The 217448-nt window shown below is 44.9% G+C and overlaps 9 protein-coding genes and 2 long non-coding RNA genes across 27 annotated transcripts; 4 read left to right on the top strand and 7 right to left on the bottom strand.

The window, feature by feature from the left end:
* Positions 1-6568: 6568 nt before the first annotated feature.
* Positions 6569-14605, top strand: Cuedc2 (CUE domain containing 2). Of its 7 annotated transcripts, none has more exons than XM_076923374.1 (10): positions 6570-6722; positions 7968-8058; positions 12393-12476; positions 13126-13269; positions 13362-13423; positions 13538-13632; positions 13714-13893; positions 14034-14095; positions 14167-14227; positions 14311-14605. In XM_076923374.1, exons 3-10 carry the CDS (start codon positions 12403-12405, stop codon positions 14455-14457), a joined length of 825 nt encoding a protein of 274 aa, XP_076779489.1. In that variant the 5' UTR covers positions 6570-6722; positions 7968-8058; positions 12393-12402; the 3' UTR covers positions 14458-14605. The 7 variants fall into 7 exon arrangements, with proteins under 7 accessions (XP_034373947.1, XP_034373920.1, XP_076779489.1 ...); XM_076923357.1 differs by having other exon boundaries at positions 6571-6722; positions 12396-12476; positions 13505-13632; XM_076923380.1 differs by having other exon boundaries at positions 6571-6722; positions 13559-13632.
* Positions 14606-14698: 93 nt separating this feature from the next.
* Fbxl15 (F-box and leucine rich repeat protein 15) lies at positions 14699-16752 on the bottom strand. Its single transcript, XM_076923328.1, has 4 exons — positions 16623-16752; positions 16303-16456; positions 15523-16028; positions 14699-15043 (listed from the first exon to the last, which is right to left on the bottom strand). Exons 1-4 carry the CDS (start codon positions 16673-16675, stop codon positions 14854-14856), a joined length of 903 nt encoding a protein of 300 aa, XP_076779443.1. The 5' UTR covers positions 16676-16752; the 3' UTR covers positions 14699-14853.
* Positions 16753-16969: 217 nt separating this feature from the next.
* On the top strand, positions 16970-33032 carry Psd (pleckstrin and Sec7 domain containing). Of its 6 annotated transcripts, none has more exons than XM_076923275.1 (18): positions 16970-17111; positions 18917-18972; positions 20153-20890; positions 21147-21249; positions 21681-22035; positions 22716-23156; positions 24240-24434; positions 24579-24659; positions 24820-24932; positions 25465-25523; positions 25618-25707; positions 29007-29050; positions 30311-30501; positions 30582-30652; positions 30758-30915; positions 31289-31433; positions 31634-31777; positions 32137-33032. In XM_076923275.1, the coding sequence occupies exons 3-18, from the start codon at positions 20237-20239 to the stop codon at positions 32365-32367; spliced, it is 3075 nt and encodes a 1024-aa protein (XP_076779390.1). In that variant the 5' UTR covers positions 16970-17111; positions 18917-18972; positions 20153-20236; the 3' UTR covers positions 32368-33032. The 6 variants fall into 6 exon arrangements, with proteins under 6 accessions (XP_076779390.1, XP_076779410.1, XP_076779382.1 ...); XM_076923267.1 differs by lacking the exon at positions 16970-17111 and adding an exon at positions 17911-18056; XM_076923286.1 differs by lacking the exon at positions 16970-17111 and adding an exon at positions 18025-18132.
* A 65-nt stretch (positions 33033-33097) lies between these two features.
* Nfkb2 (nuclear factor kappa B subunit 2) lies at positions 33098-40389 on the bottom strand. Of its 2 annotated transcripts, none has more exons than XM_034499958.2 (23): positions 40255-40389; positions 39055-39149; positions 38730-38811; positions 38568-38608; positions 38237-38335; positions 38011-38162; positions 37650-37756; positions 37410-37568; positions 37068-37172; positions 36856-36941; positions 36631-36769; positions 36361-36486; positions 36044-36253; positions 35823-35964; positions 35372-35486; positions 35071-35284; positions 34746-34915; positions 34528-34630; positions 34249-34400; positions 34046-34115; positions 33664-33836; positions 33429-33540; positions 33098-33348 (listed from the first exon to the last, which is right to left on the bottom strand). In XM_034499958.2, the coding sequence occupies exons 2-23, from the start codon at positions 39073-39075 to the stop codon at positions 33224-33226; spliced, it is 2703 nt and encodes a 900-aa protein (XP_034355849.1). In that variant the 5' UTR covers positions 39076-39149; positions 40255-40389; the 3' UTR covers positions 33098-33223. The 2 variants fall into 2 exon arrangements, with proteins under 2 accessions (XP_034355849.1, XP_034355859.1); XM_034499968.2 differs by having other exon boundaries at positions 33098-33345.
* On the top strand, positions 39241-55754 carry LOC143438006 (uncharacterized). Its single transcript, XR_013107111.1, has 2 exons — positions 39241-39960; positions 46291-55754. It is a non-coding gene; the product is annotated as an uncharacterized LOC143438006 (long non-coding RNA).
* Positions 42939-43269, bottom strand: LOC117719928 (large ribosomal subunit protein eL42-like). The gene has a single exon (XM_034518385.2). It carries the CDS (start codon positions 43260-43262, stop codon positions 42942-42944), a length of 321 nt encoding a protein of 106 aa, XP_034374276.1. The 5' UTR covers positions 43263-43269; the 3' UTR covers positions 42939-42941.
* A 2469-nt stretch (positions 55755-58223) lies between the features above and the next one.
* On the bottom strand, positions 58224-191594 carry Gbf1 (golgi brefeldin A resistant guanine nucleotide exchange factor 1). 5 transcript variants are annotated; one of them, XM_076923237.1, is made up of 41 exons: positions 191300-191569; positions 180404-180509; positions 176560-176626; positions 100956-101087; positions 95095-95213; positions 92998-93106; positions 92460-92520; positions 91368-91422; positions 90568-90666; positions 87775-87922; positions 87230-87453; positions 86061-86226; positions 85121-85332; positions 84408-84506; positions 79638-79832; positions 79234-79423; positions 78867-79007; positions 78472-78560; positions 76220-76422; positions 75514-75637; positions 75116-75241; positions 74771-74853; positions 73668-73904; positions 73302-73395; positions 72801-72977; positions 72081-72145; positions 71871-71994; positions 71633-71704; positions 71419-71513; positions 71033-71186; positions 64647-64872; positions 64013-64173; positions 63660-63906; positions 63340-63545; positions 61314-61464; positions 61080-61210; positions 60808-60909; positions 60421-60534; positions 60110-60290; positions 59698-59826; positions 58224-59082 (listed from the first exon to the last, which is right to left on the bottom strand). In XM_076923237.1, exons 2-41 carry the CDS (start codon positions 180497-180499, stop codon positions 58802-58804), a joined length of 5685 nt encoding a protein of 1894 aa, XP_076779352.1. In that variant the 5' UTR covers positions 180500-180509; positions 191300-191569; the 3' UTR covers positions 58224-58801. The 5 variants fall into 5 exon arrangements, with proteins under 5 accessions (XP_076779352.1, XP_034357492.1, XP_034357482.1 ...); XM_034501601.2 differs by lacking the exon at positions 90568-90666 and having other exon boundaries at positions 191300-191594; XM_034501591.2 differs by lacking the exon at positions 90568-90666 and having other exon boundaries at positions 86061-86229.
* LOC117708195 (large ribosomal subunit protein eL42-like) lies at positions 98628-99099 on the bottom strand. Its single transcript, XM_034501646.2, has one exon. It carries the CDS (start codon positions 99048-99050, stop codon positions 98730-98732), a length of 321 nt encoding a protein of 106 aa, XP_034357537.1. The 5' UTR covers positions 99051-99099; the 3' UTR covers positions 98628-98729.
* Positions 191595-195484: 3890 nt separating the features above from the next.
* On the top strand, positions 195485-207954 carry Pitx3 (paired like homeodomain 3). The gene is made up of 4 exons (XM_034501635.2): positions 195485-195735; positions 206115-206244; positions 206425-206627; positions 207034-207954. The coding sequence occupies exons 2-4, from the start codon at positions 206127-206129 to the stop codon at positions 207619-207621; spliced, it is 909 nt and encodes a 302-aa protein (XP_034357526.1). The 5' UTR covers positions 195485-195735; positions 206115-206126; the 3' UTR covers positions 207622-207954.
* Positions 201428-207056, bottom strand: LOC143437910 (uncharacterized). Its single transcript, XR_013107096.1, has 3 exons — positions 206822-207056; positions 205501-206021; positions 201428-203110 (listed from the first exon to the last, which is right to left on the bottom strand). It is a non-coding gene; the product is annotated as an uncharacterized LOC143437910 (long non-coding RNA).
* A 396-nt stretch (positions 207955-208350) lies between the features above and the next one.
* On the bottom strand, positions 208351-211809 carry Elovl3 (ELOVL fatty acid elongase 3). Its single transcript, XM_034486695.2, has 4 exons — positions 211522-211809; positions 210467-210598; positions 209604-209755; positions 208351-209387 (listed from the first exon to the last, which is right to left on the bottom strand). Exons 1-4 carry the CDS (start codon positions 211623-211625, stop codon positions 208960-208962), a joined length of 816 nt encoding a protein of 271 aa, XP_034342586.1. The 5' UTR covers positions 211626-211809; the 3' UTR covers positions 208351-208959.
* Positions 211810-217448: the final 5639 nt, after the last annotated feature.

Genomic DNA, 217448 nt, shown 5'->3' with positions numbered 1-217448 from the left:
CCTTAGACTCACAGAGATCTGCCTGCCTCTGCCTCCTGAGTGCTATGTATTGATATATTTTTGTTGTAAAGAAAAAATATTTATTTATTTATTTTATATGCATACACTGTAGCTGTCTTCAGACACACCAGAAGAGAGCATCAGATCCCATCACAGGTGGTTGTGAGCCACCATGTGGTTGCTGGGAATTAAACTCAAGGCCTCAGGAAGAGCAGTCAGTGCTCTTAACCACTCAGCCATCTCTCCAGCCCCTGATATTTTTAAAAGAAGTTTTGAAGACAAATGACTACATGCTCATGTCATTGGTTTTTTTGTTTGTTTGTTGGCATTTTTATGTTCTTATTTCTTTTTAAGACAGTGTCTCATTGTGTAGCTCTAGCTGGCCTAGAACTCCAATATGTAAACAAAACTGGCCTTGAATTCACAAAGACCCACCTGTCTTTGTTAGGCACTGGGATTTTTTTTTATTATATCTAGATATTTTCTATTTTTACATTCACACACACACACGTTTGTTATAAATACTTATGCAAGTCAGAAAAAAAAATGGTAATTGGTTCTCTTCTCCCACCATGTGCATTCTGAGTAAAGAACTCTGTTAGCTCTAAGGCAAACAACCCTACTTGATAAAAAGCCCGGCCTCTGATATTATCTATTCTTACTTTATGTGTATGAGGGTATTGCCTGAATTCATGTATGTACACCACATGTATGCCTAGTGCCCTCCAAAACCAGAAGAAGGGCATGGAGTCCCCTGTCTCTCTAAGCATCCCTTGCTGGCCTAGAACACACAAATGTCTGGCTCCTGAGTACTGGGATTAAAGGCATGAGTCACCACAGCCAGCTCAGATCACCCTTAGAAACAAAGGAAGTTGGGCTGGAGAGATGGCTCAGCTGTTAAAGGCTAGGCTCATAACCAAAAATATAAGAAACAAAGGAAGTTTTGAGATAAGTGATGTGCCCCACACCAACACAGCCTGTTCTCTGAGTTCTGTTCCTTTTCACTCTTCTTGGGTACAGACACTTGAAGTCTTTCAACTTCCCCCCTTGCTGATCTGTGCTGTGCATAAAAACAGGCCTCCCTGTGGCTTTCACTTATGCCTGAATTGCCTCTGGCTTCCCACAGGTTTCTCCTACCTATCCTATGCCCAGCATATGGAAGGAGGAAGAGCCCTACTATAGGCTTTTAGAGACAGCTGTTGCTACTCCACAGAGCCCAGCATTCTGACACTCCACTCCCAGTCCTACAGGGAGCTGATTGCTTCCTTGTTTGATCTCTTCTTTGAACTTAACTCTTAAAGCAGCAGACTTATAAAACACGCAGACTGCCTGAGACCTAACTATTGCGGGTTTCCTTAGTGTTGTTTGTATTCTGATGTTAATTCTGCCTTCTCAAGAAGGGCTGCCCAGACCAGGAGTGGATCCTGTACTCAAGCGATTTCACGTGAACCTTCTCCCCATGATTAAAGACTAGAGCCTGTGGCTGGGCAGTGGAAGGGAAAGGTGGGGCTGGAGGTTTTAGAGAGAGGGGGAAGAGAGGGAGAGGACGAAGGAAGAGAAAGTGGAAGGAAGATGGAGCGAACCACATGGCCCGGAGAAGCTGCAAGTAGCAAGGGCTCTCATAGCTGGGGAATAGAGTAGGGTAGTGGTAAATCTGCCCAATCTAGGCGTCCAGCTTATAAATATTGTAATTATAAATATTGTGTGTTTTTGCATGGGCAAAAAAAATATCTAGATATAATAAAAAAAAATTATTGGGGTTGGAGATTTACTGCTTTACCTGACAGTTCACCTGTTCTTCAAGGCTCCTTGTCCCAATTCACATTCTGTTAGGACTCCAGGGTTACAAGAAGACACTCACCCAAGTTCACATAGTAGGTGCAAACACAGAACTCCCAGCTCTCGGGAGGACTTGAGCAAAGGAGCCCCGATCCTTAGACATGCATCTCCCGCCCTTGCAGGGTCAGGGTCTGGAGCCCATCATGCAGAAAGGCCTGGCAGATAAATGGCAAGTCCCATTTCCTTCGGCAACTGCCCTTACCACAGAGCCCACACTACTTAAAAGACAAAACCCAACAAGGCACTAGCACGATGGCTCAGCCGGTTAAGGTGCTTGAGGCCTAGCCTGATGGATGACCCAAGTTCAGTCCCTGGGACCCACATGATAGGAGAGAACCTCGTGATAGGATAGAGATTCCCTTGGGGTTCACTTCTGACTCCACAAGCATGCTGTAGCATGCATTCACTACCCCTCCCCCCACTAAGCAAATATATTTTCCAAGGAATAGGGTAGGAACCATAGTCTCCCATGTATCCTGGAGTCTTGCTATGTGCTGCAGGCCATACTAAATCCCTGTGCAGGAAGTTACCAACTCACTAAAGTGTATGCTCACAAAACTCCGATGTGGATATAATTATCACTCCCATTCACACAGGAAAGTTAGTCTGACACAGTCCTATATGAATCCAACTCATCCGAGGTTACAAAATGAGAATGTAATCTGATTGATTTTAATCTCGAGGTCAAACTTCCTCTTCCTACATGAGACACACACACGCAACAAAACGCAAGGGATGTCTGTTGAGGAACTATGCTGTTCAGAACACTGGGTTAAATACTACCAGGGTAAAGGGCTTATGAATCTACCCCACCGGGGAGGAACGCAGGGAGTCCGAGCAGTATTGTAAAGTCAAAGGAAGCTTCCAAGGACAGATAGGACTGTGACAGATGGGGATGGGGACGAGGTAACCCAAGAAGAGCCAAGCAGGCCGCAGGAGGAAGCAGCAGTTATCACTGACAAGACAGCAGTGGAGATCAGCCCTGAGAGCTAAGTGGACTTCATCCTGGAGGACTGACAGCAAACAGATAGAGGGCAGATAGAGCGGAGCATGTCGGTAAATGCTTTGGAGGTAGGGCAGGAAGAGCAGTGGTTCGAGGTTATTCTTGGTTAGATAGGTAGGTATCCTGGGTTATACAGGTATCCTGGGTTATGTAGGTATTCTGGGTTATGTAGCTATCCTGGGTTTTATATGTATTCTGAGTTATATAGGTATCCTGTCTCAGAAGGGCCCTCACCTCCTCCTATTCCCCACAGGAGGACAGATTTGGCTGGAAAGACACTGAACCCTTTGAGCAGAAGAGTACCCCAAGTCAGTGTTATTAAAAATGTTTGGAGCCTGGAGGTGGTGGTTAATGCCCTTAATACAGCACTTGGGAGGCAGAGGAAGGCAGATCTGTGAGTTCAAGGCCAGCCTGGTCTACCAAGCAAGTTCCAGGACAGCCAGAGCCACACAGAGAAACCCCATCTCAAAAAACCAAAATTAAACAAACAAACAAACAAAAGGTTCAGCTATTGAACCTCTAGGAGCACCCACTGGGCAGCCGTGAGTGGGAGCTATCTGGTTTCCTATAGCCTTGGCGTTGATGGTATAGCACACCAGGCACCAGAACTGAGTCCCTAGGGCGTCTGCTAGAGCTCACAGCCTATGGAATTCAGTTCTCAGAGCCAAGTGGCCAAAGTTCTGTCAGCCCGGATGCTGCCTGCCCTCCAGAGCTCTCTTCTGTGGGTTGTTCTTTCATGTGTGTATGTGTGTGCCTGTGTGTAGCATGAATACACATATACACAGGGCATGTGAGATCAGATGGTTTTTTTTTTCATTCTATCATGTGGGCTTAGGGGTGTCAGCTTTGTGTGGGCACCTTGAACCCTCTCAAGGGCTCAAGGTCCACCTTCTATAAGTGTCCCCCAAATCCCAACATGGACAAATTGAGATTCGGGATATCACCCAGGATCTCAGAATACTGCCCACCCCCTCAGTGGGGTGCTGAGCTTGGAGCTGAAAATGGGATCCCACAGCTAGAGAAACGGACAAGAACTGGATAAGAACAAGAATGGCAGGGGTGGGAAACTCAGAGAATGGCAGGGACTGCGTGTTACAGTGGGTCTCATTATTGCCTGCCCAGACGGTTCTTGGTGGGTCAGGTACAGGGACTAGAGAGGTAAGGGACTGGGGGAAAAGCCAAATTTTGCACCTGATGATGGATTTATCTGCAGTTGGAGGAGCTTCCTCAGCTGCAGGGGGTCTCCAAGACAGCAGCTCCAGAGTGTCAGCCCCTGGAAAATCTCCTGATTGGATAGAGATCTTGAGTGTTTGGGATCGCTGAATGGAGGAGGAAGGCTTCCCTGAAATGCATTTCAATTTCCTGGAGAGTTAAAGTGACAGCTGGGTGCTGTCCTCACGTGTCCCTGGAGAGGGAAAGCAAAGGCAGCAGACTCAGGAGTCACCCTCCCCTGCTGAATCCTGGGAAAGGAGCCGTACTTACCCACAAAGCCTCTTCTCTGGCATCCCTAGGGCTGGATCTGCAATAAGCAACTTGGAGGAGCACAGCGCCTTAAATAGGCCCCCATGCTGCCCCAGCAGAGCCCCACCCACCCATGCAGGCTCTTCTGAGAAAGGAGGAAGGTGTGGGAGGACCGGGCATGCTGCCTGCTGCCCAGAGAGCCTTTTCTGACCTCAAGCCAGAGCTGGGGACACCCCTCCCACACACCCATTCTTCCAAGTGTCTCCTTCCTTATTTCAGTGTCTGACACATCCAAGTCCCCTCTCTCCCAGAGACCAGCCCTCTGGTTCTTTCATTGTTTCTAATGCCAGGAACCTCTTGCTCTCGTGCTGAACTCAACCCCAATTCCTGGTTCTGAGACAGGGGGCTGGGGAATTACAAGCCAGAGTATTCACAGCCTAGGCTTCTAGTCTTTTTCTGTCTCTCAACTATACCCTGCAGCCTACAAAAGTCACCTAATAGGAGAGAGGAGGTGACACTTGACCTCCCCACCCCTATGCCAGGGGCTTTGAGAAGTACTCAGTGAAGTTGGTTCCCACCTTGGGGAAGGAGAAAGTAAGAATTTAGGGGACAGAAAACTAGGAACTATGGGCAAGGCCACATTAGCTGTGAAGCTCTAGCAGATGGCTAACTAGAGCAATGGTTCTCAACCTGTGGGTCGCAGCCCCTTGGGGATCAGAGGACCCTCTCACCACGGTCACCTAAGACCATCAGAAAACACAGACATTTACATTACATTTACATTACAATTCATAACAATTAAAAATTACAGTTACGAAGTAGCAATGAAAATAATTCACAGTTAAGTCTCCCCAGAGTCTGAGTTAGGAATAGACTCTAGGAATAGGGCTCCCCCTAGAAATCTTTGGCCTCATTCTTCCCTGAGAGTTCAGGATTATCTTTTCTGCTACACCCAGTAGCAAACCACGCAAGACTGGGAGATGGGAAGGAGAAAGGTACAGCCTTGAGGGTGGCTGCAGCGATCTGGGGTCAGAACTAGAGGCCGCCCTGCTGAGGAAACCTGGAGGTTCCGGGAAAGGTGGTGGCAAGGGCTAAACAGTCATCTATATTGTGCAATGGGTAAAGGGGAGGAGGAACGGGGACCCAGAAGGGAGGGCGGGCAGGAGCCCGGGGCTGATGGGGAGGTCATTGCTCCCTTTCCAGAGGCCTGCTTGGAGTTCAAAGTGGCTGTCACCCACCTCTTATTAACACGAGCAGCAGCAGTCTGGCAGCAACAGTGCTTTTATGGGACAAGCCGAGCCTGTCCCTCTCTCTCCTCCTTCATTCCCCTCCCCAGCAGGTCACCCACCCCACTGGGGAGAAGGGAGCCCGTGGTGAGGGACACAGGGGAAGAGAGAGCAGAAATCACTTTTCTCCATCTCTTGAAACTTCTTCAGTCCCTACGGGTTTAGGGGGACTTTGTCCCTGGGACTGAGTTTTTAGAAGCTAGCGTAAACAGCTCCTGGGTCCCTGGCACTGAAAGGAGGCTTCTCCGTACAGACTGGGGTTGGCTGGTGGACTATTGAAGGGGATTCTTGGCACCCATTTTAATTCAAAAGAAGGCATGCCTGTGGGCTTCCCCACGGGGCAGTGTGGGGAAGCTGAGGTAGCAGGAAGAGAAAGCAGAAGCTGAGGCCTTTCTTAGTGGGTACTGGGGTGGAACTGCTCTGTCGCGTCTAGATTATTAGTCCTGCCAGCGTAGGCAAGAGGGCACTGCGGTTGGAGAGGTCTGCAGGCTCTCTTGGACCCGGGTTCAGTTCTAGTCTCACTTCAAGCATTTAGTTCATCGCCTTCCAAAGACCCTGTAAACCACCTTAATCTTGGGAAGACATCAGTAAGGGACAAAGGGGACACATACCGTCCTGGAAGTCAGACTCTAAGAGCTTACTGAGTGACAGGGCTTGAAGCCAGATTGAACACATGGGAATATGGGGGAGATCCTTAGATCTTGCAATAGTCGGTGAGCCGCAGAGATTGAAGGACAGGGAAGACAAGGAAGAGGAAAGGGAAACCTATAGGATTTCCATGGGGGGGGGTCTTAGGGGTGAGGAAATAAGTCGGGCAGGGAAATCCTGGGATCTTTTAGGAATAAATGCCGAAAGGTTTGGGACCTCTAGCGGACAAAAAGGGAACAAGTCACTCATGCCTCTCTACCCAAAACAAAAATGGCCGCCGGAGAAGCCAGTCTAAAAACGCAAGGACATTTGAAAATGAGGAAAGAAGCCCCGCCCTTGTATGGGCAAAGTGCCCTTCTCAAAAATGGCCACCATGGCGCCCTCTAGAAGGGAACTGCTCTGGGCCCCGCCTTTGATCTCGTTGGTGGGGCTAGGGGGATAAGAACTGCACCGCGCGGGACAAGTCGCCGGCGGCGCCTGAGCAGGTGATTTCCCCTCCAGCCTTAGGAGAGTCGCAGAGAGCATTGACACCGGGTACCCCTCTTGGCGTTCCCTTACGGTACCCCCCCGGGGGGTGTCGGCCGGACCCCTTTCTCTAATTGTCTCCGTGGCCTGTATGGAGGAACATCTAGCTTGTTCAGGCCTATCTCGTCATGTGACTCGCCCTCTCCCGAGGTGGCTGCTGCATCCCTGTGTCCTCAGGCCAGCTAACGGTTATAAAAAGCTCTTGCTTCAAGGGTCGGCCATCAAGGGGATCCCACTTCCTGTGCATCACCTCCCAGGGTTTGTGCACCTGCCTGACTTTGGATGGTGGGATCCCTTGTTCCCCACAATGTCCTTGGTACTACTAAGACCTGACGTAGGGATCAGGGGGAAATAGTATTTGTGAGGGCCTTCATTACGCTTCATCGTATCTTTATTAAAGGGCACGGAAGAAGTAGTGAAGACCTCTGGGCTAAGGACCCCTTGCTACTCCCTTAGCTCTCCAGGACTCCTTCCCACATTGCTTCCCAGGAATTCTCCATCCACATGGCCGGCTCTCAATTGTACTTATAGTGCTTCTCCACTCTAAGGGCGTAGCACGAAACTACCAAGTTGCCCAGAGGATCCCTCCAGCCCTGCACCCTCTAATAGAGTGTCTGAAGGGTGTAGGGCGGTACCTAGTCTTTTGGGAGGCTCTCAAGCCACTTTGGGTCAGTGAGGATGGGTAGGTGAGTTAGTTGGCTGAAGAGAGGAGGTGATTCCTGAGGAATCGTGTTTGTAGAGGCAGAGAGAAAGATGTTCTGAACAGGGAGATGGGCGGACAAGATTTTGATGTAGGAAGACTGATGGCCAGGCAGGAGAGGCCACACCACTGGCACCGTGAGAGGTGGTGCGTTAGTTAACAGAGGCTTCTGATGCCAGGCTTTCCCTGTGTGAACCTGCCGTTAACCTACCCTGTGACCTTAGGAAAGTTTCTCAAATTCCCAGTGCCTTCATTTCCTTTCAGGTAGCAGGCATAATAGAACTACCCACGTTTTAAAGCTGTTCTGAGGATTAAGAAAGTTAGTGCAATGCTTTATATGCAGTCAGGAGATGCTTCTTACCACCATCAGAGATGTTTTTCCTAATGTTTTTAATTTATCTAATCAAACATATGTATGTCCATTACTCTTTTGCTTGCACGTATGTCTGTGTACCACATGCATGCCTGCTACCCTTGGAGCTCAAAGAGAGTGTTGCATCCCCAGGGACTGGAGTTCTGGAAAGTTGTCAGTGCTGGCGATCCAGCAGGAACAAGTGCTCTCAACTGTTGACCTGTCTCTCCAGCCCCCACCAGAGGTATTTTAGCAGGATTCATGATACAATGATTGTCACGTTTCATAGGTACCACCAAACAGCGGTTTTTGATTGGGGCTCTCAAGAAGTAATGGAATTCTGTGGGCTATTATCTGGAATTTGAAAAGTTCCATGCAAGTCCTGATTTTTTACTCCAGGCTAAAACCAAGATGCTCAGATTGACTCAGGAAGCCAATTTAGTGGTTCAAGTCTTCCCCAGCTCAGGGGAGAAAAATATTACGGGGTGCTGTCAAGCAGGAAGGGCATGTCAGGGAAGCTTGGAGGATAGAGAAGGGTGGGAAGAGAGATGTGGCAAACCTTAAAATGTTTGATCAGCCCAAGAGCAAGAGGAGAGGTGATGATGGCCCCTTAGCAGAAAAGCCAGCCATAGAACCTTGAAGGAAAAAGGCATTTACTCTGAAGACAGTAACAGTTTTGTAGCCCCTACCCTTTGTTTGGAAATCTGGAGACATCACATATATCCTTGAAAAAGCTTCCCCAGAAACTGGGCTTTCATAGGCAGACAAGTTTCTTTTTCCCTGCAGAGGTTCCCAGTCATGGCATGAAGGTGGGGTATGTCTCTGGAGGGGGCTACCTTTCCACGGGAGTTGCATGATGGGGCCCAGAATGCCCAGGCTAAGGTGTTCTGCCCTCACACAGAGGCCCATGGCTAAGGGCAAAGGGTGGCCATCTCCTTGGGAGATGGGAGGTACTCAGTCCTCCTTCCCAAAGTGACTTGTTCAGTCACAGCTACATTGCTGAGGGGATCAGATTCTGTGGGAATCTTGATCTCCCTCATCCTCAGAGTTAACCCTAACTCGACACTGGAGAGCTGCCGGGGATCCAGCTGAGGGCCTCCCACATGCAGGCATCTTGCCGCTGAGCTGCATTCCCTGAACTTGGATCTAACTGGGCAGTTCACTCAGGTGACTCCCTACTCTGTTAAACTCAGTGGGCTTCACTCGTCAACTATGCAGACAGGAGTCATTGATTTTTGAGTGCCTAGTTACCAAGGGTGTTGAGGGTACATTGGTGAATAAGCTAGGATTGGAGAAGGTGCAAGGGGAGGGGAGGAGAGAAACAGTAGAGTTGTCTTCAACTTCATAAAACAACTGGAAGAAACATTAAACATGGACCAAATAATTCATTAACTAAAGCTGTGAAAAGCCCCAGTAAGTAAGGAAAAGTCTACTCTGTCCGGAGAGTATTGGGCAGTGGTAGACTAGCCCTAAAAGTGTACCCTTGAATGTTGACAAACCGAAAGCAAGCCAGGATGTGGAGGAGTGGTCCAGGGATGAAGTCCTGATGAGGCTGGAGAAGCTGAAGAAAAATAGGTGGAGATAAGGCCCTAACTCAGAGGCCACAGAAAGATTCTAGACTTTCTGAAAACATCACAGAACGTCATTGTTAAGTTTAACATTTATTTATTAATTAGTTAATTAATGAGACAGGGTCTCACTTTGTAGCTTTGATTGGTCTGGAACTCACTTTGTAGCCCAGACTGGCCTAGAACTCACTATGTAGATCAGGCTGACCTCAACTCACAGAGATCCACCTGCTTCTGTTTGCCGAGTACTGGGATTAAAGGTGTGTGCCACCACATCACCATTTTTAAAAGCTTTATTGTGTTGCGGTGGGACAAAAAGGGATGTCAGACCCTATGTCAGGGAGCCTCTTGGTATGGATGCTGACATACAAACTCTGGTACTCTGACACAGCAGTCAGTATTCTTCACCACTGAGTCATCTCTCCAGCCCCAACTATTGGACTTTACTTAGATCATACAGCTATGGTGTGGAGAAGACATTGCTGGGGAATAGATGGAAGACAGGAGTGTCAAGGCCAGCTAGAAAAGCCAAAATGGAATGCTTTAGGTTCATCAAGTCTTCACTTGGGAGGAGTTCTGAGTTTTGAGTTCCAGGACAGCCAGGCTTACACAGAGAAACCCTATCTCAAAAAAACAAAACAAAAACAAACAAAAAGGAGATTCTGTCTCAAAACACCAGTGGCTCACACATTTAATCACAACACTTGGGAGGCAGAGGCAGAAGGATCTCTGAGTTCAAGACCATTCTGGTCTGCATAGAAGGTTCCAGGACAGCCAGTACTAAATAGAGAGACCTTGTCTTAAACAAACAAAAAGGCAGGGAAGTGATTGATGCAGACAACCTGTTGTCATTCTCTGGCCTCCATATACACACACCCCATTAGCAAGCCACCCACGCTCCCACCGCACAGCACAGTACAGCACACAGCACACACAGCACCCCACACTCTACACACATACAAAGTAGGTGTAACTAATTGGTTGCTGGAAAGCAAGGGCAGGGTGGTGGTGTCACGGTTAACTCCTAGACTTGAAGCTGGAATAGCTGTATCTGGACATGCATTTAGGGAGGATGTCCCTTCAGGACATGCTAAGTGTGAGCCGCCTGTAAGCTCTCCATAAGTGGTGTCAGGGAGGTATAGGGACAAGTAGCTCACAGACTGAACTAGAGCACTGAGCACTTGGGAGTTGGTGACATACGGGGGTGCGTAGGAGGGGCCCAGATGAGCCACTGAGAGAGAGCAGCAGGGTAAGGAGGGTAGTGGCCTTGAGTCAGAGGGCGGCAGAGAAGGAGACAAGCAGGGAGCCAGGGAAGAAATCTCTGCAGAGGGGAGGACACCAGAGGCTGTGATCTTAGGAGACCTCGGTGGTGTTGCTGAAAGGGGAAATATTGAGCAAAACTATATATAAAGTGTTTGAAACAAAATTGGGAGTTATGTGGTTCAACCTCAGTAGGCCAAAACCTGAAAATAACTAGTAACCTTAGCCTGAGGAATGCTAGCAGAGATGAAGGAACAGAAGGGGTACTGGGAGAGAAGTCAGCAGGAAGGAAAAGAGGGTGTAGTCAGTAGGACTTGGTTTGATCATTTGGGTCCTGGGAGGAGTGAGAGAGGGCAAGATCGAGGGTGCCCCCAAGTTCATGTAGGGTAGCTGAGTGAGTGGTATGTGTTTGAACGGGGAAGTGGCCTGTGGAGTTGAGTTTGGTGAAGGTGGATTCTGAGACGATGCTAGAACTTTCCAAATGAGAGGACTGGCTGACATTTGGTTCCCTGAGTCTTGAGCCATTGCTACCATCTGTGCATTCCTGACTCCCATGAAGAGTTTGGAGGAGTCAAAACCATGGAAATGGGGGCTGGAGATCTAGCTTGGCAGCTAAGAGTACTTGCTACTTTTGCAAAGGAAACAGGTTCAGTTCCCACCACCCACATGAAGGCTTAAAAACCTTTTGAAACTCCAGTTCTAATGGATCTGGCACCCTCTCCTGACCTCCACGAGCACCAGGCATGTACCTTTGTGCCCATACATACACAGAGGCAGACACTCATACATAGAAGATAAAAATAAATCTTGGGGCTGGAGAGATGGCTCAGCAGTTAAGAGCACTGACTGCTCTTCCAGGGGGTCCTGAGTTCAAATCCCAGCACCCACATGGTGGCTCACAACCATCTGTATGAGATCTGATGCCCTCTCCTAGTGTGTCTGAAGACAGTGACAGTATACTCACATATATAAAATAAATAAATCCTTAAAATAAATAAACAAATCTTTTTTAAAAAAGCATGGAGATAGATGAGTTAAGCCAGCAAGTATTTACCTAGCACTTGCTGAATGCAGACATTTTTGTGGGCATTAGGACCCACCAACGAATAAGACAGCCGGCTGGAACAGCAAGGGCATGGGACAGTGAGGTGAGGAGGGAGTATGAGATTGAAGTGGGCAAGGACCAGACTGTGTGGTACTCTATAGACTGGAAGATGACAAAGGTCTCTGATGGCCCAGACTGTTGGAAAGTCAGGAACTTGGCAAGAGGAGAGAATCCATGTAGGACTTCTCCTTTAAATAGGCTCCCGAGCAAAAAAAGAAGTCCCTTTGTGCAAGGAGTGGGTGGCCTATCCTGGATGGGGGAAGGGCTGTGCTTGGTCTTGGGACCTTCTTTACGGTACTGGACAATGGAGCCCCTTGTTATTGGAGTTGGGGGCCAAGTAGCCCCTTCAGTGATGAGATTCCTTAGCCAGGAAGCATGTGACCCCCAAGACCTCAGCTTCTAGCCATAGGCGATGGGGAGGGGCACAGCTCCCTTTGGAAGCTTTCTAGGGACAGTGTTGTGCCCTGTCTAGGGCTGAAGGAGGTAGAAGTGGGTGGTCACGGGAGTGGCTCTGCTTACAGGAGTGGGGAGGGCAACATCGATAGGCTGCTTCAGCCCCAGAAGAAAGAGCAGGGGCTGCAGCCCCATGGCCCAGTGGGTGGAGGCAGGCCAGAGACTTGACAGTTCTGTCTTGTGTATCTTCAGAAGACTCAGCATGGAGTTGGAGAGGATTGTCAGTTCAGCCCTCCTTGCCTTTGTTCAGGCACATCTCCCAGAGGCAGACCTCAGGTAAGGGCAGCTCCTTCTGAAGGAACAGGCCAAGTTCAGAGAGGGGTGTTGCCAGATAATACTGTGGGGGCTAGCCAATGAAAAGGTGATTAGAAACTATTCAGCCCTGTTCTAAGGTGGGAACTGAGTCCCAGTCCTCTGCAAGAACAGCAAGCACTCTTAACCACTGGGCCATCTTGCTGACCAGCTTCGTTTTCAAGATTATTTGTTTCTCTCTCTCTCTCTCTCTCTCTCTCTCTCTCTCTCTCTCTCTCTCTCTCTCTCTCTCTCTCTCTCTCTGTGTGTGTGTGTGTGTGTGTGTGCAGGTGCCTATGGAGGCCAGAAGAGGGTATCAGATACCCTGGAGCTGGCAGTGTAGGCAGCTACTTTACATGAGTGCTGGAATTAAACTTGGGTCCTCTGAAGAACAGTCAGCGCTCTTAACTGCTGAGCCATCTCTCCAGCCCTGGAGAGTTGATTTGTATTTGCTTAGATGGTCTTCTCTCTCACACTGTGTCGATCACCTGCACTGGACTGACTGAGAACTAAAGCTGAAGGAGCCAGGAGGAGGCAGGCCTCAAGCACTGAGCTGACTTGAGTGAAGGCTTAGACTAGGTAGGGCTGCTACACATATCCAGTGTCCTTCCCGTGGTCTTGCTCTTTCCTACAGTGGCTTGGATGAGGTCATCTTCTCCTATGTGCTTGGGGTCCTGGAGGACCTGGGCCCCTCAGGGCCATCAGAGGAGAACTTTGATATGGAGGCCTTCATTGAAATGATGGAGGCGTATGTGCCTGGCTTTGCCAACATCCCCAGGTAGGGCTCAGCTCGGGCAAAAAGGAGGAGGGGGCTGGCTGGCTGGGGTGGGGGCAGGGTGGCCCCCTTCACCACCTTCTCTGCCCTTTCAGGGGTATAACAGGGGACCTGATGCACAAGCTCTCGGGGCAGCTGAGCGATGCTAGGAACAAAGGTGAGTTTGGGGAGCTGGTATTTGGAGGATTCACACCCGCCCAAGCCCTGGCAAATCCAATGCCCTCTCTGCCTCTTGAAGAGAACCGGCACCCACAGCGCTCCTGTGTCCAAGGTCAGGTGCCCACTTTTCCAGAGACCCCGAGGCAACCTGAAAAGCTCGAAGAAGAGAGCAGGCCTCCTGCTGCTGCCGGGCACACCCCAGATGAGGTACTGCTAGAGAGAACACCCCTGAAGGACCTGGGGTGGGGAAGGAAGTCGCCAGCCTACAGCTAACATTTGTGCCCACAGGCGGAGGCTGCTGAGGAGGAACTGCCAGGAGTAGACGTGCTCCTGGAGGTATTTCCTACCTGTTCTATGGAGCAGGCCCAGTGGGTGCTGGCTAAAGCTCGGGGCGACCTGGAAGAAGCCGTGCAGATGCTGGTGGAGGACAAGGAAGGGAGGCCTCCAGGCTGGGACAGCCCAAGTCAGGTATCCTCTCTCAGCCTCCCCACCGCTGCCCCAGGAACATCAGCTCTATTAGGCTTTCCTGTTAAGCGCACACCCTACCTATCCTCATCTCTTCCCCTGCTGTTACCACTGGGCCTAGAATAGGTCTCCTACATCTGCAGGACTTGCCCAGGCGCCTCAGAGGCCCTCAGAAGGATGAGCTGAAGTCTTTCATCCTTCAGAAGTAAGTCTGGGCTGGGCCGGGCCTTGGAGGGTCTCCCAGGTGGACGGAGCTTCATCCAGCCCGTTTGGCAGGTACATGATGGTGGACAGGGCAGAGGACCAGAAGACTCACCGACCTATGGCTCCCAAGGAGGTAAGAGGGGTATGAAGTTGGGGATGTGGAATGAGCGGTACCGACCCCGGGTTTTAGTCATTCATTGCTTGATTGCCTGACAGGCCCCCAAGAAGCTGATCCGATACATTGATAACCAAGTAGTGAGCACCAGAGGAGAGCGATTCAAGGATGTACGGAACCCTGAGGCTGAGGAGATGAAGGCCACATACATCAACCTCAAGCCGGCCAGAAAGTACCGCTTCCACTGAGGCACTGGCCGGACTCTGCCGAGCATTGCAGATCCCAGAGGGATGCAGAAACCCTCCCACCCACCCTCTCCCTTCTCTGTGCCCTTGCTCTAGTGTTAATCTATTCTTGGAGCTTCCTTCAAGAGCACAGTAAAGGTGGTCCAAGGAAGGTGTACGTTCATTCTAGTCATTTCTGCCCCAGGGCAGGAAAATACTGTCCGTCTACCTGTTCTCAGCTTCACAGCCCCTATGCACCAGGCAAGAAGGGGTAAAAAGCTCTTTATTTGAAATTCCAGGGTGGGACAGGGCATATCCCAGGCCTCTCAACTATAGGCCCTCACAGTCCAGTTTCCCTATGGCTCAGTGTCAAGCCCCAGCTACACAGTCCAGCTGTGCCCCCACCCCAAGGAAAGTCAGTCAGACCTGTAGGTTGACAAAGGGTGCGAAGCCTGCCATGTCCTGGAGTAGCACCAGGGCCTGGTGCAGGGGTGGCTCCACGTCGATGTCCACACCACGCTTCCGCAAGCGGCTCAGGCTGGGTTCGGCCACATGGTGGCAGTGCCGCACCCGCAGAGAGCGCAGCGCCGGGCAGTACTCCGCCAGTGTCCTGAGGGAGGAGCAGGTGATGCTAGGTGCTAAAGACCCTCTCTCCGTCTGTAGGGCCAACCCACTAAACCTGCAGCTGGCTCCAGAAAATTCTAATTTTCCCTCCAGCTCAAGGTCTGCTTTTTTTACTGGACCTAAGGGAAGGGGCCAGGATGGAATTACAGACTCCAGGCCCCAGCTCATTTAGGGCTTTTGGCTCTTTGTACCAACCCATAGTTCTTTCCAGTGTTTCAGGATTCCCGCCCCTCCTTGTTGCAGAAATACCAGAAGTCAACTTTATGTGACATCTCTCAGTGTGTCAATCTTGGCTCAGAAAGGTTTTTTGTTTGTTTTGTTTTGTTTGTTTTGTTTTTAATTGTACTCTTTCTAGCCTAAAAAATTCCAGAGGTCTTTCTGATGGGTCTTTGACAAGTACAACCCGCCTCCCTATCCCCAACGTGACTGCCCACTTGCTACCGTACCACCCCCATGCCCAGGCACCTGACACCATCGCTTCCGACCCGAAGGCAGCCGGTGAGGTCTAGGTGCTCGAGTTGCGGGCAGTTTCGAGCCAACTCTTGGACCGCAGTGTCCCCCACATTGGCGTTGACTGCTAAGGAGAGACTGCGGAGTCCCGCGCCCCGTCTCTGCGCCAGGTACACGATGGCCTCGTCCTTGATTTGGCGACAGGCGGTGAGGTCTAGCTCCTCCAGAGCCGGGCAACGGTCAGCGAGGCCACGCAGTGCCAGCCCGTCCACCCAGTCACAGTGAGCGAGCGAAAGGCGCTGCAGACGCGGGCAGCCCTCAGCCAGCGCCCCGAGCGCTCGGCGACTCAGTTGGCCGCAGCCGGCCAGTGCTACGCTCCGTAGCTGTGGATTCCGTGCCAGCACTGGCACCAGGTCCTCGTCCGACAGCCATTCGTGACACGGAGCCAGCGCCAGCTCCTGCAGCCCCTCAGCATCCCGCAGTAGCCGGACTAGTGCCGCCCGTGGAATCTGTGGACCCACCTGCGGGCGGGAGGCACGGAGACTCAGGCTGTCCCCGGGGGCGGGCCACTGCCTGGCAGCCGCCTAACTTCGGGACTTTGCCACCTGCCCTCCCTCCCAGGGGAGACACCGAGCTCCCTCCGAGTCGCTGCCCAGTACTCGCCCTCTGGACTTCTGCACGTCGCACCCGGGGTCGGGAAGGGTTTACCGCGCAGCTGGGGCGGGTCTGGAGGCGGGGCGACGGTGGTACCCACGCGGGGGCGGGGCGGGGGCGGGGCTCCGGTCCCCGGCTCACCTGAGCCGCGTCGAAGCGGCGCAGCCTCGCCAGGTGCAGCTGAACGAGCGCCCGGAAGGCGCGACTGACGCGCTGCAGCCGGAGCAGCTGGCGCAGCGGGACCCAGTGCAGGACGTGCGGGAGCAGCACGTCTTCCCAGGGCAAGTCCAGGAGCCTGAAGGGAAAGCGGCGTTGACGTCCCCGGGCCGCTGTTACGTGCGAGTCCTTCTGTTATACCCCAGAGTCCCGGCTGGCAAGAGGGGTCCGGGTCCGGCCTGGACTCAGCTGCCCTCCCGCGGGTCTCTTTTTTTCCCTCTCTAGGCCCCTCCAGTGCTCGGTACCTGACAGCTCCTGGTTCTTGCTCCCCTCCGGACTGCTCCATTGGTGGCTCCATCGCCGTCTACTGCGCGTGCGCAGTAAGCTCTACGAGCTTTGGCCTTGAAGCGGCTGCGGCGAGCCCGCCTCCTTGGTCTGAAGAGACAGACCTATTTAATCGAGTGCGGTCTCACTGAGAACCCTTATCGGGAAGCTTTTCGGATGGACCCCGAAACTGAGGCAGAACAGACGAGTGATGTACCATTAGATGTCTCCTCAAGCTACAGGGCTTGAAGCCCGAGGCTGGAGTAGCGGCGAGCGAAGACTGCTTTCGGTCTTCGTTGCGGGCCAGTAGCCGTCTCTGAGTGGTGATGGGAGGAGCAGACAAGGCCAAAGGCAGAAGGGGCGGAGCCAGGACTCCTAGGTTACCGAATGCCTCCTTCTGTCCTCTGGTCGCGTTTAAGCGACTTTGGAAAAAGAAAGCGGGGAGAGATTGCCCAGACTATAACTAATTGGTATGTAGTAGGTGCTCAATAAGCAATTGTCAAAAGATTGGATTAAATGGGCGATGCTAGGGCTTTTATTATCAAGCAAACTTGTTTAAACCTGCCATTCCTTGTGAATTGTGAAGTGCACAGTCATGACATCCATCCCTTTCCACTTCAGGGCAACGTAGGCCGGCTCTTTGCCTAAGGAGAAAGGACTATATAGGACTAGCCAGGTCTGCTTTCCAGCAGTCCAGAGTCCGAGAGGAAAGCATGCTCAGCGCAGCCCACTAGCCCACTAGCGCAGCCCACTAGCCGTACTGCTTCTTGACTGGCTCTGGATTAATTGTAGGGAGAGTGACTTCCCAAAGCTCAATCTTTCACTGCGCCCCCAGTTACTAAGCCCAAGTCCCTCTCTGGGCAACCCCTGGCGTAATATGTTCCTCCAGCATCTGGGGTGGGTGTGGGGCATGCGAAAGACTGTAGGGCCGCTGCATCCTACATCGTTGCGCGCCCCTGTGCAAACATTTCAGCTCTTCATAATGAAAGCTGCTTATCAGCAGCAGCAAAGGTAGGGAGGACCGTTCATTTTAAAGACAGGCAAACCGAGGCTCTAGGGAGGAAGCTCCTTAACCAGGATCAAATGAAGCAAGGATAAAGAACCCAGAAATCCTGGTTTTCCCAGAATTCCTTCTACACACCTCATTACTTAACGTAGCATAAAGGGAGAAGCCAACCAGCACCGGAAAGACAGAAGAGGGTGAAGGTGGATGAGGGGATTGCTTCCTCGTTTCAGCATACTTGGGGAAGGGGTAGCCTGGAAAGATCTCTGCAAAATACATGTGGGCGCGCACCACCTCCGGGCACGCGCCTCCTCCCCCGCCCCTTTGTTCGCTCCTCTGCGCTTGCGCATTACGACAAATCTGGCGCTGTCCCCTTCAGCACCTCGCGGAACTCGCGCCACCCCTTCCCGCGGTGAGCCCCGCGCACCCCCGCTTCGAACGTCCTCTCACCCTCTGGCCACCCGAATCGACCCTCTCTTCCTTCCCAGGTCATAACCTGCCGGTCTTGGCCTTCCAAAGGAGAATAGTTACCATAGTAACTCGTGTGGCGTTTTCCTAAAATAGCCAGACCCTTTTCCACCCTGGCCAAGGGCACAAGGTTTGCCTGTGCTTCTTGTCCCAGTCTCGGGGTCATCCCTTCTAAACTCTCGACCCTGAAAAGGCGGGACGATTAACCTAGGCAGCAAGGAAGTTCTTCCTGGAGCCTGCCTTATCCTTTTTCTGCACTCCGGGTTGGGGTTCAGAACAGGACTCCTGGGTCTGAGGCTCAGAACCCCGAAGTGTTTAAGACTGCATTCGCTTGATGTCCCTTCCATAGTTGGGTCTTCTGGTTTTAGGGGGCGGGTCCGATCTACTCCGTACCCTGTGCTTTGCGTGGCCGCGTGCTTGTGGGGGCGGGAGCGCGTGTGGCATGTAACAGGTCATGTGGCAGCCTCCTGGGGACACGCGTGGGGTCTGGAGCAGGACAGGCGTATGCAGCTGGACCCTACGTGTGGTTCAGGAGATGATGGACGAGAGAGAACTGAACACGAGTGGGGTGGGGCATATGACGGTTTAGGGAACAGAACGGGTTTTTCTACATTCTCCCTTTTCTCTGGTGTGAGTCTTAGGTACTGACTAGGTGGTGGTATTCTTTGGGACTTAGGGCCCTGGGAAAGGAGGGAGGTTGGAGGGGGGAGATTAGCGTTGCTAGAGCAGAGCGTGGGGAGGGGTGGAGGAGGGACTGAGAGGCGGGCGGGCCTGGAGCAAGCGGGAGCCGTGCTGCTTTTACAGCTGAGCGGGGCCCAGCCTCTCTGCCTCTCTTCGATTCCAGCTCCTGACGAGCAGCGGTGAGTACCGCGTCCCTTGGAGGAGGGCCTGTATAGGGGAGGGCCAGGCTCCTGTTGAGCTTCAAGAACCTGTCTGGTTGCAGGGGTGCTGCTTCTGACAGCTTTCTCTACCTTGCTTTGCCATCAGAGGCCCGTTTTTCTTTTACGGTCCCTCCTGGGCTGGACAAGATATTTTATACCCCTGGAGTTGGGGAGAGAGGGATGTGGTGCAACCCCCTCACCCAGACTTGGTTACTGGGGGGGGGGGGGGACGGGGAAGAATGTGTGTCTCTGAGTCTGTGTGCAAATATGTATCTGTGTTTATGATTGTGACTAAGAGGTCTCTGATACACCTGTTTCTGTGTGCGTGAGAGGATGAGATCCTGAATTTTGGGAACCTCTTTGTGTGCTCCTGCTTGGTGATCCGTGTGTGTGTGTGTGTGTGTGTGTGTGTGTGTGTGTGTGTAAAACAAGCATGTGCTTTTCCGTCATACACATATTTGTTATGACTGTGATTGTATGAGGGTGTGTCTTGAGCAGTACTGCAAGTGTGTACTGGAGGGTGTTGCCTATGAATGTGTTAACTGTACTGATACTTTGTCCTGCATGTGTGTATATGAATTCATGTGTGTGTTTATGCAAGGGTGTGTGTGTGTGCATGCATGTACTGGTATGGAAAATAGAATGTCTCTCCCCCACTCAGCACTCTCTGGACCGAGGTCAAGGCCTCTTCAGACCCTCCTCCTCACTTCCCTCTCAACACTTCATCATCCCCATGCTCCTCCTTTCTTTCCTCTCCTTCAAAGAAGCATGATTTCTCTTATTCTAAGTGAGGGTCCCCCATAAGTGGAACTATAGAGAACCCATGGCCTCTATGATCCAGAAGATAAGATACAGGCCTCCACCCAAGAAAGAGTTCCCAATTGCCCCAGAACTGAACTCGATGGACTGAATTAGCTTGCTCTTTCATCAGAAGTGATGCTCAGGGCTCCCAGACAGGAGAGGAACCACTGAGTAGATGGTCCTTTCCCTGTAAGCTTTCCAAAGCAGGAGTCCTCTGGGGTTAGGATGGGTGAGTCCATATTCCCAGGATGGGTCTCTGGGCCTTAGAAGGCCCAACCCACTGTCCCATCTCTGTCTCTGCTGTCCTGCTTGTCTGACTCCAAGGCACTCCACCCATGCTCCCCTTCCTCTCTTGCAGGCCTGTCTGAAGAGCATGCAGCCCCCTTACTCCTTGCCTGGCCTCGCCATCCCTGCCCCCCCAGCCTGACCCCCCGGCTCCAGCATGGCCCAGGGTGCCATGCGCTTCTGCTCAGAAGGCGACTGTGCCATCTCCCCACCACGATGTCCTCGTCGCTGGCTACCCGAAGGCCCAGTGCCCCAAAGTCCCCCAGCCAGCATGTATGGCAGCACAGGATCCCTAATACGAAGAGTGGTGGGCCCAGGTCCTCGAGGCCGGGATCTGGGACGTGTGACAGCACCTTGTACCCCTCTGCGAGCCCCTCCCTCACCCCATATAGCTCCCTCACCCTGGGGACCCTCTTCACCCACTGGGCAGCCCCCACCAGGGGCACAGAGTTCTGTGGTCATCTTCCGTTTTGTGGAGAAGGCCAGTGTGAGGCCACTGAATGGTCTACCTGCTTCTGGAGGCCTGAGTCGGAGCTGGGACCTGGGCGGGATTTCTGCCCCAAGGCCCACCACAGCCCTTGGACCTGGCTGCAACCGGAAGTTGCGGCTAGAGGCATCCACATCAGACCCACTCCCAGCTGGAGGAGGCTCTGTTCTTCCTGGCAGCAGGGACCCCTCACGTGGGTCATTGGTCCCACCCCAGATTGGGGCAGATGGCCTTTACTCCTCCCTCCCTAATGGGCTGGGGGGGACCCCTGAGCACCTGGCCATGCACTTCAGAGGACATGCAGATACTGGATTCCTAAACCAGGTACGAAATCTGCCTTGGGCTGCCTGGGGCCTTAGTGCCCAAACTAAGGGACAAAACTCAGTCCCTGTTGGACTGAGATTTGTCTCATAGTCACCCAAATCCTTTAATGTCCTAAATCAGCTTTTTTGCCCTCTATCATTGTGTCCCTGCACCTTCATCTCTGTCCCGTGTGGTTTTCTTTCTGCTGTTGCATATTCATGTGTCCTTGTATGTCTGGCTCTCATTTTGGGGTCCTGTGCCTTTGTCTTTGGCTCAGGGGGACACCTGGTCCTCCCCCCGGGAAGTCTCCTCTCATGCCCAGAGAATCGCTCGAGCCAAGTGGGAATTCTTCTATGGCTCCCTGGACCCCCCCAGCTCAGGTAAGGCTTGGACTTAGCCCAGGGGAGGAGGGCAGGACCTTCTCTCCAGCAGCTGAGGCCTGGCCAAGAGGCCTCTTTTAAACCTTCCTCCTGTTTGGCTTCCCTGGGCTCCTAAGTCAGCCAACATCTCTCCAGGCTCCAGTCTTTTTCATCTGTGTTATGAGGGTTGAGCTGGGCTCTGGAGGAAGCTGGGTGGGGGAGGAAGGGATGGTTAGATGTCAAGGGTTACTCCTAGGACTAGAAGAAAGTCTGGTTTTCTTCATAGTTATTTGATAGGGGCTGGATTTGAGATGAGTTCCACAGGCATGTGAATCAAGTAAAGGGTGTGGCAGATACATAGTGGTAGATGATGAAGAGTTTCCAGCCTATGTGAGACCGTGGGGAAGCTATCCAACATGACTACCTCCTGACCTTGATATCTGTGCATGCAGGTGCTAAGCTCCCAGAGCAGGCCCTCCCCTCACATGGGGTGGGCTCCAAGCAAGGCTCTGGGGTGGCTGTGGGGCGAACGGCCAAGTACTCCGAGACAGACCTGGACAAGGTGCCCCTGAGGTGCTACCGAGAGACTGACATCGATGAGGTGCTGGCTGAGCGGGAGGAGGCTGACTCTGCCATTGAGAGTCAGCCCAGCTCTGAGGGACCCCCTGGCACTGCCCAACCACCTGCCTCACGACCTAGCCCATGCCCTGGCCCTTCCTCCAGTCTGGGCAGTGGCAATGAAGATGATGAGGCAGGTGGTGAAGAAGATGTGGATGATGAGGTGTTTGAGGCCTCGGAGGGGGCCCGGTGAGTGGGACTACTTCGGGGAAAGTGGCTTGCTCTTTTTTTGCTGACCCCAGCAAGAACCCAGGGTAGTGAAGACAGACTGTGAGGACCAGGATAACGTCAGCGGTGTGGAAAGGGGACTCTAGACAAAACCCTGAGGCCTGGGAGAATATTAGGAATGTGTGGGCATTGGCAGCACTGGCGAGGCCAGGAGTCAGGGCAGCCACACGGACCAGACAGAATTCTGGCTTCTCAGGGGCCAAAAGCCAGAGGCCAAAGTGGGGGCATGGGGGACAGCCTGAGGACAGGGAACATGGGTTGGATCCTGGGTCCTGGCAGGAGTATGTGGAAATGTGGGGGCTTTTCCTTTCTGTCTCACGCCCCATTGCAGCTTGGAGCTGCATCTCCTAAGATGTTGCCAGAAATAGAAAAGGGATGGCAGGAGGGAAGCGGATCAGGGAAAGGAGGGGAGAGGGAGATTACTGTGGAAGGGGAGCAGGACTGGGTGCTGTGGATGGGCAGGGCTGGGACACTGCAAAAACACTGAACTTCATGGGCCCTCTACTCTAGTGGCTTTTCCTAAGGGGTTTGGATCTGTGGAAAGGGGGTGATAACCCTTGTACCACTCAGCAAGAGTTCAATGAAATCCTGCCAAAGCCTGATTCTGGGGAACTGATCAGACACTCTCCCTGACTCTGCAGGCCAGGGGACCACATGCCTCACTCTGGGCTTCTCAAGTCACCAGTACCCTTCCTGCCTGGGACCAGCCCCTCAGCAGATGGGCCTGACTCCTTCAGTTGTGTGTTTGAAGCCATCTTGGAGTCCCACCGAGCCAAGGGCACCTCCTATAGTAGCCTTGCCTCCCTGGAGGCCCTGGCCTCACCTGGCCCAACCCAGAGCCCCTTCTTCACCTTTGAGATTCCCCCCCAACCCCCAGCTCCCCGGCCTGACCCACCTGCACCTGCCCCACTTGCCCCTCTTGAACTGGATTCTGGTACCAGCTCTGCTGCTGATGGTCCTTGGACCCAGAGAAGGGAGGTGGAAGAGTCAGATGCTGGGGCCAAGCTGGCCCCAAGGAAGGAGCTTCCTAGTCCCTCCCACTCTGAGGATAGCCTTGGGCTGGGGGCAGCTCCCCTGGGCAGGTGAGTATTTTCTTTGACTGGTCAGCCCCAATCCCAGGACCCCCAGGAACTGCTGATTAAGGGACAGAGCCCCAGAATGAGAAAGTCATTTATATATCCCTGACCAAGAGCGGGTGGTTAACAGATGTCTGTTTTCCCATTTGGAGGCCTCCTGCCATTGGCCCCCTGCAGCTCCCTCCCTGGGCTCAGATCCAGTGACTGGAGAAACCATGATTCAAGACGGAAGAATCCCCAGAGAACATCCTTTTTCTCTCCTGGAGGGCCCTCTCCTTCCCAGACAGAGCCTGTCACTCCCACCGAGCTAGACCCACAGCCAGCAGCCCCTCCCTTCCCCTCCCTCCACTTTCCTCCAAGAGGTTATGTCTCACCCTGCTCTAGGAATGTCCTTTCATAGCCTAACCTTTGTGCTCTCCCCTCTGCTGCTACCCTCCCAGTCATGGAAGCCATGGCAACAGGAGGGGGGTGGCCAGGGAGACAGGGTTGCCTAGCAACCAGGAGTTTCCGGCCTCTGTCTCTGGGGTGACAGGTGGCTTTGCGAGTAGAGCAGCTGGGGTGAGGAAGGAAGGAGAGGAAGAGGATGAGTACAGTGTGACCCCCCAAACTGTAACCCCAGACATTGCTTCTCTATGGGTAGCAGGGAACGCCAAGGAGAGTTCTCTCTAAGGCGGGAAATGAAGAGAGCAGGATGTGTCTATCCCTGATGCTCTTGATCTTTGACCTCACTTTTCCCCAGCACTCCATTTATACCTGGGTGCCTGTGTCCAGGAGTGTGTGCAGAGAGGTCTCGAGGAGGGCAGGTGTAGAGACGGAGACTATCAAAGAGTAACCTTAGGCCCCTGGTAGCTTTGGGGAGTGGCCAGGATTCCTACAGCAGTAAGACTGACATGGGTTAGATTTGAAGCAGAACTTTCATGGAGAAAAGTGGGAAGTGGAGAGAAAGCTAACTAATGTCCTTTCAAAACAAAAAAGACATTTCCATGTCCCTCTAACCATTCCCCAACTTCTGGGTATAGAGCAAGGGGAGGGTCTGGATAATTCCCAAGGTCTCTGCCCCAACTCTTAGCTGCTGATCTACCCTGGCAGTGAACCACCCCTAAGCCAACTGGTGTCCGACTCAGACTCAGAGCTGGATAGCACAGAGCGGCTGGCCCTGGGAAGCACAGACACCTTGTCCAATGGACAGAAAGCAGATCTGGAGGCTGCACAGCGCCTAGCCAAGAGGCTGTACCGACTTGATGGCTTCAGGAAGGCTGATGTGGCCCGGCATCTGGGCAAGAAGTAATGCCCCTGGGCTGGGACTGAGGCTAGGGTCAAGGAGTGCATCCCGGGGCAGCCCCTCATCCTCTCCGGTTAATGCCCACAGTCTCTAGGCAATGCCACTGAAGTGACCTTGTGACCCCTACCTATATGCCCTGTCCACAGCAATGACTTCAGCAAATTGGTGGCTGGCGAGTATCTCAAGTTTTTTGTCTTCACGGGCATGGCTCTGGATCAGGCTCTCAGGTGGGTTTTGAACCCTGTAAGGACAGTCCTGCTGACCAGGCTTGGCATTAAGCTCCAGCTATGCATCTTCTAGGTTGTCTTGATATCACTCTTCAGAGACCAGGACTTCCTGGTAAGGAGACCTTGAATGGAGGGTGACATCTTCTTTCTCCTGCCTTAGGGTGTTTCTAAAGGAGCTGGCCTTAATGGGTGAGACCCAGGAGCGGGAGCGAGTACTGGCCCACTTCTCCCAGCGATATTTCCAGTGTAATCCTGAAGCCCTGTCCTCAGAGGGTGAGCAGGTTGGGAGCAGGGTTGTCCCATCTGGCCACAGAGGGAACGAATATCCATGTTTGTAAGGCATGTGCACATGCACCAGTGTAAAACGCAGCTACATGCATGTGGAGCTGTCCGTGTAGCAGGCATGTTGCTAGGTCAAGGGTGTTTTGGGAGGCAGGTGGAGATATGCTTGCATGAAGTTGTTTCATCTGTATGTGCTGGACCAGGCGTGGTTTCAGTACTGACTGGCTTTGCTCTGCCTGTGTGTGATGTCTTCAGCTTGCTTTTGTTTTAGTACCTTCAGCATGTGGGATATTGAGGACAAGCAGGGAGCAACTGCCCCAGCAACCTGGGGACCTAGGGAGGAGGAGCCAGAGATCAGAGGGGAGGTCCATGCTGAGGAAATGGGTTGGAGGAGAGATGGAATGATTTCACGGAGTTCGGGTGGTAAAACACATATAGGCCAAAAGGGTGCAAAAGGAGGTGATGGACGGCTGTGGGAAGAACCCCTGGGGTTGCCTGAAGCTGACAATCAATTCTCCCCTAGACGGCGCTCACACGCTGACCTGTGCCCTCATGCTCCTCAACACAGATCTCCATGGCCACGTAAGTTAGGGGCACAGCGGGCGGGAGGCCAGAAAAGGAGAAGCTTAAAGGCTTTGGGAAGCTGGCCTCACAGACCTTTGTTTTCCTCCCTTAGAACATTGGGAAGCGCATGACCTGTGGGGACTTCATCGGAAACCTGGAGGGCCTCAATGATGGTGGCGATTTCCCCAGGGAGCTGCTCAAGGTTGGGGGCGGGGTGACTCAGACGGTAGCCGTTACCGGAAGGGCAGGACAGAGTACCTACTCAGGAGCAGAGTTGTAGGAAGGGAAGAGCTAGGATTTGGGACTTATTGGGTAGCTCAGGCAGCAGGAATCTAGGCTCTGGTGACTCAGCTTGGGGACCGCCCCCTCGCCCAGCCCCCATAGGCAGGCTCTCAGCGCACATGCGCACATGTATGCACTCCTGAGAGGAAAGGGGACCGGCTCTGGAAAGCACGTGAGCAGGCGTTCCTGGACTCGCATTTGCTCTCTTTGGTTCCCTTCCAGTGCTCACAGAAGGTGGAAGGGAGGTGTCTCTGCTGGCGCGCTGTGCTGGGGTGGGCATGGGGACATTGCTCTCCAACTTAGTGTATAAGAGCCACAAAGATCCTCCTGGCACCACTACTCAGGAGGGAGCCTAAGGTAGAGAGGGGTCAGAGAAGGCACAAAGGTTTTCCCAGGGTTTTGCATCCAGAGCACAACGCTGGGACTATCGGGGCCCCTTGGAAGCAGGTCCTGCACCCAGGTGCCAGGAAGGAGATAGGTGCCGGAGGGAGGAGCCCTCCGACCCTGTCTCTCAGTCCCTCCTCCCCATTGTAGAGTGTTTTACCTCGGGAGGCCTGGACTAACTTAAAGAAGTGGGGGGAGTGTCTCTGGACCACTCTATACATGTGATGACATAGAACAGGTTCCTAGGTGGGGGTGTATTGGATACCTGAGTTTGAGGGTATGTGTGAGAGGGCGTGTCCACTGTGAGTCGAGGTGTCTGTGAATTGAACTGTTTGCGTGAGTGGTGTGTGTTTAACAACGTCTGGGAATCAAGGGACCTATGTGACTTGAGGTGTTTGTGCTTTGGGTGTAGTCTGGGTATTTGTGTGAGATGCAGCGTGGTCTGCGTCTTTCAGTCCGCTGTGTCTGCTTTGACAGTAGAGGGTATTTATCAGCTGTAGACGGTACCTTTTGAGGTGGACATCAGTAAGTCAGGGTGAATGGGAATCGGTGCGTCTGGAAGTTGGTATGTGTGACCTCGGTGGCACATGGGCTTGGCTTGGACATCGGGAGATCTGCCCAAGGGTTGGACGAGTTCATCGTGACTGTTCGAAGGCCGGCCAGGAGAGTAGGGGAGTAGGCTGGCTAGTCCCTTTAACCCTCAATTCTGACAAGCTGAAGAGTGCTCTGGACGCCTCCCGCAGCCGCCTACCCTGGGCGCGAGCTCGGCCCCCTGGCGAGACCCCACGCATGCGCCCCCGCTGGCCGCCGGCCCTCCCCACGGCGCCGGGCTCGCGCCGTGCTGCTCCGTCGCGCGATGTCCCCGCCCCAGCCCGCGCCCTCCCCTCCCGCCGGCGCCCCCTCCTTCTGCGGAGCTGCGGAGCCCACGGCGCCGCCGCCGAGCGCTCGGTGCGTCGGTGGGAGCCGGCGGGCTCGGGCCGAGCGCTCGCGCTGGCTGTCGGGGAGCCGTCCGCGGCCGTCCGGGCGGGCCGGGGCCGAGGGCGGGCGGGGGCATGGCCGGGGACCGCGGCGCAGCGGGCGGGCCAGCATGATCGGCGTCAACAGCATCCACAGCAGCGCGGGGCGGCTGCGCTCGCGTTCGCTCTGCTCGGTGCGCTACGGGCGCACCCACCGCGGCGCGGAGACCCTGTGCTACGGCTGGCCGCAGCGCTCGCGCAGTCTCAAGCCCGTGCTCTACACCGACCTGGTGGTCAGCCGCCTGCAGAGCCGCAAGAAGAAGAAGGCGGTGAGGGCGTGGGGCCCGCGGCCCACGCCAGGCCGGGCGGCGAGCGAGGGGGCGGCTTGAGGGAGGTGCTGAGGGCAGCAGAGCGAGCGTTCGAGGAGAGCATGGGTGAGGATGAAGGTGGTTGGAGGGCCCAACAAGGATGGAACTCCTGGGCAGCTAGAGATGGGTACGGGCTGTGGGGGAGGGCCAAGGTGGACCTGCCTCACCAACCACAGTATTCTGGGTGCGGAGGGTTTTCTGGATGGGAACAGGACGCTGGGCTCTATGGTAGGGTTCAGGACCTTCAGAGGAAGGAAGGTGTGGTTGTAGGCAGAGGTAGTGTTGAGGGCAAAATGCAGAACTGGAAGGCTGGAGACAAGGGTTGCAGGTTGGATCTTAGTAGTTACTCCAGCCTCCTGGCCGGATCACTGGGAAGTGAGAGGATTCAGGGTCTACACCCTGCTGACTTTGGCTCAGTTGTTTGAGAGCTGTGTGTTGATTAGCCTGGTTTGTGTTGTGGGGTGGAGGCTTTGGGGTGCATCCACCTGCAGACAGGATGTGCAGGAATGGAGTGCCTGGGTAGCCTTGTGGCTGGCCATGACTATGGGCAGAAAGAGTCGGAGTCTGTGGTGTGTTGGGAGGATGAGGGGGTGCTGTGTCCCAGCATCGGGAAGGCGCCGACGTCACCGCTGCACCCAACTCACGCGCAGGCAGCATCACAGCCACACAGCAAAACACGCACATGCTGGGGACACACCCACTCACAGACAGCCTGGCAGAAGCGCCCCCACACTTGGAGTTGCTGGTATATTCTAAGCCATCCCCAAGTACAGGGGTCTCGTACACCACTTGTAAAGGCCATTCTCTCTTGTCACTGCATGGCCCTCAGATGTTCCTAGGCCAACTTTGCAGAGGGGAAGTGGTCGGTTCCGGGCCCACAGTTTGAGGTGGACAGTAACTGGAAGCTGAAACTACAGGTTCGGCCTTTGGTCGACACACCAGTAGTATGAAGGACGGCTGAGCACTGAGCCCCTTGGCGTCGCCTTGGTGGAGTTGGGGGAAGGCTCACTTTGTCCTGAAGTTGGGAACCAAAGGTGAAAGGATACATACTCTACCGTGGAGCCTGTTTCCCCCATTTGCTCTGTGTGGGTTTATGCTGTGAAATCTGGCCAGAACACATGGTTGGGGGAAGGAGGATTTCTCTGGCTTCCTCTCAGATTCTATTTAGGGTTGTACTTCTCCTACCAGACTCTGAGAAGGAGAGTCCCCTGATGACAGGCAACAGCACCTGGCAGTTACTATGTACCAGCTGTGGCTCAGGGCTCCTTGTGCTGACTAGCCAATTGCCCCTTGTACTCCCTGTAGAAACCGACCCACGTCAGGCAGTTTCAGTGCTGGAGACGGGCCTGGGTCTTGGTGTTTTATTCCAGAGCTGGATTTCGGTCCTTATGTCCCTCTTTTAGCCCCATTTCCTCTCCCAAGTTAGCAGGAAGGTTCTGAGCTCTGACACTGGTGTGCATGAAATACCTCCCACAGGATTAATCCACATTCCCTGATTTGTCTCTCTCCAGGCCTTGTACAGCTCCATCAAGAATGAAAAATTGCAGTGGGCCATGTGAGTGCTGGAGCTGTTTGCTAAGGGTTAGGGTTGGAGCCTGGGGATGCCAGAGAACTGGGGCTGCGGGTACAGGGAGGGACGGGAGGCCCTAAGAAGCAGGAAGGCTACCTTACTTCCTTCTTTGGAAATGCCTGACGAGACTTGGGGTCTGTCTTGTGTCTAGCTCTGTTGTTATGACAAGCTGGGCTGAGGTGGAGGTAGGGTGGAGGGGTGTTGGAGGGAGGGGAAGAGGGGAGGTTGAAACATAAAAGGAGGTCCCTGGCAGCCTGAGGAGAAAGCAGAGTAACTCTAGGGGTACAGGAGGTTACCTTGGAGTGCCACAGAACAAGGAAGGAATCAAGTTTTCTCATTGTGTTGCAAGAGTTCTGTCTAAAGGAGAAGATCCAGTTTGGGGCCCCAGGCTGGAAGAGCCCTTCTAAACACCAGTAGATACAGTAGTCTCTGTCTGTTGAACCAGACTCTGGATCAGTGCCTTTCAAGGGAGGGGATAGAGAACGGCTTTCTGGAGGCAGGCCTTGAAGTCTGGTGTCTTGTAGGAGATAAGGGGGAAGTTGATATTGGGGGAAAAAGTTGTGACTGAAGTTAGTGAAGAAGTGGGGTATAAGGTCACAGGCCTGGCTGGGTGAGTGGAAAGAGAGGGGCGGGAGGGAAGTAACATAGATGTCATGTAGAAGGCAATGGGGCTATTGAAAACTCTTGAGCAAGGCAGTGAGAGAATCCGAGTTTTCTATCTTGACAGGATTTACAAAGGAACATGTTGGAAGGCGCATCCTAGGACGCCACCTTTAGCTTTTAGATTTTTGAGACAGGGTCTTGAGACAGGCTGGCTTGGATTTGTGGCAACTCTGCTGTAACCTCTCCAGTTGGTTGGGATTACAGGCACGAGCCTGTTCATCTTGTCCGTTTGGCTCCACATAACCAACTGTGAGCAGAGTCGGGTGTTAGGTGTGGTTAGGACAGAGCTGAGTCACACGTGTCTGTCCAGGAGAAGAGTGTGAGGACTGGGCATGTGCGGAAACAGACATGGGAAGCATCCACGTGGTGGGGGAGGGAAGGCCCCGTGTGGTCTTGCCCCAGGTAGCTCTCACACCAGGGAGGACACAGCCCTGGAGCTTGTGGAGCCAGCGGCAGAGCTTCTGGTTGAAGGAAGTCCCTGGCAGCTCCTAATCACTAAAGAGGCATCCTAGGACAGAAACTTGGGTTGAAGGGGGTGTGTGGCAGTGTGGCCAGCACTCTCTGAAACAGTTACATCTGCAGAGACGAGGAGGAGCTGCGACGATCTCTGTCCGAGTTGGCCGACCCTAACCCCAAGGTCATCAAGAGGGTCAGCGGAGGCAGCGGCAGCAGCTCCAGCCCTTTCCTGGACCTGACTCCTGAGCCTGGGGCAGCTGTCTACAAGCACGGGGCCCTGGTGCGAAAGGTGCACGCAGACCCCGACTGCAGGAAGAGTATGTGGCTGTGCAGGGGATTGGGGGATGGATGGGAATGGACCTTCCGCAGGCCACCCTGACCTGCCTTCCCTCCCTAGCACCTCGTGGCAAGCGGGGCTGGAAGAGCTTCCACGGAATCCTCAAGGGCATGATCCTCTATCTGCAGAAGGTGCGGGGCCAGGAGTGGGTGGTGGGACTGGCTTGGCAGAGGGAATTAGGTGGCTGGAGATGGCGAGGCCAGGACTGGGGCAGGACAAGATGGGCACCCCCATAGGAGGAGTACCAGCCTGGGAAGGCTCTTTCTGAGGCGGAGCTGAAGAACGCCATCAGCATCCACCACGCCCTGGCCACCCGCGCCAGTGATTACAGCAAAAGACCACACGTCTTCTATCTGCGCACAGCTGACTGGCGGGTCTTCCTCTTCCAGGCTCCGTGAGTGCTTTTCTCTCTTAACCATTCCAGACCCTGCTCCCTGGATTCCTCTTTCCTTGTAAGGCCTCACTCTATGGACTGGAGACGTAGCTTATTTGGTAGAGACTGCAGAGCATGCAGAAGGCCCTGGGTTTGATCCCCAACCCTCCCTGTACCTGCCAGACCTGGTGGCACACACCTATAGTTCCAGCACTTAGGAGGTGGAGGCAAAAAAATCAGAAATTCAAGGTCTTTGATAACGTAGCCAGTTTGGGCCTAGCCTGGCATACTTGAGACCCTACCTCAAAACAAACAACAACCAACCAAGACCAGACTCCAGGTTGGGACTGGCATTCCTAGACAGAAACCTGGGGTCCCTGTGCTGTCTCCCTAGGAGCCAGGAACAAATGCAGTCCTGGATCACTCGCATCAATGTGGTGGCTGCCATGTTTTCTGCACCCCCCTTCCCAGCTGCTGTTAGTTCACAGAAGAAATTCAGCCGCCCTCTGCTGCCCAGCGCTGCCACCCGCCTCTCCCAGGTAGTCCCATACGGCTCAGTCCCGCTGTGGACAGTGGGATGGAAGGGGGCGGGGTGGTAAGCTGTACTCCAGGCTCCATGTGTGGTTAGACATCTGTGCAGGAGTCCTATGTGGGTCACAAGAGAGAGGTGGTCCCTTGATAAACTTTGCACGGAGGGCCTGTAGACTAGTAACACTGACCAGACGTCCCTGGCTGTTAGGAGGAGCAGGTGAGGACCCACGAAGCCAAGCTGAAGGCCATGGCAAACGAACTTCGAGAGCACCGAGCTACTCACCTGGGAAAGAAGGCCCGAGGCAAGGAGGCTGACGAGCAGCGGCAGAGGGAGGCCTACCTGGAGTTTGAGGTAAGCATCCTGGCCTGGGGCCTTGGTATCTCCCAGAGGACCAGGCTAGGGATAAGGGAATGTATGATACCCAAGCATGGACCCCGGCTAGGTGAGAAGTCTTCATTTTCTCTTCTGGGGATCAAGGCTAAATTCCATACCCACTAGGGTCAGGTGACATGTCTGTTACGTAGTCCATGTCTCCAGCCCTAGTAAAAGCTACAGAAATGTCAGCTGTGTCATAGGTGGTTCTAAGAGCTCAGAGAGGGCCACTAACCCCTCAAAGCTGTCTTTTGGGAACCAGCATCTCTTTGCTGGGAGGTGGGGAGGAATGTGCCAGAGGAGGGGGCAGGCTTTCATTGTCTGGCCTTCTGTCTCAGAAATCCCGCTATGGCACCTATGCAGCGCTGCTTCGAGTCAAGATGAAGGCAGCCAGCGAGGAGCTGGATGCCATAGAGGCAGCACTGGCCCAGGCTGGGAGCACGGAGGATGGATGCCCTCCTCCTCACTCCAGTCCTTCCCTGCAGCCCAACCCCACCAGCCAGCCCCGGGCTCAGCGTCCTGGCTCAGAAGCCCGGGCTGGGGCAGGCAGTACAAGGCCAAAGCCCTGAGCAGGGAGGAGGAGCAACGGGGCAGTGCCCGCTGGGCACCTGCATGACGACATGGCCCTGCTGAGCTCAGCTAGCCTCGGGCCAGCCACGAGGGCCTCCTGGTCCAGGGCCCGACCGCGCCGGACGCGGTGTCCGGGGCAGGGCAGGGCTGAGCCGGGCCTCAGAGCCTAGGCTGAGGGCCTCTCAGAGACCCCCTTTTTGTGATAATGTTTTGCACTTTTTCGTACAGGAAGGGTGGGTAGGGTGGGAGGGGCCCATGCCCCTAATTTTTGATGGGGGTTTCCTTTTCTTTTTCTTTATTTCTTCCTTTCTTCTTTCCTTCCTTCCTTCCTTCCTTCCTTCCTTCCTTTCTTTTTTTCTTTTTTTTTTTTTTTTTTTTTTGTGGGGGAGGCCTGATAAAGTTTCCGCTTTCTGCTGAGACCACCCCACCCTTACACCAGCAATACCCCTCCATCCTGGGGCCTAGCTCAGACAGAGGCCAGGAGTTGGGGCTGAGCTGGTCCCCCTCTTTCTCCCCAAGGGCTCACCTCTCTCTTTGCAGAGACAGAGGAAGGGTGCCCATGTTGAGGTCCCATCCACAGGCTGGGGTGGCACGGCCTGCTTCCCTTCTTGGTGGGCCCTGCCCTTTGTACAGCCACCCTCATTAAAACTGCTCTGAATTGCTGGCTGGGCCTCTGTCTCTATTCTGACTCAGGGACAGGGATGGGTGTCACATTGGGGTTACCGTACCGTAAGTTGGGAAGGGGTCTTCCCCTTTATTTGGCCCATGGAGGTGTGGGCTTGAGGCTTAAATAAGATGTCGGTTAGGCAGGGATGCTGTACAGAGGGATCCAGGTGAAAGCTGACTGGGCAGCATTCAGTGCACCTGAGGCTGGGGGTGCCCGTGGCAGAGCCCTCCTGGAGGCTCAGGGGGTGGACACAGCTTCTCCGCCTCCTGCTCCACCGACTGGCTCCCATAAGCACTGTCTTCTTTCACCTCTGCTAGGGAACAGGAAGAAGTCAGGCCTCAGGCTTCCTACCCTCAGCCCAGACACACCTTCCAAGCTGGTGCCTTTCTTTACCTGTGCTGGGCAGTTTGTCTCGGGTCTCAGGACCTTTCAGCAGTCTGACTCCCTCATGAAGGCCCATGTCGGACAAGGCCTCCAATAGACCCACCAAGTCCCCACCAGCCAGCTGCCAAGAAAAGGAGACAGGAGGACTGAGTGGTGCTTACGGTGTGGGGTAGAAAGTCTTGCGGGGAGGGGACTCTGAGGGGGCAAGGCTTCTAGCTTCTGGGCAGGGTGCAGGCTACCTCACCTTGTAACTACGAAGGAGACTGCCGCTGGGAGACGGGGTCTTCCTGTATGTGTCCACCAGGCTTCTTAGCCCCAGCCGCTCTGCCAGTTCTGCCCAGCTGCCCTGGGCTTCCGGCCCATCTAGCAGTTGTTCCAGGTTCTGCAGGGCTGCATCCCCCAGTGACAGCCCTGGCCCTGAGGGGACAGATACAGATCTGTGAGTTAGCTAAGAGGTGTGCTGGGACACATACCTGGACACAGCTTCTTGCCCTGGTAACCTGATAGACAAGGCAGACAGGTCTACAGGACATGGATGGAAGAGGGGCTAGAGAAAGGGAGCCCTCACCAGAGTCCCTAAGGAGATCACCTCTAGAAGGAGGTGCCTGAGACCCCTGCAACCTCACCTGCAGGGCTGGGTGGGGCCAGGGGTGGCTCCATGATGTTCTGAGCAGCATTTAGCAGCAGAGTCTTCACCTGGGGAAACAGTGTTGACTGTCATCTGGACCTTAAGCCCAGCTCTCCCTAAGCCCATGATCTGGCCCACATCCTCAAGCCCAGGAGATACCCAGTCCCCACCTCAGTACATCTATTGCAAGGATGGCCTCACCTTGGTACTGGAAGTGAGGTCAAGAGGGGTATGGCCTCGGAAGTCTCTTTGGGTGTCCCTCTCAGGCCCTTCAGAGTCTGAGTCGCTCCCAGAGGTAGGGGGTGAGGGCAGCGGGCACAGAGGCTCCTCGTTCTCTGCATGGATGTCAGCACCTAGAGGAGGGAGGCAGTCCTCAGGAGAGACTAGTGGAGGCCCCTACATTGAGGACTGAACAATGGGGAGCTGGGAGGTTCCCCTGTCTCGCTCTTGCCCTGTTCATACACCAAGGGTGAAACTGACCAGCCTTTAGAAGGAGGCGAGTGAGGGTTGGGGATCCAAGTCCAGCCGCCAGGTGGAGGGGCGTGTTTCCAGCAAAGGTCCGGGCATTCACATTAGCATGGAGCTGTGGGGCGCAAGCAGTGACCAGCATGGTCCAGCTAGCCAAGCCCTTCCCACACGCCTCTTCATCATTCCGGGTCCTCCCATAGTCCCACCCCTTTCATAGTCCTCATTCCCACCTTGGTGACCAGATGGGTGACCAACCCCAGCTCCTCCATCTCTGTGGCTAGATGCAGTGGGGTTCGGCCCCCTTGTCTCTCTGCTGCCTCCACTTCAGCTCCACAGTCAACTAACAGATCCAGGCACTCAGGGCTTCGGGCATGGACTGCCAGGTGTACTGGGTATAGTCCTAGAGAAATAGAACACTCAGCCTGCAGCTTTGACCCTCGAAATGGCCTCTGGATGAACTCTGACCAGGCAACTTCCATCAATGTTTGTTTATTATCATATACACTGCTTGGTCCCCACCCTTGTCCCCAGCACTGGAGGAGGTCAGAAACTTACCCTCAAAATCAGGCATGTGCAATATTTGGGGCACAGCGTGGGCGCCACTGTGCAACAGTGCCTGCAACAGCTCTGGCGCTGCAGCACCTGCCCGGAGAGCCAAGTGGATAGCTGAGTCTCCATGCCGATCCAGCAGTGTGGGGTCTGCACCCACCTGCAGCAGGAAGCTCACCACCCTGGTCTGCCCAGTGATTACTGCCAGGTGCAGAGGTGTCTGAGGAGAGGGGCAGAGTGAGCCACCCACTCCAGCTTTGGACTCCCTGCCTCAGCCTCTCACCTCTCACCAAAGGCTTCCCCTTACCTGGTGCAGGTGGTTGGTGAGGTTGATGACCCCAAGGTACTGAGCATGATAAATGACATGGGCTATCTGCTCAATGACACCAGTCTGCCCATGGATGATGGCCAGGTGCAGTGGCCTGGGGGGTTGAGAGTGAGACTTTGACCTCAGAGGCCCCTCTCAGAGCATCATCTGCCTCAAAGCTCAACACCTCCGCGGTCTCCTTTACTGAGGCCCCTTGAAACCTGAATGCCACTATCTTAATCTTTTGTCACACCTTGGTGTTGTACCCCTTCACAGCTAATAAAATTGAATGGCGGGGAGATTAACTATCTTGAACAGAACTAGAAAACAGAAAGGACCTGAGACCAGATCTGTCCAAGTCTAGAGTTCAGCTCTTTGCAGATTCCTCTACCTGAACCTCTAGATCCCAGCCACTTGTGGTCCCATGGACGCCCACCCTCTGGTTGCTTACGTGTCTCCGTTCTCGTCCTGTGCCATCAGCAGGTGGCGCTGTCCCGCTAGCAGAGAACGCGCATCCGCCGTGACGCCGTAGTCCAGCAACGCTCGGGCGCTGCGCTGCGCCAGACCGAAGAGGCGCGCGTTGTACTCGCGAGCTAGGGGCGACAGGGCACGTAGGTGCGGGCCAGATCCCCAGCCTGGCGCGCGCCCGACCCCAGTGTTCCTGAGATATACCTCGCTGCAGCGTGTCGAGGGCCTGTGGTTCGCCCTGGGGAGTCTCGGGGGGCGCCCTGTGTTCCTCTGCCCCCTCACCAGCATCTGTGTCCCGCCTAGAGCCAGCCATCTGTGCTCCACCTCCCCCACCCGGGTAGCAGCCCATTGGGGCTGCACCGGATTGGTAGGGGCCATAGGCCAAGGAGGAGGAGAAAAAGCCAAGGCTGCCACCTGTGGGCAAGGGGAAGGCTGTGAGGTGCCAGTCAGGACTCCCAGATTTCTCTCCTAACTTCGCCTTATCTCTTCCACCCTTCTCCCGGCCACTGGCACCTGCTCACCTCCTCCAGCGCCTCCATAACCCCCAGCGGAGCCCCCAGAACCTCCACCCATGTGGGATCCGCCCCCGAAGGGCTGGGAGAAGGTGGGCAAGGCCTTTCTCCGCTTCCTCTGTACTTCCTCCTTGTCTGGGGGAAAGAGAAACGGGGGTGTTAAAACCCAATATGGGTCAGACCCTAGATTCCTCAAACTGGCTCCAGGAGCCAGCTCCAGGCCACCTCCATGTCCGCCTCGCTCCATCCGGCCTTGGGCAATGCTGTAGCCCGACCCACCTTCTACCAGAGGGTAATACGTGAACTGTTTGGAGTCGGAGACATCGCCCCCACGCTTGCGTTTCAGCTGCAGAAACACTGTTACAGGCCTCTCAATCTTCATCTTGTGATAGGGCGGAGTCCGAAACACAATGGCATACTGGGGAGGAGGGTGGGAGAGCGACATGGTGTCAGTCAGGCCTCTTCATAGTTCTGTCTCCAGGACAGGCCCTAGTCCTTCAGTACCTGTTTATGAACGTCTGTGGGAGAGAAGTCCCCGAAGGCTTGCCATCCATTCTCGTCATCCTCATAGAACCGAACCTCAATGTCATCTACAGAGAAAAGTAAAGCTTAGCCACAGGGAGAACCTGCAGGCTCAGTGCATTTATTCCGGAACTGCCCTGGCCCCTAAGCCTTACAGCCAACGTTTATAGCTCCCAGAGACGCCTCTGCCTCACCTTTTTGCACTTTATCACAAAGCAAATAAACTTCGTCTCCACCACGCACGGAACCTGCTGTCTTGTCCATTCGGGAAATCTTCAGGTTTGAGGCCCCTGGAGACTCTATAAGGTAGGGGACGGGTTAGGGACACAGTGATGGGATCGGAGGCTCGGCGCGGTCATTATCAAACTTCAGGAAATGCAGTCTGCTCATTTATCAACTCAGAAGCAACACTCAGAATTGCTTACAACCACTCACCCCGCCCCCCACGCGGCAAGGCCAGGTTTAAACCCCACAGCTTGAAGGTATCTCAGGTGCTTCTTTGGGTACCTACACTCGACGCCCTGCAGAATACTCACTACTGTCATGGATGGGCTGAGAGATCACAGGCTTCAGGGGCAGGGTGAAGGAGCCATCGCTAGCTCGGAGGAAAGCCGAGAAGCGCAGCCTCACGATACTCAGATCCATGACTTTCTTCAGCTCCTTGGCCTCCTGCTCTAGCTCCCGCCGCTCGGCCTCTGGATGGACAACGGTGGTGTGAGCTCTGGGCTCCTCTTCCCAGCTCCTCTGGAAACACCTCCCGGACCACCCCGTGTTACCCGTAAGCCCCTGAGGCTTGGAGCGGAGCCGCTGCCTCTGAAGTTTTTGGATCATAATTTCCATCATGTTCTTCTTGGTTACATGCAGGACACCCAGATTATTAAATCTGGAGACGACAAGGAGGAGTCAGAGGGCTTTGACCAGAAGCTCTTTCCTCCTGAGGCAGCCCCTCCCCTTGACCCGCCCCCTGCTCATCCTGGCTCTGTTCTCCAAGGAAACTCTTCTTTATAGTTGAGCCCTGGGGTTCTTGGGCCAAAGTAAATCTCCCCACTTCGTGTGCTACTCACACAGGTGGGCTGAGACCTATAAGCCTGGCAGGCCGTGAGCATCACACTGGGGGCCAGGGAGAGGGACACCTACTGAGCAGTCATGTCCTTGGGTCCTACAGACACAGCACATACACCCAGCTCTGAACACTGCTTGCCCACCAGACTGTGGGCATGTGCCCGAGGTGGGTCACTGTGTGTCACCAGGTCCACCTCAATCTTGGCCGGTCCCTCGTAGTTACAGATCTGGGAAGGGCACATGATCATTACTGGCAGCCCTGGATACACTGTCCCTACCCTCCAGAGTCATCTGAGCTCACCTTGACAGTAGGATAGGTCTTCCGTCCCTTCTCACTGGAGGCACCTGGCAGGCCTCCATGGGAGGGGCCTTCACAGCCATATCGAAATCTGAAGCCTCGCTGAAGGTTCCATGGCAGAGACATGGCGATCAGGGGCAGAAACTCCCCCTGGCACCCCCACCTGGCAACCACTGGCCCTCACTGACCACAATGACCAATAGTGTCCCTCCTGAACACCTCCTCATAATCCCCCAACATATCAGCAGCAATCAACCATCCGATCCATCGGCAGTTATAACTACCCCACCTGTCCCCAGATGTGAAGCCACCAACACCTCTGTCGCTCACTCACCTGTTTGGGCTGCTCCACAATCACCAGATAGGGGCCATTAGCTGGAAATAGAGGGGCCTTGCTGAGCCAGGATCTCTAAGACTATCCCTCAGTGGGGCCTCCAGGGGACATGCTCACTCTCCTCTAGGTTTTGAGACACTGGGAGGCCAAAGATTTACTGACCTGTCTCTGGGGCTGGGTCCTTGGGCTCCACAATGGAGGGGCTGAATTCAAAATCATCATATTCGGTGATGCCATCCAGACCCTGGTTTATAGACAGAGAAGGTGGCAGCTGAATCAAGCCCCCCCCCCCCCCCCAGCCCTCTGCAGTCACTCCTTGGACTCCTTCTCAAGCTATGAGGAAGCTCCTTTCTGGGCAGGGTTTGCAGATAGCACAGACTGACAGACAATTTGAAGACGTGCAGAAGTAGGGGAGTGGAGAAGTGTCCAATAGACAAGCAGATACAGAGGGCACCAGCCGCCTTCAGGGTCAGGCAGTGTGACTCACTGGATCGTAGCAACTGTCCATATCTCTGGGCTAGGCCCTGCTGTGTCTTGCTGCTCCGGGCCCCGGTTCAGCTTCCCAGAGTTTCAGACGCCCGCCTAAGGTGAAGAGAGACGCGGGAGGGGGAAGAGGAGAAGAGATCAGGATAAGGGTTGGCAGGAGGATAGGGGTGGGCTGGGGAGGGGGGCTCAGATCTGGGGGAGGGTCTGATCTCCTCCAGCCGCCCGTCCGGGCGTGGCGGGTAAGATCCGGTAGAGGTCGAGATCCGGAGCGGGGCTGGGCCGGGGAAGGGGCAGAAAGTTAGTGCTGCTTAGGAAAGTCCCGAAAATACCAGGGGGAGGAGGAGCCGGAGGGGGCGGGCCTGGAAATGACGCCGGGGCCCCGCCCCCGCGGCGGGAGGGGCGGGAGGCCCAGGCGGTTCCTGGTTCCCGGGCAGCCGCTGCAGCCCCTGGGGCTCAGTCGGGGCCTAGCCCGCCTCGCCCCCTCTCCGAAGCCTGGAGCAACCTTGGGATTTTCAGCCAGCGTGGAGGACACGGCTGATTCACCCAGGGGCTTTTGTGGGGACATTCCTGCCGTCGGAGGCCCCTTTTCCGAATGGCCCGTAGGCGGGGGCTCTTCCAGTGGGGCCTCCGGGGTTCTGCCCAGAGAGTGTGATTTGGGCCGCAGGGTGGGGGGAAGGAGTTTCCCCCTCCACGGTCTCTAGCGACTCCGTCTTAGCTTCCCGGATTCTCCCGCTGCACCTGCTCCGGGTGGCCGGGCAACCGGCTGCATCCCGCCCTCCCTGGCGACCGCAGTCCCGAAGCCATGTGTAACGCGCGTGTGCCCGTTACAGGAATATGCGTTTCAGCCCTAATGTCTTGTGTGAGTGGTGGCAGCATGGCACGTGCAAGTGAGCCTTCGTCCACACAGGTGAGTCCCTGTGCCGCTCGGCGCGGGCACACGTCCGTGCACGTCTGGGTGTCCGTGCGCAGGCGCGGGTGCACAGGTGCGCTGCAGCCCGCGAGTGCGTGTGCGGGGCTCACAGCGGTCGGCTGTGCGCAGGCCAGCTAAGGGCAGGCATACGTGTCGATGGTGTGCAGCAAGGTGTCCTGTTCCTGTGAGCGCTCACTGGAGGTGGCGTCCAGCCCCAGACTGTCAGCTAAAGTCCTCCTTCCCTCCCTCTCCATTCCCTGGACCCTCAGGGGTCTGAACCCGGCCACTCACCGTGGTGGCGGCTCTGGTTCCGACTTCTTTCCGAGCCTTTCCCTGGACCGGTCGTTGCTCCTCTCCAGCCAAAGGGCTCCGGCCGGGAAAGCCCCTTTCGGCCCCCCGAGGGGGGGAATTCCCGTGACGATCCCGTGCGTCACTCCCCATGCCCTTTTTTATTGGTTGAAAGTTTAACTCCAGGACTCTTGTAGCCAACCCGGAGCGACGCAGGCGCGCCCCTTTCGGGGAAGGCTCGCCCGGGGCTGGCCGCCGGGAGTCACCAAGCGCCAGTTCTGCTGGGGACCGGCGAGGAGGGACGGCAGACCCAGCTCAGGGCGCGGCTCGGATCTCTGCACCCTTCCAGGCTTGCCCCGGCCCTATAGGGAGTCTATTGGGCCACTTGGCTCTTGCTATGCCTAGAGCTTGGCTATCTCCGAAGCAAGGGAAATCCACGGAAACTGGGTCAGCCCTGACACTCCAGTCACCCTCCCGGAGATGGACCTCTTAGCTGGGAAGTAAGGGGAAGAGGAAGGAGTCTGATCTTGTGGTCAGCTCCAGATCGCCATCTAGTGGTCTTTCTGGAGCAGCAAGGGAACTCTGGGGTCAACTGTCTTAGTTTCCGGGCTTCCGGAAGAGACTCCTGATGTTTATTCTATAAGTGGCAGGTTCACAAGGGCCAAGGCTTTTAGGAGACCCATTGGAGGAAGGAGGAAGAAAAGAAGAAGGAAGAGAAGAAGAGGTTTGGCTGGGAGTCTTAGGCCTCATTCATCCACCACAGATGTCTTGACTATTTGAGTTGAAAGGTGTGGCGATCTGCACCTGCAGTCCCAGCTTTCTTGAAACCAAGCAGGAAGATCCCAAGTTTGACACCACCCTGTCTCAACACACATGCACACAAAGGTGTCCAAAGTGTATTTCAAACTTCCTCCTCTGTGGAAAATTGCCAGCAGTGCCTTGCGTGGGTGAGGCCAGCTATTACCATCATAAAGGAGGTGGGAGGCTGGGGGAGACAGCACGGAAGCACTCCTGCTCTTCCAGATGAAGGTCTGGTCCCAGGATCCACGTGGGACGGCTCTCAAGTGTCTGAAACGACACCACCAGGATCCTCTGGCTCTCTCCCCGCCTCTGGGAGAGTGAATTCAGGTGCACACTCTTCAATTCTCGACTACCCACACCCACAAACCTACGTGATTACAAATAAGAAATAAAATCTTTTTAAAAAGTTTCCCCGAAAGTGACGTTTCACTGGCTTCCCCTCTGAACACTTCAGCTGACATGGTCAGGACAAGAGTTTCCAGCATGGATGTCTGGGCTTCGGGTTGTCAGCCTTCCCTGTGTGGCAATGCACCTCCGTTCCTGAAGCCCACCTCGCTTGGGCTTGTAGCGCAGTACAGGCTCGCTCAGGGCTCACCTACAACAATTGTTTAGGAGGTGATTATAGACGTGTACAGATTCATTCTTATCTCCCCACCCTTATATTAAATGCTTTGACCGGAAGCAGTTCAGATTTTTTTTTCATTTAGGGTATTTGTATAGACTACAGGTTGGGCTTCACTAGCCTGAATACACGAACTCTCCCAACTGAAAATATCCATTTGTTTCAGATTAGGGGTGACAACTGTGTTCACTGTTGGTGATGCTAAGGCTCGAAGAGGCTTACCACAACCAAACACATAGCTAGGAAGGAGAGAATAGACAATCTCCTGAGTCTGAGATAACGCCCCTCTTCCTGAACTTAATGGAAATATGTGACCGTTCCCTTTCCCGGTGGCTGTCTCAAGCAGTTGTCCTGAGACGCTACCAACAGTGTTCTCAAATCCAGCTATTCCATTCATACACTTCCTCCAGACTCTTAAAAAAGGGTTTGTTTGATTTTTTTTTTTTTTTTTTTGAAACAGATCTCTCTGGCTGTCTGGGATTCACTATGTAAACTAGGGCTGGCCTCAGACACAGAGAACCATACAGTGTAAATCTGGTGTTTCGACACCCGCTCTGACTCCAAACAAGGACACAAAAACCTTCTATGTATTATAGGCTTCAGCTCTACAGCTGGGCAGATGTTCAGCGACTCTAACCCTGCTCCAACCCCTATGGCTGCCCACTACCCAGCCGCGTGCCCCATTACTTGCCAACTTTGTCTTGCTCTGGCTGCTCCCACCCCACCAGTGTCCTCATGGTGACTCCCCCATGATGAGTCCCTTCTCTCAGTCCCTGGTCCTCGCTAGAGATCCTCTCTGGGACCAGAAGTCCACCCCGTCCTCTCCTGCCCAGCTATGGGCTGACAAGCTCTCTATTACTCAGTCAGAGGTGATGGGAAACAATCTTTACACAACATTGAGACAGGAGATGCTTGACAATCAAACATCTGAGCTGCAACCAGACCTCTGGGCACACAGTACTCCGCATCTGAACACACAGTGCACAAGACCACCCCCCAACATTTCCCCATTATAGTCCAATAGGGGCTCTTTTTCTTAATAAACTATGTATAATAATAACAATTATGAAAACTAATCAGGTAAAAATTACACTCCATTAGCATTTGGCAACTGTGGGGAAAGTACTTTATCCTAACTTGGTGAGTTCAGAGTTATTTATTTATTTATTATCAATTTCTGAAAGCTTTAATTTATTCCCTCCCCAAAGATAATCAAAGGGGGTGAAAGGTCAAGATTTTTTTTTATTGTCTTCATAACAAAATCGGCTTAGAACTGGATCATTTGGCCCTTTCTCTTCTTGTCGCCTCCCAGTTCAAAATGCTTGCACCTCTTAATCGCCAGCATCCTCTTGGATCTGCAGTTGGACTCCACGCACTCCAGTCGCAGCACGATCTTCTTTGTAGTTTTAGCCTTTTTGCAGAAAATAGGCTTAGTCTGCCCACCATAGCCACTCTGTTTCCTGTCATAACGCCGCTTTCCCTGGGCATACAAAGAATCCTTGCCCTTCTTGTACTGGGTCACCTTGTGGGGTTGATGCTTCCCACATTTCTTGCAGAATGTTCGGCGTGTCTTAGGAATGTTTACCATGTTTGCAGGAGCGTCAATGTTCTATATTTAAATCCTAAATAAGCTTAGTTGTGAGACTGTAACTATGTAGTCTTCAACCCCATCACAGACCTGAGAAGCAGTAAATATGCCTGAGTAAATAGGAGGCACCAAAACCATAGAGAGACAGAGGGGCTGGACCAAAACCATAGAGAGACAGAGGGGCTGGACCAAAACCATAGAGAGACAGAGGGGCTGGACCAAAACCATAGAGACGACAGAGGGGCTGGCTGCCTGGACTGTCACTCAAGGTTTCTCTGCACTGCTGGAGCATCGTCTTTGGCCTTCTGGCCCAGAATCTCTGACAGACTTTTCTGTGAAGCAGGAACTATGAAGGACTTGCCTACATTGTCCTGGCAAAAACGTGGCAGTCAACTTCTTCCGTGGCCTGCTTGTCCCCAGCTTGGACAGCATGCTGTCATCAGTCGAGGCAAGGGCAGTTTCTTGCCCAGTGGCAGCTTGCCACAGAGAAGCAGATTCCACATGGAGGTTCTTGGATGCTTATCATCTTTTCTGAAATGGAATGGGGGCGCTGCCAGGAGCTGCCGTGTCCCGTTGTCAAAAAGTAAACAAACAAACCTTTTATCAATAAAACATCTTTAAATGCCATATTCCGTAGATCTATGAGGCTTTTGAAGACCATTTACTTATTGTGCATCTGAATAGGCAAGCATTGCTTATTTCTAGCTATTTACTATCTGTTCAACCTAGAAGACATATTTCTGTAGTTAATTATACTAGTACCTAACATTATCGTAAGTTTGATCGACTACTAGCTTGCATTTCATAATTATTCTCAACATTTTGTAATAGCAGCCTTCAAAAGGACTAGAATGCCCCATTGCATTTCGAGTTACACAAGTACAATACCTTACACAAGAGTTGATATATATATATATGTGTGTGTGTGTGTATATACAGTATGTTGTAACAAAAGTAACCTCAAATTTGTATCATACCAATGTAAAGTATTTGTTTAGTTGATTCTCTTTAGTTTAAAAGTAGATTTAATATCTACCCCCATCCTATCCTTCATATATTCCCCCCTTTTATCCCCTTTCCCCTAACATTGGATATGAGAAAGAGAAATGTGAGGAGCGGGTGCGACGGTGCAGCCAGCTATAACGGCGCCTGCAAAGTCTCGAGCACCGCTTCTTGGCGGTTTGCACGCTGCCCTCCTTTCCCTGACAGAGCCACAGACTCACTGCTACGCAGGATCGGGCTGTTTGAGGTGCACCAATGAGGCATGCCCACGTGGCAGGTGCTGAATAGGACAGGCAGGGGTATAAAAGGATGGCCGTTAAGGGGCTGAAGAGAGAGGGGCTTCCAGAGAGAGAGGATGGTAAAGGATCCTGAATAAACTGCGTTGAGAAGAACTCTGAGTTGTGTCGTTCCTGTCTGCTGGTCGGATAGAGAAGCGACAGAGAAAAAAAAAAAGAAAGAGAAACCCATAAATCTGACCTCCTTGACTTTGTATCTTCCCTGACCAAGGCCATTAACATCTTGCACCCAACCCCCCTAAAATGATGGCAAACATCCATCACCCAATGAACAACCAAAAACCGCTCACCCCACTTCCTAGGAATGAGACGTCATTCTCTTAAAATTACTTTCTGCTGCCCAGCAACACTATCTCTTTTTGGGGGCCCTAAGAAAACTGGGATATTGGCCAGTCTTAAGAAAGTTAGCTGTAGCATTTGTGGTTCAGTCTCTGTGTGCTATGAAAGTCTGAGGGGCTGGTTCAGTAGCGGTTGGTCGTTTTGAAGCTGTCCTTGAAGCGAGTTTTGATGAAACAGTAGCCAAGACAGTGTGAGGCTGGATCAAATGGGATGCTGGGATAAGTTTGTCTCGGCATCTCCGCATCCTTCAGGGTAAATCTTGTTGCTGCTTTAACTCGCTGGTGTCTGGTTGTTTTCCTCTGTGAACATATAAACTTTTGAAGGTAATACACATTTCTGCGCTAACACATGTATGGAATGTTGTGAAGGCCAGGCAGGAGGGACACAAAAGGCTTTAGAACATGGCCCACTGGTTAGCACAGCCGCTACGGGTGCACCTCAGAGAGGCATGGCCCCGAGGACCATGTGTCCTGAGGACTTTATGCTGTTACAGAGTTCTGCTCTGCTTGTTGCTCTCACATCTAAGAATCGTATGAAAACTCTAAGGGGGCTTCCAGCCCCTCCACTGGGCAGCATCGTTGGCACTCACAATTGAAGTGGAAATTTCTGGTTTCTCTGGAGACGCAGATGCGCCAGACGATGTTCTTCTGGAAACTGTCTTATGAGAGGATGTTTTGTTGAGAACAGACACATCGTGTTTTTTTCTGGAAGTTGCTTGGGAAAAGGACGTGTGATGTTTTGATGGAGTGGACGCTTGAGAGGACACATGATTTTTGGAAAGAACATAAGTAAAACCCAACAGACAGGGGATGATGCTTTGGCATTGGTCCGCTGTTGTGGATAGCCCCGGCCTTGTATTTTGATACTAATTCCCCTTTCCTGTGAAGGGCTGCAGAGGAGGCGTGAGTCATTACACAGGTGATTTCTAGTGAACCTTCTGCCCATCTTAATTTGTAAAATAAAGGCTGGAGCCAGTGATTGGGCAGAGGAAGGGGAGGTGGAGAAATAAAGTCTGGGGAGAGAAGAGAGAGAGGACGATTTGGGAGAAGAGAGGTGAGAGAAGACAACGGAGGACGGCGGGGAAGCAGGAGGTAGAAGGACAAACGCAGGGTCTGGAAAACCCTCAAGTTATAAGGGTCTTATAGCTGGGGAACAGAGTAGTATAGGGGCATCTGCCCAATCTAGGCTTACAGAATATATTCATAATTACCGAGTTGTGTTTTCATTGACTGGTTCAGTTCGGGTTGGAGATTTAAATACCCACCCACAACAGTCGGCCTTGCTGATCTTTGCTGACGAGACTCTGGCATTGAAGCTTTTAAGTGCCTTTATTAAAGTAGGTTTTGAAAAATATAAGCCCACACACACTAACAATGCTTGCTCTTTTTCAGGCTTTGCTGCTGCAGCCGATAATGATTCAGTCATCACCCTGGAAAGAACGTAGAGCTGTAGCTCAACAGTGACCCCCACCCTTAGAAAACATTTGGAAAAACAGTGAAGCTCGGTTAAGATGTGTTTGTTACTGGCTCCTGTGTAGAAAATCTTAGGGAACAATTTGAAGTTCAGAAAGGCACACTCTTATTAGTTAAGCGAGGGACTTTGTCTGGGAACAAGAACAATGGCAGCCCTGGCCGACGTGACTCTCTCTGAGGCTGGACTGGGGATGATTGATTTCTTGTACCCATTTTGCCCTCAGCTTCCTGATATGACTTATTAAGATTTTCTGGTGAGTAGATATGCATTCTGAGGATTTAAAGCATATATGACTGATTTTTATATAAAAGTTACATTTGTGAATCTTTTTAGATTCTTATGAGATTACTTTTAAAGATAAATAATAATTAATCTTTTCTTTGTACCTGCAAATGTGATCTGCCTGTAAGAGAAGCTGGCTGAGAAAACTCCCTTGCTTGCTCACACTTTGTTTATCTATAACAAGTTGCTTAGTTACGAATGTACGTGGGTTCTTGGGAATAATTTGTTTTCTTTACCTGTACTAAGCAATGTTTTTTTCTTGTAAAGGTATTGGGGAACATACTGTTTTTCATAGTCATTCACTAGAAGAAAACTAGAATGTAATCACATTGTAATTTTATACTGCTTGAAATATTTTGCTGGGATGTACTAGCTATGGGAGAAAAAATAAGTTGTTGGAATGTCATTCCATCCATCAAATCTGTATGTATGTAAAGCTTGTGTGGCTGTGTTTGAACTTGCTCCATCCTCTCATTGTGTGTGTGTGTGTGTGTGTGTGTGTGTATAAAATGCTTGGAACCTGATTGTTGAAACTTTGTTCCATCCACCTACCAGGCATGTGTGTATATGTGTGTGTGTGTGTGTGTGCGTGTGTGTGCTTGTGCGTGTGCATGTGCATTTCTTCTTTCCTTTTCTTTCTTGCTGGCCCCTAAGAGTTAAAAGAGTTCAGAGCTTCTCACTGGTCACAGGGAGTCAGTCCAGTAACTCAGGCTTTATTCCCTCAGAGGAAAGTCTGCTCAGTAATTTCTCTAATCGCTGGCTGCCATAGGCAATAGCCCTTGTCAGCCACTCTCTGGACCAACCCCTGTCGTTCCCTCTTAGTGCTAACCCCTGTCAGCTGTTCTCAGCACTGACCCTGACTGCTGATGCCACATTTTGCTACCTGCCTTGGTTTACCCCCCTGGATGTCAAATCAGATCTTGGTCATGCTTGTCATTTTTTGACAGAATGTGGTGTGTGCACAGAGCAGCTAAAGATGATTTCTTTCTAGTCAAGCAGGTAAGGCATCTGTATTTCTTAGTCAGTTAGTTGAGACTGTATAACCAAACTGTAATATAAAGTTTCAACCATTCCATTTTAAAGGATGGCGTGATAAGTCCTGAGGACTCTGTAGCCAACAGGATTTATTGCTTAGCGGAAGTTCTGGCTGGACTTCATGTCAAGCTAGTCTCAGAGCTGTTTCCTTGTAGAGGGGTCAGTGTTCATGTAACTTTTTTTTTTTTTTTTTTTTTTTGGTTGTTCTTGGTTTTTTCCTTTATCTACAGCCAAGATTTTTAGTAGGTCTCCCCTGGTCATATCTAATCCTTATTAATTTTGATGGAATCCATAGCTTTTTTTCTCCTGTTGAAACAGACAAAAACTCTTCTTTGACATAACACATTTCCTTCTGTTCTGAACTCGAGGCTTCTTTAAAACAGATAGGAAGGTCTAATTCTCCAGCTCCCCTTCCCCCATAACCTGGTGTCTTTCAGCAGCTGTTGGCTTTGCTCACTGGCATTTGTAAAATTTAAAGTTAATAAAGCATTATGTAGTCTGTCTCTGTGGGTCTTTGTTACCCCTTCTGTTTGTCTGTTTGTGAAGTGTCTCCTTTAAAGTGTGATTAGACGTAGACATCTCTACAACTGCTTGTCCTATAGGATTGGATATATATATTTTATATATATTTTAATTTTCAAAATTTATTTTTGTTTTATGTTCATTGGTGTTTTGACTCCATGTATGTCTCTGCGAAGGTGTCAGAGCCCCTGAAACTGGAGTTACAGACAGTTGTGAGCTACCATGTGGGTTCTGGGAATTGAACCAGGGTCCTCTGGAGGAGCAGACAGTACTCTTAACCCCTGAGCTATTGCTCCAGCCCCAATATACTTTCTATTGTATATGTAAACAAATGTTTCATTTTACTACAGACACGTTGTAGCATTGTCAAGTCTTAATTTGTACAGGTAAACCCACGATAGCCATAACTTCTAATAAAGGTATAGTTACAGAATCAGCCTTTTCAGAATGTAACACAGTTGCCCATTGAAATCCTGATTATGTATCTATAGTATGGTGCACATACTTTAATTTTCCAAGCTCTGCAAAATGAAACACATCCATTTGTTTAATATCATTTCATTGGGTACCTTCTGGGTTACTCCCTGCAGGAAATGGAGTTTGGATACACAAAGAACAAGTAGGACATTTTTTTTTTTACAATTTCCTTGGCTTGTTGCCAAGTGAGAGAAAAATTTTCTTCAAACCTTTGCTGTTAACATGTGGTTTTTTTTTTAAATAAAATTCTGAAGCTTCTAGCACATTTCCTATCACTAACTGATTAATTTCCTCATTACCTTGTGCTGGAGGGCCTGGTAGACCTGTATGGGATCTGATATGTGTTATATACAATGGATGATTTCTGTTTCTGATTACATGTTGTAGTTGAATAAATAGTGAAGTTAATTTTGAATCATCTGGAATAAATTCAGTAGTTTCAATATGCAAAACAACACTTTCTGCATATTGAAAGTCAGTAACTATATTAAGAGATTCTGGGCCGGGCAGTGTTGGCACACGCCTTTAATCCCAGCACTTGGGAGGCAGAGGCAAGCCAATTTCTGAGTTTGAGGCCAGCCTGGTCTACAGAGTGAGTTCCAGGACAGCCAGGACTACACAGAGAAACCCTGTCTTGAAAAACAAAACAAAACAAAACAAAACAAAACAACAACAAAAAAAGAGATTCTGGAAAATCTAATAATACCATGAGAATGGCCTGCAGCTCTGATTTTTGAACTGGACCATAATGGATCTGAATTACGTTATATATTTTCTGACTTATAATTTGCTATTCCTTATTTATCTGCATCAGTATAGAATGTAAGGGCTCTAGAAATTGGTGTTTCTTTTACTATATGAGGGAGAATCCAATAATTTCTTTTTACATACTTGAAGTCATTTACTTTTGGCATGTTTGTTGTTAATTCCTTCCAAAAATTACTGCAAGCTCCTTGCCCATGTTCATTTTTTTTGCCCATAGTGAGATAAATTTCTGCATTAGTAAAAGGTATTACAATTTCTGTTGGACCTATTCCTGCTCATTAATGAAGACTCGTGTTTTCTTTTCAGAACAATTCAGAAATCTTTTACACATAGGTCTTTAAGTTTTTACTGTTTGTGTGCTTAAAAATATCCATTCTAAAATATAATCTTCTCTCTGCATAAGAATTCCACTGGGAGTGTGAGTAGAGCACAGGAGAAGATGCAGACCATCTGTGCACTGCTATGATCTGGATGCACATCCTGTAGTTTCCTGTCTATCAAAGCCAACTCCTTTTCAGCCTCAGCTGATAATTTTCTTGGGGTATTTAAATCTTTATCGTCTTGTAAGGTTTTAAATAAACTACTCAGCTCTTGAGTAGCCAAGCCAGCTGTAGGCCAAAGCCAGTTAATATCTCCCAATAATTTCTGGAAATCATTAAGAGTCCTTAACTGGATTCTCCTAACTTATACCTTTTATGGTGTAACCTACTGTAGACTTATTTTATATCCTAGATAATTAATAGAATCTCCTGTTTATACTTTTTTCCAGGGCCAATTTGTAATCTCCAACAAGGCAAGGTTTTCTTTATTTCATCAGATATTCTTTCCAAGGTATTTGCATCTGAATAAGCCAATAAGATATTAGCCATACAATGGTAAATTATAGATTGAGGAAACTGTTTATGAATTATCTCCAGTGGCCCTTGTACAAAACACCTGCATAAGGTAGGACTATTCAGCATTGCTTGAGGAGAACTTTCCAATGGTATCTTTTTGTTGGCATGGAGTGGTTAAATGTGGGCACAGTGAAAGCAAATTTTTATCATGCTCTTGCAAAAGAATTGTGAAAAAGCAACCGTTTAAATCAATCCCCATAGTATGCCATGCCTTACGTAACAAGGCAGGCAATGGGATTCTAGGTTGTAAAGCGCCCACTGGCTGAATGATTTTATTGATTGCACTCAGATATGTTAATGTCCTCCGTTTTACAGATGTCTTTTAATGACAAGGAGAATTCCAAGGGCTGGTGGACTTTCCTGTATGTTGAGCCTCCAGCTGTTCTTGAAGAAGTTGCACTAGTGCTTGTCATTTTTCATTTGTCATAGGCCATTGTTCTACCCAAATAGGCTGGTCAGTCATCCACCTTACTGGCTAGGCCATTGGTGGCTCCCTCAGATAAAGCAGGAGAGTCAGCCTCCACTGTGTACTGCTTATGGACAACTTCATCAGGAATATCTCATATTTAGTTTGTCCCCGATGTTGGAGAAATGCTAATCTGTGCTCCCTGTTGTTGTAATAGATCTCTTCCCCATAAATTCATGTCTCTGTCAGCCATGTGTGGCCTTTCCCATCTGACCTTCAAGCCCTACACATTCAAGCCACTTCACACTTTGCTTTATCTGGGATCAAGTTTTAACTCCCTGAAATTGAATATCTCCCTCCTGAAGAGGCTAATCTGAAGGCCAAGATTTTGGTGAGATTATGGTTACATCTTCTCTAGTGTCTATCATTCCTTCAATTTCAATATTATTTATAAGTACCTTTAGTTTTGTCCTCTGATCATCTATAGAAGTTTGGCAAAATACTTGTTTTTTGGTTCCTTCTGGGTTTTCTGCTTTATCTGTTGAAGTTTCTCCGACTTTGATAACTGTGTTTTTAAGATCTATCTTCAGAGCAGAATTGTTTAAGTGTTCTGCGGATGAGTTTCTCTGCTGCTGATTTGAATCTGATATTCCTATAAGACTCCCCACTGTGTGTTCCCAGACAAGGAGTTACTGTGTTTGTCTCTTGTTGATCTACATTCATAGTCCAGTGGCTGCCTTTGCCATATCGTCTGTGTATTCCAGAAGGCTCAGACCTTCTATCAAGATTAGCTTGGTTCTGTCTACAATTCTTTTTGCAATGACTTTGCTTACCACAATCAAGACATTTGGTAGTTTGGATTTTCTCAAAACTAGGAGATCGCTTCTCCGAATAAAGTCATATCGTGTGCATGAGATCCAATATGAGCTGTAGCTCCAACCCATTCATCTGCCAGTGCTCATGAGGCAGAAACTTCTGTTTTGTTTGGAAAGTCTGTTTTGTCAATTTTTTTTCCCCCCTGGGGCATACAGTTGAAAGGATGTTTTGCTGTAGTAGATAATTCTTATTCTACTTCTCCACAATGGCTTTTTATCCCTTCTCAAAGAAAAGGGCTTTATAGATAGAAAAAAAGAAGAAAAGTGAAAAAAATGGAGACAGCTTTAAGAGAAAAATTAGAAAAAATTATAAATAAGAACCAGAAAGTTACTCAGAGACAGAAGCATTAAGAGCCAAGCCTACTGTGCCACCATGATTAAATTAAAGAAAGCCAGCCAAAGGTTGTTGGAAGACCAACCTTTGCTTATCTGGTCACTGCACAAGAAGAGCCAGAAGATGCTGGACATACCCAAGGTTATGAAGTAATTGGGAGCACCCCATAGATATGTTAGATTTGATAAAATACAGAACAAGATCGTAAACACCTCCTCCCAAAGAACAGCCTGAGGATAACCACAAAAATGGGGAAATATCTCAGAACGAGCCATCTGCGCTGGGCAGCCCTATTTCATCACATAGTTAGATGTTCATGACATAGAAATGCAGACCACTGACCACACAGGATTGAACATTCATGATGTAGGAACGTAGGTAGACCACTGATCACCTGAGATTCCCTCAGTGCCCACCAATGAAATTTTAGATGACCTAATCCTTCTGGAGAGTTCCCCCAGTGTGTGCCTTTGTCTGGGGTCACCATTTTGGAGAATGCTTGACCCCTGCATGCTGATTGTTTCTGCAGAATAAACGCTCTTTGTTTTTTGCATACTATATGAGTCTGAGGTCTTCCTTCAGTGATTCATAGGCCCTTACAACTGGATCCTTTGGACCTGGAGTTAGAGGAGGTTCTAGGTGCTGGAAGCCAAACTCAGGTCTTCTTTAAGAGCAGCAAGCACGTGTTGGGAGCCGACTTTAGTAGAAAGCGGCTAGATCAACTTTGCAGCCATCTGGAACCATATACCCTGATGAAAGACTTGGTTGTCAAAAGCCTATTACAGCTGAAGCACACTCTGATAAATATATTGTTTATCCCACATAGCTTGTTTTGCTGTTTAGTGACCTCAGCTGTATGGTGCACTGGTAAAGTGTTTTCACCTGTGTTCTCCTGCTTGTGTATATAAATACCTTAGAATTCCCTTCAATAAGAGAGACTTGATCAGACTTTCTGTCTTGTTTCCATTCTTCGTGTCTCTTGCCCCAAGAGCCCCACTCTCTCTCTTGACCAGAGCACTTAGCCCCAAAAGTGTTGAGGCAAAGCATTGAGGTAGAGTAAAGGCCACAACAGTTGTGGCGCCCAACGTGGGGCTCCAGTAAGCAGGATACAGTGGAAGACACCCTGCGCTGGAGAACCAGTCGACTGATGGAGCTGGCTGAATTCAGAAGTGAAACAAAAGTGATTGCATAGTGACAAAAACGGGGCAAGAAATAAGTAAATAGAAACAGATGAAAAAGGATTTAAAGATGCAAGGAGTAAATTGCAGGCTGTTCTGAGTCAAGAGAGCCAAACAGATAAATAGATAAAGGTTATAGTAACGAAAAAGGGGCAAGAAATAAGTGAGTAAAAACAGATGAAAAAGGCTTTAAAGACACGAGGAATAAATAGAAGGCTGCTCTAGACAGAGAGCTAAACAGAATGATAATGTTAATTGATTTAACTTTTAAAATGGGTGTGATTCTGAGTTATATAGTTATATTTAAAGTTTTTTCTGGTTACTGGCTTAAGGAAAGGCTAATTTGGAAAAAAAGGTTTTTCTATGAGTTTTCTGATGAGGTCATTAAGGTAGTAGTTATGTCTTCCAGAATTATATGGATCAGACATGACAGAGGTAGGCCTCCAGAACACTAGATTTCAGAGAATCAAAATAATTATCTTGATACTAAAACTTGTTTTGAGATTTGTATATTACAGAATACACAGCCTTGGTGAATGAATCTTCTTATCACCTGCATGTTCACTGATGCCCTGGACTTCCAGCTGGATGCAGTTAAGACAGACTTCAGAGGCTTATCAGTTTACCCTTCCCCTCATTCCTCTTCTAAAAGTCAACGCCCATGTTCAGCTTGAAGAAGTTAATGAGGAGTCGGCGCCCCAATTCCCTGGACTTGGGGACTGAGGTGGTTAATATTAGGCTGTCTTTATCTGTATAATTGTTACTAAGCTGATGCAAAATTCAAGGATTTCATTGGTATAAATTTGTGGGTACAAGGCTTAGACCTTTCACTTCTCCAACAGGGGAAGTTGTGTGTTGCCTTAAAGAGTGTTGCTTTTATATCAACCGTTTAGATATTAAGTCTCTTGTCTCTCGGGTTCATGCTGTTCAATAAACTGATGGCTTTGGTACGGCAACAGATAACAAATGAAACCCATACAGGTCCAATATTACAGGCTGGAAGTAGGGGACTCTGAAACCTCTGTCATCAAGATTGACAAGGATTAACCCCTAACTTACGCGCTAAGCCGGATAGCCAATGACGGTTAAAGGAACATTTCAAGACCCTTGCCCCTAAAATAAGGGAGGCCTCACCATCTTAAGTGAGGCTGGGGTCCTTTGTTCCAACCTAGGACAGGCACGGTTTCCGTAAGTTTTCCCAGCCTTCCCTTTTGAAAAAAAGGGGGACCTGTTGGGAGCCGACTTTAGTAGAAAGCGGCTAGATCAACTTTGCAGCCATCTGGAACCATATACCCTGATGAAAGACTTGGTTGTCAAAAGCCTATTACAGCTGAAGCACACTCTGATAAATATATTGTTTATCCCACATAGCTTGTTTTGCTGTTTAGTGACCTCAGCTGTATGGTGCACTGGTAAAGTGTTTTCACCTGTGTTCTCCTGCTTGTGTATATAAATACCTCAGAATTCCCTTCAATAAGAGAGACTTGATCAGACTTTCTGTCTTGTCTCCATTCTTCATGTCTCTTGCCCCAAGAGCCCCACTCTCTCTCTTGACCAGAGCACTTAGCCCCAAAAGTGTTGAGGCAAAGCGTTGAGGTAAAGGCCACAACAAGCACCCTTAACTGCTGGGCCATCTTTTGTTCCCCTAAACCTTCTATTATAGAAACTTCCAGACATGTAGCATGAAGAGAGACCAAGCACAACAAACCCACATGCATTTGTAACAGTTCCCCAGCAACCCTCTGTGCATAGGGCCAGAGATCTCAGTTTCTGTCATCTCATCTCTCTGGACTTAAGTGTCTCCACTGTCCCACTTCTAATGTAAGGAGTTCTGCTTCTGTACCCAGCCCTAGTGTAATGTCTGGTTTGCCTTTGGGGCGGGTAAGGGAGGCAGCCCCTTTTTTGTTGGTTCTTGAGGCAGCAGAGGGGGAAGAGCGTCATCGAAGAGTAAGGCTTTGTCTTAGGAGATATTTAGGGTTGTTGTATAATCATAAAAACTTATCTAAGTTACTTTGCTGCTGTAGCTGACCTGCCTTCTGTGTTCCTCTGAGGCCAGCAACTGCAGTCTCTGACCCTTAGCACCTCTTCCTCCACAGCAAAGGATTAAGTAAATCGCCTTTGCACTATCTCAGCAGGAGCTGCGTAACTCTTGGCCTGCTAGTAGGAAGTCACAGGAAGAAAAAGGGACACTTAGAAAATTGATTATAGTGTTTATTACTAAGTTGTAAAAAGTTTCCTATGAAAGCTATCTAAGGGGAAAAGCAGAAAGGTCCTAAGCAGGGACAGGGAAACATTCTTTTTTTCTTTTCTTCTCTTTGTCCTCAGTACTTATACATCTTTCAGAATACATGGTCATATGTTACAAAGTTCTTCACAAGTTCACACAAAAAAATCAAATCATAAATTGAAATAGAAGTTTACAACAGAGAATGTTTACATGCATATCCATTAGGAGTAATTATTTGGCTAAACATCTATCACCTGTCTCAGCTCCACAGGTTCATTGTAAGTTGAAAACCATAACTAAGTTAGTAGTGAAGTTTTGTATAGATAAACCCAGTCAATATTTTATCTCCTGTCCTAGCACCTATAATAAATTGTTAGTTACCTTTTATGACCTTTGGTTAATTGTTTTACAACCTCTTGGAATGTGCTCTGAGTAGGAGAAAGTCTGGTTACTATCTAAGAGCAATTAACTGGTGACACATGGGAGACTGGCAGAGTTCTCATTGCAGTTTTGACTATCAGAAAGGGACCTAATAGCAGTCCCACTGTAAAAGAGCTTAATAATCACTGATATAATTTTAGAAATCCTTATAGGATCATCATTAAGACTTAAGAAGTCATCTATTTGTCTATATAGCATCACTACAAGACAGTACATCTTCATAGATCTGCAGAGATCTGCTCCAAAGGGGTGGGCTATTACTTAGTGATATATATGTTTAATAATAACAGGAAAAGCATATTAATAGCGGGAATCTTTCCCAAAATTAATTCCCTCACATCATTGCTTAATAAAAATGAACCTGTCACAGATTATGTGATAATTGAAGCAGGCCATCTCAAGGAAGACCACCCTTTAGTTATTAGCTTGTCCCATTACGGCTTCTGACACTGGTCTAGAGAAGATGCATCAGAAATATGCCCATCCATTTGCCAATGAGGACCTTCTCTGGAAAAACAATGTCCCTGTTTGCAGATGAAAATCAAGTAGACATCTGTTATTTCTAAGGATTGCTGAAGGAGATTACGTATGCAGGGTGATGAACATGAATGAGCAGGGTTCTCAGTCACCCTCTTCTGGCCTCTGGGCAACAGATATAGACATGCTACATAGGCAGACATATATTTGGGCAAAATACATATATACATAAAAATAAGCATATCTTTTTAGAAAAAAAGGAATTTCTGCCTTAACATTGGTACCTTGAAATAAATGCCTGCGACTGTCATTCAAGTGTAGGAGCTGAAGGGCAGGAGAGTGACTCTGCGTTAGACATTAGCCAGCCTTGGGAAGTTGAAGCTGGGTGCAGAGTCAGTGCCATGGACGGTATTTGAGGCTTTGCCAGAGGACGGCGAGAGAACAGAGAGCAGGTTAGTGAGCTGAGGACTGTGCCCTGGCTGCTCAAATGTTCAGAGGCTGTGGGGACGAGTCAATACAGGGAGCAGAAAAGGGCACATGGCCAGTGAGATGGATGAGAGCCAAGAAAAATCAGTGCCTCAGAAACAGGAAAGATGATTTCAAAGTACAGATGACTGACTGCTTGACATGACCATCCTTGGCTCTAGGAGGAGAAGGGTTCTCAACCTGTGGGTTGCAACCCACTTGGCAACCCTCTATCTCTAAAACTATTTACATTATGATTCATATCAGTAGCATATCTACAGTTATGAAGTAGCTACAAGCATTCTTTATGGTTAGGGTCACTACAACATGAGGAAGGGTTGCAGCATTAGGAAAGTTGAGAACCTCTGTTCTGGGAGCTCAACAGTTCTGCTTCTCCTTGGCTTCTGTCTTCCAGCCCTCAACAGAAATGACTGCCTGTGCTCTACTAACAGTGCTCTCCCCACAGGGAAACAGGGTGCTTTCACGGGGCTCAGAAGGGAGCAGAGATGCTGGGGCTGAGGCGAGGGCCCCGCCATCCAGCGGGCTGTAGACTCTGGCTTCTCTACATCATTGAGTACTTGCTCCTGATTGTCTCAGGGGCAGGGTTGGGCAAGGCTTCTGATTCATGTGGAAACTTGGCCTGGTCTGGACTTGGATGAGAAGATAAAGCAGTTCAGGTTTAACGAATATTTCCTCACAGAAGGTGGGTCCCATTTCTCAAGTGCTCTTTTCTATACCCGAGTGAGATAGTTACAGGCTCCAAATTCTGGAAATGTACAAGTGCCAAGCAAAGGGAAGCCAAGGCAGCAAATGGACAGCTGGGCATCAATGCCATGTGGAAAGCCTCATGTGCTACAAGAACAAGGTTAGCTGGTCAGTCAAGGTCCCAGACTCCTGTTCCCCAGGACTGGCTGGAGAGGGAACCCACGAAAGTCAGGCGACCAGGTAAGCTCTGTCTGAGGCACGCTGCCATTCCCTGAATCCCAATCCTGTGCCTTGGTCCTTCAGTCACACTGGAGTGACTGGGGTGGATAGTAGTGGAGGTTGTGGAGCAGGTTCCAACTTGTCTGGGGTCAGACTGATAACCTATGTCCAGAAATACATGACTGCAGCCATGAGCAAGATGTCTCTGTACCTGCCCAACCTGACGACCCTCAGTACTCTCACGTCATGAGGCTCACAGAAAGAAAACTTGTGGGCCACTGTTACCTGCTCCATGACCCTGGCAGGCTTTCTTACTGTCTCTCTTGAAGCACTTATGAAACTGCCTAAGCCCCTGACATAGCTCCTTTACGGCAGTGGGGAGGGAGGAGCCTCTGGCTGATGGCTGGGGTCAGGTGGGTCAGGCCTCACTGGTGACAGGCTCAGCTTCACTTTACCTGTTTCTCCAAGGCCCAAGCAAGCCTTGGACAGGATATCCCAGTAACACAGTGCCTGACACAAACGCAAAGAAAACTAGAGGGGTAGGAAATCAGTTGGTACTAAGACATTTATTATATCATAAAAAGTCCATTGTTATCATTTCCATATGTACATGCTCCTGTGGGCAGATCCCCCACCAAGTCCTATCTGTCCACCCTCCATGGGGCCAAGCAACTCCAAACTGACCAACTGTTTAAGGAAGGAAGGAAGAAGAACGGGAGGAGGCGGCCCAGGGCTGGAGCGACTGGACAGGGAGAGGAACAAAGTGCAGACTGGCTGGGCTTGGCTCCTAATGCCCAACCTGGCAGGGGGCACAAGGCAGGCACTGCAGGGTTGGCACAGCAGGGTTGGCTCTATGCCTCCCCAGGGCTGCCAGGCTGAAGGCAGAGGCTACAGGTTCTGCCTGCATCCACTCTCAGCTTGGAAGCCCAGGAATGAACAGCACAGGAAGAGTCTCGCAGCCTGGAGTGGATCCCAGCAGGGACTATAAAAGTTGTCATTTCCCCCAGCAAGTAGTAGCAACAGCAGCTTGCTTTGGGCCTGAAGATTTCTGTGGCCCCTGAGACTGGAAGCAGGGCCTTGAACGCCTGATAGGAAGGAATGGTCCTGATCTCTGAGGGACCTGCCTTAGTTGACCTCAGAGGTGGGGATGGGGTCTGTAGGGCGGGGTGCGGCTAAGAGAGGCACTGGAGAGGTGGCCTCAATGAGTGCAGGGTTGAGGATAATGGGCAGAGTCATGGGTGGTACCCCCACCTGCAGTGGGGAGGTCAAGGGTTGTAGGATTAGTGGGGGCTGGGCCAGTGCGGGAGGTCCCTCTGGGGCAGGACTCAGTTTGCTGGGGGTAGAGGCCACTGGTGATCCAGGGGAGTTGCTGCTGGGAGCTCGGGTACTCTCGGGCTTCTCTGAGTCTGTAAAGAGAGAGCAATAGTGGTTGTAGTCAGCCTTCTGGTTGGCATGAGACAACTCTCAAGCTTCTTAGTGGACTTACCAAATCTATGTTCCTCCCTATCCCTCTCTCAGGCTATAATGTTGGAAGCTTCCTCTTAAAATTCATGTCATGTAGAAAAATAAATTAAAACATGAATAAAAAAATAAAAGCTTATGTTTTTATTTTGCCTCTAAATACAAACCCAAACAATAAAGGTATAACAAAATGCATTCATCTGTCAGTATAAAAACAAACTCATTTTAGTACTTAGGTGCCCTGTCTCTACCTTTTAACTCCTTCACAGTTCTCCTTAACCAGGTTAGTTTTGGTCTGGATGTTTCCTGCGTCCCTGATAGGCAGCCTTTGTATATTCACTACAGGCCCTGACTCAGCCCTCTCTCCAAGCCTGAAACCTTAGGCAGGTATCTATCTCATCAGAGTGTATTTGGTCCTGCTATTTCCCACAGGAAGAGCAGACAAACAGAATTCTCACTGTGACTCCTTCCCAGTCTCCCAGCCCCCTCTTGGCAGTAATCCCAAACTACACTGAGCAGTGCTTAGGCTTGTTCCAGATGGCCAGCTCTGAGAAACTCACCACAAGCCCCCACTTCTGAGGGCATCTCTGGGGGAGGTGGATGGCCAGGCATCCTGGGGTCACCAGCAGCAGGAGTCAGGTGAGTTGAGGCCAGAGGTTTTTGACTGTAAGGTTCCGTGGACATGGGGTCTGAGACAGAGAATCCAGACGACAACTCTCAGTGTTTCTTTCCCACAGGATCCTGGCTACCTACCAGGCTTCAGTTTTCCACCTTTCTGAGACAGTGTCTCAGAGTAGTCAAGGCTAGCCTCAAATTCATAGTGTACCCAGAGATAGCCTAAATATTGTCTGTATTGTCCTACATTCACCTCCTAAATACCAGGGACTATAGGCATGTACTGCTATGGCGAGTGGGAAATCGTCACTCTGTCCACACTCCAGTGACTGGAGCAAGTTGAGACCAGGCCCCTACCCTGGATGACGGTCTGCTTGAAGAGCTCGTCACGTAAGTGTGGTAAGAAGCAATCGATGCGCTCCCAGGTAATCTCCCAGAGTGCAGAGGGGCCACCTCCTCTTGCATCTGCACTGTGGAAAATCTCTGCTGTGTCCATCACCAGGAGCATGTTCTTCAGAGACTCGGGGATAGCTTCTGACTACAGCAGTAACAGGACCATGAGTGGAGCACAGTTAAGACAGAGGCAGCCAGCAAGGGGCAAACAGCAAGTCTTCCCAGCGTGTGGAAGAGGAAGTAGTCAGTGGGAACTGGGTGAAGGCAGAACATACCAGCAAATCACTGGAACCTGCATGCATGTACTTGTCCATGAAGTCCAGAATGGTGAGCCACAGGGCGGCAAAGGTGGACAGCGACAGCAGTGGAGACAGGTGCTGCAGGAAGACCTAGAACCCACCAGCCAGCTGCTTTTAGCCCAGGGTAGTGGAGGAACCTTCTGCAGCTGTCTCCGAAGCGGGGAGAAGCTGGCCCTGTCTTGCAAGTATTCAATCAGAGATTACTCTGAAGTCCAGAACCCTCCTGAATCCCTGGGCTGTCTCTAAAGCTGGCAGTTCTGAGCACTTACATTTCATCTTTGGGCCCCATGAGAAGACCTGGCTTTTCTCTGTGGAAAAGGCAGGGATGGGCTGAGTAGGCGCAGGCAGTGTAGTGAGCAGTACCTTTGAGAGCAGCGTGGAAGCCCGCATCCGGGTCTCCTCCATCCCGCCCACATCCGCAGGGCTGATATTTTCTAAAAGCTTTGTCAGTAGAGGAAACAGCACCTGTTAGGTAAATATCCAAAGTCACATTAGTCCAGTCAGTTGGCCTGGGCAAGGCACAGGACAGCAGAGAAGATCTGATGCAGGTGGATGGCAGGAACTCTTTAGGTTTTCTGACTCTTTCTGCTGCCTTGTGATCTCAACTTTCTCTTAAGAGCAGTAAGAAGTCTTACCTTGTTAAAACAGGACTCCCATTCCAGGGCATCTAGCTTTTGTAGGTCATGTACCAGAAGGGCTCGCTGCAGATACGTCAGGGCCTGCATCCGCACCTGGCGCCGGGCATCACAGCATAAGCAGGCGATACCTGAGAGTGAGAGCAGGGTCGGGATCTTCCAAGCATTTGGCCTGGTGCTCCTTGAGCTTCAGTGTCACCTGTCCGACCCTGCACACTACCCAGGTTTATTTACCTTGTAATAAAGGGCACCAGCAGTGGGCCCAAAGGGTGCGAGAGTCAGCTTCAATCTTCTGGCCCGCTGTCTCCAGGTGGCGTTGCTCCTCTGCCCATGAACTGTAGATGGAGGCTGCCCGTGTGTGCAGGGTGTGCATCAGGTCTAGCAACTGGGATCAGAAAGCGTGCCGGATGTGAATAAGGTTGTTCAGTCCTTTTCTTCCTTCCCCCGCTACCCCTGCCTGAGTCTTCAAAGGCCCTCAGCACAACTATGCTGTACCCAGCCCTCACAAACTCCTCTCTTCAACTGGAGCTCACTGTTCTGTCCTAGCAGTTTCTCAAAGACACCAAGAGTTACTTACAGCAGAGAACATTTTAAAAGACATGTGCACGGAGACAATACCATGGGATTGCAGTGAGAAAGGTACTTTCTATTTTTTTTTGAATTAAATTTATTTTTTTATGTGTATGGTGTTTTGTTTGTGCATCCTGAGTCTGCTGTGCCTCTGGAGGCCAGTCAACTGCCATGTGGGTACTGGGAATAGAACCCAGGTCCTCTGGGAAAGCATCCAGTGCTCTTGAGTGCTGAGCCATCTCTGCCTTTGAGACAGACACTTCGAGTCCTATCTCACATTTGCTGATGCAGTTATTTTGTTAATCTCATTATAACTAAAACCAAAATACGTATTTTGCTTGTGTGTATGTGCCACATGTGTGTGTGGGAACTGGTTCTCTCCTCCCACTGTGAGTTCGAGGCCAGCCTGGTCTACAGAGTGAGTTCCAGGACAGCCAGGACTACACAGAGAAACCCTGTCTCGAAAAAATAAATAAATAATTATAAATAAATAAATAAATAAATAAATAAAAATTTAGTCTTTTTTTTTTTTTGTTTTTTTTTTTAAAGACAGGGTTTCTCTGTGTAGCCCTGGCTGTGTGGGAACTCACTCTGTAGACCAGGCTGGCCTTGAACTCAGGGATCCACCTGCCTCTGCCTCCTGAGTGTATTTATTCTATTTTTAAAAATACTTCATTATTTTTATTTTATCCTGGGTATTTTACCTGCATGTATGTCTATGCAGCATGTACATGATTACCTACAGAGGTCAACAGAAGGCATCAGAGCCCCTAAACCTGCAGTTACAGATGGTTGTTAGCGCCATAGAACCTAGGTCCTCTGGAAAGCAGTCAGTGTTCCTAACTGCAGAGACATCTCTCCAGCCCCCAGATTAACTTATTCTTAGAAATTTATGTGTATGTGTGTGCACCCAAGTGACTTCAGGTATATTGTGTATACACAGGTGCCTGTAGAGGTCAGAGGACATTAGGGTCCCCGGAACTGGAGTTATAAGCAGCTACAGCCACCTGCTGTGGTTGCTAGGAAACTGAAGCTGGGTCATCCACCCTCTGCAAGTGTAGTAAGCACTCCTAACTGCTGTGCAAGCTCTCCTGCCCTTTTATCATCTTTTTAAGGCTACTCTGAAAGGCAACTAACTGTTTCTCCATTTATCTAGTCAGCTACAATCAGCCTGAAAAGACACTTAATAACTATGGAAGGAGAGACAAAATGCTAGAGATATAGCTGCCTCTTGTGAGGGGAACTCAGTGGCTGGATATAGGAATGAATGGAAACTCAATTTTATCAGTCTATCCTTTCATATCTTCTGAATTTTGTATCATGCACATATATTACACATAAAATAAGCAAAGAAGTCTAATTTAATTTAATTTAATGCCAGGCATGATGTTGCACACCTTTAATTCTGATACTCGGAGGCAGAGGCTAGATCTCTGTGAGTTTGAGGCCAGCCTGGTCCACGCAGGGAGTTCCAGGTGAACTAGAGCCACATAGTGAGATCCTGTCTCCAAACAGATGCACTATAAGCAAAGACTTAGAGCTGGTTTCAGATAAGGGAACCTTGTGGAGGAGGGGGTTGAGGGAGTGGACAATACACAATGGATATTTCTTCTGAGTTTTGACTTTCCCTGGTCCCACCCAAGTTCTGAGTCTCAGGTACAGGAGAAGAAGTAAAGGGTGCCATACTTACGTCCTGACTGACCTGTAAAGACACCGTATGGTAGCTGGCAGGCACGCCTTCATCCTCCTCTTCATCACTGTGTCCACCCCGAGGGGCATGCTGGTTGGATGCCCGGGGCCGCCGAAGCATGGAGCCCTCTTTGGGTTTCTTCTTGAAGCGGTTCCCTTTGCTGTCATATTTATGACTCTTGCTGCGTTTATCCTGGGACTTGCACCCTGAACAGAGCCAGACTAAGGTCACATTCCCACAGTCTTAGGGCAAAGACACCCAGCCTTCCTCCCCTCTCCACTTAACCCACTCCCCAACTGGCCCTTCAATAGGTAACTTACCACCATTCAGACTGGCTTCTACAAAGATGCGCAGAGTCTTGACACAGAGTTCAAAGTTGTCAGGGGTGATGTGAGCAGCATCCCGAACAATGAAGGAGAGTGACTCCACACACTTAAGCAGGGACTTCGTGTCATGTGGTCCCAGGTCCAGGCCCACTGTAAGGCTGTACTGATTGACCAGGGGTGAAGGGCCTGGCCTGCTGAGCCCTGCTCCTGGTTTGGAGTTGTCAATGTCATCCTTCCCCACCTATAAAATACACAGGATATAAGCTGGGGCCCCATTCTAAGCCAGACATCCTCTCTGAGAACTAAGAACATTTGTTTTGATAAGCCCAGGATGGTAGTAGACTCACCACTAACCAACCACTGTTGACCATGTCAGCATCTGTGGCTGACCGGTGTATCTTGCCAGGCCTGCCATGGTCAGTGTAGACTTCTGAGTCAGAAGTGTACCCTCGGTCCAGGCTGACGTCATTTTGATGGTAGGATGGGAGCTCACTGTCTGACTGTGCTCCTGAGTCAGGCAGGGAAAAGGCAGAGTAAGAGCTGAGCTGGGACACGGAACAGGACAACAGACTCAGAAGAAAGGTGCTGAGGCCTAGCTTCTTCTCATGTCTGGCTTACTTTGGCCCGATCACCAAAAGGTTGAGGCCTGGACAACATTTTTCCTTACCAAATAAGGCAAGAAGCTAATTTGGGCTTCTGATAACATCTAGTAGCAGCTGTGAGGGAAAGGTGGTGATGTAAGGACATACAGTTCTGTAACATGGTCTTCCTGACAGTAAAAACTTGCCTTAATAGCCCTCTTGCACTGCCTACTTGCCTTTATGCTATCTAGCCTGTGGGTAGCCAACAGGCACAGGAAGATCTAGAAGCAGATGGCAGAAACCAGGTGTGTTTAATTTGCTGAGTGGTAATAATCCATGTTTTGTTTTCCCATGGCAGCTGCTAGGTCCTAACTGCTTATTTCCCTGGGAAAGGGCATACCAGCATCAGGAGCATCAGCCCTGGCTGTGGCTTGTATAGCATCTGGAGGCTTCACGCCTGAGCCAATGCACTCCAGCAAGGTGAAGAGGGTGGCCCAGTCATCACCCGAGTGGATGTTGGCAGCATTGGTCTTGAGGAGTTCATGCAGCCCATATGCAACCTGGTGGCTGACTCTGGACAGCACGCTGGGCCTCATCAATAACAGGATGCGCAGAGAGAGCAGGACCTAGGTAGGGTTGGGAGCAGGAAGTGGGATGGACATAGATACAGTTTCCCCCTCACCATTTCCTTTAGCCATTTAGACTAGTGAGGAGAGTTTGCCTTGGCCTCAGTTGTTCCTGGTCTGGCCTTGGCTTCTCTTGTTTTGGAGTACTGGCAATGGAACCCAGGGCCTTGTGTGTGTTAGGTAAGCGCTCTGCAGCTAACTTCATCCTTGGCTATGCTTCACTTTCTTTATGTCGGTATAGTTATGACAACACATAAAGAGGTCCCTTATGTACTCTGCCCAGTTTATCCCTAAAGCAATATGATGCAGAACTAAGTATAACATGGCAGCAAAGTCAGGCTTCACTATAACTCACTGGTTTTCATAGGTACTCCCTAATTCTACGGGAATTCATGTGTGTGTATGTACCAAGCTCTACACAATTTTGTCAGCGGTGTGTGGTTGTCTACCCACAAGTCCTCACCACTTGGAGTCCATGCTGCCACCTGACAGCACTTTCCTAACGCTGTCCTCCTGTCCCACTCCCAGCCCTTAGCAACTTCTCAACTTCTAAAACTCTTGTGAATCCCAAAATGTTATCCATGGGATTATCTATCTCTTGAGACTGAATTCCCATCTAGAGGTCTACCCATTTCTTTACACATCGGCTCTGCTGCTTTAAGTGGCTGAACAGTACCCCATGGTACATGTGTGCAATAGTTTATTCTCTTATTGGAGGTCAGCAGGGCTGACTCCAGCTTTTGGCTTTGATGAATACAGCTTCAAAAATATTTACATACACATTTTAAAGCTAAAATAAACCTTAATTTTTTTCTGGGATAAACGCCCAAAAGTCTATCTGCTGGATTGTGCGGTATGTGAATATTTAGTTTTATAATGAAGCGCCAATAGAGTAGCTGTATTTTTATTCCCACCAGAAATATATGAATGATCTAGTTTCTCTGTATCCTTGCCAGCATTTGGTATTATCACTTTTAATTTTAGCTATTCTGGTGTGTTATTTTTGCATTTTCCTAAAGGCTAATGCCACTCCATGTGCTTACTGGCCACTTGGATATTATCTGTGAGATATCTGTGAGATAACTTTTACCTGTTTGTATTTCTCAAATATATGACTTGTAAACATTTTCTATTGCTCTATCTTTTTATCTTTCTCAAACAAGCTTTCATACGTTGACTGTTTTGAGCATTAAAGAAGTCTAATTTATCAATCCTTCCTCTTATGGACTGTGCTTTTAATATCAAGTTAAAAAAACATATTGGACTGGACATGGTGGGTGAGAGCACACACCTTTAAATTCAGCACTTGGGAGGCAAAGACAGGCAAATTTCTATATGAATTTGAGTCCAGCCTGATCTATATAGTGAGTCTAGGCCAGCCAGGGTTATCCAGTGAGACCGTTTCAAGAAAACAAAAATAAAAACTGAAACCTAACTAGCTAAGTAAGTCTTCAGTCAGTTCATGTACCATGCCCTCACAGACCTAGTCTGTAGGAGATGTGCCAGTCACAACCAACAGTAGCCACCATGCACTGGTGGGGCCGGCGGGACCAGCATCCTCATCTCTCTGTAGGTGTTCTTTGCTTCCTGCTACTGTCAAGGCTTTGCAGTCCCTTCAGAAGCTTGTGCAGTAATAGATGCTTGTACAGAGAACAGGAAGAGTTCATTGATCTTTATATACCCTTAGCAGCTTCACTTTGTAGCTGGTGTGCAAACACTTGAGGGAAAAGAATAATTTAGGATCACACACAGAAGCAAAATCAGCCTAGTTTTTTTTTTTTTTTTTTTTTTTTTTAAATATCTGTTTATTTATTTAGTATATATGAGTACTCTGTCTTCATGCAAGCCAGAATAGAGAGGGAGTCAGATCCCATTACAGATGGTTGTGAGCCACCACATAGGTGCAGAGAATTGAACTCAGGACCTCTGGAAGAAAAGCCAGTGCTCTAATCACTGAGCCATCTTGTCAGCTTCCCCAAATAAGTTTGTATTAGACTGTGATCAGGTCTAAAGTGAGAGATAAGAGCTCAAACCCCTCCCTGCTGGTGGGGTATCTGTGTTCAGGCTTTTAATTTTGTTGTTGTTGCTGTTATTGGTTTTCTTTTCTTTTCTTTTTCTTTCTTTCTTTCTTTTTTTTTTTTTGAGACAGGGTTTCTGAGTGTAGTCCTGGCTGTCCTGGCACTCACTCTTGTAGACCAGGCTGGCCTAGAACTCAAGAGATTTATCCCAAGTGTGTGCCACCACTGCCTGGTAGCTTTTGATTTTTTAAAAAGAAAATGGAGTATGTAATAAACTTATAAACAACATTAATAATCTTAAGTTTTAGAGCCTAAGATTTTTCTCTTATGTGTATAAAGGTTTTACAATGTATATTTAATTTTTTAAGATTTATTTTTATGTATATGAGTGTTTTGCCTGCATGTATGTTATGTGTACCATGTACATGCTTACTGCCCACAGAGTTCAGAAGGGACTGTATCCTCTGGAACTGGAATTACAGATGGTTGTGAGACACTATGTGGTGCTGGGAACCAAACCATGTGCTTTGCAAGACAGCCAGAGTTCTCTACTACTGAGCCATCTCTCCAGCCCCTTCATTATGTATTTAAATTTATCATCAGTTTAATTTTTTTTGCAAAATAAAGGTTTGAGTCAAAGTTCACTTGGGAGACTGAGACAAGAAGATGAAACAACTGGGCTACATAAAAAGACCTTTAAAAAATCTCAAAACAAAACCAACTGTCCTAGTTAAGGTTTTATTGCTATAAAGGGACACTATAGCCATGCCAACTCTTATAAAGGAAAACATTTCACTGGGGCTGGCTTACAGTTTCAGAGGTTTGGTCCATTATCATCATAGCAGGAAGCATGGCAGCCTGCAGGCAGGCATGGTGCAGGAAAGGAGCTGAGAGTTCTACATAGAGATAGGCAGGCAGCAGGAAGCGAACTGGCCTGAGATTCTGAGACCTCAAAACCACCCCCTAGTGACACACCTCTTCCAACATATTCCAACAAGGCCACACCTCCTAACAGTGTCACTCCCTATGGCCAAGCATTCAAATACATGAGTCTATGGGGGCCATTCTTATTAAAATCACCACACCCAAAGTAAAACAACAATCAAAAACCATTCAGTTGAACATATTTGTTTGGGCCTATTTTTGGATCATCTATTTTGTTCAATAGATTCCTTCCTTCTTTCCTTTCTTTTATTTATCAATACTATATAATTTTTAAAATTATTTATTATATGTCTGGGTGTTTTGCCTGTATGTATTGACAGTCTGTGCACCAATGCAGTTTTCGCGGAGACCAGAAGAGGGCACCAGATGCCTGGAATTGGGAGTTCCAGAGGGTTGACAGCTACTGCATGTGTGCTAAAGGTCAACCAGAGCCCACTGGTAGAGGAACCAGTACTTTCAACCTTGGAGAAATCTCTCTGGCCCCGGATCCTACATAATCGTGACTACCATGAAGTTTAATATTGGCTAGAGTGGCAGAGTAGAAGGTATACCACTGTAATCCCAGGTTAGGGAGGCAAGGGCAGAAAGATAATGAGGCTATCTTGAGGTAGACATTAGACCCTCAGTCAAAACAACCAATCAGGTCAGGGCTACATAGTAGACTGTTTCAAAAACAACAACAAACCTGACCAATAACAAACACCCTGGCCAGTGAGATGCTTAAGCAGGTAAAGGCACTTGCTGCCAAGCCTAGTAACTTAAAATCCGATTCCCAGGACTGCAAATTGTTTTCTTCCTTCCACATGTACAGCTATGGCACACAGCTACTTCCTCATTCATGCAAAAAATTACAAATATAACACAAGAAACAAAGTAGAATATTATTCCCATTTCATTCTTTGTCAAAATGTTTGACTATTGTAGGGTCTATGCCTTTCATTCTATTTTAGAATAAGCTTTCTATGTCCCCCAAAATCTTTGTTGGGATATTTATAGAGAGCTTTACACTTATATATTGACTGAAGGAAGAACTGACATCTTAATTGTGTTGAGTCTTCTAATCCATGATATGGCCTCTTGATTTAGGGGTCTTTGGTTAATACTTTGTTATTTATTTGTTATTTTTTTTTAAACTATTTATTTATTATATGTAAGTACACTGTTGCTGTCTTCAGACACCCCATAAGAGGGCATCAGATCTCATTACAGATGGTTGTGAGCCACCATGTGGTTGCTGGGATTTGAACTCATGACCTCCGGAAGAGCAGTCAGTGCTCTTAACCACTGAGCCATCTCACCAGCCCTGTTATTTATTTGTAAGCCAGGGTCTCACTATGTAGCCCTAGCTGGCCTGGAATTTGCAGAGATCTGCCTATCTCTGCTTCCTGAGTCCTGGGATTAAAGGTCCTTTCTTGTCACCATGCCCACTGCATTTTCTAGTTTTTAGTATATAGATGGTATCTATGTTTTGAAAGGGGTCTAAAAATTTCACTTTATTTGGAGTACTTGTAAGTGGTATTGCTTTTATGTTTGTTTGTTTGAGACAGGTCTTTTTCCCCCCCAAGACAAGGTTTTTTGTTTTTTTTTTTTTCTGTATAGTCTTGGCTGTCCTGGAACTCAGTAGACCAGGCTGACCCCAAACTCACAATGATCCTTGCTCTCTGAGCTCCTGAGTGCTGGGGTTACAGGTGTTCATTACCACCTCTGCCCTTGAATTGACTATGGAGCTGAGGATTGCTTTCAACTCCCAATTTGACTCTGCCTCCACCTCCCTATTGCAAGGGTTAAAAATCTGTGCTCCCAGGATTTCTGTAAGTTCGAGGCTGACTTAGTCTACATGGTGAGTTCTGAGATAGCCAGAGGTATATAGTGAGATCCCGTCCTGAAGCAAACAAACAAAACAACAAAGAAAAAAACTTGTGTCACCAAGTCTGGCCTTTTCTTTTTTTGAGACAGGGTCTCCTCTGTAGCTCTGGTTACCTTAGAACTTACGAAGTAGCCCAGGTTGGTCATGCTCTCCTGGTGATCTGTCTGTCTCCATCTCCTGAATGCTGTTACTATATGAGTGAGTCACCATGCCTGATTATCTAGTATGGAATTGCAGCTTTATTTATTTATTTATTTATTTATTTATTATTTATTCATTTATTTATTGTGCCAGAATACCTGTACATGGTCCTTGCTGTCCTGCTTTGCAATTAAAGTTGTGTACCTCAATGCTAGGTTGTGTGTGTGTATATACACAGACACACACAGACACAGACACACACAGATACACAGACACACACACACATATACATACACATACAGCCTGGAGTTGTTCTTTTTAAAGGCAGGGTCTCACTATGTGACTCTAGCTAGCCTCATATCCAGAGATCTGGCTGTGACTGCCTCTGCCTCTTTAGTTCTGGGATGCACCACCATGTCTGGCTAAAACTGTATCTTCAACTTCCTCCTCTTTTTTTTTTTTTTCAACCCCCAAACAGAATTTTTTTGTTCAGTCCTGGCTGTCCTGAAGCTCGCTCTGTAAACCAGGCTGGCCTCGCAGAGCTCCACCTGCCTCTGCCTTCTAAGTGTTAGGATTAAAGAGTGTGCCACCATGGCCAGTCTCCTTTCTTTACGTGTTTAGCCCACATGTATGTATATGCAACATATGCATGCCTGGAAGCTGCAGAGGTCAGAAGAGGGCGTTGGCTCCTCTGGAACAAAAGTGTGGATAGTTGGAGCCACTGTGTGGGTGCTGGGAACTGAATCTTGGTTTTTTTCAAGAAAAGCAAGTGGTATAAATGGTTGAGCCACCTCTTCAGCCCTGAAACTACATTTGTTAATTTCAACTTTCATATGTTCATATTATCATTTAGAAATATAGCTTTTGTGTATGTCTTAAGTCTTGTGACTTTTGAACCTAATTGTCATTCAGTGCTTATTTTCCATACTTGAACCCTGAGATCCTACCCTTAGGGCTCTAACTATAAGAATAAGCAGCAGCCCAACCCTATAAGCAGACTCTAAAGAGCATAGCTAGGTGCTACCAGCTATGCTAAGAGCATTCTAGGCTCCCCCTCAGTGCCACTGTTAGGTTGTCCTAGCCCTGACTCAGTCACTGGCTAAAGTTACATTACACTAAATGTCCACAGCTGCTACTGTGGCATTAGTCCCCTGTGTATGTGCCCAGCTACCTACATGCACTTGCTTACCTGGCCACTAATCTCTTCTCTCCGGAGCAGCCGGATGGCTAGGCGTAGCAGCCCTACCACTGCTCGCTCCACGAGGAAGCAAAAATCATGTGCCTGAACACACAGGTGGTATAGATGATCTCGAACAGTCTGCCATACACAGCCCACACGGTCCCTAAAATCATAAAGGGTAAGGACAGTCTCAACTGGACAAGCCACTGAGCCAAAAGTCTGCTAGGCCTTTCACAGTCCATGGGTACTCTGCCTTAAGCAGTCAAGCACAAGCTCCCCATCACTGCTCAGAGCTTCACTTGTTTCTTGCTCCTACCTAGCAAGATGGCTTTCAGCCTTTCAGCACAAGCTCAGTATGGGGTCTGTAAAGACTGCTCTGACCTGTCCCCTCCTACCTGTTCTCTAACACGATCCTTAGCAGCATCTCCAGACAGAATGCTGCATCTTCTTCATCATAAGTCTCTTCATCTGGTGTCACCGAGACCAGCGCCTAGAAGACACCAGCAGGGAAAGTAGGAATGGAAGGGAAGCCACTGGTTCTGTCCCAATAGAAATTGAAGGCTGTACCCCCCCCCCCCATTGCCTTTCTCAGACTTCTTCATTTTATACCTTCATAAGCTCCTGCAGTGATTCCAGCTGGAGGAACTTGCTTTCTGTGATCATTTTTTCTGGGTCACATTGCTAGAGGGACACAAGAAAGAGGGATCTATAACAAAGGAAGAGAGTTTCTAAAAGCCAGGAAGAGAAGGCAGAACTGTCCTTGACAAAATCCATAAATGATTATACTCTTCAGCTCACAGGGTCACATCTTTTTAGGAATTCCTATGGGAGACAAACAGGCAATTACCTTGATACAGTCCAAGGCCACTCTCTTGGCCTCTTGGTTCTCTGTAGATGGGCCCCGAACACTAGACTGCTCAGGACCACTTAATGTCAGCCAGCTTACAAAGCTAAGGACTGTTGACTCTCCTCTGTAGAAAAAGGATATGTGTCCTGGTGAGCACCAACATTCTGACTACTTCCTCTCCCTAGGCTCTCAGCCACTGGTCTGGCCTACCGGTTAGAAGGTGTCTCCTCTCGCTGTAGAGAGATCTTGCCATTGGGATCCACAAAATCTTCTACCTGGAAAAAAGTAGAGCAAGAGTAATTTATTTCTAGGGTGTGGAAGATGGCTCAGTGATTAAGAGCACTTGTTACTATTGCAGAGGACCTGTGTTTAGTTCCCAGCACCCACATGGTGGATTACAATCATCTGTAACGCCAGTTCCAGGGGATCTGATGCCCTCCTGTAGCCTCCATTGGCACTAGGTATGTACATCATCCCTGACTATGCGAAATGCCCAAATATAGATAAATCTAAAAAAAATAATTAAAAGAAATTATCTTGCCAGGTGGAATAGGCCTGGAGTCTCAACACTGAGGAGGCTGAGACAAGAGCTACAGAGCAAGTTCAAGGCCAACCTAGTCAACTTAGTGAATCCTTGTCTCAAAAAAATAAAAGATTGTTTCTTTGTGTATATCATTTGCATTCCTGTGCTTCCTGGCCAAGCAAAGTTCTCTGGATTTCCTCCTGTAGACAGTCCATATACTGCTGTGTCCCCTCTAAGAGGTGAGAGACTGGCTTCTACCAGCCTTCTTTTATAACTTCTATCTGTAGCATTACATTTGAGGTGCTCTTAGTGAGCACTGGAAAGCATCAGGTGTGGTGCTATCCTAGCCACAGCACAGAAGGCTAGGCCTTTGCCTTGTTAATGCTGAGCATTCTATCAAGAATTACCTCCACCATAGCCTTGGGTAAAAGTTGGGCTCGGAAGAGCTGCAGCATGGCCTCCATGATATTCTTCCAGCCTTCCCGAAGGATGTCGCCATGACGATGGGCCAAATGGAATACTGTCTTGGCTGCAATGTGGGCTTTAGGGTTGCTTCCAAATACACTGGGCAGGTTCTCAATAGACTGGAAAAGAGGTTTTAAAGATACAGGGTTGGATTATGTCTGGAAAGAAAAGTTTTTCAGCTCATTCTGCCTATTCAGATTCCTGAGAATCTTTCTGTTGGATTTGCTTTAAATCCCCTACAATATTGGTGGGGAAGGTCAACTTGATGAAGGTCTTTTCTATGGTATCTCCTCCCCCATCCCATTACATGAGGTGACATTCCAGACCTTGTAAGATAGAACTGGCCTATGCTTGTTCAAAAGGGTAGATATGGTGGATGTGACTTTCATGGTTGAGGCTCACTCTCCTTTGGAACTCTAAGCACAGTTCCTGCTCCAACTCACCTCACTACTTAGAGCTGTGAATTTGCACAGAGAGATGATGAGATTGTCAAACACATCGCTGAGGCCATAGTGGGCGGAGATCATGGCACACTTCCTGTAATGTCACCCCATCACAGAAACAGTCACTGAAAGGCCACTCAACCCTTCTAAGTTCCTAAGCAGACTTGCATTGATTCTTCCCCAATGGGTCACAGAAAGAAACTTTTAACTCCAGCCTGTTTAAGACTGAGATTTCCCAGGTTCCAGCCTCCCTCCAGAAAATCAGGAGAAATTCTATCCTGAGGAAAGTAAATCAGGAGTCAGAGGCAACCCACATTAACTTAGTGAAATACAAGAATAGGAGAACCACAGCCAAAGCTGGGCTACCTGAAGCCTGAGATGGCTTTCTGGATGATGGTCTCCTCAAGGCTTTTATCGAAGACATAAGAAAGGGCAGCAATAGTGGGGCCCCAGGTCATAGTGAAGAGGTCAAGATCATAGCTGCCAGGAGGTACTCGAAGAAATATGCCCTCAGGGGTAGCACCTCGGTGAAGCAGCACACTCCACACATAGTTCTCACGAACCAGGCCTGTCTGTTCCTCAGGCATCACAATTTCCTCGTTCCTGTCAGAAGGAAGGGAGAAGCTAGGCATACTCCTGTGAACACACAGCTTCCAAACTAAGAAAGGGGTTTCACCTATAGAGGTATTTTGCACTCATATGAGGCCATCACAGCTGCAGCTAAGTGATCCGTTTCCGCCCTAGCACAGGGGCCAGGGAGATCGTGAATACATTCATAATCTCAAGTCCCATCTCAAACCTTCAGATCTGCTCTGAGATCTCACATGGATGAGAGCATAAACTTCCACTTTTCCTGACTTATTATAAGGAGTAAGCTGAGGGAGGCAGTATATACCCATGATTTTAGCACTTAAGTACTAAGGCAAGGAGATGACTCAGATACATAGCAAGTCTGAGGCAATCTTGAGCTATCTGAGGCTCTGTCTCAAGATAATAACAAAACAACTAGGTATCCTATCTCTGACTCAAGCCTTACCCTCTAGTGCTGATCTTGATTTCTCTACCAACCAGAAAATAGATTTGTGAACTCTTCAGGAAGCCAGGTAATTTGGGCTCAGGAAGTAAGGTCGTGATACCTCATTTAAGAGGAATAGTTTGGACTGGAGATATAGCTCTGTAATGAAACATATTCTTAGCCTACATGAGGATCTGGGTTCAATCCCTAGTACAAACACATATTTAAACATATAACATGAGAGGGCCAATGTGGATAGACCCTAAGCTTGGAATCCTAGAGTCCCATTACTGTTCAGGCTTCTTTAAATAAGAAATGAGCTGTCACAGATAAGGATGCCCAGGTAAGTCTCAAAGCTAAATCCAGGTACAGTCTGATGTGACTCTAAAAACAGGAAAAGAAAGCAGTGAGTTTCTCTTTAACAGAGACTACACTACTCTCCATATATACTCACTTGATGGCATGGTACATGTCTTCCAGGATGTCTTGTTCAAAGTCCTTGCCCCCATTCACACCTTTTAGGTTTTTTCGAAACTCCTAGAGATAGGTCAGTATGTTTTCCTTTGTGTCAATGCTGTATACCACCCAAGGAACTCCTTAAGTCTGTGATAATAGGACTTTGGAAACAATTAAGTGAAAGAACCCATTCTCCATCCCAGTCCCTCTTCTGAATTGGTCATCCCTCCCTGATCCCCTTGACAGAACTCTGTCTCCCACACAGACTGGAAACTTTCCTTATCTTTCTTGTTACTTTCAAAACTGTACTGCATCTTCTGTTTTGTTTGGAACCCAAGCTTACCTCCAGGGTCATGGGTGCATTTTGCTTGCGAACATTGTGGTTATGTTGGTCAGTGTTAAGCATGATGACGGCATAGGCCAGAGCAAAGCAGGCATCGCTATTGGCAAATGGGGAGCCATTACAACTCTGAAAAAGCAAAGACTCCATCTGTGTTAATGTCCTTTTCTGGCCCATTAAGTTCTTACTATTACCAACCCACTGGTCAGTGTTGGTATACAAGGGAAGCACTACCCAGAATGGTCAACTCCTTAATAGAAGGGGCTCCATGGAAAGTCCACTGGTGTGGCTCTCAGCCTTCTTAGCTAGCAGGCAACAGCTGAGAGTTTTTAGCTGAGGGAACAAGGAATCTCTCACCCTGATCAGGGATCCTTGACTTGGTTTCTGACACCAAGACTTACCCTCCAGTGCTCAGTGAATACCTCCAGCAACCTGTGAATAACAGGTGCTTCCCCAGGCAAACGGAAGGCTTCTAGGTAGAGCCGGAGAGCTTCATCAAGCCGCAGACCTTGAAAGCTGAAGGTGCTACAGAGAAGAAAACACAACGGAGAGGCTGAAGATATTGAAACTGTACAGATTAGGCTGTCAGTCACAGTCTCACAACACTCTCTTACTGGAGCAGAGGAGGCTGGTGGCTCTGGCACAGGAGAGGGTCATCCTGGCCATTTCTAACAGAGTCCCTAACTTCAGCACTTAGCACATTATTGAAATTCTCCTCCAGACACCTCACCATCAGAACCCTGCTCTATCCTACTCTGCAGTGCTTTCCGTTGGAACACGGGGGTTGGGGGGTGCTCCTAAAGCCTGAGTCCTTCTCAGGTTCAACAGATATATATCATAGGAAGAGGCAAGAATGTTAGTTATGTGAGGGGTCACCAGCAGGGACTGGCAGACTTCCTTTGAGGGAAGAATGCCTTGTCCCCTAGACATTTTCTTCTTTCTTCTTTCCCCTGCACTCCCCCATATCTTTCTTTTTTGTGACACTCATGCATGCTAAAGGAGCAACCATCACTGAACGACATCCCACGAGTGTGACATTCATGCATGGTAAAGGATGCATAATCACTGAGTGACATCCCATCCCCACACTGCTTATTTCTTCCTCACCTCACAAAACTCTCCAACAGGTCCATGTTTTTGCGGTCACTCACAAACTCTCCAATCATTTTTTTGTCTAGCCGAGGGTTTTCTCGGAGCCATTGGGCTACCTCTGTGTTATCCATTGGGATGGTGAGGAGGCCTTTCTCCTGCAGAAACTGGATCCCTTTCTTTGGTTTTTGGTTGAACTGCTCTGTACCAGTGATCAGCAGCTAGAAGACAAAGACTAGAGGTTTCAAAAGTTGCTATGCCCTTAAGTCAGACAAGGCAGGCCATAGTCTATCGAAGCCTATAGCTGTTCACCTAATGAGTTCTTTGAACATGGTTCTAATTAATTCCATGGCTAACACTAGGTTGTACTGGCCTTAGCTTTTCCTGTTTTCCCATCTCACTGGCAGTGACTGGGAGTACCTTTCCACTCCTTTTTGAGGGCTACAGATATAGAGGGCAACCTCCTCTCTTCTAGTGAGACATTGAGGAGACAGAGAGGAAGCAGATTAGTGAGTTCTCTTCAATTTTATAGCCACCTCTGGCATCTAAAGCCAGCCAGCATCATGTCATGGCTGGGTTGAGATGCCTTCTCCTTTGAGATTATCTTGCATTTAAGGTACTGCTTGGGTTTGAAGGATAAAGCAAACTAAACTGATCTTTTTGCTCCCTGTATATCTAGTCACAGACTTGCAATCAAATGCGTATATCTGACAATAAGAAAGGATTAACTAAATAGGCTGACTAACTTTGTGAAACAACAGATAGAAAATCTGATAGCAAAATCTATTCAGATACATTATCATAAGTTAGCTGTGGAGGACCACGAGACTCAAGATGAGGTTGTTACTCTATCCAGGGTGTTCCCAAGTCCCATCTCCACCCAACTGAAAAGAGGGGACTTCCGCCCCTAGACCAAGCAGAGAGGGGCCACCCAGAACCCCCTCTGACTGGTGATCTGAATTCTTGCTTAGGCTGTGAGGCTAAGCACTGCAAGGGAATATAAATGAAAGTTAAAAATATGTTTCTGGGTTCCCTGAGGGACAAGCTTTGACTGCATAGGGGTTGATATCAAAAGTATCCCCTTTCCAGGAAAAAGACATCGGGATGGGTATGGCCCTCATGCCTCACTGGACAACGACAGAAGGACTGGAGCCATTACAAGGTCCCCTTTAATTACTGGAGGTCAGGTCTCTATCCCTGCCTTGGCAAGATTAGAATCACCACGGCCCTTCTATATTTGGAGAAGGGAGGAGATATCAGGGGCAGCCCTGCCTATACACTGAAGGCCTAAAATCAGCCATAAGCCTAAAATCAGCAACAGGCCTGACATACATGCTTGCTAACATAAAGTCTTGGGTTTCTGTGGAAAAACACTGAAACAGATGGCTATAAGCTATTGTAAACAAGCAGCTTTTGTGGAAATTTACCAGCCTGAGTAGTCATAGACCTTGTAAATAGGCAGCCTTGGTGGATAGTACCAACTTAGATAAAGACAAGTGACTCATAGGCAGACTCATAGTGACCTGACCCCTGAACCTTCACCCAGCTGATACCCTGTTCTGAAAGATATCTGTACTCCCCCTGAACACCTATGCTCCTGTGTCATCCCCTTCCCCACATCCTGCATTTTTGTGTTTATAACCCCTGTGTTAAAAAGTAAAAATTATGATTTGATAATAAAAAAAGAAAGGATTAACTACAAGTTTTTATGTTAAGAAAACCAAAAATATCCCTCTCCTAATCAAGGAGCTATTTACAGTGGATACCTGCTGCTGCTGCTGGGAAAGGGAAAGAAAGACAATAGAAAAAAGTAGGGAGGACAACAACGCCTAGACTTTCCAACTGAAGGAAACAAAAACCAATATAAACGAACCATTATCTGGGCTTTACTAAAGTACCAGAATAAATATCAATATCTTTTATTACCAATCGCTATGCTGGACCTGGAGATGATCAATAACCTTTGCTGACCAAAATGACAGCAGCTTCCAGTACATTTGTCACCACCGCTAGGAGTATCTGGCTGTTGGCTGAAGTAGCTTTGCTCAGGGGCCAACAACAGCACAGGTCAGGTGTAAGGAAATGCTTTTCAAAGAGAGGGAGAAACTGTGCAGTCCCAGAAAAACCTAGAGACTAATCTTGGAAGCTGTATAAGGAGCCGCTAAAACCACCCCATGTGCATCCTCTGAGATAGACCAGTTCTACAGAGGACACCCACACAAGGGTGGGCAGTCACTAAACACACTGGGGGAATGTATGGATGCATGTACCTTTTTTTTGTTTTTAATTTCAATTAGTTCCCGTGGATCTGGCAGAAGACAGGAAAATCGAGGTGGCTTCCTGGTGAACTTTTTGTCAGCTAGGATGGAAGGAGGTGGAAAAACACATAAGACCTTTGTACGGTTATTGATGTTCTTCCCAGCAAAAAGAAGCAATCTCATACATTTTCTTGTCTTTGGCCTCCTACCTGCTAGAAATCCTACCTTCTAGGGCTCTAATTGTTTTCTTTCCTTTCTCTGGGGTTTAAAACAAGGTGAGCTGCTAGGGCTCTCTCTTCCTGGTATGGTCTTAGGCCACTCTGTTTTCCCATACCTCCCCATGTTCCTTCTCTCTAAGCCCTCTCTCTAGTTGAAGGAGTTTAGAGTCATGGACACTGGGTACCTACCCCCAGAGTCACCAGCTTCTTCCAGATCACTGCACCCTGGCCTTCCACGTTCTGTTGACAACCATCCTCCACTTGGAAAATGGAGGCCTAGGGCATCTAAGGCCATGCCTGTGGCTTTCCCATCACTGGCTGCTCTCTCAGCTGATAACAGGGAAAGATATGAAGACTTATGGGTAGGAAGTCAAGCAGTATTGTAAAGGAGGTTGAATCCCAAGCCAAAAAGAGCTGTGTGTTCTTATACAGGACACTAGCTAGTCCTGATAGGAAAAATTCAAGACGAAGTAAGGAGGGCAAGGGAAGAGAAGTGGGAAAAAGGAAAGACAAAAAAGAAAATGAGAAAAAGAACAATATAAGACACTTTTCTCACACTTGTTAGTTTCTGGGTTGCTATCCACTGCCTCAAAGCCAGGTCTGGCCGTCTCTTTCTTCTCCTGCTGGTTGAGGGTGTTGAGGACTTTGGCCTGACAGTGAGCCTCAGTGCTGTCAATAACTGTCAACAGGGCATCAAGAGACAGCAGGTGTGTTGTATAAAGCTGACCAGACACAGGAAAGGCATTCTGGAAAGTAAACAGACCCATTAGACTTGAGGTAGGAATATACTTCACCTGATTATTTTTCCAAAAACCCAACAACTAATGATTTCTCATCCCCCTTACAAATGCTCTCCTCACTCCTGTCCCCACCTCTGCAGTGCCCCACTCTCTGTACCATCACTGCTACCATGGGAAGATTGCGTGACACTTCCTAGAGGCCAGGGAGAGTGCTCAGCACCTTGGACAGCAGCTTGGTGAGGTCTTCAAAGAGGTTGGAGCAATAGTAGTCACAGTCGTAGTTGATGTAGAGCTCGGTGACAAAGCTGGGGATGCGCCAGAGCTGCACAACAGCCTCCAGCGCCATCTCCTTCATCTCATAAGGCATCTTGGGGTTTTCAACAGTGATGATCTCCATGAGCTTTTTGATGTACATCTGTCAACAACCCAGCGATAGCCATTTGGTTGAGGAAAAGATGAAGGGGAAATAGGATAGGAACGACATTGAACAGGAGGCAGGTATTAAGAGATACCAAAAGATCCCCTCCCCTCAATAATAGATTCCCCTCTTTGTTTCCCATAAGGCTCTTATTCCTATTTTCATCTCAAAGAAGTTGTCTACTCTCCTTTTTAAAATGTGTTGTCTATAAAGCCTACCCTAGTCTTATTCAGACTTCCTTTTGGCAATTTAGCAGCAATGCTAGTTTGACTTATAAGAACTCCTATATAGAAAAGCTGTCCTATTCATGCTAAGATCATCTGCCAGTCCTCGTATTTGGATTCTTCCCCCACCCCTTTTTTTGAGAAAGTTTTGCTTGGTAGCTCACGCTGGCCTTCAACTCACAGCAATCCTCTGCCTCAGCCTTCTAAGTGCTTGGATTGCTAGCATGAGCTGTCATGCCCAGTTGTCATGCTGTCATGGGCTCTTGTATATTATAGTCAAATACTTTTGTCTGGGATCCTCTTAACTATTCTATGAAGGCTATGCAATGATACAAAGTATGGAGGCCAAAAATACCTTCTACAGGAAGCTCATAAAAATCTATATCTTGAGACAGACCAGCCACTGGTGCACCTCCCCTACTCTCTCAGAGTCCCCTACCCTATCCCCAATAACCCTTCCCCTCCTCAACATGGTGTTGCAGCTCCCAATGTGGGCAGAGACTCCTTGCTCAACCAGAGGATGTTCCAGCCACCAGAAGTCCAGGTAGGCTGCCTGTCCCTGGATCCTGCCCACCAACTTTCTCTGTGCTCCTCCCACCCTCTACCCAGTCCTCCACTTCTTCTTGTCCCAGCCTCCACTTGGACCAGAGACCATGCTAGTGGCCAGAAGTCTAGCCCACAACTCTAGTGGGGACTCCTGCTCAACAATAGGCCACTCTGGTCAGAAAACCTGAGAGGAAACAGAAACCAAGGAACAAAACATTCACCCAACAAAGACAAACTTAGAAATCAGCACCTAGAGCTATAATCACCACAAACCCAGATGCCTAGACACAAGCATAGGAATGCAATCAACAACAGCCAAGGCAGTATGTCACCACCAGAACACAGCTAGCCTCCCACAGCAAGCCCCGAGTATTCCAACACAGCTGAAGCATAAGAAAAAGATCTTAAAACTATCTTTATGGCGACCATAAAGATCTTTAGTGAGGACATGATTAAATCTCTTAAAGAAATTGAGGAAAAGACAAAACAAAAAAATTGAGGGGGGTAAATCCCTTAAAGAAAGCCAAGAAAAAAACAGTTGAAGGAAATACTCAGTAATGTTGTAGTAATTATTTAAAAAAACCTGCCAGAGAAGCCGACTGTCTAGGCTGCAGAGGCTCTGGCTAGCTCAGCCGCCATGTTCAGTGGCCGGAGGCCATGTGGGCACTGCAGCTAGAAACGGCCAGCCAGAGATACCAGGCCTGCCACCCACGAGACGCCAGCATGGGAGATGGCTCTACCAGTCTTCCATACTGTCTCTACAAGGCTGGGCATTGCCCAGACCATCCTGCCAACAACACGAGCTCGGTACAGGTAAGACTCTAATGCTTAGATTATCCAAAGGCTTATATATTTGGTAAAGATCAATAACAAGATGCCCATACAATCAGAAGTGTAGCCCAATACCCAACCTAGATATACCAACTACCTTTGACTGGCGGAGACACGTGAACATCCGCCTCCATGTTTTCCTCTCTCTCTCCTCCCTCTCCTAGCTCCTCTTCTTCCTTTTCCTCGTCCTCCCTTACTCCTCCCACCTTAGCTTCTCCTACACAATAAAATACTAGCAAACTGAATCCAAGAACACATCAAAAAGATCATCCACCATGAGCAAGTAGACTTCATCCCAGAGATTCAGGGATGGTCCATCATATGAAAATCAATGTAATCCACCATATAAACAAATTGAAAGAAAGAAAGAAAAAAACCACACAGTCATTCATCAGTTGCTGAAAAAGCCTTCAACAAAATCTAACACCCCTTTAAGAATCTTGAAGAGATCAAGGATACAAGGAACAAGGAACAAACCTGAACATAATAAAGGCAATTTATTTTATTTAAATAATTAAAAGCCTAGAGCCAACGACAAACTAAGTGGAAACTCAGAGCAGTTCCACTAAAATCAGGAACAAGACAAGGCTGTCCACTCTCTTTGTATCTATTCAATATGGTGCTTGAAGTTGTAGGTAGCGCAAGAAGACAACTGGAGATAAGAGGATACAAGTTAGAACGGAAGAAGTCAAAGTAGCATTATTTAAAGATTATAAGAGAAAGACCCCCCCCCCAAAGTCTACCAGGGAATTCCTACAGTTGATAAAACACCTTCAGCAAAGTGGCTGGATACAAGACTAACTAAAACAAACAAAACAAAAACCAACCAACCAACCAAGAAACAAACAAAAAACCCCCAAGTCCTATATATAAACAACAAATGGGCTAAAAAAGAAATCAGGGAAACAACACCCTTTACAATAGCCACAAATAATATAAAATTTCTTGGGTAACTCTAACCAGATAAGTGAAAGACTTTGAAGAAAACAACCTGAAGAATGCTCACGAATAAGTAGGGTCAACACGGCAAAAATGGCACCCTATGAAAAGCAATCTAAAGATTCAACAAAATTCCAATCAAAATTCTAACACAATTCTTTACAGACCTTGAAAGAACAATATTCAACTTCATATGAGAAAACAAAAACTCAGGATAGCCAAAACAATTCTAAACAATAAAAAACTTCAGAGTTATTACCATCACTGATTTAAGCTGTACTCCAGGGCTCTAGTAATAAAAACTGCATAGTATTCACATAAAAATAGACAGTTGTCCATGGAATTGAATTGAAGACTCAGACTTAAATCCACACATCAAAACTGGGAACTGTCTACCTCAAGACCCAGGTATAGCACTTTTGGGCATATCTCCAAAGGACTCTCCATCCTAGGACACCTGCTCAACAATGTGCATAGCAGCATTATTTGTAATAGCCAGAACCTGAAGACAACCTAGATGCCCCTCAACTGAAGAATGGATGAAGAAAATGTTGTACACTTACACAATGGAGTATTACTCAGCTGTTAAAAACAATGGCATGAAATCTGCAGGCAAATGAATGAAACTAGAAAAAATCTTTCTGAGTGAGGTAACTCAGAAAGACAAATATGTAGTACTCACTTCTAAGTGAATATTAGCTGTTAAATAAACAATAATCATGCTGTAATCCACAGACCCAGAGAGGCTAAGTAACAAAGAAGGCTCTGGGGTGGAGGAGTGTGTGAGGGAGGGTCAAATGGATCTCTCTGAGAAAAAAATAGTTTGTGAGTGGACTGGGGGCAGATGGGAATGGGAATAGGAGGGATCAGGTGGGGGTAGATGGAGGGAGACAGTACAGGGAGAGATGGCTGGAGCTGCAGCGCACTGGGTAGTAGTGGTGATATGGAAACCCAGTGTAGCAAAACCTCCTTGGAATCTACAAGAGTGACCCTAGAGAGGACTCCTAGTAATGGAGGACACAGAACCTGAACTGTCCATCTTCTGTAACCAGGCAAGGCTTCTAGTGGCAGGATTGGGATACCAACCCAGCCACAAAACCTTCCACCTACAATCTGTCCTGCCTGCAAGATATGCAGGGGCAGTGGTGGCACAGAACTTGTGGGAATGGTCTATCAATGACTTGTTTGAGGCCCATCCCATGAGAGGGAGCCCATGCCTAAGACTGCCTGGATGATTAGGAATTGGAGGCTGGATAGTTCCATGGTAGAACTAAACACCCCCCCCCCGCCCCGCCCCAAAAAGGTCAATGGAATGACTCCTACTGATAATCTACACATAGATCTCATTGATTGGTACCTAGTACAGTTCTCATCAGAGGCTGCTTCTGGCTTGGAGCAGATACAGAGCCCCAAAGCCAAATAGATGGAGAGAACCCAGGTTTTCTACTGGGTCCCTCCCCTGAGATGGGAAATGCAGTGGAAGAGGGAAAGAGGAACTGTGGGAGCCAAAGCGGTAGAGGATATCTGGAGAGCATGGCCTCTGCAATCAACTCAGCAGGACACACAGCGGCTCACAGAGACTGAAGTGGCAATCATAAAGCCTACATAGGTCTGTACTAGACCCTCTGCATATATGGTTGTTGGCTTAGTATTTTGGAAGGACTCCTGACAGTGAGAGTGGGGGTGTCTCTGACTCTTTAGTCTGCTTTTGGGACCCTTTTCCTCCTAGTGGGTTGCCTCACCCAGCCTTGTGCCTGGTCTTATTGTATCTTGTATCATGTTCAGTTGATATCCCTGGGAGGCCTGCTCTTTCTGAGATGGGAGTGGGAAGGTGGGGAGAGTGGATCTGGGGGACAGAGGAGATGAGGGGGGACTGGGAGGCACGAAAGAAGGGGAAGCTGTAGTTGAGATGTACTGTGTGAGAGAAGAATAAATAAAAATCTATCTTAAGCATGATTCACTGAGCTGGCCCCTTTGATAATGCCATGTAGTTTCCTGTTTTCGTTTTACTTTCCAAGGTCAAGAAACTTACCTCTAATTGGAACTTGAGGTGTTCCCGCATGCTCTCAAAGAGTAAGAAGCATACTCGCAGGGAAGCAGCATAAAGGTTCAGTCGCTCTACGCTGAGTAGCTGGGGATCGGAGAGTGAGAAGCCATGAGGTTTCTGAGGTCGAGTATAATTCAACCAACAAAGACACAGGAGAGCAGACTAGCGAGGCTGCTTCAGAAGACCTGCAGTCTTAGGGAACTCTTTTTTTCTTGTCATTTGTTTTAAAAAGTTTTATTTTACATTTATTATTTGTGTGTAGGAGTGGAGCAGGGACACACGTGAAAAGGTACATCCCAAGGGAGATGTTCCCCTCTCTCTCCATCTTCTAGGTGCCAGGGATCAAACCCAGCATGTCAGGCTTGACGGTACATTCTTTTACCCACTGAGCTATCTTGCTGGTCTTTGTTTGTTTTTCTGAGACAAGAGCTCATGTAGCTCAGACCGGTCTCAATCTCACCACGTAGCTGAAAATTACCTTGGATTATCTTCCTGCCTCTCTCTCCCAAGTGCTGCATTACAGGGAAGTACCACCACAACTGGGTTTTGATTTAGCCATCCCTTCCTCAAGTCCTTGGAGAGCTACTGGAAGCCTTTTTCTGTGGCTTCTGGCCAACTGAAAGGGCACTAGTCATGGTATTCTAAGTGGCTTCTCAATCTCAAAAAACAGCCAAGGTCTCTGGGCAATCTAGTCTTACCTGGAATAAGTGTCGGCACATTTCATCCTTGATGAGACCCAAGAGGGTCTGGCACTGGGCCACAGGGGCTGACTCAAGAGCCACTGTCAGCAAATGCAGTCCCATGTGGATCATAACCTCAGAGTTATGGCGGTCATGTGGGTTTGTGAGAGAGATAAGAAAGCGGAAGAGCTCACGGATACAAGGAAGACCATAAGGAACCAAAGCTGTGCCTGCAAAGGTGGGGAGGGAACAAGAAGATTAAGACAGACCCCAGCTGTTTGATAACATATGGATCTGTGTTATCCATGGCAAAACCTTGTGTGTTGTGTTTGTGTGTTATATGTGTTTGGTGCATGGATGTGCAGGTGTGGTATGGTGTGCAAATACACCTGAGCATGTGTATATGGAAGACACAAAGGATGTCAGATGCCCTCCTCTTACTGCTCTGTTTTATTGCCTTAAAAAGGCCTCTCACTGACTGGAAACTCATTGTTTCAGCAAACTCTCCAGACCCACATGTCTGCAAACCCCAATGATGGCATTACAGGCACATGTAGCCATGCCTAGCTCTTTACATGGAATCCTCATGCTTTCAGAGAAGCAACCTCACCCACTGAGCCATCTTCCAGCCCTTATCTGTGGCAATTTCAGGAAATTAATTTCTTCCAAGGAAAAGATCCACTACCTATCTCTTAATAGATGAAATCAGAACCAAGGATTTTTCTTAAAAGTCCTAAGCTTTACTGTATTCCCTGTCTCCTCCTATAGTCTCTAACTCTCTGAATGATTTAGGGAAAAGTTCTATGTGCGCTAATAGTTTTATAGCTTGATTCCATTTCCTGTCTAGAAAATGGATTCACAGGTGATAGTTGCCTTCATCCAAGCTGCTCTAGGCTCCGACAGAATTTCTGGTAGGATGGGGTACATGAATGGGCAGAGCCTTCTAGAGAGTACCTACCTTCTTTCTGGGAGGACTGGGTAAAGCGCACACCCCGAGGATTGACATAATCCATGTCATGGACAGAAGCAGAGTCAGAGTGGTCAGTAGGGGATGTGCACTCCTCTAACACTTCAGGGATAGATTCCACCGATGCTGACTGGGCCTTTTCTACATGGGCCCCTTCCTGCTATGACCAACAGCAGTCAGATATACGAACAAAAGTGAGGCAAAAACAACTTAGAATTTATTCCCCTGAAGTTTATAGCTTCCAAGCCGTCTTCAATGGACTACAGCTCATTGATTTATACATCAATATAAGATGGCCCAGGGCCACCTGAGAAACCACTGTCTAGGATGACAGAACTTTACAGGTGCAAAGCTCTCACAAGGCTTAGGATTTAGATGATTACCTTCCTGTAAGAGTCGCCTCCTCCCTTTTTTCAGATGCTACCTATATTGACATTGATAAATCTCATGAGCTCCTTTTTAGTCGTAGTGTATGTCATATGGTCAGCAAAAATAATTCTTGGAAACAGGATTTAGTGGTTTGAATATGCTTGGCCCAGGGAGTAGCACTATTAGGTGTGGCCTTGTTGGAGGAAGTGGGTCACTGTGGGGTGGGATTTGAGACCCTCCTTCTAGCTGCCTGTGAGAGTCTTTTGGTTGTCTTATATAAAATGTAAAACTCTGAGCTCCTCCAGCACCATGCCTGCCTAGATGCTGCATGTTGCCCACCTTGATAATGGACTGAACCTCCAAACCTGTAAGGCAGCCCAATTTAATGTTGTCTTTATAAGAGTTGCCTTGGTCATGGTGTCTCTTCACAGCGATGGAAACCCTAACTAAGACACAGGAAAGAACTACCTTTATCAACCTCCCTTCTTCTTCATCTTTTTTTTTTTTTTTTTTTTTTTTTTTTTTTTTTTTTTTTTTTTTTTTTTTTTAAATAGACAGGGTTTCACTATGCAACTTTAGCTGCCTTGAGACTCTCTCTGTAGACCAAGCTGGCCTTGAACTCTCAGAGATCCACCTGCCTATGCCTCCCAAGTGATGGGAATAAAGACATGTACCACCATGCTTGGCCAAACCTTCTTGGCCAAGGCTCAGGTACAAAACCCCCAAAAGAATGAGCCAGTTCTTACAGTGACCTGTAGAACTCAAGAGGGGCCTTTAGAAATCAGTCCTACCTGAGGGTCAAGCTGATCAGAAACTCCAATCGCATTGCTCCCAGGCTCTGTGGTTGTGGTTTCCCTTGGGGAGCCAGCTTGCTCCAGGTCAGTGAGGTCCTCCTTGGAGGTAGTCTGGGAGGATAATTCCAGGCCACTATCTGTACAGGGACTGACCACTGTGGAGGCAGCTTCTGAACTTGCAGAGGAGATGGATGTGGGTGCATCAATGAAGGGCATGCCACCTGACAAGGAAAAGAATCAAACTTGAAGGCAAAGAGAGCCTTTTTGAGTAATGCATCCTCTACAGTACCAGGGTCTTGCTTAGACTGAATGCTCATATATAAATGCCTCTAGAGTAGTAAGAATCTATGAAAAGTGAATGAACTGAAGTTGTTTAATGTAGGGACATTAAATGATCATAGTCTGATTTGACTTGGAGTTTCCCTTTCTGCTCTCTGCAGAAAGACCAAAACCCCTCAGTTAACCAGCTTTCCATTTTAAATCCCTGAACAAAGAAAGGATCTTCCCTATGTGTTTTTATAAGAAGCAACCAGGGCACTCACCAGTAAGGTTAGAGGATAAGGTGGCTCCATTTGGGGTGGGCAGCTCTGAACCTGGGATGACTTTGGTTGTATGACGTGGAGGTCGAGGGGATCTTTTCTGTTTCTTCCATTTGGATGAGTCACTCATGCCTCCTGCTCTCATTTTCAGCTGGAAATATCATACGTCATTAGTATCTAGACTAAGAGTATTTAAACTAAGATGTTATTCCTAGAAATATCTCATTACTCAGTCTGCTGGTATCTAGGAAACATCTTACATTCCACATCAGTATTAAATAATCTAGACCATCAGAACATACCCGCATGCCTTTCCATTTACAGCCTTTTGAATTGGCACAGAGGCTTCCACATGGAAGGTAACGTTTGCATTTGGACTAGTCATCGATATAGCCAGCTGTCACACTTATCACTCTGCTTCCTGGGTTCCCGGTGCTGTATATGATGCATGAGTCTCTTGCTGAAAAGGTAAGGCAGGCTTTGCCCAGAACCTTAGACTACAGACCCATGCGATGACTTTCTTCCACAGTCAACTGCTGGGCAGCTCCTAGTTCCAGCTCTTGTCTAGGTATGAGCACCTACCCTTTCCTATCAAGATTCAAAGCTTTCCCACTAAGGCATGGACTGGGACTTAGACCATAAGGACAACTCTTTTTCTGGAAATTCTGCATTAAAATGGATGGTCAAAGTTAATTTTTTAGAGAAAAGAGTGATACACCGATTTATTTGCAGAGTTAAGAGTGGAGGGCTGTGCCATACTGCTGCTCCCAATTTTGATACAGCAATAAAACCTCTTGTTCTTCTTACAGTTGTTCTTCCTAGATACACTTTATTTATTTTATTTCATGTACCCTGAGCATGTCTCAAACTCACTATGTAGCCAAGGATGACCTTAAGCTTTGCATTCTGCTTCTTCTTCCCGAGAGCTGGGATTACAGGTGTGTGCCCCCCATACTCCACTTACATGGTACTGGGGCTCAATCCCAGGGTTTTGTATATGCTAGGCAAAGACTCTTGCAACTGAGTTACATCCCAGCACCACTAGATACAATTTAAAAGGACCTATTCAATTTCTTCTGATATTTGGAGATAAAATTCCTTCTTCAAGCTCCCTTACTCTCAAAGCTTTGATACCCTCTGATCACCTAAGATCCATTCTTCCTTCTTTCCTTCTTTCTTTCCTTCCTACCCCCTTCCTTCCCTCCCCAACTATTCTCCTAATAAAGGAGGCCCCCCAAACTGAGCCTTTCTCCAGTTTTTATCACAATACCAGCTTCTCATTGGATCCATATTCTTGTTCTTTCATCTCCAAAACACCTGCAGTCATATGCCTAAACATGAGCTTCTGTGACTAAACAGGAACCAGGATGCTCTTGTCAGTAAGTAAACTTGGAGTTCATGGTAGAAAATGATCTAAGATCACAAGCCAAACAGAAGGCAAGAAACCCAAAAGACCAATGAAAGAAAACAAGGACCATTTGGCTTTATTGGTCATCATCACTAAGCTTCAAAAGTCCACACAACTAAAGGTTTATAAGAAACCCTCCTTTCCAGGAGGCTCCACTGTAGGAGTCTCACTGCACTAAGAATGACAGTCAGTAACGGACATTCTTTCCATATACAGACTAGTATTTCCCATCTTCTACTTTATGTTCTGCAAATATAGATTCAACTAGGTTATTTCAGTGAGTATTCCTTCTGACTGAAGAAGGAATTCTGACTGGTACAGGAGCCTGAAGGCTGGCAGTTTTCATGAAAGCTTCACTGTTGCTGCATGCTGTGTCGTAAGGCTGTAAGGTGGATAGTAGGCGGCAGGTGTCCATGGAACCCTATACCACTTTATCTGTACAAGTCTACATTCCAAAAGACAACAGTAGCTTTATAAACGCAGTGCAGGTCTGAGGCTAATAGTCCTGACAACATACAGGTTAGTCACTGAAGACGGCTGAAATTGGTAACTCTGCAAACAAAAATTAGAGACAATGCAATCAAATAGGACAGAGACTCCTTGCTAGGGAACACTCGTTCACAGAGTTAATTCATTTGCAGTCACAGAAATGCTCACAATCACACCTCTGGCATGCACATCCTTGTGATGAATAATGTAGACAACCTTTATCCCTTACTTTTATTATCTTTCAAAGGCATGGGTATCTCAAGGGTCAGGTGGTCTTTAGCTCATATTCCTTCCTTAAACTCACCTATATTTTGAATGTTAAAGGACAGAGGGTATCTTTGCTGATTCTAGAAAATTCCCAGTGTCCTGATCCCTAGTTCCTTTCTATCAATCTAGAGGTCTAAACTTTGCAATGATCCTTTTTACGTAACAAAAAACCCCAAAACAAAACAACTCCCCCCTCAAAAAAAAACCTCTCACAGGATGAAAGACCTTCCATCACCAACATAGCCATGTATACAGATTTACACAAGGACTGTGCTCTCTACTCCAGCTCTGAGACAGGGGAGGGGAGAAAGATCTTGCTTGGGGTCCCTGTAGTTTCCCTAGAAATGGTGGGTCTTAAGCCTCCCCACAAGATGACAGCAGAACCCACATTTTCTAGGCTCATTTTGTGATGTTCAAGACTTCACTCTGCTTCCAAGCAGCCAGAAATCCCAGGAGAATTCCCAGTACTGCAAAGCTATAAACACATGCAACTTTCAAAAGCCAAGCTGTGTTATAGAGTAAGGTGTGCTTTGAACAAGAGATTTGGGACCCAGTGTTACATATATAAAAAAAAGAACATTTAAATCAATCAATCAATCAAAAGGGGGAAAGGAAGGGAGAGGGAGAGAGACCTTGAGATTCTTAAGGAGTAGTGCCCTCTCTAACTGGTTCGGGGCTTTGGTCTGCTCCCCACTACTTAGCTCCAGTGTGTTGAGGAGACATGGAGAAATCTGTGAAAGACAGGCAAATGCATGATTTAAACAGAGTAAAATAAACTCAGACAGGCGCCAACAGGGCACAGAGCAGGAATGGGGATAAACAGGAAGGAACAAGGGCAGGTCAGGTGCATGCACCAAATAGTCAAGGGTCACTTCCACGGGCAGAACCCCATTAGAGGTCTGAGAAGTCCAGAGTTTCAGCTCAAGATAGATAGAAGGAGGCCATCCTGATCACCATTCTTTTCTTAGCAATCTGAGAACCCTTTGGTCTGGAGTACAGCTTGATTTGATTTCAACAGAGACTATGGCAAGCACAAGCCCAGTCTTATTCAGCATTGGAGGGGATTTGGGACACAGCCTCTCTAGGACTCTTACTTGCTGACAAGACTGAGCCAAATGGGATGGCCAGATTTTCATCTATGTCAACATGTATCTTTACCCTAGCTTGGTAAGCTGTGTCCAGTTTCCTTAAGGACTGATTCACTAGCATATGTGGTAGGTCAACAAAGACAGGTAGGTTAGAGAGGAAAGGTGGAGGAAGGAGAGGTACATGGGAGGTATATTTCTGACTTATAGGAGTGACAGTTATTTGTAGATTACAAGTAGACCCATCTAAGTGAAAGCATGTCTTTGCTACTAAGCAATAGTCGTACTGAAGTTCGTAAGTTAAGGTGGTTTGGACAAGGGACAGCAGATGAACTTTCAGACCCCACCTTCTTCATGTTGGTTCCCACATAGCTCTTGGGTTCTTCTTTAAACTGAGGTAACCTATAAGATAGAGAATAGTATGACTGTCACTGGGGATAATGACAATGTTCTTCTCTAGACCTGTTACAGCAGTGGTATATTGGCACACAGTATTCTTGTCTCTTAGTTTACTCTTATGAGAAGCTAATCTCATAAGGGCTAATCTCATCCCCTTTAGAGCCTTAGAGCTATAGGAATTGGAATATGTAAGACACAGACAGAGGAGTCACTGGGACAGGGTGATGAAGCACCCTTGGAGTATGAAGGTTCTTTTCATCCTTGAAGAGCACCACTGAAAACCAAGAGATAGTCAGGCACAGAAAGTGGTAAAAGCAGGTTGATGTTTTAAAGGCAGTAAGTCCATGGAGTAAGAAACTCTCAGTAGCAGAATCCAAGAACAGCCTAATGTACAAATAATAGGGATTAAGCCTGAAAGCAGAAAGAAATCTCATTGGTTTAAAAGTCATTGCTTCAATTCTTCCCAAGTGTGTCTTTAGAAAGGAAGTATAGAATATAATCTAGGACAAAAAGGTTTCTTGGCTCCAAATGAGGGAGTCCTTCTTAGGGAAATCAAAAATCAAAATTTCCCTGGGACTAAAAGGTCTGCCAGGATATGGAACTTTTAAATGCTAAAATCAGGAAGTCCAAGGCAAGCCAAGATAAAGGCCAATAAGTCAGCTTTTACAATTGTTGGTTACCCTAGCCTTGGCCTTCTTGTACAGAAATCAGGCTAAGTTTAGGGCGCTCAGCAACCTGTTCCAGCCTGCTTAATTTGGCATCTTCTCCACACTCCCTTTCCCCGATGCTACCTGCACAGAAACAGACACAAGTTTGGGAAGCAGAGATTAAATAACCCTCTGCTTCTCTGAGGCCACGGGAGTTCTCTCTCCCTTCTCCCTTGCTCAGTAACCCTGGACCCAGAGAACTATTGCTATCTATAGTCCCAGTGGCCTCTGATGTGGTTGTGGGGTTGGCCAGGTCCCTAAAGTGGCTGTGTGGAAGCAGGCAGACTCAAGAGGCCTGGGCAGCCGGGCAGAAGCAAACAGCAGCAGGTTTACCTTGTGAAGAGCAGCTGCACCATGTCTACGAGAGTGTGCTCTGCGGATTTTCTCAATAACTCTGCACAGGCAAAAACAAATAACACAGGTGTCATTACTTGCTGTGCTATTATCAGGAGACCTCTCAGAGCAGACTCCCCTCCAAACTGTGTTTACCAAGGATTATGCCAAACTTATTAAAACCAGCTCCAGCTCAGCCTGGAGCTATAACTTTACCAGACCACTAGGTGGTACTACGGAGTCAGGAAAAAGGGGACACACTTAGATGGGTTTTCTTGGGTTATCAATTGGTGTCAATCCCAGAAACCCTAAAGGAGAAGATTTGGTTCTCGAAGTGAGTCCGCCTAAGATTCATCCCAACTCCTGTCCTGTAATACTGGGTTGAGAACTCTATTCTAGCTTCAGAACAACCCCCCTAAGGTTACCCAAGGTGGATGATGGATAAATCCCATTTCTCTGGGCTTCAGAGACAGCATCCTGTATACATGTTCATACACCTGCCCCAGGAAGATGAAAGACCCAGTATTCAAGCACCTACCACTGAGCCTCATTTCAAAGCAAATCCGGAAGCAAGACTGCATAATCTCACATACAGATTCATTTGTTAAGTGGGTACCCACTGGGGTTAGCAACAGAGTTCGGAGAACCTACAAGGAAGAAAGAGAAGACAGTGATAAACAAAGTAGGGTGAGTAAAGCTTATTTGAAAACACACCTAGAGAGCTGAGCTCTCCTTGGAAAGCAGAGGCAGGTGGATCTCTGAGTTGGAAGCCAGTCTTGTCTACAGAGCAAGTTCTAGGACAGCCAGGGCTACACAGAGAAACCCTGTCTTGAGAAACCAACCAACCAACTAAGCAAACAAAATAACAACAAAATGGACCTAGCAAGTACATTTTTAATTCTTTTCCTCCTCCTCCCCCTCCTCTTCCTCCCTCTTCTTCTTGTTCTTCCTCCTCTTCCTCTTCTTCTACTTCTTATTCTTCTCATCAATGCCTGTGTTATGTGCATGTTCATGTGTGGTTTGGGGATGTGGAGGACACACTAATACATGGGTATCAACATCAGAAATGTGGACCAACTTCACTCAAGGCTGGGTCTCTCAGGGACCTAGAGCTCATCTATTAGGCTAGACTGGCTGATCAACAATACCAGGATCCTCTTGCCTATGCTTCTCTGGGATTCCGTGTCTACTCACCACTGTGCCTGGAGATTCACATGAGTATTGGGGATCTAACACTCGTCTTCATGCCTGTAAGGCACACAGTTTACTAACTGAGCTATCTCCTCAGAAGATCAAACTCACATATGCTAGGCCAGTGCTCTACCAGTGAGCCACATGCCCAGCTTAGGGGTGAGGTTCTCCTTACCTCCTGTTTTGTTTGAGATGAGATCATGCTATTTAGTCCAGGTTGGGCTCAACTTGTGGTCTTTCTGCTGCAGTCTCCTACAAGCTCCAATTACAAGTATGCATGACCATGTCCAATTTCAAGGTTTCTATTTCTCTTTCTCTCTCTTTCTCTCTCTCTTTCTTTCTTTCCTTTCTTTCTTTTTTAAAAAAATTTATTTATTATACGTAATTACACTATTGCTATCTTCAGACACACCAGAAGAGGCCATCGGATCCCATTACAGATGGTTGTGAGCCACCATGTGGGTGCTGGGAATTGAACTCAGGACCTCTGGAAGAGCAGTCAGTGCTCTTAGCTGCTGAGCCATCTCTCCAGCCCTTCTTTTCTTTTTTTCTTTTTTTTTAAGTTAGCAAGAAGTAAGCTGATCTTAAAGCTAGGTAAAGTGTCACATGCTTGTAATATCAGCACTTGGGAGATCAAAACAGGAATAAGAATTCAAGGTCTTCCTTAGCTATATGAGACCCTGTCCCTACAAAAACAAAAACAAAAATTTTAAAAATTAAAAAAAAAAAAAAAAAAGCCAAGTGTGATGGTGCACACCTTTAATTCCAGCACTCTAGAGGCAGAGGCAGGCAGATCTTGAATTTGAGGCTAGCCTGGTCTACAAATTGAGTTCTAGAACTCAGACAGCCAGGGCTACACAGAGAAATCCTATGTTAAAAAAACAAAATAGAGGTAGGCAGTGGTGGCGCTCCCTTTAATCCCAGCACTCAGGAGGCAAAGGCAGGTGGATTTCTTAGTTTGAGGGCAGCCTGGTTTACAGAGTGAGTTCCTGGACAGTTAGGGCTACACAGAGAAACCCTGACTCACAACAACAACAACAACAACAACAACAACAACAAAAAACCCACCCCAAAACCAAAAACTCAAGATAGAGACTCCCATGTGCCTAACTTGGGAGTCCTTTCTTGCTCCACATAGTCATAACTCACTGGAACTCTAGCCCACAGACCTAACAGATGGGTGGCACAGATACAGTCTACCAGAGGCATACGATGTATTAAGGGTTTCTGGTATTTGATACCAATTCATTTAAGGCTCTTAATTATTTTCCTTAGAAAAAGCTTTTCCTTTGGGTACCTGAGCTCCTTGTTTGGAAACAGAGTCAGTCTCTAAAGCCTCAGTGGAATCAAAATGCAGCTTCACGCTGCTGCTGGCAGGCCTGGGAAGTAGAGCCAGTAGAGCAGCCCTTGGCCATTAGCCTGATTGTTCTTCCCTCCCACTTACCTGAAGGATTTTCATCAGGACAACTTCATCACTGGCAGGATCAGTGCCCACAAAACGGGCATGAGTGACAGCATCTGCCATGTTCTCCATGCCCTCTGCTGTGCCTTCATGAGTTGGATCTGCTCCAGCAAAAGGGACAGATTAAATTATGTCAAGAAGACAGGAAAGGGAAGATGGCCTATTTATAAATTGCTTAGAGAAGACGCTGGCTTTTTCATGAGTCTCCTAACCTATTGTTTTGATTTCGTTTTGTTTTTATGTTTGTTTGTTTTTTTAGCAACCTAAGAATTTTACCCATAATACTAGTGGTGGTAGTAAACTTCTTTAAACCCAGCACTTGGGAGGTAGAGGCAGGTGGGTCTCTGTGAGTTCAAGGCCATCATGGTCTACAGAGAAAGTTCTAGAACAGCCAGGGTTACACAGAGAAAACTTGTCTCAAAAGGAAAAAAAAATAATTTCCTCCACCGTGTCAAAAAAGCACTTCCTATGTATCAAAATTACCTGTAGTGTTTGTTTTTATTAAGCACACACACACAGCCTGGCTCACTTCTAGAAGCTTCTTTTTCTGTTCTCTCTCTCTCTCTCTCTCTCTCTCTCTCTCTCTCTCTCTGTGTGTGTGTGTGTGTGTGTGTGTGTGTGTGTGTGTGTGTGTGACTCTCCACCGTATCTATTTTTTGAGCCAGGGTCTCTCCCTGAACGTGGAGCTCAGTGATCCAGCTAGACTGAAGCCAGCGAGCTGCAGTGACCCTCCTGTCTTCAACTCTCCAGAGCTGGAATTGTAGTGCTCAGCTCTTCACTGGGTGCTAGGGCTCCAAACTCAAGGTTCTCATGTGTGTGTGGTAAATGCTTTACCAGCTGAACTCCTAGGAGCTTTGATTTTGTAGGGATACAGTGGAGCCTAAGAACCTGCATTTCTAAGATCCTGCTGCTCTAGGGACACACTTGAGGAATCACTACTGGTAAGCTACTCATTTTGTAGTGGAAGGGTCTTAAGATAGGAGCAGAGAGCAGGCAGAGCCAGACCTTTGAATGCCAAGGTTACAGTTTTTTTCTTCCCATCTTTTAATATGACTTCTCTTTGGTTGTTCTGGTTGTGTTCTGGTGCAATTGAACTAAGGGACTGAGGGCAAACAGATGGTTTGTGCTAGCAGCGCTGCGCTCGCTGCTCTCGCGGGTGGCATACTGCAGCAGATCCAAGGTTCTTTACATTCATTCTTATTTAAAACAACACTCAGCAAGAATCATGGTACTAAGGCCTTACTGGTATGGTGCAATGGATGTAGTGGCATAGGCCTGGAATCCTAGCACTTGCCAGGCTGAGGCAGGAGAAATATGAGTTTGAAGCCAACCAGGACTATAATATAGAAAGACCTTGCCACCTGCTCCAAATAACTTGTTTTCATCTATTTAGTTAGTTTTGTTTTTTAAGACAGGATGGATTCTAGGCTGGCCTTGAGCTCACTATGAGACTAAGTGTGGTTTGGAATTTCTTATCCTCCTTCCTCTGCCTCTCAAGTGCTGGGATTATAAAGCATGTGTCAAACACACCCAGTTTAAAAAAAAAAAAATCTTGTCCCTTCTTTAACTAACCAGGCTGTAGGAGAGAAAAAGAAACAAACTGAACAGGACTGGAGGCTGGGGCCTGGGAGCAGGCAGGATTTCAGCTGTGGAAAGGAGGTGAGAGCTGACAGTAAACAAATCCTGTGGAGGGATAAGCTCTGCTTCTAACCTTGTGTCAAATGGCCACAAGGAGCAGGCTAAGAAGCTGCCTCCAGCAACACTGCTTAGTCCGGAACAGTGAGCTCACGAACATAATGAAGGAGGAAAGGCAGCACACGATGAAGCTCCGGCGGTGGGAGGCTGAGGGAGCATGGAGAGCAAGAGCCCTCCTGACCGGAGTTGTAGGAGTCAGGACACAGACCTTGCCACCCCTCTCTCCTTTTTCTTCATTTGTGAGACAAGGTTTCACTATGTAGCCCTGGCTTGCCTGAAACTCACTAGACCAGGCTAACCTTGAATTCACAGGTCCCTCTGTCTCTGCTCTAGAGTGCTGGACTTTAAAGGTGTGTGCCACACACCTGGAAATTTTCCCTTTTTTGGTACCTGAAATTAACAGAGTTCCTGAGCCTAAAGCTTGGGGGATTGCCAAGAAACCTGAGCATTTCTCTTGCAACAATGAGCCAGAAGACTTTCATTAACTGTATCTTTTGCTTTCTTTTTCTCTTCTGTCATCTTGGCATTAGTCTCTGACATGTCCAAGACTCTGTCCTACTTGCAGCACCCCTCTTCTAAGTACCAAAGGGCTTCTATAAACATGCTATAAACATATAAAAGGGAAGGAGTTTGAGGACTCAGAGGCTACGTGGTGATCCAGTCCCCTCCTAGCATCCTCCCGGCTCCCTCAATCAGCAGGGAAAATCCCATTCTTTACGGCCCCTGCCTAAACATTCTTGCAGTCCTGCTTGAAAGTCCTTATTTAGGCCTTCAGGGCCACAGGAAAGCTAGGTCTTTCTTAGGGTTGAATGGCATGTCAGAGTTCAGTTAATAGCAGTCTTGATCATATCTCAAGGCTCCTGGGAGTCTATTTCTTCCTCTCTTTCAGTAATTTCTTGATAAAGTGGTTTAAATTCTTTTGATCTTTTTTGTATTCTCATTACTTCACCTTGAACAAAGTAGCAAAGTCCATTTTCCAAGAAGGTAGGTAATAGTGACAGGTCCTTAGAATCACAGGTGGAGCCTGCCAGGAAGCTGGACAGTCAGTGCTACAACTCTGACCTGGCAGGTGCATGGAACCAAACTAAAGGCCAGTCTGTGGAGCAGAAAATAATCTCAGAAGCCTTGGGCTGCAGGACCCAGAGGGCAATGGGTGGTTTCTGTGAGGAGGTTGCAGAAATGAAGGATTCCTTGGCTTGAACTCATTAGACCTTGTATCTTGCCAGACTCCTTCAGGTCCTCATCCTCTAGTTACTTGGTAGCCAGCTTCAGAGAGACTTGCCAGCCTTGGTGTTTTTGCTTTATGGCTCTTGTACATGACTATAGTGATCATCCCTTCCAACATTCTCCTTTCCTACCACAGGAAACTCCATTGACCAGCTGGCCTGAGGTCTCCAATGACCAGCCTCTTTGCCAAGTCCAGGAAGGGGACAGAGGAAGGAGAAAAGATCAAAGAGAGAGACCCAGAAGGGCAGCTGCTGGAGGCTGTGAAGAGATGTGACCTGCAGGTGGTGCTCAGGTCAAGGCTGGCAGCTCCTGGGCCTGATGGCTTTCTTGCAGGGAAGGAATGAAGCTGAGGCGCATGTGCCTGGAGAGGATGAGACCTTACCTCAAAACCTGGTTGACACCCAAGGCTCAGAATCCTGAATGCATTAGCTAGGCAAATCCAATTTTCTAGAAAAGATAAAGTTTTCTTGTCCTGAACTTAAAGGCCATTCACATGCTTCTGGCTGGCTCGAGCCCGAGCCTCATCCCACCTTGTCTCTCCATTCTGAAAGAAACACAGCTGCCTGTTTCTTTGCTTTTCACTTTTTCACATGTTTTTTTTTTTTTTTTTAATTTCTGAAAGCTTTATTATTCCCTCCCCAAAGACAAAGAGGGTAAAAGGTCACGATTTTATTGTCTTCATAACAAAAATCGGCTTAGAACTGGATCACTTGGCCCTTTCTCTTCTTGTTGCCTCCCAATTCAAAATGCTTGCACCTCTTAATCGCCAGCATCCTCTTGGATCTGCAGTTGGACTCCACGCACTCCAGTCGCAGCACGATCTTCTTTGTAGTTTTAGCCTTTTTGCAGAAAATAGGCTTAGTCTGCCCACCATAGCCACTCTGTTTCCTGTCATAACGCCGCTTTCCCTGGGCATACAAAGAATCCTTGCCCTTCTTGTACTGGGTCACCTTGTGGGGCTGGTGCTTCCCACATTTCTTGCAGAATGTCCGGCGGGTCTTAGGGACGTTCACCATGTTTGCAGGAGCGCTATCAGCTCAGAAAGAGCCACATGGGTTTGTAATAGGGGGAAAATTTTAAATTCTAAGTGACAAGATCAACTAAGAAAAGGAACCGAAATGCATATCTTACACAAATTGACCGAGGGAGACACAACTCAGGGGTGGAGTCCTTGCTTAGCAGGTATAAGAACCTAGGTTCAAGCCCTACTATTGGAAAAAAATCAGAGATCCACTCTAGACTGGGTGCAAAACAGGTAGAGACTGAGAACAAGACTTTACAATAATGGCCTCTTAACCCTACTATACAAAGAGCTTTACAACTGTTAAAACAAATCCAAAAGAGAGACAAAGAAACTCAATGCTTCAACCTCAAGGAAATAAAACAACATACAGATTTTCCCCACCAAAGTGGCACACACACAAAACAGAAAACTGGTAATACCCAGGGCTGAGATGGCAAGGGGAAAAGGAAATGCCAGAGCGTTCCTGGCAGGGACATCAGTGCTCTAACCCACTGGGGAGTGATCTACAAAATGTAGCATTTATAATACTTCACACAGAGATAAAATTAGTAAATAAGGCCATAGGAACACAGATGTTTATTTCAGCTTATGTATAATGAGTTCAAAAAGATAATAAGGTAAATATTAAATAAAAAACACCATTATGTCAAGGATGAATGAGGAGGAGAAATAAGAAATTATTTCATAATTAAAGTTTCTGTTTGAGGCATGAAGAAGTTTGAGAAATATTTCTTAGAAATAGTTGTACAATGCTGTGAACATAACTAAAACTATTGAATTATTTACTTCAATTTGATTAACTGGGGCTGTGGATATAGACTGCTTGCCTAGAATGCATGAAGCCACTGTTTTGATTGTAACACTTTATAAAACTGGATGTGGGAGCAAAAGGGCCATTATCCCAGTATGGGAGGGTAATGGCAGGAAGTCCTAAAAATCACAGTGTCCTTTCTACATAATGAATCTGGGGCTACCCTATTGCTACATAAGACTCTGTCTTCAAAAAAAAAAAAGGTTAAAAGGTAAAATTATATATGTGCATATGTGTGTTTTTCTACAATGAAAAGAATAAATCAACTCTATAACTCTATGTGTACATCAAATAAACACTATTAAGTAAAATACAGAAAATATGTAGTACAAATCCCCTCCCTCCCATTTAAAAATAAAAAAAGGGATAATCAGGCTGGAGAGATGGCTCATCAGTTAAGAATACTCTGCTCTTCTAGAAAACTCAGGTTCAGTTCCCAGCACCTAGACGGGGCTGCTCATGAATGCCTGCAACTACAGTGTCAGGAGAATCCGACACCCTCTCTGGCCTTTGTGTGCACCTGCATGCATGTACATACACTCAGGTACACACACATACACATACAATAAAATGAATAGACCAATAACCACAAATTGGAAAATAAGGCAAACCAGCCAAAGGGAGGGAACAGTGTGTAAAGGAACTTGCTGTCAAGCCTAATGGCTGAGTTTTATTCTTGGGACACACATGATGGTGGAAGAAAACCTATACCACAAATTGTCCTCTGATCCCCATGTGGATACCTTTCTGTATGCATGTCCTCTCTCCCTGCTTCCCTGTTGTGTGTAATTTTAAAAACATGCTCACTCCTTTGTATACAAATACATAAAAGTAATTTACAAAAAAAGCAAACTAAGACTACAAGGGCACCACACTCTTAACTCTCCAAAGTGTGGTGGAAACTAGAGTCCCAGGCACTCTCTCCTCTCTTCTCCCCCTCCATGGACAACCTAGTCAGTTAGCATGATGAAGAGTAAGTAAGCCTATGTCTCTACTAGAAAAGGGACAACTTGGAAAACCAGTTGGTTTCAGGCCTGTGCAGCAGAAAATGAAGTGTTGCAGAGTCCACCAAGCCTAAGCGCTTACCTATGAGTGCGTAGGACAGGAACTTGTTGACAGAGGTGAGGGCCAGGCCGGTGATAGGACCAGTGGTGTCTTCAGAGCGAATGACTTCCAGAAATGGACGAAGGAATACATTTGGCTCAATCTCTGAGAGTTCTGCAAGTAAAACAAACAAACACAAATCAAAAAATGAAAAGACACTAACAAAAGTTAATCCTGGCAAAAGGTCATTTTTGTCTGTTGAATGAAGAGGTCTTTTTGTTTGGGTCAACCTTCTTCCCCCTAAAATACCTTGAATTAAGTTCCTGACACTAACCATTTTATCTATAAAAGGTTTAGGATTTAGCTCTAAAAGATTAATATTTTTTAAAAAGAACATTTAAAAAGTTAACAATAAGATTATTAAAATGGTGAGTTTTCTGTCACAAAGAATATTGTTTCATTACTGCTGTGTCTATGCGTGAGACTGAGTCCAGGACACTGTGTATACAGCTATTCTTCCGATGAGCCACACTCTCAGTCTTTGAGCACAATCAAAATTAACAACAGCTGGGCACCGGGTGTGACAGTTCATATTCTAATTCCAGTTTTCAGGAGGCAGAAGTAGGAAAATCACTACACGTTTGAAGGGAGCCTTGTCTATACAGCAGTTCCAGGCCACCCAAGGCTACATAGCAGTACATACATACATAGTTTCAAGACACAAATAAAAACAAAAAAGAAAAGGAACTATCAATACTTATTTAATATAACCAAACAGCATGAGTTAATTTTCTCCACTCATTTCATCAATTCTTCAGTGATACACAGGTGAGTGTTACCTTGTTACAGTTAATATAACTAAAGAAATTCCTGGGAGAGAGGAAACCTGGTTTCAGTTCCCTGATGAAAAGGAACCCTGAAATGAGCAAAAGGCTGAGCAGCCTCCAGTCACAGTGACAGTTTGTAATCTTGGAAAGTCCTAACTACTTCTTCCCTTCCTCCTTCCCTCCCTCCCTCCCTCTCTCCCTCCCTCCCTCCCTCCTTCCCTTATTTTCTTTCCTTCCTTCCTTCTTTCCCAGAGCACAAAGGCAGCTAACTGTCCAGAGATGAAGAAGCATCTTTGAGAAAAATATGGTTTAGATAAGGTAATGACTGACCGTAAATCACACAATAAGCAGAGTTGGGATCTACATGGTTCTACAGTTCCCAAACCACACATCTACCGTATCTCATTGCCAGCACATATTTCTTCTGTAGCAGATTTCAGTCCAGGTCAAGACACACTACTCTGGATGTCCTGCCTACCTGACTTTGCTGAGGGTTAAATTCACTTCTTTCTACTTTTCTGAGGTTTGATCTTTCAGAGTCCTTTTAGTTTTCTCAAATAGGCCAAAATCTTTTAGGAATATGATCAAGGCTATCCCACCTTAGAGACTGAAGGGAGGGACAGTAGGTGTGTGTGTGTGTGTGTGTGTGTGTGTGTGTGTGTGTGTGTGTGTGAGTGCACACAATCGATCATCCTTATGAACCTTCATTTTCAAGCAAATAAATACAGGGCACTCCCTACTCAGTCCCTACCTTTCCTCCTCTCTGAGTAAACATTTTCTGGGCCGGCTGCTTCCCAGATTAACGCTTTAATTAACTGGCAGATTGGGTAGTATTTTCCAAGGCTGTCTGTACAGTGATCACATCAGCTGTACAAAACCTGCTTCTCATTCCCCATTGGGCCCACCTAGAGATAGATGACTTACAGAAAAAAACTAAAGAGAAATGTGTGTATAAGCATGCACACGTATGTTAACAGCCGTTAAGGTAGGAAGAGTGGAATATAGAGCACTTTCTAAAGGTTCGTTTAAAATGTACACTTAGACAAGGGGAGGGTGGGGAGGGGGGAGGGAATGGCTGACTAAGGCGCTTGCTGCATAAGTAGAAGGACCTGAATTCAGAGCCTAGCACCTGGGTAAAAGCCTCTACCTCCAGTGGGAAGAACAGACACAGGGCTCACTGGCCAGCCTGCCCAGCTGAAAATTGAATTTCAGGTTCAATGAGAAACTCCATCCCCAAAAATAAGGTAGACAGCAATGGAGGAAGATGTCTGACGCGTGGTATGCACATCTGCATGCACAGGTGACCACACACACACAAATTAAAACCATCTTCTCTTGCTGCTTTAGAAACACAAATGTACCATGTTTACCTTGGTCTGTCAGTAATCTAAAACATGACCATGTTTGGTATACATGAGATACTTACTCCAGCTGCTGCATATCAGTGGTTTGTTCCTATTTACTGCTGAGTATTATTCTATCCTCCATGTATGTTCTAGTTTCTTTATTCATCCGCTGGCTGAAGGACATCAGGTTCTCCAGTTTACTACCACCTGCCCATTTAGAGCAATGGTTCTCAGCCTGTAGGTCGTGACCCCTTTACAGGTAGAACAACCCTTTCACAGGGGTTGCATAAGACCATTAGAAAACACAGATATTTATATTACAATTCATAATGGTAGCGAAATTACAGTTATAAAGTAACAGAAAATGACTGTGGTTGGGGTCAGCACAGCATGAGGAACTTAACTGTGTGAAAGGGTTGAGGTGTTGGAAAGGCTGAGCACCATGGCTGAGAGACTTCTTATCTGAATTTCAGTCTTTATTGATGATACAATTATTTCCATTCTTTACATACCTATACAGCAGACATATTTTCTTTTTATTTATTTATTTTGAACAGAGTTTCTTTATATAACACTGACTATTCTAGAATTCACTCTGTAGACTAATCTAGCCTCCAAATCACCTTCTGAGTTGTTGGAAGTTAAAGGAGTGTACCACTACTATCCCATGAAACCCAATTGTCAATATTTATTTTATGGATGATATTTTGGTGTGATGCTTAGAGTCACTTTATTGAACCTTAGGCATTTTTAGATCCCCCCACCCCCGCCAACAAGATTTTATGTAGCCTAGACTATCCTTGAACTCCTCCTTATCCTCCTGTTTCTAACTCCTAAGTGCTAGAATGACAGGGCTGTGAAACCATATCTGGCTCTCTTTTGTCTGTTTTTGTTTGGTTTGTTTTGTGTGAGAAAGGGTCTCATTAAGCAAACTGGAACTAAAACACTTTTTAATATTTTTTGGATTTATTTTATTATATGAGTATTTTGCCTGTGTATGTATGTGCACCATGTACATGCCTAGCGTGTGTGGAGGTTAAGAAGCAGGTATCAGGTCCCTTGAAACTGGAGTTAGGAATGGTTGTGAGCCACTTATGTGGGTGCTAGGAACAGAACTAGGTCCTCTGCAAGAGAGACAAGAGCTCTTTCCCACGAGCCACCTCTCTAGGCCCAAACATAAAGAATTTTCTTAAAAAGTCATTATCTGTTGCATGTAGCTGTCAAAAATATTAACAGTACACTTTGGGCTGGAATGCAACATTACCAGAGAGATGCAGCTCTGTACTACAGACAGTCAGATGGACACAGTTGATGGGACATGTGCTGGCAGCCTAGCTATTGCTCCTTGTTTCACATGGCAATGTTCCCCAAACCTTTCAAGACTGTATATTCAGGTTCAGCCGTCTTGGAAGTTTTCTGAGCACTTTTCAGAGTAACATGTGACTATTCAAAGGGCTGCTGCTCTCATGGGCTATGTTTACTACTTCCCCACAGACACGTGTCAGCTCACGCATTACAGTTTTGCTGTTTTTGTGTCCCCATAGGTAAAATGGAAATGTCCCTTTATCCCAAAGGTCTTACATGAGGGTAGCAGAAGCACTCAAGACTGTTCAGTATTGGTAGCAGTAGGAACTCATGATGCTGCAATAACGTTTCTGGTTGTTGAAGAGAAGGGAGTAAGTGGGGTTTTTCATGCTTAAGGGATGTAGAAAGGTTGCTTAGCAGTCCTGATACTCCAGTTCTTTTTGCTTTGGCTACTGACCTCTCAGGCTCATTAGCTAGAGATTTTGCTAATATCAGTTTGGAGTTTTCTTTTTGAATTTCCTATTTAAGTCCTCTGTAGATACCTGACAGGGTAGTAATTGATAATAAACTTAGAAAGTCTCTTTTCTTCTTGCTGATACCGAAGAATGAAACTTTTTACTAGGTAAGAGGAATTTTGATTGAAAAAGCTGCTCCAAGTACAACAGCTGCATAAAGCTGGGGTACACCAGTATGCTATAAAGTAGGACAACACAAGTTTTTAATTTCTCCTGGGCTTTGAAACTGCCTGCTTGAGTCTGGGCTTGGTGGTAATAGTGCATGCAGAGTAAGGACTACAGCAGCTTTAGCTTGCCTTGTGTTACAGACGGATTGCTCACCGGTTCCCTCTAGGAAAAAAAAAAAAAAACCCAAAACCCTACTGTTTCAAGCTCACACATCAAGCTTGTGCTCCAGGGAGGGAGATGGCTCAGTCTGTCCTCAAGCTGATATTTGAGGACAGTCCCTATGGGCCTCATTTAGACTGTTGGCCTTGTTAAAGGGGCCTTGCTTTCCCTCCTGGATTAGGAGTGAACCTGGACAAACCTAAGGCTTAATTTAGAGGGCAGTATTCCAATCAATAACTGTAGAGCCACTGGTAGGAGAAGATGAACTGAAGAAACTAAATCCTAGGATAGGTGAGCTATAAAACTTTATTTGTCATTTTAGTCATAGTCACCTTATACAAATAACTTGGTACTGGGGCTGGAGAGATAGCTCCGCAGTTAGGAGCACTGCCTGTTCTTCCAGGGGATCCGGGTTCAATTCCCAGCATCCACAAAGAAGGTCACAATTGTCTGTAACTCCAGTTTCAAGGGATCTGGCACCCAAACACAGTCAGACAAGGAGGCAATACATCAATGTGTATTAAATAAAAATAAATCATTTAAAAATTACTTCTTAAAGAAAAAGAAATAGCTCGATATACCTTTGAAGAATATAATGCAGAGTTTATGCACCCTGGCTTTGGAGTTAACAAGATCTACATTCAAATTCTGTTTTCCTTTTATTGTATGACCTTGGGTATCTCAATCTATGGAAGACTTCACTTCCTTATTAGTGAAAAATGGACATGGTGGTATTGTTTCTTAGAGTTACTGAGATAATAAAATGATCTAAGTATGACCTGTCTCACTAATGTTGCCCAGGCTGGTCTCAAACTCCTGGACTCAATGAATCCTTCTTTTTCAACCTCCTGAAGCTCAGATTACAGAATATACAGCACCACAATTACCTTGAAAATATTTAATAACCCATGTAGTTTACTGTTGAAGTCAGAGGCACTGAAGTTCTCTTCCCAGTCAATGGAATAGGACTTGCATGAAGTGACAGGTAGCACCTCTAAGTAGTAGCTACCCTCGTCATCAGCAGGGATGACCTCAGTGAGCCAACCTTTATTGCTGTCCCAACAAGGATTCATGCATTGTACTGACAGACAGTAAAGTATTTTCCTTGTGTGCCCTACCCCTAAGGTCTTATCTTTTTAATTTTTCAAGGTTAATCTCATTTTTAGGTATACACATTTTGGCTACATGTATGACTGCACACCATGTGTGAGCCTGGTGCCCTCAGAAGTCTGAGAGGGTATCAGATCCCCTGTCACTGGAATTACAGATGGCTTTGATCTACTATGTGGGTTATGGAGACTGAACCTGGGTCTGCTGCAAGAGAAACAAGTACTCCTAACCACAGAGTCATCTCCAGCATGCTTTATCTTTTTAAAGAGGAAGTTAAATGTGATCTCAAGCAGGACAGGGTAATCCTACTTAACTGCAGAAAACAGTGCAAGTACCTCAGGCACAGAGGTTTACCAAAAGCAGTCCATTATTGGCTCATGTGTGGTTGGATTGTGTTTCACATCCTCTAATCTCCCCCATAGGCAAAGTTATGCTGCAAGGACAGAAAGAGGCGGACCCTTTGTCTGACAAAGTGGTTCAGCCAGAGAGCACATACAAGAGGCCTTTTCGTTTAAAGATACCTATAGGATATTTGGCATAATCCTAACACCTCTCTGGGTGTGTCAACTTTGCATAATGAGATAATGAATTTAAAGAATGCTGCTCTGTTGACCTTTGATGCTGCAGATAATCCCGATAAAATTATCCATGGCCTGAGCTCAGTATTTCCATTTTGGACAAACCTCAGGAATGGCATACATAGCTTGATCAGGCTAGCCCTTCTTATCCTGGGAATACTTTTATTCCTGCCCATTGTGTTAAAGCTTATCTTTAACAACATCAACATGTTGGCAGACAAAGTACATGGCTTAACCCTGAAAACAGACACAAAGACAAAGTTATTAAATTAACAGACTTTGCCAAGGATGGGTAAGATTCTGCACAGAGCCTTACCAACCTAAGACAGAAGAAGTACATTGCCCTTGATAATGCATATTCCATGAAGGGTAAGGAAAGTATTCTTGTCAGAATGACCTAAGACAGGCTCAGTGTTGTTAACAAAATAAAAATGGGGAGAGGTGGAGAGCCTTTGGGGCTGCTTGGCAAGAAGCTGACATGGGCCAAGGACAAGGAAAGGGGCTGCTTGACAGGAATATGACATTGGCCAATGACAAGGAAGTAGGCTTCATGCAGAAATCTGACATTAGACTAGAACAAAGAAGTAATTTCAGGTAGTAGTCTAAATTGTAGGCTACACCAAAGAAGTAATCTCAGGCAGGAATCTAAATATTAGGCCAGAACAAAGAAGTAATTTCAGACAGGATTCTAAATTTTAGACTAGAACAAGGAAATAGGCTTCAGACATGAAAATGACCTTGGGCTAGGATAGGGATGTAGGCTCAGTTTGGTCATCCTGATAAGCCTTTAGAAACAGTGATCACAGGAGTGTTCATGTAACTCGGGTTTAATGCCTTGATTTTTCTTTGACTATTTGTGTTTATTGTATTGCTTGTTCCTCGACTATTTGCATCTATTGTATTGCTAGACCCTCAATCTATAACTGACCTTATTACATGCATGTAATCAAAATGGTATAAAAGCATAAAGGAAGAGGGGGTATAGGATAGGGGATTCTAGGGAGGAGAAATGGGGAAAGGGGATGACATCTGTACTGTAAATAAATAAAATATCCAATTAAAAAAAAAAAAAACAGGAATAAGCAGAACCAAGATCTGTGGAAACACCAACCCCATCCCAGTTTCGGTCATTGTCCTCCTTGAAACTTGCCAACCAACATGCTCTCTGAGACAGGAAAACCTGATGTCTCCTCATGAAGAACTAGAGGTGAAGCTAGACCCCTAGTCTACCTTAAGGATGAAGGAAGAAAATCTGTAAGAATTGGAGAAGACTGAAGCTTTGTACGTTTTAGAAATAATGCTGGTAGGCCCTCTATGGGAGAACACAGAATATTTTTATTCTAAATGCTGAGTTGAAGTACACCCACCCCACCCCACCCCCCCAAAAAAACTTAGAATTATTTTGAGAATTTTCAGCACCCAACAATTGAAATATCTTAGCATAAAAAAAAAAAAAAAGAGGCCTTTTCTTCACTGGTTATCTTGAAACGTTTTGTGGCAGATATCTACGAAGAATGAGTTTTTATGTCATTTCTGACTCTATCATTTCTGGGTACTCGTGAACATGGCCTGCAAATTATCAATGATAGTTGGAATGAAATGTAAATTTATGACTTCTAATTCTCAGACTTTTGGACATTAATCCTTAAATGTGCAAGTTGGGGGATCACTTGTGTTTAATCAGAGTCTATCCATGCAACCAGATTGGAGGTGGCTCTTGCCTGTAATCTCAGTTACTTAAGAGATGCAGGCAGGAAGTTTGTAAATTCAAAGCCTGATTGAGCTACAGATAAGAGTTCAAGATCAGCTGGAGGAATTTAGTGAGAGCCTATCTCAACAATGAGTGAGTTAAGGCTGGTGATGTAGCTTAGTGGTAGAGCCGTTGCCTAATACCTGCAAGGTCCTGGCTTCAATCCCCAGGACCAATCAATTAACAAATTATATTAAACTAAAACAGAGAATTTCTAAAGTAACAAAAATGTTTAAAAAACAAAACCCAAGTTTTGTCAGTTGACAAACTAAAAAGTGAATACTTTCTAAAATATTTTTATTTTTACTTTATAAATAAATTTGTCTTGGAGGCTTGAGAGATTTAACTCCATCCCAGGGGTTCTGACGTCCTCTTCTGGCCTCTATGGGTACCTGCACACAGGTGGCATTTATACCCAAGCAAATACATACACATAAATCTTTAAAATTTTTATTTGAAAAATTAATTTATTCACTTATTTTGTGTGCATGAGCTTGCATGTGTATATGTGTGTGTGCATGCACAGATGCCTGTAGGTCTGAGGACAAGCCCCTAACTTGCCTTTCTTTTAATTCTTTTGTTAAAAGATTTATTTCCATTTTACAGGCATATTTGTCTGCATGCATAGCTGTGCTCCACGTGTGCCTGATGCTCATGCTCTTAACTATTGAGCCATCTTTCCAGCCTGAAATCTTCTTTAAAATTTTAATTTAATAAAAAAAATTAACCATTACATGTTTTTTGAGAGAGTTTCTTCATGTAGCCCTCTGTAGTCTGGACTCCCTTCTGAGTGCTGGGATACAGACATACACCATCACATGTGGTCGGTCGGTCGGTCTCTCTCTCTCTCTCTCTCCTTTTTAAATTTTTGGCTTTTTGAAACAAGATTTCTCTATGTAGCCCTGGCTGTCCTGGAACTAGCTCTGTTGATAGGCTGGCTTCAAATTCATAGAAAACCAGCATGTACCACCACTACCTGGTTTATCTTCACTCTTGAAAAACCCTTCAGTTTCTATCATGGGATGATTTACAGGTTTCTTCAATGTGATCCATCTTGTGAATGATTAGGCCTCTAGAAACCTAGGTCAATATGTGCAGGATGAAGAACTACGATGCAGGCTGATGACCCTATAGAAAGCAAGGAGAGAGAAGTAGACTCTGAGGGCAAAAGGCTGGAGACAGGCATTTCTGAAGCTAAATGGTGTTGAAATAACATACCCCAGGCCTTTTTCCTTGTCAGCGTAATCCAATTGAGAATGCCCAACTGCCCCTGATAAGAGTCACTCAGGAGTGAAGAGCTTCACGACCAGGGAAAGCAGCTTATGCGTGCATTTTGGTTTAGGAATGTGTCAGCCCAATGCTGGCCAAATGAGAAAAGGCTACTGCAGCTAAGAACCCCCTTCCTGGGAGGGTGCACTAGGAGAGCAGGCTAGAAGTGTCCTCTTTTGTCAAAAGGCAATGCTTGAAGCTACATGAAGGCTCTGACCTGAGAAAACAGTGTCAGATTCATCTCCACTTTGGTCAGGTCACCCATTATTTGAGAAGACAGGAGAGTTGGTGGACATGGGCAGATTCTCAGATTTATACTAGGAGCAAAGTGTGACTTCTTTGTTTTAATATCCTAATACAGGTAGTCAAGCTTCCTGTTCAGTAGTGTTGAACAAGTTATAAGGATAATATAGTAAGTTACCTCAAGAAGTTTGCCTTCTGCCTTGGGTTAATATGACCTTTGAGACTCTACAATTTGTGGCCTTGACTAGTCAGAAATTGAACTTGTAGTTGATTTTAAGAGAACCCCACAACTTCTTTCACTAGCAGGACTTGTATTTCCCTCCTTAAAACTGTTTCTCCAATCCAAGAACAAGCACCAGTCACTTTCAGAGAACCCTACACCTAATCTGCACTCTTTGTTTACTGGACTGTTTGTGCCTTAATGTTGCAACTTTCCAAGGCTGGAATTCTGGCTGCTCCTCTATGGTGTCACATAATCTCCTTGGTTGTGAAATTATTCCATATGCCTACTATGAACAGCATCATGATACTTTTCTTCTGAAGGACTCTAAAAAATATCCAAGTAAATCTAGTCTTCAGGAAGGCCAATCTCGAGAGAGAATCACCAGAGCCCTTTCTTTCTGCTGCAGTTTCATAGGAGGCAGTAAGTTGAATGACTAAGTGGCACAGATAGCTTTTGGAGTCAGATGGACCAGGATATGACTCCAGCTTTGGACACTCATTAGTTTTATGATCTTAACTGTATGTCTCTTTATTCTTTTAGAGTTTCATTTTTAATCTACAAAAATGAAAATTACAAAGAGAAAAAGATAGGTTACTGGGTAGGTACAGGGTGTGTGGCGATGACACAAGGTACTAAATAGTGGCTGTTCTTATTATCTTTCTTTCTTTTAAAAAAGCCATGAACAGTCCAATCAAGAAGGTGCCATGAATAGCTCTGGAAGTACTGGATGCAGCACTCACATTAAACACAATCCTGCTAAGGAGTGAGAAACCAGTATTCTCCTGAGACTAATGATCTCAAAAAGAAACCAAAACCCAGCTCCTTTCTCTCTCATATATGTATATTTTGGAATGGATAGGAATTAAAAGAGTCACAAGTTATCTGGTATCTTGAAATTTATCTTTAACTTCTATTCCTTTTAAGATCTAGAAGTCTGAAATTCCAGGGCTCTGGATGAGACATGAGAATATGGAGAGCTCAGGGCCAGGATGAACTGCATAGTAAAACCCTATATAACAAAATAATAAACAAACACAAAATTAAAGTTAATTAAAAGTAAATAATACCAGCTAACATTTATTATAAATACTACTACATACTAAGCCCTATGATAGGCAACTTGCACCCATTTTCCCATCTTGTGTATATACAGGGCAAATACATGAAATAAAGTGTACAATAAGTACAATAAGATATTATTTAGGGTTTTTAGGCCTAGAGTCCTAGTCCAAAGTTCTTAACACTGTTAAATAGCTTATTTTTTAAGTTTAATTTAAGTAAATATAAAAAAAAAATTGGGCAGTGGTAGTGTATACCTTTAATCCTAGCACTCAGGAGGCAGATCTACAGAACTAGTTCCAGGTCACTCAGGGCTACAAAACAACAACAACAACAACAAAAAAAAACAAACAAAAAAAACAAAAAAACAAAAAAACAAAAAAACAAAAAACCTTGCCCCCCAAAACCAAAATAAATAAATAATTTATAAAAAATTTACTATTAGCAGGATGGTGGTGGTGCATGCCTTTAGTCTCATCACTTGGGAGGCAGAGACATACAGATCTCCAAGTTCAAGTCCAGCCTGATTTACAGAGTGAGTTCCAATGTTGTGCCAGGAAGTGTTCATGAACCCCAAAAGATCACCAAGGAGCCAACTCCCATGAAATCACACTAAGGTCTTTATTTACAAGCTCGAACTTGGGCCACACAACTGTCTCTAAAGCAGTAGAACGGGAGGGTGCAGCCTGGAACTTTCAGTGGGACAAGGCTTTATAGGAAATGGTGAGCAAACAAGGGGGTTTCAGCCTGGCAAGTATCTAGTTGTATGACTACTGTAGGCTGACAGGTGGGTGTTTTGAAGCAAAACCCTGAACAATCACAGTCTAAAAGTATTTCAGAAACAACCAGACTAATCTTTGATTGACAGGACAAGCTAAGGGGTTCTTCCTAGTACTTGGGTACAGCCTGAGTTCAACTATGGGTGAAGTTTCTCTCAAGGTGGACACCTGTCCCAAGATGGAATAGGTTTGGCCTCTCACCAGGACAGTCAAAGCTACACAGAGAAATCCTGTCTTGAAAAAACAAAACTTTTTTTTTTTAAAGTAGCCTTTTCTACCTTTCCTAAATCAGTATATATTTATGTATTTAAAACAATACATATTTTTGCTTTTGTTTATATGTGAGTATATGTATATATGCCTACAGAGGACAGAAGAAAGTATCAGATCCTGTGGAGCTAGAGATGCAGGTTGTTCTAAGCTGCCTGATTTGGATGTTTGGAAACTTGAGTCCTCTGGAAGAGCAGCAAGTGCTCTTAACCACTGAGCCCCCTTTCCAGCCCCATGAATTTGAAATGTTTTCTTTTGATAGTCTCATTATAGATCCTTGGCTGGCTTGGAATATACTATGTAGACCAGGCTTGTCCCTAATTCAGAGATCCATCTGCTTCTGCCTCCTGAGTGCTAGAATTAAAGGCTTACACCACCACACCTATCTTTATTCATTCATTTGATAAAATGAGACACTTAGAGAAGTTAAATAACCAAAGTGAGACAGTTACTAAGTTGCAGAACTTAAGGCTAAGTCCTACCCTGACTTTTAACAGATCCTTGTTCTAGTCTTAATTCTAACACTAACTGGCTTGTGCCATTATACAAATTACTTCATCCCAGTTATCTCATTTGTAAAATATTTTAGGGCTTAGATTTCCTATAATATTCTAGGATTTGGAATATTTTCTAGAATGTCAATTGAAAAATATATTTTTTTCTAAATTATAAACTAGTACAGGCTAAAAACTATTGCTTGGGAAAAGGAGGTCTAGTGACATGCCCAGATTAGGATCTAGCTCAGAGGGCGGCCCCAAGGACTGACACTATTACTGATGCTATGGTGTGCTTATAAACAGGAACCTATCATGACCACCCTCTGAAAGGCCCAACAAGCATCTTTCAAGAGTCAGATGCAGGTACTTACATCCAACCAATGGACAGAAGCTGGGGACCCCTCTGATTGAATTAGGGAAAAGCTGGAAGAAGCTGAGGAGGAGGGCGACCCTAGAGGAAGACCAGCAGTCTCAATTAACCTAGATCCCTGGGATCTCTCAGACACTGGGCCACCAACCAGGCAGCATATACCAGCTGATATGGGGCCCCCAACACACATACACCAGAGGACTGCCAGGTCTGGACTCAGTCAGAGAAGATGCACCTGACCCTAACCATCAAGAGACGTGGGTCCCAGGGAGTGGGGAGGTCTGGTGGGATGGGGTGGGGGGATGGGGACACCCTCTTGGAGACAGGGGTTGAGGGAAGAGGTGTGGGATGTGGAACAGCTGGAGGGTAAACCAGGAGGGGGATAAGGTCTGGATTGTAAGAAAAGATTAAAGAATAAAAAGAAAGAAAGAGAGAAAGAGAGAGAGAGAGAGAGAGAGAGAGAGAGAGAGAGAGAGAGAGAGAGAGAGGAGAGAGAGAAAGGAAGAAACAATGAGAAAGACAGAAATTGAGAGATGCTATTAACAATTTGACAGCTTAGCATTTAGTAATAAGCTGGGTATGATGGTTTATATCTATAAACCTAGCTAAGGCGTGATCGTGTATTTTGAACTACACAGGGAGATCCTGTCTTAAACCAAACCAAGTTTATATTTTTAAAAATATGATTTTAATTTCATAATTAATATTATTATGTTTTATAAAACTCTGCAGGTGTAATGTATTGACAAAAAACATAAAGACAAAACCACTAGCAAATACTTTGAGAAGCTCTACTTTGGAAGTTCATCTAAACACTGTACTGAGATTAACTGTTGACATTCTAATTTGTCTATTAATTGCACATGTACAAAGATGTAACCTTTAAATCAGTAAAGTCTTTCCAGACGCCCTGCCTTGCACAACACTGGCAGAAGGTGCCTCTGGCCATCAGTGCTGAGTCTGGGACTTACACCTCCACTTATATCAGGAAAACTCTTTTGGGGAAGTTAACTGTACACACCATGATTCTCCTTTTCCTTGTAGAAAGTGATGGAGATGGATGACAGTGAAGAGTCCTGGTGGGCTCATTAAAAAAAATAAAATTGCCAGTGGTAGTGGTGGTGGTGATGGTGGTGGTAGCAGTTCACATCTTTAATCCCAGCACTTGGGAAACAGAGTCTACAAGGTGAGTTCTAGGACTGCCAGAGGTACACTGAGAAACCCTGTCTGGAAAAACCAAAACCAACCAAACAAATAAAATCTAGCCCTTTTATTTTTCTACTGGCTAAGTTCCTACAAAGCCATGATTTACAGACTAAAATACTGGAACAAACATATCTTAGCAGCCATAGAGTTTAACTACTTCATTTGACAGATGAGGAATGTGGTGTTAAAGGCTACTACTTCATCTCTGATTTGATAACAACCTGTATTATTCCTCAGAAGCATATCCAGAGCTTCCTGAATGTTCCCAGGACTCGTCTAAGCCTCTGGACAGTATCACTCTTGCTTCTTTCAAGGACTTTTCAATGTCACTTGGAGCTTACATTTAAGATTAGCTAATTCAATATAACAATATTCCACAAAAACACTATGCCAAGACTAACTGAGGCTATCCTGAGACTGCAAGGTGGAGTCAGTATCTGAAAATCATTTTAACATATCAACATCCTCAAGAAGAAAAATATATGATCATGTCAACTGATAAAGAAAGGTATCTGACAAAATATAACCTCCATACATCATAATTAACACCCACAAAAACTGATAGTTGCTATACTTTAGAGTAAAATACTGAATGCATTCAGTCTAAAAGTGAGAATAGCAAATTGTCCACTTTTACAGATCTAAAACTACTGGCCTATGCAACAAGAAAAGTAAATAAAATATAATTTAAAATAAAACTCCTTTAGCGCGCGCGCACACACACACACACACACACACACACACACACACCACATATAAATGTCCCCATATCTTTCAAAATAAGCAAGTTGAGCATGGTGACAGGATATGAGATCAACATAACAAAACTCGACCTTGTTTCTACATGTTAACAATTAACTACTCCAAAATAAGCACTTAGAGCCAGGTGTGGTAGTGCACACTTTTTTGTCTCAACACCTGTAAGATATCCAGAACTATATGGTGAGACTCTGTAGAATCCACCTCCAGAAGATACGCACGGCCCCCAGTTGAGGGATGGGGCCACCCACCCATCTCAAAATTTTTAACCCAGTAATGTTCCTGTCCAAAGGAAAGACAAGGACAAAACATGGAACAGAGACTGAAGGAAAGGCCATCCAGAGACAACCCCATGTAGGGCTCCATCCTATCTGCAGACACCAAACCCCCAAACTATTGCTGATGCCAAGAAGTACTTGCTGACAGGAGCCTGGTATGGCTGTTCCCTGAGAGGTTCTACCAGCATCTGACCAATACAGATGCAGATACTCACAGCCAACCATTGGCCTGAGCCTGGGGTCCCCAATGGAAGAGCTAGGGGAAGTAAGGACTGAAGGAGCTGAAGGGGATTGCAACCCCATAGGAAGCACAATATCAACTAACTGGTCCACCAAGAGCTCCTAGGGACTAAACTACCAACCAAAGAGTACACATGGCTCCAGCTGCTTATGTAGCAGAGGGTGGCCTTATCTGACATCACTGGGAGGGGAGGCCCTTGTCCTGTGAAGGCTTGATGCCCCAGTGTAGGGAGATGCTAGAGTGGATGAGTGGGTGGAGGAGCACCCTCATAGAGGCAAAGGGGAGGAGGAAGAAAGGGAATGGGATAGGGGGTTATGGAGGAGTAACCAGGAAGGGGATATCATTTGAAATATAATCAAACAAAATGATTAATAAAAAAGATTATATTGCATCAATAAAAAAAAAAGACAACTCAATGAGAAATGTTGGAAACACAAAATATTTAAACCTTTCATTTCAATAAATACCAGTTCAGCAGAGATCTTGGTAAGAACTGAGCATGATGATTTCTGGCTATAATCCCAGCACTCAGGAGACAGAAGCAGCACAGTCAAGCATGGGCCACATAGCCAGGTTAAGGCCAGCCTAGACTACATGACAAGATCCTGTCTCAAAACAACTGAAAGATCAGAAGTTAAAAACTACACATCTATAAATCTTTCAGAAAAAGAAAAAGGGATAGGAGAAAAGGTCAAGTGAATTCAGATATAAAATCAAAACATAATCTGTGCCTTTCATCTCTGAGTTCAAGACCACCTGGTCTATATAGTGAGTTCCATGTCAGCCAAAGCTACATAGTGAGACTCTGTTTTGAAACAAACAAACAAAAAACCCCAAAAAGGTAAATATTCATAAACTGAACTTGGCCAAAAATAATAACAGCTGGATGTGGTGGTGCTCACTTTTAATCACAAGACTTGGGAGGCAGAGGCAAGCAAATGTCTTCAAGTTTGGGACCAGCTTAGTCTATATAGTAAATTCCAGGCCTACTGGGGCTACATTATAAGACCCTGTCTCAAAATAAACAAACAAACAAACAAACAAACAAACACAAAACCAAGAACAGACAAATACAGAGGATGAAGAGATGGTTCAGTTAGTAAAACACTTCCTATGCAAGGGTGAGGACCTGAGTTTGGACATTAGCACTTCCTGATGTCAGGCAAGTCTCTGCCTGTAGTTATAATACTCAGGAGTCAACAACAAGGGAGCCCCAGACCAAGCTGGCTGGCTAGCCTAGCCAAATCAGCAAATTCTGCGTTCCATTGAGAGACCGGCCCTAACATATAAGGTAGAGAGCAACTGAAGCTGTCTTTACCTGATGTCAGCCTCTGGCCTCCACACACATGTGCTCACACACATGAATACACATGCTTATACAAACATATCACACAGAGAAACACATAAATTAAACATAGGGGATGTAGCTCAATTGGTAGAATATTTGCATCCCTGGGTTTGATCCTCAGTATCACATAATCAAGTGTGGTATTGCACACTTGTAATCCTAACACTCCCTCAAGAGGTAGAGGCAGGGGGATTATACGTTCAAGGTAACTGGGGCTGAGGTTATTGCTTGCTCAGTGGTTAAGAGACTTCACTGGCAACTCTACTAGAGACCCTAGATTGCATTTCCAGCACCCACATGACAGCTCACAACTGTCTGTGACTTCAGTCCCAGGGGATCTGACACTCTCGTCTGGATACCAAGGACACTACATGAACATGGTGCATGGATATATGGACAAAATATCTGTACATATAAAGTTTATAATTTTTAAAAGGAAGTTCAATTTAATCTCTGGCTACATAGTAAGTTTGACACCAGCCATAGTTACAACAACAACAACATCTAACCATGCCAGGCATGGTGGAGCAGGCTTGTATTATCAGCACTCAAGAGTGCTAAAACAGCAGGGTATCAGGTTTCATCCCATCTAGGCTGGGCTACATGGTAAGACCCTGTTTCAAATACAAACCCACATCAAATGTTCACAGCAATTCTAGTAGTCAACTGGAGAGCCCACACATCTTTGTTGGGTGGATAGAGTATGCTACATATACAGAATGGACTATTACTCAGCAGTAAAAAGGGATGAACTATTGACACACAGCAGCTCATGTAAATCCCAAAGGCATCAGGGTAAGTGAATGAAGCCAGTTTCAGATTACACATTGTATAACATGATTCCATTCATATGAGCTTATTGATAAAACCATGTAAAGGACAACAGATTAGTGGCTGAAGCGTGTGAGTATAAAGGGAAGGCAGAGAAAGTCTATTAAACTATTTTATGTCCTGTCTGTAGAGGCAGTTACACAAATCCACTGTTAAATTTCACAGACGTATGTATTAAAAAAAATCTTGCTTACTATAATTCAATAAAAAAAAAAAAAAGGTTACAATCATCTTAGCCTAAATCCTTGCTTAGTGTCCAAAGCCAGCATCCATGATATGGCCAGTAGCAAGCTCTATATGAACGTCTGAATACACTCTGCGTCAACTCAAGGGAATGGATGTCTATGAAAGTAGAACTCAGTGCTTTCAGAATTGCTTTTTCTCTCTCTCAAGAGTTTGTGGAGAGGCCAGGCTGGCATGCATGAAAAGCCTAAATTCCTCTCTTCTTGGGCTTTTCTAATCAAGTATAAGAAAAGATTCAGAGTTTGAAACTTTCTTTTGAAATCTTCAGTTGAAGCTGCCCTTTAAGAAACAAATTATAGCTGGATGCAGTAGTATACACCTTTATTCTAAGCACTTGGTGGGCAGAGGCAGGTGGATCTCTGTGAGTTCAAGGCCATCCTGGTCTACATTGTGAATTCCAGGATAGACAGAGATTTAGAGAGAGACCCTGTCTGAAAACAAACAAAACAAAACAAAATAAAATAAAATACAAGCAAGCAGATTATAAAGTCAGCACTTAAACTGCAGAGGCAGATGAGTCTCTGTGAGTTCCAGGCCAGCCTGGTCTACAGAGTTCAGTTGCAGGCCACCAAAGCTACACAGTACGATTCTGTTGAAAGGGAAAGGGATGGGAGGAGAAAGGGAGGGAAGGAGAGAGACAGGAAGTAAAATTATACTTGTATTGGTTTCAACTCAACTGAACACAGTATATTAAGTCATCTAGCTTTATTCAGACCCTACCTTCAATTTCAGGCTTTCCCTACTAGCATATGAGGATTAAAATCCTAAGGCTTAGCTAAAACAAAAGTATCCAAAAAATAAAGAATTGGGTCAAGACTGGGGTGCATGTCCTTAATTCCAGCACTCAAGAGGCAGAGCAGGAGGAACTCTGTTTGTTGAAGGGTAGCCTGGTCTACATAGCAAGTTCCAGGACAGCCAGAGCTATATAGTTTCAAAAAATTCAAACAAAAAAAAAAAACTTAAAAAATTTACAGGGCATAATGTATCCCCATATTTGACACACAGGGTACCAAATCTACCTGGCTAGGGGCCTTTGGCAACATTAACTTTACTAAGGAACGCGCTGACTCAACTGCACACAACTTGGAGGATAAAAGGCAGAGAGGTAGAAGCGACTGTAAGGGAAGACTTTTTACCTGCACACAGCCTCCTGCCCCTCACTAAATAGTATTTGTAACATAAAAATGTTTTTAACCTGCTTTAAACTAAACATGCTACTATATATACACACTTAGCGTCCTGGTTTCATAAAAGCCTCTAATCCAGCATACATTTGATTCGCCCTGAGTGCTCCTGGCAAAGCCTCAGCCTCTGGGTGTGTGTGTGTGTGGGGGGGGGGGGGGTTGGCATCAAATGCAGAAGCTGGAGTAGGGTTTCAAACACCTGTTTCAGTTTTTTAAGTGTCCAGTTCAGGCCACTGTGCTCTGGCAACAGGGACCCTAGTGATGTGGCTCCTTCTCTCCTGCCAAGTCCTCCAATTAAAGAGCCCACTCCCTGAGGGAAGAGAAAGAAGAGCTGGGGAGGGGGAAGGAAAAACTGTTTCTTTTTAAAACTAAACTGATGCTCCTTCTGATGTGATGATTCTACTCTTACCTGTTTATCCAAGATAAGCTAAAACAGCTAATAAAAATATAGAGAACTATTTATAGTGGTAATAACCCTAACTGGAAACAATGGAAGAGTCTTTTGATAAGAGATTAGCTATACTTTTTTGGCAATATCTAGCCATATAGTTATTAAATACTGTCTAGGAGAAAAAAGCAAAATAAATACTGATCTAATAGCAAGTCTGAAGTTCTAAACTTAAAGAAATGAAATACAAACCACCCCAACTGCACGAAATCTCAAAACAAAATTAATCTATTGTGACAGAACACAGATTTTTTTTTTAAGTACAGGGTGTAGAGTGTGAATCAAGAGGATGTGAGGAAAACCTGGGGAGTGATCAAAGTGTTCTGTATCTTTTTCTGATACCATTTTTGAGTCAAAGTCTCTTATGTTGCCAGACTTCCGGGACTCACTATCAGCCTGAGCTCATCCCCAGCTTGGAATCCAGCTGCTTCAGTCTCCCAAGTGCTGGAACTATAGGCCTGCAGCATCATGTCCAGCTGTATCTTTTCTTAAAATTAGTAAACAGTAGATATATGGTTTATATAATAGTAAAACTTATGAACTGAATATTGAAATTTTGTACATTTCATTGTTTGTTAATTACACCTAATAAAAACAAAAAGAGAATTAAGGTATGCGCGTGTGTGTGTGTGTGTGTGTGTGTGTGTGTGTGTGCGCGCACACACACACACACGTGTTGGTAGAGAATGTGTCTAACACAAGTTAGATTTTCGTTTGCCCTTTATCCAACAACAAATTAATCAATTAATTAATTAATTAATTAATAAGTATCAGGAGCATTGGGGTGAGTCTCCCTAGTTGGAATAAGAATGAAGACAGAGGAGAGACAAATTTGCTTCCCAAAACACAGGCTCAACAGCTGACTGGACTGCCACCTCACTGCCCCTTAACATTTTTGGGAAAATAAGTGATTTTCTTTCTTTTTAAAATTTATTTATTTATTTATTTATTTATTTATTTAAGATCTATTTATTTTATGCATATGAGTACACTATTGCTCTCTTCAGATGCACCAGAAGAGGGCATCAGATCCCATTACAGATGGCTGTGAGCCATCATGTGGTTGCTGGGAACTGAACTCAGGACCTCTGAAAGAGCACTCAGTGCTCTTAACCACTGAGCCATCTCTCCAGCCCTAAAATTTATTTTTTAATTGTATGTATTATGAGCATAGGTGCCCATAAAGGCCAGAAGAAAGCTCTGAATCCCTTAAACTCTTATCTTTGTTGTTTGAGACAGTCTAAAGTAGCCCAGGAGGCCTCCAGCTGCCTGAGGCCTAAGCATGAGCCTGAGCTGTGAGCCTTCAGTTTCTGCCTCTAGAATATCTGGGATTATAGGCCTGTGTGCCCACAACACCTGATTTTAGGCTCAGTGGGTAAGGGTACTTGCCACCAAGACTAATGACCTCAGTGCTATCCCTGGGACCCACCTGGAAGGTGAATCAACCCTAGCAAGCTTTCACACACCTTAGCATGTGTGCCTAACACCTGTACACACAATAAGTAAATATAATAAAAACATTTAAAAAAAAAAAAAAGAAAAGAAAAATCCTAGTTTGCAGCCACAGCATTGATGAATAAGTCAGAACTCTGGCTCAGAGCTGCCACTGCTCTGCTCTGCCAGCCTGCACTGGTGTGACCTTGGAACCACAACCATTTCCCTAGAAAATGTAGTAAGTAGTCAAGTGAGATATACACCTATATTCCCAGCATTTGGGAAGCTAAGGCAAAGGGAGACTGGAAGTTCAACATCAGCCTGGTATACACATAGCAAGACTATCTGAAAACAATTCCAGAAGGTAGACTGTAGATGAAACAAACGTGTATCAAATATGCACTATGTGCAAAGGATACACTGTGGTAGGCATGTTTATACTTTATCTCATTTAACTCTCAAAAGAACCATGTAAGACATGTTTGCTAGAGATTGGATTTGAACTTACCTTTCCCTAACTTCAAAGTCTATACCCTTTTCCTCAGCCATTTGGCAGCAAATGAGCCAGAGATCCAGAGCTCAAAGAGAGGCCTTGTGGGATTTTAGCATTTTTTTTTTCTTTTTTATATGTAACTCATTTTATGTTTTTAGGTAGCTCTTGGCATTAAACAAAAGAAAGGGTTAAACTTCCAGTTAGGAAGAGGAAATTCCCTGGAAAATTGAAACACATGCTGTGGCTCTGACTCAATTTCACACCATTTGGTTGAGCAACATCCATAGTGCTGTGAGAAAAAACTCCTCCCTCACAGCCTCCCACCCCCATGCTTTCTGCATTCCCTCAGCTGCTGCCTTCCTTCAGACTAACTAAGTGAGGGACAGCAAGGGAGGAAGACTATACATCTGAACTTGATGCATACTTAAGCTACAGGTTAGCAAGCTCAGGATAGGAAAAAGTACTATGTGGGAAAAAGAAAAAGTATATAGTCTCTCATTTCTCTGTGGACCAGCATACGATGGAAGTCTCACGATGATCTGTATGTAATGAAGGAAGGAGAGAGGCTTCTGCTGGGGAGGTGAGGGGGAGGCTGTCTTCCTGGAGAGTAGGCAGAACTTACAACAAAGCCCATCCACACCTGTCTCCTTGCTGCTATTTTATGCTCAAATGAACTCTGTATTTCTGTCCATGGGAGTTATGCTTCACCCAGGATAGCAAATGGGAAGATGGATACATTAAAAAAGTTTTCCTTTGGTTACCTTTTTCAAACAGAGTTCTGCTCATAACAATAAATATAGCTATTTGGTACTAGCAGTTGGCCAGATGGAAGAGTCTTACAGGAATCTAGACTATGGTAGGATCTATACAGATACCAGGAAAAATAAAAGGAAGAAGGGAAGGGCAAATTAACAAATGCTATTTTGGGAGTATTCCAAAGGGTATATTATGGTACCCAACAAGAAGCAGACTTTAAATCCGGAAATGACAGGATTTAGGATTTTCATGCCTATGTACTAGAAAGCCTTGAAGCTTTTGTTCCCTCATTTTGGACTTATGAATTGTTATGTGCGAAGTTGACCCTGCAGGAAAAAGACATCATAAGGGAAAAAAAAAAATCACAGAAGACTGAAGTATTATCAAAAAGAAGCCACATGGTATCAAACATACAAACTACACCACAGAAAATGTCTTACTATAAAAAAACCTAAGAAAGACAATTAGAAAAAACTGTCTGAGTTCTAGATAGCCTAAAGAATTGCAAAACAAAATGGTTGTAGTTTTCGGATACAAAATTTTAGAGTCATTTACTACACAACAGTAGACAGTTGAAACAATTAGTGTTTTATTAAAAACAAAGCTAGTAGCCCTTTTGTCCTAAGCATATAAAAAAAACAACTGCAGGAATACACGAGGTGGCCAATAATAGTAAAGCAAGAAGAAACTTAGCTGGAAGAAATCATCTCAAAGTAAACAAACAAAATAAAATAATAATGGAGAAAATGTTATATGTATTACATACACACACACACACACACACACACACACACACACACAAAGGAGAGATGGCTCAGCAGTTTACAAGTGCTTCCTGCTCTTCCAAAGGACCTGAGTTTGATTCCCAGCACCCAAGTCAGATAGCTCACAACAGCCTGTCACTCTAGTTCCGTGAGATCTGATGCCCTCTGCCAGACTCTGTGGTCACCTGCACTCATACGTACAAGCACGAACACATACAAAACATAAAACACATATGCATATATTTGAATAAGCTTAATTAGAAATAGACATAAATGGGGAAGAACTTAAAAATGTCATTTGAAATCGTAAAACAAGCCTTTATGTAGAGAAGGGTAAAATGTATGCAGATAACAGGTAAAATATAAAGCTATAAACTCTTCCTATATTTACTTAAGCATTAAAAAATTCTTTTAGTTTTAAATTGTTAGTCTGGGGGCAAAGGCACATGTGCATACTTGTGAAGGCCAGAGAGCAAGCTCTGGCCTTATTCCTCAGGAGCTGCCACCTTGGTTTTTTTGAGACAAAGTCTCTCACTGGGACCTGGGCTCACAGACCAGGACGAGGCTGGCTAGACAGAAAGCTCAGGGATTTGCTTGTCTGTGCCTCCCCAGCACTAGGATTACAGGTGCACAGCACCATGCCAGCTTTTTACAGGGCGGCTGCAGACTGAACTCGGGTCTTAATGTTTAGGCATCAAGTACTTAACGGACTAAGTCCCTTTTCCAGCTTCAAGAAATGACCTTCTACCTCTGAAATTCAGTGACCAAGACCTCTTACCATTAGACATACAAAGTGTTGCCACTTGTTAACTGGCACGCAGATTTCTTGTTTTATTAAAACTGTTGTCCAGGCTGGGCCTCCACACACGTGACTCTCTTGTCTCAATCCACAAATATCTGGTGAAGGCTGTGCTTCCATATATGGCTGAGCCTATTATTATGGTTTTGAAGTTTTGCATTTGCTTGGTGCTTGTGCGTCCATAGCATTTGCCTCAAAACTGTGCTATATACCAAGTCCCACAGGTTTAAAACCCTGGCTCACTCATGACCTAACTGATGGTTCTGTTTCTAATACTTTTTGAATATTCACTAACAATGTGATAAAACCGTAAGAAAAAGAAATAAAATTACTATATATAAGCTGTCTACATCTTCAGTCAAAAGCTAAAGAACTAAAAAACAAACAAAAATCCAGAGGGAAGGAAAAGAGGATTGAATTTAATTTTAAGAGTATAATCTAAACATACAAGCTGGCTATGGTAGTGCACACTTGTCAATCCCAGCACTAGGGAGAGGGCACCAAGATTAGAAGTTCAAGTCCGGTCTAGGCTGCATGACAGTTTCACCACCAAACGGAATTACATGAGATCCTGCCTGAAGGGGAAAAAAACACAAGAAAAAATGAACAAAAACAACAAGGGACTTTGTCTTTGAATGGAATAGATAAAAAGAATGAAGAAAAGGAGGCTAGCGCTACCTTTTAGTAAAACAGTACATACTACTGTTACTATAATGTGCCATCATCCCTACTGTAAATTAGTCCCTAATCGCTGATTCATGGTACAAAGGTTTATAACGATGTGAATGAGAAACACAGTTTCATTTGTTGACTGCTTGGTCCCCAGGACAGTGCTTCTTTGAGAAGTTCAGGAGGTGGGACATAGCTGGAGGAAGCAGTGAGGCAGGTCTTTGAATTGATCCAACTCTCAGTCTCTTATTCCTTCTCTTCTTCCTATCAGTTATGAGGTCAAAAGTTTTCCACCTCCACATCTCTCCACTACTGTGAGATTCTACCTAACCACGGAGTTAAAGACAAGGACTAGAAATCTTTACAGCAAAAATAAATCCTTTTTTCCTTTATAATTTTCTCCTTTTTATTAAAGATTTATTTATTTATGAATATAAGTACACCATCGCTGTCTTCAGACACACCAGAAGAGGGCATCAGATCCCATTACAGATGGTTATGAGCCACTATGTAGGTCCTGGGCATTGAACTCAACCTCTTGAAGGGCAGTCAGTACTCTTAATCCCTGAACCATCTCTCCAGCCCCCTATGATCTTCTCTTAGGTATCTTGGTCAAGCTATGAAAAAGTAACTAACACACCAGGTCTTGTTCCCATGATAATAAAACTGATGGCCTCGGAATCTAAGCCTGGCTTTCCTACAGCTCATGCTTTCAGTTCCAATGAAGGGATCAGCCTTGACTTCTTACTCTCAGAATTAATCTCTTTTTTCTTATATTTCCATATAATGCTCTTGCTTTAATCTAGCATGCTATAGCATATTCTAATTTATACCTAATTGATGTTTATGAGATTCTGGAGGACAAAGAGGGACAAGGAAAGCTTCTTTGCTTTTGTTAGCTATAGTGTGGTACAGAATGCTATGAACATAGTAGCATTCAACTAGTACTTCTGAATTAGTTGAAAATGGAAACATGGAAGTACTGAAGACATATACACCATGATTTCATATATATATGTGTGTGTGTGTGTGTGTGTGTGTGTGTGATGAATATATATACATACATATACACATACATACATATATACATACATACATACATACATACATACATACATACATAAAATCTTGTTATTCCCAGGTTAAGCAATGTTTACAATGAATAGGGCAGCACTCGAACAGAAAGTCCCCACATATGTGACCAGTGGCTGTTGGCCAGAAATGAGAGTTTCAAGAAGTAACGTCTCTGAGAGCTGCCTGCCAATGGCTATGGAAAGCAGCCTAAACTTTGAGGTGGCTGTATACTGACAGGAGGCCATTTTGTGCTCTTTGGGGAAAATGTTAATGAGAGGTTTCACAAATGTCAGACTTGCCTGATTAAACGAAGCCAGCTAGGTAGATGTTTTCCATATTAATGCCATCTCTGCTGAAAGAGCAAAGAGGGGGAAGAAAAGGAGGTTTGAGAAAGGAAAATGATAAACCTCAATTATTTACAAAAGAAATTATGATTCTGCTAGCTTGGGCAAAGATATCAGAGAGAGAATTGTTATCATAAAGCAGGACTGGTTGTTCTACTTTCTCACTCCTCTCAAGAAGAAAAAAATGCAAGCTTTGAAGCTATAAAAGGTACTTACTAAAAGGTAGCTTACTAGGTAAGCCCAGTGTGGCAAGTGCCTGGGCCGACTATTACTAAGAACTTAGATGTTATAGAAAATTCATTTGAATAGTTACTTTTATAGTGGCACATAGCTTTGATTTCAGCACTCAGGAGGAAGAGACAGGCAGATTATTAAGTTTGAAGATAGCTTGATCTACATAGCAAGTTCCAGACCAGCCAGGGCAAACAAAACAACAGCAACAAAAAACAAATAAAACATGATTTTTTTTCAGATTTACTTTATGTGTCTAAGTGTTTTATCTGGATATCTCTAAGTGCACCATGCATGTGCCTAGTGCTTGAGAATGTCAGAATATGGTTTCAGATCTTCTAGAACTGGAATTTTAGACACGTGTGAAGAAAGAATATCTTCTGTATTGTATGGATGCATCATCTGTTAATTAAAAATGTATGGCCTATAGGAAAGGGTAGAATAGAAGGTGAGACTTGGGAGGCAGAAAGAATTCTGGAATACAGCCAGGTTCAGGAGATCCACCCAGGAAGACAGACATATGTTACCTGAGCACAGGGAATCCACCACATAGCAGAATATAGATTAGAATAAATGGGATAATTTAAGTTATGATCTAATAAGAGAAAAGCCTAACTATATTGCCAAGGTATTTGTAAATATATTTTGAGTCTGAGTCTTACTTCTGGGAGCATGGGGCTGGGAAGAAGAACCAGACAGACATAACTTGTAGAAATGGTGCCTAGTGTGGGTGCCAAAATGTTATAGTAAAAATTAATTGTAGTGTTTATCCCACCTTTGATCACTCAGTTCCCAAATGAAAGTCACAAAACCTTTATATTTATAACTAGCCTTAAATGCACTAGAGCTGGGCAGATGTCTACCCTCTAAGCTGTTTTTTCTATTTCCCTCTATAACCCCAAGTTATAATTTGCCATGTTCTGCATGGGCCCCTCTTATTCCAACTGGCCAGCCCTCACCGCCATGTTCTCACAATTCACCTACCCCACAGTATCTTCTCCTCTCTTCACTCCTCTCTGTGCCTCAGACTCCAAGCCCCTACTTCTCTTCTGCCCAGATTCAGGCTGTAGGCATCTATATTTGATCAATAGTTTTAAATTAAGGAGCAAGGTTACATAGTCACTAGGTGTAAATGAGGATCTCCTCATTCTTGAGACAACTAGAGTTAGTATTTAGTATTACAATACATTGCAACCAACCAAACCTCAAAACTTGTGAGCTACCATATGGTGTTACGAATTGAACTGGGATCCTTTCAAGAGCAACAGTGTTCTTAACTACTATGCCATCTCACTAGTCTCTCTATGTAGCTTGTGCTGACCTCAAACTCAGGATCCTTTTTGCTTCCTATGCTGGAAGTACAGTCCTGTATTATCAGTACTGGGTTCTAGCTTGAATAGTTACTCTTAAAATGTTAAAAGAAGCCAAAAGTGATGGCTCATACCTGTAATCCTAGCACTTAAGAGGCTGAAACAGGAAAATTATGAGTTTGAGGCCAGCCAGGGCTACAGGGATAGCTTGGGACACACACAGAGAGAGAGAGAGAGAGAGAGAGAGAGAGAGAGAGAGAGAGAGAGAGAGAGAGAGAGAGAGAGAGAGAGAGAGAGAGAGAGAGAGAGAGAGAGAGAGAGAGACAGAGAGAGACAGAGACAGAGAGACAGAGAGAGACAGGGAGACAGAGAGGAAGGAGGAACAGCAGCAGCAGCATAGAAAAGAAATCATTAAAATAATGAAGTTTAAGGATTTTTTTCTTAATTTAAACCTGTCTTTAAAATTTTCAAGTATTTATGTAGGATTTCCCGTTCTTTGATTTCACATCCACAGAATTAATTTAAAATCCTTGTTACTGATACTGACTCTCTTGTATAAGAGTTTATATCAGTTTTGCTGTATAAATTAAAGGGTATGGATGGGTAAATACTACTGATTCTGAGAATTCAGCTTCCTTTTGCTCTGTTTTTCCCCAGCCAGACTACAATTGTGCCCCAATCATCTAGCATTAATACAGATGCACAGAGGTATTTATTTGCTGCTGATTCTGCCTAGCTGTATTCAGATTCGATCTCTATGTGTATTTAATAAATCACACTAGTTAGGAGGATAGGATTAGTTCCAAGTCACCTAATGACTATATCATGAACTATGGCATTAAAGGGATTACTATTAATCTGAGCCATTGCAGTTCAGTGGAAAAGGCCAATCCATTCTTCAATAGTAGCTCTAGTCGGAAAGAAATCCTCAACAAGACCAAGAAGATTAATGACGGCTTCTACATCCTGCTTGCAAATCTTCACCTACCAGGATGGAGAGTACTGAATGCCAGTCCAGAAGAGCTCATAAATAACCTTCAATATCACAAGTATTTGGGGCAGCTGAGCCCAAGTGAGGGAGGGCCAGCCAGCTTGCTCATCTTCTTCTTCTTGTAAACCACACCACTGAGATGGCACAGGAGTTTTATGGGCTCACACAGCAACCACTTCTGTTTTCTTTCATGTAAGAGCCCACACCTCATAAATCACTTTCCTATTTCAGGAAAAGAAGAGTACTAGCTGCAATATGGATTTACTTGTGTGTACTCAGAACACAAAGCTTTTCACAGTCATAACCCTTCCATAAAGTGGATAAACAACCCAACTTATATCATACATGGAATGTGCTTTTAAGTTATGAAATCTTTCCGTTGTTCACTGTTCGGTTCTCCGTTAGTATACATAAAATGCTAAGCCAGCTCTGTCACTCTTTGATCCACATTCACAACTGCTTTCTTGGACTGCCAAAGTGAGCACACACTAGGAAGAACTGTATCAGTAAGACACCAAAGAGCCAACCAGCCTTTCTTCATACTCTGACCCTAATTTCACCACTTAGAGACTATCAAAGCAAATCTAGGCAAGCTTGAGATCCCTACAGACAAGGCATAGCTTAGAATTTAATCTGGCTCAGAAGCAAACTCAAGTGCCAGTATAATATGCAGACTGAGGATGCATTAGGACACAACTTAGTCACATCACTGGAAGACCTGTCTTCCTCTATGGTACCAGGCACAGAGCTGCAAGGACAGAGGTGAATCTGCCAGGGAAGCCAAATTCAAACAGCGGTCTCTACTTACAGGACAGCATCATGATTTGGGAGCACAATGAGTTTATTCCAAGACCCTTAAACATGCATAGACTACAGGTCAGCCACCAAGATTCCCTTGTAATGGATGCAGCTGCAAAGCAAAATAGTTTTCTTGACAGTTAAAAAAGGCTCAAGTCTCTCTTCACTTATTTCCTGTAACTCTTCCTTCCCTTCCCATCTCCTACTGCTTCCCCCCTGCCTCCCTATCCCCAACCCCCGGGCTCCAAGGAAATCAATCATCTCTCATGTGAATCCAAAGCCTTCTCATCATAGCAGAGTTGACCCTCAGGACAAGTTGGGACAATATCAAAGTGTTACCATACTAAAGTCATGTGAATACACCACAATAATCTGTTTGCAGTTCCAGCCTCACTAGGTGACTAGGAGTATTTATAGTATGTAAGAGATCCCCTGTCTCTTGCAAGACATTCCAGTCCTTCTAACAAGATAGGCCACTAACCATCAGAGGAAAGGTGCTCCCTGATAGGGCAATCTGAATTACATAACTCTAGCAAAGAAGACTTCTGGCAGAAAGGGTTTTGTTTTTCCCAAAGCACCCTCCAGAGGAGAGTACCCTGCACACTGCTGAGTCCCCAGGCCATCATGTACATGAGACAGGGCCATCCAGCAGGATGCATCAGGCTCTAGGAATGCTGAAGTCCACATATTTGCCATTCAACACCAAAATGGCTTTTCAAGTTCAATCAGCTATAAATGTTGCTTTGTTTTAATTTTCCACTGAACTTCCTGGAACCTATTATCCAACTGTCAGGGATGTATATTTAGCAAGAGCAACATGGCCTCTCTGCCACTGCCCCACTGCCCATGTCACCTCTAATAAATAGAAAACTAGCTCCTTCCTCAATCTCACTGCAAATGTGGCTTGGAGTTAGTAAAGAAAAGTCTTGGTTTAAAGACCAGAGCTGAACAGTAACTCCCCATAGTTATGTGCAAATCTCTAGACTAATGCTGCTGCAAGAGTTTACTAGTCCTCAGTAAATCTTCTATACCCACTGGAACACAAATCTGTATGTACACCTCTATTTGGGGGATGCCAATAATAGAAACGACCTACCAGAGAAACCTAACACAGATTAATAGGAATCACAGCTAATACAGGAATGGCAGACAGGCAATACTAATGCAGTGTATTATATTAACAGGAAGATCTAAACAATAAAAATGAGGGATAAGAAAAACAAGCAGGCAGATGCACAGCTTCAGTTTCAACTTAGGAGGCTGGCTTGAAAAATGTAACCTCTGGAGAACAGAAAGCATGAAACACATCTTTCCCACTTTGTCAAGCTTCTTTTTAGCCATTGACACTTTTTATTCTGACATCAAAAAACAAGAGTAGATTTTATCTGAATGAAGAAAGCAGATACACTATTACTTTTCCAGTTCACCACTTCTATCAGCTACAAAGTCCCCTAAATCCTCTAACTATCCACTGGTGTCCTTTTCGTTCCACAGTATCCAAGATAATTCTTCAAGCTCAAGAGAAAAGATGAGACCTGTATGTTGTTATGTAAAATACAGTTAGTCATATTTTTCCTAAATCAAACAAATACAAACCAAGAACCAAAAATAGGAGATTCTCCCATAACCTAGAAACACAAAATTAACTAGAATTTAAAATAATTTCTTAGATGGGAGTAGGGGTATTTTTCTGATGTAGGGTCTCATTCTGAAACCCAGGTTGGCTTAGAACTCAGTGTCATAAGACAGGATGGCCTTTACCTGTGAGCAGTATTCTAGCTAGTGACTGAGGCCAGCTTAAAATCTCCAAATTTTAGCCCCTCCCCAACTTTTTTTTTTTAAAGATTTATTTAGTTTATGTATGAGTACACTGTTGCTGTCTTCTGACACACCAGAAGAGGGTATTGGATCCCATTACAGATGGTTGTGAGCCTCCATGTGGTTGCTGGGAATTGAACTCAGGACCTCCGGAAGAGCAGTTAATGCTCTTAACCACTGAGCCATCTCTCCAGCCCCCTCCCCAACTTTTTAAGAAAAAGAGGGTTTGTTTTTGTTTTGTTTGGAATAAAGAAAACATAAATTAAGGAAAATTAAGAAAGAACTCCTAAGAGGGACATCAAGAAAGTAATATACTTTGTTTGTTTGTTTGTTTGTTTGTTTGCGAGACAGGGTTTCTCTGTAATAGCCTTGGCTGTCCTGGAACTCACTCTGTAGACCAGGCTGGCCTCGAACTCTGAATCCCGCCTGCTTCTGCTTCCCAAGTTCTGGGATTAAAGGTGTGCGCCACCACTGCCCAGCAATAATATACTTTTTAAGGAAGATTTTTCCTCTCAAGATTTATTTTGTATGTATGTATATGTATGTATGAACATGTGTACATGTGTATGCATGTGTGTATACATTGTGTTCTATATGCATATGTATGTGTGAATTTGTGTATGTGTGTACAAATGTATGTGTGTGTATGAATGCTTGTGTATTCTTGTGCATATGTGTGTGAATGCATGTATATGTCACACTTAATATAGTTGTCCGAAGAAGCCAGAAGGTGGTGTTACAGTTAAGAGCTCTCTGACATGGGTGCTGGAAATTGGACTTAGATCCTGTGGAAGATCAGTAAATTTTTGCTTTTTGTTTTTTGAAAAAATTTAGTCATCTAGGTGGTGGTGGAACATGGTTGCAATCCCAGCACTTGGGAGGCAGAAGCGGGTGGATCTCTGAGGCCAGCATGGTCTACAGAGCAAATTCCAGGAGCTAAGGTTACATAGAGAAAAATGAGAGAAAATTTCTATCTCAAAAAGAAATTTAGTCTGAGTGTATATATGTGTGTCTTACGTGTTTAGGTGCCTACAGAGGATTAGAGTCTCTGGAACTGGCATCACAGATAGGAGCTGCCATGTGGGTGCTGGAACCAAACCCGTGTCCTCTGCAAGAGCAATGAGTGCTCTTAACCACTGAACCATTGCTCCAGTTCCTTTACAAACATGTTTAAGATGAAGTATATAATATCCTCTAAGCTCAATGAATTTTCACTTTTATTTTTCAAATTTAAACTACTGGACAAAAAAAAAAAAACAAAAAAAACAAAAAAAAAACAAAAAAACCAAAAAAAACAAAAAAACAACCCAATCATGATTTCTTCTACTTGAAAAGCATCTAAAAGCAATCATGATTGTCACTTCTAACACCCTGGGATAGCTTTGACTACACTATATAAACAGTTCTCTAGTTTGTTTAGTGCTAGAGGGACAACCCACAGACTTGTACCTGTACACTAAGCTACATCCTTAGCCCTAATCTATGTAAACAGTTATCATACAATTTGTTTTGTTTTGGTTTTCTTTCACTACACATTGGAAACATTTACCAACACAGGAAAAATTCATATGTATTATAATATGATATACTCCATATTAATTCTTATTGCTGTGAAGTATTCTACTGTAAGAATTCACTGCACTTTATTTCTTTTATTTCTGATGGACATCTGGATAATTTACTTTTTTGAAGATCTTATGAACAACACTCTTATAAACATTCTCATATACATCTTTTGGTAAATGTATATACAAATTACTATTGGGCATACTCCTAGACACAGAATTTGCTGGTTTAAAGCAATTCATCTCATAGCAGTTCATCTCTTACAGAAGTAGCCAACTTACAATTTACATTCCAATTTACAATTCACCCTCAGAATGTGAGCATCTTAGCTGGCCATCCACATTTTGTTATCGCTTAGTACTGTTTGTCTTTTCTGTGAGCTTAGCCTTTAACAGCTGAGCCATCTATCTAGCCTAAAACATTAATATATACAATTTCTTTTTTTCTTTTTTTATTGGATATTATATTTACATTTCAGATTTTATCCCCTTACCCCATTCCCCGCCCCCACCCAGGAACCCCCATCTCATCCCCCTCCTCCTGCTTCTATGAGGATGTGCCTCCACCTACCCCCCCACTCCCACCTCCCCACCCTTGAATTCCCCCCCCCCACTCGGTGTCCAGCCTTCATGGGACCAAGGATCTCCTCTCCCACCTATGCCCAACAAGGCCATCCTCCCCTACATGTACAGATGGAGTCGTGGGTTCCTCCCTATGTGCTCCCAGACTGGTGGTTTTGATCCTAAACCAACCAGAGCTTCTTGGTATTGCTGCTCTCCCCATGGGGCCACAAACCCTTTCAGCTCCTTCAGTCTCCTCTCTAACTCTTCCATTGGGAACCCCTTGATCAGATAAAAGGTTAGCTGTGAGCATCCACCTGTGAATGTATCAGACTCTGGCAGACCTCTAAGGAGACAGCTATATCAGGCTCTTATCAGCATGCACTTCCTGATATTCACATCAGTGTCTACTTTGGGGACTGCACATGGGATGGATACCCAGATGGTATGGTCTCCAGATGGCCCCGCCTTCAGTTTCTGTCCCACACTTTGTCTCCATATTTGCTGTCTTGAGTATTTTGTTACTCCTCCTAAGTAGGACTGAGGCATCCACACTTGGTCTTCCTACTTCATGTGCTTCATGTGATCTGTGAGTTGAATCTTGGCTATTTCAAACTTTTGGGCTAATATCCACTTATCAGTGAGTGAATACCATGTGTGTTCTTTTGTGATTGGGTTACCTCACTCAGGATGATATTTTCTAGTTCCATCCATTTACCTAAGAATTTCTCAAATTCATTATTTTTAATAGTTGAGTAACATTCCATTGTGTAAATGTACCACATTTTTTGTATCCATTCCTCTGTTGAAGGACATCTGGGTTCTTTCCAGCTTCTGGCTATTATAAATAAGGCTGCTATGAACATAGTGGAGCATATGTCCTTGTTATATGTTGGAGCATCTTCTGGGTATATGACCAGGAGTGGTATAGCTGGGTCCTCAGGTAATGTTATGTCCAATTTTCTGAGGAACTGCCAGACTGATTTCCAGAGTGGTTATACCAGCTTGCAATCCCACCAACAATGGAGGAGTGTTCCTCTTTCTCCACATCCTCGCCAGCATCTATCACCTGAGTTTTTGGTCTTAGCCATTCTGACTGGTGTGAGGTGGAATCTCATGGTTGTTTTGATTTGCATTTCCCTGATGACTAAGGATGTTGAGCATTTCTTAAGGTGCTTCTTGGCCATTCTAGTTTCCTCAGTTGAGAATTCTTTGTTTAGCTCTGTACCCCATTTTTTAATAGGGTTATTTGATTCTCTGGAGTCTAACCTCTTGAGTTCTTTGTATATATTGGATATTAGCCCTCTATTGAATGTAGGATGGGTAATGATCTTTTCCCAATCTGGTGACTGCCGTTTTGTCCTATTGACAGTGTCCTTTGTCTTACAGAAGCTACAATTTCTATGGGGACATTTTTGCATGCTAAGCATTGTATAAACGTTTTCTATGAGATTAAAACATTGCATCCTGCAGGGAAGTTCCTTAAGGACAGTAAACTACTAAAAGAAACTTCAGGAAGTCCCTGCACCTGATCAGATTCACTCAGCTGCTCCCTGGCAGAGTAAGCAATAAAAGTAGAGAGTCCCTCTGAGAGAAAGAAAAGCTGAGCAGTGCAAGTGCCAAAGAAGACTCTCAGACCAAGCTGACTACATAGTAGTCCATTGATGAAGGAAGTCAGAACAGAAACTCAAACAGGATAGGAGGCAGTAGCTGACACAGAGGCCATGGAGAAGTGCTGCCTACTGGCTTACACTCAGCCTGCTTTCTTAGAGGAACAGGACCACCAGCCTGCAATGGTACCACCCACAATGGGTTGGGCCCTCCCCCATCAATCACTAATTAAGAAATGCCCTACAGACAGATTTTATGGAGGCATTTTCTCAATTGAGGTTCCCTCCTTTCAAATGACTCTAGTTTGTGTCAAGTTGACATAAAACTAGCCAGGTCAAGTGATATTCATTCTGTCATGGGATTCCTATCAGGGGTGAGTAGATGTGTGTGTTGGGTTTTCTCCAGGAAAAGTTTTGTCACACAACTCCAAGTTTGTGACTATCACTAGAACTCTCTCTTTCTTTCTCTCTTCCCTCTCTCCCTCACTCCCTTACTTTCTTTAAAGAACAGATTCTCACCATATAGTTCTTCAATTCTAGTCAGCCCAGGCTGCCTGGGAATTTGCAATCTTGCTTCAATCTCCTGCTCTGCTCTGCTCTGTTCTCTCTGCTCTCTGCTCTCTGCTCTCTGCTCTCTGCTCTCTGCTCTCTGCTCTCTGCTCTCTGCTCTCTGCTCTCCTCTCTCTCTGCTCTGCTCTGTCTGTCTGTCTGTCTCTGTCTTTTTCCCTCTTCCCTCCCTCCTTCTCCTCCTCTCTCTTCTTTGCTGGACTGGAAATTGAACTCCAGCTCACATGCTAGTCAAGTATCAACCAATGAGCAATATTTCCACACTATCCTTTCATTTTTTTTTTTTTTTTTTTTTTTTTTTTTGGTAGTTTTGGGTATCAAACCCAGGGCCTCTGCATGCTACGCAAGTGCTCTAAGACTTGGCTATACTCTCAGTTCCCCTATTCCTCTTAAAAATCAAAACTGCTATATTTCATATATTTCTCTAGCATACTCTGGATACAAACCCAAATGAAGATTGAATTCTGACTTACAAACAGCAGTTTAAAACCTGAATTTTTTATATGCTAGACATTTTTGAGTGTTCAATGGAACACCAATACATTCACATTTAGTGGTGCCAAACAGCTCAGAATGGGTAAAAGATAGGAAACCAGTGGAAGAGAGGAATAAGTATGTAGGCTGTATTCATAATGTGGAGGAGGGTTTTAACCACTAACTGAGGAGTGTCAATAAGTATGTGAAAAAGACAACTGAGGTACTGAGATTACAGACCAGACTTTGTCATAAGTAGATGTATTACTATGGGTAAGTGAGGCTTTGATACCTAAGACCAACAGGAACTACTAAAGTACAGGTCCTAATGGAGCTATGTCAACTGTATTATAATATAGTAGCTATACTGGGAAAATATAGTAGCTATATTTTCTATATTTCTACTATATAAGGAAAACATAGCTACTATATTTTATGCATATGTATTTTCCCAATATAGTAGAAAATATTTAAGAACAGAATAGAGATGGTAATACATTTCCTAGGACAAAACCACCTACAGCACATGTGCCTGATACTAAATGAAAATTCTCCATAGCCTCTAAGGAGAGTCCATTTCCACCTTTCAAATAATTTATAGCTTAATGTCAGCTAAACTTAGTAACATCTCCCATTTGTTCATGGCAAGGAGATTCTTGGCTAGCTTTGTGTGGTCATTATAGACCTTCTCATAGATCCTTGAAATATGATGTGGCCATCAAAATGTCAGCACTTACCTGCTGTCCACACTTCAGACACGTGGTCCAGTTTGCAGGTCAGTGACTTACTAAATGAAGAAACAAGACCAGCTTTAGATCTAATTCAAGAATATAAGCCTGGGGGCTAGACTGATGGTTTAGGGTGTTCTCTCAAAGGACCAGATTCAAGTCCCAGCATCCACATAGCAGATTGAAACAGTCTGTAACTCTAGTTTCATGGCATCCAACACTCTTTTCTGATTTCCAAGGACACCAGGTATATATGTGGCACACATACATACAAGCAGGCAAACACCCATACACATAAAAATAAGTAAATGAGTATTTTTAAGGAAAAAAACAAACAAACTGGGCTGCTGAGAAGGCTCAGCAAATAAAAGTGCTTGCTGCCAAGCATGATGACCTGAGTTTAACCCCATGGACCCACATGGTAGGAGGAGAGAACTGTGACCTTCATATTCATGCCTTGGTATGCAATCCATCCCTACACCCACCACATAAATAATTTAAAAATTAAAATATGTGACAAAGATGATCTTGAATTACAATATTCTAAAACTCTTATGACTCTGATTTTTTTCAGGTTTCTAAAGGTTATGGCGCAGAAGAATCAAACATACGCTGGCAAACCTTTGACCCCTGAGCTCCACTTGCAGAACAAAATTTTTCAAAGTAAAAGAAAAACTTTTTTCAAGGTAAAACAAAAAGTTTCTAGCTATAACTAGAACCATACACAGTAGTCAAGATGGGAAGTGGAGCTGTGTACATGCTTTGTTTTTTGTTTTTTTAGATTTTTGAGACAGGGTTTCTCAAGAGTGCAGAGATGAAAAGGTATGCACCACATCTGCCTGCCCAGCTTGTTTTGTTTTGTTTTTCTCTGCATAGCTCTGGCTGTTTTGGCCTGCCTCCGCTTCTGAGTGCTGGGGTTATAGGTGTGCACCACACTGCCATCACCCAGTAGTAGTCAAGGTTTTAACAGCAGTAGTCAATAGTAGTCAAGGTCTGCTTTGTTAGGAATTTTGGGGCTTTGTTTTGTTTCTTGTTTTTAGATAGGGTCTCATACAGTAGCCAAGGCTGGCCTTTATTTCATCATGTAGTACAGACGGACATCAAACTTGAGGCAATCCTTTTGTTTCTGTTTTAGTGCTCCAATTACAGATGTGTGTTACCATACAAAGCTATAATTTTTATTCTTACTTTTGGCAATCTTATAATTTTGTCTTCAAAAGTCTCGTACAATAATGACTATGATTGTGAAACTATTAGTTGTAAACCAAGTATTCAGAAAACAGTATATACCCCCTTTCTAGACTGAAATATATACTAGGAAAAGTAAAATCTGAAATATAGCTTAAGATTCTACCCCTGAGTACATAACATAAACCATGGTGCTCAATTTGTATATATTTACAATGCTTATTTTATTTATTTATTTATTTATTTATTTATTTTTGAGACAGGGTTTCTGTGTGTAGCCCTGGCTGCCCTGGAACTTACCCTATAGACCAGGCTGGCCTAAAACTCAGAGATCCACCTGCCTCTGCCTCCCAATGCTTTGATGAAGGGCATGTACCACTATGCTGAACTTAGTTTATTTCTTTTTCAAAAATTATTTTTTTATTTTATGTGTAAAAGCATTTTGACTGGCACCATGGAGGTCAGAAGAAAGTACTGTATCCCCTAGGACTGGAATTACAGACAGTTATAAAGCACTATGTGGATGCTGAGAATTGAATCTAAGTCCTCTGTAAGAGCAGCCAGTGCCCTTAATTAACCCATGAGCTATCTCTCCAGTCCCATAGTTTCCTTTATAACTCAGGGGGCCCCCGTCCACTCAAGGGAAGGGGGGTATGGGAGAAGGAGTCTGGGAGGGGATAGCTGGGAGGAGGCAGTGAGTGGAATATAAAATGAATGAGTTAAAAAATAAATTAAATAAAAAAGAACCAAATCATATATTCAGGTGGAGAATATATATTTTCTTTTTTCCTCTGAAGGTAGTGACTTAGAAGTCAGAAAAACTAGATTCAAATCTTAGTTCTAATGTGATTATAGGAAATTAAAAACTTTTTAAGCCTCTATTTCCACATCTGTAACATAAAGAAAAAACCCAACCTTACCTCATAAACTTATTTAATAATTACATAACACAAATGGTATCACAAAACAATGTTGGCTAGAATTCAGAATACTGGGTACAGAGTTCAGTGAGATAGTTACTGCATTCACTAACGACCTAATAGCTGGGGTTTAGGTTTCTGCATGCTGTGAGCTGCCGAAGTGTATGCTAAGAGGAGTCTCCTCAAGCACAGCAGCATTCACATGGACACACTCTGAATGATTCTATAGGGAGCGAGAACAGCAGACAGCCATCAAGATTTTCTAGCCAGAAAGCCAGGTGTGATGGCACTTCGGTAATCCCAAACCTGAAAGGTCGAGGCAGGAGGACCACGAGTTCAAGACCATCCTTGGCTGAATAGTGAGTTTGAGGCCAGCCTGGACTGTATGAAACCTCATGTCAAACAAACAAGGAAACAAATATAAGATTTTCATCCAGGCATGGTAGCTCACTCCTACAATCCTAGCACTTCAGAGGCCGAGGCAGGAAGATTTCAAGTTGCAGGCCAGCCTGGGAGACACAGTGAGACTAAGTCACAGGTAAAGCAGTTTCACACTAGGGTCATGGTCAATTGATTCTGACAAAGATACTAAGACTGTCAGGAGAAAAGAGAAGTTATTTCAGTAAAGACCAAGAGGCAACTATGCAAAAGAAGGGCATTACAGGCATGATCCTCCATGTTTGGCTTCCCTGAATTTTCTATATAAACAGTTCTCAAGATAAAATTTGGGGCTGGAGTGATGGCTCAGCAGTTAAGAGCACTAAATGCTTTTCCAGAGAACCTGGCCTCAAACTCACAGAGATCTGCCTACCTCTGCCTCCAGAGTCTATGTCCTGACTCTGAGCCTCCTCACTGGCAGAATTACTGATGATCTTATTTCCTTAGCAAAGAAATATTCTGATTTTTTTCAGATACATTAAATATTCCATCATTTGGGGATAATCTTAAACTTGCCTACCAGCCAACAAAACCATTCAAGAAATTTTGTTTATTTCTCCTGTGTGCTGGTGGGTGGGAATGCACATATAGAGTGAGAAGACAATTCTCTGACATTGGCTTTCTCCTTCCACCTTGAGGGTTCTGAGGATCCAACTCAAGTTGCCAGCCTTTGCAGAAAGTATCTTTAACTACTGAGCTTCCTTGCAGGCTCCCTTTTAAAGGTGAAGCCCAGGCTAGCTTCAAACTTGTGATCCTTCTGCTTCTGCCTCCTCAGCATATCCCACTGGTGTGTGCCCCACAACCAATAGAACAATCGTCAATACAACTATTTTCAAAAGCCTTTAATCCAGCTCCTTCCATTAAAAGGTCATATATATTAGCACAATTCTCTTTGGTATGCATATATATATAATCAGAATTATATATATATAATATATATATATATATATATATATATATATATATATATAAAAAATTCTGATTATGGTCCCCCCCAACTCCTAACAGATCTTGACTCAGATCTCCACCCACTCAAATCTATATTTTTCCTTCCTTCCTTCCTTCCTTTCTTTTTAGAATACAAACAGGTATTTATCTAATAATAATTTTAATAATTATTATCTAATAATAATTTTTTAAAAAATAAGATAAGATGAAAACAAATCAGAATAGGATGAAACAAAAAGCAAAAAAAGCCAAAGAAAAAGCACAAGAAACACATATAGACACAGGGACACTCGTGTTCACACATACAGAAATCTCATAAAAATACAACACTGGTAAACATAATATATATGCAGGGCCTATAAGGAAAAAACTAAAAAAAAATAAAGTAAAAAATGCCTAGACAAAGCATATAAAGAATCTCTCAAAATGTGGTACAGCAAATGTTTACTGATTCTATAACTCACATGCTCTTAGATCAGTTTGCTTTGATTCAGAATCTGAGCTTCTATACAAGGCAACCATTCTACTGGATGAATAAATCAAGATTTTACTTTATGGGATTAGAGAGATGGCTCGATGGTTAAGAGTTAGGTACTGGTCTTGCAGAGGACCCATGTTCAGAACCCAGCACCCACACTGAGTGGCTAACAACTTCTGTAACTCCAACTCCAGGAGACTTAGACACTTCTGGTCTTAGAGAGCACCCATGTGCTTGCTCATGCTCACAAACAGACATACATATACAGACAGAGTAAAAAAGATTAAAAGTAAATATTTTAAAATTTTACCTTACAACCTCTTTTTCATTGCTGTTATAACTATAATGTCACTATGGCCTTAACTAAAAAAAAAAAAAAAAAAAAAAAAAAAAAAAAAAAAAAAAAGACAGCTTTGAATAATGCTGGCCTCCTGTTGTCCCTATCCAATTCAAAGGCTATGGTTAGCAGAAAGGCACAGCTCCTGGAGCTGGAGCTGTTATGTAAGCCAGTTACACTTCTAAGTATGAGAAACACTTCCAGCTCCTTCTTTAATCAGTTTGTTCAATCCAGACTGCAGACTAATCTGAAGCCATGGATAGAAGCTGAAGCTTTTGAAACCAAAATTACTATTTTGTTGAAGAACAATGAGAAGTTGGGGGCAGACTTTTAGCAGAAAGCAGCTATCAGCTTTGCAGCCATCTTGAGCCATATACCCTGACATGTGACTCTGATTATAATAGCCTACAACAGCTGAGCACACTCTGATAATCTTGGTTTAGATACCTTGAGATTAAAGGTGCGTGAGATTAAAGGTGTGTAACTTAAGAGTGACTTAGAAGTGTAGAGATCAGATTTAGAGACAAGACCTAAGGGCATGATTAAAGGTGTGACCATGGCTTAGAAGTGAGACATATAAAAGGCAGAACAGAACAGAGAATCAGACACTAGATCGGAGAACCAGACACAGCAGAGAGAAGACAGGTAGCAGGGCACTTGGAAGAGAACTTGGAAGAAGTAACTTGGAACGTGGAGGGACTAGGAGCTAGGGAATAGGCACTAGGAACTCAAGACTTAGGACTTAGACTGAAGAATAAACGGGATTGAATTACACTCTGTCTGGTCTGCATTCTTTGAGTCCGTCCTCACTCTCGCTCTTGCTGAACCACCGACCCGAGGACCGGAGCAGCAGCTTGGGCCGGGATACAGTGGCCGCCCAAACGTGGGTCGGCCCGGGCCTCAACATTTTGCTTGGGCCGCGACATTTTTTGGCAGCCCCAACGTGGGGCTAGTGCGGTTCTCAACAGAAGCCAACTGTCATTTCAGAAATGCTACATGTACCTTCCAGACCTCAAGGCCTTTGCCAAGTCATGTGAAAACATATTCCACCTGACTCATGGTTACTCCTTTCTGTTTACTGACTATATTCATGTGGATGGGATGGAACTTTATTCCTCCATCCTCTCAATGAATGTTGCTATATTTAAAATACTTATAATGTCAAAAATAACAAAAATACTTAACATATACTACCTGCTAGGTAGGCACTGTGATATTACTCTACTTACATTATCTTATTTTTATTTTTATAATGACCTTATAAAAAGTTAACTGTAAAACAAATAAATCTAAAGTGTTTTTAAATAAATAAATAAATAAATAAATAAATAGGCTGGAGAGATGAGACTGCAGTTTAGAGCACTTGGTGCTCTTGGAAAGGGTCCAGGTCCCTAGTACCTACATGATGGCTCACAACCATTTGTAACTCCAGTTAATTTCAGGAGATCTAACACCTTCTTCTGACCTCCACATGTATCAGGCACCCACATGGTACACAGTCATACATACTGTCAAAACATATATACAAATAAAATAATAAATCTAAAAAGATTTAAAAAGTAAAAATTTATCACTGTCTATTTTAATATACTCATTTTTAATGGATAGGTTGATTATTTTTATATTTAAAAACATTTTTTAGAGCAAGCCCCAAACTTTCTATGTAGCCAAGGACAACTTTGAACTTCTGATCCACCGATCTACCTCCCAAGTGCTAAGATTACAGGCTAACACCTCCATATCTAGTTTATGTCTTATTAAGAATTGAACCCAGAACTTCAAGCATATTAGGCAAACTACCAACTGAGCTATATCTCAAGCCCTTTTGTGATTTTTGTTTTTTGAGATGTGCTCTCAAGTAACTTAGGCTGGCTTTGAACTCATTACATAACCAAGAATAACTCTGAGCTCCTCCTCTTTCTACCTCCACCATCTGAATCTGAGAGTTACAATTACAAATGAACGCTACCACATTCAGTTATTTATTAGTGAGATGAGATCTCACTGTTTCCTGACTAGTTTCAAATTCCTGGGATCAAGAGACCTTCCCATCTTAGCTGCTTAAGTAGCTGGGACTATACTACAACATCTTGTGTAATTTGCTTTATAAATTAATACACAGTGAATTGATTTGAAGGGTGGAACAGATTTTCTGTTAATTTTAACACATACACAGTTTCAAGTAAACACTATCAAAAGGAAGCTGTAGAACAGTTTTATTCCCTTAAAAGTCCCTTCATCATCCCTTGGTCGTCATTATCTTTTACCGATCCTTATCCTAGAGCTATCGAAATATATATAGGCTGTGAGGTTAAAATTGAGTTAGTACACAAATATCAGGGTTTATGGAGAACCTCGTCATAAGAAAGAATCACATTAGGTCTCACTTCTACATCTGTGCAGGCAAGAAGTCAGAAAAGCTGTTGCGGTCAGGTGTGAGCAGACAGTAATATTGTTTGCTACTTGCTGCTGACTATAGCATAATGTTGCTGTTTAAGTACAAGTTAACCTTTTTTTTTATTTACTTATTTATTGTTTAGATTTTTAAATTTTTTAATTCAACTTATTTGTGTGGAGGGGCATAGATGTGGAGATCAGAGGACAGCTTGCCAGAGTCAGTCCTCTCCTTCCACCATAGGGTTGAAGTCAGGCTTCATGGGAAGCCCCTTTCCTATAGCTTTGCCTGGTCAAAACACCATATGGCCAGAGTCAGTCACTCTGATTGGCTCTGAGCTCTATCCAAGATTAAACATATATCAACAGTTCGTTGCTAAGCTGTATTCCACACAGTCCCCACTTTACAGACGAGGCACTGAGGCTAAGGTTCAGCAGTGTGCTGAAAGTCATCTAGAGGAGACTGCTATTCAAAACCAGATGTGCACACCTCTAGTCTAGAACCTATACACTCTTCCTTGCTCTGCCAGGTTCAACCTATTTTCCAAGGCTCTCAGAAGAGAGGCAGTAGCCTAGGATCTTGACTGAAACATCAAGAACTTCGTTGAACCATAGAAAAAGCATTTCATATTTGCCAAAAAAATAAGGCTGAGACTAGTTTGTCTTCTGCCAGTAATTTCAGGCCCTCAAGAGAAGTAATTCCAGGAACTGTATGTGAAAAGGCCCCATTCTGAAACTTACTAAGTATGTGACCGAAAGGTTCTCCCTGCTTTGGACCCTATTTCTCCTACTATAAATGTTCACAGTATTATCTTGAAATATTTTCTTTGTAAACAAATGTGGTTGTGAAGGAGGGTGTGGAGACAAAGCTTGAACATGGAGGCCAGAAGACAACTTTTGGGTGTCAATCACCTCCTTCAACTATGGACCCACCCATGTGACAACTAAGCTTGTCAGGTTTACATGGCAAGTATTTTCACTTGTTAATCCACCTTGCTGGTCTTTGAAATATTCTTTTTTTTGGGGGGGGGGGGGTTTGAGACAGGGTTTCTCTGTGTAGCCCTGGCTGTCCTGGAACTCATTCTGTAGACTAGGCTGGCCTCGAACTCAGAAATCCACCTGCCTCTGCCTCCCAAGTGCTGGGATTAAAGGCGTGCGCCACCACTGCCCAGCTGAAATATTCTTGAAAAGATTAAATGAGATGATATATGCAAAGGGCCTGACATAAAATATTGCCATCTATATTACATAAGACCAATAGACTCTTGCCAAAGAAAGTGCCTACTAAAAATATGTCAGCACTTAATAAAGTTATTAGATGGCCTGATCCCTACTAAGAGTATAAAAGACATTTTATTAAAAAGAAATTTGATGCTATTACACAACATGATGCCAACCTGTATAGCTGGATCTATAAATAATAAATAGAGATAAACTCATAGTTAATTTTAGAGAATAGCTTTAACTTTCTATTTTTGAGACAAAGTCTCCCAACATAGTCCAGACTGGGCTTGAACTCATCTTTCTGCCTCTTGTCTCTTAAATCACAGGATTACTAGTACATGTTACCACGCTGAGCCTAAAAATATTTAAATTTTTAAAAATTATAAGATTTATTTATTTTTATTTTATGAGTATGAGTGTTTTGCCTGAGTGTTTATCTGTGTACAACATGTGTACAATGTACACAGATACCAGAAGAGGTTATCTGAGCCTTTGGAATTAGAATTACAGTTGGTTGTGAGCCATTATGTAGGTGCTGGAAATCAAACAATGGACCTCTGGAAGAGCAGGCAATGCTCTTAAACACTGAGCCATCTTTCCAGCCCCTAGAATATATTTTAAAACTATTGGTTTCAACTCTTTGATTTCAGTACCCAACTCATTTTTTTTTTTTAAGTGTGTGTTGCTGTGATGGTATGCCACATGCATGCAGGTACTGTGGGGACCAGAGGGGATACTAGATCCCCTGGAAATGGATGACATGATCACTTGTGTTTCTGACCCTGTGCTGAGCTACCCATTGTGGGTGCTGAGAATCAAACCCAAGTCCTCTCCAAGAGCAGCAGATGCTCCTAACTGCTGAGCCGTCTCTTCAGCCCTACTCAACTCAATTTAAGGCAGTATTTGTTCCAATCATTTAGACACCTAGAGGAAAAATATATTAAAATTATGTATTTTATATTACATGTAAATATTAATATATATATTATATGGGCTTCAGTGGTTTTCTTGAGTAATTTCTTTACAAAATATTTCTTACAGCCACATACTGGCATATGCCTGTAACTGCACAGCTCTAGAAGCTGAACCAATAGGATTGAGTTCAAGGCCAACTTGTGCCACAGAGTGAATTTCAGGAAAGCCAGGCTTACAAAGAAGACCTTGTTTCAGAAATCAAACAAAACAAAAAATTAGTGGATTCCTTTTCATTTGTTTTGTTTTTAAGATAGGGTTTTTCTGCGTAGCTCTCTGGCTATCCTGGAACTTGATCTGTAGACCAGGCTAGCTTCAAATCAGAGATCCACTTGTCTCTTTCTCCTGAGTGCTGGGATTAAAGGCATGCACCACCACTAACAGGCTTTAAAAAATGAGGAGGTTCTTTAGGGAACCAGTATGGTTCCAAAAGGTTATCAGCTTCCAAAATAACTTCAAATTCTCCACACAAAGGAATTTTAAAAGGTCATTTCTTTCTCTTTGACAACCTTTTGGTCTAAATCGGAAAATATATGAATATTTAGAAGAAAAAAAAGGAAGGTTAAAAAAAGAGGAAGAGACTGGTATTGTAGAAAGACTAGTCAAATCTATCCTCAGGACTCAATCTGCTTTCTTCTGGTGCTTTCTATAACTCTTGCTTCAAATGATCTTTATTCTGTGAACCTATGTCAGTACAGATCTAGCTCTTTGATGGTCAGGTCTAGTTTAGTAGGCGTTACAGATTGGCTCTGTATTTCTCAAACCCTCATATGTGATGAAGACTTGGTCCTCAGCTGCAGGTGTTAATGAGAGGTAACTGGACCATAAGGGAGCAAACCCGACCAATGGATTAGTCCATTGGTCAAAGGGTTCATGGTCAAAGCTGCATGGCCTGTTAGGAGGTGGGACCTAGTAAAAGGAAGTCAGTCACTGGCAAGGGCCTTGGAAGATGGTTCGTCTTGTCTCCAGGCTCCTCCTCACTTTCTCTGCTTACTAGCTGCCACAAGACCAAAAGTTCTGCTCTACCACACCCTCTCCACTATGATGCTTTGCCTCAGTACAGGCTCAGAAACACAAAAGCCAAATGACCATGGCCTGAAATCTTTGAAACTATGAGTCAAGATGAATATTTCCTCCTTTTCTAGCTTCTTTGAAGTATTTTGTCACAGAAATACAAAACCAACTTTTAAATTAAGGCTGCAAATAAAATATATAAAATGATACTGTTCAAATCCCAATTTTGCCCTGGAAGCAAAATCTAGCCATAGCAAAGCACCTTACAAAGGGTCTGTCATGGGAGCAAGGACGGCCCAGTTGATCATGTACTTGCCATGCAAGTTGAGAACTTGAGTTTGGATCCCCAGTCCTAATGTAAAGAATAGGTGCAGTGATACATGCCTCTAACCCTAGTGTTGATGAAACACAGGCAGAACCCTGGAGTTCACTTGGCTGGCCTGTCTAGCCCAATCAATGAGCTTCCAAGTTCAGTAAGAAACCCTGTTTCAAAAAATCAAGTGAGAAAGAACTGGAGAGATGACTGAGCTGGTAAGAATACATACTGTTTGCAGAGGACCTAAGTTCAGTTTCCAACATCCATACCAGGTGGCTCATGGCCACCTAGAACTCTACTCCAAGGGATTCAACACCCTCTTTCCTCCATGGACCCTTGCACTCACATACACAGACCAATCTAAACATAAATACACATACTCAATTTTTTTTAAATCTTTAAAAACAAAACAAAAACAAACAAACAAACAAACAAAATGAGGACCAATATAGTGGCACACATCTTTAACCCCAGGACTCAGGAGGCAGAAACAGGGAGATCTCTGTGAATTTGAGGCCAGCCTGGTCAGATAGATAAAATTGAGGATGGTACTTGCTGTTTGCCTTCAGCCTGTACATATATGTACATACACGTGTACACATATGCACAAACAGAATCATACAAACAACACACACAAAACCGCTCTGCAGAGCTGGCAAGTCTATAAATTATGCTGCTTGCTTAGTACTTTGGACTTAGAGGAAAGAATCAAAAGTTTTAAACAAAAGTTAAAGTCCACATGCAGTTAGAGGACTGGGAATGTGGCTCAGCTCATACTGTACTTTCCTAGTGCACTCAACGCCCTGTGTCTGATCTCTAGTACCACGTAAATGAGGCATAAGAACATGCAGCTGTAATCTCAGGTGTTAAGAGCAGTGGTTCTTAATCTTAATCCCCTTTGGGATCGAATGACCCTTTCACAGAGGTCACACCTAAGGCCATCACAAAACACAGATATTTACATTATGATTCATATCAGTTGCAAATTAGTTATAAAGTAGCAACAAAAATAATTTTTCTTATTTGTTCTTCTCTCATATATTACATCCCAAATAAAGTTTCCCCTTCTCCTCCACTCCTAGACACACTCTCCCATCCACTCCTCCTTTCACTTCAGAAAAGGGCAGGCCTCCCAGGGATATCAGCCAAACATGGTATATAAAGATGCAATAAGACTAGGTACCTCCCCTTATATTAAAGCTGGACTGGGCAACCCAGTAGGAGGAAAAGGATCCCAAAAGCAGACAAAAGAGTCAGGGACAGCCCCACGCCCATTCTTAGAGGAGTCCCACAAGACGACCAAGCTGCACAACCATAACATATACACAGAGGGCCTAGGTCAGACCCATGCAGGGTCCCTGGTTTCTGGTTCAGGGAGCCTCTATGAGACCAGGTTAGTTGATTCTGTGAGTTTTCTTGTGCTGTCCTTATGGTTCACGGTCAACACAACATGGGGAACTGTAGTACAGGCTCACAGCATTAGGAAGGTTGAGAACCACTGAGTTAGAGGGAGGAGGACCACTTGGTTACCTAGTAAGTTCAAGACTACCCTGGGATACATGAGACTGTCTACAAAAAAGTAGTAGGAGGTGGAGAGAAGCTCTAGGAAGTCAACAAAGCACTTGCTTTGCAAACATGAGGACTTGGTTTGATCCTTGGAACCCATGTAAAGGAAGATGGGTATGTTGGCATGTGGTTATAATCCCAAGCCTAAGGAGGCAGAGATAGGTAGATCCCTGGAGACTCACTGGCCAACCAACTTACTTGACACATTACAGGCAAGTGACAGACTCTATCTCAAAAAACAATATGGACTGCCCAAGGGACACCAGGGTTTCTCTTTTGCCTCCATATACATACAGATACATTTGTATTCATATTCTCTCTCTCTCTCTCTCTCTCTCTCTCTCTCTCTCTCTCTCTCTCTCTCTCTCTCTCTCTGTCTGTCTGTCTCTACACACACACACACATACACACTTTTCTTAGCCTAACTTTAACTTTCATACTTATAACTTACCCATCAACAATTCTTTGTCCTCTGAAGAAATAAAGCCTTCACTAGGCTGGGATTTCTACTAGGCTTTAAAACTGTGTTATCCATATATCACCCTACAAATCAATGAGAAAAGCCAAATTTCTAGCCAGTGTTCTAAAAACAAAAGCTAGACAGGCTAGGAATGTAGCTCAATGGTACAGCATGAGTATAACATGCACTAGACCCTGGGTTTGATCCCTACAACCACTCCAACAACAAAGTTTAAAATACCTAGTTAAGGAAAAAACTGCCAACCCTCATTTTCTTTAAAGGATAACAAAACAAAAACAACCTATTTTATGTGTATGACTGTTTTGGTTTTGTTTATATGTATCTAGATTTTATATATATATATATATGCTGTGTGCCAGTGGAGACCAGAAAAAGGTGTCGAATTCTCTGGAACTAGAGTTGCCAATGGTAGTTAGACACCAAGGTGGGTGCTAGGAATGGTACCAAACAGCAAATGCTCTTAAGTCTGAGTTCTCTCTCCAGTCTCCAAACCCCCATTTTCTCATTTGAATCAGATCAGCAATTTTCTCAGAAGCATCAACAACTGACAAAGAATTGGTAGACCTAAATTCTAGCTTTCTCAGATAATGAAATATGTAATCTTGCTCAAACCATGATCTCTCTGGCCTTATTCTTGCTCTATAGGTCAAATTAACCAGAACAGAATAAAGAACCACAGACTAAAAGTCAGCTAAAAAGCTGGGCTGAAGCACGGATGCATCATGTTTGGTATATATTTACTTCTTTTTAATAGAAATACATTATTACAGATTGGATACCTTTTAGTCACAATATTTGAGACTAGAAATCTTTCAATTTTTTTCAGATTTTGGGATACTTTTATTGACATAGTAAGATACCTTGGGGATGGGACACATATATATATGTATGTATGTATGTGTGTGTGTGTATATATATATATGTATATATGCATGCTATATATACATATATATACATATATATGCTACAGCTAATATAATTTTATATAACATTTATAATACTTCATGTATTTTTACTGCAACCTATCACATGAAGTGAGGTGGATACTTTTCTATATGAGCCGTGTCATTGCTCAAACATTTTTAGATTTCACAGCATTTTTTCTTTTGGATCTTGATTCAGGAAGCTCAACATGCACAAGAGAAATACAAAAGAAAACTGTGGATTTTAGGCTGCCTCCAAATACTGAGAAGCACAGACAGTACATCTTTTCTCCTTTAAGTTATACTCTGTAATATTTCAACAGCAAACATTTTATTACAAGCACACCATAATGACACTCATATGGAATAGAATCCTCTTGAAAATATTTCAAAAGTTGTATGAGAGAGGACAATACAGCCTAAGAATCTTCCAGCTTTAGGAATTTTATAATTTGGTCCAATTTTCTTATTTTAGAGAAGAAAATAAAAAGACCCTTATTCCCTCACTCCTACCCCAAAAATAAGAATATTAGAAACTAGGACCTCATTTTTAAAAAAATCTAGGAGAGGCTGGAGATGTGGATTTTGTAGCAGTTTGGAACTCTTGCAGAAGACTCAGATTCAGTCCCAAGTATCCATGTCCAGTGGCTGGCAACCACCTGCAACTGACCCTAGCTCCAGGGTGACTTTATGACCTCTGGGCTCTAATGGCTCCTACACCCATGCATACATACCTACACAAAAAGACATGCACATATAAAATTTTTTACTCATTTTAAAGGATGCATTCTAGGAGTCTGAGTGTGACAGCGGCTGAATGGTGCTGTATGGTGAGCAGAGAGAATGACTGAGAGGTCACCAGCTGTGTGGTCAGCCTATCAACTATCAAAAAGGGCCATGACCAAGTCAGGTCCTTTCACTGCTTAGAAAGCTGGATATTATCTCCAGTTAAGTCCCAACACTCAGCATTTACACCTTGTCAACTCACTGTAACAGAACTGGTTTATGTCTGGAACTGGCAGCACAGAGCTCTGCTTGGTAGGGCAAGCCTGTAATCCTAGCACTTGGAAAGCTGTGGCCAGCTGAGTTACAGGCTGGTCTGACTACACAATAAGACCTAGTTCAATAAACAAAAATAAAACAAACAAAAGAGAGAAAACTGACCAGAATCTGCACTTTTTGATGTATCCCAGGCTGACTCTGAATTTGCTATGTAGCAAAAAAAAAAAAAAAAAAAAAAGACCTTGAACTTCCAACCTCCTGCCTCCTCTACCTCCAGCTTCTGAGTGCACCTGATCTGTGAGGTACTACAGATTGCACGGCCTTGTGCACACTAGAAAAGCACTCTACCACCTGAGCTACACCCCGGTCCTCTATCCGGTCTCTATGAGTCACCGACAGTAGCATTTTCTCCAAAAGTTCTAATGCCTTGTCTTCAGAGCCAACCAATAAATAACTTGGAGAAGACAATAAAAATGACCTAATTACTATTTCAAAGCACTAAATGAGACCTTAAGGTATTTATAGGTCTGGTGTCAGCCTTGTCCTCACCTGCCCTTCTTACATCTTGGACTGCCTATTCTCTACACTCACTGCTACCATGAGCACTCTGAGCAAAAGCCTTATCCATGACCTTTTATTTCTGTACTTCAATAAACTAAGTGATGTCTGGGCACCTCTTTGTAAGAACCCAAAACACTCCCACAGCAGGCTGAAGGTAAAGCTCAACTTGTATAGTGCTTACCAGGCATAAATGAGACCCTAGATTCAATTCCTGGGGCAACACACACGCAGCATTTAGCACTTCCAACTACTCTGTGGTAGAGGCCAGCCTGGGCTATGTAGTAAGATCCAGTCTCAAGAAGAAGAAAAAAGGAAGAGGAAGAAGAGGAGAGAAAGAAAAAAGAAAGATTTTAATGTCTATTAGGGAGCTCCAAGATAATACCCAAAAAGAATTCATGTTGGGTTGAGAATATACCTCATTGGTAGAGTGCTTGCCTTGCTTGCACAAAGCCCTGGGTTTGATCCTCAGCATAGCATAAAGAGAATAAGGTGAAGAAAACACCTGTCAACTCACCACTTTAGAGGCAGAAGAAGGAGGATGTCTTTTGTTGGATACATGTTGCAGCCTGAGCTGCCCCACGCTTGGGGGCCAAAATGTTGAGGACCGCTCTATCAATGTTGGAAACCGCACTGCCAAAAGTCTTGGGGGTTAAACTGTTAGAGCTCACACTGCCCCAAGCTGCTCCAGTCTGCGGGTTGAGGTTCAGCAAGAGAGAGAGTGAGGATGGACGTGAAGAATGGAGACCAGACATTGTGTGATTCAATCCTGTTTATTCTTCAGTCTCTCTTCCTAGTCCAAGTCCCAAGTCTTGAGTTCCTAGTTCCTAGTTCCTAGTGCCTCCAAGTTCCAAGTTACTTCTTCCAAGTGCTAAGTGCCTACTACCTAATAATAATAATTTCTTCTATCTGTCTCTCGCCTTTTATATGTCTCACTTCTAAGCCACGCCTTTAAGTCATGCCCTTAGGTCTTGTCTCTAAATCTGATCTCTAAGTCATGACCTTAAGTCACACACCTTTAAGTCTCACACACCCAAGGGAAAATCCTGGTTATCTAAAAACAAGATGCTATCAGAGTGTGCTCAGCTGTTGTAGGCTATTGTAAACAAGTCTCTTGTCAGGGTATATGGCTCAAGATGGCTGCAAGGATGATAGCTGCCTTCTGACGGCTCCCCACAGCTACTTAAGGTTTAAAGCAAGCCTTGGTTATGAGACACTCTCCTCCAATTTTTTTTAAATAAGAAGCTGGGAGATGGCTCACTGGGGAAATTGTCTGCTGAACAAGCATGAGTATCTGAGCCAAGAGTGATTATGTGTGCACCTACAACTCCAGCACTATCAGGATGGAGACAAGATTACTATCACCAGAGCTTGCTAGCTCCAGGTTCAATGAGAAACTTTTACCTTATGGTGGAAAATGATAAAGCAGGGCACCCAACATATTCCCCTTGACTCTGTAGGTGTGCATGGGTGTTCATATTCACACATACATGTAGATATACACCACACACACATACACACACACACACACACACACACACCGTATACACACCCACATGTACACAAACACACATACACCATACACACACACACACCATATACACATACACACACAATCAAGGAAGGCACCTGAAGTCAACCTCTAGTTTTCATTATATACAAACATACATATGTAAACACATGCACACCCAAAAATGGGTACATACACCATACACAGACACAAAATTTCAAGGTTAGTCCAGCTACAAATTGAGCTCAAGGGAAGCTTGGGATACAGAAGATTGTCTCAAAAGCAAATAAACACAACTGTCAAAAAAGAGCCAGTATCCCCATAACTGTTCAGTTTACTTCATTTGCACCAAAATTTAAAGGCTCAGTGGCAAATGATTTGAAGAGGTGCTAAGGATTACCTAAGTCTAAATGTAGGTTCTTATGAGCTGAAGGCTCCTGTGACTAGTTGCCATGAAAGTCCTACCAAAAAGGAGAAGGAACGTGGACAGATATTGTTTACTAGTCTCATTTTAAAGAACAAGAGGCTGAAGTTATAAGAGGGTTGAAGCAACTGACACATAAAGCAATATTTACACACACATTTGCAATAAGCACCATGTCTAATTTCAGAGACATGAAAGAGTAAAAGAGGCACAAAATGAGGGAAATGAAAGGTGGATGTAATTTTCATATAATAAAGACTGCAGGGCCTGCAAGATGGTTCAGTGGGTAAAGTGTTGCTAAGATGGATGACTCTGGGATCCACATAATGGAAAGAAAGATAGAACTGACTCCTTCAACTGTCTCCACACACACCTACCATGGCATACATACACACATATGTGTGTGTGTGTGTGCGCGCGCGCGCGCACGTGCACCAAATAAGTAAACAATCCACAAAGATATACTAATCTTTAAATGTCAGTAAACATATATAATTTTCAATTTATCTTACTGTGATATCAGCCTCCAAAATGATTTCTAATGCTTCTGTGTAATCCCTTCTCAGACATATCAGGTCAGTTAGTCTATGTGACCAATACAATAAGACAAAAAGGACGATATGTTACTTTTTAAGTTGAATATAAAAAGAAAGTATGAGGGCTAGATAGATGTTTCAGTATTTAAGAAAACTTGTTGCTCTTGCAAGGACGTGAATTCAATTCCCAGCACCAACATGGAGATTCCTAATCACCCATAACTCTAGTTCCAGTGGATCTAATTTCCTCTTCTGACATCCACAGGCACCAGACACTCATGTGTACAAAGACATACACATGAGCAAAACATTCATATACATAAAATAAGTAAACATAAATATGTACACACACACACACACACATATTGTGGAGAGAAGGGATCAAGACAGGCTTTATCTGTGTATCCCTGGCTGTCCTGGAACTTCTTCTGTAGATAGACCAGGCTGGCCTTGACTTATAGATCTCTCAGCCTCTGTCTCCTGAGTCCAGGGATTAAAAGCATGTGCCTGAAACAAAAATATTTTTTAAAGAAAAAAAGTATGACTTCCTCCTACAAGGCTCCAGGATCTTTAAGGAAGGGGAGGGGGTTCATGAACCAAAGGTAGTGAAACTTTTCCTGACACCTGAACTCACAGCAGTTTGGACTGTATGCACCAAGCATGGGTGAGGGAAGGACAAAGTTCCACTCCTGGATAAGGCGCTATTGGCCATTGATGGCTGCTGGGAGAAACAGTTGGCTTTCTTCAGGGATGTGGCCCTGGAAATCCTACCCATGCTCCAGAAGACAGCCTTACACCCATAGCAGCACTAACAGAACTCAATGTGTTTTTTAAAAGAGCTCATGGGTTGGAGAAATGGCTCATCACTTAAGAGCAATTGCTGCTCTTCCAGTGCCCAAGTTCCCAGCATTGATATCAGGTGGTTCACATCCAATCATTAACTCCAGTTCCAGGTCTAATGCGTTCTTTCAGCTTCTGAGGGCAACTATACACAAGTAGTAGACATACATACACTCAGGCACACAGAGACACATAAAATAAAAAATAAATAAATCTTTTTTAAAAGAGCACACAGACCAAGTATGGTGGCATAGGCCTTTAATCACAGCACATGGGAGGCAAAGGCAGGCGTTTCTCTGTAAATTCCAGGTTATAAAGGACTACATAGTAAGACCCTGTGTCAAAACAGAAAGAGAACATAAAGTTGGGAGGGAGAAGTAGTCAGAAATAAGGGAGAAAATGGGGGTGAAAATCAAATCAAAACATTATATGCATGCATGAAGTTATCAAAAAGTATGGCTTGGGGGGGGGACAGCTTAGTGATAAAGCATGTGCTTAGCATGGAAACATGAGGCTCTAAGTTTGACTTCCAGTGATGACAAAAAGACATACTTTTTTTTTTAAGTTTCTGTTTTCACTCTGTCACTCCTAGACTATATACCTAGGGGTGAGCCAGCTTCCATGTGGTTAGCAGCCCTGAGAAGCCTCCACTATGAAGAACTGAGGCCTCTGGAAAATGGCAGTGGTAAGCTTGGTAACAAGCCTTCCAGTTCAGTTCTGCCTTCAAATGGCTGTCTGCCTGACTGGTATCTTAAAAGAACCGATCTACTAGCTAAATAACCCCCAAATTCCTGACTTCCAGAAACTTTTGAAAAAAATTTTTTAAAGCTGCCATATTTTTGGGTAATTTGCTATATAGCAATAGACAACATAATATCAAACTAAAGTGTGATAGAAAACTACACTGTATGATAATATGACTATTTGATGAACTATTAGGTAAGAAAGAATCATCTGGACTGGGGAGATGCCTCAGCAGCTAAGTGCCTACCTCTAATCCTGACAACCTGAGTTCAAGTCTTGGGACCTGAATGGAAAGAGAGAAAGAACTGTATCTCACAAGTCGTCCCCGACCTCCATGCATACATTGTTGCAAACACACACACACATACACACACACAATAAATGGAATAAGAAATAATCATCTTCAAACTAAAAATGAGCAATGCCTAAGGTATCACTAAAAGTTAAGAATAAAAAAATGGCTTCATTAGAAGGAATTACCTATCTTTCCCAATACTAATCTAAGCACTGTCAGAGTCAAAGAGACTCCATGAGAGAAAAGCCCAAAACAATATCCTCTCGCTAATTAGATTACCTATCTTCTACCTCTCCAGACATGGGATTAATTAAAGGTAGGTTTCACATACAAGGAAGCCACACTGAGAAGGCTGTCTCTTATCAGATCAGTTAGGGGTTAAAGTTGAAGCAGCAAATTTATCCCCAGAGACATATGCCTGACACTAAGTTGAGATTCACAAGATTCTCCCTGAGTTTTCCTTACCTCTAAATGCTGTATAACTGATGTTCACTGAATTCTGATATTTGTATGAATAAAAATGAAGGGATTTAGCAAATCTTGTTCCTGCACACAGTTGTCAAAAAAAATCTGACCTTTAGAACAGGAAAAAGAGGGGGATTTACAGATTTAAAGAAGAGGCAGTAGCTGTCTGCTGTATAACAAACCTTTGAAAAATTATGAAGCAGTGAAAATCCCCTACAGGTCCCAACAAAATGTGTCCAATTTGCATCCCAGCAAAGCTTTCCATACATACCACTTGGCTCCTGTGTATACTTCCAGCAAATAAAGCCCAAGGAATAATCCCACTGGGACCCACGTCTGATCTCTGATATATTACAGCTTCGTAGCTCGGAACCTAGCTCCACGAACTGCCTTTTTGGTTCCAAATAACTAAATCAAACTCATCCTGATAAGCTTTGAAAACAGGGAATGTGAGGAGTGGTTTAATGAATGTTACAACTCAACCTATTACAAACCACAGTACATTACAGAAAGGGGGTAGTGGTTCTTATGCTTTCCACATCCCCAAATCTCTCAAGACCAAATCCAGACATACCTGTCATTCACCACACCTGACTTATTCAAAGCCTGACTTTGATCAAATGGTTAGAATGCATTCGTAACCCAACACCAAATGTACTGGTGGAGGGATAGTACAGTGACTACCATCTGTGTAGTTTGACACTGGCTCAAATTTACTAAACAACAAAAAAAGCAACCAATAGTGGCATTAAATACTGAATATATTCTGATTTGCAGTATTTTTAAAAAGTACATAACAAACACAAAGTACTTTAAAAAAACATCTTTCTAAAGGTTAAAAAAATCTATTGACATGTAAATTGGGAAGAACACTGCTAAGAAAAAAGGAAAAACATATTTCTAAAGAAAAGCAAGGAACCAGTAGTTCCAGTGTGCCCCTCTGCTTCCTTTTTTCCTCTTCCTCCCTCTTCTCTTTCTCTCTTTTTGGAGACAAGGTTTCACTATGTAGCCCTGACTAGCCTAAATCAGGCTAGCCTTGAACTTATTACAATCTTCTTGCCTCGGCTTCCCAAGTGCTAGAACTGAAGGCATGCAACACTACACCTGGCTAGAATTTTAATATAAGCAGTGGTACAAGCCAAGGATATAGCCTAGTAACAGAGTAGCAAGACTGCACTAACCCAATATGTAAGGTCCTAGGTTTGACCTTTGACAACACACACTACCACCACCACTACCCAGCAGCACCACCACCACCCAAATAGTAGTAACAACTGAAATATGGTACCAATCAAACTTCAGAAAAGGAGTTAACTCCCTCTTTAGGTTATTCTAGGGCCAAGACAGTACACGTTAGTTCAGTGCATGTGCATGTGCAAGATCCTGAGTTTGATCCCTGTCACTATTGCAATGAGAGAAAGACATTGATTTTATAAGCAGGCAGATAAAGTGGCAATCTACCTACAAGCAAACTGAGACTGTAGTATAACAAGATTTGGCCTATGACGTGGTCAAGGAACCTAATGGCAGAATAAACCAAAAATAACACCCCATCCCAAAACACAAACTAAAACTGTCACCTTTTTTTTTCTTCTAGAAACAGGATCTCACTATACAGACTTGGCTGGCCTGGATATCAAATGTGGACCAGGCTGGCCTTTACTCACAGAGATCTGCCTGCCTCTGCCTCCCGATTGCTGGGATTAAAAGAGTGTGCCATCAAATCCAGCAACTTTTTCTGTTATTTGCAAGACAGATTTCAACCACCTCTGAACATTTCATCTAAACTATGATCACTATATTTGTTGTAAATTGTGGAAAGATCTTTTGTTGTTACTGTTTTTCAGTGCAAGAGATTGAATCCAGGGCCTCAAGCATAACAAGCAAGTGCTCTATCAGATGAATTATACCCCTACCTCAAAATACACATTCTTAATTCTTAAGCACAAAAACTAAAACCTTAAAACACTGGGCTCCAAAGAACAGCCCAGTTACTTCAAGAAAGATGTTGCTAAGGGAACAAAACTGGAAAGAGCTTTATTATCAAAGTCCAATCAGGTCTCAAAATCTTTTGAAGTTATGGTAATAATTTTTAACAAACAGGGCTGGGAACATAACTCAAGGGTAGGGTGCTTTTCTATTGTCATTCATATTGTCTTAGGGGGTTTTTTGTTGTTGTTGTTGTTGTTTTGTTTTTTGGGTTTTTTGTTTTGTTTTGTTTTTGTTTTGCTGTGAAGAGACATCATGACCAAAGCAACTCTTAGTAAAGAAAAACATTTAACTTGGGCTGACTTATAGTTTCATAAGTTTAGTCCATTATCATCATGGTGGGAAGCATGGCAGCATCCAGGCAGACATGCTATTAGAGGAGCCAAGAGTTCTACATCTTGATCCAAAGGCAGCAGAAGGGGACTGTGTGTTTCACTAGATGTAGCCTGAGCATAGACCTCAAAGCCAACCCCACAGAGACACACTTACTCCAAAACCACACTTACTGCAACAAGGCCTTGGCTTCTAATAGCACTGTTCCCTATGGACCAAGCACTAAACACATGAGTCTATGGGAATCCACTTCTATTCAAACCACTGCATCCATCATACTTAAAACAACAAGTATTGGTGAGAATATAGAGAAATTGGAATCCTTCTGTACTTATGAGAATGTAAAGGAAAAGAAGGATGAACATTTGGCAAACATAGAGTTACCACATGACCTAGCAATTCCAATTCCTAAGTATATACCCCAAAAAACTGAAAACAGGCACTAAAACACACATACACACGTTCTTAGCAACACTATTCATAAATTTTGTGGGTTTTGTTTTGAGGCAAGGGCTCCCATAGCCCAGGTTGGCCTTGAATTTGCTATTATAGCAAAGGATGACTTCAAACTTGTGAGCCTCCTACCTTCAGTAGGATTACAGGGGTGCACCAGTTGTTTGCTGTGGTGCTGAGAATGGAAGCAAGGGCTCAACACATGCTAGGCAAGTGCTCTACCAACTAAGCTTTGCCCCAGTCAAAGAATTTTTAAATGCAAAAATGATTTATAATTCATGAAATTCTATTCAATTGTAACATATAAGCTCTCATAGATTTAGCTTTTTATGCAGTGTTGGTAAGTAGGCAGCCTTCTTCGCAGCTCAGATAACAAAGAGCTTGAAGAGTTAAGGCCTGTGGTAGAGTCTAGCTCCCAGAAACACCCCAGCTGTTTCCTGCCAGCTGCTGCTTCATGTCTGACTTTCAATAGAGTTCATTTTCTTTGTATGGTTATTTTTGCCTCTCAACCTCTCTGGTTTGGGGAAAGAATGGATGGTTACTTTTTAGAAGAAACTTTAAGCAGGTAAGGGCTTGTAAGAGTATAAAAAAAAATGAAATTTAAGTCATGGATACGGCTATTTATTGGGTGTATTTCCTAACTTTTGAAATAGATCTGATTTTTACACCCAACTTCAAATGTAGGGAGAGACAGACAACCAGAGACAGAATCAGCAAGTGTATCCAATCCCTGCCAACTCCTCTTCTGCCCTCAGAGGGAAAAAGAAGAAGAAGAAAGCAAAGGTCCCAGAAGTACAGGAAATTGTTTCTCAGAGGAAAGACAACACTTCCTTTCCCAGAACAATCCATCTCCCACACTGACATCCTGCTCCTACTATATTTACCCAACCCAAATGTACCCATGATAGGCTTCCAGCTGCACTCCTGCCTGCCACATGGTCCTGTCACTCAACTGGAGCTCTCAAAGGGGAATTCGTCCAGAGGACAGACCTAGAAATCACTACACACTAATCCATGCTTCCTCTATTGCTAGCCTTCAGAGTAAAGTGAGACAAAATAAGGACAGTATTACTCCCTGTTTATTTTGGAAGTGACTGGGGAGACAAGAGGAACTTCATTTTATATAGTTGCTAATTTTAACTGCTCTCATAGTAGCTAGTGAGGGAGTATGAACAATGAAAAGACTGAAAAGGAAAGTTAAAAATAACCTTGTTGATGCTAGCCAGCCAAGACACATCACTTAATATTTTCTTTCACCTTAACCCAGTAGGATCAGTCTGTCAAGTCACCTTATTATAGAGGGATCTCTTCAGTTCTGAGTAGGCAGATCCAATGAATAAAGCCTGAGAATGTTTCATGCACCCCACTTCATTCTACTTTATAACACACTCACTGAAAGGGAAAACCCAAACTAGACCTGACTCCTGCTTCCTAGTTTAATGACTCTGTGTACTCACTGCTTCTCTCCCACTGCAGGTCCCTATCCCAAGTTCTTGGCTTTTGCCTCTATCTGCTCTTCTTTACTATCTGCCTCTCTATCTGCTTTTCTTTCAGTATTTATCTTTCTCTTTGCTTTTAAATGGACAGGTTTTCTTAACAAAATATGACCAATACCTGATGAAGTTTACAAAAGTAATGCTCATATCTGTAGCCCATTTTTGATAGCAAAGATACTCAAGAGCAATACTTGGTGTCTAAGACGGTACAGTTAAGTATATTAGTGAGATCCGTAAACGCAATATAAGAAAGTAAAGGGAAAATGTAGGCAAAATGGGAGGAAAGGTGACAGAAAAAGAGACTAGGAAATGATTTTCTAATCATTTCAAGTTCAAGGGGAGGGGTATTTCTGATCTTACAGATCTGTAAAGGCTTATGTACAATTTCTCTAGGAACTCAACTCAACCCTTTTAAATGTTCTTTTTGGGGGGTGAGATTTTTCTTTTCTTTTTTTTCTTTTTTTTTTTTTTTTTTTTTTTTTTGAGACAGGGTTTCTTTGTGTGTAGCCCTAGCTGTGTTTGGAACTGGTTCTGTAGGCTGACCCTGAATTCAGAAATCTGCCCACTTCTGCCTCCCAAGTGCTGGGATTAAAGTACACCACCACTGCCTGGCTAAAACACTCTTTGTTTAATTTTATGTCTGTATGTGGACCATATGTGCACAGTGCCCATAAAAGTCAGAAGATTGGAACCTGTCACATGGGTGCTAAGAACCAAACCCAGGTCCTCTACAAGAACAGTAAGCACTCTTAACCAATGGCCCATCTTTTCATCCCACCCTACACACTTTTAAATGTTCTGAGATTAAAAGTAGAAATAGGAGGATGAATTTATAGCCATTGCACTTATTTAAAAAGAGAGTGGGTGGGCCTGAGGGTATACATCTCAGTAGTAGATGTTTGTATACCTTTAGCTTGGTCAAAACTCCCAGGTTTAATCCACTACTACCATAGATAGATAGATAGATAGATAGATAGATAGATAGATAGACGGACGGATAGAAAAAGAAGGGATTCACATGGCTGCTGTTACTCTGACCTAAAAAAACAAGTATCTGTGCTTTTGGTTAAGTTGAGAAAAACTGCCACTGGGTGATGCTAGCATAATCCTAGGAAATGATCAAGATCCCACTCAGTCAAGCCTGTTTGAGACAAATCTGTTTTCTAAATATATTTATTTTTCTATGTATGGGTGTTTTGCCTGCATGTATGCCTGTGCACCATGTATGAAAAGTGCCTGTGGAGGCCAGAAGAGGGTATGTGATCCCCCAGGACTGAAGTGGCTGTGAGGGAATCAAACCTGGGTCCTCTGGAAAAGTAGACAGTGCTTTTCATTGCTGGAGCCATCTCCCCAGCCTCAAGACAAATCTTTTTTGAAAGGTCAAAACTATGTTTCTTTTGTTTTTCTGAGACAGTCTCAAGCATCTAGGCTAGCCTCAAACTTACTATACAGCTGGGAGCAGCCTTGATTTGATCCACTTCCCACTGCTGGGATTACACACTTAAATTTTTTAATATTTTTGGGACTAAACATCAACTCAATGTAGCCTTTTACATTTAGCAGTATATTACAGAAAAGTTACCAATTTGGTAAACTGCTTCACTGGAAAATAGCTTCTGTTCTACCTACCAAAGAAAAGGAGGGGAGAATGTCCCATCTCCCTAAATATTCAGTCATTACCTAGAGGTTGTGAGTGAGAACAGACAGCATAACACTGTGCGGTGTTGTGCAGCTCTTAGTCTGTTATTCATTTTCAACATATTAGTTCACAGATCATCTGCATCTCTAAGACCTTTGCCAGTTACACATCTAAACGCATAAGGTGCAGAAACAGGCTTCACATAGGAAGCTTCACTGCTTCTGACTCACACATCACAGTAAGGCACATTCTTTAGGAAGCTTTTTCCTGGAAACCAGCTGCAGTGCATTGTGCTCAACATGAGCACTTGCCTAACAGACATTCTGAGCAATAGTTTAACCCTGGAGCTTATTTTCATCAGCCTTTCTATTTTCTCTGGTGAAGTCTCACTTTTATGATTTATTATTATCATTATTTATTTAATTTTTATACTCCAGATTTTATTTCTTCCCCCCTCCATCCACCCTCCAACTGTTCCATATCCCATACCTCCTCCCCACTCCCGTCTCCTCAAAGATGTCCCCACCCCCCATACCCCACCCCACCAGACCTCTAAATTCCCTGGGGCCTCCAGTCTCTTGAGGGTTAGGTGCATCATCTCTGATTGAACACAGACCCAGCAGTCCTCTTCTGTTTATGTGTTGGGGGCCACATATCAGCTGGTGTCTGCTTCTAAGGTTGCCTTATCATTTATTTAAAAACAAATAACAACAACAAAACATTTTGTAAGGTTCTGTCCAGTTTTTTTTTTAAGATTTATTTATTGTATGTACATGAGTACACTGTAGCTGTCTGCAGACACCAGAAGAGGGTATCCAATCCCATTACAGATGGTTGTGAGCCACCATGTGATTGCTGGGAATTGAACTCAGGACCTCTGGAAGAACAGACAGTTCTCTTAACCATTGAGCCATCTCTCCAGCCCCTGCCCAGTGTTTTAAAAGAGCTGTAAAACTTTGGAGAGTTGACCCATGATTCCTCATGCTGCTCAATCACTAATTTATTTTCCTCCAAAAGAACAGCATCACAGCTGGGCATATTGGTGTACTATGATAATCCCAGCACTTGGAAGACTAAGGCAGGAAGATCATGAATTCAAAACCAGCCTGAATAGCATAGTATGTCTCCCAAAAAAGCAAATAAAAAAAAAAAAAACAAAGAGGCTAAATATTTAGCTCAGTTGGCAAAGTGCTTGCTTATCATACAAAAAATCCTGGGTTCAATCCCCAGCAATACATAAACCAGTACATGTGGTACATGTACTGTAATCCCAACACTCTGAGTGAGGAAGATCAGAAATATAAGGTCATCCTCAACTATGAAGTGAGTTTGAGGCCTTCTCCCCTGCCCACCCCCCCAAAAAAAGGAAAAAAAGACTACTCAAAATTTACTCCTATAAATGGCTTATTAGTTCTAAGTAGCAAGTAGTACCCATACAATAAATAATACATGTAACACTTAAATGATTAAAACTAGTATCACTTATAAATGCCAATTATGAATATAACAACATAAAAGGGTCAGTATATTAGCAGTGACATGTAGCTCATGCAAAATACACATAACCTGAATCTAAGTTTGAGTAAACATTAAAAAAATAAAAAAATATCAAAAGAGAGAAAGTGAGAGGAAAGAACAAATAGTAGATGGACAATAGATATATGAACCTGACCTGTAATTATAGAAAATATCAACATCATAGCCGGTGTAGTGGCATACGTATGTAATCTCAACACTTGGGAAACAGAGGCAAGAGAGTCTCTATTAGTTTGAGGCCAGCCTGCCCACTGAGTGCCACCCCTGGTCAGCTGGTCCTAGATGGTATAAGAACTATCTATTACTGCTCTGGCTGAGCAGAACAATAAGAAGAATTCCTCCATAGCTTCTGTTTGGCTCCTGCCTTAAGCTCCTGCCCTGGCTTCCCTCAGTGATGGACTATGATCTGAGCGTTGTAGGATATGATAAACCCTTTCCTCCCCAAGTTTTGGGGAGCATTTTATCATAACAATAAACATGTAACTAACACATAGATCAGTACCAGAAGAGGAGCGCTGCCATGAGAGAACTGAGCATGTTGTTTTGGGATGATTATGGAGGAGTTCAGAACTTTGGGCTAGATGTTGGTGGAAATAAAGTCTGCAAAAAATGGAGCCTGGCTTCTGAAATTTTAATGGACACTTTCACAGTTCCTTAAGACTCTATTTAAGAAACTGATATTTTAAACTAAGAATCTGTTGTTCTGGTCATCTGTGGTTTGAAGAACTGGCTGTGATTAAGAAGAGATCAGCATCACTGAGGGGAAATCTTCTGGGAAGTGTTTCTTCAGGGTCAGGTACGGCTGTGAGCTGAACTTGGTTATATAATATGTAAGAGTTGCCCAGGTGGTACTGCTTTTGAAGATAATGAAGGAGTCATGTGTAGGCCTCCGACCCGACTCAGCTGGTCAAAATGGCGCCGGCTTCTGGTATGATCTACTGGTAAACAAGTGCACTGCACATGCGGTCATCCTTGGGCCAACTCAGTTTTGGCACCAACCCCTCCCAAGTGGGATATGTAAATGAAGCACTGCAATTCTGACCAATCGCGCACCTCCACGCCCACCCCCTCCACCCCCCAGGGCTGGGTATATAAGCAGCTCACTCTGGGTGCTCAGGGTTCCTGGATGAATAATGAAGTGCTTCTACAAAATAGGCTGTTGAGAAGGATCTGGTTGTTCGTGTCTTCCTTGCTAGTCAAGTGGGGCGAGACAGTCATGGAGAGAAGCTGAGACTTAACACTGTGAATGTGCAGGCTCAGCTGAAGTAGAAGTATCAGGGATAAAGTGGTCATGGAGAGAAGCTAGGGCTTGGCAGCCTGTGGCAGGGTCAAAGTCCAGTTCAGAAGCTTTTAGTGAAGGCTCAGCATAGTTGCATCATTTTGAAGATGCAGGAACACCAAGGGCAGCAGCAATTGTGGAGAAGAACCATCCTTAGCCAAGAGACAAGCTGTAGGTGCTGTGGATGACAGAGCTAGAGAACCAGACTTACCAAGATTCTGTGGAGCCCAGAGGACCTTGACTGGGTCCCAGACATCAAGCACTGAACTTTTCACACTGTTGAATTTAGAGTTTTGCTTTGATTTGAATGTATTCTAGTTCTTAAGTCTTGGAGTAAGAAGACATATAACTTATTTTTTATTTTACAGTAGCCCATAGTTGAGGAACTGTGAACTTTCAGAGTCTCTCTGAAAACTGTAGTTTTAAGAAGATGTTGGATATTTTATTTTATTTATCATCATCGTCATTGTCCTCAAGTGCTGGGATTAAAGGTGTGCTCCACTACTGACAGGCAACTTTGGATATTTTAGAGAGACTGAAATTTTAAAGTGAATTTTTAAAGACTGTGGGACTTTTTTAAAAGTTAAAATATTTTATATTGTGATATTAATATAAACATGACATCTTAGGGACAGGTAACAAAGGAGAAGTTAATAGTGATGTGTTTGTGTGTCAAACTGATAAGTGATCAATCATCCTGGTTGTTTTCTGTCAACTGGGAAGAAGAAATCTGAACTGAGAAAATGCCTCCATAGGATTTCCTAGAGGCAAATCTATGGGGCATTTTCTTTATTAATATTGATGTGGGAAGGCCCAGCCCACTGTGGGCAATGCTACCCATAGGCATGTGGTCCTGAGCAAGCCAATAAGGAACATTCTTCCATGGCCTCTGCTTCATTTCCTGCCTCCAGGTTCCTACCCTTATTTTTGCAGTGATGGATGTGACCTGAGAGTTCAGGATGAAATAACCCCTTTTCTCCCTAATTTGCTTTTTGTCACAGTGCTTTATCATAGCAATAGAAACGTTAGCTTAGACAAAGATTAATGGTAAATTATTGAATCATTAATTAAACTTGACCATTTTACTTAGATTAAGTGAAATATCTTTGTTCTTAGGAAATATACACTGAAGTATCAAAGTGTATATGATTAATTTCTCAAAAAATTTAGGAAAAATAACTATCAACACATATGTATAGTGAGAAAAAGACAATAAAATCAACTAAAAAAAGGGCATATGGGAGACCTCAGTATTAATTTTACAACTTTTTTGCAAGTTTGAAATTGCTAGTTGTTTATGATGGTACAAGCCTGTCATCCCAACATTGGGAAGGATGAGGCAGGAGGATTGCTATGAGTCTAAGGCCAGACTAAAGCTACAGAGTAAGTTCCAGGCTAGCATTAGGTACTATAAGTCTCAATGAACAATAAAAACAAACAAACAAACAAAATTTTCAAAACAAGATTCTAAAATATATGTAGTATATTACTATCAGTTGGACTGATAAAAATGTCTTAAAAGCATCAATTAGGTAAATAGGGGTGAAATAATCTCTGGTGTAGAAACAAGCCAACTTCCTCTTTACCACTGGTTTTTGGAGAAAAACTATGCCAACATACATTTCCCTTATCTTTCTCAGTCCACACACAATCTAGTTTTGTGTTATTACTTGAGCTTGTAGTCTACCTAGGACCCTGGTAATATCTCCCATTCCCTACATATATAACAATTCCATCAAAGCAGGCACTATTCATTTTCTTCTTCATAGAATTTAGAAAACAGAATGAATCTTTAAGCCCTGAAAGGAGACTGATTAAGATGCTAAGCTGGTGCTCAACTGGGAGGATTAATGAGCCTTATCTGGATTCTGACAACAGAAGTCCATTTTCCCTGCAAATGTTTTCCCTACAATCTCTGTCCAGGTGAGCTGAACCAAGGACTTTTCTTCCTGGGCAGAGAGAACTGGGATCCTCCACCAGAGTCAGCATTGACAATGAAGCATACATAGGTGTAGATTTATACCAGAGAGGGTAATGGGGGGAGGAGAAAGAATGGGAAGAAGAGAAAGAGGAGGAAGAAGAGGAGGAGGAAATAAATAAATAAATAAATAGTAGAAAGGACATCCTGACAACACTCTTTTGGATTCCTTGCCCAAGAAATAACGCTGCAAATCCAAAATCGTTCTGGGACAAGGAACCAAACTCTCTGCCAGGCTTCTAAACTTTTTTGAGTATTATCAACGAAAAGACAGTTTGGACTATAATCCTTTTCTAATTTCTTTCTTTCTATTTTTTAATGTCTGTGTGTGTGTGTGTGTCTGTGTGTCTGTGTGTGTCTGTGTGTCTGTGTGTGTCTGTGTGTGTCTGTGTGTGTCTGTGTGTGTCTGTGTTGTATACATGTGGTGGAGGGTGCACATGTATGGAGGTGAGAAGTTGACACTAGGTTTCTTCCTTTATCTCTTCTTTTTTTTTCTGGGACAAGGTCTCTCACTGAACCTGAAGCTCACCAACTGGTTAAACTGGCTGACCCTTCTACCCCAAGAATCCTGTTTCCACATCTCTAGAGCTAGGATTACTGATCCATGCCACTGTGTCTAGCTTTCTACCTGGGTCCTGGGTAGAAAGATCCTCAGACTGGCATGGCAAGCACTATACCAAATGGGTCTTCTCCTTAGCCCCATAACCCAGGCTCTAAATGAAATAAAATAATATTTATCCTTATTAATAACATGTGAAACAGCAATAGCATCTACTTTATCTCCCCGCCTCCCATTAGTGTTACCTGCTTTATCAGAAAGCATAAAGTACTCAAAGGAGTCATATTAAAAGAACAAAGTAACCAGTCTAAAGATGGTTTCATTGGTCAAACTTGAAACAATTTAAACACTAGTAATACCTGATAACTTATGAACTTTAACTAATTAAATATTTATAAGTCAAATAATGAAAAAAAAAAAACCAAATTTGACATCAATAATGGTCATTATATGAACTTCCTGTTCTGAACACTTATAAAAACCAAGAATTAAGTGTTTACCATGCCTTTCTAGGGAAAACTTCTGGTTTATTCTCCAGCTAGAGAAGAAAGCAACTGTTCACAGAGAATGCCAACTAGTAAATGCAAGATGAATGACAGAGTTAGAAAATCATAACTGTCTATGACATACTAAATAAGTGTAAATTAAGACAATTTTAATAAAATAAAACATAATAATTAGAAGGTGAGTCAGAAAAGTGAAGCACTCAGTAAAGAGCACCTGCTGCAGACCTGACAGCCTGCATCTGGTCTCTGGAGCCCAGGTGAAGATATATATATATATATATATATATATATATATATATATGGTGAAGATATATATATATAGATATATATATCTTCATTACTGTACATTCATACAAAATAACAATAAAATAATTAATTAAAATTGGGGAAGAGATGTCACACACCTCACTGTCACATTATAATTCACTATGGGAAGCAATCTGAAACTATTGCTCTAGCTCTTAGTTAGACAGTTATGACATCACCTCAGTTCCTGTTTTGTTACTTCAATTTGGTGCCAACTTTTTTAAAGATTATCTCTATTTTTTATGTGAATGTGCATTTTGTCTGCATACATACATATGTGCACCACTGAGTGCTTGGTGCCATGGCTCCCCTGAAACTGGAGTTACAGACAGTTGTGAGCAGCCATGTGGGTACTGGGAACTGAGTTCTAGAGCACAGTAGCAGCCAGCACTTTTAACCACTGAGGTACTTCTCCAGCCTCAGGTGCCAGTTTCCTTAAACCTGCTGTTTACTCAAAAAAAGAACAACATTCATGTGAAATGAGGTTTTTCCAGTTCTGTTTTGTTTTTCTGCCAATTAATTGTTTTACTTAAAAACAAAAATAACTAATGGAAAATACTTACCAATATAGGGAAATCTTGTTTGTCCCTATTAAAAGACTTTTCCCAATCCAAGGCCAATCCTAGATAACACTGAAACGCTCTTGCTCCTTTACCTATCCCATCATGTCCCCAGCTACCCTTATCCTCTGGTTCTTAAGCTGCTTTCTGGGATATGGGACATGTGGAAGCAACTGCATGGGTGATAGTCACCCAGAAAGTCCTTCCTCCTACACTACATCTGGCTCTTCCCACCAAATCAAATGACAATTTATTGTCCTCTAATGTACAGTCTGCCAGACTACTTCCAAAATACCCACAGCTCACACTGGGCAAGAACCTGGAGGCAATAATGTGAATTCCACAGCTGACAAGTGATTGCTCAATGAGCATGAAACAAGGGAACGTCAGTGTGCTCTGTGCACATGTGGCAGCCCTTCAGAACTTGACCTACAGTTGCAGCAGTGGCTAACAGAAGGCTGATATTCCAGAAGAGGCTTTCCATTAGAAGCTAGCCAGCAGGCATCCAGGAGCACTTGTCCATCTAAGTCCAAAAGGTTATAAAACAAACAAAGGTGACAAAAAAAAAAAAAAAAAAGGTAATCGCTGCATGTTGACTTCCTGAGGCAGAAGTGAGACCATAAAGGTGTCAGAGCTCCTTACCTGCCATGGATTTCTAAAGTGGTCTGAGTGAAAGGGTTCTAATTTGTATTTTGCTATATATCTAACTCTCTTTTAATGGTTATAAGGAGGGGGAGAAAAGTATTCATTCTTTCCATACCCTATACTAGTTCAGAAACTAGGGTGATCAATTAAAGTCCTACAAACATGAGGTGGGTAGAGAGGGGTAGAGTTAAAACAAACTTTTCATTATCTTTCCTGCTTAAAACTACACATTGATTGGATTTCAAACATTTGGCTTTCTCTAAATCCTTCTGGCATTTGCCCAGAGTTTGAGTTGGGGTGGAAGAAAGGGAGTTTACTACCTCCCTGTTAAAAAAACAAAAGAGCAGCTGGCTTTCCCTCCTTTTACCAACTGATTGCTGACACAGCAAGTTGGGCATCTACCCAGGAGACACAACAGCCCTCAAGAGAACGAGTGCTAAAGAAGACAAAGGCAATGACAGCAACCCCAACAACTCTGACGCTGACACTCTGAGACCACCCTGCTACAATGCCACAGACTATGCTACAAAGTACTTAGAAACCTCTGTCTCTGTTTCTGAGAACTACGATATTAACAATGCCCTTTGTATTATTATTATTATTATCATCATCATCATCATCCCTCTTTATAATTATATATAGTAAAAAACATGAATTCCTACCAGTCAGACTTGATTCTGGAAATTACAGAGAATAAAGGCAGAGCTGTACCTACAAGAAGCAAGATTATATAGAACTCGCTTGCCGGGCGGTGGTGGCGCACGCCTTTAATCCCAGCACTTGGGAGGCAGAGGCAGGTGGATTTCTGAGTTCAAGGCCAGCCTGGTCTATCGAGTGAGTTCCAGGACAGCCAAGGCTATACAGAGAAACCCTGTCTCAAAAAAAACCAAAAAAAAAAGAACTCGCTTCTCTCCCTTCCCTTCTTCCTTCTGAGACAGGTTCTCACTAATTCTAATTAATCCATCTTTTCCTGGAGTTATATAATCCAGGCTGGCCTCAAACTCATGACCCAGCTGCTTCAGTCTCTCGTGTTATAACAGTCACACATCAGCAGACCCAGCTATCTGTTCTCAAGAGTCTTTATTACCCCCACCATGAGTGTGCATATTCGTGTCTACTCCAGCTCATTGTGACATGAACAGGACCTTGGAGGCCAAAAGTCACTATTGGGCATCTTCATTGTTCTCTACCTTATTTTTGAGGCAGGATCTCATTCCCTTTGTTTTTTAACAAGGTCTCAATTTGTTGCTCAATCCTGATTTGAACTACTGAACCTCAGCAATCCTGCCTCTACTTCACAAACAGCTGGAAACATAGTATTGTGCCCAGCTATGAACCCACATTCTAACATGCTCATCAATCTTGTGTTTTATATGTATATGTATGTATGCAAATATATACATACATTTATATATATGACCTTATATTTTATTATAAATCAAGAAAGTAAATAAGTGGTATAGGAAATACATACATTTGGCCAACTTTGCCCCTTCCAATATTCAATAATATAAATTTGTCTGAAAAACTTGGCTTCTAATTTCCTCTAAAAAGAAACAAAATAGTTTTCTGTTATACCTTGGACAATTTAAAAGTTCAATTCTTGCCAGGCATAGTGATATACAGCTTTAACCTCAACACTCAGAAGACAGAAGTAGAGAGACATCTGCATTCCAGACTAGCCTGGATCTACATAGTGAAATCCACCAGCCAAGACTACACAGTGAGATCCTGCCTCAAAACAAAACAAAACAAAACAAAAAGTTCACATCAGTTCCAAGTGAAGCAAAGTCAATGGCTCACTTATGGCTCTTCATATGCTGCCCCATGATCTATTATTCTGCTATTCCTGAAACTATAGACACCTATAGAAAAAATGAATGTATACATTCAATCAATACAGGAAATAAATCTAGTGATTTAATATAATGTATCGAGATCTTTTTCCCGACAATTACTCCTAAGGTAATTAGACATCCTTGAGCAGTTCTTTTCTACCTAGGCAGCTATTTCTAAGAGGCCTGGGCCAGTCAGGTGTTCCTCCCATAGTTCCTCCCAGATTGGCTTCCAGACTCTGTTTAAATGTTCTCTGAAACCTCTGGAGAGTAGATGTACTCAAACCTCCTAGCTCAGATTCTGAATTCAAAAAGCTTGAGACAGACTGTACCCTACAGGTGTGTTTGTCCAAGATAAACTATATTTAAATAAACTCCTAACGCATTCACCAGGCACCTGCTTCTCCCTATAAACTCAAGTATGTCAGAGTTCCTGCTATCCCAGTTAGCTCAGTAAAGAAATATCCTATCCCTAAGATGTATTCTATGCAATCCACTGATGCCTTTAGAAACATCTAAATTTTGGCTATAACAGCTTCACATGAGAAAGCCAACTTGAAAAAATACAATGTTTGTTCATTTTCCTTGACTTGTTACTCAAATGAACAACAACAACAACAAAAAAAATGGTAGCAGTCTAGACATGGCAACACAAACCTGTAATCATAGCATACTGGGAGAATAACCCTGTACTAAATAAATAGTAAGACCAAGTCAAAGACAGGGAGAGAAGGAGGGAAGGTGGCTGCCAACTGTCCTCGTTCACTGACGTCCTCTCCACACCTCGTAAACATTACTATAAGGAATAGATCAGAGACCACTAGTCGTTTCAAAGTGGTCTGACAGCCATTGGTCTTGTAACACCAGTAGCTACAAAAACACAACATTTTGTTCACCATATACAAACACCTTGGTTCTTCTCACTCTCAGTTATATATATGGAAGTCTTCTTCAAGTCTGGCCCTGAAGGCTTTAATGCCATTAAGAAGTGGTCCCAGATGGGCATGGCAGCAAACACCTATATCCCATCTCTTAGGAAGTGGATGTAAGAGAATTCTGATTTTAAAGCCAGCCTGAACTATGAAGTAAAACTTTATCAAAATAAGTTAATAAATAAAATAAAAAACAAGGCTGGGATGTAGCTTTGTGGTAGAGTACTTCCATAACATTTACAAGTGTAATCCCTAGCACCAAAATAAAAACAAATCCTGTAAGAAATTTTTGTTATAATAGTTTTAGAATATTTCTTTCTGCTGAAAATCTAAGATTTTTTTCTAGCAAAGACTCCCTTTGTAAAGATGTAAATTTACAAACGTTTGGCCACACATGAGCACAAACATATGGAGGAGGTGTTTGAAGACCAAGAAAAAGGGCAGCCTAAATCTGGATACAAATATAAGCACAGCCAAACACCACAAATCATAACTGAATAAAGCTCATTCCATAAAGGTACACTAAATGAGGTTAAGACTTGCAAAGACTTATCTAGTCTGACAAAAAAATAACCAAAGATCGCAAACCATGTCAGCTAGAATTATTCCTCTCAACTGTCATCTCTTTTCAGACCTAAAACCAAGAGCAGTATCAGAAGCCCTGATACCTGACCTTTCTGTTATGGTACCTGACCCATCCCAGGCCCCAGATCTTACCACAGGTTCTAGCTTGAACATAACTCTAGTATTCTGCCAGTGCCCCGTAAGATTACTAGAATGGTGAAAGGAAATGCACCACTGGAATGTGAAGCTATGGCAGGGTTTGGGCCACTTAGGGGTAAAAGGGCCACTCCCACTCCCACAGTGGCCCTTTTGCCCCTAAGCCCAGGATACCCCAGCCCTGCAGGCAGCACAGAGTTAACTACCCACCCGTTCTAAGAAGCACAAAGGTACATCACTGCAACATGTCTAACATTTACATTGCCTCTCTCTGCTCATTAAACAGGTTTTGGTTAAATAATGAACAAACTGTATTACAGACTCCGATGAGAATTCCAAAATTATAAATCAACTGGGAAAGCCCAAAGGAGCAGACAGACAGGGCGGGGGGAGAAGGATAATATTGACTAATATAAAGGGCGCAGCTTGACAGTGGATATTCCTGCCACACCTGATCAAACACACTCTGTGGGGGGAGGGGAAAGAGAGCAAGAGAGGGGAGATGGGACAAGACAGCCTGAAATTTGCATCCGGAAAAGATTAAAAGGGATTCTTTGGGGATAGAGAAAATACATAATATATATTACTATAAATGCAAAACTGTACTAAAAGCTAACTCAAATGTCAAAGATTACAGATTGAATAAATTTAAATATAAAAGCCATGTGCTTCCTTGAGTTAATGAGAGAGACATAAAAGGACAAAGTGGGCCAAGAGGCTGAGCAGAGCCTTATGCTGCCTTTGCTGGGCAATGGGTCCAAAGCTCAGCCATGAGTGCACTCAAAGGCTTCCCACCAGCATTCTGAGCCCTGAGAAATGTGAATTCATCAAATTTGTAGCTTATGTGTGATTTGTTTTAAATGAACTATAAAGTTGGGTGGTACACACCCATAGTCTCAGCTACTGAGGAAGTTAACAAAAGCATCACTTGAGTCCAGAAATTCAAGGCAAGCTTAGGAAGCACAGCAAAACCCTGATCACATTAAAGAAAAACAAATTGTTAGCTATAATTCACATACTATAAAATTTATCCTTGTAAAGTATACAATTCAATATACAATTTCAGAGTTACAGAACCATAAAACACTTTCTTCACCCTCAAAGAAACCCCTCACAGCCCTAGAAAGCATACATTTGTTTTAATTCCTTCAGAAGAACCTCCTGAAACCATCCCAAGAGCCCGTAATGACTGAGGGGCAACAATCAGGTCCTCTTCACTGACATTTTTTTAAGTCAAAGTAACAATATAAAAATTCTGTACTTTTAATTGAAGGGCATGCAGTCATCCCAGTTTGTGTGACTCCTGATTACAGATACTTTCTAAAGACACACATCTGTGAGAATAAGTAGTATGAACTTAGCCCGCCTTACTGGAGACACAGTTTTTACTTCCTTGTACAGGAAATTCACATGCTTACAAAAAAAAAAAAAGTTTGGAGCCAGGACTGGTAGACTGGTAATATCACATGCCTGTAATGTCATCACTCAAGAATTACATGTGATCATGAGCCGTTTGTTGACAGGAGTATTGGGAATAGAACTCGGGTTAGCCACTAAGCCACTGCGTATATTTGATGTTTCTAGATCATTCTTTTTGGTTTGTTTGTTTGTTTGCCACTGGGGATTGAACCCAGGGCCTTATAAATGTGAGGCAAGTGCACTGCCATTGAGCTGTGTCTCTGATCCATTTGAATGCTTTTGTTTTAAGGCAAAGTCTCTGCTGGCCCTGAACTCTATACCCCTGACAGATCTTAAATTTTCAATCCTCTTGCCGCAGGCCTGTACCACCATGCCTGGATTGTTTATTTGCTTGCTTGTTTAAGACAGGGCTTCATTTTGTAGCCCAGACTCTCCTAAAACTCAGTGTACACACACAAAGCCCCTTGTGCTATGTGTGTGTGTGAGGTGACAGAGGAAGGAAGTCTCAGCCCTGTGTGTGCTGGGTATTGTTTACTATGTGGTCCAGGTTTGCCTCGAACTCATGACACTCCTGTCGCAGCCTCCGGAGTACTTGGATTGCAGGTGTTAGCCACCAGACCTGGCTTATACATTTAAAGCCTTTTCAAAGTAAAAGTTGTTCCTTTATAGTTAACTTTGATTCATGATAGGGAAACAACTAAGAAATGTTCTCCAAACTTTCTCCTGTGTTTCTCATAAAATAAAGACATTTTTCATTTATTGTTTGTTTAATTTCTTTAAGTCTAAATACTATTTATGGTCTGAGATATACCACCAGCTGACAGGATTCCAGGCCTATACATTACAAGAGCCCTTTAGAATCAACATAGGAACACAGTTCTAAAACATTCCCTTTTAGTCTGTATTCCCAACAAAAAACCCACAAGAGTAAAATAAAAACAATAACAACAACAAAATCACAGGTATTGATTTTTTCCTTTCATTACTCTCTTCTCCCACACACACAATAAAAGGCACTTTATATATACAATCTCCTCTAATTAAATGCACCAAAGAAACATAAAACATGAGAAAGAGCACTAAACCAGGTGTCAGCAGCCTAAAATTTACTTGATTCCATCTCTGAGAATGAATTAGCTAAATCACTTTAGGTGTATTGTCTGTCTGTCTGTCTGTTTCATTTGAGATAGGTCTCTTACAGCTTAGGCTAGCCTAAAACTAGTATGTAGCTAAAGGATTATCTTGAATTTCTGAACCTTTTGACTTCTCCTCTCAAGACCTGAGATCACAGGCCCATCCTGGATATGGGCATCAGGACTGAATCTAGGGCTTATCTGTGAGAGATGTGCACTCTACAAATGAGCTGTGCCACTGGCCCTTCAGCTATACCACTTCGCTTTCCTTCACAACAGGGGACATTTTGCATGCCTTATTCACAGACCTGGGGAAAACTGAACAAAGATAATAAATATGTAAATGGCTTAAAAATCTAAATGTGAATATTACATAAGCTTGATTTGATTAGGAAAATAAAAATCAAAGGAACCTAAGAAGATAGGAAGACTAAAAGATTTGCAAACTTTAACCATGAGCCAAATCTGACTCACATACTTTTTAAAAAAGAAAATATATACTTCCGCTATATATCTTACCAGTGACTGGTGAGCTCCACGGGCAGAGATAAGCAGCTGGCAGAGCTGCACACAGCCTACAAGCCTGAAGTGTTACTATATGGTCTTTTCTTTGTTCTATTTATTTGTCCCATATGATCCTTTATATGAAAATTTTGTCAATCCCTGCAGTAAATCAAATACATGTATTTCTTACTAGGCCAAGTAATTCTGCCTACACATGGGACCTTACCCGTTGCACCATTTCCTACATATGCAGCCTTACCTGTCACACTGTTTAAGACCTCCTTCAGGTGACTGAAACTGTGCAGAAGGGGATCCCGTTCTTCATCCTTCAGAATCACAGGTCAAGAAAAAAAAAATGATTAGTCCAAGATAGAAAAGAGAAAACAAAAGATCAAAACTCTTTCTGTAAATTCAACCAGAAAATTTAGTAACTTTCCTTCTGAGGAAAGAAACTTAGCCATGGCTCCTTACTCTCTTATTTCAGAGGCACTGGGAGTTTACCTAAAATAAGTTCTTCAGTGCTAGCCTACAACCAGTTTCTTTTATGTGTGCATGTGCATGTGGGGTGGAGGTGGCATGCCATGGTCCACATGCAGTAACGAGAGGACAACTTATGGAGTCAGGTCTCTCTTCCACTATGTAGTCCTGAGGATCAAACTCAAGTCCTCAGGCTTGGTGGCAGATGCCTGCCCACTGAGACATCTCACCAGCCTCAACCCAGCTTCTCCTGTGAATCACATCCCATACAGGAGTCACCTAACTAAATGTGGGGGCCTTGAAATTTTTAGCAACAGCAAAATGTTTCTGAATACAGAATGACCAAAATTTAACTCAGAATCCCATGAGTAACGAGTCCACGGTGTTTCAGCTGTATCCCCCATGCTGCCTCTCCCTACTTTACCACTGGCAGCCACTGTTCTAGTCAACATATCCTTTGCACTGCACATGCCACACCTTGCATTGCAATGAGCATGCCTGAAACACATCACCTCAGATTTCAAACTGGTATGTTTGATGAGCTGCAGTACATTCACTGTACATACAAAATTCTCTGCTCTTCTAGAAGCATAATGTAAGTTTAGTTATAGAAAAAAAGACTTTAAAGATATTTTCTACTGTCACTCTTCAGCATGTAGGTATCAAATTAGTATGTCTTTGTATTGTACTATGTTAGAATGTTTGCTTTTAAAATTACTGTTTGTGTTACTGACATTTAAAAAAAAAATCATGAGACAGGTGTGTCAGCACACACCTTTAGTCCCAGCACTTCAGAGGCAGAGGCAGTCGGATCTCTTCAGAAGCAGTGAGTCTGAGGCCAGCCTGGTCTACAAAGTAAGGACAGCCAGCCAGGACTGTTTAAAAAAAAAATCATGAAATGAAGCTTGGCTTAAGTTTACAAAAGGATTTCCAATAATTTCTGAAATGTTCCTAAACATACTTCTGCCTTTATATATCGCAGATTTATGCAAAATAGCACTGTCAGCATTAAAAATTACAAACTAAAATCAAAATAACTATCAACTCTGAAAAATAGTGACAACGTTCTACATCCTGCTGTGGCAAAGACTCAGCCATGGTTTAATTCGCTATGTAAGAATATGTAAGTACACATACCTGATTGGTATGCAAATCTGCTTTCATCTTTAATAAACAAGTAAAATTAGATGTATATCAAAGAATGTTTTTAAAACATTATTTGTTTTGCTCACGTATTTATAAATACAGGCACTCAAGCTTTGATGTGTGAAAGTCGGGGCCCAGCTTGAAAGTGCTGCGTCTCTCCTTCCACTGTGCTCTGGGGAGCAAACCTGGGCATCAGGTATGGTGGCAAGCAATTCTACACTCTAAGCCATCTCAGCGGCTCCCAAAAAATTATCTTTAAATAAATTTCTTTATGATGTATTATCAGTATATGTTTTATTTGTATGCCCATTTTACATACCTAGATGCCCCAGGGTGTTCTAAAATTTCTCACACAAAAAAGGACTGACATTTAAAAAAATTGTCAACATTATTTATCTAAATGTTTGTGTATACAAACTCACATGTCTATACTTTTATTCCATATATATATACATAATACAGATATATATTAGAACCTTCTTGTTTTGTTTGGTTTCGGTTTTGGTTGGGTTTGGGGGTTTGGGGGTTTGGGTTTGGGTTTGGGTTTTTCGAGACAGGGTTTCTCTGTATAGCCCTGGCTGTCCTGGAACTCACTCTGTAGACCAGGTTGGCCTCAAACTCAGAAATCCACCTGCCTCTGCCTCCCAAGTGCTGGGATTAAAGGCATGCACCACCACTACTGGGCAGAACTTTCTAACTTGATAAGAATATATAAACTATTTGGAGAGTATGTTTGGAATATTCCCATGTCTATTCAAAAATATTAATTAGAGGGCTGGAGAGGTGGGTTAGCAGGTAAAATCCTAGTTTAAAAGCACTAAACTTGCTTTTATAATTGTGCCAAAAGTTTTTCACACCAATTTCACAAAATATACATACACACAGACATGTATATGTACATATATACACAAAACAACAAGCTAACTTTATAATTGTATGTGAGGAGCTATCATAAAGAAATTGTTGACATAACCATTTCTTGAGGAGGAGGGATAAGAGAAAGTGAATATTCAGAGGCACCTGGAAGAGTCCAGAGTCAGAGAAAAGAGAAACATACTGGACATGGCAGGGCTAGGGCAGCTGAAGAATGGGAGAGAATAGTGGAGATAGCAAGACAGACATAGCAAGAGAGAGCAAGTGGGCCAGGCAGTGGTGGCGCACACCTTTAATCCCAGCACTTGGGAGGCAGAGGCAGGCGGATTTATCTTCCACCTTATTTTCAGAGGCTGAGCTTTCAAACAACCCCAGAGCTCACTGATATGGCTAGTCTACTAGCTAGCTTGCTCCAGGTATTCATTCCTGTCCCTGCCTTCCAAGGCTGGAATTACAAGCTTTACCCACTCAGCCACTTCACCAGCTCTGATAACCACTAATCCTTTAGATGAGTTCTGAGGATCCAACCTCTAGGCCTACTGCTTGTGCAGCAAGTGTTTTCACTGCTGAGCCATCTCCCTATCCCGTGCCCTTTAAAGATTTAGTTTAGTTTTATTCAGTATATGTGTGTACTTCTTCATGAGTATATAGTATGTACACAGGTACCCAAGGAGGCTAGAAGAGGGTATAGGATCACCCAGAACTGAAGACAGAGTTGCGAGTTCCCCAATATGAGTGCTCTGAACCAAACTTGGTCTCTTGGAAAATCAGCAAGTACTCTTAACTGTTGAGCTATTCCTACAAACTTAAACACCCACCTACTCCTTTATTTTTGGTTTTTAACACAGGGTCTCACGCAGCCCAGGTTGGCTTTGAACTCACCATGTAGTCAAAGCTAGCCTTGAATGTATGATCCTTTTGCTTCTACTTCCAAGAGCTAGGATTACAGGAATACACCACTACAGCCATTGTTCCCTTTGTGCTTTCATGTCACATAGATTCTACTGTTCTCTTCTCTCCCTCCCCCTTTTACCAGGACCTGTCTTATTAAGGTTTCATTGGTGTGAAGAGACAACAAAGGGCAACTCTTATAAAGGAAAACATTTCATTGGGGCTGGGTTACAGTTTCCGAGGCTCAGTCCATTATCATCATGGCAGGAACCATGGCATTGTGCAGGCAGACACAGTGCTGGAGGAACCAAGAGTTCTACATCTCGATCCACAGGCAGAAGATTGTCACACTGGGTGTAGTTTGAGCTTATATAAGACCTCAAAGTCTCACACAGTAAGACACTCCACAGTGACATATTTCCTCCAAGGCCACACCTACTCCAACTAAGCCATAATTCCTAATCAGGCCACTCCCTATGAGCCAAACATTCAAACATATGAGTCTTGGAGGTCACATCTATTCAATCCACTACAGGTCCTATTCCTTTCTTTTTATATCCCCTTTCTTCTTTCATCATGTTCTCTCTCTCTCTCTCTTCCTCTCTCTCTCTCTCTTTTTCCCTTTCTCTCTCTTTCCCTCTCTCTCTTTTGATTGCTTTAACCAAGGATGAGATGTCCATAACTCAGTGGCCTGACGTCTGCCCATCCCCACTTACCAGTGGTATGTGGGTGCTCCATCGGGCATTTCGTTTGATGGCACCAACAACAATGTTAATTTCTCCTTGAATGATGTAAATATTCTTATCCACCATCCTGACAAACCTACCAGACAGTTGAAGAGAAAAGATTGGTTAATATTCCCTTTCAGATTTGTTTGTTTGATAGGTTGTTTGGTTTCATTTTGAGACAGAGTTTCTTTGTGTGTAGCCCTGGCTGTCCTAGAACTCACTCTGTAGACCAAGCTGCCCTTAAACTCAGAGATCCACCTGCTTCTGCATCCCAAGAGCTGGGATTAAAGGTTCACATGACAACACCTGCCTTTTCCCTTCTACTTCATGTATTCAAATGTTTAACCTGCATGTATATCTGTGCACCATGTGCACATCCACTACCAGCAAATGCCAGAAGAGGGCAGAAGATCCACTGGCACTGGAGTTGCAGATGGTGATGGTTATGGTTATGAGCCACCATGTGGGTGCTGGAAATCGAACTTGGGTCCTCTAAAAGAGCAACCAGTTCTCTTAACCACTGAGCAATCTCTTCAACCACAAGATGGGGGATTATTTAAATGCCAGCCATGTATGGTGGCATATACCTGTAATTCTTGCCATGAGAGGCTGAGGCAAAAGAACTAATGTATTATTGTTAACTGCTCCCAAAGGAACTATAGGATTGTCTTTGCTGCCCAGAATAGCACTAAGAGAAAATACTTAATTATTTCCCAAGGTGAAAATGTTGAAAAGCAGAATTTCTCTTGGAAGACTAGGGATGTAGTTCATATGGTAGAGTGCTTGCCTAGCATGCACAAAGCTATGAGTTCTGTTTTGTTTTTTTTTTTGTTTGTTTGTTTTGTTTTGTTTTTGAGACAGGGTTTCTCTGTTTATCCCTGGCTGTCCTGGAACTCACTCTATAGACCAGGCTGGCCTCAGAAATGCGCCTGCCCCTGCCTCCCAAGTGCTAGGCTTAAAGACGTGTGCCACCACTGCCCAGCAAAGCTCTAAGTTCAATGCCCAGCACCACTTACATAAAGCAGGTATGGTGATGAACCTGTAATCTAAGCCTCACAGTAGTAAACACAGATGGAGGAGAAAAGGTAAAGTCATCCTTCACAAACAGCACACTGGAGACAGCCTGCATACACGAGACTCTTTCCCAGAAAACATTTTTTTTCTTAGCATAGAGTATCCTAGGAGTATGTAACAACAAATTTGCCACTTTCCATTATTTAAAAACTCCTTAGAGCCAGTATAGTAGTTAACCCAAGTAACACTAATATTCATGAATGATTTTGAGGCTATCCTTATCTATGTAGTGAGTCCTCTCAAAAAAGAAAGAGAAAAAAAGAAAATAGTTCACAACTACTACAAAGTGAAAAAAATTATAGTGTATAACTACTTACCTATCTACTGCTGTGTGTGTAAACAAAAGACAAACCACCCTTGTAAAAAATAACATTTTTATTTTTTAAGTATGTAATATTTAGCATACAAAAGGATACAGTCATATACTAGCCAGCATCCAGATTAGTGGTACAACTGAAGACTCTGAATACTTCCCAAACAAATCTTGTTTTGCCCATAACTCCTACTACTGTAAAACTGAAATTTGTTAACTTTTTGCTTATTTCATTAATATGTACCTTTAAATAATATATAACACCATTCTATGTTTTATATGTAATTAATATCTTATACATCATTCTATAATTTGTACTTTGATGTTTTACCTAGGAGTCATCCATTTTGATAAGCACAGTTAATTTATTTTGTACAGATACACATGTAGATACGTATACACCAAGTAAAGCATCTAAAGTTGGGTATGGTGGTCTACACCTTTAATCCCAGCACACAGGAGGCAGAGGCAGGCCAGTCTCTGTGAGGGCAAGGACAATTTGGCCTATACAGTGAGTTCCAGAGCAGCCAGGTCTACACAGAGAAAGTCTACCTCAAAAATCATAAATAAACAAATGAGCTGGAGAAATTATTCAGTTCCCAGCACCACACAGTGGCTCACAGCCATCCATGGGCATGCACAAGGTACACACACATACATGCAGGGAAAACACTCATACACATAAAATTAAATAAATAAACTTAAATTTTTTGTTTTGCTTTGTTTTGTTTGTTTTGTTTTGAGACAGGGTTTTTCTGTGTAGCCCTGGCAGTCCTAGAACTCACTCTGTAGACCAGCCTGGCCTTAAACTAAGAGATCCACTTGATTCTGTCTCCCGAGTGCTGAGATTAAAGGTGTAAGCCACTATGCCAGCAATTTTTTAAATTTTAATCCAAATAAATAAAGGGTCTAGGCAGGTATATCCAAACTCATAGTTATCTAAAGAGAAAGTGCTTTGAAATTAGGGTATAATCAAACCTTTATCTGTACTGCTTTGATTTTTTTCAGAAGACTATTTTAGCATATTACCAATATAATTAAACACTAGTAATTATAAAAAAAATCTACTACTTCCATTGAGGAATTTTACAGTTCAATCGTATATTTAAAAAACAAACAAACAAACAAACAAACAAACCTCTGACACAGAAAGTCATTGAGGAAAAACATGCTTTCAAAGTAGCTCAGCTTGGGGTGCTGGAAAGCTGGCTCACCAGTTCACAGTACTGGCTCCTCATCCAGAGGACACAGGTTTAATCCCCAGCACTCATGTGGCAGCTAACAATCATCTATAACTCAAGTCCCAGGGGATCTGGTAGCCTCTTCTGGCCTCCAAGGGCACTAGGTAGTCATGGCATATATGTATGCAAAACACCCACACACATAACATGAACTTTTCAAAGTAGCTAAATTTGCATGTTTTATATAAGATGGGGTCCCCAAGAAATGAAAGTCATGAAAACCACCAAGTTAAGCATAGTGACATGCCTTGAGAGTCAGGGGCAGGCAGATCTCTGAGTTTGAGGCCAGCCTGATCTATAGAGTGAGCCAGGGATACAGAGAATCCTTGTCTCAGGAAGGAAAAAAAGAAAGGAAAAGAAGAGAAAAGAAAAAAATAGAAGAGAAGAAAACCAACTAAATATCCACAGGAAGGAAGGAGAAAGGAAGGAAAGAAGAAAGGAAGGAAGGTAGGGAGGGAGGAAGGGAAGAAAGAATGGAGGAAGGGAAGGAAGGAGGGAGGGAAGAAGAGAGAGAAATGAAAACCAACCAGATATCCACATACAGAATAATGAAACTAAAACCCCATCTCCCATATCCCACAAAAAAACCCATCTAACTCCAAACAGACCAAGACTTTAACATAAAGCCTCAAACTCAAACTCTGAAACTGTTGGAGGAAAAGAGTTCAAGACACAGGTATACGCAGGAACTTTCAATGGGACTCTAGTCACACAAGAAAGGAGGCAATAACAAACAGATGAGACCTCATGAAATTGAAAAAGCCTCTGGAAGCAAAGGAACTAGTTAACTGAGTAAAGACACAGCCTACAGACCAGAAGGGAATATTTACTAGCTAGACATCTGGCAAAGGGCTTCATCTAAAATATACAAGAAATAAACAGCCCAGAGCCAGGGAGATGGCACAATCAGAAAAGCATGAAGATCTGAGTTCAGATTCACAGATAAAATGCAAATAAAATAAAAATAATGCCAAATAAAAGGCATGGCAGCAGGTACCTGTAACCTGAGTGCTGGAGAAGTGGACAGGAGGATCCCTGGGGCTTGCTGGCTAAGGCAGCCTAGTCAAACAGGTGAGCAGGTCCCGTAAAAGACCTGCTCAAAAAGCAAGGTGGAGAGGGATGGAGAAGGACACATGACACTGACCTATACTCTCTAAAAGACACTTGTGCCTGTGTACCCACACAAACATGTACAATACACATGCTCTAACACAAAGAAGGAAAAATGGTCTCAAACAATCCAATCAATAAGTGGGCAGACAGTTCTCAAAAGATAAACTACAAGTGGCCAATAAGCATATGAAAAATGTTCAACTTTACTAGCCATCAGAAAAATGCAAATCAACACTGAGAATGCATCTTCTTCCAATCAGAAGGGTAGTCATTAAGAAAACAAATAATGTGAGATGCTGATAAGAATGTGGTCAAAAGGGAATTCTTCCTTATGCCTTGCTGGTAGTATACAAACAAGTCCAGCTACACAGAAGTCAATATGGAGGTTCTCAAAACACTAAGAATAGATCACCCATGTGAACTGCTCTGTCACGCCTGGGTATTTAACCTTAGGGATTGCTTCAAGCTACCAACCCTGACAATCCAAGTGTGATGCCCAAGACTTATATAGTCAAACCAGAGAACAAGCTTCTAAAGTTGTTCTCTGACTTCCACATATGCATCATAGCACATACACACAAATACACAAAATAAATAATTTTAATTTTTTTCATTAGCAAGAGAGGAGTAGGAAGATGGATAGGTACGTGAAGCACTTGCCATGCAAGTGTGAAGTCCAGAGTTCAAATCCCCTGACTCCAAATAAATGCCAGGTAGGCATGGTAACCCACCTGTAATTCCAGCCTCAGAGGGCAGAAACAGGATCCTTAAAGCAAACACACATACACAAACATGGAAACATGCACACACACCATACACACATGAAAATGGAAAAAGTTAGGCTTTGGCATGGCGGCACACATCTTTGATCCCAGCACTCAGGAGGCAGAGGCAGGAGGATCTCTGTAAATTCAAAGCCAGCCTGGTCTATAAATCAAGGCCAGGACAGGCAGGGCTGTGACACAGAGAGACCCTATCTAAAAAAAAAAAAAAAAAAAAAAAAAACAGAAAAAAAATAGAAAAAGTTAGCAAGAAATATGAGTAGAACAAGCATTTCATAAAATAGAAAAATACAAATAACAAATAAATAGGAAAGATTATTAGCTTCATTTATAATCAACAAAATGACCAGATTATAATAAACTGGGATGGTGATATACACATTTAATCCTAGCTAGCACTTTGGAGGCAGAAGCAAGCAGATTTCAGTGAGTTTGAAGCCAATCTGATTTACCCAGTAAGTTCTAGGCCAACCAGAACAACATTGTGAGATCCTGTCTAAAAAATTAAATTAAAAAGATTATAGCTGGGCAGTGGTGGTGCACATCTTTAATCCCAGCACTTGGGAGGCAGAGGCAAGTGGATTTCTGAGTTCAAGTCCAACCTAGTCTACAGAGTGAGTTCCAGGACAGCCAGGCTTACACAGAGAAACCCTGTCTCGAAAAACAAAAACAAACAAACAAACAAACAAAAAAGATTATAGTGAGATACCATTTTAGACCTCCAAAATAGTAATAATGACAACAGATAATAATTTTAAAATAATAAAATGTAACCCTAGCACTTAGGAAGCTGGGGCAAGAGGTCTGTCGGGGCTCAAGGGCAGATTGGGCTATATACTGAGTTATAAATCAAACTGGACTAACAATAGAATAAGATGCTATCTCAAAAACACAAAACAATAATAATGATGAAATGTAAATCTGACCATACTTTAGTAAGGCCAAATGGCTAGAGAGTATCTAAACAGTTACAATCAGTTTGAGTAACAATTTGAGATCATCATGCCAAGTAAGAACTTATCCTTCATCTCAGCAAGTCTTCTTCTGGGTCTAGTTCTCAGAGAAATAAAAAAAATCTGGCTAAGAGTAAAGGTGGTGAGACAGTAAGGCAGACAGTAGGTAAACGCAAATTCACTTTGGGTGATAGTCTTGGATTGTTGGTTAGTTGGTTGGTATTTTGTTTGTTTTTAATGAGGATCTTGCTCTATAACCCAGACAGCCTGGAACTCAAATTTTGGTGCCCCAAGTGTTCCAAGTGATGATGGGAATTACAAGTGTGCAAACACACCAAGCTCTAAGTCATGGTTTGCTCCCTCTTTGCCTTTGAAAATGATAGCCCATTCTTTGCTGAATGTTCAGCTCTCCTCTTGTCCATTTTTGTAAACTCTTGCTCATTTCACATTAAAAGCCAATAATTAAAAGCCAGATATGGTGGCTCCCACCTTTAATATCAGCACTTGGGAGGCAGAGGCAGACAGATCTCTGTGAATTTAAGACTAGCTTGGTCTATAGAGCAAGGTCCAGGAAAAAAAAAAAAAAAACAGTCAATAATAGAGTTGTACAAGACAGACTTGACTGAGTTCCTTACTTCTAATTGAATGATTATAGTCAAGACTTTTTTTTTTCTTCCTTTTTTCCCCTCTTACCCCCCAGAGTTGGAGATGCACCCAGGGCTACATGCAGGCTAAGTAAGCACTGTACCACAAATTTACAGCTCTTGACCAAGTTTCCTATTCTTTCTGAGCCTTGCTTTACAGTTTTCCACAGTAGCTATACGTGGTAATAGACAGGAGAACTCAGTATTCAGAGCTAGCTTGGGTTACACATTGAGATCTTGTTCAAAAGCAAAACAAAACAAACAAAACCCTACAATTCTCCATTGCAAAATGAAATTGGGTTTGCTGTGAGGCACCCAGCATGGCACGTTGTCAACATCTCCTGAACAGTTTTTATGACAGTGTCTCCTCATGAAGTCTTCCTCAGCCAATTCACTCTCCTACACAGTATGAGCACATCTTTTTGGTCAGCACATAACACTGTGTCCACAGCTCTTTTTAAACAAACCTCAGCTGAACAGTGATACACACCTGTATTCCCAGCAATGGGAGGCCAAAGCTGGAAAACCACAAGCTCAAGGCTAATCTAGGCTGCACAGTTGAGACTCTCTCAAAAAAAGGAGGGGCTGGAGAGATGGCTCAATGGTTAAGAGCACTTGTTGCTCCTACAGAAGACCCAGGTTTGGTCCCCAGCATCTACACAGTGGTTCACAATCATTTGCAACTCCAGTTTCAGGGGATCCAACTCCCTCTTCTAACTTCCACCTTCACCAGGCACAGTAGTACATACATGAACTACTGATATGGGAGAAAGAACACACAAAACCTTACTGAACATAAGAAAATTATAGAAAGAGTGGGAGTAAAAGTAGAACCAGGAAAAAGCCACTACTCTAATCTGACCAGCCAGAGCTGGAAAATCCTCTCAAACCTGCTAATCAGGTGACCAGTGTATGCCATCTCCTCCTTTGTGGAGATTTCTGAGACTATCTCTAGAACCAAATGTAGGGTAAGCCACTGACTGACCTGGACAAAACTGCCCATCTTGGAGATGAAAACGAAACAAAGCTTCTCTCTGGCCCACATCACTAACCACTCAGAACACCCAAGACATAAAGATGACCAGTGGCAGAGTGGGACAAAGAAAACAGCTTGAGTGATGGCACACTGGGAGCAGCAGGACAGTCCCACACAGGTGCTATCTTCTCTTTGGGAGATCATCATGTACTACAAACTAGGAAGGCTAGTCACCATTGCTCAAATCTTCAAACAGCAACCACCTTTGGAGTAAGCAGCAGCTGCCCTTCCAACTAGGGGCCTGCATATCACAGGCCTTACTACTCTAAGCTTCCACCTGACTCCCTTCAGGCACTGACAGAAGCTACCTGACATGCATTCGGACTTCCAGTCCTTGTTTATAAGACTTTCATGATTTATACTAGTGCTTCCATGATCACATCCTCTACCATTTGGAATAAATCATCACTTTCATGACCATTGCCACCGCTAATGGAGCTCCAGTGGAGGAGGAATGATAAAAAAGAGGAGTAATAAAAGATTAACAATTTACTCTTTATTTCACAGCTATTCCAGCAGAAAGGTAAAATTAATCTCTCCTCCCTTCAACCCAACCCCACCATGAACCCAACATCCAATCACTCTAATCAGCGACACTCAATCACTAGTGTGATCAATGGTCTTTCCAGAGATGCTGTTTATAAATAGTATCTCCTCGCAAGCAAGAGCTGTATCATCCTCCTCTCTCGCTGCCACTGCAGCCAGAATAAACAACCTATCACTGAGCATGATTATTTTAAAGCAGCAGTCATCCTGACTTCTAGAACACAGGGAAAGGAAAGACTGTGTTGAGCTGAAACTGGACCAGACACCAGCTTCTAAAATGTGTCCACAACTTTAATTTCTACTGTGTGTCAATAAGCATCGCTGTGAAGACCAGAAACAACATACTATTTGCCTACTGACACTATTAAAAAGAAGTTTGAGTACAACCTTAAAGAACATTTATGGTAGTAGAATTATTCCTAAGTAGAAATTTATATCCCCCCCCCCCATCACTGAAGATCAAACCCAGGGCCTCCTCTCACATCTAGGTAAATGTTTTATAACTGAGATATACCACTAGCTCAGAAAATAACAAGTACAAAAAAAAAATTTTTCTCTGAAGTCTCTATAGTCACTTTTAAGCCCCAAATTGAAAAGGCGCTGTCACACTACCTATCAAGAGAGCAGACTGCCAATTATGCAGAGTGCTTTCAGCTCAGTAGAGTTACAGGCAGATGAGCAATGGCAGCCCACGTAACCTGGGCACTTGCTGGGCTATCATTCCACCTGGCAACTTAACTACTTTTTTGGAAGATTCTGCATCTTACAAAAACCACTATTAGTAGGGCTGTGGTGGTGCATGCCTTTAATTCCAGTACTGGGGAGGCAGAGGCAGGCAGATCTCTGTGAGTTCAAGGTTAGCCTGGTCTACAGATTGAGTTCCAGGACAGCCAGGGCTACACAGAGAAACCCTGTGTCAAAAACAGATCTCGTCTCCACCACTGCAAAAAAAAAAAACAAAAACAAAAAACAGTGTCCTGTACCATTCCCATCCTTTTGCCTCTATACATATAAACTATAAACACTATTACATCTCTTATACACACACACACACACACATGTTCTTAGGAGGGCAGAGAGAAGTAGAGAAACTTGGTTCAAGTAATATCATATTAGATGATCTGCCTTTCAATAACTGAGAGAGTGCCCCACCTTGTCACTACTTGCCATGCAAGTGTGCAGCGGGGCTAACCACACACTAAACTAACTCCAGGGATGGATGGCACATGCTGGGCCCCATCACCGCTGCTGAAAGGAATTAGGCGTATACTTTTCACTTTGCTTCTTTTTTTTTTTTTTTTTTTTGGAGACAGGATCTCACTATGTAGAAAAGCTGGTCTTAAACTCAAAATGTCCTTCCTCAACCCTGAAAGTACTGAGATTACAAATGTCTGTCACTACACCTAGCATATGTCACTACTTTTCAGAAATATATAGGGAGATCTAAGACTACAGCCCTGTAAACCCAGAAACTCGAGAAGGATCACAAGTTCGAGGGCTACAGAGCAAATTTCAGACCAGTCAGGACAATTTAGAGAGGTCATGTCTCTAAACAAACAAACAAACAAACAAACAAACAAATAAAGCAAGTAAGCTAACTAGCTAGCTAGCTGTGGGTATGACTCAGTGGTAGACTGCTTGACTATATATACCATATGGGACTCTAGGGTCCCATCCTCACTAATGCAAGGTTATGTGTAAACTGAGCAATTCCAAAGCAGATTTTCCCATTTATATACTCCACAAGGCTTACTAGTACCTAATATTCTTGATAAGAGTTTCTGTGGGGGGGGGGGGACACACTCTATTGTCCCTCATCTCTAAAGTAACTCCAGAAATGGATGGCACATGCTGGGCCCCATCGATGCTGAAAGGAATTAGGCATACTCTACTTTTAACTTTGCTACTTTTTTTTACTCTCTTTACCTATGATGGACTTCCACCGGTTTATAACACAGCAATGTCAAAGGTCACTACTGGGCCATAAACTACACTCTTTGGGGTTGTGCCCCATCATTCAGTCTGCTTCCATGACCCTACCACAAGGAGCAGAACATCTCTCATAACTTGTCTCTTTGTGAAAGACAGTGTCTCAATTGGTCCAGGCTGGTCTCTAACTCAAGAAGTAGCTGAGGATAATCTTGAATGTCAGGTCTGACCCTCGTGTTTCTATCTCCCAAGTAGCGAATAATTACAGATGTGTACCAGCCCAGTTGATGAAGAGCTGGGACTGAACTCAAGAGCTTCATACTCGAAAGGCAAATACTCAACCAGCTCCAGTCCTTTTCATGTTTTTTTTTTCACCTACTAAAAATAAACAGACCACCAATACCAAGCTTTATCAGTATTCAAATCCCTCTTAACTCTCAATCAAATGTGTCACAAAAAAGTGGCTTCCTTGGGATTAAATCTCATATCCTTAAAGTAAATAGAAGGAAGTCACAGTGGGTAAATGCCTACCCAAAACACACACCTAAAGGGTTTAAAGGCAGAAGCAGGTGGATCTTTGTAAATTTGAGGCCAGCCTGGTCTACAGAGTGGGTTCCAGAACAACCAGAACTACCTAGAAAGAACCTGACTCAAAAAGAAAGAAAAGTGTTTATATACAGACCCACGGTGACAGCTGAACTATCTAGCCCGGAAAAGGAAAATCTTGTAGGCCAGTTCCCCAGGCCTCTGGCCTCAAGTCTTCTGTGCCTTCTGACTACCTAATCCAGACTGCACTTGTTCATCTTTCAGAATTAATGGAGCGCTTCGGTTGTGTTAGGGCGCAATCTCCAGAAGTGACAGTTCTATGGAATCTGAAAAGATTCATTATCTGAAGCCTAAAACCATCCTTAATTTTGCTTTCAGATTTTGAGGACTGAGTTCTTTTGAGTGGAGAAAGGTCTAAAACAGAAGAGCTGGAGGCCAGATTACGCCTGGGGGAGGGGGAGTAAAGAAATGATTCTGGCATCCAGAGTCACAAGCAGAGCGGAAACACCCCTCGGGGCAAGGGTCTGACCTTTGGCCCCTGCACACCTCCCAACTCCCTCTCACATCAGTGTTCTGAGTTTATTTCTTCCCACGAAGCCCTTCGACCAGGCCGCTTCGCCCAAATGAAGGACCCTTCCTCCTTATTCTTTATGGCAACGTCAGGCGGCCCTCACGACGCTAGAACTCTAAGAAGAGACTTCGCTGACCTGTCAGCGGATCCAAAATGGCGGGGCCTAGTCCCAGGACCGGCAGCCGCAGCTCATGTCCAGCCTGGCCCCGGAGGCGTCTCCCAGCCGCTCTCTCGGCGTCGGCGGCGAGTGAGAGAAGGGAAGGATCCTGTCTTCTGGAAGTCAACCCTAACTTCAGGGTGAGACCTCACTGCAGGCCAGAGTAAGTGGGCCGGGACGGTCAGTGGTGCCGGCTACCTTCCCTGTCAGCTCACTGACGTGGTAACTAGCCTCAGTCTAGCCCGCTGCCTGGTAACTGCGCGAGTCCTGCCGCGCTCAGCCAATCAGAACGTGGCACTCTGAAAAGTGGCATCCCGACTATCCAATCGTAGAAAGACATTAGCTCTAGGAGGCGAGTAATGCCCAAAGAGACCAGATTACAAGGGAAAGAAGAGTAGGTAGGGGACAGCCAACGGAAACGAGGATTTTCTGACTGACAGTTACAGAAGCCAATAAACAATGAAAGATTGTGCTGGGCGGTTGGAGAGGTGGGGTTCAGATAGTGTTCGGTTGCAGCGCACTGTTTAGCAGTGGCTGCTGGGCATCCTGGAGAGGAAGGCTATGATTTGCTGGAAAGGGGGCGGGGTCCGTTTTGAGAGCTTGAGCGGGCGACCCTACTCCCCCGACTTCACCCTACCAACGTCGTCAGGGCTTTACTACTTTAGGGATCACTCCTTTTCCAGGCAGGTCTGGGGTTGAAACGCGTTCCTCAATCCAGCCCGTGCAATCTTTCCTACGCCCTCCGTTCTTCTGTGCCCCACTTTCTCAGAAGTATGTGTGTCTGTCTCATCCCAACTCTGAATTTGCGTTTTCTACTCCATTCCTACCATCCAGAAATAGATAAAATGGTAGTAGAAATCTTGTATATCTAATTAGAGTATCCTCATTTTTCAGAGTTGGAAAGAGTTCTACCGAGAAAAGCTGGCTCCATGCATACCAGAGAAAAACATACACCTATACCAGCTAGTTCAGGGCGAAGAGTTGGGAGTATGGGTATACTTAATACTTCTTAGAAAGAAGAAGAAAGAAAGAAAGAATTTGTTTGTCTATTTTAAGATAATGCTTTTAGCCACTAACCATTTCTTCAGACTCCCTCAATACTTCTTTGACCTTACTTTATAGGGCTATGACTCTCTGTTCACCACTTACTGTTAAGCCTTGAACAAATCTTAATAAACGGATGTTGGAGGTGCATGAGGATCAAGTCTGAGGGCCTAAACTCACACCATTTGTCCACATCATTAACAGAAAAAAAAATGAAGATTTTCCCATTAGCAGTTAAGTGTGCTTGCTGCTCTTCCAGAAGACCTGAGTTCATTTCCCAGCATGTACATATCACCCTGTCTACTATAACTCCAGCTCCAGAGGGATCCAACATTTTTGGGCCCATACTCACAGAGATGTGTGTGTGTGTGTGTGTGTGTGTGTGTGTGTGTGTGTGTTTCTGTAACTCTGACTGTGCTTGAATTCATTATATAGTCCAGGCCGGCTTCAACCTCACAGAGATCTACCTGCCACACTGCCTTCCAAGTGCTGTACCACTATGCCAGACACAGACACATAATTTTAAAAAATAAAAATAAATCTTTTGTTTGTTTTTCAAGACAGAGTTTCTCTGGGTAACAGCTCTGGCTGTTCTGGAACTCACTTTGTAAACCAGGCTGACCTCGAACTCACACCACTCTGCCTGCCTCTGCCACTCAAGTGCTGGGATTAAAGTTATGTGCTATCATACCCAGCCAAAAAAAAATCATTTTTAAAAGAATTAATAAACCTTTCTTTTTTAATGACAGCATGATAAGATAATACAAGCATCTTCCAATGGGATTGTGTGAGAGGACAACAGGATGGGTTTCTGCTTGCAGAGGAAATGGTGGCATCCCCAGCCAGCCTGCCTGTAGGACCCAGGCCTTCCAGGAAGCACTGAGAAAGCAACACTCTCCACTTCCTCCCATTTATGGATGACTCAAGGCCAAGGCAGTTCCATATCTCAGGCCCAGAACTGTGGTCTTGAAACGGGCACCTGAAAGCATGCCATGATCATAATCCTCTAATTTAAAAACCCATCAGAACCAAAATCCAATATGAAGAGTCCCCCAATATCTCCCTGTATCTGTGCATTGGTCTTGGTCTCTAGGTCCAGATAAAGAACCTAAAGGAAGCCAGATGACACGATGATACATCACCAAGGTATTTCATTCTATGATACCTCTGACCCATTTTTCTCTTCATTTACAAATAGAGCTTGGTCTTTTGGGCTTCTCTCAGGTTGGAGAGCAAATAGGAAAACCCTCGAGGTAAACTAAAGTTTCCTACTTCCCTCTCCCTACCTAGGTATCCAGACATTAGACATCTTAAAGTGTGTTGTCAATCAAAGAGAGAGAGAGAGAGAGAGAGAGAGAGAGAGAGAGAGAGAGAGAGAACAATCCTCAGCCCCTCACAGGTACTACATATCATTTAACAGATAAAACAGCTTTTTAAAAATATTTCAGGCCAGGCAGTGGTGGCACACACCTTTAAGCCCAGCACTTGGGAGGCAGAGGCAGGCGGATTTCTGAGTTCGAGGCCAGCCTGGTCTACAGAGTGAGTTCCAGGACAGCCAGGGCTAAACAGAAAAACCCTGTCTCGAAAAAATAAAAAAATAAAAAAAAATTTTTTTCAGTACAACATTTATTGAGTTTCTATATGCCTGTGAATAGAAAAAGAAGGAAGAAATGGTTCTTGTTCTCCTAAATTTTATTTTATAGAAGTCATCACATCAGTTGATCCCTTAAATATGGAGGATGGAGTGATATAAAATATATACAAAAGGGGTCATGAGAGCAAGAAGCTACACCTCTGACAAGCCTGGAAGTTCAGGCAAGGCTTCTCAGATAAATCAGGACCTAATGGGAACTCAGAAATTAGAATCAGCAATATAATGACTGGTTATCACCAGGAAAGATTAGAGTTGTTCAGGATGAACAAAACTGAAGACGAGGACAAATCAAAGCATGCCTGTAAACACTGCACTCAGTACAGGCAGGGATAGGATAATAGTTGAATGTTTAGGGCCAGCCAAAACCAGAGAGCTACAGGGCAAGACTTTATTGAAAGGGGGATGGGAAGTTCGGGTCCTGAAGGTCTAATATGCCACATTAGGAAACTTGACCTTTCTCCTGGAGACAGTAAAGAGAACTAACATGTTTTAACATTTATATGTATGCTTAGATTCATTTTAGCAGCATACTGTGCACAGGGCTTAGGACTCTCAGAAGCACCAAGTAACCAGCCTATCATACTCCTTGGACACCTGTCCCGTCCCTTGCAAATACCTAATCCAAAAACCCAAGGCCACCCCTTACCCACAGGACCGAATCTGGTGTCGTGGGAAACAGAATTGCTGAGGCTGGGAAAGCAAAGGCCAGGCAAATTGATAGAGCGGAGTGAGAGGCCAAGTGCTCACACCTTTGAAGAGCACGAGGCCAGACAGCCACTGGAAGTCAGGGTGACATCGTTGTTACTTGTCCAAGGTCACAAAGTGAGAGAAGGTGTTCCAAATCCTGCTTTCTCCAAGTTATCTCTTTTAGGGGAGGAGAGAGAAATAGAGAAAGCTGAGAAGAGAAAGATGTGATGGAAAGGAGGGCTGGTCTTTAAAAGAGAAAGCCTTTCGAAGTGGCAGAGTAGGGAGCAAAGCCGCGGTCAGAAGAAAAGAGGAAGGCGCACGAGGACTGGAATAGAGACAAAAGAGTGGAAAGACAGACAGCGACAAGTGGAGAAAATCAGCGAAACGAGCGGCAGCAAAGTGTGAGCGTTGAAACCAGACAGCCGGGTTCGCTGTCCCGCCTGCGTTCCTGCAGCCGTCTCCCCCGGCACTGCTTCATGTCGCGCCGGGGGGAGCCCAAGCCCTCAATTTGCCACAAATCGGGCTGGACTCGGGCCGCTAAGCCGACCACCGTACTTTTGCTGGCTTTGCCGAACCGGAGCGTCCCAGCTGGAGCGCAGTCCGAGCCACGTGGGGAGGGGGCGTTGCTCAGTTGATGGCAAACGCTTCTGATTGGCCATAGGGCGGAGTTCTTGGCTGCCCGCCGGCAGGACCCCTCCCCACTAAGGCGGGGCCTAAAGGTTCACAGCTGGAAAGGGAGGAGCCAGGGCGGTGCAGCTGGAAAGGGGCGGGGCCTGGGACGCGCGGCAAGCCGCGGCGGGCTCGGGGCGCCCTGGGCTGCCATAAAGTGAATGGGCGCGGGCGGGGGGTGGCACTGCACTGTGCAGCTCACACTCTCCTCCGCTAGCCTGGGAGAGCCCAGCGGAGCGGCCGCCCCGGAGCAGGGGGGCGGCCCCCACCCTGCAGGGTGCCTGGCCCCTGGCCCCTGCCTGCACTCCAGAACGCCACCGCCACCGCCACCACCGGGAGTCAGCCTGCTGCGGGACGCACTGTGAGTACTTGACCATGCGGGGGACAGGGGCTCAGGGGGCCGAGGGGCCAAGGCTGGTCCTGGGACTCCTAAAAGGGAACCTGGGGCAGTTGAACTCTGGTGTTTGGGGAATCGGTCAAGAGAGGAACGGCGTATAGCAGCCCCGGGGCTGGGACATGTGAGAAGGGAAACTCCGAGTAAGGACCTGGGGAATTGAGAAGAAGAGATTTAGGGGACCCGGAGAGAAGCCGAAGAGCTGAACGAATCACAGAGTGGGTAGTCTGGAAACCTTCACCAGAAATCACCCTGAAATCTAGGGGCGAGCGACAAGGACCAGAAGGTGATAGGGGTAGCAGAGACTGTGGCCAGCTGAGCAGAGGGCAGCGGTCGCCCAGCGTAAGGGCAACAGGCGGCTCACAGCGCCACTTGGCCCAGGCTTAGACAGACTCCAGCGGCTGGAAGTAGGGGTGCGCGTAGCAGCTCATGCTTTTCTTCCCAGCTGCTCCTCAGTTGGAACAGGAGCCGTGTTGCGAGAGTCGCTACTGGGTCAGATGGCCGCTGCGAGCTACAGGGCCCAAGCTGCGAGCCCAACGCGACGCGGCTGGCAGGTCTGTCGTGGGGCGTCTTGATCTGGAAGGGTCCAGATCTGGAGCCGCCTCAGAATCGGACAGAATGTCAGCGGCACGTGGGCTTTGGAGCGGATAGAATGTTTGGGGTGGCAAAGTGGTCTCTCTGGAGCAGACGATGTGTCCAGTAGTGTACGGAATGTCCCTGGCTCACTGGCATGTCCACCGGCGGCGCCTGCCCCACTGTATTATGTGCAATGTGGTCAGCTCGGTGGGTCCCCTGAAATCTCAGTTTTCAAACTTGATTCTGCCTCTTCTGCCTATTGGGCCTGGAGAGAGCCAGGAGAGTAGAGGGTGCAGCCTGGCCTTGGGGCTCAACTAGATCAGGGCATCAGTAGATGTCCACAGTCCAAATTGAGGAAAGACTAAAGACCTACAAAGGGAAGACTAAGCTACAGGCTGCAGCAGCAGCAGCAGGCCACCCACAAGCCTCTGAGGGGCTCAGTTCCCTCACAAATTCGGAGTCAACTGTTAGGCCTTCTTTCTTCCCTCCTAACCCTAATTCACAGTACAGCCAACCAGATACCCTCAAATTCCTAGCCTGGTTGTTAGCCCCACTATAGGTTTCTTGATCGACAAGAACCTTCCAGACAAGAAAATTGTAATTTTTTTCATAAAGCAAAGTCTATGGTCTTGAGACTAGGGGAAGAGGGAAAGGAAAGGGGACAGATGAAATTCCGACTCTGTGGTCCCACATGGTGCCTTTACCATTCTCTCAGCCTGGCCAGGAAGAACGGCTCAGTTTGCTTTCTTTCTGACTGAGGGAGAGCTCTGACTCCTTTGGACCAATACAATGACCTCCCCCCGACCCCCACCGCCAGTCCAGTTAGGCAGAAGAGAACAGAGTAGAGGGAACTCTGAATCCATACTCATAAACATGACAACTCAGCCAGGGAGTGAGAAGAACAAATGCAAGGCACTGTTTAACAATAAGTTGTCTTTTTTTTTTTTAATTAAAAAAAAAAGGAGGTGGGTACTTTCCTCATCCTCCAACCAAGAGTAAAATATAATTCTTATTTCTTACATGCCTACTTCCACTCCTCAGCCCTAAAGTTTTCTTAGGTACTGGTTAAGACCTTGTTCCTCATCTTTTATTTGTCCCTTGTTCTCCTTGATAAATAGAAAACCATGACCCAACTGCCCCCCATCACATTATCATACACATCTCAGGGGCTTATGGGAAAAAAATGACTGAAACTATCCAGGAAATGAAGGACTCCATATCAGGGAAGAAAGAAAGAAGGCATTGCAGTTGGTTCTTTGAAAACTTAAAGTTCTCCTTTCACCAAAGAAACAATTAGATAGATAGATAGATAGATAGATAGATAGATAGATAGATAGATAACATCATAACAAAGATAACTAAAAATAAAATCATCCACTCTTGCATGAAACCATGTAGCTGAGTATGTAACTGATTAGTAGCTCTTAGGGAGGATGTTATAGGCCTAGAAAAGTCAGAGAGTGGAGCTGGGAATACAGCTTAGTAAGAGATTATTTGCACAACATACCCAAGGTCCTGGGTTCCAGAGAGAGACGGGGATGGGGGAAGAGACAGATAAACAGACAGACAGACAGACAGACAGACAGACAGACAGACAGACAGAGACTAGTTGGCATGGGGAACCAGGAGGGCTGCTGGGAAAGAGTAACAGAAAGTTTAGGTGAGACAGGATGAAAAATCTATAGCACAAAAAGACCTACATGAGCAAAAGACTTTGCTTGCTGAAATCCTGAAACTGGAGATGGGGTTGGGAGTGGGCGGCTTTTAAAACTGGAGACTTGCAAGCTTAGGATATATAGGAAACTGCTTGCTTGGGTCCTGTGGACAGCTAACTTCCAGAGCTCGTCGTCAGAGAAGCAGTAAAGGCAGGAAGCAAAACTGGATCTTAGAAGGCTTCCAGTGATCAGTGCCTGTCAATCACAAATGCCTGCAGTGTGGAGGGAAAGACCAGAAAAAGAGCAGAACTCGGTTCAAACCTCTTGGTTCTGTGCAACCTGGGACCGTTTCCTGCCTTCTTGGAGATAAGCAGGGATGGACATCCCTGCCACTCAGGGGCCTATGGGTTAACTGAAACGTATCAATCATGTATACAAGGAAAGCTCTTTGTAAACGGAGGAAAACCCAGAAGAAGCCTCACTGCTATTATTCTGCCCAAACTGCAGTCCCCATGACATAAAATCTTTCTTTGGAAGGCGGGGGCTTGTGCCTTAGAGCAGCCTGATCATACCCTTGATTCAGCTACAGCCAGACTCTTAAGGAGAGATGGAACATCTTCCCTGGGGTTCCGGTGTCAGCCGTCATCCCTGTCCCTCTCTGAGAACATGAGGAGTTCCCCCATGTATCTTAACCTCTCTATCCAGTAGCCTGATCTGAACTCTGCCTGTCCACTACTCAAGAATGTCAGTGAGAGCCTAGGATCTAGGTCCAGGAAGGGAGGGCAGGGTGCAAGGGCTGAAGCTGACATCCTACAGTGAGCAAGGCATGACAATAGGTCGAATCTTTCCTTCCCTATTTTTATGTTATGATGCTTGCTAGAGTATGGGAGAGAGGGATGAGAGCCAACCAAAAGGATGTGTTAGAATCCAAGCTTCAGAGGATCTACCGTGTGAACAGTGGCCTGTGAGCATGACACGGAGGAAAGGGAAAGAGGGCTGTGGGAAGAGACAAGTGATGTACAAGACTCTCCTCATCTTCCATCCTCAAGACACTCTTTAACTTTTTGATTGCTTGTAATAGTCTCCCTGTGTAGCCCAGACTGGCCTTGAACTGGAAGCTTCTGGCCTCAGCCCTCCTAACGCTGCCAGGTTGACATGGTTTCAACCATCTTTACAAATCTACAAATCTGTTTCCCAGCCTGATCCATTCTAGTCACCACTGCGAATAAAGGGCACAAAGATGTTACTTTTGTATGTCAACTGCTGACAGCCTTAAACTAGTCCCAGGGCTTACGGAAGGGCTTCTTGGTGGGGAGCTGGGAAGACAGTGCAGGAATAGGACAGTAATGGGCTGGCCGTGCCTATCTTCTTTATATGATTACCTTAAGACTGGGGCTAGGTGTGTATATGCACATGCTTTATGAAATAGCGTGCACAATCAATTAGAAGTCTTAAAATTAAGCTGTGGGTGGGGCTAGGGATGTGTGTCAGGTAGCTTAGTGGTAGTAGAGTGTTTGCCTAGCGTGTACAAGGGGCCTGGTTCAACCCCCAGTACATTGACGTGAACATGCAGCTTAAATAAAATCAGGCTAGAGATCGCAAAGATACTTCATATTAGCTGCTGCTGTTTCACACCTTGCCCTGTTTTCATATATGGGCTCCCCATATAACCCAAGACCAAGCTGGATTTGAGCTCCTGATCTTCCTGTCTCAGCCTCCTGAGTGCTGGGATTATAGGCATGCATCACCATACCCTGGATGTAGGAGATTTTCCTTTTAACAGAAAAGCCAAGAACAATCTAGCCTTGACTGCACCACTTCTGAATCAGCACTGTCTCTTGTCACGGACCCTCACCCGAAGCCCTTTTTCCCTGCTGGACTCTCATGGCCCACACTAAGCCTCTGATCAAGTGAGGCTCTGCATTGCCCTTTAAATACTCCCAGTAGTTCTGGACTATTTAAAAGACCCTGCCCCTTCTCTTTCTCCTCAACCCCCATTTCAGTGATGTACCTGCGTTCTCTGAGTCCCCCAACATTTGATACCTCTTTATATGGGCTCCCATATCTGACCTCCCACAACCTGAAAGTAAGACCTAAGAACCCCATTTTTCCATCCTATATTCTGTTTGCCTCCCTAGACTGTGAGTAATTTAAAGTTAGTGGATTACAGTCCCTGGGGACCCCTCTTCACACACGTATAATGCCTTACCAAAGACGGAAGCAAGGGATGGACACCAAGAAGCATGTATCATTACTTCTCTGATCCCCAATTCACCCCTTTGATAACTTGGATCCATCAAATCCTGCCTCCACCTGAGGTGTGGGGTTTCATCCTGAAGCTATGAGCACATTTAAGACACATCTGTTCCCCGCTGCACACCGCAGTTCAGCAGACAGGAGTCTGAGCGCAGGGTACCTCAAGTGAATAGAAGAAGGTTATATGCATTCCACGGTTTCACTTCGGCCTCAGGATTGTGGGATGGCACAGGACTTGTTCAGGAACCTTTTCACCTATGCCCAGTTTACCTGTTCCCAGTTTACTGTTTTGCTGAGCAGAGGTATAGATCACAACCCTGGTTCTCCTTCTCTCCCTCCTCATTCACTGCCTCCAAGATGAGAATTTTCTCCCATTCCTTCCCTGCTTGTTTCTCCTGCTTCAGGCATCGTTGTTTCAATTTGTCTTGGATTCTTCCTGTGGCCTTGATCCACTGCTCTGGACTACAAGCAGGTCCCATGAGAGTTGCCCTCTTACCATGAGCTTGCATCCCTTGGGAACCCTAGCCTATGAACTGGTCCTTGACTTAATGTCTTGTGACTATTGTGTTCTTGCTTGTCCATAATAGACCTTTTGTACTTTGAAATCAAAACATACCTAAAGATCTTCTATTTCCCCTAGGCCAGAGTTAGCCACCATAATGCCAGTGAAGTTTGGACCTTATATCCCCAGCACAATGTGGCAAAAAGAATAGGAATGGCCAGACAGCCCCTCTTGGAGCTAGATCCATCACCACAGTTACCTTTCGGCTATGTCTGGCCCTGCCAGCATCAACCAGACATGCAACTTCTACACTACTGTCTATCTCTAACTATCCACCGAGTGAGATGAAGTCCCTGGCCCCTGGCCCAACTCCCCAGCTTCCTGACCTCTCCCAGTTTGGGGGAGCTTAATCCTCAGCCAGCCTGTCTCCAACTCAGATAACAACTTGGCGCCCCCAGCCTTTGCCTGACCAGCCCACCCGGACATGAAGCTGCCTGCCTGAGTTCTATGCCCTCCCTTTCTTCTCTTCATATCCTGGCCTTAGTGTGCGTTTCTCTCTGTAGTGTCGCAGACAGAGATCCCTTTCCTTAGCCCATTCTGCTGTTTTTTTTATTCTGCGTGCTCTAAGTTCAGTGCGGTGTGTGCCACATCACTCACTGAAGTGCGGCGTTTCACCAGTATCCACAAGGACTTTTTTATTGAGACACAGAGACTGGGGAGGTGAGCTACCCAAGCAAGGATAAGTTCTTAGTCTCCATTCTAGATCAGTGGCTGATTCAGTACTCAGCTCCTAGAAGGAACTAGAAAAACATTCTAATTTTTATTTTTATATAAGCTATATGTTATTTGAACCTTATAACAAAACTGGACGATTGCTGGTGGTGCTTGCCAGTAGGATAAGACAGGAAAACCAAGAGACAGGAGGCAGCCTAAGCTGTACTTTGGAGCTGGGTATGTTTGTAGATCTCAGTTTGTAGAGTGCTTGTCTAAAGTGAATTAAGCCCAGCACTACATAAACAGGTTATGGCGGTAGGACATGCCTTTAATCCCAGCGCTTGGGGCAGGGATGGGGTAAGAAGCAGGAGGACTAGAGGTTCAAGGCTATCCTTAGCTATAAGTGAGCCCAAGGCCATCCTGGGCTATGTGAGACTCGATCTCAAATAAATATAAATAAATAAATAATCTAGTGGTAAAGGCAGAGTCGTGGACACATATCTGTAATCCTCACACGTGGCAGGAAGGTGAGAAGGTTGAAGGCATCTTGTGCAGCAGCACTACCCTATCTGAAGAAGAGAGAAAAGAAGCCGAAGGCATGAAGACAGGCAGAGACGGGATTGTGATCTCACTCTTAATGATGAAATATGTACTATGCCCAAAAGGAAGTAACTTGCCAAGGACACACAGCTAATAAGTTGGGGGTTATCAGAACCTGAACCTAGATCTTTTGACTCCAAACCTGATTTGTTTGGCCCATAACGAATTATCCCCTAGTTCCAGCCTTCCCGTGCCTCCTTTTCACTCAGCCAAGCAGCCTCTCTCCAAGAGCCACTAAGTGAGGAGCATCGTTCCCTGCTCCCCTTGGCCTCCTCCCCCCCTACACACACAGAGAGAGTTCTGAACTCCTGGGACTGAGAGAGCTGAGGTTCAGAGGGGCCAGGGAGGGAAAAGGAGGGGGAGGGGAATGGCTAGCTCCAAAACAGCCAGGCAGCTGTCCCTGTCAGAGAGACAGAGGAGACTGTATGACCGCGTGTGTCTGTCTGCCTGAATGTGGGCGCGCATGTGTGTGAGAGAGTGTGTGTTTGTGCCTCTAGCTTCAAGTCCAAGTGCTCCTGTGTCTAAGTGGGGGCCTGTGTGTGTCTGCACATGTGTCGTCTGTCTCTGAGAGCACACAGCTTGAACTCTGCCTGTCTCTTGCTCTGGCTGCTATCCTCTTCCCGGGCCTCCTTCTACTGAAATAGAGGATGAAAGCTAGCCGCAGGTATGGAATGCCAGGGAAAGGGGAGCCCAGAAAACTGAAAGTCTGCTGCCAGGATGCACTGAAAGGATGGATGGCAACAGAGGGACGGAGCTCTCCCTGCAGGCAAGCTTCACTGTCCCCTTTGCACAGTTCTGTGTTGCTTCTGTGGCTCCTGGAAAAGTCAGGAGCATGGTTTGAATTTCAAGGTCATCTGGAGTCTGAAGGAAGGGCCAGCTGCAAAGCGCCTCAACTTCCAGCTCTAACTTCCTCCCACATTGTCCCAGAAAATTCGAAGATGTGCTGGTCAAACTGTCACACTTCCTCGCAAGGTCATCTCCACTCCAGGGGACCGTTGTTGGGCCTCGGTTTTCCAATTCCAAGCTTCTGCCCTGAAACCTGGAAAGGGAAGTAAGCTGAGCACTTCCACCCTTGGCCCAATTTCTCTCCTTCCTTCCTGGGCTCCCTCCTGTCTCACCTCTCTAACCCCAGGAAGAGTTCAAGAACAAGACCCATCTGCCAGTGGGAAGAGCAAGAATTGTGTCGAATCTCAGTCCTACTGTCAACTTGGCTCGAGGTGGGGCCGTGTTCTCAGAGCTGGTTGAAGGGGGTATTACCATGTACAAACACAGGCCATTGTCCACCCTCACAGCCTTCAGAAAGGTTCTTAATAAACCTTGATTAGCCAAGAGATGCACATCTTCATCTAGGCTAATCCACCACAGTAATGCCATGATGTCCCTGATAATGGGGAAAGGGTGTTGGAGACAGAGATCCCCCCCCCCCCAGCTCTCTCCTTCTGTCTCTAGTTTCTGTTTTCTGCCCAAGAGGCTCCTGGAGTCAAGAGTTCCATTACTGTCCCTTTTCTTTCCTCTCATGGGAGGTCTTGGGAAAGTCAACCAGAAAGGGGACCAACCAGGGAAACCTCAACAGGGACCCAGGCAGACTCCTTGAGAAAGTCAGGCTAGGTTTGAGATCGGAATTCTAACAAGAAGTGGTGTGTGTGTGTGTGTTGGGGGAGTGTGTGTAAAGGAATCTATACATACTACCTGGAATGATGTGAAGGGCCAGGGGTGACTGATAGAAGGTGAGACAAGCAAAGGAACAGAAGGAGCCTATGTGCCTTGTGGTTTTCTTCCTCTCTCTCTCTCTCTCTCTCTCTCTCTCTCTCTCTCAATTTTCAGAGTTTTTTTTTAAATTGTATTCATAGAAACAAGATGAGGGTATAGGATCCCCTGGAACTGGAGTCACTGGTGGTTATAAGCTACCATATGGATGCTAGAAATTCAACCTAGGTTCTCTGCAAGAACAAATGCTTTAAGCCATGGAGCCATCTCTCCAACTCGGTGTTGACATGGAACTGCTTATTCAAACAAACCAATTTATTAAGAAAGTATAAGTAACTCAAACAAGCAGAGTCATCCTACTGAGGAAGCAGACCTAAGGAGATCCAAGCTGGAGTTCTAGTAAAATCCACGAGAGAACTTCTACAGAGTGCTCCAAGGAACTCAGTTTGGAAAAGCCTCTTTAGGAGCCCACAGATTTAGCTCAGGTCCTGAGTGGCTTAGCTCAGTTGCTTTGGGTCTCAGGCTCCACCTATGGAACGGGGGGGGGGGGGGGGGCCTGACCATCCCTAACCTCAAGGTCTAAAATCTGAAATTCTCCAAAATCCAAAAGCTGAGGTGAAGGTATATCCAGTTTCAGGGTTTTACATTTTATTTTGTTTTGTTTATGTACATGGGTATTTTATCCTCATGCACGCACACCAAAAGAAGGCATCAGACCCTATGAGACTACAGTTACAGATGGTTATGAGCCACCATGTGGATGCTGGGAATTGAACTCAGGACCTCTGGAAGAGCATCAGTGCTGAGCCATCTCTCCACCCTGCAGTTTCAGAGCTTTTGGATTAGAGATCCTCTACTGGAAATCTAAACAAATATTCCTTAGGTATACGGGTACGAGTTTGTGTGTGCAAAGGTGCACATGCACAGTAGGGAAGCCAGAGGTTAACATCTGGAGTCTTCCTCAATCATTCTGTGTCTTGGGGTTTTGGTTTTATTTTTTGTTTTGTTTTGTTGAGACAGAGTCTCTTGTTGAACTTGGAACTGGCCAATCAGCTTGGCTGGCTGGCCAGGGATCGCCCTGTTTGATTCTCCCCAGTACTGGAGTTACAGGATGGTGCTTTGTGGATGCTGAAATAAATCAAACTCAAGTCCTTAGCTTGTATGACAAGTACTTTACCAGCTGGATCACCGCTTGTATTTTGAGGCAGGGTCTCGTGTAGCTAAGGTTGACCTGAAACTCCAGGTCTAATTTCCAAGGGTACTAGAATTACAGATCTACTTTACCTGGCTCTAAGGAAATATTGTATTTTTGTAAAAATAAAACTGAAAAAGAAAAACACCTTTAATGCTGGGATAGTGGTGGTGGCGGCAGCAGCACACGCCTTCAATGCCAGCACTTGGGTGACAGGTAGGCAGATCTCTAAGTTGGAGTCCATGTTGGTGTACAGAGTGAGTTCCAGGGCTACATAGACAAACCCTGTCTAGAAAAGCTAGATGAATAGATAGATAGATAGATAGATAGATAGATAGATAGATAAACTGAAACTTAGCTAGGCATGGTAACCCAGGCCTGTAATTCCAGCATTCAAAGGTAGGTGCAGGAATGAAGATCATAAATTAAGGCTAGCCTGAGCTACATGAGATCCTACCCCCAAACAAACAAAATGGAGCTGCTGTGGCACTAGGCATAGGCCTGACAGTTAACGAGTCTATTGTACGTACATGTGTGTGCATAAAAGCTCTCAGTGAACATCTTTTCCTCATTTGGCTTCTCTTTCTCAAGTCTTTTTCCCCCAATGTATGGGTGTCTTCCCTGTTTGTTCACCAGAGTGCCTCATCCCTGGGGAGGCCAGAAGAAGGCTTTGGATCCCCTGGAACTGGAGTTTGAGATGGTTGTGAGCATCCAGTCATGTGGGTGCTGGGAATTGAAGTAGTATCCTCTCGGAGAACATCCAATGTCTTTAACCACTGAGCCATTTCCTCTGCCCTGCCATACTCGATTCTATAGTACACCATTCGGGATAGCTCTCTGTCAGTGGATGAGAGAAGAGGCAAGAACGATGTGAGAAAACTCTGTTTAGGAGCCTGATAAATTGATGGTCTGTTGTTGTTTGTTTGTTTGTTTGTTTGTTTGTTTGTTTGAAACAGAGTCTCACCGTGTGTTCTTGGCTGACCTGGTGCTCACTGTAGGATAAGCTAAGATCGAACTCATGGACGATCTTCCTGCTTCTGCCTCTTGAGTCCTAGAATCAGAGGCACGCACCACGTCAGGTTATCCATAAGCCCCCCTGATTTTTACCTCTTTTAACCTGACGTGTGTCTTCTCTTTCTTCTAGAGCCCTCCCTCCATGGAGTTTGGGCTGCTTGGTGAGGCAGAGGCTCGAAGCCCTGCGCTGTCATTGTCAGATGCAGGCACCCCACACCCTCAGCTTCCAGAACATGGCTGCAAGGGGCAGGAGCACAGTGGTGAGCGCGCCCCCTTCTGGAGGTGGAGGAGAAAACAGCTTAGCCTTGATACGGGGTGGGCTCTAGAGTGACAACCTGAGTGGGAGCCAGCTAGAGGCTGAGGAATTCCTCGAGGGCCCTGAACTAGCGACTCCGCACAGGCCCTAGCGCCCTATGACCTGCCTCATTCTGACCCCCCAGACTCGGAGAAGGCGTCGGCCTCACTGCCGGGGGGCTCACCCGAGGACGGCTCTCTGAAGAAGAAACAGCGGCGACAACGCACGCACTTCACCAGCCAGCAGCTGCAGGAGCTGGAGGCCACCTTCCAGAGGAATCGCTACCCTGACATGAGCACGCGCGAAGAGATCGCCGTGTGGACCAACCTCACTGAGGCCCGCGTGCGGGTATGGCCCTGCCTGAGCCGCAGTCCTCACCTGCATGCACCTCCTTCTCGTCCCCCACCCCTTACCCCAAGTAGCTGGAGACTCTGTGGGGCGGGTGCCACGTCCGGCCCAGTTCCCGTCCCGGGATCCCCACCTTCCTGCTGCCTTGCCTGCCACCCACTATCACACGATTCCTCGCTCGGACCAGGGCTCACCTTCCCCTCATTTCTCTTTGATCCCGAGCTGCTCCCCCGACCCTGCGGTCGCTGGCTTCTCTTCTCGGGACCCCCAGGCTCGGTGCGCTTCTCCCTTCCAGCCTGTATCCACCATGCACCTCTGATCTTCCCTGTCCGGGCTCGATCCTACAGTGGGTGCCCCACTCCCCAACCACTCCCGCCTTCTGATAGCCTTTCTCCGACGCTCGCAGGTTTGGTTCAAGAACCGGCGCGCCAAGTGGCGGAAGCGGGAGCGCAGCCAGCAGGCGGAGCTGTGCAAGGGTGGTTTCGCAGCCCCACTCGGGGGCCTGGTGCCACCCTACGAGGAGGTGTACCCGGGCTACTCGTACGGCAACTGGCCGCCCAAGGCGCTCGCCCCGCCGCTCGCTGCCAAGACCTTCCCGTTCGCCTTCAACTCGGTCAACGTGGGGCCTCTAGCTTCACAGCCTGTATTCTCACCGCCCAGCTCCATCGCCGCCTCCATGGTGCCCTCGGCCGCAGCTGCCCCGGGCACCGTACCAGGTCCCGGAGCCTTGCAGGGCCTGGGCGGGGCACCCCCCGGGCTGGCTCCAGCCTCAGTGTCCTCCGGAGCAGTGTCCTGCCCTTACGCCTCGGCCGCTGCAGCCGCCGCTGCAGCCGCCTCCTCCCCCTATGTATACCGGGACCCGTGTAACTCGAGCCTGGCTAGCCTGCGGCTCAAAGCCAAGCAGCACGCCTCTTTCAGCTACCCCGCCGTGCCCGGGCCGCCGCCGGCCGCTAATCTTAGCCCCTGCCAGTACGCCGTGGAACGGCCGGTGTGAACCGCAGGTCTGTGGATCCATCCCCGAGGGCGGGGCAGTAATTCACAGCCTCTCCGGACAGGGGTCGCCTAGACTGGCTTGACCTCGTCCCAGGGTCTGAAAGGGGTGCCAGAGAACCCGGGAAGAGGCGGCAGGCTCCGAAGAGGGTCTTTTCCCTCACAGCCCCGGAGGGGTGGTCTGACCCCTATATGGAGACCGCGCCCCTGGGACTAAGGCCAGGAACAGGGACCAGCTCCCCCAGGGCCAATTCACCGTTGGCTCACCCCGCCTTCTCCAGACTCCCCCTATCCCGTTTTCAAAGATCAATGAAATAAACGTGCGCGGACTGTCAAAGGCCTGATGATTCAGACTTGCGGTTGAACCCTCTTGCCCTTCATCCTTCCCACTGTCCAGAAGGACAGCTGGGTGTACAGGAACGGAGTGAGCGGCCAGGCTTCTAAGTACTCCTTTCCTCCAGGATGGGGAAGCAGGGACTATGAAGCTTAGTGTGACCAGCAAGTTGACAGGGATCGTCCTCTGCTGGTGCTGCGCCGCCACCTGGTGGTCTCAGGGAGGACAGCTGGTAGGTCTGGGCTCCAGTGCTTCCTTGCAGGGATCTATTTTGCAGTTCAGCCTATGATTTTAGGACTTGTTTCTCACTGTTTCTTTCTTTCAGAGGCTTGGGTCTCTAACAGCAATAAACTTCTAGTCTGTAACAGACAATTATTAAGCGCCTACCGGGCCTAGGATTTTTATTGAGTGTTTGTGTGTGCCTCTATCCTTCCACACACCCTCAGGCTCCCCGTCAGCAGCCTCCTCCTACCGCAGACATCACTTTCCCGCTCCAAGTTCACAAATCCTCAAAATCATGTTGACCTCTTTAATTAAAAAAATAGAAGCCGGGCAGTGGTGGTGCACGCCTTTAATCCCAGCCCTTGGGAGGCAGAGGCAGGTGGATTTCTGAGTTCGAGGCCAGCCTGATCTACAGAGTGAGTTCCAGGACAGCCAGGACTACACAGAGAAACCCTGGCTTGAAAAACAAAACAAAAAACAAACAAAAAATAGAGCAAGAAGAGAAAGATTTCTAAATATAAATATAAATAACTCGATTTTAAGGACCTCAGTCCTATCCCCTTCCTAGGGCTTGGTTTTCCTTCACATTAAAGACAGAAACATCAAAGTACCAGACTACACCCCTATCCCAAGGGTGACATTTTCTTGGTTGTCATAGCTTCCTGCAACTTTGAGGGTACATATCCCATGGGGAAAACCATACAAGGGAGGTACCCTAATCATTCTCCCATGCCCAACCCTTGGTGCCGTGGAGGAAAGGTGAGGCTCCATCTTTCTTTCCAACTCTCATTGGCTTTTGGACTCGGCTTTGCCCTTGGGCCTGAGGTAGGCTCTGTGGAAGAAGTGAGCAAATAGGATGAAATAGGTCCCATATAGCATAAAGGACCAGAAGAAGTGTTCCGTTGTTGTGTGGCATCCTTTCTCCTGCCTCCAGATGTAATTCAATATGCCAAAGATGGTCCCCAGAACCATCTGCAGGATCTGCAAGCTGGTGATGACCATGGGAAGAATGTTGGGGTGCTTTACTTTGGCGGCTTTCAAGGTGTAGTAGGTGTACATGACAGAATGGACGCCCAAGTTCATGGTCATGAACCAGCCACCTGAAGGCACTTTGTTCTTGTATCCAAAGCTTGTGAACAGTAACACTGTGCTGTGATGGTACCAGTGGACAAAGATGAGTGGACGCTTACGCAGGATGATGAAGGCCGTGTCTCCTGAGAGATGAGGGGGTCATAGCTGGCATGCCACCCAGTGCTGGGACCACCCACTGCCCGGTATGTGAACACATCGGGGAATCTCAGGGTGTGGAAGGGGGGAATATCTCACTAAGACCCAGGAATACGGAAGGGACTATCCATGTGATGGGTAGGGAGGAGCACTGGAGAAGAATGCAAGTCACTGGGCACCAGAGACAAAGCCTCTGCACTCACCGAGTTCAACAACCTTGCTGAGAAGAAAGACCCAGGACCAGAATTTGATTATGGTGTCATCAATGTAGATAGCAAAGCACACAGTTTGCTTGAGGCCCGCTGTAAACATCACAGTTACCATAAACTTCCACGTCCTCCATGCACCTAGGATACTGAAGTGAGACGGTACACAAAGGTATAAAGGTACCAGGGAATGCCCAGGCGTAAACCCAACCCCACCCCACCGCATTCCCATCTGAATCACCTCTTCACCCCTCCAAGGGGAGTGGCTACAGCTTTCGAGATCCTGGGGCCAATCTGGCAGATCTAACAAGTATTCTCCGTGAGATATAGGTTAAGAAAAAGCCAATCAATACAGGGGGAGAGGTGAAATAAAAGTTAAGAACGGGGTTCTTGAAGTAGGATGCAAGTCAGAAGAAGTGAGCGCCAAGATACGAAACAGCACGGTGAGGAGGGGCTGGAGATCTTGCTGGTGCTCTTCAATTGCTTTGAGAGAGCAATTTGGGAACTGAGACGTTTTACGGCTGGAGAATTTTGCCGGCCACATAGAGCAGGAGAGGAATGGGGTAGAGCCTAGCATCTTTAGTCTCAGAACTCAGGAGACTGAGGCAGGACGGTTGTGGTGTTTGAGGCTAACCTGGGCTACACTGTGGCTATTAGAGCCATCTGGGATGCAGATTAAGAGACTGTCTTTTAGAGTAAACGTTTTAAAGAGGGGTGATACAGAACAGGGACCGTCATCTTGGGCCCAAGAACAGAGAAAAACGAGGCACTATGGAAAAGAAGCCCATGAGGCTGTGGATTTCAGAAAGCCTCAGGATAAGATGGAGATGTAAGGACTGAAGAACGGGCAGAGGACTTACCTGAATATTGCCAGGCAGAAGGACCAGAGGATGAGAGGCCCCTGCAAGCTGAAGCCCTTCCGAGTTTTCATGAAGGTCTGGCCAACGACGATGAGTGACAGATAGACGAGCACTATGAGAAATGAACTCACCCTGGAGGGCAGAAAGCAGATGGATTCACAGTGGGGCTGCTTAAAAGAATGCCCGTTCATCTCCAAGAGGGGCTCCTCTAGAGTTCCAGCAGGATGATGTTTGGTTTCCTTATGTTTATGGGGTAATAGGGGGTGGCAGTATTCACAGATATAAAGTACCTAGCACAGGGCACAGTCGAGATTTCTGTGATTATGGCTTTCTCAATGAAGATAACAGTTGTCTACCTGTACCCAAGAACTACTCTGTCCAGAGGTGTGGTGTAAGAAGAGTGTAGCAACATCTGTTTGGCTTATGGAGAGATGATTGAACAACAAAGTCACCCCACAAAACAGGTCTGGGATGCTTTAGGGCTAAGACAGAAAGCCTCAGAAAAGCTTTGACAGAGTTCTCAACTTTGTGTCAGCTTTACATCAGAGAAGATGGGACATTTGGGGAATGTGATAAATGTGTGGGACAGGTTAATCCCAAGTACCCAGTCAGTCTCTCTCTCTCTCTCTCTCTCTCTCTCTCTCTCTCTCTCTCTCTCTCTCTCTGTGTGTGTGTGTGTGTGTGTGTATGTGTGTATGTGTGTATGTGTGTATGTATGTGTGTGCGTATGTGTCTCTCTGTCTCTATCACTCGGTGTGTCTGTCTCTGTCTGTCTCTGTCTCTCTCTACGAACCTAACAAAGCTTCATTCAGGCCAATCTCTCCTCAGCTCAGTTCCTTCAGTTCTCTTGGTTTTTTTCTTTGCTTTTGTCTCCTCCCAAATTTCTCTTCCCAACTTCTCATTTCTGGATCCTTTCTTCTAGCGCTAATCTCTTAGAGAGGTATCTTAAAAGAGGGAGGGGGAGGGGGATCGGAGCCCTGGAGACTTTACAGGCATTCACTCCCTGTCTCCACTTCCCTCAAAGCGGTTGGTCCTACCCCATCACCAGGTCTCACCAGTACTCCTCCAAAAAGGGCCTTAAGTCCTGCGACATCTCGAAGTCATAGGGTTGGACCAGCTCCGTTTTTAACCCACGTGAGAAATTCATGGATGTGTCCATTTCGATTTTGCAGACGACGAGGTTCAGCGCTTGGGGTAGGGGCTGGGCGAGACCCAAGGGAGTAGAAGTTGGAGTGGGTCTCCAGGACGAAGAAACCCAGGACAGAAAGAACTTGTGTGTAAGCAGAAGGACCCCGGCGCCTGGTACATGCGATGCTAACCAGCCCGCTCGCGCCACGGCTGCGGTATATATCCCCCAGTTACTAAACTGGGGATCCAGGCGGTGCAAGGCCAGCTCCCGCCCTCAGCAGTTATCCAATCTTAGCTAGCCAAGGGCCATGTCCCACCCCTGGGCCTCCTCCTCTATGACTGATCATTCTCAGGGCACCTCCCCCTAGGAACCAAGCATGCCCCAAATCCGCTCCTCCTTCTCCTCCTCCTCCTTTTTTTTTTTTTTTTTTTTTTTTTTTTGTTTGTTTGTTTTTTGTTTTTTTTTTTAATTCCACCAGCTGTCCCAGGTTGGCTCATAAGCACACCCCTCCCCCACCCCCGCCCCAATCCTTGATTTCACCGAGTCCCCAGGCAGTCTTCCTTTAATTCCACCAGCTGTCCCAGGTTGGCTCATAAGCACACCCCTCCCCCGCCCCAACCCCAGTCCTTGATTTCACCGAGTCCCCAGGCAGACCAGTCTTCCTCTGGCACAGTCACCTCTTTGCCTTTGCCTCATTTTGCATTAATCTTCACCTACTTGGCCCTGAAGAGAAAGTGGAGGAACTCTTGGCTGCCGGTGCCCACTTCCAGATACAGGGTCGACAATTTCCTTGGGAAACCCAGGCTGGAATAAGGAAGACCAAGCTGGACCATGAAAAACAGCTCCGACCACGGCTCTCTTTGGTCCTGTGCTTGTAGGAGGAGGGGGATGGATGTAATGAATTTTACTGTTGAGTTGTTGTTGTTGTTAATATTTGAGGAGGCGGTAACGCAAGCTGTTAGGGTTTCTTTATAGTTTCCGGAACTGTCCTGTCTGACGCCCAGTAAAAACCTTGGAGAGAAAAATGGGGTCACCCTCTGGTCCTCAGGTGCTGGAGAAGCCTCGAAAGGTTTTAAATAGCTGGTGATCCAGTGAATTTCCTTAGACCTACTGTTCCTCTTCCCAGTCTGAACCTATCCAAATGAATCTGCTCCTTTGCCAATATCTCTAGTCCCAGAGAACAAAATACTTAGAAACTGGGAAGCCTTTGCCTGGCTGTTGCTTGTTTCTTTCTTGGCTTTAAGAAAGTGAAGGAAAACTAGACAGCTTGAAAACAGTTTGAGAGGAGATGGGACTCCACAAAACAGAAGAAATAAATATTTGAGGTGGTGGAGAGATGGCTCAGAGATTATGAGCACGCGTGTGAGCTTGAGGATCTGAGCGCAGAACCTAACACCTCATAACCAGCCTGCATCCTGGCTGCCCACTGTAAGCTCAGGCCTGTGGGGACAGAGACAAGATTGTTGGGGCTTCCTGGCTGCCAGCCTAGGGGAAGATTCATTGAAAGACTGAGTGTTTCAAAGAAATGACTCCTATAAACACACACATACACACTTACCACATACACACACACATGCATACACATATACACACACCAAACACAGATGTACATACACACAAACACACATACATACACACACCATACACACACAGACATACAGACAGACAACACACACACTACACATACACACACTACCACATACACACATACACACACCACATATACATACGTACATACAGACAGCCAGATGCACATATAGACAGACACACACCACACACATATACACACCACACACATATACACACATAGATAGACACACACACATACCACACACATATGCACACCACATATACACACCACATACACACATGCACACGTTAGAAAAACAGCAGTTTTTGATATTCTTTTTTAAAGATTTTTCTGGGCTGAAGAGAAGGCTCAGTGGTTAAGAGCACTGGCTGCTCTTCCAGAGGGCCCAGGTTTGATTCCCAGCACCCACATGGCAGCTCACAGCTGTTTATAACTCCAGCTCCAGAGGCATATGTATGCAGGCAAAATGCCACATAAAAATAAGTAATTTTTAAAACAGATTTTATTTGCATTTATATACATATTTCTGTGTTAAATGTATGCCAGTTATACACAGGTGCCTTGAAAGCCAGTTACTGGCAGTTATGAACTGCCCATGGAGGCTAGGAATTAAATTCAGGTCCAATGAAAGCATTCTTTTATTTATTTATTGTTTGTTTGTTTGTTTTTCGAGACAGGGTTTCTCTGTGTAGCCCTGGCTGTCCTGGAACTTACTCTGTAGACCAGGCTGACCTCGAACTCAAAAATCCGCCTGCCTCTGCCTCCCAAGTGCTGGGATTAAAGGCGTTCGCCACCACCGCCCGGCACTGAAAGCATTCTTAACCACCAAGCCATTCCTCCAAAACAGTTTTTAAAAGTAAAATATTTAGGGCTGGAGATGTAGTCCAGTGATTAAGAGCCCTGGCTGCTCTTCCAAAGGACCTGAGTTCCGTTCCCAGTACCCACATGGCAGCTCACAACTGTCTATAACTCTAGTCCCAAGGGATCTGATGCCCTCCTCTGGCCTCCATGGGCACTGTGTAGACATACATGCAGGCAAAACACCTATACACATAAAAAATAAATAATAATTAAAAATAAAGTATTTAAATCAAGATATGTATAAGTCAGCCATGTACATCTAGGGTCCCAGCAAGAGAAAGAAGAGTAGGGAGTTCAAGGTTATCCTTGGCTACATATCAGTATGAGGCCATCCTGGGTTATGTTAGACCTATCTCAGAAAAAAAAAAAAAAGGAGATACATGTGTAAGAGACTATGGGGGACTGGTGAAATGGTTCAATGGCAAAAGTGTTGGCTGGGAAATCCTGACAGCCTTAGTTCAATCCCTAGAGTCCACCATAAAAGGAGAGAGTCATATCACAAAAGTCTTCTTCTGATTTCTACACATACACCAAAGAAGGTATTTGCCATGTATACACAATAGATAGATAGATAGATAGATAGATAGATAGATAGATACACACACAGATAGATATATAGATACATACACATGTACATATACATATAGGCATAGATGCATAGATACATAGATACATAGATACATAGATACATAGATACATAGATACATAGATACATAGATACATAGATACATAGATACATAGATAGAGCCGGGCAGTGGTGGCACACACCTTTGATCCCAGCACTTGGGAGGCAGAGGCAGGCAGATTTCTGAGTTCGAGGCCAGCCTGAACTACAGAGTGAGTTCCAGGACAGCCAGGGCTACACAGAGAAACCCTGTCTCAAAAAGAGAGAGAGAGAGAGAGAGAGAGAGAGAGAGAGAGAGAGAGAGAGAGAGAGAGACCTTACCTAGATAGACACACAGATAGATAGATATTATATATAGTAAATTATATAAAGTAAAGCCAAAACCTCTAGAGCCAGAAGACCCATGCAGGATCCAGCCTCCACGCTAGGTCCTGTTTTAGGAAGGAGGAGCTGGGGAGCTCAGCCTCTTCCATCTTAAGTGAAGCAGCTGTGCATCTCTGGCTCCACCTTACCACCCCTCACCTGGTTACTACAGCCATCATCCCACCACTGAGGTCATATTAGCTGGCTGCAGTTTGGCCTTCTTTAATACAGTACGTTTCTTTCTTGTCCTAGAATCAGAAAAAAAGAAATTGTCCCCAAACCTGGCTGCTCTTAAGCCCCAACCCTAGACATTTCCTAGACGATGTCTGTCCAACTGCAGAAGACAGTTCTGTCAGAATTCTAAATTGGATCCTGTTGCTTTCCTGCCTGTAACCTTTAGTAACTCCCAATTGCTTCACTGATAGCCTGACTCTCAGAAGTTATCAGATAAGACATGGGTAGACGGATGAATGAACAATTGAGACAACGACCACTAAAAACACAGCAAGAGCCAGCAAGATTACTCATTTAATCAAGGTAAAGGAGCTTGCTGCCAAGCCTGGCAGCCTTAGTTTGATCTCTGAGATCCACACGGTGGAAGGAGATAAATAATGCCTGTAGAATCTTCTCCTGAGGTCCACATGCATACTGTGGCATGAATGTTCCCACTCCATACAATCAATCAATCAATAAATAAATAAATAAATAAATAAATACAAAGACACTGTCTCATTATATAGCCCTAGCTAACCTGGGACTTGCTTGCAGATGAGAATGACCTTAAGCTTACAAAGATGCCTCTGTTTCTGCCCCCCTGCCCCTGCCCCTGCCCCTGCCCCTGCCCCTGCCCCTGCCCCTGCCCCTGCCCCTGCCCCTGCCCCTGCCCCTGCCCCTGCCCCTGCCCCTGCCCCTGCCCCTGCCCCTGCCCCTGCCCCTGCCCCTGCCCCTGCCCCTGCCCCTGCCCCTGCCCCTGCCCCTGCCCCTGCCCCTGCCCCTGCCCCTGCCCCCTAAGTACTAGAATTAAAGGTCTGCACTACCATGACTGACTGGATGTTTAAAAAGTAAATAGTAGGTTTTAAAGAATAACAGTATAGGAGCTGGAGAGTTGGCTCAGTACCTAAGAGCACTGGCTGCTTTTCTAGAGGGCCGGAGTTTAATTCTCAGCAACCACATATCAGTTCACAATTATCTGCAACTTCAGTTCCAAAGATCTGATGTTCTTGTCTGGCACCCAAGGACATCGCACACATGAACATTTTTTTTGAAAAAAAAAAAAAAAAAGACGCAAAATCACTTTCCAAACATGAGGCACAGAGTGTGACAGATGGAATTAATATTTCAAGTTTATTATTATTTTTTTTTAGCTGTCAGTGGTTTTTGATAGCCCTCCTGAAACCCTAAGCACAGAGAAAGAAGTGATAACCAAAGGGCTATGTGAGCGAAATGGCTGCCTCAGAGTGTTGCTGGAGCTGGGCACTGCCTGCTGTGTCAGCATATTCTCATCCCACTTAGGTCTCTTGTGTGCAACTGTCTGTTGACACCTGCTCCAATATACTCTGGTGCAGCACGCTCAGAGAAACCTATGAAAAAGACATTCTAAAGGTGCACTTTTAATTCCCAACAAAGTAGAGAAAGAAGCAGGTGAATCTCTCAGAGTTTGAAACCAGCCTGGTCTATATAATGAGCTCCAGGACAGCCAGGACTACACAGTAATAATAAGGCTCTAACAAGAAAGAAAGAGAAAGAAAGAAAGAAAGAAAGAAAGAAAGAAAGAAAGAAAGAAAGAAAGAGAAGGAATTTATTGCTATCTTCTTTAATTCTTCAAAAATAGGCTGGTTTTTCCAGCCACCAATTACCTATTCTATGGTTAGAAATTGGTTTTTTATTCTTCCACGTGACATAAAATACTAGCATTTCTTCTAGATGTGGCATGGTCATAAAAATTCCTCTCTTCACCGAGGAACAGCCAAACAATGACTGCCCCATCTTAAGAGCATCCCATGGGAGAGAGCCGACCCCTGACACTATTGATGATACTCTGCTACACCTGCAGGTGGGAACCTAGCATAACTGTCTCCTGAGAGGCTTCATCCAACAGCTGATGGAAACAGATGCAAAAGCCCACAGTCAAACATCAGGGCTGAGCCCAGGGAGTCTTATGGAAGAGTGGGGGACAGAACTGAGCAACTCAGAGGGGTCAAGGAAACCATAAGAAGACCCACAGAGTCAACTGACCTAGGACCACCGGGCATAGAGCCTGGGCCACCGACCAGGGAACATGCAGGAGCTGGACCTGGACCCCTATATATTTGTAGCAAATTGACAGCTTGGTCTCCATATGGGTTCTCTAGCAAGTGGAATGGGGCTGTCTAGGTCTCTGTGCCCTGCCATTGGATCCTTTCTTCCTATCTGA

The sequence above is a fragment of the Arvicanthis niloticus genome, chromosome 1 (genome assembly GCF_011762505.2).
Source record: "Arvicanthis niloticus isolate mArvNil1 chromosome 1, mArvNil1.pat.X, whole genome shotgun sequence".
Classification (NCBI taxonomy): domain Eukaryota; kingdom Metazoa; phylum Chordata; class Mammalia; order Rodentia; family Muridae; genus Arvicanthis; species Arvicanthis niloticus.
The sequence above is the reverse complement of the archived record's forward strand: the minus strand, read 5'-3'. Positions and strand labels throughout refer to the sequence as shown.

Bases quoted from the DNA above. Each gene is read 5' to 3' on its own strand.
- Psd (XM_076923275.1), top strand. From the start codon at position 20,237: ATGGCCCAGGGTGCCATGCGCTTCTGCTCAGAAGGCGACTGTGCCATC. The intron at 24,660-24,819 runs GTGGGTTTTGAA...CTCCTGCCTTAG, and splicing joins GCTCTGGATCAGGCTCTCAG to GGTGTTTCTAAAGGAGCTGG. The intron at 31,778-32,136 runs GTAAGCATCCTG...CTTCTGTCTCAG, and splicing joins AGGCCTACCTGGAGTTTGAG to AAATCCCGCTATGGCACCTA.
- Elovl3 (XM_034486695.2), bottom strand. From the start codon at position 211,625: ATGGACACATCCATGAATTTCTCACGTGGGTTAAAAACGGAGCTGGTC. The intron at 209,756-210,466 runs GTAAGTCCTCTG...GTCTCACTTCAG, and splicing joins TTCTGCCTGGCAATATTCAG to TATCCTAGGTGCATGGAGGA. The intron at 209,388-209,603 runs GTGAGTGCAGAG...CTCATCTCTCAG, and splicing joins CAGCAAGGTTGTTGAACTCG to GAGACACGGCCTTCATCATC.
- Cuedc2 (XM_034518029.2), top strand. From the start codon at position 12,403: ATGGAGTTGGAGAGGATTGTCAGTTCAGCCCTCCTTGCCTTTGTTCAG. The intron at 13,894-14,033 runs GTATCCTCTCTC...CTACATCTGCAG, and splicing joins GCTGGGACAGCCCAAGTCAG to GACTTGCCCAGGCGCCTCAG. The intron at 14,096-14,166 runs GTAAGTCTGGGC...CCCGTTTGGCAG, and splicing joins AAGTCTTTCATCCTTCAGAA to GTACATGATGGTGGACAGGG.
- Pitx3 (XM_034501635.2), top strand. From the start codon at position 206,127: ATGGAGTTTGGGCTGCTTGGTGAGGCAGAGGCTCGAAGCCCTGCGCTG. The intron at 206,245-206,424 runs GTGAGCGCGCCC...CTGACCCCCCAG, and splicing joins CAAGGGGCAGGAGCACAGTG to ACTCGGAGAAGGCGTCGGCC. The intron at 206,628-207,033 runs GTATGGCCCTGC...CGACGCTCGCAG, and splicing joins TCACTGAGGCCCGCGTGCGG to GTTTGGTTCAAGAACCGGCG.
- Gbf1 (XM_076923237.1), bottom strand. From the start codon at position 180,499: ATGGTGGATAAGAATATTTACATCATTCAAGGAGAAATTAACATTGTT. The intron at 101,088-176,559 runs GTAAGGCTGCAT...TTTTACTTGCAG, and splicing joins GGTCTTAAACAGTGTGACAG to AACTCTCAGAGATTGAGCCA. The intron at 71,187-71,418 runs GTAGGAGGGGAC...TTATGATTTTAG, and splicing joins AGGATCGTGTTAGAGAACAG to GGACCGTGTGGGCTGTGTAT.
- Nfkb2 (XM_034499958.2), bottom strand. From the start codon at position 39,075: ATGGACAGTTGCTACGATCCA. The intron at 38,336-38,567 runs GTGAGTGAGCGA...TGGAACCTTCAG, and splicing joins TTGTGGAGCAGCCCAAACAG to CGAGGCTTCAGATTTCGATA. The intron at 36,942-37,067 runs GTGAGGCAGAGG...TTTTCTCTGTAG, and splicing joins TTGTGATAAAGTGCAAAAAG to ATGACATTGAGGTTCGGTTC.
- Fbxl15 (XM_076923328.1), bottom strand. From the start codon at position 16,675: ATGGAGCCACCAATGGAGCAGTCCGGAGGGGAGCAAGAACCAGGAGCT. The intron at 16,457-16,622 runs GTACCGAGCACT...CTTTCCCTTCAG, and splicing joins CAAGAACCAGGAGCTGTCAG to GCTCCTGGACTTGCCCTGGG. The intron at 15,044-15,522 runs GTGCCTGGGCAT...CTCCTCCCTCAG, and splicing joins GTCGGAAGCGATGGTGTCAG to GACACTGGCGGAGTACTGCC.
- LOC117719928 (XM_034518385.2), bottom strand. From the start codon at position 43,262: ATGGTAAACATTCCTAAGACACGCCGAACATTCTGCAAGAAATGTGGG.
- LOC117708195 (XM_034501646.2), bottom strand. From the start codon at position 99,050: ATGGTGAACGTCCCTAAGACCCGCCGGACATTCTGCAAGAAATGTGGG.